Raw genomic sequence first — 254,759 nt, forward strand, 5'->3', positions numbered from 1 at the left:
TGACATCATCCCCCTCCCCATCTGAGCGAGGACCCGGCTTTTGCGGATATGCCTGATGAAACCGACGGAGCAGGGCTGGGGCATGGATATTACAGGCGGGTTCCCATGACTGTTCCTCAGGTCTATACCCTTTCCAGTCAACTAGGTATTGGAGGCGTCCCTGTCGCCATCGGGAGTCCAGAATCTGTGCGACCTCAAATTCCTCATGTCCCTGTACCATGACCGGTGGTGGCGGGGCTGCAGAGGGGCGTGCAGGATCTGGAGGGGAAACCGGGACTAGCAGGGAACAATGAAAGACAGGGTGGATCCAAAGTGCAGGTGGAAGATGTAACTGGTAGGCCACTGGATTGATTTGGTCTATGATGGGGAATGGGCCTATGAATCTGGCGTCCAGTTTTCGAGATGGTCGCAGGCTCTTTAAATGCCGGGTTGAGAGCCAGACCTGATCCCCAACCTTCAGGGTCTCCCCCGGTCGCCGTTTCCGGTCAACAGCTGCTTTATATGCTTGTTTGGCCTGCTGTAACTGTTCCTGGAGGACTTGATGGAGGGCTTGAAGCTCCTGGACAAGATCATTAGCCGACGGGACCATTGAATCGGGTGCGACTGGAGGGAAGAACCGGGGGTCGTAGCTGTAGTTGGCCATGAATGGTGTTTGGTGGGTGGAGGAGTGTACTGCATTATTGTAAACAAATTCTGCCAAGGGCAACAATGCCCCCCAGTTATCCTCTTGATGGCTGACATAACACTGTAAGTACTGTTCGAGCATGGCATTCGTACGTTCGGTTTGGCCATCCGACTGTGGGTGATATGCTGAGGAGAGGTGTACTTGGGTCCCTAGGAGGGAGTGTAGGGCACGCCAAAACCGCGAGGTGAACTGGACTCCTCTATCCGAAATCAGGTGAGCAGGCAGTCCATGGAGTCGGAAAATGTTATGCAAATATAGCTGGGCCGTTTCACGAGCAGAGGGAAGGCCTGTACAGGGAATAAAATGTGCCATCTTTGTGAGTAGATCCACTATCACCAGGATGCTTGTGTGGCCCTTAGATCTGGGGAGATCAGTGATGAAATCCATAGACAGAGCTTGCCAGGGTCCTGCAGGAGTTGGCAATGGTTGTAGCAGGCCAGGAGGTTTTCCAGGCTGGTCTTTGGCCCGTCGGCAGGTCTCACATGATGCCACATATCGAGAGACATCGACTTGGACCCGAGGCCACCAAAACTCTCGAGTCAATATGTGTAGGGTTTTGTGCCGCCCAAAGTGTCCAGCTGGTTTGGCATCATGCATCAGATGTAGAATTTCTGACCGTAAAGGTCCTAATGGTACATAGACCCTGCCACGGTGGGTGAGCAGCCCCATCTGCTCCGCAAAGTCTGTATGTACTGTTCCCAGGGAGTCCTGGAGTGCCTGAAGTTGTTTCATAGCAAAGGGATCTCGTTGTTGCTGTGTCTTTATCCTCTCTCTGAGAGGTGTCATGGGTTGCACCGCTGCAAAGCTATCCGGTGGCAAGGTAGTAGCTAAAGGTCGTTCCCCTGTCAGTGGGGCAGCATACTCAGGTTTCCTGGAGAGGGCGTCTGCCCGCTTATTTTGCGAGATTGGAATATAAGAAACGGTGAAATTAAATCTGGAAAAAAACAGAGACCACCGAATCTGTCTTTGATTCAGCCGCCGCGCTGTCTGTAGGTGCTCCAGATTGCAGTGATCTGTATGAACCTGAACAGGGTGACGAGCGCCCTCCAGGTGATGACGCCACACTTCAAATGCAACTTTAATAGCCAATAGCTCCTGCTCCCAGATGGTGTAATTTTGCTCGGCTGGTGTGAGCTGCCTGGAGTAGAAGGCACATGGTTGCACGGTCTTGGTAGTCATCCCTTGCTGCAATAACACTGCTCCAATAGCTGTGCTGGAGGCAACTGTCTCAACTACAAAGGGCGGGCTAGGATCTGGGTACCTCAGGAGTGGTTCAGTGGCAAAGTGGGTCTTCAAATTTTGAAAGGCCTGTTGAGCTTCTGGTGTCCAGTGAAACGGCTCTCGGGGGCGTAACAGCCTTGTCAGAGGTACTGCTAGGGAGGCAAACTCAGGAATAAATTGTCTGTAGTAGTTTGCGAATACAAGGAAACGTTGAACATCTTTACGATTGCGCGGTGCTTGCCAGGATAGCACGGCTTGGACTTTCTGGGGGTCCATAGCAATCCCTTGAGGGGAAATCTGGTGTCCCAGAAATTCTACGGATGGGAGGTCAAAGGCACATTTTTCAAGTTTGGCATAAAGGCCATGTTGTCGGAGCCGATGCAGAACCACACGCACATGCTTAGTATGGCTTGCTGCATCCTGAGAATAAATTAGGATGTCATCTAAATAAATTATGAGGAACTTGTCAAGGAGATCTCGGAATATATCATTCATCAAACGCTGGAAGACAGCGGGTGCATTACACAAACCAAATGGCATTACCAGGTACTCAAACTGGCCGTATCTGGTGGCAAAAGCGGTTTTCCACTCATTGCCCGGACATATGCGCACCAGGTTGTAGGCACCATGGAGATCCAGCTTTGTATACACCTTGGCTCCCCTCAGACGCTCTAGCAGCTCCGGAATAAGGGGAAGGGGGTAACAGTCCCTGATGGTGATCTTGTTTAGTGCCCGATAATCATTACATAGCCGTAACTCCCCGCTTTTCTTTTTTACAAACAGGACAGGAGCGGAAGTGGGTGAGGTAGAAGGACGAATGAATCCCCTCTGTAGATTTTTAGTCAGGAAATCCCGGAGGGCCACAAGTTCAGGCTCCGATAGGGGATATAGCCGACCTGCTGGTAAAGGGGCTCCAGGCAGCAGATTGATGGCACAATCATATGGTCGATGGGGTGGTAACTGATCAGCTCCTTTTTCCTCAAATACATCCCGGAGATCTGCGTATTTTTCTGGGAGGCCTGGCAATGCTGGGTAGGTAGTTGCCCCCAGGGCAGCTGGGTGAAGCTTATGTGGTCATGGGTCTTCAAACTGTAATTCCTGTTTAGTCCAATTGATGATTGGATTGTGGAGTTCCAACCAAGACATCCCCAACACGATGGGAAAACGAGGCATTGTAGCTATATCAAAACAAAGGCGTTCCTGGTGATGTTGCAACTGTAGGAGCAGCGGTTCAGTTTCCTGTGTGATGGGCCCTGAACGCAGTAGTCGGCCATCAATGGCCTCCACTAAGCTGGGTGTCCCTTTAGGTTTCAAGGGGATTCAATGCTGGGTAGCAAACTGGGCGTCCATATAACACTGGGATGCACCAGAATCTATCATTGCGTACACCAAGAGCCAACGTGCATCTGGCAACTGCAGCCTTTCTGGCATCAGAAGGTGTCGAGGACCGCTGGGTAGGTCATCGGTTCCGGCAACATGCCACCCCTCTGATGACCTGTGTTGGGTTGAGGCTTGGGGTTGGTTGCTGGTGGTAGGACAGTTTTCCTTCTCTGGACAGCAACGGGCATAATGCCCCACACCTCCACAGTACAGGCAGAGATTCAGAGCATGGCATCTGCTTTTCTCTTCTTCAGATAAGTGAGGATGAGTGGTCCTCATTCTTGGGGACCCTTCTTCCCTCTCTTGCCTACCAGGAGCACCATCCCCCACTGGAGCAGGGGGAGACCCGCATGTTGTCTGCCGTGGCCAGGCCGCTTCCTGTGCCTGTCTCCGACTCTCCAACCGTCCATCAATCCTCAGGCACAGTAAGATTAATGCCTGGAGAGTCACAGGCCGCTCCACCCTGGACACCTCATCTAGTACCTCTTCAGACAACCCCTCAAGGTACTGGTCTATTAGGGCAGCTTCATTCCAGCCCAGGTCCAGAGCTATCAGCGGAAACTCTGTTGTATAGGTGGCCACCGTTCCCTTCCCCTGTTTGAGGTTCCTAATATGCCGGTTAGCCTTCTCAGCCTTCAAAGGGTTGTCAAATATCATGCTCAGGTGAGTCACAAAGTCAGCAAAGTTATTTAACAGAGGTGAGTCAGCGATCAGCAGTGGAGTAGCCCATCTGGCTGCCTGCCCCTTTAAGAGGCTCAAAATGAAGCACACCTTCGTTCTCTCATTGGGAAAGTCATGATTATGAAGTTCTATATACAATTTACATTGAGCAAGGAAAGCAGGAAATTCTTCTATGTCTCCAGCAAACTTTTCTGGCACACTCACAGGGCATTTTCCCCGTGGGGGTGTGGAGCGGGCTGTTAGTTGCTGTAGAATTGCAGCCAAAGCTTGGGTGAGCTGCGTTATCTGAGCCTGTAACACCTGGCTTTGTGTAGCCATAGCAACAGGGCCGGCAGCCTCCTCCATCCCACAGCTGGAGGAATGTGAATTGGTGTGAGGTGGAAGCAAACTGTCCCGATGCAGACTTACACTGACAGCAGGCAAGGGATAACTCCCAAGTTGTCCGAGCAGGGCAGCACCCAGTTCCAAGGTTCAGGCAACAACTGGGCACACTCACGGCTTCAAGTCCAAAGGGGGATTCCAAAAACACATCCACAGGAACAGGCCAAGGTCAGGGACAAGAGAATCAGTTCCAAACAGCAGCAAGGTCAGTAGTGAGCGGACTCGTTGCTTCCACACAGCCACTCCCTCTTCGGCTGCTTTTAAGCCTCACAGTGCTCAGCTGCTTGTGCTATAGCACACACCTGCCGGCTGTCTCAGTCCTGCTCCTGCGAGCACTCATCATCACTAATGATGCTGGGCTGGTGCTGTGCTGCTAGCCTGACACTGCGCCTTCTGGCTTGGAGGGCTCTTCTAGCCTTCCTCTGGCAGCGCTCCCGAGGCTCTGGTGATGAAGGGGGAGAGCTGGCCTGTACCTGGCTTTCTGTTGCCAGCCCAGGGCTGGGAAGCTGAGGAACCGATGTGCTGGGACCTGGCTGTGGATCAGTATCTGAGCCTTCAGAGCCTGCCTCCTCCTGCAGTGCCTCTGCCACTGGCTGTGGATCTGGGTGAGGTTCACCAGCTGCCTCTTCCTCAGAAGAGTCCTCTGAGTCTCTCTGCTCCACTGGGCCAGGTTGGTCCATGACACTCACCCACTTACTTGGCTGGAGGGAGAACGAAAGGAACATCAGCTGGGTGGTGGGGTTGCTGCCGTTGCAGCGCAACAGCAGTAGTGCGACAGCAACGGCAGCCTGGAGCCAGCCAGCTCCTCTGCCGCCGCACCACCTCCTGAGCCTGCGGGGCGGCAGGGAAGGCCAGAGCTGCCTCCTCTGGCCCTTCCTGCCCCTCAAATGGCCACGGCATCCATTTGAGGGGCAGGACGGGCCGGAGGAGACAGAGAAAGCCCTTCCTGTCCCTCAAATGGCCACGATGGCGGCCATTTGAGGTACAGGAAAGGCTTTCTCCGCCTCCTCCACTGCCCCGCAGCCCCGCAGGGTGGCAGGGAGGGCCAGAGCCACCGGTGCCGCGGCGCCGACTGCAAGGTAAGTGGGGCTGGGGGTGGGTTGATGTTTAAAGGGCCCCGCCGCTGCTTGAAGGCAGCAGCGGGTCTCTTTAAACTCAGCCCCGAAGCTTTCCGAAGCATTACGAATGCTTCGGAAAGCTTTGATTCGGGATTTCCGAATCGGGGCAAGCATGCTGGCCCTGATTCAGATATCCCAAATCCTTACGGATTGGGTCTGATTTGGGTATTTTACTCGAATCGGAAACCCGAAGCGCACATCCCTAGACAGAGATGGTGCTGGTGACTTTAGTTGACAAAGGCCATGCCTCTTTGTTACGCCTATTGGAATTATCTGCTGCCTTTGATACAAGAAACCATACTATGTTGTTGAAATGTTTGGAGACAAGAGTAAGTTTCAGGGCCCAGAGGATGTACTTTGGATTGGTTTAAATTGTTCCTTAGGAACTGGATTCAATGGGTTGCTGTTGGAGACCAGTTAGCATCAGTGTGAGATTTGTCTGGTGTGTTTCCACACGGTGCAGTCTTATCCCCAATGCTCTTCAATCTCCATGTAAAGCCCTTAGGAGAAATCATTCATAGTTTTGGTACTGAATGCCATCAGCTCTATATTTCTCTGTCCAAAGCTCCTGGGGATGTGGGATTTGCCTCACTGCCTGACTGCTGTAGTTAAATGGCTGGGATCAAACAAATTGAAACTGAACCCTGACAAGATGACAGTAACACTGATTGGGAAGACTAAAGTCTTGAAGGACATTATGCTTCTCACTTTTGGTGGGGTTCAGCTGACCCTTACTGGCTCAGTCAAGAGCCTTGGGGTTCTACTTGATCCAGCATTACTACTAGAGAAGCAAATTAATGCAGCCACAAAAAATGCTTTCTTCCAATTTAGTTTAGCTTGAAAGGTGGTCCACTACCCTAAATAGACTGATCTGGTGATCTGTATCCACACCATAATAACATCAAGACTAGATGACTGTAATGCACTCTGTATAAGTCTCCCCTCAAAATCAACTTGGAAACTCCAGTTAGTGCAGAATGCCACAGTTCAGTTATTATCAGGAACCAGGCTGTACATGCATATTGCAGCCACCCTGCAGTCACTGTTAGATTCCCATTAGGTTACTGGGTTCAATTCAAGGTATTGACCATAACATACAAAGATCTTCATGGCCTTGGACCCTCCTATCTCTAGGACTGCCTCTTTCTCCTATACACATCCATGAAAAATTCACTCATTTTAACAGGGCCTTCTACAGGTATCAACCTGCAAATGGACAAGAGCAAAAATTACCCATACACAAACATTCTCTGTAGTGGCTCCCACCCTATTGAATGGCCTGAAGAGGTCAGGAAGGTTCCCACACTTCTGGGTTTTTTTCAAACTATGTAAAACAGAAGGAGGGCATTTTTATAAAGGCATAGAGCTGTATTATAATAGAATGATTCAGGAAGATGTTTCAATAGAGGAAATGAAACTGTGGACTATACTACTGATATGTATTATCTGTTGCTGTACATTTGTCCTGCTTGCACTGCATGATATTTCTACATGTAACACCATTTCTTGCATGGTTTAAAATTTCATGTTTAATACTTATGCCTTGTTTCAGATTTATGCTATCGTAGTCCTATTACATTATTGTTTCCTAATCCTATTGATAGTAATCCACCTTGAGTTTCAGTGAGAAAGGAGGACTAGTGTCAGTCTTCTGAAGACTGAAGATATTTTACTGCTGAAAAGGCAGTGTTCATGGATCCCTCCGCTCATACACAGTCCCCAGTCTGTTTTGTTCTCCTTGCTAACTAGAAGCTCTCCTTTCTCTTTGTAGGGAATTCTGCAAAGAACTGGAGAAAATGACCAGTGTTTTTTAACTGCAGGGACCCCCTTACATTCCCTGACCTGTTTGGACTGTTTCAAGTGATAGGACAGGAGAATATAAAAATACCATGATTTGGGCCCATAACAGTGTTGAGTGTTTGAGTACGGTCAGTTAATTGAGTCTTAATGCAAGGTACATATATATGTTCTTTGTCAGCTGCTTCCGTGGCATTTGTTCTCCTTATAGTGTATGTATGAAATGTATGAAAAAGGTCACAGGTTGCATTGTGGAAATAAAACAATTGTATGAAAGACAAGGAAATAAATTCGTTGAATTTGTGAATGTACCAGATACATTGGAAAAAACCCACAATCCAATGAAAATCATACTAACCAAGCTGAATGTGAGAGACAAAATGATATATACTTTCTGGACGTTGTGATAGGCTGAATTCTGAAGCTCACAATGCCTACTAGATTACATAGAACTCAGTGGGATTATTTCTCAGGTCAGGATTGTATTGCAACTATATGGTAACTTGTAATATGGATGATATACATAGGGATTATGTATGGTCTTGAATGCTCTTGATAACCCAGAACCAGAACTAACAGGAGAAGTAACTCCGGGTTTTAGGAGACTCAAGTGGTTGGAGCAGCTAAGTATTAAATTATCTCAAAGTTTAGCTGACCCTGAATTGGAGGATTTGAAGCTTGCTCTTTCTCTGTCGAGTAAGGAGGCGATTAAAATTTTTCAAGCAATAATCGACCATTTTAAACCTTTCTTTGTTAATGGCAGGCCTACCAATCCTTTACCTTTTGTTAACAATCGCTGGTACGATCAAGAATGCAAAGCGACTAAAAAAGAGCTAACGTCCCTAATGCGTCAAGTAAGACGCAATAATTACGATTCCTTGATGCCTTACCTACTGAAACTTAGGTCCTATTACAAAAACTTAATCAAACTAAAGAAAAGGGACCACGCCATATCCCAATGGACTGAGTTAGAACTAGCTGTATTAAAGAAAAATGAAGCCCGCTTCTGGGATATTGTCTTTTGTGGTATGGGTGGCCCCTCTTGGCAGACTGATGCGCATATCCCTCCTAATGTTTGGGTAGAGCATTTTAGCAAGGTTTTTGGGTCATGTGCATCTTCTTCCACAGTAGTCACTCCCCAGATACAGAGCTTTACTCCAGTCATTACAGATCTGCCTGAATGGGATCCTGTCTCGGAGAAAGAAATTAAAGGCTTAATCTCTTCATTGGTCTCTGGAAAATCACCTGGGGAAGACTTGATTCCCCCAGAATTTTATAAAACATTCCCTGAGTGGTGGTCTTCTGTGTTAGCTCCGGTCTTTACACAAATTAATAAAACTGGCATAATACCACCTGGTTGGAAGCTAAGTATTATCTTTCCCATTTATAAGAAAGGAGACAAAGCAGACCCTCAGAATTATAGACCAATAAGCCTACTTGACATAGCAGCAAAGGTGTACAGCAGATACCTATTGAGCTTGAGGATTGGGTTACTGAGAACCGTATTATTCATCCTCACCAAGCAGGCTTTAGGAAAGATCTATGTACGGTCAATCACTGCCAAACTCTATACCAATTGGCTTATGCAGGTTTAAGTGGACCCAGAAAATCTCTTTATGTGACATTCGTGGATTTGGCTGCCACATTTGATTCTATTGACAGGAATAGATTCTGGCAAAAACTGGCAGAACTGAACATCGATAAGCGGCTGCTGTTTTTGCTACGTGAGTTGCACTCAGACATCTGGGCTCAAATTAGAGTGGGTTTGTCAGGTTCTATGACTAATAAAATCGCAATTCTTAAGGGTGTGAAGCAGGGCTGTGTGTTGGCCCCAATACTGTTTAACTTATATATAAACAACATACTTGAGAGGTTATCTGGCCCGCAATTTTTTCCACCCTCTCTTGGCAGACACAAAATCTCAATTCTGTTATATGATGATGATATGGCATTGGTATCTCTTACCAAAATTGGGATGAGAAGACAGCTTCAGCAATTAGGATTGTACTGCAAGGAAGAGGCCCTTAACATTAATTTTGGAAAAACTAAAGTCATGGTCTTCAGAAAAAGGGCACTAATCTCTTCCTGGAATATACTGGGCAACCCAATTAACCAATGTAGTTCCTTTAATCTGAATTGGAATGTCCATGTTGCCACAGTTAAAGCTTCTGCAACAAGGATTGTTGGATCTATTTTGAGGTTTTTTTTTACTAAGGGTGGAGTACTTATAGACCCTGCTCTAAAATTATTTAAGAGTAAGGTTATTCCCCACCTTTTGTATGGTGCTGAGGTGTGGGGATGGAAAGAGGATATTATTACCAGTCTTGAAACAATCCAAAATCAGTTTCTTCGTAGAATTTTGGCTCTTCCTAAGGGAGCGCCAGTTGCCCTAATGAGAGCAGAAACAGGTCTGCCCTCTTTGAGGGCGCGGGTGCACCTCGTGGTATTAAAATTCTGGAAAAAAAGCAAAGCAGCTGGACCTGATACATTCAGATATCTGTCATTTAATCAAATGCTATCTAAGGACCCGGTGCGCCATTGCTTTTTTCGTAATATATTAAACAGATACTCCATCCCTGATGATCTTCTCAACCCCTCAGCAAATAACTCAGATCTCCAAGACTGGGTCTATAAGGGTGATGCCCTGATAGATAGACAGGCAGTCTTGAACTGTCAGTCAGCCTCTTGGTTTAAACTGTTCAAGTGCAATCATTCTAGAGCATCTTACCTAGTTAGTATTGCAAACTATAATCTTAGAGCAACCTTCACATCCCTCCGCTTCGAAACAATGCCAACTGCAGTTTTAGCAGGCCGCTACAGTAAAATTCCTAAGAACCAGCGCTTCTGTCCCTGTGGAACATCTGCAATTGAGGACTTACCTCATTATATTCTCAATTGTCCATTGTATGTCCAACCTAGGACTAAATTTCTTTTTGAGATGTTGCCCAGCCTTTGTACCCACTCAGACCCTGAGAAGATTGCAATTTTATTAGCTGACTCTGATGCTAACGTATCCCACAAAATGGCTTTATATGCCCTGGCTGCAAAAAAAATACGGGCCAATGCTGTACTTAAGGGATAACATTAATATTGTACATTGGGGATTTTAATTGTCTTTACTGTTTTAACTGTGTATACTTTTATTGCCCTATATGAATTTGACAACTGGAAATGGTTTAATGGCTGTATCTAGTTTTAAATTTTAACGATTTGACCATGTATCTAGTTTTAAATTTTAATGCTTTTGACCATGTCACATCAATTTTATTCAAACTTGTGTTTCTGTTCTGTTTGTTGTTTGTGACTTGTAATGGCCTATGGCTGTATACAATAAACCTTCTATCTATCTATGAATGCTCTTGATATAATTCAGTAGTACCCAACTATGAGGGCTCCTTTTTAATGTCAAAAAAATTCACATATATCCACATGATAGTTGTACTTGGCTCAGTCTTCAACCCAAAGGAAAACTTCAACCAAATCAGTTAAGATATTGAGACTTGGAGTCTCTCTACTCGAGGCATCTTACATGAGGACACTCAAGTGTAAGGAGACGCAATGTTAGCTGGGAAGTTAACGTCACCTCTCTACACAAGGGTAGTTTAAAAAGACTGAGCTGTCTTAGATCACTCTTCAGAGGGTTTGTTAATTTCATCTTTGCCTCCCCGAAGGGGAGGTAAAATTGACAGCCTTCCCGAGGCAAAGATAAAATTAACAAACCCTCTGAGTAACGATCTCTGCTGACTCTGTCTTTTAAAACTACCCCTTATGTGTCTCCCTACACCTGATCATCCTTGTGTAAGATGTCTCACGTAGAGAGACTCTTGGAAGGGCAGCCATGAAAGATCTATTAAAAATCATTAAGTATAAGGAAGTGCTGCTGGTAAGCAAAGTCAAGATAATTTGATACTATGGTATTCTTTATTACTACATCTGGATATGAAGGTTGGACAATAAAAAAAAGTGATAGGAAGAAAATTGATTTATTTAAAATGTGGTGTTGGAGGACAGTTTAATGGATACCATGAACTACCAAAAAGACAAATAAGTGGGTTCTTGATCAAATCAAGCTTAAATTCTACGTAGAAGCTGAAATGAGGCTATCATAGTTTGGTCACATCATGAGAAGACAAGACTCACTGGAAAAGACAATAATGGTGGAAGGCAGTAGAAAAAGAGGAATACTCAATTGAGATGGAAATAAACAATAAAGAAAGCCACGGCCTTCAGTTTGCAAAACTGGTACAAAGCTGTTAATTATAGAATGTTTAATGGAGGTCATTAATTCATACTTTACCCTAACCTGGGTAGCCCAGGCAAGCCCTATCTTGTCAGATTTTGGAAGCTAAGCAGGGTCAGCCTTGGTTCGTAATTGGATGGGAGACCTCCAATGAAGACCAGGGTTGCAGAAGTAGGCAATGGCAAACCACCTCCTTTAGTCTCTTGCCATGAAAACCCCACCAGGGGTTACCATGAGTCAGTTGTGATTTGACAGGACTCTCCACCACCACCAATTCATACTTTACTTTAATGATACCGCTCATTTGGCTAATAAGCGTTGAGCAATGCCGCACTAAATACAACAACACACTTTACCACTCTTTAAATCCTTTAAATTTAATTACATATATAGGCCAAAAATGGTGACAGCCAGCATAACTCCTAAATCCAAGCCTTCCAAAAGTTTTTTAACCTTGTTGGTACTGACAACCCCTAATTGTCCATAAAAATAGGAGTAATCCACAAATCCCTAATTCTACAAAAAATACTGCATCCTAGAAAACAACATTTCAAAGTTTCTATCTGGCCAGTAGCATAGTTGCAAATCTATCAGAATATGGGATGCTTTGCATTCAGCCTTGTATTACTTGAGAAGGAATAGTTTTATCTTGCCAGCATAAATGCTCTCCCATATTGTGGAATGATTAAAAATAAAAATATGGTAAAGATGTCTTTGGACAGGGCAATCCCAAATACAAAGAAGAGCATACCCTATGAACTCTATATACTACTAAAAAAATCCAAAGTGTACTAGTGTTAATTTACTCAAGAGCGTGCTGCTAATTATTTCATAGGGTTGCCATACGTAGAAAGTGACTTGATGGCACATAATGCACAGAAAACTGAGATAATACATAATGACAAAAAAACTACTATGGATTCAGTAACACTTTTAAATGAATGTGTATTTTATTAATCACAACAGCATCTACATACATTTGAAAAAATAGTAATACATATATGCCAAAGGCATATTAAAGTACATCCCAGATACTTGGAACAAAGGATTTATTGTAACTACTGCCTGTCAGGACAGACAGTACAGAAGAATCAGTTGACACAGTATCAGAAAACTTCATATGTTTGTATAGTGTGGAATTGGTGTAGCTGCTTGTAAATGACCTCTTTGCTAACAGTTAGTCTTTACTCATGGAAATTCACTTGAATGCCCAATGAGCTTTCAGTCCTTGACAGAGCAATTGGTGGATGCTTGTTTATTTTGATTTTAATCTTGCTCTTCAGTGGTAAGTTGCCCCCAAAAGGTGCTCACAGGTATCAGAATCAGAGTCAAATAATGATTAAGGTGCAATACAAAATGTCCTTTGTAGAGAGAATTCTTAATTATGCTGGATCCAGTCATGGTCAAGGGATGCCTGGCAGCTCCCCTCCCATGGCCTTAGCAATGGCACTCCCCCTCAGGTAGTAGTTCCAAGTGTGTCACTTCTGCTTGGTTTCCCTCTTTTCCCTGGGTCTGCTGAGTAAGTAGAGGCTTGTGTTGGCTGCTGTCTGTTTTCTCTCCTTTCCACCCCTTTCTCCTGTGGTTGCTTGACTTTCTGAGTAAGGTAAGTCACCTGACTTGAGTTGGGGGTGTTGGGGTGGGGCTTGCAATTGCAGAGCTGTATACATCACCTCACACACGTAGGAGTTAGCAAACTGGGAGTTTGGGAAAATCTGGTCAACTTCTTACATGGGTACAAGAAATGTAGCTGGTGAGGGGCTGAAGTAGTGACCTGTAAAGTCTGTGCCATGTTTGTCTTCTTACCAGGGGGTAATGGTAATTACACTTATAGCAAGTGTAAGCTGGTAGCTCTACTGGAGGAGAAGATACAAGGGCTTGAGGCACATTTATCCACATTCCAGCTTATCAGGGAGGTTGAAGAGTTCTTGGGGAAAACACACAAAGCACTTTGGGGAGGATGTCAGGATGAGGAAGAGACAGTATCTCAGGAAAAAGAAGAGCACCAAATACAGGAAGAGAGCAAGTGGAAGAATGTGACCCACAGAAGCAGGAAAATGAGGAGATGTTCTGATCCTTTATTACTGAGCAATCAGTTCCAGGTCCTCCACATAGAGAATGAGTCTGGACTACTGGGACAAGAATTACTATTCACTACTATTTTACTCCACAGAGTAAAAAGGAAGTTTATCAGGCCCCTGTGGCTGAGAGGATTTGTGCTTCTTCCCCCAATAGGAGATGTGATGTGTGGTGATGATGGGGATTCCTTACTGAGAGGAGGAGAGGCTAAAGTATGCTCATCAGACCTGTCATCTCAAAAGGTATGTTGTTTACCAGGTGCATGCATCCAAGACGTGAGAGAAAGGCTGAAAAGGCTCATCAGACCCACAAATCATTATTCCTTCTTGATCATCCATGTAGGAACAAATAACACTGCTAACTCAGTTCAGAGCAAGAGGGGTAGTAGCCCTGTTTGTCTGTAGCAGTAGAAAAGAGCAAGAGTCCAGTAGCACCTATAAGACTAACAAAATTTGTGGTACAGTATGAGCTTTCGTGAGACACAGCTCACTTCTTCAGGTATCTGATAAATGAAATCAAGTCATCAAGACCAGATGAATTGTACCCTAGGGTACTAAAGGAACTTGCTGATGTAATTGCAGATCCTCTGTCTATCATCTTTGAGAATTCTTGGAGTACAGGTCAGGTGCCACAAAATTGGAGTCAGGCAAATATCCCCATCTTTAAGAAAGGGAAGGAGGAGGAACCAGGTGATTATCGACCTGTCAGCTTGACATCCATACCTCGAAAGGTCCTAGAACAAATAATCAAATAGTCAGTCCTTGAGCATTTAGAAAAGACAGCTGTGATCTGTCCTGGGTCCTGTATTGTTTCCACATCTTTATAAATGACTTTGATGAAGGAACAGAGGGGATGCTCATTAAATTTGCAGATGATACTAAATTGGGAGGAGCTGCAAATGCAGTAGAAGACAGACGCAAGATTCAAGGTGATCTTCACCAGCTGGAAAACTGGGCTAAAATTAACAAAATGAATTTCAACAGAGCTAAATGTAAAGTTCTGCATTTAGCTAAGAAAGATCAAAAGCACACTTATAGGATGGGGGAGACCTGTCTTGGCAGTAGCACATGTGAAAAGGATATAGGCGTCTTAGTAGATCATTTGCTGAACATGAGTCAGCAATGTAATGCTGAAGCATAGTGTCCAGATCACATGAAGTGATGGTATTGTTTTACTCTGCTCTGGTTAGACCTCATTTGGAGTACAGTGTACAGTTTTGAACACCACAGTTTAAGAAGGATGTTGACAAGCTGGAATGTGTCCAAAGAAGGGCAACGAAGATGGTGAGGAAGATTAAGTCTTATGAGGAAAGGTTGAAGGAGCTGGGTATGTTTAGCCTGGAGAGGAAATCAAAAAAGAAACATGGTATATGGCACAAGAAAAACAAAAAACCCTACATCAGACTACTAACACCAATAATGTATATTACAATCAATGTGTCAAGCCTCACAGTAATATAAGAATTCACACAGTAATTCAAGGCTTAGTATATATTCACAACAAGTTTAATAAATTCAAACCCTACTTATAAACGGAAAACCACTCATACCAGTGCTAACATGGAAGTTCTATACCAATAAATAAAGTGCAAGGTGTTCAAAGTGCTATTCATATACTCATATATTGCACATAAGAATAAAGTGAAAATGCAGTAAAAGCACCATATGCACAAGTCCATTCAATTATTGTTGTTTCCAAAGCACCGTGTATCCGTTTTCGTAGGTAGAAATATTCAATGTCAATTTCCTCACAGACAGCTGTAATTCATTTAAAGATCAATGTGCAGAATAATATTTGTCCTGATGAAATAACTTGGTAGTAATTCCTCTAACGGGTTGTCTAGATCCCAATTGCCCGTTTCAAACCATCTTTTTCAAAGAGTACAGTCACTAGAGGAAAATTAATAATAATAAATACACCAATAATACAACAGTCACGAATCAGTCCAAATCAGTTAGAAGAAGCGTATCAAGTCAGAAATCCAAATCAGTACCGAAATAGCCAAGAAAATACGATCAATCACGGAGCTGTGAAGCGGACGTTCAACTTCTAGCGGCGGCAAGAAGAAAACTGAGGGAAGGGGCCGTTGCTCGCCATTAGGACACGTGACCGTTTGGGCGGGAAACGGTCACTGTAGGCTCGCGACCAACGGCCCCTTCGGAGCTCAAGAAAGCGGTAAAGAATTTTCCGGTGGCTGGCCTGCAACTGCGCAGTCCCATGTGTGTCAGCACAGAAGAACTCGATGAACAAAAGTTACAGGTATGTTAACCCTGTTTTCTTGTGAGTAGGCTGATGCACACTTGGGGCCCTTCAGCTGAGGCTGGTCCAATGCTGCTTGACTGGATGGGGACTTAGAGCACGGTGGAACCAGTTGGGAAAGCACATCTTATACTACGGCAAGCAAGCTGGTGGATGAAGCCCAGCCAGCCTGACATGGAGTTGAGAGGGACATAGCTGCCATGGAGGCAAGCACAGAGGGAAGACATTGGTGGGGGAAGGTGGAAATCTGCCCAAGAGGGATAGATCTGCAGACCCCTTGCAATAACTCCACAGCCACGGGTTCCTGGCTCACAGGTTGGGAACCATTGGGAACCACTGATATTGTTGAGACTTTCAGAGGTCTGTATTTTTAATCTATTCATCTGTTACTTTTTAAAAAATGTAATCAGTAAGCCTCTTTTCTGAAATATGTGTGCATTCCTTCTTTTCTTACTCTACTCCTCTGATGTATAGGTCTTATTATTAAACATGACTGGGAATATGAGGAAGAAAGAATTCAGGCCGGAGAGGGTTAATACGTTAGCTACATAAAAGCTGATTTCTTGTAACTTGCCAAAATTCTCATGGCCTGAACTAAAAATTTGGCTAAAGTAAGTATATCTGTGAATTCAAGTTCACTGTGGATTCTTTTTGTAATTTAGTTCTCCTTATGAGAATGAGTCAATGAGTCACCATCTATTCTCTTCTTGGTCCCTTTTGTCACTTCATGGTTTTGTCTCACCGAGGGATCTTGATGTCCTTATGTACATCTGTACATTTATGCCTTGCTTGATACAAATTGTCTTCAAAGCCATTAGAAGTAATCTACTCAGTGGTATGTGAGGGACTATACACAGAAAGTTTTCTTTTGTTCAGTCAGCTGGGAGTGTAATTGAAACTGGGGTTCTCCACAAAGCATTTATTATAGCACTGTATTTTCCCATAAATCTCTCTCTCTGGGGCAAGATCTTACTATATTTCCACTTGGAAGTAGGCTCCATTCAGCATGGCTTTCTTTCTTCTTGTATTTTTTCTTGCATTTCAGCTTAATTAGTTAATCCTTGTTCTAATGGAGACTTCAGATTATCTCCTAGCATTCATGATTCAATGGTCACTTACCAGTTATTCTGTGTTTGTGTCTGTGCTAAGTACTTCTTGTCATGAGAGAAGCAGGAACTCATTTATTAAGCTGGGAAAAAGGAAAGAAATATTAAAGAGCAGTCACCCTGAGAAATCTGTGTTGTGCTTTAACTGTCCAAACAAAACAATTTTGTTCTGTGACTGCACCTTAAATATTTAAAAAGTACAAAATAGATATGAAAAATATGGGGGGAAACTTACCGGAATGCAACAGGTTTCTAGTGACATTGTCTGGGTTCTCTGGTAAAACTAAGGGAACAAATCATGGCAGTTCCAGGCTAAACAGTTAGCATGGAAGCAACCTCAGTCTTTAAAGAATTTCACTTTCCCCGTGTATAAAAATTGAATTTTGTTCCCTCATCCCTTGGAGGAGAACAGCGAACTAATTCAAAGTTTGCAAAGCAATAGATACTTGCACAGTGGAAGTTGCAAGATATCATTCTGCCTTGCAGGCTTGTCATGAATTCATTTCTTGGCATAAAAAAGATATGAATATAAATCAGATGAGCAATGAAGAAGTAATAAAAGGAAAACTTTTTTTTTTCTGGAATAAGGACTCCTAGAGGTCAGCATTTACAACAGCAAAAACAAAAGTATGACATATGGGAAACTTGAATAGCTTAACTGTACCTTCATTATATTCTTGTGTACCTCTCTGTTAAGATAAGATGATCATTATTGAGTGAGTTTTAATTATAACAACATTTCCCCTAAGTACTCAAAGCACTCCATGTTCATTATCTCAGTCATATTACAACAGGTGAATATTCATAACCTCGTGGGGTAATAATAATAACATATTTGTTTAAGGAGACTCTGTACCAGTGTGCCGTTAACCAAACAGAATGCTGATGAGAATGGGAAGACCTGGGACTTACCTGTTGCAATCTCCTTACGCATGCTCCCAAAGCACTTCTGGAAAGTGACATCGCTGGCCATGGGTGTGCTCCCACACTTTGAGCGGGGCTAATTCTGGCCCATTTAGGGTGACAATTGGCCCTAGTGAAGTGTGGGAGCATACCCGCAGCCGACGCAATGACATCACTTCAGGAAGCAATATCGTTGTGCCCCGCTCAGAGCGTGTCCAGTGTGCACTTTCTTGTGTTGCCTAGTGATGGCAGGTGATCTCCGGAGGGTTTGCCACCTCCCGCCGATCGCCAGCAATCAGCAGGCAACGGGGCAAACCTCTGGGAGATTAACTTTGCAGGACATGTACACTTACCATTAGCCCGCTTATGGCAGGCAATTTTATGGGGATTTGCTCTGTTGCCCGCCACCACTTGGAGAAAAATAAAGAAAAAAAAGGCTCCAACATAGTCGCCAGCACTTCAGGGGAGCAAGCTGGAAGTGATAATGGGTAGCGGTAGGAATCACCAAAATATCATACAGTTGTGGTAATTCCTTGAGTTACCCATTGTCACTTCCAGGTTGTACCCAGACATGACATCGCTGACTTCACATCCCTGCCTGCCACCCCTTCTGCTGGTTGCCTTGGCCTGACAACCTTGAGGACATGGCCAAGGGGTAATGAGGTGTCATGAATCCCTAATATACCTACCTGCTATTTATAGGCAAAGTTCCACATTCAAAGGCAGTAATCCTCTGAATACCAGTACCAGGAAACAACGTCAGGGGAGGATTTCTGCCTGTATGCCCTGTTGTGGGCCTTCCAGTGTAATGGGCTAGCCACTGTGTGAGACAGGATGCTGGACTAGATGGATCACTAGTCTGATCCAGCAGGGTTCTTCTTCTACACCAGTCTTCTTTTCCAATGCTTTTACATTACATTATGTTCCACCTTTCTCCCCAATGACGACTCAAAACTGCTTACATTGTTCTCCTTTTCCTCATTTTATACTCAACAACAACTATGTGAAGTGGGTTAGGCTAAGTGTGTGTGAGTAGCCCAAGGTTGCTCAGCAAGCTTCTATGGCAGAGTGAGGAACTGAACCTGGGTCTTCCAGATCCTGGCCCAACATTCTAATTACTACACTATGCTGAGTATTTGTTGAAAGACCTGTGAATGTACAGATTTTTAAATGTTTCTGGCCTTTGGCATCTCTTTTACATAATTCTGAATACGTAATTCTGAATATGGTTCCAGGCTCAAGCTTCCAGACCAGGGAAGCAAACCAAATGAAACTCTACATGGCATAAGAATAAACCATCTGTGCATGCTCTCGTGGATGACCTGTGTCTCATGCTCTCCTGATTGCAATAGCACTGCCTATGAATGAGCACTCTTGTCCCACTAGAAAACTTCAAAAATGGATGTTGCGCTTAACAAAGAAGAAATGCTGACACCTGCCCCACATCCATTCCTTTGTGATTGGGGTGGGTGGGTGAGGGGAGCCCTTTGAATGAGGTACTTTAAAGACTACCACATGAAAACTGTGACTGGTAATATTACCCTACAGGCCATTGAACATGCTAAGCTGAATTACTGGCTTGGTGGGTAATTAAAAAAAAAATAGCTCAGCGACACATTTATGTTTAGGCTGCCCCTATTCCCAAAGGTGCCTGTAGCCAATATCACATTAAAAACTCCAAAAGTGGGAGAAGACATTGTTTCAATGGAAACATTGATTTTATTGTGGCATTGTATTTTGTTTTACAATGCAGCCTGTGATGCAGATTCCCTTGGCAGGTGCAATTTTCTGGCAGCCTGAAGCAATCTGCATGTGAAGTTTAACTTGCTTTTTTGCCATATGCTGAAAAAATGCATCACAGAAGGTTCATTTGCTCTTTTGGAAATAAAGGAGAAACTATGCTTACCAATTTCATGCAATGCAGTTTTGTGTCAGGATTTCACTGCACAGTGATTAACCTCAAGAGAGAGAAATGTGGGAAAGGAGAGAGCTGGTAGCAGGGGGGAAACAGAGGGTTACCTATCCTTAACGGTTCCCATTAAGGGGATTCCCATAAGGAATCTTGAGAGTGAGGATGGTGGTGCATGCCCAGCTCGGGGGCTGCCAGGGTGTACTCACTCCCAGGTGGCAGGGGAATCATGGAGGGGTGTACACCCATATGATCTCCCCCTTTAATGCCACTCCTTGGTTCCCCCCCTCAGCAGGGGTCTGAGGGGGGAGGGGTCATCGGCTGGCAGGTGGGTCAGCCGATGCTGCAGGGGATCCGATCCACATGACTGCCAATGCTCCTTACTTGCTGTTTTCAATTTAATTTGTGGCTATTTTTCACTCCAGCCAATGTGTGGTCTAAGTTTGTCACCATGCCTCCACCTTCCTCCACGCCATCAGCATTAGGCTGCAAACCTCAAGAGAGAGAAATGTGGGGAAGGAGAGAGCTGGTAGCAGGGGGAAAACAGAGGGTTACCTATCCTGAATAGGTTTGCCTGGGAAATGGGAGTTTGGAGTTCCCTGGTGAGAGTTTACCAGGGCAAAGCCTGGAACTGAGCAAGAATGCCCATAAAATCAAAAGGTGAGAGATCCAGTAATTAATACCAGCTGTAGAAGGAATATGTGGGAGTGGGAGTGATTCTTTAAAAATGTTTTTCAAGAGAGGAAAGATGTTTTTGAGGGACAAACATGTCTAAAAACAGCTTTTGTAACAGAGTTCAGATTAGCCCTTGCAAATCCTGTGTCCTTTGAAGTTCTGTGTGATGGGGTTCAAGTGTGCGGTCTGAGGCAGAGTAACATAGGTACTAGGTACAAAAAAATCAGGCATTATGGAAAGCATTTCATCTTCCTTTGAAATGAAGGATTGCTAGAACAGTGAGCAACGGTACATGCAGCTTTTCAGCAAAACCCAGGAAAAATGGAAGATGATGAAAAAAGCAGCGCCTTCATATTCTTTGTTCCATGAATGAGATTTCTCTGTTATGACCACTGCTTAGACAAATGAGAGGAAGAGGCTGGAAGTAGACAGCATGAAAGCAGAGATCACAGTTTCCACTGATTTCTCAGAAGAACGCAAAGACATGTACTCTCAGTTCTTCAGGAAGAAGAAGAAGCTTTTGAAAACAGCCAGGAATGAACAAAAGGGTAGTCATTCTCACAATGACGAGAACACAATAGTTTTAGTTCTTGATTTGTTTTTACCACTGTTGCTTTTGTTTATGTAATTTAATAAAAATGCTACTTATTTCTTTGATTGTTTATAGTCCATCTTTCTCACTGAGACTCAAGATGAATCACATAGTGTATGTCAATATGATCAATGGCTGGGACATTCAATAAACAATGTATTCAATAAACAATAAATAGGAATTTGAGATAAGCAGAAATTCAATACAGAACTGAAAACAATGCTGACACAAAACATAAGCAAATTGACATGACCTATTAAATGATATGGAGAAATTACCCAGTAGGAGCATAATTATAGCAAAAGTCAATACACAGAAGTATAGTCAACAATCCCTTTCCCTTTACCAACTTACCTCTTTGTAGCACCTCTTCAGGGTCCTGCTCAAGGCCGCTGACAATTAAAATAGTATAACAATATAAAGCAAACCGTTAAAAATAATGAATATGATGTTAGGATAACACACACACCCAAATCATACCTGAAGGCACCCTGTGATGAAAATGCCATGGAGGATAGGTCTATCAGTGGCTATTAGCAGAGGTGCACTGATCATTATGGCCACCAGGACTTTACCCAGTGGGCTGATGGCCTTCCCTCCCCCCTGGACCAGGGCAGTCCAGTGGCAGAAAGGTGGCTCAGCCTGTCTGAGTCCCACACAAGAAGGGCGAGGCAGGTTGCTTCTCCCTCTCTCTTTTTGAGGGCACCCCAAGGAGATTTGTCTGTCTCCCTCTATTTCAATCTTTCAGTGAGTAAAGGCTGTTTTTGTTTGGTTTGGTGTTCACCAGTTAACAGTTCTTAGCTCTCCTCCCCAGTTGTTATATGTTTGCATGTTTATATATTGTATTAGATTGTTTAAATACCTTATATACACTACTCCCCTTCCCTTCTCCACCTATATATCTGACCAGTTTCTTCTTACCTTCCATGCATCTGAAGACGAGAACTGTGATTCTCGAAAGCTTATGCTACAGTAAAGTTGGTTAGTCTTAAAGGTGCTACTGGACTCTTTTCTATTTTTGCTACTATAGTACAGACTAACCCGGCTAACTCCTATGGACACTTATATTTAAATGTATAAGTGTCCTTATACATTTAAATGTATAAGTGTCCTTTACATTTAAATGTCCTTAAATATACACTTATATTTAAATGTTGTTTTAATGTTGAAATGTTTTAATGTTTTGATGTTCACCAATTTGTGGACCCTAATTGGGTGGAATGGGCAGCATAGAAATGTCTTAAATAAATGTAAATAAATAAAATTACATTTGATCCATCTCTATGGAAAGAAAACAAATTTAAAGGTCATTTCCAAGGAATGGTGTTGCTTACATTAGGTGATGCATGATCCTTGTAATTAAGTTTCTTGCTCCATGCCTCTAAAAACAGAGTGATGATGAGGGACAGTAGATAACGTCTACAAATAATGCTGAGAATCAATGGAACAAGGAGACACTCTGCTCACCACCAATAATTTCAGTGCTAATCATTAACTGATATTGCTATCCCCTAATCTAGTGGTGTTTCCAAGAGTGAAATAATGGGGTGCAGTTGCCCTTCAAATTATAGAACACCTGATTTTTGTTACTGTTGTGGTTGTAGTATAACTCCGTCTTAGAGAACAGATCGCCCAAATATTCTTAAAATATTTCTAAAAATGTTCCTGTTTTCAGTGTACGATTTTTGCTTTACATCAGCATGATGAAGGAGATTAAACTGAGTGATAGTGACCATTTACTAAGTTTCATGGCTCAACAGGAATTTTAACCTAGGTTTCCCATATCCAAGCCCACCATAATGACCTGTGATCAATATTGGCTGAGATGATACCTAAATTCAGAAGACTGGAACCGTATCCTTGCTACTTGGACTGTCTTGCTATTGGTCTTCCTCATAGCTCTTCTGCCTTTCTTCATATTTTCTAGTACATACTCTAGCCTATATTTTTCTACTTCCTTCACTCTTTTCTGTTTCTACACCTTATTTCCCCCCTTCTTTCTTGCCACTTGTTATACTGCACCGCTGCATCCTTTTAAATATTTTTTCTGTATCTGTATGAAAATTGCTAACCTGAGACTAGGCCTTTACAGAAAATGGCTGAACTTAGGTTCAGGTTGTAAGTGTTGTGTTTGTGGCCTAGTACAGGAGTGTGTTTACCAAAGTTGATTGGGAACACCTGTGGAATAGGTTCCACAGAGATTTGACCTAGAGAGACTGTTCTCAAGAGACCTCTGTGCTTAACTCCTTAGTTTTTACACAGCTGTAATGCCAATTAATGGCTTAGCCCTGATTGGTTCCTGAGTTGCCAGGTTGCCAGGTGATTCACTGAGGCCTGAAAAGATGGCTTCTCGGTTCTCTCAATGTTCATGATGATGCAAGCGTGCAAGAAAGAAACTGAAACCTCCAAGTTATTTTGTCATCCTTAGCATGTCCTCATGCTGAATTGACCAAGCACAAGAAAGATAGCTCACTTTGTTTTTTTTTTTTTGAGAAAATTTTTATTGGGTTAGAATCAAATATTTAAACATTACAATCAATTTTCCCATTTCCCAATTTCTAACCCCCTCCCTTTCCCCTTAAAGAGGTTGGTTTCTTCTTTGTTGATGCTGAAAAGGCGTTTGATAATTTAAACTGGGACTTTATGTTTGCCACTATGGAAAAGCTACAATTGGGAGAAAGATTCATTAGAGCAATTAAGGAAATTTACAGAGACCAGACTGCAGCAATTGTGGTGAATGATGAAGCGACTAAGAAATTGATTATAAGTAAAGGAACAAGACAAGGTTGCCCGTTGTCTCCACTGCTGTTCATTTTGGTATTGGAGATCCTGATGATACAAATACGACAAGATGAAGAAATTCGAGGAATAAAAATAAAGGACTATTCATACAAGGTCAGAGCATTTGCGGATGACATAATGTTAATTGTAGAGGACCCATTGGAGAACATGCCAAAAGTGATAGATAAGATTAAGGAGTTTGGAGACTTGGCAGGTTTTTATATTAATAAAAAGAAGTCAAAGATATTATGTAAAAACATGACTAAGCAGAAACAACAATTGTTAACGGAAATAACGGATTGTGAAGTAACAAGTAAGGTGAAATATTTGGGAATCGAACTGACTGCTAAGAATATAGACTTATTTAAAAACAACTATGAAAAATTATGGACTCAGATAGAGAGAGATTTGATTAAATGGAACAGACTAAATTTGTCATGGTTGGGAAGGATTGCAGCAGTTAAGATGAATGTGTTACCAAGAGTAATGTTTTTGCTACAGACAATACCAATCATCAGCGACTCTAAGCAATTTGAAAAATGGCAGAGGAAAATATCAGACTTTGTATGGGCAGGCAAGAAGCCTCGAGTGAAAATTAAAGTTTTACAAGATGCAAAAGAAAGAGGCGGAATGCAACTGCCCAATCTAAGACTTTACCATGACGCAATTTGCTTGGTGTGGTTGAAAGAGTGGATGACGTTAAAGAACAAGAAACTACTAGCCCTAGAGGGATATAAAAAAATATTTGGATGGCACGCATACCTATGGCACGATAAAGTAAAGGCGAACTCGATGTTCCTGCATCACTATATACGGAGAAGTTTATATACAATCTGGAAGAAGTATAGAATCTATTTACAAGAAGGAACCCCTTTGTGGGTAGTTCCATATGAGGTGATAGATCCGAGAGCTGTTGATAATGAGCAACAATGCTTAACTTACAAAGAAATAACTAGAACTGAAGCATCTAAACTCAGAATAAAGACTCAGGAGGAACTATTACCTTATTACAATTGGTTCCAGTATAGACAGATAAGAGATTTATATAATTCGGACTCTGTAAAGGGAGGTATACGAACAGAAAACTCGGAACTAGAGCAGACCCTTCTTAAAGAGGACAAGAAAAGAATATCTAAGGTATACCAAGCACTGCTGAAATGGTATACTGAGGATGAAATAGTTAAAGGACAAATGGTGAAATGGGCCATAAATTTCAACAAAGAAATAACAATGGAGGCATGGGAATACTTGTGGAAGACTACAATGAAAACAACGACATGCACTAGTATTAAAGAGAACATTTACAAAATGATTTACCGTTGGTACATGACACCAAAGAAGATTGCGCTAGGGAATTTGAACACTTCTAATAAATGCTGGAAATGCAGGAAGCATGAGGGCTCCCTCTACCACATGTGGTGGACGTGTGAGGTAGCTAGGCAGTACTGGGGGGAAATAATAAGAGAAATGAGTGAGATTTTACAATTTCAAATTAATAAGAACCCAGAACTCCTGCTACTAAACTTGGGAATGGAGGGAATTCCAGCCCATCATAGGACGTTGATATTTTACATGACGGCAGCAGCTAGACTTTTGTATGCGCAAAAATGGAAAATACAAGAAGTGCCAACCATTGAAGATTGGATCCACAAATTGCTGTATATGGCAGAAATGGACAAAATGACAAGAAAATTGAGAAACCTGGACTCAGGACAGTTTAACACAGACTGGGAGAAGCTGAAACAATATTTGGAGAAGAAATGCGAGGTGGGAGGAGAACTGTGGCAGTTTGAGAACTACTGAAGTACAATAAAATGTAGAAAATAATTAATCATAAGGGTTAACGATAAGGATTGATTAACTAATAATATTTTCTTTTTGATTCCGTACAGTGTACCAAACTGAATATGTTTATTTGAAGTTGTATATGAGTCAAATTGTTTGATATCATATATAGACTAATGTAAACAAATATAACTAAAATAGAAAGAAGAAGATAGAATGAATAACATATAGAGTATAAGTTAAACTGGCTGATTTATACATTTATATGAATGTATGGTTTACATAGTTTATGATATATAGAAATATTTGAAAGTGAAATAATGAAAAATGGGATAAATTGTTTATCCATTATGGAAAAAGGGACTCATAGTCAGGGTACAGAGTATTAAAAATAGTTAAAGTAGTATTGCTTAGAATAAAGGGAGAATATATATTTGTTAGATAGAGGAATATATAAAGAGTAAGGGAAAAGGGATAAAGGGTTGGAAAACTGTTGGAAGTCAACAAAATGGGGGGGGAAGGGAGGGGGTTAGAAATTGGGAAATGGGAATATTGACTGTAATGTGTAAACATTTGATCCTAACCCAATAAAAATTTTTTCAAAAACAAACATCTGGATTAGCACTTTATATTTTTTCCGATCTAGTAACACTGATCTAGGTAATTCCTTCATTATGATAATTGTCTTGCCATCAATCTCCAATGGATCTTGAAACTGTTTAGTCACAATCTTCTCTTTCATATTTCGTGTCGTAAACTGCACAATCACATCTCTTGGTAATTTCCTCTGGGTTGCAATTCTCGAGTTTACGCGATATGCCACATCAAGGATAGCCACAACTTCCTCCTCCTCCTTCCCCAGGTATTCAGCTAACACCTCAGTCATCTGTTCTTGCGCTGTCTTTCCTTCCACTTCCGGCAAGCCGCGAAATCTCAGCTGCTTCTCCATGTGTCTACTTTCCGCAACCGCCATTCTTCCCCTCATCAGTCTCATCTCTGTTTGTTGCGTGTCTGCTAAATTCTCCATCGCGCCTTCTACTGCTTTAACTCTCTGCTGCGTTCCTTGTAATTCATTTTGTATTATTTCCATACCTTTCTTCACCTCTGACAGCTCCGATTTTACTGTCTGTTTAACCTCTTTAATCAACTCCAATTTCGTGTCCTTAAGTTCTTTAATCACTTCTAAAAGTTTTTTGTCCAGGTTTTCTATTGCCGATTGCCACTCTTTTTTCGACATCGTGGGGCTTGCTTTGGCTCGCTCCCACGAGTCCGCTCTCTTCCTTAGCTCCGTGGCGTAAGATTTAATGTCTTTTTATTTCAAATGTCCCGGTCTTCTTGCAGAAATTAAATTTTAAAGAGTCCAAAATGTCGGGCGTCTTTTCTCTATGGTTTCTCTATGATTTTGTAATCCAAGATGGCCTACTTCCTTTTCCACTGAGGCCGCGACCCTTCCCCTTTCAAAGATGGCGATTCCCTTCTTCCTGCCCTCCAGCAAGGGCCGCTTCTCTCCAGCAACTCTATTGTTATTACGCACTTCCTGTCTCCCAACTTCCCACAGTAGGTCTCGCGATGGTATCTTTTTCTCACAGCTCCATAACCGCAAGTATTCAAAACAATAGTCCAATTCCTTTAATAACTTCTTTAAACTTAGTCTCTTTTCAAATACAACTCTTGCCGAGTCTTCCCCTCTTTATCATTAGCCTGTTGCAGTTTGAAAATCTACTTTTATTCCTCTCTACTTTTATCAATCTGTCCCGTATCAGAAGATACTGATCTTTACCTTCTCATTCACTTTTCTCGGGTTGTAATCGCTGTTTCGATTTTAACTTCTCCTCTCCGTTTCTTCCCCCAATCGAAGCTTGGGTATGTAGGTCTTATGCCAGCCGAATTGGCCCCAGAACTGCCGCAGAGATTGTAGCCGACCTGTCGCAGGGTGGGACCTCAAGGATTGGGAGGGGACCCGTTGTGCAGAGCCCCCCCTCGTCCGAGATCTAACACACCCTAGGGTCTTGAGCGTTCTTTGCCTGCTCTCCGCCTGAGAGCAGTCAGCCGCGGGCTATTTTTCCCCCGCCGGCCGCTTAAAACGGCAGTCCGGTCAGCTCCGCGAATGGAGCTGCGTCAGACCTCCATGAATCCCAAACCGGAAGTCGAAAGATAGCTCACTTTGTGATGGATGGGTGACATATATAACAATGGAAATCACTTAGAGATAGCTAGCTCTTAAGTTTTAGATAGGCAGTTTTTACTATTTAGCAACAGTAAGGATTTCTTGTTTTAATGCCTGTTGCCTGAGTAAGAGTGTGTCATGCTTTTTGAAGATATTCCTTAATTAATTCATTTTGGCAGCATTCAGAACTGGGAGGTGAGGTTGCGGGTTCCTGCAGTATCATTTGCTGTTATTTGTCCTGGATAATGGCCTATTGGTCTTCTGTATACCTTGATAATGTAAATTCTGAGATTTTCAGAAGTCAGCAAAGGTTGTGTCTTCATTATACTTGGCTACTTGTTAGGAAATTTGAATAGTTGTGAGTTTCACACAAAAACAGCAATCCTAGACTATTTTTGGAACCATCATCTGATACTTTTGGATTTCTTATATTTCAAACATTTTGGTTTTTGAGTTCAGCAGCATATCACAGAAAAGTGTCATCATCAGATGTCTCTAAGCTAAGAGGACTTTCCCAAAGTCCTCTTCGTGAATGCATGATTTACCACCGGAAAAGTAAGAGAGCATGGCTGCCTTTTTTTTGCAGAGGCCAAGCAGAAAATGGTTAAATATCTTGATCCCATTTTTCCAGTGCATATGAAATTGAATCCCAATTTATTGGGATTATTCTTTACTCTCTATTCCTGAAGCTGGAGTTGGTTCGATTCTGCATGTTTTCTATCTGGAGCAAAGAAAAGCTAATTTTAACTCATGTTTAAAAAAGTGGATCTAGAGGCATAAATGACAGTAACCATTACAGAAAGGGCATGTGTATACTAGAAACTTGTGTTATTTTTGTATTACTTTGTCATCTTCCCTCTTCCAAGAATCATGGGGACTATAGTTTGCTTAGGGAGCTAAGAATTTTATTACACATTCTTCCCCACAAAACTACTGTTCCCAGAGCTCCTTGGAGGAGAGAGAATGACTTAACTCATTTTAAGTCTGTTGTATAGATATGTCAAAGGTCCTACAAGTGAAACAATGAGCTATTTTGATAGCAGTACAGGCGCAGCTTTACCAGTATTGCTTTACAGTATCTCCACAACTACCTTGTGCACTATCCACTGTAGTACACTTTATTTCCTCATAATGGAGCCGATTTTAACTGTAAACACACATTCTTGGTATGTTAAAGAGATGTTAAAGACAAACTCATTTCTTAGCAAATACGATAAATGCGGTTCTTTATAGATTTTATTTTATACTTTCATCTTTTAATAATACCTTATTATCCCTGGACTTTGGATCGTGGGCAACCCAGATGCCTTGACAGCTCCTGAGCCTCTTCAGCCACTGGCCATTTACAACGTTGTTCCCATGCATAGCGCCAGCCTACCCTGGAGAAAGAAAACACTCTTCAACCAAGAATCTCACTTTTTTTTCTGAGCCTAAACATGACTGAGTCTCTTTGTAAAGGCAAAAAGCTGTGGACACTATGCCACCAGTCCCAACACCACGCACCCCTCCGCACATCCCTGTCTGTCTAGCTGTTTTTCTGCTCCCTTTCTCCCAAGGCTCAACATGTGTGAACTTGAAGTAGATCTCATCGAACACCTTGTGGTAGGTCTTGGAGTTTGTAGAGCTGCACCTTGAAGTAAGGTGAGGAGAGGATATTGGTGAGGATCATGGGGTTCAGGTTCATGGTTTTCTCATTCCCCCACAGAGGCAAGGCATTGCCTTGCTTGCTCGAGGCTGCTGGCTTTGGGCTTGCGCTCTGGAGCGGCAACGGGGATGACAAGACGCCACCGGCCTGCGGATGCTGTGGCAGGAACCCCTGGTGCTGCGGTGGCGGGTGGCAATTCTCGGCGCCCAGCATAGGGCAGTTGTTGGCCATGACAGCACTGGAGACTGGTGAGGGGGCTGAGTCTGAAGGAGCGGGCAAGCAGGCCAGCAGCATACAATTCCAGTTTGAGCCACGTCAAGCTCTGCCAACTGCCGACAAGGGTAAAAAATGTAAGAAACATGAAAAATAAATTTATGAATACGTTACCAGTATCCACATATAACTGAAATATTACTGCATTTCCAATATGCTTACTGTGAACAGATGCTTATACCAAACACATCCTATTATAAAAAAGGCAAACCATGGCCTGGGAGGCCACTTGTTGCTGAGAGAAGGCCCGCCAAATCCGTTTTCTAGAGCCCGTAGTATTTATTGGAAATAATTAGTTATCAGTGGCAACATTGACCATTACTGTACATAAAAATCTCTTTTGTATCTTGGACAAAATAATTTTGACTGTTATCAGTGACCTTAGACTGGAGTAACTCTGCATAGGATTGCATTGTTAGTTTACAAAGAACAGCAATTTCTTAAATTTTCTCAAAATAAAATAATTTTGTTTTAAAAGATACCACAAAGTTTACTGAGTACATTTGTGTACACAAACTCCACTGCACTTTGTAATTAAAATAATTCCAAATTTATGTTCAGATAAAATTTAAATGCTTTGTTTTTATTATGCTATGCAATGAACATCATTCAGAAAGCAACTTATGTGTTGTTCCCTAACGGTTTCCCATCCAGGCTGCTTGCAAGGAGTGCTATACCTGCTTAGTTCCAGATGCTTCATGCAACTGTAATGAACTAGCACTCTGCTCTTCCTTTCATATTAGAATAAAGTTGTGGATCTAGAAAGAAATACATTCTCCTATACATTTGTTTTCATTAACAGAATCAAAGTCTTTATTGTTCATGTTTAGTTGTAATGAAATTATTTCATAATGCCATCTATTGAAAGAAATTGTAATTTGACCTTGGGCTTAGCTCTGGGACTTGTTTTCAGAATCAGGGCTCAGAATACAAACATTAGAAGTAGCAGCGAAGAATACTTTTCAATGAATTGGAAGTGCCACCTAAGGTGCTACTGGTCTGAAATCTTGTCACCAGACTTAGGGTGCAATCATCTGTATTAGGGATAAGAGCTTCCAGGAGACTTTAGGCAAGCTTGACTAAGAGAAATTCTCAACAATGAAGCCCAGAAACATTGTATGCTTTACAGTCCTAGGGAACTTCCTGATGGAGGTTTTAGGCGTCCCATATATTTTCCTCAATGTTTTTGGGGAGGTGAACTTAAGTGGAAAACAGGCTTAAGGGGAAAGGGTTAAGAAGCTTCTCCCTCTGCAACACTTTTCCACCTTCAATCACAATGTTCATGACCATATTGCATATAGTTAAAACGTGTCTTTGAAAAGAATAATTAAACTATATGCAACTAATTGTTTTGCTATTTTATGAGTAATGGGTGTTAGGACAAAGTTTATGGTCCAGTACATAGGACTATTCCAAAAAAGCACCATAGTTTCCAACAAAGCTTCTTTATTGAAGATCAAAGTTGTAGAAAGAAATAGAAACAGCAACTCTACATGTTATAAATAAAACTTGGTTGATTTTATGGTAGAGGTCAGTGAATTGCTTATGAGTCATAAAATGTATGGTTGTCATTCGATCCACAGGCCATACGAAGTGTAAATTTCTCCCCATTTAATCCATGGCAACCTTGTCAATACACGCAGTTCGAGTGACTGCACCTTCAAACTGCTAAATTCAGAATTTCTAGACTCCAATCAAGATCTGATATTCACTAACCTAGTCAGCTCTAGGTTTCATGAAATTAATGCTATCTTGGCAACAGGCCAATTTCATATTGTAATATGATATGTGGAAATTAATACAGATCTGCTTGTAACAACAGGTGGTGTTGACTCAGAATACTGACACCAAGTCCACATGGGATTGTGCTGGTTCAAATGAACCAGCAAAATTAACACAGGCGACACAACAACCGATACAAAAACAGTTGTGGTGGGACTAAACTGCCATTCTCGCAGATTATTTAGCAGATTATGGATGAGGTATTTTACATCATTTTCTGTTTAATGCTGGTGGTGATGGGAAACTACCTGTGCATAATTATAGTTCTCTTGAAATTTTGTAAGAGTCCAGTAGCACCTATAAAACTAACAAAATTTGTGGTAGGGTAGGGTATGTGGTAGGGTGCTACAAATGTTGTTAGTCTTATAAGGTGCTACTGGACTCTTCTTGTTCTTTTCTACTGCTACAGACAGATTAACACAGCTACCCATCTTGAAATTTTGTGTATTAGTCTATATTCAACAATGTTCAAAGTATCTAGACATTTCAGAATATGAGTATCTGTATGTAGATTAGATGCAGATTTTTCCTTTTGCACCACGTGATGGGATGTTTTTCATGTTTACTTCTCCCTGATACATCTCAGTAACAGAAAATAATCATACAGGTTTTTACATTTCAAATTTAGAAAGGTTTTTTTTTCATTCATTTTTAAATTATGGAGGATAAATGTAAAGTCCCATTTGGAATAATGCACTGTTCTCCTTCACTTTCAGCTAAAAGGGTTCAAGACTCCAACTCTAGATCTGACTTACATTCACATTGTACCATAATGACAGTGAGCACTGCAATCATTGATTGATTGGTATGGTGATTAACTAGCTCATTAACCACAGATCAATAACACTGTCTTTAACCAGGTTTTAATTGAACCTGTCCAATTTGCTGTAATTCTCAGACTTCTAATTCTGGAGAACAACCACTGAAGCTAATGAAACAACTGCAAAATAAGTGGTTTTAGGATCATTGCTCAAAAGCTTTAATCTGTTGATAGTACATCCCCAAGCATTTGACTGATAGCGCTAGTTCAGTTTCTTTATTTTATTATGCTATTTGTATACACCATTCAATCAATGCTTTACAAGCTAGTTTACTGCCTAAAAAGTTAGTAACAAAGCAGAATAAAATTATGGATTTAAATTCATAAAACAACAAGAGTTTGCACTCAGGATTAATCCACTAGAGCGAACAGAAACAGCAAAAACAGAGGCCTCTCAACTTTCAAAAGCCTAGCAGAACAGAAATGTCTTCACAGATCCGTAAGCAATGTTGCAGGGCATTTCAAAACTGGAGTTTTGGGCATAGGAGAGGTTTTTTGATGTTTTTTATAGTGTGCGTTGGTATGCTACTGTTTGGAATTTGTGTTTTTGTTATCCACTGCGTATTCTTCTGTGAGCTGCATATGTGGGATATAAATATTTAAAGTAAATCAAGAATATTGTAGTGACTACCAAAATGGCCTACCTTCTGGTAAAATTCAATTTTGTACCTATGAAACATGGTATCTGAACAGGCTTTCTTGTCTGAACTTTTGGCAGAAATTCACATGAAAGAAGGTGCTCCATCAGATTCTTCAAACCTTCACAAATCAAAAACATACCTAAAAGTATGCCTGGAAATCTACTGATAGTCAATAGAGATGTTACAGAATTGGAATAATATCCGCCCATCTGCTGTTGCCAGTCAATAGGTATGCAGGGACATTTTGAAATAACTGAATTTTCCAGAGTTTTCATGGGCAGACCCAAATAGAACACCTAAGTCTAACCTGAATAAGGCATGGTGAATTAGCGAATGCTGACACTGTCTGGGATTTCAGAAATAATGCTGGATCCACAATCCCATCCTGGACAAGCATTTTCCATCCAACCAGGCTATTGTCTCTTCATCATTACCCCGATTTTCTCATAAGTGTGTTTCTATGACCCATGATATTTTGTGATAGTGATGCACCACATCTTTTACTTTTATTAGACTACGCCCACATGCTATGTGCCCCTAAATTTGCAGGAGTCTCCAAAGGGAAGTGGACAGAAAAATGATCAAAACCATGAACAGAAATTCCGTTTTTAACATCCAGCCCGATGAAGGATTCTAGAGAACTTGAAATCCAGCAGTTTTATGTCATTTTGGTTGGTCTTCATATTACATGGAATTTGGGCTTGTATTTTTTTTTTTAGATCCATGAAGTTCCTTGGAATTTATACATGCTTCCTCTGTGTCATTAAGCTTGTTTTATTATTGACACTGCACATTTTGCATTTTTTTCACTCCTGAGACTCACACCTATTTGGGATAAGAGGGCAGATTTTTTATGGGAGAAAGTACAGCTTTCAAACAGAGTGAACACCCCCCACCCCCGCCTCTCTTTTTAGATGTCCTTGTTTTACTTCTCCCTGCAAGGGCCCATTAACATAGCGACTTGAGTGTGTGTGACAGGTGTGACAAACAATGCAGTGTTCAGCCTGAAACGAAGAGGCACATGTATCTGCCCCTATGTAGGCAGGCCTGAAGGGCTTATATAGCCCTTGTATAAATCAGTCTTTAGTAGTAGTATAGTGTGCCAAAGCTGAATACTGTGTGTGGCAAAAAGATGGAGCAAGAACTGGCATGTCCACTGTTCCCAAAGGGGTAGTTCTGTTAGCTTGTTGGCATTTTGAAGACCAACAGGTTTCTTGTGATGTAATCTTTTATGGATGAAAACACATGAAGTGGTGTCAGATCTATCAAAGATAACAGTACAATCCCAAAGACACATTCCTGGGAGTAAGCCACATTAAGTAGACTTAAGCAGAATTCTGAGTAGAGCTGCTTAGAATTGCCTAGGGTTGCCAACTCTGGCTTTGAAAATTCCTGGAGATTTGGGGGCAGTATCTGGGGGAGGGTGGAGTTTGGAGAGGGAAGAAAGGTAAGCTGAGATGTGATGTCATAGGCTGCCATTCTTCCAGATGAATTAATCATCTCTGTTCTTTGGAGGTCAGTTGTAGTTCGTGGAGGACTCCAGGCTCCACCTGGAGGTTGCCAATCCTATCTCTGAATCTATCCATTTGTTAAAAGCCATCTCCCCCATTTTTTTACCAGAAGACCATCTCTGCTTTATCTATTCAAAGCGGCTTGGTATTCTGCAGGATGCAGATAAGAAGAGGCCTTCAGATCGAGGCCTGAATATTTCATCTTCCGACTGGCCCTTAAAACCTCTCTTTCTCTCCAGCCTGACGAAGAATTCTGGAGAGCTTGAAATATTGCACAGTAGTTTGGGGGTTATTTTGGTTAAATGGTATTACACAGCTTTTGTGTTTAAGGATTTTTCTCCGGAACAACGGGGCCACCTGCAAGCTCAGGGCTCTTTCCTCCCTCTCTCCCCGCGCCACACATAAACATAGACAGATACAGAGCCCCCACCCCACCCCCGAGGGGCCCTCTTGGCCCTGCATCAGCGCCGCTCTCCACTATGGGCAGCCAGACTGTGTGTGGGGAGGACCAGGAGGTGGGAAACGCCTGTCTTCCCCGCCCCGGTCCCCCCTCTGCAACGGGGCCGGAGACCAAAGGCTGCCCACCGCCTGCCCAGTCAGTGCGACGGCACAATGTTGCGGTGTGTGTGGCGTGGCTCCGGGGCGGCAGGAGGCGGGGCAGGCGGCGGCCCAGCAGCGGCCAGGCCCGGCAGTAGCGGAGGCTGAGGGGCAGGCAGCCAGCCGCAGCCGCTCGGTGCAGCCGCGACCCCCTCCCTCCTCCTCGGCGTCGCCGTCCTCGTCGCCCTCCTCCGCCTCCTCCCTCTCGCGCGCTCTCCCTCCCCTGCCCAGAGCCAGCAGCCGGGATCTCAGTATTATGGCATCGAGGAGAATGGAGACCAAACCCGTGATAACGTGTCTGAAAACCCTCCTCATCATCTATTCCTTCGTCTTCTGGGTGAGTGCGAAAAGCCCCGCGTGGGAAGCAGCCCCCTCAGGCGGGGCGCTCGGTGGGGGCCTGAGGGCAGCAGTTAACCCTCCGCCTCGCCCTCGTGAGGGTTTGTGTGGGTCCTGCGTGGGTAGGCACTGAGGAGGATAACGGCGCACTGCAACGGGAGCCGCAGCGGCTAATGTTTGCTGCGCAAACGCTGGTTTGGCTGGGGGCTCGTGCAGTCGCCGCCGCCGCCGCCGGGCTTCGTTCTTGGCTTCTGCTCCTAGTTTATCGTTGACTTGCTCGCGAATGGGGGAAGGGATTTTACGTTTATTAGAGATTTGCTAACAGCCTGCCACCCGCACCCGTTTTAAAATAGCCCACCATGGAGGCAAGCCCGGGAAGAAAGTTGCGGGCAGGGTCAGGCTTCAAGCATTTGTTTCCTTTCGCTGGTGGGATATTTTTCCTTTTTCAGTCAGTCGTCTTGCCATATCTGGGGACTTGAAGCGATATGATAGTCATTCATCATCAGTGTGTTGCTTGCAGAAGGTAGCTTGCCACTGTCATTGCTGTCATTTCTTCTTAGGAACCAATCTTTGCGTAGATGTTCTAGAAACGTTATGTAGGTTTAACCTGCCAGTGTTCCCCATTTATATTTGCAAACCACAAACATATATAGGATTTCAGATTACAGATGGAGGCTAGATATGTTTTAGGGTAGTTGGACGTCGAAAAAGAATGTCTGAAATGCGATCGCTAATCCAAATGGAGGATATAGGCTGTAATGACTTCACAGTAAAGGGAGCTGTGGTGTTTATGAATGAGGCAATTGGCGCAGCATGCATGAATGCACAGATAAATCAGTCGCTTAAACCACAGCCCTCTTTCTTCTCTGCATTCACCACTCCTCAATACCTTTGGGAAGTGAGGTGGACAACTCATGGATGAAGGGCATTGCAAGACCAAGAAGCATCTAAAAGTCAAATGTTTCTGCCCTACATTAAAATAAATAGCATTTTATAGAGATATCTGAGGAAGCCTGCTGTCTCACTGGCTTCTGTTTAGTATGTGTTTGCAGCTGCTCCCCTAACCACCTAGCACAGCCCATTCCCAAGATTTTATTTGGATAAATGGCATATGCATTTAGTAAGATCAGCTCTTACTGCTGTGCAGCTCACTCACAGTAGCTGTTGTCGGTGGCAGCTTTTAGCACATAAAGCTTATGTCAGATAGAGAGTTAATGTTGTGCGTTTTATAAAGTGGTCTTTGTTTAGCAGAATATTTTACTTGAAAGTGTCAGATTTTCTCCCTGACTTGTGCTGTAGCCTTCTGCTGTTGAAATGTTATAGCCACATGCAGAAATAAAGGACTGAAACACATCTTATCAGTGTAAAAATAATAAAAGAAAAACAGGTACCATGATTCACAGTAAAGTTAAACTGAGACAGTAGTATACTTTCAAGGAACTGGATGGAAAGATATCAGCTATGTTTCTGAGCACATTGGGGAAACAGTGTACGCTGAAGTCTTTTTAGGATCAGCATGTTTGATAAATATAACTCATAATTTCTTTGGTTTAATTGGTTTGAGTATTCACCTGCACATCTCATGGATTATTGATTTAAAGAGATGGTCTAGTTTCTGATATCATATACTGCACTTTCTGGGTGTATTTTTGTTTCCACAATGTATGTTTTATTATTGGTCAAACTTCTGAAGATTGTCATCTTTTTCTTCAAGCTAGTCAGACTTTGCTTGCAGCTGCCTTGAAAGAAAAGAAATCCTCTGCTTATTCTCTGTTTAATAAAATTATATATCTTCATAATTATCTGTGACCCAGATGCATAAAGTCAGTTATTGGGTAACAGAAGCCCTGGATTTTCAAAAAGCCTCTGGGGCCTGAAATTTTCTTAGCAACCTCATCTGTTGTTCAACTGATTGCTGACATAAGCAGCATATTGTATTGTCAGATTCGTGACAAAAATCTGCCGATTAAAGACTCTTCGATGGTATATGACCATAGTGCAATGGCCTTGCTTTGTTTATTAGAGGGCTTAATCTGCATATCATCCATACAAATACATTGAAGCAAGCCTGTCACGTCATACTGAGGAAAGGTGATTGTGCTTTATTGTTTTAATAATGCTGTCATGTCAGATATAGTCTAAGTGACATTCCATGAATATCTTTTCCTGTTTAGCAATAGTCTTTAGCCTCTAGATGGGGGTGGCAGTTCCTAGTATACATTTTGTTTTTATAACTTTCATTTTTGTGATTTGTTTTTAAAACTCTTAATTTTTATGCATGCTTACTTGGAACTAACAGGCACTGAATTCAGTCAGCTAACTTCCGAGTAAACATGAATGGGATTGGGCTTTTCATTTTTCTGAAATTAATATCCATATGAGTTCTTCTCACACCTCCCTCCCTGTCACTGGCACTGTTTAGAAATCGGTCACTTCCATCCAAAGTAGATCTGTTATTTCATTTCAAAATCTGTTGAACTCAATGGGCTTAGAAAGGCATAACTCTGCTTAGGATGTGTTTCTTCAAAAGAAACCCTAGGCAGAATAAGTGAGAAGGAAATCACAGTCACCTTCCAACATTACAAGTGGTTCCTCTGTTGCAAGGGTTATTTTATTTATTTATTTAGGATATTTCTATACCGTCTCTTCAGAGTCCTGCTTGAGGCAGCTTACAATTAAAACAAAGTCACAATATTTAAGCCATTGAACAGCATAAAAACTATACATAAAACAGAAGCAGACCATTAAAAAGCTGGTTAGATAAACTCCTTATTAAAAGGGATAAGGGTTACGATTGGACCTTGTGGGCCATGTGACATTATTGTCATCATTTGGAAATGAAAAACAAAACCCAACATTCTCCCCAATATGTTTTCTCTCAGTATGATACTTAGCAGGATCTTTGCAAACGTTGACTTCCCACTGGAATTTAAAACATCTTGCTCTTTGAATAAAGACTGGATTTATGTTTGGAAGTCTGTCCAACCTATTCTTTTCATGAGCAATAATCCTGCAGGAATAAAAATGTGTGTACTGTAGTCCTGCTATAGAACTGAAGTGGATGGGCATTTTTATAAGGAAGACAAAGTAGTCATGGTGGTCCTTTCCAGACCTGTCATGTTAATATAAATAGAAATGTATATTTTTATGAACAGGGAGATTAAAAAGCAAAAGTATCAAAAGAGAATTTTTTCTCCTTCAATCAGATCACTTTCATACTATCTACAGAAGTCCATTCAGAGCAGCTCCAAAGGCCATGGCTAACAAAAGTATTAAGAATTCTTCTTGCTGTATCTGTAATCCCCTGCTTTTTTACCAGAACGTGAACAGTATACAACCACAGAGATAAGTTTGTGCCCTTGAAGAAGTCATTTTTTAATCTCAGAGATGTTGCCTTAGCTTTCCTTTCTGTTTCCTTTAAGGCTGTTTTACCTTTGAGATTTTTCCTTGCACAGAGAAGAAAGTGTAGGGAAAGGATGTAAATTATAGGCTATATCATGCAAGACAAGGATACATGTAGCTGCAAGTTCATAGTGGGTTTCCTTTTAAGTGTACTAGCACCAAAACAAGGTCTCATGCTGCATTTCATGTGTGATGGTGTGGTATTTTCAATTATGAAGCAATCCTAGAATGCTGAGGGGGGCAAGGTAGATCAGAAAACTGGGCACAGCATATTGTTGAATGTCTGAATTATAAGGCTGCTTCCACACAGAGATTTTTCTGTACTTTGGCTGCCAAACTAGATCACATTTTTGGAGCAGCCACACAATGTTGTGGTCTAATTGTGCTCCAGGCCCTTTGCCTAACTTTGGCTTGCTGTTTCCCAAACCTGCTTTTCTCTGATCTTTTGGGAATGGAGCAGTCCAAGTGTATTAACATGCCTTCTGGTGGGTAGGGTGCATAATTTCAAAGGTCTGACCCATTTTTCTTCTGTCATCCTCCTTTCACTTGCTATTTTCCCTGCTGTGACACCAGAGGCTTTTGAGAACATTGATAATTGCTATAAGGCTCTAATGCTATAGTGCTGTAATAACTACTGATTTTTTAAAAAAACCCTCTGGTGGCACAGCAGAGAAAAACGATGGGAAATGTTGGCTGGTGGAGGAAAGTTCATAGAAAACTCCTGTATGGCAGCACCATTGCCACTGCAACCTGAAAATCCTTGCTATATGGATGCAGCCTAAACTATATATATGCAGCAAGTGGCTTTTCTAAGGCCTGATTGTTGAAGGCTGATGGCAACTTCTTCATAGTTGGATCTGTAATGTGAATTCTTCACATATCATACCATTAAGATTTGATTGATGGAATCACTTGAGATGCATGGATCATCATGTGGGAGGTGACCTCCTAGAGAGATGTAGTACTGACATGGGATGTGATGTGGGAAGTTCCCATGAGATCTGCATAGCCTATTGGATTCCATCATTTAACTGTTCTTGATATAGTACAATATCCAGCTGTGAATGAAGCAACAGCCGTAACACACAGTGATAATATATGACTCAACCATAAAACTTTCTGAAAAACAAGCAATCAGTCTAGTGAAGCAGGATAATAATAATCAGTTAATAAATTCTCCTTGAGTATTTGTAAGATAACGCAGGAAGAAAATCTTTTATTGTTCTTCTCCAGTGCATGTGGCATTTGATCAGCCCTTGTGAAGATAGTTCTTACAAATAATAGGACATACAGGTTGGGGCAGTGAACATTGAGGGAAGCTCGAAATGCCAGGTACTCTTAAATCTCTAGATTGTCACTCTTATATAACACGATGTGAATCTTTGGTTTTTTAATAGATTTTTTTAAAGATAGAGTTTTTGTGGGGTCTTATCCCCTTTCTTTAACATTTGCTATTTTTATCTGATCTATTTTATTGCTGCTGATGCTTTTTATTTTAACTGCTGGTAATAGTTAATTGTTACATTTTGTTTTACTAATACCAATGTTTTCACTAATTCTTTGCTTCAATCATTCAGGAGCTCTCTGGATGAAACTTATTTTAGAAAGTGATGAAATAAATTACTGAATGAGTAGGGCGAAGGAAGAGAGCTCAGAGGCAACAAAGAACTTACAATGTTGTAAGATGAAACAAATCTTTTAATAATTTTACATTGCAATCCTTCTAAGTCAATTGAAGTCAGTGATCTTAAAAGGGTGGGAACTCTGCTTAGAATGGCACTATTGTTCATGGCACATTTTGAATGCTTTGGGTAAATGCTTTTAATATTTAAGCAAAGACAGAATACACTTTCAGCAGCTATTGCTTTTGTAATTAGAATTCTACAAAAATACTTTTGTTGCAGTGATAAAAGAAGCCATTAATACGCCCATCAGAATACTGACCACTTTTACTTTTTCTCTTTCATATTGCCATGCAAATGGTTTGCAAGCCTGTCTGGATTTATTCTGGGTTAGAGTTAAAAGCAAATCCACATAGAGGACTGAAGCATAAGTATTCTTCTTAAATTTGATTCTCAAGTTGCTGTTCACATAAACTATAAGTACTTAATGTGATTTCTTCTGAAGACACTTTGTTGTTCTTAAGCATTTCATCAATAACAAAGTTCCTTATCCAGATATTAGCTCTGAATTTTTAAGAGTGGAAACTTAGTTCTGCTATTCAAGCTATTTATGACATGAACACTGTTTCGTCTGTAAAGCCCATTGTGCTTAAGCATACTAAATAAATAAATATCATGCATGGAGGATCCCTCAAAACAAACAGGCTTCTATGCGTTCACTTAAGGTAAAAGTTGAACACCCTCCTCTTGATCAGGTACAGTGGATCCCAATATTGGAAGCTACATTTGTCAGAAAATCAGTGATTGAAAGGAGACAGGGTAGTGGAAGGAGAAAGAGAAATCCATTCTTTCAATTCCCCTCAGAATTCCAGTTTTTTCCCTTGTCACAGAAAGGAAGGCCCTCTCCCTTCGGGAACAGGAAGAGCAGAGTGCTTGTTTCTCCTTGTCTTCTTTTGGGGGAGGACTGCAGGACTGAGTTGGATAGTTTTACTTCATATCACTGTCAGTTTAACAACCTTCTAAAAGAAGTTCCTTCAAACCAACCAAGTGCTTATCCCTCAGGGTAGGGCAGAATGGCTAGGCTATCTTCAAGACTAAAGTCTGAGATTGTAATGTTTATTTTTCAGTAGATAGTGATATAACTAGAAAGAATGAATAGGCAGACAGGAGCTTTGGGAAGAGGAAATCCCCTCTACTCTGATTGAAGGAAATTGTAGTAAAGACCTTGGCCTCTTTCCCTTTCATTGCACAAGTGTTTTGCACTTAAGGAGTATGTTGATTTGATAGTTGCAAGTTGCTGCTATTCACAAACATGAAGCCTTACTGTTAAGAATCTCAGAATAGTGGCAAATATTACTTTTGGAACAGCAATATAAAAACATAAAAGCCCTATAAAACATAGTTTAGACAAGGGATAACTATGATCATTTTATTCCAGTAGCAGGTACTTGCATTGGAATTGCTGACCCAGCCTCATTCATAGTGGCTCAGACTATGCTATAGAATGCTGGATTTATTCTGTTCTTGTAATAGTGCATGCTTTTGAATTATTGGAAGCGTTAATCATTTCTGCAGTGAATGTCTAATTGGGTTATTGGAATCAACAGTTTTCTTTCCAAACCATATTTTCCCTGGACTGGTTCTGTTTATTGTTCACTGAGTCAGCTTTGCTTTCATACCTGTCAGCAAATTGTTTTGAGAAGAAGCTTGGCTAGAAGAACTTGGCTTTCTTTGTTAATTTAGGTTATTTTCTGGATCTTTTGACTTTGTATAATGAGGCTAACAATTGGTTGCGTCTATTTCAAAGGCGGGATTTGGGGTTCCTGCTGCAGCCCCAAATCCCCCCTAAAAATTCTCCTGAGGGAGAGGTTTGCAGTGGGAGAGAGAAAAATTTCCTCTCTTCTTTTTGCAGAAATCATTCCCACCCCCTAAAACTGAGTTTCCACAGGGAACTCACAGGTGTTTTATGGCTGCAACTCATATGTAGTGATCACATATTCTTTGTTTCAGCAGAAGTACATCTGCTTTACTTTCATGTGGACTCACTGTCTCTAAATAAGATATTAAAAACATTTTTAAAAATGTGAAATATGAGTACCTGTCTTAGGAAACTGATGATTTGTTGCCACTCCTTGCAGAATATACTCATTTGAGAAAAATGCTTGTTTTTATAATATTGTATGCCCTCTGGATTTGCTCCTGAAATAATCAAAGGATTGGGAAAATGGTCAATAGACCGATTATTTGACCACTCATGAACAGTTACTGCAAAAAAAAATATTCTTGGATGGTAATTGCAGGCAGTATGAGGTCCCACAGCAGTGCCTCACCATTATGAAACCATGTGTTTATTTTTAATTTGAGCGGATGTGTGCACTCCCTTTCCTTGCACTTTAGTGTCCTTGCTATCTGTCTATCTGTCTCTATAGAAGGATAGATCCAGATATTTAAATTGCTGTTCTCTCCCATAAAGTTATTTCCCTCGTCCCACATTTCATTTTGATGGTATGTTTTCTCTGATTTTGGAGAAAAGCCATGGAAAAATCAACAAATTCATCTCTAATTTTCAACAGTGTTGAGGAGTTCTTACAGATACTGATGCTGTGCTTAACTATACGACATTCATTATAAATACATTCCTTAGAAATATGTGCTATTGGAATCAATGAAAGTTTATAGACCGGTGTTCATGGATTATTCAGTTCAGCACTGCTAGGAACTGAGTTATAAACAGGTATATGAGTTTCAGTGCCAAGGGATGTGTTTACAATTCAACTCTAGTTCCGGTGAAGTCATTGGACTTAACCTTGTGGGACTAGATGCAGAAAGTTGGTAGCAGAGCTGGGAAATGTGTCTGCCTGAGACCTTGTTGACTTGCTGCTGCTCAGCCTATAACGCCATGCTTTATATCTACTGAGACCATTGGAAAAGTTCATTTGAAAAATTTAAACGATCAATACATAGCTTACATTGGTGGGTACGGTGACAACACAGGAGAAACACACACGTCTTTCTATGATGAGTTAAGAAATAAAGAGGGAACCAGTTTATATATTGAGTGCTAATCAGCAAAGCAGGGAGATGGTAGAGCATGCATTGAAAAGTGTATGGTGGAAGCTAGGCAGGAACAAAACAAACTTGGTAAAGAGATTGAAATCTACAGAGTAATGTCTGGATGAAGGAATTATGAAAGACTCTTTTTATTAGATAAGGCAAGTTGGTGTGTGTCATGAGATACTGCACAAAACACATATGCACACCATTTGAGAAACAGTTGGGAGGCATCATCTTATTTGGGAAGAATAGTAGTGGAGTCAGTGGTAGGAGGAACACACTGAATGATAATTGGATAATGGTGCCTTATGAATATGTATATAACATAAAAGGTCAAACCTGTGAAGAGAATGAGAAGCATCTTTCAGTATCATCCTTTATATTCAAGGGCCAGTTCACACACAGTTCTCTTCACACAAGAGCAGCTGCAGTGCTTCCTCAGCTGTGCATGTGCCTGAGTTCTGGTGGAGAAATGTACACATGAAATGAATGGTACACAAATACAGCTTCAGCTGGAAGAAATGCTGCCTCGATCAGAGCAAACACTGTTTATTTTGTCCCTGTTCAGTATAGTTGGCTGTACAATAACATTTCTTCACACAGTTATGGCTTCATGTGTGGCCAAGAATGGACTCCAGGAGTAGGAGAAACTGGACCTGGGTGTTTTGTGAATGAATATTTTGTTAAGAGTAAGAAAACAAAGTAAATGCAACTTTGTGTGGTCTTCTAATAGTCATTCATTCATTAATTTTGATCCTGGTTTTTTTGAAGCAGTGGGAAGCTTTGGGCTAAATAGTGATTTGGCAATCTTTATTCTTCCTTTGTAAGCAAACGTGGTCTTACACGCCTGATTTATATTTGCCAGAAACCATGCTAACCAAATTGCTGTTGCTTTGTCACTGGCATTTGCATCTGATGACTGGGAGAGAAGTGGGTGAGAAAGTTCATGTACCATTTGTTACATAGTTGGCCATGGTGGCAGCCACTTAGCAAGTTACAAGAGAGGATAGCTGGACTGGGAACAAGGGACTACAGGGGTTTGGAACTGCAGTAATATGCCATTCATTGTTTTCGGATCGTATAACATGTAGCAGACAGAAAAAGAACACACTAGCAAATTTAACAAGGTGTTTAATAACAAACATGTCTTTAGTAGAGTAAAATCTTTGTGGGAATTCATCTATGCCTGTGAGCAACTACTTCTCTGTACTTTGTCAGCACTTAAATATTAAGAATAGCATTTATGTGGGTTCCCTCTCCCCTGGCCAACTGTGTTTTTTGAATGGGGGGAGGTGGGGCTGGAGGGGCAGTTTGCCAGAGGATATAAGAGCTAGATTGGATGGGGTCACTTCTAAAGATCAGGATACATCTGCTGGGGGTCACTGACTCTCTTCTGAGAATCTGTCCATTAAATATAATACAACTTTTATCTGGGATGCTAGTGTGACAAAATAGGTTCTAACAATAAGTAAAACAAAGCTTGATTAAGGAGTCTGTTATGGTTCTTGAAACAGAAATTTTAGGCTACAATCTTAAGTACACTTACTGAGGAGAAGATCCTTCTGAACTTAGCAAGACTTCTGAGTAAAAATGCATAGAGTTTTATATCATTAGTTAATTATATCACCAATTTGATGTGCTAAGTTTTGGTAAGGTTTTGTTGATACAATTACAGAAATAAGTCACATTAAAGATTTCTAAATGTGTAGGACATTTTTATAAGGCAACTTTCGAATTAGATTTGTTTAAAAAATAATTTTTGAGGTTATATACCTGTGAAATATATTAAAAAAATTAAAATCCTAGCAGGGGAGGAAATTACACTTGGGTGATCACATTTCTTATTTCCGTATTGATCATCTTTTCAGTACAAGATCAATGTGCTTCTAACCTTGAGCTCTGCAGCAACTGCCTTTGCATTTTGAAACTACAATTGCTTTGCACTATGACATGTGAACAAATTGACAGTATGAAAGATAACCCTTGAAAAGCTAAGTTTGCCAAAGGGTGAGAAATTACATTCACATACATACACCAAATCTCCCCCAGCTGAAACAAATGAATAGATGCTGCCCTTCTCTCCTTCCACCATGACTGGAGCTGGGCCACTACAATAACTAAATAATGGTGTTAAATAATGTTTGATGATTATTCTGTTTCTTCTTCTTGACTTATGACAATTACAAAGTTTAAAAAACCTTTCTAAATGGCATTCCTCTTCCTAGTGGTAAGTTATTCATTGTTCTTTTGTTGCCTGTTGCCAGCAGCATAAAGGTACAAAGAATATCTCAGGAAAAAATAAGTACTACTGATGGGACACACCAAACCAGGAGTCTGCAAACTATGGCTCTAGAGCCAAATGTGATTCAGTATAGGAAAATGTATCTGATGAAGGGAGCTTGACTAAAAAATGTACACCTTGGAACTCTTGTTGGTCTTTAAAGGGTCACTGGACTTGAATCAGACTCTTCTACTGCAGATCAACATGACTGCCCACCTGAAACTATAAGAAAATGACATCTAAGTTAAGGAATATTGGAGGGGGATGTGGGATGCTATAATGACTGGCTGCAGGAACTTTCTGGTTTAGTAATTAACTTGTCTGTTATTGGTAATGTTGAGTTGTATATGTTTAGTTATGTAATTGGGCTGTCTTATAATGGCACTTTGTGGATCTCTTGCTCTAAATTTTGACACAGTTTGCCTTCTTAATTATAAAAGGGTGCTGATCCCTGCACCAAGCAGCCTGCCCACTTAGTAGCCAGGAACTTTACTTGAGATTACACACTTGTACCAGTTGAAGTGTTGGCTTCTGTGACATTTCATAATTACAAACCAGTTGTCTTTGTTTAGCTTTTTAAATTAGTCTAAATATTCCTTTTGTAGGAGGATAAGGCGTCTTTACACTGAATTGATGGTAACCAGGCCCACCAGCTCTCGTTTACTAGGTGGCTTTCATAAACACAGTAATAATACAGATAAACATACCCATTGTAAACCTGTTCCACTGTTCATCTGTATCCCAGTAATTCATACCACACGCATATTGCAGGCAACATCACATTAGTAATTTCCTAAGAACCATGTATTGTGTATAATATCATAGAAACTTTAAAGATCCTTAGCCATATCCTTCTGTAGGGGCTGCAATTATATCACAATTATATCACTGTGTACCAGAATACATTGTATTTTTCTACACACATGAGAAACATTAAAAATGCAACAGGTATTTTTGGATGGATATTTTGGGAGAATCTTCTTTTCTGTATTGATTCTGTAAAGGAAATAACTACTCTCAACAAACAGGCCAAATTAATCAGGTTTGCTGAATTGCCTCAATTCATTCCCAGATCCTGGGTACCGAGGCAGACTGGGAGGCAAAAGGAGGCAGGGCCACACAGGGTTAGGGCCAGTAGCTTGTGGTGGCAGCAGCTCATGCCCATACTGTGCTGGGTGGGAGTTGCCAGCTTGCATGTGGTGAAGGTTGCTTGTTCACAGTGGCAACTACCATCTACTTTGCATGGGACAAAGGCCACCACTCACATGGGGCCAAGTTGGGGCCAAAAGTTTTTTTGGTGGTTTTAATGGCTAATCTACCCCAACCAGAGTTCTTTTCTTTAGAACATTGTTGATACCATGCCATGACCCCACTATGTCCACTATATATAGTGGGGGACCTTGCATCACTAACTTTCTTGGCAGGTCTGGCCTGTGCAAGATGAAAGCATGAGCCAAGCGCATCAATAGTGTCAGAGAGCAGGCCTTGTTAGGCTTGCCTTGGTTTGTTAAGTTGGCACCATGGTCAATAGGAACTTGCAATACTATATGTAATAAGTTAGCATTTTACCATAGAATTCTGGAAGGATTGCTTCTTAAAAAATAAAAATCCCACAACTGGATTTTGCATGTTGGAGAGGTTTTCATTCCATAGAGGTGAGCATTAGAATTTACAAATATCAGAGATCAGGCTGTTACATACACAAGCGCAAGGGGCCAACGAAAATGTTGGCCACCCTAATTAGATAAGACTGCACATGACTTACGTTGGTGTTTCATCTCATGCATAAGTGAATCTGCCAATCCACAGTAGAACCTAAGGCCCAAACTATATGTTACATTTACCATTTATCCCAGCAGAGACTGGCAACAGGAACTTGGAACTCAGCTCTAAAGTGCTGCAGTGGGCCGATTAGGATAGGGACCATAGCTGGGGCGGGGGGGGGGGGGGGGAGGAACTCCTGAAACAGCCAGTCCCAAGGGGGTATTATTTGCCCTGTGGAGGAACTGCATATGGAAGCATTCAGCGGCTATATACAGAAATGTTATCGTTCATCTTCGAGTTACCAGAATTTGATGTTAAAGACTGGAAATTCGTAACAATCATGGTTAGACTGTCAAGATTGATTTCTCTGTATTTAGAGTTATTATTAATAATAAAACCTTTAAAACAAACAAGTCTAGTCTCTGTGTCTCCAGCTGTCAGATGAGACTGTCCACAAAGTAGTTCCTCTGAAATAAAATCATACAGTCCAGACTACAGATGGTAAATGCTCCACAGCAAGGTGCTTGTGGAGAAGATCATTTCAGATAACTCCAGACATTACCATGCAATATCTTTGAGGCTTAATTTTATTATGAGAAGTGATTGCTAGTCTGGAGCTAATGCTCTAAACTTTCTCTTGGTAACATGCCTAAAATCTGGGCAATGCCTGGCTATCCAAATAGCAACTGATAGGGTCTCAAGCCAACATTGATGGCTGTAACAGGTGGCAAGAAGCAGGGAAAGGTCTTGACCTCTATTTCCCAGTTTGTTGCCTCTCCAGGGCAACTGGTCAGCTTCTGTTTAAAATAGGGTGCAGGACTAGATGGGCTACTGGTCTGATCCAGCACAGTAGCTCTTAGGTAGCAGCTGAGAATCACCAAGACTTGCAGATCTTCACTGACAGAGGGAGTAGAATTGTCTTGTCAGCTCCATCCTTTATTCCCCTGATTAAATACCGGTGGTCTCCTGTGGATAATGTTCTTCAGATTAGGTTTAGGCCTTTGTTTGCCTGAGCGACAGTCTACTTAGTTTTGTATTTCGGCTTTCTTCTTATCAGCCTTTCTTCTCTCTTGAACTGCTGAGTTCCAGCAACCCAGAAGAAAAATGTTTTGCCTTTTTACAGAGGCTTAACGTGTGAAACTGAAGCTTTTTATGGCATCACCTAGTAAATAACATCTCATTAAACCCTCTGTGAAGAGACAGGACTTCTTTCTCTAGGTTGTTGGTAAACCTATTCCTGTCGCCATTCTCCTGCCTGTTTCCTGCTGGTCCACTGTGGCTTGCAGGCCATGTCTTTGTACAGGAGCTGATTACTTTATTGAATTTTTTTCCAGAATGAACCAGGCAAAGTGATATTTCAACTTAGTTAAATAAGCAAATTACACAAAATCAAAGTTATTATTTTGCCCAAAAGAGGGCATTAGTCACATATATCTGTCTATTATCTGTCCTCTAGGTAATATCTTTTGAATTCGTGCTGCTCTGACTCTGTAATATTGTGTTTTACAAATGAATCTCTGGCTTTCCTAATATATTGATTTTAGTTAGTTTATTTTCAAGTAACTTTTTTTTATCATGCAATAGTTAAGAGACAAAAAAGAACTAGAGATGAGGCAATGTTTTACTACCTGCATATTGGTACTTTCATTTGCTGCACATTATTCATTTGAGGAATCCTCTTTGAAAGCCTTTGGAAATATAAACCACCTCCATCTTCAGCTTTTCTCTAAGCTAAATCAGTCTACAACTTCTTTAACATTTACCTCCTTTGTTTTGAATTTTGCAAAGTCAAACGTTTTGCAAGTCAAACATTTTCTCAGCAATGTAGCTTTGGCCCAGAATTGCCAACAACTAGGAGAAAAAAAATGTTTGCAACTTTAACAGAGGTTTAATGTGTGGGAATGGGCAGTTGAATGGGCAGTTGAAGCTTTTAATGTCACAGAGGTAAATAACATCCCATTAAGCCTCTGTTAAGGGGAAGGGAATTTTCTTTTCTAGGCAGTTGGCAAATGTACTCTGGTTTTGGTGCTCCAGGCAACCCTGAGAATATTTGAATCCCCTTCTTGCGTCTCCTTTATCACATAAGAACTATCCACACAACTGCTTTTGAGTCCAGCTGAAGTGTTACTTTGGTATGTTCCATACATTCTGCAGGGCCTATTTAAGAGGGGAAATCAAAGATTCTTATTAGCATTGAGCCCTCACTTCGCAGAAGTGATTTTCAGCAGTAGCTTCATTGCTGCTTGAAGTTTTGTGTCTGATTACTCTGTCCATGTTTGTTAGCACCCTTTCCACAGCCTGTCAGCTCTCCTGTGTACTGTCAACTTGTTTGGTACATTCCTACCAAACAGTTTTGATCCTACTCGAAACTTTCCAGTAGATTCAGATCCATCTATATTTGTGTCCTGTCAAGCATCTAACTTCCAACTCACACTTTAATCTGAACAGACTCTAGCTTCTAAGCAGATTTACAGGACCATATCATACCAGTATCTCTAATTTTTACCATGGTCAAAACTGGATACTAAAATCTGGAGAATAAAACCATGAATAGACAAGGCAGGTCTACAAACCTAAGAAAAGCACCAGGTTTGCAGAAAAATGTGAAATCTAACCCCCCCCCCTTCCAACCCTACACATGGGTGGTTAACCGCCCCCCCCAATAATAGAAGCAGCACCAGCAGCTTTAAGAAATGCCTTCAGTGGCTGTTGTTAGGCAACCACAACAGTATTGATAGCCTTCAACCTTAATTTCTGTCAGTAAAAGGCAGGGGGAGGGGGCAGGCCCCTTTCCAGGGCTGTTTTTGGCTTGGAGGACTCATCGGGACCAGACCCATCAGCAACCACTGGGTGAGTAACTACACAGTTCCATTTTATCCATTAGGCACTATAAGTGCAGTGACTAGGGCCTACAAGCTTCTCAAGGGCCTACAGAAATATTTGTTACCTTAAAAATTATTGGCTCCAAAGTACAAAAAAAAGTGCAGAATCAAAATTAATAAGTATTTAATTAAATGTCTACAAAATGTAACATTATGACAACTAGCCAATAGCAACTCTATTGTTATATAGTTATATATAAATATAATAAAGGATAATGAATAAAACAAGTAATTTTAATATCTTTCATATGGTGTGGGATAGGATGTCCAAAGCTAAGAGTGCCTTGGACCTACAAAGGTCTTAGAATGGCCCTGTTGCTATCATGAAACTTGCATTACTCACCCAATCCTGGCTCCTTCCTACTGTTAAATAGAAGTCACTCCATGAAAGCTAGTGTGGTGTAGTGGGGAGCCCCTGGTTTGAATCTCTACTTTGCCATGGAAACTCACTGGGTGGCGCTGGGCCAGTCTCATATTAGTAGTCTAACCGACCACACGGGGTTGTAGTGAGATTCAGATGAAGGAGAGGAGACTGCTGTAAGCTGCTTTGGGTCCCCATTGGGGAGAAGGTGGGATATAAATGAAGTAAATAAATAATAAATATAGCTAAAGATGGAGGAGCAGATAAAAGATAGGTTGGGTAGTGGGTGGAAAGATGAGAAAGCAGGAAAAGGGGAGAGGCTATGGCGGCTTTCAGGGAAGGGAAAGAGGAAATAGTGGAACAGAGGGAAATGAGATGCCTCCTTGCCTGTCCTTGCTTGCACAAATAATTTCTTTGCCAACTCCATTGTAGGTTACAAAAATAATAACATTTTGTAACATCATATTTTTAGATTAATTTGAGTATATATTTCATATCTTAATTTAAATTATTGTGATGAAGTTCACTGAGATGGCATATCTTAGAAGGGTTGTGGTGTGGATGCTGGAAACTTTTTGGAGAGTGGTAGCAACAACAAGATTTAATGGCTGTGGGTTTTCCGGGCTGTATTGCCGTGATCTTGGCATTGTAGTTCCTGACGTTTTGGCAGCAGCTGTGGCTGGCATCTTCAGTGACACTGAGAGATCTCTGTCTTTTGGTGCTACACCTCTGAAGATGCCAGCCACAGCTGCTGGCGAAACGTCAGGAACTACAATGCCAAGACCACGGCAATACAGCCCGGAAAACCCACAACAACCATCGTTCTCCGGCCGTGAAAGCCTTCAACAACAAGATTTAAGTTGCTTTAAAATTTGAAAATATGAGATCGGGAATTCCTCACTGTTTTAAGGCAACAGTTGAGAGTTTTAAATCACTGTGCTGATAAACCATTGTTACTAGTAAAGAGTTAGTAGGTCTGATATTTCCCAAGGCATATAAGTGTTTGAGTAACTTTTCCAGGAGAGTTTATTATTTTTTCTTGTGTCCACTAAATCATTTTGTTTTTATTGCTTTGATGCCTCTGTATTGCCTAGAAAGTACAATAAAAATCTGGAGATAGGAACATGTTTTATCTAGGCAAAGTTTTAATTACGATATAAAGAACAATATGGTAATATATGGTAGCATTAGAACTGAGATATTTAGAAATGCTTAAATACATTCTGACTCTAAACATAACATTATTTTGTAAAATCATACTGATTGTGCATGTGGATTATATTGAGCTGAATAATTTTAAAATTATACCCCTTCTGGTTAAAAGAACTGAATCTGCTGTTTTTCTTCTCATTTGCTTCATCCTATAATCACAATAATGTTAGTGACACTCATGGCATAGAAGAGATCGTTCAGTTCCTTCCAATACCACAAAATAACCTTAAGGAGCAACAATAAATGGAAAGACTGAATGAAGAAATGTGAATCCATCATAAATAATATGGATCAGATTTTTCCATATTAATTCAGTAATAGTTGGAAGCTTATGCTATGACTTCTTCCCATGATGTATTTTCTGGGCAGAGTAATGAACATACAGAGGCTGTTATAAGCAGTGCTGAAGAAAAATGAGTATTAGCTAGCCCAAGTGAATCATTTTTGCTACTGACATCAATGGGGCTAAAAAGGACTCAACTTTGTCTGGGTTGTCTCCAGTATTTCAAGTTGCCAATGACAGGATTCATGTTTTAGGAGTCGTTAGTATCAAAAGATCTCCTTGAGTGAGTTCAGATTTCCAGGTGCTGGCATCAGAAATCTAGGCTCAAGAGAACCAGACATGCAGAATTTTCTCACTCAGGAAAAGTATTTTAGAATGAGTGATTCCCACCATTCAGTCAAGGAGGCAAGTCTTAACTCTTAACTTCCTGTCTTTTCCAGATTCACACATCTCTTCAGTTCATTTACTGTCTAAGAAAGGAGCACAGGCTTGTAGAAGAGCTCTGCTTAGCTACTTCCCTCTTCTACCTTAGCTTTCCTATTACCACCTCCCTTATACACAACTTCTTTCATTCTCTTTTACTTCTTCTGTGCTTTCAAAACAAAACAAACAAACAGCCATCCTCTTTAGCCTATCAGCCAGGAATGTTCTTTGCTGCATCAAAATCTTCTGTAAGGATAAAGTCATCCTAGAACAGATCTGTCCTTTATAGCCAAGGTCAGTTCTCATTTTCATCAAGCACAGAAAATCTGTGACTTGTCCTTCTATCCTAAACATGTCCTGTAAGACACTACAAGATAAATATTCTTGCCTTGGCTGATGCACGCTTTTGCCAAAGGGTGCTGAAGTAATTGGAACAAACAAATTAACCTGTCAGCCGTTCCTTTCCTTAATTTTATTTATTTAAATATGTATACCCTTCTTTTCTCCCCAACAAGGGTCCAAAGGTGTTTTCAACATAATCCTCCACTGTTCTATTTTATCCTCACAACAACCCTGTGAGGTAGCTTAGGCTGAGAGAGTGATTGGCCCAAAATCACCCAGCAAGCTTCCATGGCTGAATGGGCATTCGAAACTAGGCCACCTAGATCTTACTCTGACATTCTAACCACTATACCACACCGGCTCTCAGTGTGTACACCAAGCATCCTAGTACTTACGCCACTCCCACTGGATTGGATCCATGTTTTTACAAATGAATTATGTTCACAAAAGCAAATTCTGCTACCTCCCACTTCTCCCACAGTTTCGTACACTCACTGATAAGCTGCTAATGAGGGTCAGCCAAGCCTTCAGAACCTTCGGACTGGCATGGAGGTCTGTAGCAAGATGGGAGAATCAGCTGAAATTCCCCCCCACCCCCCAATTCTTGTTTGAGGCTCTGCTCACTCAAGAGTGAGGAGGAAATTTTGGCCAATTCCTCCATTCTGTAGCTTCTGCATGGTGTGAGATGTGGCTCCACCCTCCAGCTGTGCCTTTTGGGGGATGCAGGGGGCTCTGGATGTAGATGGTAAAAGTTATCTCCTGAACAATTTGGGGCTATCTAAACATCTGACTTCCTCATTCTATCTCATGATGTTGTTCTTCGCATAATATGAAAAAATAGGATTCTGTTGCAACCATGTTATATACACGAATATGTAGGCTTTGTACCGATAAGCAGCGGCAGAGGTGGGGGACAAATTTGCATAACAAACCTGACTTTCTGCATTTAAAGCAGTCACTGATAATTCTCATGTGCTCTTTGGTGTCTTAAGACTAGGGGCAGACATTTGAATAGAAGATATTCTAAGTTCTACCTAGCCTTATCACAGAACTTCTTAAAAGCCTAATAATGAAGTGTCAGCTCTTCATTTTGTATCTAAAATATGAGGTGCATTATTGCTGAACTCTCATTGGATGGCAGCTGTGTAGTATACAAAAGTCAGAGCTGGGATTCTACGATCTGTATGGTGCTGATCCGCATTTAAAAAAAAATTCATTAGTTTTCTATTTCCCTTGTGATACATTTTCCCCAATTAAGGGAGCTACTGAGCTGGGAAGATAAAATGATACATAATGTGTGTGGGGGGGAGTGAAAGTCAATTAATATTTTCATACACTTGAAAAAGCAATATGTAGGGTTTATAAACCAGGACCAAAGGATTAAGTTAAATTGTGTGTGTGTAGGCTCGCTCATATAAATCCCCAGGTAATAGTTTTGAATCTCAGAGAATCATCTGGTCTTTTGATCTCTCCCATCTCTGCAGGAGCAGACCAGATTTTCAACCTTTCCCTCATTTTGTATTGTTGCTTGTAAGATTTTTTTCTCCTTTTAAAAAAGATCTGCATATGACATTTGTACTGCTTGTATTAGAAGAGTCGTCTGTGAAAGCTAGTAGAAATTTCACTGTTACTGACACATAACAAAACAAACAAAACTATACTTAAGAATTTTGATTCCTCAGCAGAATATTCCATAGAATTTCAAAATGAAAATTTTGAAAGATGCTGATTGGTTGTGGCTGCTTTCCACCCCTACCTGTCTATCCTTTTAGTCTTTCTCTGTCCCGTCTCCTTTTTCTCTGCTTCTCCCTTACTTGAGAGTCTTCTCCTCATTGATCTTTACCATTAACCATTAGTCTGTTCCTTTGTCGTAACAACTAAGCATATATAAAAAAATAAAATATACAGTGGAAAGAAAAGTAGAACAGGTAACTTTAAGCTCAACAATGCACATGTGTTATATTTTCTGCTGCTATGTGTTATTTTCACTGTGGCTGTGAGCATATTTGGGCATGGACTGAACTCTCATTTACCTTGATGGAGAATCAATGTCCAGTACAGGCTAAATATATTGTAAATATATTGTCTTTAGGTACAGGCTAAATATATTGTAATACTGAATGCAGAAATTATTATATGTTATGGAGACACAGAATAACTATCCTGATTAGGAGGATCACATTCTGGATGACTTGCTCCAAAGCCATTTATAGCAACATCATTTGACAGTCATTGGTAAAGGAGATCACGCCACTGTTTATGTAGACATTTAAGGCCCCTCACTTACCTAGTTATTTCCCAGCATGTAACATGGGCTGCTATTTAATACTTTTCTGAAGGCTGTTCAGTGAATATTGAAGAGGTGGACAGGTTTCACAATATCAGAGTTCATAGGCCCAGTTTCTTCAGTGTGCTTGTAGTCAGAGCTCCATTTTTGTGTTCCATTCATTTAATCCTAAATCATCTGTCTGTGTATCATCTTTTTGCCCTCCAAAAATGATTGAGTACTAGACACTTTCCCGCCAACATGAGTGCTCAACTTCTTCTGTAGGCATAGCGTATTTCTATTTTTAAATGAGTTAGCTATGTCTATGTGAATGGAATAAAAATCATCGGTTGAACTGTCTCTGCTTTGCAATGCATTATTCAAAGTTCTTTTTAGTTGCTGGCATATAAAGGGCTTCATTAATATTTCAGCAGATGCCGTGATTCTCACCAAAGGGAACTCCTCCTCTTTCATCACTTGATACTTCTGTACTTCTGCTTCAAGCAAAGCTGTTAAGAGCTTAATAATTTCTGAAGGAGTAAACTCATCACTTTCCAAATGAATTGATAGTTAAACTGTATCCTGACCTTGAGAAAGATTTCAGGAGGATGACTAGGAAGCCTGCTGTCCAACTGTGTGGTGATTGGTTAGCCTTTTAAAAGGAGTTGGTAACGTAATTTAAACTTCATAAAGTAGTGTTTTTCAGTAAAGCTGGTCTTTTCCCATTTCGTTAATTTCTTGAATCGAAAGCTCAAACGACTGTGCCAGCACTTCTTACTTACTGAAAATGATATCTCTACATTCATTCTAAAGTGGCTTTCCATCACATGCTACAATCATGCTACACAATCGCTTCAGAATTATGATCAACTTTTCAAAGAAACGGAGATCATACCATGGTTTATTTGCCAGGGCTTTTGAGAAGGCCTTTCGAGGTTGGTAAAATGAGTACACAGTTTCCTGGGGGTAAAATGTAGATGACTTGGGAAGGTAATGGCAAACCACCCCCATGGGTCAATAATGACTCAGTGCTTGCACAGGGGGACTTGCCTTTACCTTTTGAAAAGGTGTGAATGGCAGGCATCTTTTTTGTGGGGGAGGGTGTCTTGGAATTTGTTATTTTATTTTGGTTTTAACTGGAAGTTTTTTTTAAAAAAAACTATTATTGTAAGCTGCCTTGAACCATGTAGAAAGGCAGGATATAAATGTTTTAATTAATTAGTTTATTAATTAATGCCTTAAATTCCAAGTATAGATGGTACACACTGTGTAGATCTCAAAAAACTGCAACTCTGCAGTATATAAGCCTACCACTTGTAGTGCCAGGACAGTCACTTTTACAAATGTTAATATCAAGAAGGATCATAAAGTTGTGTAGAATGAACCATATGACTCTTTAGCTGGTGAAACAGAAATAAAACTCAATTCTGCAGTGCATTTAGGGGCAAGTGTTTTTTGTCAGATTCCCTGCACTGTTGAATTTATTACTCTTGCTCACATTGGCCTATCTTCAACTATTGCCTTTGAGTCTTACCAGGCTTTTCTTCATGCAGCTAAGGACGATGAGTGCTTTTCCTATACATTTATTTAGCTCTCATTCTGAGACTCATCTGTGTCCTCTGTTTCCTAGCCAGCTACTCCATGGGATATATCATGTAGCCATCTGCTGCACCATCTTTTTGGTTTTCCTGTTTCCAAAACAGAAATAGGTATAGAAACTCTTAGCTTTTGCTTGTTGGGAATGTTGGTTTAATAGAGTAATACTGGTTTTTAAAATCATGGGTTCTGAAAGCAGCAGTGCAGTTTACATTGTGCAAACAGAAACGGTAAAACAGATACCAAGGAGAGAGGAATCTGAAAGGAATTAAACAGTAAGCCAGCTGATAATAAACAGAGTTAGTGCACTAGGAATGGAAAATGCACAGCCTCCTCTTTCAACTAAGAAATACCGGTGTCGAAAAAGTTAAATTCATTGCAGTCTTTTGGGTTGAAATTGAATAATAGGCTTTCCACAGTTGTAGAATCAGAGTTGTATAATCAGAATTATGGATAATTGGAAGTGCTGTATGTGTTTATCATGCAACATTTTATTTGAATTTAGAAATATGATAGACTTCATGCACAGTGCTGATTTGTATTCTTAGAAAAACCCAGCAAGAAATACTTATGGACTGTTTTACACCTCTGAAGATGCCAGCCACAGCTGCTGGCGAAACGTCAGGAACTACAATGCCAAGACCACGGCAATACAGCCCGGAAAACCCCCAACAACCATCGTTCTCCGGCCGTGAAAGCCTTCGACAATACATTGTTTTACTGGAAATTTAATTGTTGCAGTGCTTGCAATATAAGTACACATAAGATGAAATTAACAGATACATATTGGGATTTTCCTTTCATATCTCTCATCTCTTTTTATTCTTTTAAAGGTTACACAGACTTGGAATGTAGTTCAGTCTAGTGTGTATGTCAACAAATTTTAATTCAGTTTCTAGTATTAAATTCTAACAAAAACCTCTATCCCGAAATCCCTGACAATGGAACAATCCCATAGCATACGTCGAAAGGACCAGGGGTCTACAGCATTTCCTATTTTTTCCCATTTGTTGTAAATGCAACACAGAGATACATTTACTTTCAAACAAGCTTTTCTTATCAGGGCTTGGTTGGTATCATTTTACCCTTTCATATATTCAGATTGTGTAGTAGTGTATGCTTCTTCCCCAGAAAGAATATAACCAATGTCACTGTCAGAAACTAAAAAGTTCTCCTGCAGAGAAATTGTCCTCAGTAGTATCAAGTTGTTTAGTGTTAAAAGGATTCTTAGAAGTATAAGATGTTAATGTAGTCAGAATCTTCATATTTTGTAGTAATACCTGGACAGGGAGAGGGTCCTAGTTAGCCATAAAGCAGTCTAGTAGCTGTTTTCCAGCCTGAATTTATGTTACATAAGTGTTTTTTAAAAGTTTTTCCTATGATGGATTTCATATCTGAATGTTCATCCATTGGTAAAGTGTTATAGTAACTGCCAGCTTTTGATATCTTGACAGGAAAAAACCCTATGGAAAATTCTGAAAATGTTCATTGAAAATATTGATATGACTCTATTGAGATATGCCCTCCATCCTAGAATTCACCCCAATAATTCAACCAATGAGACTACACTGTGTTTAGTAGTTGGCGCACAGCTGCAAATTCATAGCTTGCAGAAAGGGGGTGAAGGGGGATAAGCATGTGCAAGAAGTCAAGGAAAAGTGAGTGCTGCCCCTCCCTCAGGAGGGAAAGGGGATCTGGCAACCCTATTGAGCTGGAATAGAACGAAAGGATTTCCATCTCACACCTTGCTAAAATGTCACACCTAAAGGGACAGAGACTTAGACAACAAAATGAGCTCCTGGGCTAATTCCTTGTGCCTTTCCCCCCACTGGCCAGGTGAGTGGTGGTGGAGGGGGAGGGGGGGATCTTCTGCCCTCAGTAGTACTTCTCTAGTGCCTGTTTTCCTCAATCATTTGAGAATTTCCTGTTTCATTTACAAAGCCTGGGGTAGCCATAATATTTTGAAGTAGTGCTAAATCTTTAAAACCAGTTTCCTTTGCTTGCTCATTATAAAACAGCCTTCTAGATTCTGCCACTGGCTTTTCTTCTAATAGGAACTGACAGTAGCCCTCATTCACATGTTACAGTGATCACATGTGCAGCCTGCATGTACATGTGTATACCTGTTCGTAAGAAAGAGCCACCGTGCATTCACTAGTACCTGGATACATTCCACTATATATGTGATGAACTTAACTTGAGAATTATTCAGTGTGCTTTTAAAGAACACTGTATATGGATTGTATATGTGTCCACTGTAAGTTGTGAACAGGGCTTGTAACTCATCAAAATAATTTCAAAAACAAAATCCCACAGGAAGCTGCTGAATTGGAATTCATATGCAAATTTGACTCAATCAGACTTGGATTGAATAGAGACTATGAATGGTTATCTCATTACCAAACGTAACTGTCTTCAGGTATTCTATTCAGATTCTGCCATGGAGGGGAGGGGTCTCACCTAGCCTGGATTGTGCATTCCACCTCTTTCATGACTTCTTGTAAATTATTTACATTTACATGACCCTTACTCTCTGCACAATCTTCCCCCTCCCTACACCACCTATATATCTCTGGCCAGTTTCTTCATACCCTCCATGCATCTAACGAAGAGAGCTGTGGCTTTCTAAAACCTATAATAAAGTTTGTTAGTCTTAAAGGTGCTACTGGACTCTTTCCTATTCATCAAAATCAGTAACTCTGTAATGCTGCTATGGATTATGTTTTACATGAGAGAGAGAGAGAGAGAGTGTGTGCAATGGTAGACTGATGCCTACATGCCATTGTTTCTGAGCAAAAATTAGTCTCCTTAGTAAGACTTTAGTATTTAGTTTTTTAAATATATTTTATTTATTTATACGCCACCTTTACCCCTAGAGGAGACCCATGGTAGCTTACATCATTCTCCTTTCCTCCATTTTATACCCCCACTACAACCCTGTGAGGTAGGTTAGGCTGAGAGTGTGTGGCTGGCCCAAGGTCACCCAGCAAGATCCCAGGGCAGAGTGGAGATTCAGTCATGGGTCTTGCAGATCCTGGTATGACACTCTAACAACTACACCATGCTGGCTCTCTCATCCTACTCTGAGCTATGTTCAGACATGCAATGGAATGGTAGCATTGGTGGAGACTTGAAGAGACAGAATGGAATCTAGTGTTTCAGGCTTCAAGTGGAGTAGTACAGACGTTTTCATTTTGAAAGCTTCCCTAGCAAATAGAAGACTAGTATAAAAATAAAGAGAGAGGCAGACCCTTCTTCCTTGCTTTGTTGGTTTGGTGTTTTTATGTGAAGATTATTTTAAAGCTGGAATCTCTTTCTAGAAGTCGAAGAGGTGCATTCTCTTGTCTTAGCATTCTACTACTTCACTGCCACCTCATTCTCAGGCCTAAGAGAGAAACCGTACTGAATTCTACTGCAGAGTATGCTGGCCCTTGTTTCAATGTCAAACTGAGTAAGGTTGCTGAATAACCCTTGAAGGACAGAAATCAAACTCTGTTCTCTTGTTTGGGAAATCTGAAAACTTAACTTGAGAGCCTGTAAAGTTTAGTTGTTAACTAAATGTTCACTGTTGGTCTGCTGTGCAGTCCCACATGGGAACTGTGCATGAGCAGGCCTGCCAATTGGAGGTTTTTTGTAGCTTTTGACCATTAGATGCCGTCCACTGTCTCCCAGAGTGCAGGCGCTGCTATTTTCCTTCTGAAACAGCCCTCTTCTGGGGGCTGCTGCACCCTCTTCAGTTCCACTTTCACCGGCAGTAGGAGAGGTTCAGTAGCATTCTTGTCTTCAATAACGGAAACAAGGCCCTTTTTCTTCTACATCTACAGAAGGAAAGATTTGTGAGTTTAAAAATGGCTGAGAAGGCCCTCTTCAAATGATGTATGCAGTGCAATTTTAGAATGACCAAGACTGATGGACATATACTTCGCTTGCTCTGTCTTGGTGAAGGGCATAATGTTAATGCTTGCAAACATTGCCAGAGGTTCACACCGAAAGCTCGGGTAGAAAGGGCTACTCGCCTTAAGGCTATCCTGTGGGAAAAGGTTATTTCAGCTACAACCAGCCCAACTATGATGGCTGCTAAGTCCTCTGTGATAGAGGGAGAAGATCACTAAGAAGGGACTCAGAGAGCCACTCCCTTTAGATGTGAACAGGGCCGGCGTGCCCATTGAGGCCAGGTAGGCGGTGGCCTCAGGGCGCGGGGTGCCAGAGGGGGCGCTGGAGGAGGCGTGGTGGTGGGAGCGCGTGCCACCGACCTGCAGCCTCATAGCCCTCCCACCATAAGCCACTGCCAGCACACGCCCCCGGCTGGGCTCAGCAGCCGCGGGCAGGCATCTGCGGCAGCGCAGGGAAACAGAGCAGGAGAGCTCGGAGGCCACCCACGCGCCTTCCCAGCTGCCCGCCACAGCAATTGGGCTGGCGGGGTGCGCGCGCCCGTGATGACGTCACACGTGACGTCATCACACAGGCTGGTGCGTGTGCGTGGGCGCCCGGCTGCTGGCCAGCCACAGGCGCCCAAACCCCTGGCACCGCTGCTGGATGTGAAAATAATCAAGCCCCTATATACAACTTCGATGCACTCGAGATCTCCTTCTGTCTGCTCTTTGGAGGAAGAAGGAGAGATTATCAGGGACCCTGAGGTTCATCGAGATCAAACACATGACATCCAGCACAGACAATGCTATTCCCATAGGTGCCCCTCATGGTTCCACTGGGAAATACCCACTGACTATGGGGTAGATCTGGGATAACCCTACCAGACTGAGTCAATTGGTGTTTATTAGGGAATGCTTCAATAAACCCCAGAGATGTCAACATTAAATACCTCAGCCTGCCATGTCTTTCCATCTCCCAGAACTGGAACTGGACCACATCTACCACACCAAAGGGAGTCCTAGCACACCATTGGATCCATCCTCCAATAATGCAACAGATGACACAGGCTTAGTCTCCCTTACTGATGATTTAAGATTGTACTCTGAGCAAATGCTTAGAATGGCCAGGTCATTGGACATTAATGTTTTCTCCACAGGACCAAAGCTGAAAGATAAAATCCTATAACACTTATATTTGGAGAATCCCGCAAACATAGCATTCCCCATCATAGAAGGCTTCGTAGACCTGATGAACACTATTTGCAAGAAACCAGCATCAAACCCACTAGACTTCAAGAATGCTGAAGGTCTGTATAGGACCAAGAAAGATACATGCCCATTCCTCTTCATGCATCTACCTTCATCCTCATTGGTTATGAAGGAGATGCCATCCAGACAGAGGCAAGGCCTACACTCGACTCCTGCAGATAGAAAGAAATTGGATGGCATTAGGAGAAAAATATACTTATTGTCCACATTCAATGAGAAAATTTCAAACTACATTGCTATAATGGACTCATACCAAATTTTCCTTTGGAACAAGGTGGCTGCTTTCAATTAACACGTGCCAGACTAGCAGAGATCATTAGCAAAGGTAATACAGGAGGAGACTCTGCAGCTCTCCAAGCAACAGATCAGTGTGAGGAGGAACATAGCAGACGCGTCAACTAGAACCCTTGCGTCGGCAATTGTATTGAGAAGGCATGCATGGCTTAGGTCAACGGCACTGCCTGTAGAAACCTGCAACAGGGTGGAAGATCTTCCCTTCTAGGGATGCTCCCTTTTCTATGAAAAAACAGATGAGTACTCATCTCAAAAAAGGAAGAACTGATGAAAGGCACAGTCCTATGGTATCCTGCCATCAAATCAACAAGGTCTAACAAGCCCCAGTTTTGGCAACAGCAATATTATAGGAATTGTCCCTATAGATACCAACTTTATCAGAGCTACCAGTATCCTCATAATTGCCATTCCCTGGGCAACCAGGGGAATTTCCAGAGGAGAATGCAGGTGCACAGACTCAGAGAGGGAACCCATACTCTACCTAATAAGGAGCAGGATCAGAACTCCAAACAATTCTGACTAGAAGAGAATCAAGATCCTCAATTTAACGATAGGCTCAGTTTGTGGTGCCTTATCACAACCGATGCATGGGTGTTACGGATAATAAGAGATAGTTATAAAGTTCAATTTAACTGTTTACCGTGTTTGGGTTTTCCTATATTCTCCATGCAAGAGCCGTCACCTGTCCTAGAAGCAGAGCTCAAGACTCTGCTGGACAAAGGGGCTGTGCAGGTAGTGCCAGATTCCAAACCATGTATGAGATTCTATTCTAAATTCTTTTTGGTGCAGAAGAAAGATTGGAGATTTAGACCCATCTTAGACTTGAGGAGACTCAATAAATATGTGTGAATGCACAAATTCAGAATGACTACTTTAGACACGGTTCTAAGGTTTCTTCCCCCAGACTCTTGGTTCGCTGTACTAGGTCTGAAAGATGCCCATTTCCATATATCGATACATCACTCTTATAGAAGGTACTGGAGGCTCACCTTTAAAGGGAACTGTTATCAATATTGAGTACTTCCTTTTGGGCCCCCAGGGTCTTTACAAAATGTGTAGCTGTCATAATTGCCCACCTAAGAAGCCAAGGTTGTTCCATTTACCCTTACTTGGATGATTGGCTTACCTCAACTCAATCAGCAGAAAGGTTGCACGCTCATGTGGACTTGACTATACAGACCTGTTTGGACCTGGGCCTAGTGGAAAATTTCAAAAAATCTAAATTGATACCTTCCAGGAGGTTACAATTTATAGGCAGGGTCCTTGATGCCTTAGTGGATAAGGCCTTCTTACCCCTTGAGAGAATTAAAAAATTAAAGGCATTAGTGGCATCTTTTATAAAATACCAATTCCAATTAGCATTGAAAGTACAAACACTGTTGGATCTGATGGCAGCATCCACATTAGTAGTACCTCTAGCAAGATTACATATGCCAGAGTTACAATTGTGGTTTGTATCTAAACATTGCCCGGAAAAGCATTCCCAAGAGATGAAGTATAATATACCTAGACCTATATTTAGTTCATTATAATAGTGGCTCACAGATCCCCATCTGTCCAAGGGGATTTCATTTAGTTACACTAATTCTGAAGTCACCATCACTACAAATGCATCCACATTGTGTTGGGGAGCTCACTGTGGGAACTATCACACCAGGGGAATATGGACAATAGAGGAACAAGAATTGCATAATAATGTACTTAAATTAAGAGCAATACATTATGCACATCTCATTTTCAGATGTAGTAAGAAAAGAGACGTTCGCATCCTCACAGAAAACAGCACAATGATATTCTAGCTGAACAAGCAAGGAGGCACAACATCCACATCCCTATGCTTAGAGGCCATAAGAACATGGCTAGGGCGCAAGATCATGGGGTATCCCTACAGGCACTGCATATCCCAGTTGTGGACAATGTTATTGCAGACAGGCTGAGCAGGATGGGTACAGACACCCACAAGTGGGAGATAAACGACTCATACATCTTACCTGTGTTTCAGATGTGGGAATTTGCGGAGATAGACTTTTTTGCCACAAGGGCCAATTGGAAGGCACATCTCTTTTGCTTAAGGGGTGGAATAGAACCCCTTGGAATAGAACCAGATTCACTGGGAGACGCCTTTCAGTTAACCTGGTCAGATCACCTTCCCAAAATACCACTAATAGCCAGAGCAATGAGCAAGATGCATACAGAGGGGACAAAAGCTATAGTGGTGACCCCCTTTTGGCTCCGACAACCATGGTTTCATCTGTTATACCAGATGGCCAAATACAAAATCTATTGGTTGCCCATGGAACCAAATCTAATAACATATCAGGGAATGCAGCACCACAATACGGACAAGCTCAAACGAACAGCCTGGTTAGTGGAGTAGTGGGAGATCTGTCCGCAGGGATGATGGAAGTAATCTTAAATGCCAAGAGACTATTCACCAGAAAATCTTATGCACTTAAACAGGAAAAGTTTACAAGATGGGCAAGGGATAAGGATGTTGATGCTTACAGTTGTCCCTTTGCTCAGATCCTTGAGTACTTATTATATCTGAGAAGAGAAGGGCTCTCTAATTCATCGGTGAAAGTGTACCTGGCTGCGATTTCAGCCTTCCATTGATGGCAAGACAGTGTTGCATTACACTTCTGAATTATTCCTCAAAGGTCTACAAAATATGTTCCCACCTGCCACAAAAATAGTGCCACAATGGTATCCGCAGCTTGTGCTGACCAAACTCATGGCTAAACTGTTTGAACCACTAGCCAGTTGTCACCTAAAGGTATTGTCCATGAAAGTAGCATTATTGGTGGCAATAACTTCTGCCAGGAGAGTCAACGAATTAGCAGCATTGCGCATGGATCCCCCTTTTTAAAAAAATTCATGCTGAAAAAGTACTTCTAAGACCAAGCTTAGAGTTCTTGCCTAAGGTGGTGTGGAAGTTTCATGCTTCACAGGACTTAGTATTACGTGTCTTCTTCCCTAACCAGTGGAGAGGACATTCCACACACTTGATGTGTGGAGAGCAATTCTATTTTACCTAGACCACATGAAGAGTTTCAGATATCCAATTATTCGTTTGTCACTCAGGGCCAAATAAGGGCAAAAGAGCCAATGCACAAACCATCGCCAGATGGGTGGTACAGGCTATTAAACTGTGTTATGAAACTGCCAACTTAGCATGTCCATTGGAGGTGCATGCTCATTCCACCAGGTCTCAGGCGTCTTAGGCAGTGCTTCTAAGAGAAGTATCCTGCAAGAAATATGCAAAGCAGTGATGTGGTCGTTGGCAGACACCTTTGTCAGGCATTATGCTCTGGATGTCCTCAACAGAAAAGAAGCAGTGGTGGGTGTGGCAGTTCTACAGTCACTGTTCCAGTGAATAGCATAATTCACCTCCTGGTAAGTGGTTTGTTAAACTCCCACATGGGACTGTACAGAAGAATGACAATGAAAACAGGGTTGCACTTACCTGTAACTGTTGTTCATTGAGGCCTTCTGTGGAGGTACACATAGCCTCCCTCCTTCCTCGCTAGATGCTCTTCAATACTTAGCTGGAGAGTACAGCGGTGAATGAGGTACTGAGGATAGAAGGAGCTGCACCTCTCAGAAGAGGGCTGTTTCAACGGGAAAATAGCTGCGCCTGCGCTTTGGGAGAGAGCCGATGCCCTCTAGTGATCAAAAGCTACAAAAAAACCCTCTGATCAGCAGGCCTGGCTGTGTGCAGTTCCCATGTGTGCCTACACAGAAATCCTGAATAAACAACAGTTACAGGTAAGAGCAGCCTTGTTTTCTGTCAGCTGCTTCTTAATGTCTGCCTGTTTTGTCCATCATAACAATACCCACATAAGTCAACCCATACCACTTCACCTTCTTCTTTTTCAGTGGTCAGACAGCCTCCTAAATCCCGAGTATTGTGTTGAAAGATATTCGCTGCTCTCTTTGCCCCTGAGTTGTGGTGTGATTGAAGAAATCCATGTTCAGAATAAAATGAACTATATAGTAGTTTATTTAAGTATTTTGATATAAAAGGCCAAGTTTGTCACTATAATAGATAACGGCAACATATGCTAGGGAAGTACCATATAAACAGCATCTTGTGGTTCTTGTCCAACTCAATTTGAGGTAGATTGTTGCTTTTTTTCTACTGTCTTATTTATTATATAATAAATATATATTATTTATCTATAATATAAGGTAAAGGTAAAGTTAGTCCCCTGTACAAGCACTGTGTCATTTGACCCATTGGGGGAATGTCACATCATGACGTTTTCTTGGCAAATTTTTGTTACGGGGTGGTTTGCCATTGCCTTCCCCAGTCATCTATGTTTTACCCCCAGGAAACTGGGTACTCATTTTACCGGCCTCAGAAGGATGGAAGGCTGAGTCAACTTTGAGCTGGCTACTTGAACCCAGCTTCTGCCAGGATCAAACTCAGGTCATGAGTAGAGTTTGGGCTGCAGTACCGCAGTTTACCACTCTGTGCCACAGGGCTCCTTATATAAAATTATATAATTATATGTTATATATTTGTTTTTTTTTTCTTTTCTTTTTTTAAATATTTTTATTAGTATTAAGCAAATTAACATTAACAATAGTATTATAGCCATAACAACAAGAGAAAATGTTCCACATTACATCTGAAGATAGATTTAACAAATAGATAAATGGAATATTAAAAGAAAATATTCCTTTTTTTTTTTTGCAGTTTAGTTTCAGTTTATTCAAATTTAACAGCCCATAGGCCATACACTATAAGTGAAATACTACATGCAACATGTCACAAAGTTGGGTGAATTCTCCTCTTCCTCCTCAGGTTTTCTCTTTCCTTGCAGCCAGCCAGCCAGATAAAAGCATGCTCTTTCCATCTTGCTGAGTAGCATGCCAGTCATTGGCACTGAATTTTTTTCACTCTGGATGGAGGATCCCTTTACCCATGTTTGCTATAAAGTAATTAAAAAAAACAATTTTGAATTACAGATCTAAATGAAGCAGTTCTTCTAAAACAGAAGTCACTTAAAATATTCAGCCATTTCCTAACAGTGAAGAACTTCACCTGATATCATTTACTCTTTTTGTTAAAGTCCCATACAATGAAATGATAGTCACTTTTATTAACACAAACCGAATATCACAAAATTGTGAGTAAGCTTTTGAGTCCTCTAGAAATCTTCACTAGGCTGTATGTTCAGTGCAAAATACAACGAAAAAAAGAGGTGGATATTCTAGCACCTCCTTTTGTTAGGTTTTTTTTTCTTTTTTTTATTTTTTTCGTATGTTATATATTTGTATTTGCTTCATTTATAATCCACCTTTTTCACTTAAACCCAATGACAGAATTAAAAAGCAATGCAGTAAAGATGAGTATAATATATACAATAAATAATGCAATAAAATTGGATTAAAGAACAATGAAATTGAGGCAGTCTCCCATTCAGTAAACAATATAGTATGAAGGGGAGGAGAAAGTAAAATTGCCTGAAATTTGACATGCAATAACTATAAAAGGTGCACTTTTGTACAATTTTGTACATTTTTGTAAAATTCTCCTTGGGTGTATTTGGGTATTGGGTGACTGTTAATCTTGCCCATTTGCTGATCTGGCTTTTTATTGAATATACTAGAAATTTTGGTCCCAGTGCTTATTTTTTATACAGTTTACCCGGTGTAGACTTTCATTTAAATCCTCAATCAAATCTGTGTGATGCTGTATAAAATGCTTTACAGTGCTTGGCAAATTTGTATTAGTAAATAGATAGTAATTCAGTTGGTTTTATTTAAAATGAGAATTTCCGAAGAAACTTCTTTCATGTACTCTAACCTCTGCTTTACTTTCCGCAACATTTTAATGAAACGTTTTTGATTTTTGAAAAACTGGATGATCATGTGGCAAGTCTATAAATGAATAAAGGAGGGATGATCTTGGTTTGCAGGCAGTAAGGATATCAGACAGGCAGGGTTATCAGCCCAGAACTGAAATGTTGCTTTTCATGGGTTATTTTTTGAATGCTACCAGTCACCTTCCTGAAGTAAAGACTACAGACTGCAAGATACACCTGACATCAGCAAAATGCCAGGACTCAGTACTGGGGGAGCTCCAGGAGAGATATGACTTAGTAAACTGTTCGGTTACAGTTTCTAAGAGCACAGCATCCAGGATGAACTGTGTTTTCTTAACTACCACCAAAGTGAACTCCCCCCCGCCCCCATCGTATAATCATTTTGACCATTTCTCTGTCCTGACTTACATCAGGAGAGAGCTTCTACAAATTTCTCTTCACAGGGGTAATTTCTAAAATCACAGCATTGGTCTGACCGAAAAACACAATGGACTCTTCATGCATATGTTTTTTCCCCCATGACTCCAGGCTGTGTGGTGTTAAACTGTATTTGAAATGGTGGCTGCTAGCTGAGTACATATTTTGAGCAAAGTATAATTTACAGGATGCTATTTTAAACTGCAGCTATAGAATAATATAATAGGGTAGAAGAAAATTATATCTGTGGTGTACTAGCCGTCAGAAGTAAAAACTTTTATTGGCAGGACAGGCACACTAGAGAAGGTGAATAAAGATGGGTGATACAGCAGTGATACTTTATGGAGGCAGGATGGCCAAATGGGTATTCTTTTGTGTTCATTGTTAACACATGTCTAGAGAACTATATATACATCTGGATGTGCACAGATGTCTTGATTAGGGCATGTGTCAACAGTTAAATTTAAAATGGAGCAGAATTCATTCTAAATGTTTGTTATATTATGGAATTTAGACCACAAGGGGTCTGAAGTATAGTTCAGTATAGTATAATTTGGAGTATAGTATAATCTGGAGCTTGGAAACTCTAGCCAAGCCTGGGAAAAGAGTTAAACATTGCCTTCTTGGTTGCCAGTGCCACTTCCTTGATCCTGATTGCCTCCTCTATGAGTTTTTCTCTTCAGAAAGGGATTTGTGCAGCTGTTACACATGTTTGAGAATAATGTGTAGTTCACCCCATAGATCAGCTTAATATAATAGTGTTGCTGTGTAGCTGTGTGGCAAGATGGCAATTAGATGCTCAAGTTCTCTCTGCTAAAATGTAACTGTTGAATTTACCTTTAACATAGTCAGAAGGAACATGGCTTTCTTTCACTAGGCTGTTCGACTCATTGAATTTCTAGGCTGTATGTCCATTTCTTTGTAACAGTGAATGTGCTGTTTGTGCTGCCAACACCCTAGGTTATAATAAAAGCGATTGAACAGACCGAGATACAGAGATGAATGGAAAATGGGAACCTAAATTTGTATTCAAATCAGATAGACAAGTTTCTGTGGAAAAATGGATGTCAGACCAGGATTTTTAAAAAGATTTCTAGTTTCTTTAGTTTTAGTGTAGCTGGTTGTGATATAATTATTTAGAAAAAATGATACCCAAGATTTCATATATATATATATATATATATATATATATATATATATATATATATATATATATATATATATATATATATAGTTCATTTATACCCCACCTTTCTCCCAAGATTTTATTTTTTATATACATTGTTCATTTATACCCCCCCTTTCTCTGTGGTGGGGATCCAAAGTGGCTAACATTGTTCTCTTCACCTCCATTTTATCTTCATAGCACCCCTGTGAGGTAAGTTACGCCGTTACTGGCCCAAGTCACCCAGCAAGCTTCCATGGCAGAGTAGGGATTCAAACCTGAGTCTCCCAGATTCTAGTCTGACACTACGCAGCAAAGGAGATTAGGGCCTAGAAATGGCTAATAAAATTGTTTGAGCCCATTGCTTGCTAAGGTCCTGGTCAGAAAAGTGAAGGAACTCTGTGGCTTTTATGGAGGGGCAGAGTTGGCTGATGTACTGGGGAGACGGGAGCAGCATTTTAATGTATTGATTGTAAAAATCTTAAATTTTATTTTATTTATTATTTTAAATTTTATTCCGCCCTCCCTGCACAGGCAGGCTCAGGGACGATTACATGCAATGATCTTGGCATTAGAGTGAAAAGGCAATTCTTAATTCCAGGTCTTATGTGGAAGATGGTGGCTAGTTGCATTTTTGGATTTTTAACTTTTCGTGTTACACCCTTGACAGTAATGAGTATTTCCCCTTCCCCAATAGGGAATTTTTTAAAATAGTACTCTGATGCCAATTATAAATTTCTCTTCTACCACTTACCCAAATATAATCCAAGACACCAATCACAGTGATGTAGAGAAATAAGAGTTTTATTGTTATACAAAACTGAGATGCACGAGGTTCCTGGGGCCTGATGTGTCCTGAGCTACTTTATCCTTATGCTTAAATACTTTAATGTTAAATCGTTTACAGAACAAAATGAATCAAAAGATCAAAAAGGTTATTACAAACAGTTCACTTAGACTTCATCTTACAGAGAATGATAGCACCATTACTTTGAGTGGCAAGATACAATCAAAATACTTAATATAAATAAGAATCCCTTTTGGCTCCTTGTGGTATGGCTGGAACATAAGCAATCTGCAACATGAAGTGTCCAATGCTGAACCCTTATTCTAGATAAAAATTGCTTATAGTTATGTGTTTACAAAGTTGTGTAATATCATAACAACCTGCAGCATAGCAATAATCACAAGGGACATGAAATGTTCTGTTTAGGTATTTTCTATAACTTTCACATGCCAGGCAAAGTTTCTTGCTCACAAAACTAAAATGGTAGGTGTCTTTATTAAAAATTCACTAACACCCCCCCTTAAATGTCACTTTTTTGCCTTTAGCATTTCTCTGATGGTAGCAACAGCACTACTGTTGAGAATGCTAGAACTGACATTGCCATTTCTGTTGTCAGTCTACCAGTTGGAAGGATGGGGAATTCTGACAGTGCCAAGAAACCGCGCCCCATCAATGTACCCAACATCCATACCTTGGATTTTGCATGTCAGTATAGATAGATCCTAGTGCAATAGGTTATAGTTATGCAATCTGTTCATGATAAAAATTGGGTGAGTCGATCATGTGATGAGACCCTCAAAACAAACAGGATCTAATACATCTATGGGTATAAGATGCTCAGGGATGAGAGCAGTTGATGCCATCACAATCATCACAATTCCCTACCATCATGTGTAAGTATGTCAGTTTAGGATTTGAAAGAGAGCAGTCTTTGAAAGAGAGCTTTGAAAGAGAGCTTTGCCTGACATCTGTTGATTGTTTTGTTAAAGGATTCTCCTGTTTTGTTTTTAATGCAAGGAGAAGGAAAGTGTGATAACTGTAGAAACAAGTATCTTCATGTACTTTAAACACAAATCAAACTAATGCATAGTTTGTCTTGAATAACAGTGATGTGCGTTAAGGAGCAATAATTAAACATCACTGATGTAGTAATATCTCTTCCATTGAAGGGCATATAAAGATTTTTGAACTTATGCTAGTGCGGTGGATAAGATGTTCAGGAAATACTTTAGCATTTTGTTTTTATCAAAGGAAAAATATGAGGTATGGCTCCAAGCAGTTTTATCTCTTGAGCAGCTATTTGATGTCAACGGACTGTTTAGGATTTGAGATCTGTTTTGCTATATCGCACATGAGAATAGAAGATAGGAAACTAGTGATACAATTTCTGTCAGTCTAACTTTGTGAACATTATGTGGTTACTGGCACATTTTAAGTGTGTGTGTGTGTGTGTGTGTGTGTGAGAGAGAGAGAGGGAGGGAGGGAGGGAGGGAGGGAGGGAGGGAGGGAGGGAGAGTGACTTAAAGGGAACCTTGCTTACTTTTTTTGTATTCGGACTGAAGGATACATGGTTAATCACCAAGGAAATCCCAAGGTATTCAGATGTATTGAAAGTATCTGTCTGTCACCTGATCTCGTATTCCTCAGCTCACAGACTACATTAATAGTGCAATCCTAAACTGAGTTACTCCAGTCAAAGCCCATTGAAAGCAATGGGCTTAGACTGGAGTAATTCTGCTTAGTATTGTACTGTTAGTCTCTTAAGCTTCTCTATTCAGTCTATATGTTGACTTATTCCTGTGGGAAACTGTTCCTGTGTGGCAATTCACTATACCCGACCGTATCATCTAAAGTTGCTTACTGTGTGGGTCCTTTAGGTTGTGTGAGAACTTCCTCACCAATGATAGACAGCTTTAGGAAAACCTGGTATTATTTTTCTTGGGTAATAGAATAGCTTTCTTTTCCTAGAACTGCATTTAAATGATACAGTTTGTAAAGTATGGTCCAGCAGTATCAGTGTAATTACATTGCCTTTAAATTCTCTTCTCTTTGTACTTGTTTTCTTTTAATGTTATTATCCCTTCTGAAAAGGTAGCAGAGAAAGACAGATGAAGTGTAAAGTGTTTGAATACTTAAGCAGAAGGTCACAGCCTTGTAATGGATATGTTGAGCATGTGAATTTGACTTATGGGCACTGGTTATTCTAAATGGAACACTGAAGAACATTTAATCCTGCAATTCATATGCTAGAAGTTAAATCATAGACTTCAGTACTTGCAGGATCTTGAACAGAATTCCCTGTAGTAGAGCAAATCCTTTTGGATTAGTTTGATGAAAGGTAACTTTTAGTATGTATGTATATCACAAAGTAGTTTAGAATAAATGGCAGACTAATCCAAAATTGGCCGCACGTTATGTGGTTGAGAGATCTGGTGGTTTTAATTCAATGACTAAATTCTTAGATATCAAACATCTCCCTTCCTCACTACATGGATATGTTTGCATGAGTTTCTATTGTAGGGCACTATGTAACATGGTCTTCATCTAGCAAAAGTTGATTATGACAAATTCAAATTGAAATCAGTTGAACGAGTTTGTTGTAACTAACTTCAGTCCTATTGTTCTAACAGGGACCTAATTATGACTAACTTCGAACTCTCATTTGTTACTCTTTGGCTTCTCTTCACAGGAGACCGCTGAATATACATGGATGTAATTCCAAATCATTAGCACTTTATAGCTCATTAAAGGTGAATGCCAAAACTCTGAAATGTCCCTTCTTTTAGAAATTTTGATGTGGCATTTCTCTTTTCTTCCTAATCTAGATTTCAGAACAATGTAAATCTTTCTTTTGTCTCCTTGTAGTAAAAGCGCAGTAACTGTAATAATCTTACATAAGATCAAGTTTGTCAGGAATTCTGGCGCTAGTATTAGTCAGTCCTCTATTCACCGTGTAGGGGGAAAAGGAACAAATAGTTCAAAAATGAATGCTAAATTTCTTATTGTATACATGCACAGAAACTCTGTCAGTCATACTGTGGCCTTGTTACACATTTCACTTTTTGAAGAAGTGTACTGAAATTGGACTCAACTGCAACTCCAGACACAAATTCAACTGTGGGGCATGGGGGTGGAGGTTCAGATTATATGTCAGGAATGAGACACTCACACAAACAGCATCATCTTTAGCAGAGTTACACAATTCTTAGGGTCAAACTAGACAAGATATTTTTCATTGGTTGGATCTGGATTCCCTCACCTGACTTTCAGAACGTCAGGCACTTGTTATGCTACTGGGAACTCATTTCCCACATGTGCAAGGCCCCAATTCATATTGGAAATGTGACATGGGGAGAAAGGGTTCAGCCTCTCCTCCATGCCGTTTTCCTGACCTGAAATGACCTGGGGGGTATTATTTGCTCCAGAAAAGGGGTGGGTGGGAATTGTACTTGCAGTTGGCACATTTGACAATATTTGATCAGTCAGTTGATGAAATCTTTTTTGATCTTATTTGAAACAAGCTGAATGGAAAGAAAGCATTAGTATTTAAACTGCAAATATAAAATACACTAAAAATAATACACTAGCATGTGTCATTTTCATCAATATGCAAAGCTGCAGGCTTTAGAAAGTACTGAATTAATCATCTGCAGTTTAACTAGGGGACAGATCTATAATATTTTAATTTTGAAAGAGAATGTTAAGATTTCACCAAAAATTCACCCTAAGAATATTTTAGTGTTTCTTACTAGGGAAAAATCTTGACATGATGAGAGTTTCAGGCATACATGTGTCTGTTCCTTTGGGAGATAGTTATGTCTGGTCTAGGCTGTATGTCATGTTTCTTTGAACACATTTCCTCCCTGTTGTTGCATCTGAATATCCCAGTTCTACTCAGGATGAATGGACTACGGAATGGATTAGATGTTACTTTCTGTCCACCTCAAAGCCATGGAGATGAGCCTGAGACTATTGAGACTTCTTTCTGATAACTAAAGTCTCTCTAGGCCCAAAGATTTCTGCTCTCGTCTTCTATAAACTATTGATCTGCAATGAGTTAGTATTCAAACTGTCACTGTCTCCATGAACTGTAATCTGTGTTTTGGAAGCGCTTGATAAAATGAATTGTTTTATTCCTGCCAGGACATCTAGAGGGACAATTGAAAGGCTGTGTATTCTTGACGTAGTCAAGTTGAATGTACGCAGAAGAGTTTCATGAAAGGAAAGCTTTTGTGATGTGAGATCAGTTAAATTGCAAAGTACCCAAAGTTTCAAAAGTTTTGCTGATGCATATTGGAAGTAAGCATCATAACAAAGCCTTCCATCATCTCAAAATGATGCTGTATCATTCTGAAAGTAGTTGAATAGGGAAACGGCCCCTTGGATACTCACCGTGAAGGGTCCTTCTCCTCTGAGGTAAGGAGGACATCCTGGGTGTTTCCACTGTCCAATCAGGGAGGCAGGAAAGTTGATCTTTCTTCCACTTCCTGGCTGTATGTGGGAACACCCCCTGTGCTTCCAGCTCCGGAGGTATCCCCACAGCAGTCATCATGCCAGACACTATACAAGGTAAATATCCCTGAAACGAGAGGGACTTCAAACAAAGAAACTGTCAAAGGGCTATGATTAACCAAGACCCTTTATAACTAGTAACTGTTATAACAAGAGAATAATTTCAGAGAATAAAGGTCATTAGTGCAGCGGTAGAAGGAAAAACAGTGTTAGACAGAGGACAAAGAGCTTGGGAGGGCAGGATGTCCTCCTTACCTCAGAGGAGAAGGACCCTTCACGGTGAGTATCCAAGGGGCCGTTCTCCCTCTGAGTCGGAGGACATCCTGGGTGCTCCCAAAGCAGTCTCTTCAGGATTCGGGTGGGAGATGCTCTTCGTCCTCCACGACATGTTGCAGGATTCTTCTACCAAACGCTGCATCCGCTGACGAGTACGTGTGTAACTGATAATGTCTGATAAAGGTCGACACAGACGACCAGGTGGCCGCCCTGCAGACTTCTTCTATGGAGGCGTTCCGTCTCAGGGCTGCGTTAGCGGCTGTACACCTGGTGGAGTGAACTGTAATGCCTGATGGGACTTCCATCTTGAGAGCCTTGTACGCCTCGCTGATACAGGTCCTGATGCTGTATGCGATGGAAGATGAAGACGTTCTCTGTCCTATTCTAGGTGCAGCAATATTAACGAATAGTGAATCTGTCTTACGAATCTGTTCTGTCCTAATAATGTATGCCTTGAGTGTTCTGCGTACATCCAAGGTGTGCCACTCTCTTTCCCTCGGATGCTTAGGATCCGGACAGAAGGAGGGAAGGACGATCTCTTGCGTACGATGAAATCGTGTATACGCCTTGGGGAGGAAGGAAGGGTCCATCCTGAGGACCACTTTCTCTTTATGAAATATGCACAGATCTGGTCTAACAGACAATGCGCTCAGCTCGGAGATTCGACGTGCCGAAGTAATGGCCACTAGGAATACAGTTTTTAATCTCAGCCACCTGAGAGAGATGTCTCGCACAGGCTCAAAAGGCAGTTTGGTAAGGGCCTTGAGAACGATGTGTAAGCGCCAGGTTGGAAAACGATGCACCGTAGGTGGGTTTAGAAAGGTGGCTCCCCAAAGGAATTTCTTAACGTGAGGATGAGTGGATAGCGGACATGACTCAAATTTTGGAAGTACAGTGCTGATAGCCGCAATCTGCTTCTTTAGGGTAGGTGGTTTCAGACCTCTGTCCAGTCCTTCTTGCAGGAATCCCAAGACGTCGCGTATGAACGGGGACATCGGGTCGATCTTCTTACGTTTTCCCCATCGTACGAAGGCCTTCCACGAGGAATTATAGATCCTATTTGTAGATCTCTTTCTTGCTGCTAGCATCGTCTCCACAATACTCGCTGGATATTCTATTCTAAGTCGAGACCGCCTCTCAACCTCCATCCGGTCAAGGACCACCATTCCGGGTGAGGATGCCAGAATGGTCCCTGTTGTAGCAGATCCGGACGTACTGGTAAGTAGAGTGGCGAATGGGTCGACAGCGACAGGAGAGTCGAGAACCAGGGTCTCCTGGGCCAGTAAGGAGCCACTAGGATTACTGTTGCTGCTTGCTCCTGGATCCTTCTCAGTAACCTTGGTAGAACCGGAAGGAGAGGAAATGCATACAGCAGGCCCTTGGGCCATTGTGATGTCATGGCATCCGTGCCCTCCGCCTCCGGGTGAAGGTATCTGGAGAAAAACCTCAGTACTTGATGATTCTGAGGTGATGCGAAGAGATCCACCGCCGGAGTGCCAAGGTGGTCTGTCAGCAGTCTGAACGTCTCCCTGTTGAGAGACCATTCCCCCGGGTGTAGAGACTCTCGGCTCAGCCAATCTGCTTCCACGTTGTCCACTCCCCTGATGTGTTCCGCCTGCAGGGATAGAAGATTGTCCTCCGCCCAGCTGATAATCTTGTGTGCTTCCCTCTGAAGATGGGATGATTTGGAACCTCCTTGCCGGTTGATGTATGTTTTGGCTGCCACGTTGTTCGTGCGAATGAGAACATGCTGGAGGTACAGATGGTTCTTGAAGTGAATGAGAGCCAGACGGATTGCCCTCGACTCTAGGACATTGATGGGTAGCCTCCGTTCTGTCGTAGACCACCGGCCCTGTCTGGGTAGACCGTCCAGTGACGCTCCCCAGCCTGAGAGGCTTGCGTCCGTGAACAACTGTATGGGCTGGGGAGTCAAGAAACCCTTGCCTTGTCTGACGTTGGAATCGATGGTCCACCAACGTAGGCTGTTCTTGACCCACAAGGGTACTTGTATCTTGATGGGTCTTTTTTGAGCTATCTGGTGTTGGTAGGGCCGCAGTAGAGTCTGTAGGGACCTGGTATGAAAGCGTCCCCAGAAAATAGCTTCTGAGTTGGCCACGAGCAGACCTAGCACTTTGGTTAGCTCCATGATGCAGGACTGGTGTTGTCTGACGACGGCCGTCGTTCGTTGTTTGGTCTTCTTGATCTTCTCCTCTGGAAGAAAGAAGGAGCACTTTCACGTGTTGATAACCAGTCCCAAGTGTTCCAGACTTTGAGACAGTTCTAGGGAACACTTGGACCTGTTGATCAGGAAGCCATGCTGTTCTAGTACCTGTATTGTCAGGAGAGTTTCCTTGATCGACTGTTCTCGGGAGCTGGACCGTATTAGAATGTCGTCCAGATATGGGTGCAGGTGGAGGCCCATCTCCCGTAACCGGACAATTGGAACTACCAGCAGTTTCATGAAGACCCTTGGGGCTGTTGCTAGGCCGAAGGGCATGGCGCGAAACTGGAAGTGAAGTCCCCCAACGCAGAATCTCAAGAAGCGTCGGTGAGGTGGAACAATGGGCACGTGAAGATAAGCCTCCGTCAGGTCCACGGATGTCAGGTACTCTCCCCGTCTCAACGCCTCCGCGATGGACCGCAGAGTCTCCATCCTGAAGTGACGAAGTTTGATGAATCGGTTCACAAACTTCAAATCCAGGATTGATCTCCCGTCTCCATTCCTTTTGGGGACGGTGAAAAAGATGGAGTACACCCCGGTTCCTATCTGGTGTTGAGGTACCGGCTCCACGGCTTTGATGTCCAACAGGTGATGTACTGCTTGGATTGTGATCGCTCTCCTGCTCGGGTCTTTCTTGAGTGGAGAAATGAGGAAGCGCTCCAGTGGAAGAGAGTAGAATTCGATTGAGTAGCCAACTGATACCACCTCCATAGCCCAGGCATCCGCCCGAGAATCCTTCCATTGTTGGCGAAACAGAAGCAGTCTCCCTCCCACCGGGGCCTCTCTCGAGTCAGGGCTTCTGACCCCTGTCCTCCGCTTCCGATCTGAAGCTGCAGGTTGTTGATGTTTTGTGAGATCTGGAGGAGAAGGCACCTCTGCGTGACTGTGACTTCGGAAAGGATCAGGTCCTCTTGGTCTCTTGTCGGTGTCTGGGCAAGGTATGGTTTGTCCTGAAGGGCTGAAAGCGAAAGGAGCGTCTCTCGTTTCCTCTGATAGATCGAGGTAAGGCTTTCTTCTTGTCCTTTGTTTCCACAAGTATTTTGTCTAGTGGGTCTCCAAACAACTTCTTCCCCTGGAAGGGATAGGATGACAGTATGACCTTGGATTGAATGTCAGCCTGCCAGGCTCTGAGCCATAACAGGCGTCTGGTGACGGTGGTAGATGCCATAGCCCTGGAACAGAAGGACATCGCGTCTAGAGTGGCGTCTGCTGTGAAGGTGCTGGCCTTCAACATCCTGTTTGCTCCCTCCAGGAGGCGCTTGCTGTTGTCGGGTAGCAATTGAATTAGTCTCCTGGCCCAGACCACTGAAGCTTGTGAAACTGTAGATGCGATGGCTGTTGCTTTGATTGCCATAGCAAGCGCCTCGTGGTTTCGTTTCAGGGCTATGTCACCCTTCTTATCCAGACTGTCTTTAATCGCCCCTTGTCCATCTTCTGACAGGAGGCTGTGAGATTGTAATGCGGCTACCGGTGTGTCCACAGCGGGAACCTGCAAGAGCTCAGTGGCAAAATTGGGAAGAGAATACAACTTCTTAACATTATTAGAGAAATGCTTGCAAGAGGCTGGAGTGGCCCACTCAGCCTTTAACTGTCTTTCATAGAATTCAGGGAAGGGGAAAACTTTGGACTTCTCCTCTGATCTAGGGAAGAACTTTCTACTCCCCTTGGGCCTGTTCCCGGAGTCCCTAGGAGAGGCCTCTTCCTCCCCCCTGGATGGCTCTTGGAGTTCGAGGGCAGACAGAGTCTTTGCAAGAAGGTATTGATACTCCTCTTCCTGGAACAACCTGTTTGAGTGTTCACTGTTAGAAGACTCCTCATCCTGCTCTTCCTCAGAAAGGAAGTCCCCGCCATCAGATTCCTCACTAGGGGAAGGGATCTCCTCTATCCAGCCCTTTCCCCCCATAGTGGCATTGGATTGAGTCTTTCTAGCTGCCTTGGTGGGCCAAGGCGTTGTAGAGCTGGATCTCCCTTGGGAATCCTGGCATCCCCTGGAGCAGGAAGGCTGGGAAGGCTGGAGTTCTTCAGACTTTCGTAGGGCCAGGATCTCTTCTCTCATAGTGTGGCGTAAAAAACCCATCACTTCTGGGGGCATAGATAAATAGGCGGCACTTACTTGGGCGTCCTGGGTTTCTTTCTCACGATTTTTCCCCATTTCTCCCGTCGGGAGGTTGGGAAGCGCGTTGGTCGGCTTAGGCAGGAAAACGCTAGCCACGCTGTTGTTTGCCGCCAAAAGGAAGCTCCCTCCGTCACTGTTGTTCGGAGGCTCTTGCTGCTTGGTTGAAGAGCTTCGTGGCGCCCTCTGCTGGAGACGGGCCCGTTTCTTTGAGGGCTGATCTTCGCTGAGAGCCATCTTCTCGCCGGGGAGCTGCTCAGCCTCGCAAGGCGAGCCGGCGCAGGCTAAGCACATCCCCGCCATCGGTAAGACAGCTCCTGGGGGGTGGCTCGCCCTCTCCATAAAGCTCTCCTCCGAGTCTGACGAGGCTGCAGATGCCATCCTGGATCTTCAGCCTCCAATCTTCTCCTTGACTGTCCCCTCAGTAGAGGTAAAGGAGAAGGAGTGTAGAAATGAAGAAGTAGTAGTAGTTAAGGGGAAGAAAGAAAGAAAGAAAGAAAGAAAGAAAGAAAGAAAGAAAGAAAGAAAGAAAGAAAGAAAGAAAGAAAGAAAGAAAGAAAGAAAGAAAGAAAGAAAGAAAGAAAGAAAGAAAGAGAATGGAAGGTATAGGATAGAAAAATTCAGAAAGGCAGTGCAGAGCTAGCCTAAAGCAAACTGCTCTCCTTGGAGGCAGGAAAGGAACTGGAAGCACAGGGGGTGTTCCCACATACAGCCAGGAAGTGGAAGAAAGATCAACTTTCCTGCCTCCCTGATTGGACAGTGGAAACACCCAGGATGTCCTCCGACTCAGAAGGAGAAAGAAAAAAGTGTATCAGGGAAAGTTATTGGAATGTAAGAATATTTAAATATCTCAAGATAGGACAGGTAGGGGAGAGGAGATATTTATTGTTTGCTGTAGTAATGTCATAAACAGCTCCTAACAAGTACCTGTAACACTAGGGCAAGCACCGTATGTGTAATAATTATCAGTATATATTCTACTGTGGAAGTAGGGATATAGAGTGGGAATGTTTTCCGAAAAATCAGATGCACAGTTTGAATATTATGGGGGGGGGAGCCATTTTCCCAAAACATGTAGGAGTTCGATGAATTGTATCTTGATCTGCCCCAAGAAGTGGGTAGCAAGTTAGCAACTGTGTATTTCCCTGTCAAGCCCAATGTCCTCCACATGTGATAGATATAGTTTTAGATATATAAATCAGAGTCTAAGGGTAAATACACTACATGTTCAGACTGCGAAAAACAATGTTTAAAGAAAAGAAAAACCATGTGTGTTCTGAATCATAATACTGAAAAGTAACCATGATGTTGACCTATTTTAGTTTGTGTCGTGTTTATATTAATGAAATGTGAATTAGGTAAGCAAATGTGGTTTTTATATTAAGCTCATTTTCTGATGAGGCCTCTCAGTATGTCTTCCAGTCTTTCAATAGAATATGATCCCAAATTCTGACCATTTATCTGGTTTAATTTAGCAGATGATAGTGGAGTTTATGTTAACTAAAACATTATTAGCATAAGACAATAACTAACATGCTTGTGGTGCTGATTTGTATGCTGTATATTCCTACAAGATAACTGTCATAATAAAGAAGTACTTTCCAGTTGTCTTTTTAGCTGACCCTAAAGCGAAATGCTAATTGAGCTTGCAGATTTACAGTCCTATCCTCAAAATGATCTGTCATGGTGTATACTATTGAAGTGAAGGGAGCTTGAGCTACCACAGTTCATTGAATATTGGGGTTGCTGATTTTCTAGCAAGCCTCATAGGACACTGTTACAGCTGTGATCCTTTTTATTGCATATAAGTGAATTTGGTATGATGAGCATGCCTCCCTTTATTGCATGTTTGGATATCTGTGTCTGTATAGCACTGCAAAATACCCAAGTAGGATATTGTCTGGGAGCCACATGCTAGCTTCTATGAGCTCTTTGGGTGTACTAAAATACAAAATTATGCATAAAGACTAGATTTTAAAAAATCAGTCTGTGATTCTCAAGATAGTTGAGACCAGATTCTGTATGTGCCTGGTAAATGTGTGAGATAATCATAATACTGTCTGTACATTTATTACTAGCCATATTATAATTAAGCATGGAAATTTTGTAAGATAAAGGACAATAGATGATTATGCTAGATTGATAACACGTAGATAATGTTAGCATAGTATTAATGTAGTGTATAGTACTATAGTGTACATTTCTCTGGCATTCCGGAGGAAAGTTAGAGCAGACAATCAAGCTCTTCTTCCAGCCTGACCTGACTGATCTGGCTCCTGTAATTCCATGTGATGTCATAATCACCCCACGGTGGTGAAACTTAGAGGCCAGGATGATATCAAGCTTGCTTAGCAGTGTTTAGCTATTGCAAGAGGTATATAGGTTACTACACTAATTTGAGTTTTATTAGATATGTGCTTTTGCCAATATTTACTACTTATGAACAAGGCATATCTAAAGGCTCACATGGTTAAGGAAATCTGCACGGCATGTTGTTGAAATTGTATTGAAGGGTCATTTCAGTTTTTAAAAAAGTTGCCATTTGACTAGAAATAAATGTCCTACTGCTCACCCCGGTAGGTATAAAAAGTAAGGCATTGGTTTTGCATTTGGTAATTTATTATGAGCATAATGTAATATTCATCATAGTTATAGTTGTGTGGTCACATTTCTTTAAATCCTTAAAAAGAGAATTTTCTCAAAACTAAATGGAAATTGAATAGAATTTAGAAGTTAATTGCAAACCAGGCCACTGAGTGATAAGCCTGTGAACGTTGCATCAGGTTGTGGCAGTAATGTTTCCATGTCTGATCATCTTAGATTGATTTAATTTTTTAAAAAATCTCTTGCTTGGGTATAATGGCTAAAGTGTTGGACCCCCAGGGAAGAGGCTCTGTTTGCCCTGTTGATGGTTGCATCTGTAGTCCTTCAGTACATATGCAGCCCCTTATAGGCCAAATAGTGCCCTCCAGCCATTTCAGGTTGGGGAAATGGTGCCAGGGGAAAGGACAAGCTATTTCTTCCTGCATGCTACACTCCTGAACCAAATTGATGCCTGAGAAATGAGTTCCCAGGGGGAAACTTGCAGCTGATACCACCTGACCAAAAGTCCCCATGGTGCACATGTATGAACACCAAAAGCTGCAATTCATTCTATATTCCATTTTAAGACTTCATTTTAAGAGCTTTTCTGCTATGTCATCGTGATCCCCCCCCACCCCCGGTTTTTGTATTGAACATTCAGCCTCATGCTGGAGAACTTGATAGCCTGAATGTAGCTTTGAGTTATTTTTGTATGTTTTAATTAAAACCAAAACATCACTTTTGTTTTTTTTTAAAAAAAAATCTGTGGGCCACTGCAGCTATCTTTGTCATGGGCCCTGGTTCAAGCTGGCCTAAGGCCCAAACAATTCAGATTTATCAGACACCAATCTGAAGACAAGATATTCTACTCATCAGGGAGATGCTACTGGAGAAGAACATGATGACCTAATGGAATAGTCAGCCTTTATCCAAGTAAGCCTATTAAAAGATTTTAAGAACTTCATGGTCAGTGTGTTTGCCTGCTCCCTTACTAATATCATACAGTGGTGTTGTAGCGTACACAGGGGCATTTAAATAAAATTGTCCCACAACCAGAAACATTTACTGGCAAGGAGATTACAACCAGGTGCATTTCAAGAGCAGGCAAAAAAAAAAAAGAGCAGGCAAGTATTACATTGCATTGTAACAGTTCTCTTTTTGGAAAAAATATGGAGTTTTAGCATTCAATATTTGCAGATGGAGAGGCATTTGCTACCACATTGGAATTTTGTGTTGTATATATGAAAGGAGACAGGTTGTCTCTTTGATTTATGACCTGTGCAGCATTTAGTAATTAAGTGGTGATTGTGAAATAGAAGCAGATAAAAGCTATTTGGTTTTGGAAGCCTATTGGTAAAGAGGTAGTGTAACTGTCAGTATCTCCTTTGTACGAAATTGGTAATGCAGCCCTTTCTGTAATGAACTTGTTCGCACTTAATACAATTGTTTATGTCTTCTCTGAGACAGAATAACCACCTGTTTGGTGGTGGACAGTGCCCTCAAGTCATAGCTGACTTATGGTGACCCTTGGTGGGGTTTTAATGAAAAGAGACTAACAGAGATGGTTTGCCATTGCCTGCCTCTGCAACCCTGGTCTTACGCCTCGGGTGACTCATCGTGTCCTGCAAGGACCCTCCATTCCTAGGTGGCACTATGAGACTGAGGTGGGCTAGGGTTAGGGCTAGGGTTAGGGTTGGGGAGGGCCACTCCCCAAACTTAGGCCAGGTTTTGGGACCTGGCGTGGCGCCCGCCCGTCCCTTCGACCTGACGGGCGGGTCTCCAACAGGCGCGCTTCATTCCAGCAGCCGCCCCGCCCCTGGCCCTGTCACTCGACTTTTGCCATGGGGCCCAGTCGGGGATCCTTTGCCCCTCCCTTAGCTGGCCTTTATGGGACGAGCCACCCTCCTGACCTTCCACAGGCCAGGTCAACCTCCCCAGGTAGACCTGTCCACCACCAGCAGCCAGGCCCCTGGCTCCCCACACAGCCTTGTGGGGCGTGTAGAGGCGTGGCCGCGAGGCTTAGGGGCCAGGATGCCTGGGCATTGGAAGTGTCCGGGGTCTGGGTCCCAGCCCCCAGACTTGGTAGGAGGGAACAGCAGGTCAGCCGGGCTGACGGGCAAACAGAGGGGGCAGCCAGCAGCCAGCAGGTCAACTGGTCAGCCAGCAGACAGCAGGTCAACTGGTCAGCCAGCTGACAGCAGGTCAACCGGTCTGACTGGCAGGCAGAGGGGGCAGCCGGGGGACAGCAGGTCAACCCCTCCCATGGGCAAATGGAGCCAGAACCTGCTGGTGCAAGGGGCAAAGGCCCAGGGCCTCAGGAGGCAGGGGGAGACAGAGAGAGGCCAGCGAGTCCCACTCCCCTAGGGAAGGAAAGGGGACTAAGCAAGGCGGAAGGGGGCAAGGGCAGAGGGATTGGGAGCCCAGCAGTCACCCACCCAAAGACCTTACCTGAGGAGGAGAAGCAGCAGCAGCCCCAACAACCCAAAGCCACGCCCCAGCTAGAAAATAGTAGCCTGGCCCAGGAGTTGCCAAAAGCCAAGCCACTCCAGGTGGGGCTATTGGAGGCACTCTGCAGGAAGCCCTGGGCAACCAGCCAAGGAGCCGCAGCTGGACCCACCTTCAGCCATCAGCTCAGCCAGGGAGGCCGGGCTGCTAGCCAGGGGACTGCAGCTGGACAGGCCTTCAGCAATCAGCCAAGGCAGGGAGGCTGGGCAGCCAGGGAACAAGGCACAGCTGGTGCTGGTCAGTGGGGCCAGATCAGCTACCCCAGCTGCAACTGCTTGGTGCAGCCCAAGACCAGGCTGGAAGAGGGGTGGGGCAGTAGAAGGAAGCCCTATAAAAGCTGGCTGGGAAGAGCCCTGTGGTGGTGGGTGTGAGTGAGGAGTGATGATGTGGAGTGAGAGCAGTAAGATGCAAGGGTGGAGGCTTGGAGGAGAGTTCTGGAAGGAGGAGATGAAGGAGGACGCAGAGGGTAAGCAGGCCAGGTTGAGCAGGCCAGCGAGTGGACTGAGAGGGAGTCTGGGTGAGGTATACCGCCCCTCCTTCCACAGAGCAGGGTCCTGCAGAATCCCTGGCCCCCCTATGACATCAGGAGCAGACTGCCCAGTGCCATGCCCAGCGGCAGCGGCGGCGAGCCCTGACAGGAAGTAGTCTCCAATGGATACTCAATACAGTTTGTTTCCTTTCCACCGGAGTGATTCATAGTTTCCCCTCTAAAAAAGGACCCACACAGAAGGACCATCACTATCCAGGCCATTCAACATTTGCTAGACATAGGAGCTGTCGAACCCGTTTCCCATGGAGAAAGGGGACAGGGAGTCTATTCAATATTCTTTACAGTCCCCAAGAGGAACGGAGACTGGAGGTCTATACTGGATCTGAAATATGTGAACCGATTTATCAAGTTGAGTCATTTCCAGATGGAAACTCTGCGGTCCATTGCAGAGGCCCTGCAACAGGGAGAGTTTTTGACATCCATAGATTGGATGGAGGTGTATCTTCATGTACCTATTGCTCCCACCCACCGGAAATTCCTCAGATTCTGCATCAAGGACATTCACCTCCAATTCAGAGCAATGCCCTTTGGCCTTGCGACAGCTCCGAGAGTTTTCACCAAGTTACTTGTGGTACCGATTGTCAGGCTCAGAGAAATGGGCCTACACCTGCATCCATACTTGGACGATATCTTAATAAGATCAGCTTCCAGAGACACATCACTCGAGGAGACGAGGTTTACAATTCACTTCCTATAGAAGCACTGTTTTCTGATAAACCTGTCCAAGGGCTCTGTGCAACCATCGCAATGCCTGGAACATCTGGGTCTGTTAATAGACACAAGGAAAGGCTGCTTCTTCCTTCCCAAAGAGAAGAGAACAAAGACCAAATGCCTAGCCCTGGACATAATCAGACAACGATGCTCCTGGCTGATGGATTTGTCCAAGTTCATGGGCCTGCTGGTGGCGAACTCGGAAGCTATTTATTGGGGACGTTTTCACACCAGACCCCTACAGTCACTGTTACAACCTTTCCAGCTTCAGATCGCTCAGAAGGCAAGCATCAAGGTACAAATTCTGTGGTCTGTCAAAGAGAGCCTACGATGGTGGACCATTGATACCAACCTAAATCAAGGCAAAAGTTTCCTCTCTCCATAACCCATTCAGATCTTCACAGATGCCAACCTGGGTGGCTGGGGAGCAACACTAGAAGGCAGCCCAGCTCAGGGCCAATGGTCCAAAAGGGAGAGGAAGCTACCAATCAACATTCTAGAGATGCGGGCCATATTTCTAGCCCTAAGGCACTTCAGCAATCAGATTGCAAACAACCATACGCACAGACAACATCGCTGCCAAAACCTATATAAACAAGCAGGGGGGAACAAGGTCCTCTTGCATGCAGCGGGAAGCCAACAAGATCATCATCTGGGCAAAACACAACCTCAAAACAATTCAAGTAGAACATGTCAGAGGAGTTCACAAAATTCATGCAGATTGGCTCAGCAGGGAGTCCCTTCACCCGGGAGAATGGTCTCTCAAGAGGGAGATATTCCTGTTAGTGGCGTCACATTTTGGGTCCCTGAGAGTGGATCTTTTTGCTTCCCATCTGAAGAACCAGATCCTGAACAACCAGATCCTGAACAACCTGAACAACCAGTTCTTTACCAGATTCTTCCATCCTCGAGCAAAGGGCACGGACGCACTCACCTCTCAATGGCCAAGAGGTCTCTTATACGCCTTCCCTCCTCTACCGACGATTCCCAAACTCCTCCGAAACGTAAGAGAGCAGAGAGCGAATGTAATTGTAATCGCACGATGGTGGCCATGGAGACCGTGGTTTACAACGCTATAGCACATGTCAGTTGCAACCCCTCTCAGGCTTCCAGCACATCCAGACCTGTTACAACAGGGCCCCATATGGCATCCACATCTGGAATCGTGATCTCTAACAGGATGGAAGTTGAGCGGAGCTATTTCCAACGGGTAGGCTACCCTCCAGAAATCATAAACACATTGGCCTCCAGGAAAAGATTGACCATCAGAATCTACAATTCGTCCTGGAAGGCTTTTCACCGCTGGTGTAGACACAAGAAATTGAACTCACTTCATCCGTCCTGGAATGCGATATTGGGATTTCTACAGGAGGGTCTAGATAGAGGGCTATATCCCGCAACATTGAGGAAACAGGTTGCAGCCATCAGTACAGTTATCCCTACTGTAGACGAGGTACCTCTGGCTTCTCATCCTCACCTACGGAGATTCCTCTGAGGCGCAACATTGTTAAACCCCGCTATGGTACACAGATTTCCGACGTGGCGCCTGAACGTGGTACTCTTGGCGTTGACAAGGCCACCCTTTGAACCCATTAAGGACATCCATTTGAGATGGCTGAAGCTTAAAACTGTCTTCCTGGTGGCAATTACATCAGCGCGTCGCCTATTGGAAGTGAGTGTGCTATTGATACACCCGGACTTGAGCATCTTCCACAAAGATAAAGCAGTACTGAGTACGGATCCATCCTTTTTACCCAAGGCGTATACCAGCTTTCATAGATCTCAAGAGATCAACTTCCCAACATTTTGCCTGAACCCGCAACATCCTAAGGAGCCTGAATGGCACAACCTTGATGTGCGATGGGCCCTCAAGACTTACATAATTAGGATGGAGGCAGTACGTCAAACGGACACTCTCGTTATCAACATCTGTCAACCCAGGTTGGGCCTCTGTATGTCTTCCTCAGCTATTGTGTATAGCATCAAGTCGTGCATTGGAGAGGCATACAAAGCACTCAAACTGGAAGTACCATCTGGAATTACAGCACACTCAGCAAGGAGTGCAGCTATGAATGCAGCACTTAGGAGAAACGCCTTGATAGAAGACATTTGCAAAGCAGCCACTTGGTCTTCGGCATCTACCTTTATCAAGCACTACCATCTACATTCCTATGCGTCAGCGGACGCAGCCTTTGGGCAAAGAGTGCATCAGCATGTAGTAGGAGACAAAGAATCGTTCCTGCCTAGATGAGAGAAGAACTGCTTTGGGAGCACCCAAGATGTCCTCCACCTCAGAGGGAGAACGGACCTTTGAACACTTACTGTGAAGGGTCCTTCTCCTCTGAGGACAGGAGGACATCTTGCCCTCCCATGATCTTCGTCTACCATCAAGGTTGATCTAAAGGCTTTCAGACCTTCCTACTACCTCTTTACTGCACTCTCCTTTCAGTAGGACAACAGTTTAGATTCAGACTAGTTTCATAGACAAAAAGTGGAACTACTGTGGGGAGTCACCCGAACTGAGGAGTGAGAGGGTGGTCCCACAACCATAGGAAGAGGAAGGAAGTTTAACTTCCTGCCTCCCTGATTGGATGATGGGAACCACCCAAGATGTCCTCCTGTCCTCAGAGGAGAAGGACCCTTCACGGTAAGTGTCCAAAGGTCCGTTTCTTTGCAAGGAGGCTCCATTTACAGAACACTTCAATTCGGCCTCTCCAACAGCATTCACAAAGAATTTGAACAACACAGTGTAAAGCTACAAGAGAAAGAGCATTCCTGTACGTCCTTATTTGGACAACTTGTTGATCAGGTCACGCTCTGCTTGCCTACAAGCTTATGGTTCCTGATCAACTTACAGAGAAGTTCCTTATAATCCAAACAGTGAGTAGAACATCTGGGAGCCCTATTAGACACAATACACAATTGTCTCTTCCTAATCAAAACAGTGGCAAAGAAGTGATCATCAAGGCCAGGTATTCTTTGATGACATTTGCGAAACTGATGGGTCTACTGATTTTGAGTATCAGTGTTGTCAAGTGGGGTTGACTACATACAAGGCCTTTACAGACTTCTGAGACCCTTCCAACTACAAATTATGAGCAAGAAAGATCTTTCCATTCAGGACTCCTTCACAGTAAAAAACAACAACAACCCTAGCCTCATATGGTGGACAAGGATGACCACCTTCTGCAAGAAAAGCAGTACTGCATACCAGTAATGGAAGAGGTTTCCAGAGACGCCAGTCTGTCTGAATGGGGAACAGTACTAGAAGATCCACCAGTACAAGGTTGATAGTCCAGCAGCAAGATGAGACCCTCTGTCAACCTATTGAAGCTTCGGGCATTTTATCTAGCCCTACTATACTACAGACCACAAATACTAGACAAACACGTTCTAATCAGAACAGACAGCATGTTGACCAATTAAGTGGACAGATATTTCACCAGGTGCTTCCATCTTGAGGCCAAAGTAACCTATGCATCAACATCCTTACTGCAGTTACATCTGCAAGAAGAGTATCAGAATCAGGTGCCCTGTTAATTAGCTCGAGCTATGTATCTTACACAAGGACAAAGTGGTCCTGAGAAGAACTCTACCTTCATACCAAAAGTGATCTCTTCCTTCCACAGATCACTGGAATTACTGTCGGTTGACCAAGTACTTTTCATCCCAAAGAAGAAATGTGGCACACTTTGGATGTAAGACTTACTCTAAAAACATTTATCTATAGAAAAGAGCAAATCTGGAAAACCACTTCCTTATTTATCTCTATATCCTCACCGAATAAAGGATTGAGGATATCTGAATCAACCATTAGCAGTAACCTCAAGGCATGCATCACTGAAGCACACACAATTCAAAAACTAGACATACCAGCTAGGATTACTAGTCACTCAATATGAAGTGCTGCAACCAGTGCAGCATTTGCCAGATACGCTACCATATTTGCAAGGCAGCTACTTGGTCGTCAGTATCTACCTTTGTTAAACACTATAAACTGAACACTTAAAACTCAGGTGATGCTGCGTTTGGAAGGAGAGTATTACAACCTATCTTATGACCAGATGACAATGACCCACCCAGAAAATAAGGACACTGCTCTGGGAGGTCCCATCAATATATCCTCTGCCTCAGAGGGAGAAGGGACCATTGGATACTCACTGTGAATGGTCCTTCTCCTCTGAGGAAAGGAGGACATCTCATCCCTCCCAAAGTCATTGTCATTTCACTCTCTTCTGCCTGACAAATTCACTTCCTGTCCTGTTGTTTCTCCCTAACATGTTGTTTCTCACCTTCCTCCTTGTTATTCAATTCTAGAGTGTCGTATTCATAATTATGACACTATAACTGCTCTTGGAGTTGCCAGAACCAAAACAAAGGGTGATTCCCACTAGGAAGACAGGAAGTAGAAAACTTGTTCCTGCCTCCCTGAATGGAGGGTGGGAATCACCCATCAATATGTCCTCCTTTCCTCAGACGAGAAGGATCCTTCACGGTGAGTATCCAATGGTCCATACCCTGCCCATCTTCAGCTTTCATGGTTAGCATTGCAGTTTTGATAGCTATAGTACTTAACATCTGCTGTGAAGGAAGTGCCTTTGGCTTTTTCTAACACAGGAGCCTCTCTCTGGGCCCCTCCAAAGATCTACCTCACAGCACCACTGTTTATTTGATCCAGAGGAGTTAGCCGTGTTAGTCTGTAGTAGAATAGAAAATAAAAAAGAGTCCAGTAGCGCCTTTGAGACTAACCAACTTTACTGTAGCATAAGCTTTGGAGAATCACAGTTCTCTTTGTCAGATGCATCTGACGAAGAGAACTGTGATTCTTGAAAGCTTATGCTACAGTAAAGTTGGTTAGTCTTAAAGGTGCTACTGGACTCTTTACTGTTTATTTGAGCTCAAACCATTATGAATGGAAGTTCTGTCTACTAAAACTGGAAGCTCTTATTTTTCCAATGATCTCACAGTCTTGCACATGCAAGAAAATGCAACCTAATCAAGAACTCTAAGCAGGTCTATTCAGAAGTAAGTCCCATGTTATTCAGAGCCCTTAAGATTGACAAATTGTGTTGATGTGGTAGATACATATTGTCCTGGTGACTTTTGACATGGAGACATTTTTGTGAACAAATAATTTAAACATGGCTATCATAGATGCAGCGCCGGATCTTGGGTTGCCCGTGCCCGGGGCAACCCTAGTTCACGCATGCGCTCCCCGTGCTGCGTGATGACATCGGTGACATCATCACGCAGGGCAGAACGGGTGGAGGCAGCGTACGGGGCTGGGAAGCCGCCCGTGCCATTTGTCTCCCCACAGGCGAATGGCGTGGGTGGCCTTGCAGCCCCCTGCACTGCTTTCGCCTGCCCCGCAGGACAGGGGCCAGCCGGCTTGCCGTGCACCCCCTGCCCTGCAGGGCAGGCAAAAGGCAGCGTAGCCACCCACACCATTCGTCTGCCCCTCAGGACAGGGGGTGGCCGGCCGCCCCCTGTCCTGCGGGGCAGGCGAATGGCGCGGGCAGCCCCACAGCCCCCTGTGCTGCCTTTTGCCTGCCCTGCAGGACAGGGGGTGCGCGGCAAGCCGGCTGCTCCCTGTCCTGCGGGGCAGGCGAAAGGCAGGCGAAAGGCTGCCTGCGCTGCTGCCTGTGCCCTCTGGCAGCTGGCAGCTGCTCCCGGCGCCCCCTCCCTGGTGGCGCCGGGGGCAGACTACCCCCCTGCCCCCCCTCGATCCAGCCCTGCATAGATGCCCACTTTTTGCATCAGAATAAGCATTTAGAAATGACTCTTCTGCTTGTGAAGTATTAGCATATGTAGCCAAAACAATTGGGCTTCTTTTGCCCCCTCAGAATGACAATATGCGACACACAGTTGGAGGAGTTAGAACCTCTTTCTCCTGCCCTACCCCTGGCATAGTTAGGTTCCTACACAGCTGCTATTTCTATTTAAAAGTGCTAGGAATTTTTAATTATTGATCTCCCAGATTCTTGTATAATTAGACTCTCCGTTTGCTTGACCAAAACTGGAGACACAATGGTAGGGTTGCCAAGTCTCCTGGGGTCCAAACCAGGGAACGGAGGGTGTTTTGGGGTGTGTGCGCTGGGGGGGGGTGGCACTTCACCTTGCCCCTTAGTTGATTGTTTTTCAGGTTAAGTTCTTTTGCTGCAATGAGTGATAGCACACTTCGTGGTTTTCTATAGAAAGCTCTGAAAACCTCTGAGCTAAAGAAGGGATGGTATGCCCTGCCTCTAGGGATCATGAGAGAAGGAGTATGATATCCTGCTCTACCTCAAATAGAAGGAACCTTTACAGTAAGTCCAAAGTTCCTGTCACCAGTATGTGTGAAGTGGAAAAGCTTGCTTTGCATGAAATCAGGTTACATATGAGTTGAAAAAGAAATCTAACATTCTAAGCATGTCACATCACATATAAAAAGACATGTACGGTTTCATTGTGTCACCCTAAAAATATGTGTTTGGTCTTTGTATCCCTAAGAAAGTTTAGTTCTTATTTTGCTCTGTGGTACTTCTTTTAGGTGGAGCTGTACAGGGAATAGTGCAGTCATGTCCATAGATGTGTTCATACCATTTTTGAATCTCTACACGCACAAAGATTGAGGTTGGATGCAGGTAAATATGTTAATAATAGTCATGTTTTCCCTCTGGGAAAGGAAGAAGCTGTTCCTTCACAGTGGACATTTATTTCCCATTTGGGCTAAAATTATAGAAGTTTGCCAGTGAACATGGAAAATGGCATTTCCAATGGGAGACAGAAAACATGGATGCGCTTTTAAAAAAAGGAATTATTTGCTTTTGATACTAACAACTGCCTCTCATCCATTCCAGCCCACTTCCTGCCTGTTTTGCCCCTGGCTGAATAAAACAGGAACAGGAGCAGAAAATATAAAGCACCCACTAAAAGCACCTGTTCATGTCACAGCTGTAGAAGTGCCAGTGTAGACTATGGCTCTAGCTTGAGGGGGCTGGCGTTTTTACAGCAGCAGGCTGAGAGCTGTCCAGTTAATATCTGAAACAGTTGTTTTGCTTTGTTAGTTGTTTTGCTTTCTACAAATGGGTGCATTCTGCAAAGCACTATTCTATACTGTTTGGGTTATATTAAAATAGCTCTTAGGCTAAAGGGCAACAAAATTTATTTTTTTGCCTGTTAGTAGCTTAACATTATCAATAAGATGGGAAAACAGGGTAAATATATTATAGAGTGAGTAGCTTAATATTTATATGAAATACATTGGCTACTCGCTTATTGTTACATAAGAACATAAGAGAAGCCATGTTGGATCAGGCCAATGGCCCATCCAGTCCAACACTCTGTGTCACATAGTGGCCAAAAACAGGTGTCCTCAGGAGGTCTGCCAGTGGGGAAGGGACACTAGAAGCCCTCTCACTGATTGCCTCCCCAAACACCAAGAATACAGAGCATCACTGCCCTAGACAGAGAGTTCCGTTTATACCTTGTAGCTAATAGCCACTGATGGACCTTTGCTCCATATGTTTATCCAATCCCCTCTTGAAGCTGTCTATGTTTGAAGCTGCCACCACCTCCTGTGGCAGTGAATTCCATGTGTTAATCACTCTTTGGGTGAAGAAGTATTTCCTTTTATCCGTTCTAACCCGACTGCTCAGCAACTTCATTGAGTGCCGACGAGTTCTTGTATTGTGAGAAAGGGAGAAAAATACTTCTTTCTCTACCTTCTCTATCCCATGCATAATCTTGTAAACCTCTATCATGTCTCCAAGCTAAAGATCCCCAAGTGCTTTAACCTTTCTTCATAGGGGAAGTGTTCCATCCCTTTAATCATTCTAGTTGCCCTTTTCTGCACTTTTTCCAGTGCTATAATATCTTTTTTGAGGTGTGGTGACCAGAATTGTACACAGTATTCCAAATGAGGCCGTACCATTGATTTATACAGGGGCATTATGATACTAGTTGATTTGTTTTCAGTTCCCTTCCTAATAATCTCTAGCATAGTGTTGGCCTTTTTTATTGCTGTTGCACACTGTATCGACATTTTCAGTGAGTTATCTACCACGACTCCAAGATCTCTCTCTTGGTCAGTCTCTACCAGTTTGGCCCCCATCATTGTGTATTTATATCTGGGATTTTTGGCCCCTATGTGCATTACTTTGCACTTGGCCACGTTGAACCTCATTTGCCATATTGATGCCCACTCGCCCAGCCTGACGTTGCAGTTGTAGATGCCTTAAAATATCAAAGCAAACAAAAAATGTTTGTGAAAAGTCTATTTGAGATAGTAACCTACCTACAAAAGACATAGTGATAGATTTAAAGGAGCACTAGAGTACTAATAAATATGCAATGCCTGTTTTGCCTCCTGTTCTAGAACAGAGGGTCCAGTCAAGTGTTGGTGGTTAGTGATTCAATCAGTGCAAGCAGTTGCTAGGACTTTAGGGGTGATTCATTCATGCATGTTCATTACTCAGTGCCTCATCAGTCAGTGACTCATAGCTGAATGTAGGAGCTGCCTCCCTTGAAAAGTACTGAGTCTGAAGAGATGGCAAGAAAGGTTAAAGTTCTTTGTGTGTGATCCATGATTGCTAATTCACACATACAAGTCATTGACTACTGAACATTTATGTGCTTATAGTGCCTTTATTTTTGCAATCTTTTAAATTTGCATTTGCACCTGCCCTGACCTCCCGCTAGCCCACAACTGTATTCAAATTCATGAGGGCCTCAGAAGTGAGAAGGAAGAAGATAATGTTTTGCATTTAAATAGTTTGGATTTTATTTCTGCTTGCTGTTGTAGTTTTAAAGCTGTTGCTGTTAGTTTAAATGTAAGCCTCTGAGGAAAGAAGAAAGGGGCTAGATGGATGAGCGGAGTGAAATCTGATTGGATGGTAGCTGTACCATAGGGGATGGAATTAACTGCAGTTTTAGTCACATAGGTGAGAGAAAAGTGTTCATTCTGGTCAAACAGGAAAGGTGTGTTCAGTTTGAGAGTGTTTGTGTGTTTCTGAGACAAAATATTTATTACTAGAAACAACGCCTGTTGTGGGAAAAAATACAATGGGCTCTAGAAAAGGGCGGGCGGGCAGGTGGGTATTGCCTCTACCTCTGTGACTGATCCCAGCTGTGTGAAGGCAGGAGGGGGCAGGCATTGCCATCTGCTCCTAACCTGATCCCGGCCAGGTGAAGGGGGGCGGGTATTGCAACCTGCTCTGCTCCTGATCCCAGCCAGGTGAATGGGGGGGGCGGGCATTGCCTCCTGATCCACTCCTGATCCCAGGCTGGTGAACGGCGGGGTGGGCATTGCCACCTGCTTTCTCTGGGTCCGGGTGGGTGAAGGGGAGGGCAGGCATTGCCTCCTTCTCTGTGCCTGATCCCGGCTGGATGAAGCGGGGTGTGCATTGCCACCTGCTCTGCTCCTGATCCTGGCCAGGTGAACAGGGGGTAGGCATTGCTACCTGCTCTGCTCCTGATCCTGGCTGGTTGAAGGGGGAATGGGCATTGTCTCCTGCTCTGGGCCTGATCCCAGCTGCGTGAAGGCGGGGGCGAGCATTGCCACCTGCTCCACTGCTGATCCCAGCTGGGTGAAGGTGGGGGGCGGGCATTACAACCTGCTCTGGTCCTGATCCCGGCTGAGTGAAGGCAGGGGGTGGGCATTGCCACCTGCTCCATACCTGATTCAGGTGGGTGAAGGTGTGGGGGAGCATTGCCACCCTCTCCGCTCCTGATCCCAGCTGGGTGAAGGGAGGTGGGCATTGCCATCTGCTCCGTACTTGATCCTAGCTCAGTGAAGGTGGAGGGCGGTCATTGCCCCCTGCTCTGCTCCTAATCCCAGCCGCATGAAGGCAGGCGGCAGGCATTGCCATCTGCTTTACTCTGGATCCTAGCTGGGTGAAGGGGGAGCAGGCATTGCCACCTCCTCCACTCCTGATCCCAGCTGGGTGAAGGTGTGTGTGTGTGGGGGCAGGCATTGCCACCTGCTCCGTGCCTGATCCCGGCCTGGGTTTCCTGCCACGTCGTGCTCTCTGGAGAGACAGGCTGCCTCACCTGGGTTTCCCTCCACAGCAGCGCCTTCTGGAGGTGCACTAGGGTAGGAAGTGGGTTGTCTGAAGCATGGTTTGCCTTTTATATAGTAGGATCACCAAAGCAGGCAACCTGTGTGGAAGCCTGAAAACCTAATTCTGTCTGTTATTTAAACTCTGTGTGTACCTGGAGTGTTCATTGTATGTTTGAGAGAAATTATTCTGAGTCACACAAAATGTGTGTGCACCAGAGAGAGTGTATCTGAGAGAGATTTCTAAGTGAGAGATTGATCTGTCTAAGTTAGGCAAGCGATATGGAAAGGTCTAAAACAATCTACATCTGTGTGAATGTGAAAAGAGCTTATTCTGTTAGTGAAGACCTGCATGGAAAATTACTTTGTGTGTCTGAGGCTGAAAATACTTTTAAGAAGATAAAATTCTCTTTGAAAATGCTCAGCTTAAGAACTTTTCTGAAACCAATATGTTTATTTAAACACCGCAACCATCATGCTTATGTACTTTCAAATAAATTCTACTTTTTAAACCTCATAACTAGAGATGTGCCACTTCGGAAATCGCTTATTAACCGGCTTCAGTATGCTCTAATAAAGATTTGGAGCACACCAACAAACTTCTTGCCCCACCACTTATTTCACCCAATGGGAGGAGGAGGGGGAGGAGGAGATTCCCTCCTACCCCTCCCATAGCGTGAAATAAGTGGCAGGGTGGAAAGTTTACCCTGCTGCTTGCTTCAGCTGAAGTCAGCCACGGGGTTTGAATTTAAAAAGCCAGAAAGGGGCCCTTTTAAACCCTGTGGCTGGCTCCAGTTGACCAGCGGAGGAGAGGACTCCTCCTCCGTCCGTCAGCTGAAGCCAGCTAGCTGGGTTTTGTCAGCTGCGTGGTTTAAATTTAAAGAGCCTGTATTCAGATTGAATTTTAAATTCAGATTTTACAGAATTATTGTTCACTATAATATTTTGAGGTGACTTGCTTCATAGTAGGTTTTAAGGTCTGATACATCTAGGCCTCCCATATTTGCTGGCCTTTTCAGGGTTTCACAGGAAATCCAAGCCAGCAATGGCGAACCTATGGCACGCGTGCCACAGCTGGCACGCAGAGCCCTCTCTGTGGGCACGCGAGCCAAGTTGCCGATCGCTAGGTCCAGGGCTCATTTGGAGGGGGAATGCCTGCAATGGTGTTCCAGTAGCTCTGAGCAGAGACCACATGGGTTTTGGCCCTGCCCATGTGATTCCTTTTCCTCAAGGCTGCCTCTCTGCTGCCCATCTCTTTAGCAGCAGGAAGTGGAGGCAGCAGCGAGGCTGCTGGGGCTGTCTTTCTAAAGAAGAGTAAGTTGCTTTGATTTAACTTGCTTTACTTTCATTCGTGGCTCCTGAGTGAGTGAGAGAGAGAGAGAGAGAGAGAGAGAGAGAGAGAGAGAGAGAGAGAGAGAGAGAGAGAGAGATTGGAAGCAGGGCTAAAGAAGGGCAAACTGCTTTCATTTAACTTGCTTTACTTTCAGTCGTCACTCGTGAGTGAGAGAGGGAGAGAGAGAGAGTGCTTGCAAGCAGAGTTGCTGGTCTAAAGAAGGGCAAACTGCTTTGATTTAACTTGCTTTACTTTCAGTCGTGGCTCTTGAGCGAGTGAGAGAGAGAGAGAGGGAGGGAGAGTGCTTGCAAACAGAGCTGCTGGTCTAAAGAAGGGCAAACTGCTTTGATTTAACTTGCTTTACTTTCAGTCGTGGCTCTTGAGCGAGTGAGAGAGAGAGAGTGCTTGCAAGCAGGGTTGCTGGTCTAAAGAAGGGCAAACTGCACTGTTCTAGGATAAGATTGCACATCCTGGTTAGTGGGGGTGCCAAAATGTGGGAGTATTTTTTATAATATTCTGCTGTGAAGCCATCCATTCCTGGTGTTCTATTATTTTTCAAAGATTTAATGGTGGCCAGGGTTTCCTGCAAAGTAATAGGTTGTTCCATTAGGTCCAAATGCTCTTTTTTAAGTTACTTTTTAGCACCTATGTTGTTAATACAATTATTGATTTCATCTTCATTGGGGTTATTAGACTGATATAATTTGGAAAAGGTATCTAAGGTATAGAATTTGGAAAAGGTATCTAAGATTTGCTTTGAACCTTTTTGAATCTGGCCATGACTATCTCTTATGAAATTAATTAGTCTATTTGACTTTGTTATTTCCCACTTTTCAGGATAGTGGTTTAAGAGATTTGCTGTGCCAAAATTTCTGTTTAAGGAAAAGGATATTTTTTTGGATGTTAGATGTTTCTAATGACTCCTGTTGTTTCCTTTCAGCCAAAATTTGCCTATATACTTTTTTGCTGCAGGTTTTTTTAATGTTCCTGTTCTAGTTTTGATAAGTTGTCTAAAAGGTCTAGCTTAAATTTTTCTTTTCTTATAGATGGAGGCAATTGCAATATATTTTCCCCTTATGGCCACTTACATTGCGTCCCATACCTTGTCCAATGATACTCCACAGTTCTAATTAAATTCAAAATAATTTTGGATATCTTGTTCAATATCTTTGGATGAATTGGTTTCAAATAAAATGGATTTACTCAGTACCCAGTTTGGTTGTCTTCTTTCCTGATCTTTTAATTGCAAACAACATTAAACCCATGAGTGATTAGTCCACTCCACATCTTTAAGCCTATTTTAGTAGAGGAGATTTGTTTCGCTATATTCGGTGACACCAGAATATAATCTATCCTGGTGTATACCTCGTAACGGGCTGAAAAGTAGGTACAATCCCTTTCTTCTGGATGATAATGTCTCATCGGTTAAATCAAATTTCTCTAATAGTTTTGCCAGTTGTGATGCTTTAAGTTTTTTTAGTTTTGGGGGTTGAATTTGGAGTGGTTAATGCAGTCTAATTTGAGATTCACTATTAGATTCAAATCTCTTCCCGGTCCCTTGGTGGATTTGATGCAACTGAAGCATTTAGAGCTGAAGAAGAGGGTTTTTTTTCTTCTTTTGCAACTTAGAAGTCGATATTTTATCAGCATGCTTTGACTTGAACTTAGCCTTTTTTGTAGGCGGCTCTGACTGTCACCGAGGTGGAATTGACGAAGTCGCGGCTGAAACTGATTGGTCCTTCTGTTTTTGTTCTGATGGTTCTTCTCACTTGCTAGAAAGGCTTAAAATGCAACTTAGAACAGTGCCTTGCAGATTGGTTTACTTCTAGATATTTTAATTGCTTGATTGTATAACTGGAATCTGGTTTTCTTCTGCATGGCCCTCTGTAGGCCTCACAAAATAGAGTTGCCTCTAGTAATGTGCAGTCTACTAAAACGCTGATTGGTGATAAGAGGAATGATTATTGTTTATAATGTTTGGAAAAGAAAAAGAATCTCATTCAATGTAATACGAACTACCCTCTGTCGTAGCAACCACTAGCATAGAGATTAAGTGGTTGGGCTATGAATCAGCACTCCACAGATATGAATCCCCCTACTGCCATGAGCTGAGTAGGTGGCCACTCCTCTCTGCTCTAGCTCCCCATTTGTACTGTGGGGATGATAATAATACTACTGACTTCGTTCACTGCTCTGAGTGGGACACTAATCAATCTAGAAGAGATACAAGTGCTGCTTTTGTTGTTGTTGTTGTTGTTATTCTCTAAAGTTCCCCAGCATCTGTCAGACTATTTCCCTGGCTTCCCCATGTTGGCAGGTGTAGGTGAAAAGAGGGGTCTCCTACAATGCAAGTGTGAAAACTGGATGTAGAAGTAGGGTTCCCAACACTGCTTCTGCAAGTGTCAGGAGATTTGGGGGTAGTGCCTGGGGAGGACAAAGTTCGTGGAGGCTATGATATCATTTCCAAGTGACATTCAAGGCTGCCTCCCCTTCTCCATGGTCTTTCCCATAGGGGACATTCCTAGAGCATCACTACGTGTAGGTCATTTTTTCTTCCAGTCTTCATATCCTCATGGCTGGGACAGTGGGGCTGGGGAGGTAAATGGGAAGCTTACTTAGAAATGTGGGGTAAGAATATGTCACAGCCTGTCAGTTTTGTCAGATATCTTCCTGTTTAACACTTTCAATATTTCATGACCTTAAGTTAACAGTGAGAGGCAAGAATATGTCAGGGTACATTTACAAGTTCTTTCTGCATCATGAACTGAGTACCTCCACTTCTCTGATACCTGTTTTCCAATGGTGAGAGCTTGAGAACTTGTTATGTTAGAGAAGGGGAGAATCTACCACAAGGATGCTGTTTTTGGCAGCATCCCTGTGGCAAAAGCAATGTTCCTTAGTCAGGTGGTGGTGCATGTCAGGAACTGAGTTCTGGGGATGAGAGCAAGGTGACCAGCTTTCCTGTCACTTCTGTTGTCATGGTGAAAGTACTAAGTCCTATAAGATAGCCTGATCAGTGTTCTGCTTTTTGGTAAGAGATTTATCTCTGGGTTCTTCTTTTAGAACCTACAGCTGTTTCTATTTAGCATAGAGCTTTCTGCTGTGTCTGAGGGTCTTCGATATAAATAGCACCTTATCTGTAATCTGTGGTAGGAACCATGTTTTTTTAATGGCTGCTAGAAATGAGTTTAAGAGAAATGCTAGCATAGCATTGGGCTTATTTAGAAGCATGATGGGCATGTACACACATGAACAACCACACAAAATGAATGTGGCTTTACTCACGGTGTTATTCCAGAGTAGCCACTGACAGCCTTTGTTATCTGCACACAGTAGCCAAGTGTCCTCCTTATCATTCAGAACACTGAATTGATTGCAGCAGTTTATGTAGCAGTACTGGAGAAGTACTGTGTCCCCTTTTCACCCTTGAGAATCAGGCCAAAGTAAGGCTGTAAACTTCTGATCAATAGATTAGTTGATTAAATGAAGGGGCCGTGCTTTAATCAGTCAAGGGCAACTTTAATAAATGAAAAATTGTTTTTGCTTATTTTATTGTAATTTATATATTCATTCATTTTTATATCATTTATCACTTATCAATGCAAGTGCTGCCGGAGTGCATAAAAAGGTGAAATAAAGAATCTTAAATACAGAAGTTTAACTAACAGTGCAGAGTTACTCCAATCTAAGCCCATTGATCCAGGCATGATGGAAGGGTGTCTGGGCTGCTGTCTCCTTTTGTTCTCATCATTGGTAGTTGGAATCTGGACAGAAGAGAAGTCTTAGCTGACTTGAATCCAGGCACAATGATGGATCACCTGATTCCTGGAAATATTGTTGGTCTTTAAGGTCCTACTGAATTTGAAACTTGCTGATTCTAACTCTCCCTTTAATAATCTCATCAATAGCAGTTAGAAGTCGAAAGAAGGGGATTCTCAAATTATGTTATCATTCCTTTAGTATCTCAAAAAGGCATCTATACTGAGGATCTGATAATATATTAATATATTTAACAAGTGGAGCACCTGCAAGGAATTGCAGGGAGTATCTCATTTTCCCCTACCCCACCATGTTCTCTTTCTTTTTCCTGAAAGCCCACATAACCTCTCCCCTTTTCCTGATTCCCTTCCTTTATCTACTTTCTCAGACTTCAGCTTTCCCTCCTTACCTCCTTCCAGCAGCGTCTCCTCTTTTCTTCTCTCCCACACATCTACCTACCATTTTCTGTTTATCCCTTCAACTTTAGCTCTTTCTTTCCATGCTGATTGCCCCCCCCTTTTGCCATTTTTAATCCCCCTCTCTTGACTGACAGAAATCAAAGTTTGAAGCTTCAGTAATATTGTTGCCACAAGTAGCCCCAAGGATCTCACATTGTACTCTGGTGAGATCTCAGTTAGTATTCATTTCTTAAAGTTATAGACCTTGCTTCTGTTATTTTTTTAAGTTTCCTGATTTTTCTGAAAATCTTCCCTCAGGTTTGTAAAATAAGTACAACAATAACAGCAATAAATTATCCACATCTGCCGTTGACCTCATTGTGTGAATTTTTGGATCCATACTCTAAGACTTGGTTCAGAATTAGATATAATGAATACATTTATTTGATTCATTGGTTAGAAAACCAGTGATTATCTAAGTAAACATTCTTTAATTTGTTGACAGTACTAAGTCAAATACATTAGGTTAGTTTTGCAACACGCTCTAATTTCATTATTTTGGGGCCTCAGTATACTATATAACTACCTGTTCACAATCCGTGTAGTCTTGTGGCATAGTCTTGTCAATCAGTCATCATAAATTCTGATGTATTGTAGGCACTGTGTGGCATATGATCAAAGACAAACTATATTAAAGTGAATGATGATATCTCTGTTCAAGACATGCAGAAAATCAGAAGCAAATTAAACAATGTTTAAAAATCTGAAAGACAAAAGTTGTGGGAATGTACACGTATATGTTCTGTGTAGGGTTGCCAGTCCCCTGCTGGGGGTGGGGGAATATCCACACCCCGCTCCTGCTTACCTGGCTGGGGGGGGGAACGCTCCACCTGGGGTGCGCTCCTAAGCTGTGTGGTGTGCTCCCGAGCCATGTAGCATGCTCCCATGCACCGAGCCATGCGGCATGCTCCCATGCACCGCAGCGGCTCGTTTGGCCTGGATTGGGCCCAAATTGGCCTAGATCAGGCCTCAATCGGCCTGATTTGGGCCCCTGCGAAGCATGGGAGCACTCCCAGGGTGGCACATGGCCCGCAGGATGACATCACTTCCCAGAAGTTACATCATCGTGCAGGCTGGGAGTGCGCGCGTGACCAGTGAAGAGAAGGTAAGTGCTGGGCCTCCCACCTCCTGCCCGTAGGTGACCTGGCAATCCTAGTCCTGCATGTTGGCAGCTAATTGAAAAGTTACATTTGCAGCCTGAAAAAAAAATTGTTTCCATCTTAGGTTTTAGCTTGTTTTCACATCTCATGTTTGTTAAAATTCCACACAACAGCAATTATGCTGGTTTGCTACTCAGCAACCTGGTTCATAGATTTTGGCTTATTTTTCAAATATGACATTCATTTTACCAAATCTTGTCATACACTCTAGTTTTTCTTTTTTGTCTCTTCAAGAAGATGGATTTGGAATTATTAATGCCAACTGAAGTTTGCAATTACTGAACATCTCTGAAAAAACAACTTCTTACTTTTGTCCTAGGACTGTGTGAGAATAAAGTGGGCCGTAAAGTGGATATATGCTATGCCACATGTGATGCCTGTGAAAATAAAGCCAGTGGTGATGGATGAGTTTCGTTTCTGTAGTGAAGATACTTTGGGAAGCTATTTAAATTTTGAAAATTGTCATGGTTTGAAAATTCTCCCAAAGCAGCAGCCAGTGTGAATGGCATCCCCACCTCCATTCCTTCACTACTTAGCGCCCCCCCCCCTTACTCCCACTCTTTCCAGTTGTATGGCATGGAACCATTCCCTTTCACTTTCCCCTTACTAATCAAATTGCACTGCAGTGGCAGAGAATGGTAAGGAGAAAGGCCCATTAAAGGCCTTTAAGAAGGGGGATGGGATGAAAGCAAAGTTTAGCTCCCCCACTCCAATACTAACAACGAAAGGAGTAGTCACATGGACATTCCCGCATAGGCACTCCATAGATTCCTTTTTGATCTAGAGAAAAAGGTTAAGTGTTTTGTTGATGCAAAGGAGAAATCATTGGAAATGGCTGAAAATGAGCATTATATCATGTAAATATTCCCCTTTAAAGTGGATGCTTTCTGCTTTTCAAGCTGGGAATAATACCTGTGTGGAAGCAACCATATTGTCAGATATGATGCGGACCTACTTTGTGTTTAATCATGGTTATCTAAAGCAGTTAAAATCAGTCAGGCAACAAGGTCATTGAAAAACTTCTAGAAACTGTTTGGGAGAATCAGTGCTATAAGCAACCATCTGCAAGACAGATTAAATCCTACTCCAGACAGTTAAGCTTTTGGGGGAAGAGAGAGATTTGATCTCATTAATGCAAGGCATTAATTTATATGGTTTTAATTTTCATATAATATTTACTGCATTGCTTACAAATACCAACCAGTTGATGGGCTGCTTTGACTGATCCATTCATTGGCAGAATATGTTCATCTTTGTGGACTGAGCATGTTGAGATAAGGAGGTCAATAAAGCTAAATGCTAAAGCATGAATAATAGAGGGATTGAGAAGGTAACATAAAGAAAGCATAACAGGTGAAGTAGCCATATGGTGAGAATTAACATGTCTGTACTAACTGCCATGATTTTAGGCTTGACACATTTTCTTGTAAATGTGAAAATGTACTGTTTAAAAATATATTGACTAAAGCATACATTAAAACATGTAATTATTAACATTTAAGGGATCCTTTCGTTCAAGTGGTAAACAATATGGAAGTAAATTTATTTTGTGAAGGATTTAAACACTGTTTTTTCTGCATTGCAGGAGAAATGTTTAGTGTTGTAAACCCTGATAATAATAAATTAAACTTTATAGAGCAGGGACATAATACTATTTCTCTAGTATAAAGTTCAATAAGAATTATGAATGCCAGCATTCACCAGTGTTCTCAGTTCTTTGTAAAACAGCATTTTTATTTATAGTCTTGACAGAGAGTATTCAAAATGACTTTATCCAGTACATATTCAGCTGAAGTTTTATTGCAGTACATTTGTTTGTCAAAACGAAAATGATAGCAAGTATTCATAATATGGATGTTGGTGGTATTTAAACTGCCCTCTGGTGGTGCTTGTTGATGTCTGCAGTAACTCCTGTCAAATAAGCCTACATAAGTGAGATTATACAATTATGTGTTTTACTGTCTACGAGTATCTTTAGACTAACCCTGATATTATATGAATAACCTGCAAATATGACCAAATAGCCATGGCTCTTTGTATTACCACTAATATAGATGTCTCTAAATTGCTTAAGATAATTCATATAATTTGAGTTTAGAGTTGTTTTCAGAACATTGTTGATGTAATTCTGGAAGTGTGGTTAAGGGCATATAATTCCCTTGGGAGCACATTAAATAGGTCTGGATCCATAAAAAAACGGATAGTTCAGGAGGTTCCTTTAATAGAAATTTATTTACAGATTTACACATGTTCAGTCTTGACAGTCACACTTATTGCCTGGTGTCACTTTCCTAAGAATCCTTTTTTAAAAAAAAAATTTTTTTTATTGGTGAGTACATAGTTATTACATACACTCCCCATCATACCTAATTTATTTCAACCCTCACCCTTTCCCTCCCCCCTCCTTATAGACTTCCAACAGCTTTCCAACCCTTAACCTATCTTACTACTTATTTTCCATTAAATTCTTCTAAATCATATATGTATTATATCTCTTACTCTAAGCATATTCAAATTCTCTTATATATCCTCTATCAAATCCACTAATATATCCATTCTCTACATCACTATTTAAACTGTATATTTTTGATAAAGTCTCTTAATAGTAATACTAGCTTAGGTTAATTAATAGCTAAATTTTCCCATTAATGGTAAAGTTACTTCTGTCTTCTATTTAAGAAATCACAAATTAATAGTTCTCAAACTGCCACAGTTCTCCTTTCACATCCCATTTTTTTTCTAGATATTGTTTCAATTTCCCCCAATCTGCAATACATTCTCCTGGGTCAAGGTCTTTGAGTTTTCTTGTCATTTTATCCATCTCAGCCATGTACAGCAATTGGTAAATCCAATCTTCTGTAGTTGGTATTTCTTGTACTTTCCATTTCTGCGCATATAAGAGTCTTGCTGCTGTAGTCATGTAAAATAACAATGTTCTGTACTGCATTGGAACATCTTCCATTCCCAAGTTCAGTAGCAGCAATTCTGGGTTCTTATTTATTTGGGTTTCCTAAGAATCCTTATGAGGCATCATTGATCTAGCCATCCAAGGGGTGGTGCCACCCCTGTCTGCCTCCTTATCTGCCTTTTGTGCTTGGTGTCTCCATTCCTCGCCTCTCTTCCCCAGGATCCCTCCCCATTGCTGTCAACTGATATGCCTCAATTTTGTTGGCATTACTCCCTACAATTTTTTCTAGCATTTAGCCTGACTACCTTTGCCAAATCTGGAATGGTCTAAGAGGCTTTACACAATCTCTGTGGAAGAATGAAGGTGGACTAGTGAAAGGAATTTGAGGCTGGAACTAGATTGCTTGAATATTGTCACAGTGGGATGGCTCATTAAGAAAGGAGCTATGGTGAGCAGGCCCTCTAGAAGAATGTAGACTCTTCTGTCCTCAATCCATCATCAATTAGACTCATTCCATCATGACCAAGACATCATGGTTATATTTTGACCTAAACAAGTAATCAACTGTCAAGGCAAAGATTCCTTCAAAGCCAGTTCTTGTTCAAATGAACCAATTAGCCCACTTTATGTCTCCAAACCCTTCTCTCCATCTGTGATTGGAAGAATGCCGATGCCTCTGATCCACCTTCCGTACCGCCTGTGCCCATTAGAGGTACTAAATTTAGCTTTCTCACACTTTATCCTTGCTCTTGAAAAGCCTGCCCAAATCAGTTTTTGTTTGGTATTGTGCTTACTCCCTGTAATTCAACTTTCTTCTGCTCAGTTACTTACTACCAATTAGCATGTGGGTTCTAATATGCTGGTCAGACTCAGCCTCTCTCTGGATTTATTACCTGAAATAGCTGCTGGGTCTTCTGCTTGGTTTCTCCCTCACTTCACTGCCAAGCACCATTCCTTGGACCTCTCTCCAACCAATAGCTGGTAGGCTTGTCTGAAGATTAACAGAACAAACCACCTCAGACAACTCTCCAAAGCAAAAAAAAAAAAAAAGTTACATTTTGCCATCTCCCTTCCTTTTCCGCTTGCTTCTTGCTCCTTTTTTCCGTATTATATGAGGTATGTACTGCTCCATGGGTGGGTACCAGAATCAGATATAGAGACTGACGGCCTTTGTGGTATTTTTGTCCTTAAGTATACTGAAATATTGCTCTGCCTCTAACCCTGATGGTCCTCAATGAACTATATCTGGTTATTTTAATTTATTATAGTTTTTGTTTTCCTTTCTAAGCCTGCTTTGTAGCTTTTTCATTTTGATTCCAAACCTCAGGGCACATAGTATTAATTCCCTTATGTTTGCTATGGCTTGGATGGTGCAGGCTAACCTCATCTTATGAGATCTTGGAAGCTAAGCAGGATCAGTCCTGATTAGTACTTGGATGAGAGACCACCAAGGAAGTCCAGGGTTATAACACAGAGGCAGGCAATGTCAAACCACCTCTGAATGTCTCTTACCTTGAAAAGCCTTTGAGGTCTCCATAAGTTACCTGCAATTTGACTGTACTTTCTACCACTATGTTTGATCCTGGTCCTGAATCCTGTTTAGACAGACACAGAATTTTACATATGTTGTCCTGAGCACATCTGGTAACCCCACTGTTGAGTCTACTTTCTGCCATCTTTGACTCACCCTGTGTGCCTTCCCTCCACCATATTCCCTCACACTCTGCCTCCTTCTCATCTGGTTTCTACTGACACCGTGCCCACTCCATTAGAGGAACTGCTGTCCCTGTGCAATCCCCCCAGCTGAACACCAGGGTTGACCAGTATTGAAACTAAGACCCATCAGTACTCTATGCCAGTGGTTCCCAAAGTGGGAAGTACTGCTCCCTGAGGGGGGGGGATTACTGAGGGGGTGCTAAGAGGCAAGAGGGTCGCAAGGGGACACTAGAGGCAGGCCCATCTGAGGATGATGTTCACTTATTTACAGTTGTTCAGGCTAGAGCCTAGAGTGAAATATCTTCCTTTCTTCAAATTTCTGCCTCCGATGGAAGGTGCTTAAATCTGGTGGAACCATTGGAATATTTAGTAAACATACCACCAGAACTCTAGTCTGACCAGTATATCATATTTTGAGAAACTGTTGTCACTGAGTGTGTTGAATTTTATTATTGTTGTCGGAATGTATTTCTATATCTTTCTTAGTGAGTTGTACAAACTGCTGTTCTGGATATGGCTTTTATAGGGTAGAATAGGGTAGGGGACACTGGGGATGAGTTTATGGAACCACGGATGAGGTGGTCCCAAAAGGTTTGGAAACTGCTGCTCTAGGCCTCTGTCTCTTTCCTCCTTAAGTCCTAGTTGTTCCAAGTCAGGAGCCCTGGCAACTAGACATTGCCCCTGGCTAGCAGCCCCTGGGTAATGGTAATGCTTACCACTTGAGGGTACACTGTGCTACTGGTCCCAGGGATAAGAGGACTTTGACAGGGTTGCACACTGGGGGCTACTGGTATGGGTAGCCACACTTGAGAGTCTCATAGGGAGGAGTTAATGTAACATAATATAATTTGTGCACATTTGTATTAACTAATTAACAGCCTGTGTACTTTGTTGCAAGCCAAGCAAATAGGTTACTTATCTTTGTCATGGCTTAGGAACACTTCCACCAAAGCGTAGTTTCTCCTGATAATGAGTTCCATCCTTTCTTTTCTGTATTATTCCATTCTCCTGTGGTCCTGGAGTGGGGCAGTCCAGACGCTGGGTAGCTCCTCCTCCTCCTTTTGCAGGGTCGGACGAACAAAGTTGCGATCCTAAGGGGGAGGGGCTCCCAGGCTCTCCAGTTTTTGTCCGGCCCCGCTCTGTAGGGGACGTAATTTTCTTCGCTCTTCGTGAGCAGCGATCCTTGGAACATTCGGAGAAGATAGGCGCGGGCTCGTGGGGATATAGGAAGGACTGGTTCCTCCTTCCCCTTTCCCCCCTCCCCCCTCCCAGTATTGGAATTGTGGCAGAAGCCGTGGGGAATGAGACGCAGAGCCGACGAGCCTAGCCAGCTAGGTCCCGGCATCTGCTGAGGCACAAGGGAGCGGGAGAAGATTGCCGCTGCCGCCGCAACCGGGGAGGAAGACAAACGTCTCCCAAGCGGCAGAAGCCTCGCTTGCCGTGCCAAAACTGTGAGTGAAGGCTTTCACCTGCTTAAAGCCTCTGACGAGGCAAAAAAGCAGAGGGGGGGGGGAAGCCGCGGGTAAATGGATCGAGAGGGCTGGAAAGTGCTGGTGAAGCCAGATATAGCCCTGTACGTTGCGGCTGGGTTCTAATCGGTCTAGGACTGAATTACCCTCTTGGCTAAAAGGAGTCCATAGTCTCTCCGATGGGATGGGCTTTTCGTTATCTGGGTCCTCAGTAGTGCTGTTTGGGAAAGTCTGTAAAAAAAAAAAGCGAAAGGGCCTTTCTTTTAAAACGGCTCCTGCTTACTTTCACTTTTAGGCGCGAAGAATTTGGCAGGAATGTCTTCAGAAGCCAGTATATCTGAGGCAAGGGAGGCTCATACAATGCCCAGCAATTTAGAGTCTTCGATGGCCTCAAGGCCTACTTACCCCAATCAAGGGGAGAACCTGGGGAGTAGTGACCTGGATTTGTCTGGGCCAGATGCCAAAGCCAACATTCTAGCATGGCTGAGCACAGAAATCAAGAGAGGTCTGGACTCAGCAATCAAAGATCTTAAGGCACAATTGGTCCCTCAGAAACAAAGCCAGCAGCGGCCTAGCACCTCGAAAGGCAAAAGGCCTGCAAATCCGGCTACACAGACCGAATCTAAAAAGAGGAGAACGGACCCCTGTTGGAGGACATTTCCAGTGACTCTGATGAGCCCCCCTGGGGCTCTGAAGTGTCTCAGCAATCCTCTGATGCTGAAGAAGGAGAATTGTCTGAAGAGGAAGTCATGGAAATAAACCAGTCCCAAACCAGGCTTTTTCCTCCAGAAAGGTTTTCTAAGCTGCTGGCAAAGGTACTGAGAACTCTAGAAATTTCTCCTTCTGCTACAGGAGCTACAGAAGTGGAGCCCTCATACCCCCAAGGCTTGGAAAGAGCTCTGCCTAAAGGGGGTCCGAAGCATGTAGGGGTGACGCTACCAGCTATTTTCCATGATGTTCTGAAAACAGAGTGGGATAACCCGGCAAAACCTAAGCTGCATCAATCAGTTTTCCACAAGTTCTACTCTTTGTCAGCAAACGACTCCAAGAAGATCAAACTCCCCACAGTAGATTATTCCATCTCCAGCTTGGCAACGTCTTTGGTACTACCTATGGATTCTGAGGGTATGCCCAAGGACCCTTCAGATAAAAAAATTGAGCAAGTGTTGTGCAGGAATTTCGAGGCATATGCAGCATCTCTGAAATCCTCAGCAATGGGGTCCTTATTTGCAAGAGCGGCCTTTACGTGGGCATCAGACCTGGCATCTGCGGGTAAGGAGGTACCAAAGGAAATCAGAAATGAAGCAAAGAAAATAGCGTTGGCGGCGGCCTTCTCGGCAGATGCCACACTAGACTCAGATGTCCTCTAGGGCCATGGGTTTTAACATAGCGGCGCGACGGAACACGTGGCTCAGGAATTGGGATGTGGACCCGCCAGCTCGTAGTAAGGTGGCAGCGATTCCCTTTTCTGGCACTAAACTCTTCAGGATAGATTCTTGGTGGAGGATGCTGAGAAAAAGAAGGTCCTGCCATCTAAGAAAAGGGACTCGAGTTTAAAGGGAAACATTCCTTTCGTGACTATAAAAGACCTGCCAGGCAAACTAATGACAGACCGTTCAAGGGCAGATGGCAACCTAAGCCTAGGTCAGATGGCAGATCCTTCAGCTTCAGAAAGTCGTCCACCCAAAGCAAAGGACAAAAGAAGGGCGGCCAAGCATGACTATCCGACAAAGTGGACGCTTGGACAGGTTGGAGGCCGTCTCCAGGGCTTTATATCCCAGTGGAGGATTACAATTTCAGACAACTGGATGCTGGAAGTAGTATCCAAGGGCTATTCCTTGGAGTTCGACAGGGTGCCACGAAGGCGTTTTCTTCAAGTTCTCAGGAATCCATCTCTGATGAGGCACCTGAAAATGGTAGAAGCTATCAGGCACCTCCTTCGGATCAAAGCGATAGAACCGGTACCTGCACATTCTCAAAAGCAGGGAGTGTAGTCGGTCCTTTTTCTCGTCCCAAAGAAAAACGGGGACATGCGGGCCATTCTGGACTTGAAATGGTTGAACCTTCATATAAGATCCTGGAGGCTCAAGATGGAGACCCTGAAGTCCACTGCAGGGGCCTTACAACAAGGGGACTTCTTGGCCTCCATAGAACTGTCAGAGGCCTATCTGCATATCCCGGTCAGGGCTTCGCACAGGAAATTTCTTCGTTTTGCCTACAACGGGAAGCATTACCAATACAGGGCTCTCCCCTTTGGTCTGAAATCCTCCCCAAGGGTATTTACAAAAGTCCTGGTGACCTTAGTGGCCTTCCTCAGGGTACAGGGGATAGCCCTGTCACCCTACCTCGACGACATCTTGATAAACGTGCCGTCTTGGGCGTTGGCCCAGAGGGCGGTGGAGGCCACCATGAACTGTCTGGAGAGTCACAGCTTCATCATCAATTGCCAAAAGAGCATACTTACCCCGACACAGAGAATCTCTCACCTGGGGGTAATAATAGACACCATGGTGGGCAAGATGTTCATATCTCCAGAAAGACAACAAAAGATCCTGACTATGTTAGAGACAGTTCAGACAAGGAAAGTGATGGAGGTTATGCAACTGGCCAAATTACAAGGAATGATGGTGTCGTGTCAGGATGTCCTGCAGTGGGCCAGATTTCATACCCGGCCTCTACAGAGATTCTTGCGACCCGTTCAAAGAGTCATCACTCACAGGTGGTACAGGAAGGTGGAAGTTCCTATCACACTGTCGCAGGATCTGTCTTGGTAGATGGAACCGGGCAGGTTTGCAGAGGGCTCTCTCCTAAGGGAACCCAAGAGAGTGACTCTCACAACAGACGCGAGTCTGAAAGGTTGGGGTGCTCACATGGAGGGGCAGATAGCTCAAGGGGAGTGGCTTCCCGAAGAGGCAGAGGCCAGCATAAACCTCCTGGAGCTCAGAGCGATATGGAACGGGCTCCTGGAATTTGTGGACGGTCTGAGAAGGAAGCATGTGATGGTCCTCACTGACAATATGATGGCAAAGGCTTATATAAACAGGCAAGGAGGCAGCAGGTCCAGGACCCTGAGCAAGGAGGCAGACAAGATCTTTCGGTGGGCGGAAGGAAATCTAAGGTCCATAAAAGCAAACCATGTAGCGGGGCAGCACAATGTCCTAGTGGACTGATTGAGCAGGAACAGGATAGACCAGTCGGAATGGAAGCTGAACGAGAGGGTCTTCACACAGATATGCAAGAGGTTTGGGGTGCCGGGAGTGCACCTCTTCGCCTCGGCCCAAAACAACCAAGTGGCACGATTCATGTCCAGATACAGAGACCCAGGGGCCATGGCAGTGGATGCGCTGTTGCAGAACTGGCCTCGGGGACTTCTATATGCCTTTCCTCCAACGAATATTCTTCACCGGGTAATCCAGAAGATAGTGGATCAGGGGGCAGAGGTCATACTAGTCACCCCTTACTGGCCATGGAGGCCTTGGTTTCAGGAACTGAAGAGACTGGCATGCGCAGAACCGTGGACTCTTCCTTGTAGGGAGGATCTCATAACTCAGGGGGAGATCCTACACCTAAACCCCAAGGCGCTAAAGCTAACAGCCTGGAAGTTGAGTGTGGCCAGCTTGAGGCCCTAGGTTACTTTGAAAAGGTGATTTGCACCATGCTAGCTTCAAGAAAAGGTTCCACTAATCACAGCTACAACAGGACATGGCAGGTGTTTCATGAGTGGTATGAGAGGAAAGGATTGAACCCTGTGTTGGCATCCATAAAACAGATTCTTCTATTCCTACAGGATGGACTGAACAAGGGACTCAGTACTAGCACGTTGAGGAGACAAGTGGCGGCCATCTCGGCCATCAGGGGATCCAAGAGAGGGACCTCTCTTACTAAGCATCCTCATGTGAAATGTTTTTTGAGGGGGACGGCCTTGTTTAACCCGCCCCAAGTGCATCGTTTCCTGATTGGAACTTAAACTTAGTTCTAAATGCACTCACAAAAGAACCGTTTGAGCCCATAGCTACTTGTTCCCTTAAGGAATTGACTCTTAAAACAGTGTTTTTGGTGGGCCTGACTTCGGCGAGAAGGGCGTCAGAGTTAGGAGCCCTATCAGTAGGGAATTGTGTACATTCCATCAAGATAAGGTGGTTCTTAGAATGGACCCCTCCTTTATTCCCAAAGTAAACTCTGCTTTTCATAGGGGGGAGGATATAGTCTTGCCATCCTTCTGTACCAACCCTAAGCATGAGAAGGAGAAAGAGTGGCATAGATTGAACGTAAGACGAGCGTTGAGTTTCTATATAGATAGAACCAGGCAGTTTCGTAAGGTAGAAAACCTGTTCGTCTCTTTCAGAGTGCGATGGGGAGCAAGGTGACCTCTTCGACCATCAGCGGGTGGATCAGGGAGTGTATGGGTTTAGCATACAAGGCTAGGAAAGTAACCCCTCCTAAAGGGATTACGGCCTACTCTGTGAGAGGAACGGCCGCCTTGGCCGCATATAGGTCCTTCCCATCCTTGGAGAGGATTTGTAGGGCAGTGACTTGGAGGTCAGTGCACACCTTTACCAAACATTATAGAATAGATCAGATTGCTTCTGCAGATGCTGCCTTCGGCAAAAGGGTGCTCCAGCACGTCCTGGAAGCTTAGTCACCCGCCCTATGGTTCACTGCTAGGAATATATCCCAACGTCTGGACTGCCCCACTCCAGGACCACAGGAGAATGGAAGATTTATTACTTACTGAGAAGCTTCCTTTCTTGGTGGTCCAGGAGTGGGGCAGTTGTAACCCACCCAGTTATGAAAGGGGAAGGGATGAGCAGTTGAGAGAACTGACTTATGTAAACCAGTTTGTGTTCTCTTGATGGTTGAGGTTCTCTTGTGTTATTTAACGATGAATAAAGTTTATCTTTTTAGTATTATAGTTGTATTATTCAGGTGGTGAGAGCCTGGTCTGATTTGTTGGGGAACTGTGAGGGCTTGGAAAGGAACTGGAGAGCCTGGGAGCCCCTCCCCCTTAGGATCGCAACTTTGTTCGTCCGACCCTACGAAAGAAGGAGGAGGAGCTACCCAGCGTCTGGACTGCCCCACTCCTGCACCACCGAGAAAGGAAGCTTCTCGGTAAGTAATAAATCTTCCATTCTTTTGCTTTGCAGTACTAACCAGGGTTAGTTGAAGTGACAATGCCGTTGCCTGTGAAAGGTCCTCTGCCAGTGTCACCTTCCACTACTGCTGCTGCCCAGTAGCTAATCTTCAAGAATTCCTCTGTGCCCATTACTATTGGAACATTCAGTTCTCTTCTGCTGATGTGGCCGTTGATTCCTGAAGGGGGTGGATTGACCACTCTGCCTTGAGGAACTCTTCTAGGAGTTTAGACTCTTGACCAAGCCTGTGCTCCTGATGATGTTGCTCTCAGCTTCACTGACTCACTTAACCCTCCTTACTGTGTTAAGGTGTATATCCAAGAGGGAGCCATACTACCTCGGGATCCTGTCTTCTAGCACCATTATCTTTTTTCCTTTTGGATTGTCTCATCATAGAGTTTTCAAGGTAAGAGATTACCTGGAAAGGTTTGCCATTGCCTTCTTCTAGGACAGTGATGGCGAACCTTTTTGAGCCCAAGTGCCCAAACTGCAACACAAAACCAACTTATTTATTTCAAAGTGCTAGCACTGCAATTAAACCTGAATACTGAGGTTTTAGTTAAGAAAAAACAACTCATACAGTTGTCCCAACTAATTAACATCTCTCTCTCTCTCTCTCTCTCTCTCTCTCTCTCTCTTGCTCAAGAGCCACGACTGAAAGTAAAAAAAGTTAAATCAAAGCAGCTTACTCTTCTTTAGAAAGACAGCCCCAGCAGCCTCGCTGCTGCCTCCGCTTCCTGCTGCTAAAGAGATGGGCAGCAAGGAGGCAGCCTTGAGGAAAAGGAATCACGTGGGCAGGGCCAAAACCCATGTGATCTCTGCTCAGAGCGACTGGAACGCCGTTGCAGGCGTTCCCCCTCCAAATGAGCCCTGGACCTAGCGATCGGCAACTTGGCTTGCGTGCCCACAGAGAGGGCTCTGCGTGCCAGCTGTGGCACGCGTGCCATAGGTTCGCCATCGCTGTTCTAGGAAGATCTAATACGAGATGGCTTGACTCAGTAATAGAAGCCACATCCTCCAGTTTGCAGGATCTGAATGAGTCTGTTAATTATAGGATGTTTTGGAGGTCTTTTCTTCATAGGGTCACCATAGTTCGGAGGTGACTTAACACATAACACACACAGTATTCCATTCATGTGTCATTAATAGCTGTGCAGTGTTAGCATTGGTTTGTCTGATTGTGACTTAAATGCTTGTGAAACTTTCTAGCTTTAGTTTCACAAGTACTTGCTAATCTATTTTGGTCTGCTTTGACAGCAGCACTTCATTCTGAGTCTAATTTTCCAGCTGAATCTTGCGTTTCTCCAATACCAAATAAAACACACACTTGTGGAACTAGATCAGAATTTTATATAATTATTGTAAGAAAGAGAGACTAAAAATAATCCTAAACAGGGCTACTCAAGAATCTTACTAAGGCCCATTCAAGGGGGCTTACTTCCAGGGAAGTGTTCTTAGAATTTCCGTTGTAAGGGCTAGATTAGGCTGGAGACATATAGTGTCACTGTCTCTTTAAACTTCAAGTAGCATCTATGGAAGACTGTGATTGGAGTCAGGTTTGTAGTCCTGGTGAAGGGAATGGGGTTAACCTTTCTGTGCCCTTTTCCTGATATAAATTGGTCCCCTCGAAATACTGGATTGGGGGCAAATTGGGGGTCTGCAGCAGTAAGGAGGAATTGGCTGAAATTAGCCCACCCCTTTTGTTAGCAGCAAAGCTAGTGTGAATCCAACCCACTGTTTGCCCCAATAAGGAACAAATACAGCTAATCCATTTATTTATTTAAAATTCTTTTTATTGTGCAATTGTGCAATAATTCAATAGTTGAATATTTAAAGGGAAAAAAAAGAACTGATTTATCTTGAAGAGTGGCTATATGGCTTAATTCACCTTCTGTGTTCTACCACAAACAAGTATATAACATTATCATTGAATGCCCCCCCCCCAGCCCATGTAAAAATTAGGACATAAAAAAGCACTCTGGACAACCGCTCCAGAGCTTTCTTTGTTGCTCTGGGAATTGTTCTGGCGCAACAATGAAGGTGTGCGCCAGAGAGAGTTCTGGTGAGGAGGGCAAGGAAGGCAGATGCCCAGCTAGTGAGCTGAGGGACAACACTGCTAATTTGCCGGGTGGGAGTTTTTTCCACTCAACTGTCTGCTTGGATCAAAAGACAGATCGTGAGTTTATCCCATCTGCATTCCTAAAACTGCTTGCTGAGACGGAGGTTTTGGCATTGGTTCCTGCTGCAGCATTTGGAATCTAGGAAAGTTATCTTCACTCATAGCAGTATTGGAGCCGATAATCGACACCAAGCTTTCCGCTTCTCATTTCTTGATGTTAGAGGAGACTAATTTAAGTTAACGAAGAGATATTTTCTCCAAGACAATGAGATAACATTCTTTAGGGAGATAGCCTTTTTTAAAGGAGATATAAAGGACCTTTGAATAAATCTTTCTTATTCCAGCTTTTTGGAAGATTTATAGACCTGGGAAGTGAAAAATCTAAAGACTGAATGTTTGTTCAAGATTTATTAATGTAGATTTGGACATTTTAAAGGGGAAAGTACTTTTGCAATTAAAAGCATTGCCTAGTAAAGGAACAGTTAAGCTGAGAAAGTGAAACTGGGAAAACAACTGTTTGTTTTGTCTGTCCAAGATAAGAGCACCTGGACTGTGTTATTATTTTCTTTCTGTTGCTATGGCAACGGGACTTGGAAGAGATACCATTGCTATAGTGAAGGAGAGACACTACTAAGAGAATTTTAGATGTCTACTGCCACTCTGTGGCGCCTTCTGCCAACTACAGAAATATCTACAAAGTTATGACAACTGCAAAAAAACCCTTGCCATGGATCTCTATCTTCCAGAAATGGAACAATTGCAGAAATATTTTCAACAAATGACTGATAAGATAGATGGATGAGTTGGGGAAGAATTTGGGGGCCAAAATGGACTCCCTTGAGAAACAAATAGACAAAAAGATTGTTGCTTTGAGAGATCAAATGACAGAGCAAGTTCAAAAATTGGACCAATCTATGAAACAAGTCTCTGTAGAAGTGAATCTTGAGCGGCACGGAAGGCAAACTAAACTCCCCTATGTCTGGAGATCAGGGGGCGGGGCCACCGGCCATGTGACCATTTTCGCCGAGGGCGATTTAACCTTTTAAAAACTTCCCCCTTGTTCTAGCTGACCCAAAGTGACGTCATTGTGTGGTCCTGAGTTCCACCACCTCTTTTCCCAGAAAAAAAGCCCTGGTGATGAGTATGGAAGATATGTGGTGGTAGAAATTGATGTACAGGGAACAAAAACATTGGTGGTGGGTCTTTACGCTCCAAATGAGAATAAAACTGGATTTTATTAAAAAAATTGGGGATTCTTTAACAGATCTAGCATATGGAAACTATTGTTTGATGGGGGATTGGAATGGAGTGATCAATCCAAAGATAGATAGATGCTCTGAGAAACATATTAAGATGAACCAGGGTAAACTACCTAAAGCCTTTTTTGATCTAATGGACAATTTGGATCTGATTGATTTGTGGAGACAGAAAAATGGTAACACAAGAGAGTATACTTTTTTTTCTGAAAGACATAGATCTTTCTCAAGAATAGATATGATTTTGACATCAAGGGACATTGCCACCAAGGTGGTTAAAACAGAGGTCCTACCCAAGACATTTTCAGACCATAATCCAGTATCCATGACTTATAGGGGGGAAAGGGGTACCTTTAGGTGGAGATTAAAAGAACCTCTATTACAAAATGAAAGGACTATCAAAGACTTTAAAGTATACTAAAAGAATATTTTGAATTAAACTTAAACAAAGGTACAGATATGAGAATGATCTGGGAGGCAAGTAAAGCATATATTAGAGGTTACCTAATTCAATATAATGCTCAACTGAGAACAAAGAACCAAGAGAAAAAGCAACGTATTTTGGAGGAGATAAAGAGCAAAGAAGAACTCAAGAGAGCTCCTTGAAATACTAATATATTGCAACGTATTAAGATTTTACAACAACTATCGATGTTAATATCAAGAGAAATGGAAATCAAACTGAATTATGCTAAACAAAGAACATTTGAATATGCAAATAAGATAGGGAAATGAGATAAATTGAGAAAGGAGAGAAAAGAGAATGATATTGAAAATACAAGAGGCGGATAAGGCATTAACAGACACTAGATATACAAAAGGCATTTTATCAGTACTATACGAATCTGTATGAGTTGTGATGTGTCAGTGGAAAAATAGATAAATATATTAATAAACAAAAGTTACCTAAGATCACGGAACAACAAAGACAAATTATAAATGGACCTATAACTGTAAGAGAAGTGGGAGAAGCCATAAAAAAGAGTAAGTTGGGAAAAGCTCCTGGACCCGATGGCCTCCCAAGTAGCTACTGTGTTTTGACGATGAACTTCTTCAGCCTTTACAAAAGATAATGAACTCTATTTTAGAGGGAGGGAAAATGTCAGACTCATGGAAAGAAGCCAACATAACACTTATACCAAGAGATGGACAAGATCACACACTGACAAGAAACTACAGGCCACTATCACTATTAAATAATGACTATAAGCTGTTTGCATTGATCTTGGCAGGAAGACTTTATCCTATGGTACATTATTCATGAAGACCAAAGTGGATTCCTACCTAAGAGGCATCTAAAGGACAATGTAAGAACAGTATTGGATATTCTGGAATATTTAGAAAAACATAATGAAAGACAAGTTGCTTTGATTTTCCTAGACGCCGCGAAGGCCTTTGACAACTTAAACTGGAAATTTTTGTTTAAGATATTGGAAGATACAGACTTTGGGGACAATTTTATTAAATGGACTAAGTCAGGCTATACAACCCAGACTGCACAGATAGTCATTAATGGAGAGTTAACCAAACCATGTGGAATACAAAGAGGGAAAAGACAAGGTTACCCATTGTCACCTTTGTTATTTATACTGATGCTTGAAGTTTTGAATAGGGACATAAGATGAGAGAATTCGAGGTGTTAAGGTGAAACAGGAGAACTACAAACTGAGAGCCTTTGCAGATGACTTGGTGTTGATTTTGGAGGACCCTTTGAAAGGAATTGAAACTCTAATGACAAAATTGGAAGAATTTGTTGTAGTGGCTGGTTTTAAGGTTAATAAGCAGAAAACCAAAGTCTTAACTAAAAATATGAAAATACAAGATCAAATGAAACTTGAGAGCAAAACAGTGTTTAAAGTTGAGAAAAAGGTAAAATACTTGGGTATTACTTTGTCAAATATGAACTGTATGTTATTCCAAAACAACTATATTAAGACTTGGAAAGAAATTAAAAGGGATATGCTAAGATGGGATAAAATTCAATCATCGCTGTTGGGAAGAATAGCTACAATTAAAATGAATGTTATTCCTATTTCAGACAATTCCTGTATTGACAACAGAGACACCATTTAAGCAATGGGAGAAGGATATATCGAGATTTATATGGCAAGGCAAAAAGCCAAGGGTTAAATTTAAGGTTCTACAGGATGCAAAAGAAAAGGAGGTTTGGACCTCCCAGATTTGCGGCTCTTTGGTTTGGATGAAGGAATGGATACTGTTAAAAATAGAAGATTACTGGACCTGGAAGGGCATGATCTAAAATTTGGGCGGCATGGGTATCTATGGTATGACAAAGTTAAAGCCAATGCAGAGTTTAATAATCATTATGTAAGGCGTGCAATCTTGAGAATATGGAATAAATACAAACTTAGGTTTTGTTCAAAAATACCTCTCTGGCTGTCATCGCAAGAAGCTCATTTTGGAAGGGAAATGGTTAGTCCACCTAAATGGTTAACTTATCAGAATTTATTGGATTTCTCTCAAGACCAAGTTAAAATTAAATCAAGAGAGGACTTAGCAGCAGAAGGGCACGCCTGTCAGTGGTTTCCATATATGCAAATTTTGGAGAGATTCCAACAAGACAAGAGTCATTATGACTTTGAGAAATCGAAAACTGAATTTGAAATAGCACTTTGTAAAAATGAGGAACATGTTATTTCTAAAATGTATAAACTTTTGTTGAGGTTTGAGACGGAAGAAGAGCAAGTAAAAGAATGTATGATTAAATGGGCGAAAAATTGTGGACATGATATATTAATGAGGCAATGGGAAAATATGTGGACATGAGGGCTGAAATCTACATTAAGCTCCAGTATTAAAGAAAATGTTTACAAAATGATGTATTGTTGGTATATGACTCCTAAAAAATTGGCTAGAATGTATAAGGGGGTATCAAATGTATGTTGGGAATGTGCTAAACAAGGAGGGACATTTTTTCATATGTGGTGGACATGTAAGAAAGCAAAGAGTTTTTGGTTGCAGATACAATCATCAATGCAGAAGATTTTGAAGATTAAACTTCAGCTGAAACCAGAAACTTCTCTGTTGGGAATAATGGACAGCCAGTTGGGAAAAAGTTTTAGAACACTATTTTTATACTTTATTACAGCAGGAGGAGTACTTTATGCACAAAAGTGGAAAACTACATTATTGCCTACAGTGGAGGAATGGTTGACAAAAGTTTTGGTGTTTGCATTAAAGGCAAAACTTACTGCATTAATTAGAGAAAGGACATTAGTTAACTTCTTGACTGAATGGAAACTGTTGATAGACTTTTTGCATGAAATGGATAACAAGGATTTGTTGACATTTGGATTTATGGATTAAGAAACATGAACAATAGAAAAAGAGGGGTTTGTGACTAACAGAGTAAGTGGGTCTCTAGAAATGATATACTTGTGGAGTAAATCGGAACTCAACTTGTAGTGTAATTTAGGTTTTTTTGTTTTCTTTTTTCTTTTCCTCTTAATTTTATAAATATATGTATTGTTAGTGTGTCATGTTTAGAATTGTGTTTTTTCTTATTCTCTACGTTTATTGTTTATTATGTTATGGTGTATAGTTTATAGTTTAAATAAAGAAAATTCAAACACCGAAGGTGTGTGCCAGAGCTCCCAGGCCCGTCCCCCTCACCTTTACCCCCCTGTTGGCCAGGCAAGAGGTGGTTGGAGGCAGACGCTGGGAGCGGGGAACCCCCATCCCTACTGTGAACGTGGAACCCTAATTGGGAAGATCCAAGTGACCAGTGAAATCCTAATCAGAGTTATAATCTTCTAAACTCATTCAAGCTCCAAATCATTTCTTCAAAAGGAGTTAGGGGCCAAAGCAAATCCTTGGTCAGCTTGGTGAACAGATGTTTCAGCTGAAGATATCTAAACCAAGATAATTCCAAACCTTTCTTCCACTAAAGATTTATCCAGAATTGTCCCATTTTTAATTCACTTAATAATCAACGATATCCCAGAGTCTTTCCATTCCCTAAACTCACTTAGATCCTTTCCTGGGGGAAACCAATCTTGGTTAATGAAAGATGTTAGGGGAGAAATACTTGGAACTAAGATTTTCCTATATTTATCCCAAATTTTGGGTTCAATCTTAAAGCCTGAATCAGTGGAGCCAAAGAAAGAGGCAGCATGATATAAAAACAGGTCTGGGACATTCAGACCAACTAAACCTGAGGGCTGACGTAACGTCCGTAACCCAACTCTTGGTTTGCGTCCAGACCAAATAAACTAATTGAGAGCCCTTTGCCCATGCTGTATTTTTCTTGGATGTATTTTAACTGGGAGGGATCAGAACAGAAACAGAAACCTAGGGAGAATAAGAGATTTAACCAGTGAGATCCTATCAAACCATGAGTAACTTAGTTTTTTTCCATTTAGAAAAAAGGATCAGCACAGATTTAAAAAGTTCATCGAAATTTACCCGAATGATATCATTCAAGCATATGGGGATATAAACTCCTAGATAGCTCATCTTCTTAGTATCCTATTTGAATGTAAATCGTGTTCGTAACCTAGCTATTGAACTAGGAGTTAGATTAATGGGAAACAACTCTGTTTTCGATTGATTAACTGTTAAACCTGAGATCAAACTAAACAAGTGTAGGGTTTGCGGGATTGATTCTAAGGAATCAACTGGTAAAGAGGTAAAAATTAAAATATCGTCAGCATAAAGTGAAACCTTATGTTCTTTATCCTACACTTTAATATCATGGATATTAAAGGATTTAGCCTTTGGGCTTCTGCCAACAGCTCCACAGCAAGTGCAAAAAGAAGAGGGGAAAGCGGACAACCCTGACTGGTACCTCTATTTATATTAAATAAACCCGATTTCAGATTGTTAGCCTTAACTTGGGCTTGAGAGGACAAATAAAGAGCTTGCAAAATACAGAGAAACCTTGGGCTAAATCCCATATGACGGAAAACGGAAAGAAAATAGGACTTTTCTATAGAATCAAAAGCTTTGGCCATATCGAGACTCGGTACAACTGCCTCTAATTGTTGAGTATTACAAAAATTTATAATATTCATCGTCCTCCTAACATTATCCGTTAGATTTCTATTGGGTATAAAACCGATTTGATCTGGTTTAATTAACTTCTCGACAATTTTCTTCAGACAATTGGCCAGTACAGAGGTAAAGATTTTATAATCTATATTTAACAATGCTATTGGGCGGTATGATGCTGGAGTGGGAAAGATGGTAAACAGGGTAGTATATCAACCCTTTACAAATTATTATTAAGGGTGACACATAAAGACCCTCTGCCACCCCCCCCAAATGGTCTGATTCTTTAAAACGGGTTTTCTTGGAATCTGATTGGAAACATATATGGAACTCCCCTTCCAACAAATCTACTTGTTGGAATATTAAACTCCAACTTTACAAGCTGGTGTCCAATTGGTATTTAATGCCACATAAATTGAATCAGATGAATAGGTCGTTGAGCCCTCTATGCTGGAGATCTTGCAAGCAGGAAGGCACAACCCTACATATGTGGTGGGAATGCCATTTCGTTCAGGAATTTTGGAGAGTGGTTCACAAAGAGATATCCAACATGATGGGTCTTTCGTTGCCATACTCCCCAGAATTTTTCCTATTGGATTTTTGGCCCAACTCTGTGCTAGATAGGAATACCAGATCTCTTGTTTCTACATTAGTTGCCTCTGCTCATCTGGTCATTGCTGGGAATTGGAAATCCCTCGTAGGCCCATTGCTAAAAAAATGGTATCAGAAAATCTGGGAGCAATATTTGATGGGTAGGATTATGCACAATCCATTTTTTGGGAACTTGCATATGGTAGTCCCTTTATTCAAATATAATGAAATGTGGAAACCATTTTAGATGTTTTAAGTGCCAAAGAAGTAATCCCCCCCAATGCAACAAAGTTTAAATGCTTGTTTATTGTAATACTTGGGTTTTTAACAATTTGCGAAGAGTTATTTTATATATATATATATATATATATATATATATATATATATATATATATATATATATATATTAAAAAAATTATTAAAGATTATCAAGCACATAGTCCAATTCAAGTCTTACTTTTACATTCACATAACAATAACTTATTTACAAGTTTACTATTAACATTTAAAGTTTTTTTTCCTTTAAATGGTTTTCCTTATATAGATCCATGAAAGTTTTGTTGTTCTTCAATTACTTATATTTCTATTAATGACTGGTAGATTGTGTTCGTAGACTGTATGTTGCTTGTTGTAATGTAGTCAAGAAATGGCTTCCACTTACTGTAAAATTCTGTTGTCTTTTCTTTTCTGAGGATTGTTGAATTCTTTCTATAATTTTTTCCATAATCATTTGGTCCCACACCTTACTAAGCCATTGGTCTATATTTGGTGCTGCCTTAGCATTCCATTTTATTGTTGTTATTGTTTTTGCTGCTACAAATAGACTACTTATGAGTTCTTTTCTAATTTGTGGAACTTTATTGTCTTGCCATAAGTCTAGAAATATTATTGTTGGTTGCAGTTGTATTGGATAGGTAGTTATTTTATGTATGATCTCTATTACTTCTTCCCAAAAGGCCATTATTTTCGGACATGTCCACCAACAATGGCTATAGGTCCCTGTACCCCCACATTCCCTCCATCACAATGGCGAGTACTTTGCTGTTAGCTGTGCTAATTTCTTTGGTGTGTAGTACCAATAGGATGTTATTTTAAATGTTTGTAATTTAGTAGATATTATCGACAAATTGAATAATTTCGATGACCAGACTTTCCCCCATTGTTCTGATGAGATTCCCATTCTTGTTCCCACTTTTTTGATACATATGTCTTTTTACGTTTCCTGATTCTAATAAGATGTTATAAATCTTAGATAAGAGTCCTTTCTGTTTATAATCTTTTTGTTCTAATAATATCTCAAAATCAGTTTTTTTTTCTTTAAGGATCTCTACAAGATGTATTTGAGATGCCATATGATTAATTTGAAAATATGTAAACCATGGGATTTGTTGGTTTGTTTTTTCTTCAAGTTCTGTCCTTGTCAAAATTCTCTTATTTGTTGTTATATCTATCAATCTTGTTAGTTTAATTTGTTTCCAGAATTTGTTTATCTGCTGCTTTTTACCTGGGGGAAACCAATCTTGCATTGTAAATGAAGCATATCGAGAGATTTTAGGGATACCCTTTTGGGTATCCCATGTTTTGAGGATGTCTACTAAGAATTTATTTTGCTTTATATTTGTCCATTGATTTCTTTTTTAATTCCATATTATTTCCTGAGTCGTGTAGGGATAGTACATTGGGATCAATATTTGTATCCAATCCAGTTCTTTTTTATCTTGCAGCAACTGTAGAGCATTAACTAATCTAGATGCAACTGCATATATCTTTAAGTCAGGGTAACTAAAAACCCCTTGATGTACTTTTTGTCTTAAAGTGGCAAATGAGATTCTTGATTTCTTTTTATTCCATAAGAACTTGTTTAATATTGTTTGCCATTGTTTAATAATTGCTTGTGGTGGCGTTATAGGAATTGCTCGTAAAAGAAAAAGTATTTTGGGGAGAATAAAAGATTTTATAATATGGAATCTATCTATCCAAGTGTACCGTTGTCTATTTCTTTGCTCCAGTTCTTGTTTAATTTCTTTGATCTTTTGATAATGATTGTATTGCATTAGCTGATCTAAGTCAGCTGGAATATTTATGCCCAAATATGATAGTGACTTGTCTGCCCACCGATAGCTAAATTTAAGGGATAAGGAATTCTTCATTTGTGATGAAATGTTTAAAGGCAGTATAGTGGATTTGGACATATTTATTTTTAAGCCAGACACTTGTGCAAATTCCTTTAATACCTCATGTAGGTAAGTCAAAGAACTCTCAGGGTTAATAAGGAAAACTAACATATCATCTGCAAACATATTAAGTTTATATGTTTTAGATGCTATCTCTATTCCTTGTATTTTCTCCTGTTGCCGAATTGAAATTGCCAGAGGTTCCAGAGCAAGTGCAAACAGGGTTGGAGATAAAGGACATCCCTGTCTTGTCCCTCTTGAAAGTATGAATGTCTCTGAAGTAATTTCATTTATTTTAATTTGTGCTTTAGCTTGGGTGTAGATTGTTCTGATTGAATTTATAAATTTTGTGCCAAATTCCATAATTTTCAGTAATTCAATTAAGTATGTTATTTCTAAGGAATCAAACGCTTTCTCTACATCTAATGATACCAGTAATGTTGCTGAAAGTTGTTGTTTGCAGGCTGATATAAAGTTAAGTGTTTTGTATATGTTTTCCGTTAGGTCCCTTCCAGGGATAAAACCTGTTTGGTCTTGGTGTATATATTCTGTAATAAATGTGTTTACCCTTTTTGCCATTATTGCTGTATAAATTTTATAATCTTGATTAAGCAATGATATTGGACGGTATGAAGCTGGATCCTTTGGGTCTCTTCCTTGCTTATGAATTACTATAATCGATACTTCTTTCCAAGACGGAGGTTGCTGTCCCAAGTTTAATAGTGCATTGCATGCCTCTGTTAAAGAATTTAGAATGTTATTAAGAAATTTCTTATAAAATTCTGGAGGGTAACCATCTGGTCCTGCTGCCTTGTTGTTTTTTAGTCTTTGTATTGTTTCTCTAACTTCCTGTGTTGTAATTGGGTTTATTAATATTTGTTTGTGCGTTTCTGCAAGTTTTTTAAATGTTTATGATTTTGAAAATACTGTTTAATCAGGTCTTCAGTTGGATTCTTTGATGTGTAGAGTTTTTATAGTATTCTTTAAAGGTATGTGCTATGTCTTTGGGCTTGTGTTCTATTTTTCCGTTTGTGTTTTTTATTGCTATTATTTGTTTTGACATTTGTTTTTCTTTTACCTTCCATGATAAAATCTTTAAATTTTTGGGTGTATTATACCAGTATTTTTGCTTTAAATATAAAAGGTTTCTTTTTATTTGATCGGATTCTATGATTTCTAATAATTTACGTTCATGAAGTAGTGCCTGATAAGTTTTTTTACTCCTTGTTTTTTTATGTTGCGCTTCCAATTGTCCTATCCTATCCATAATTGCTGTTTTTTGTTCTTTCTGTTGTTTATTTAAATGAGCTGTCAAAGAGATAATTTGGCCCCTTAAAACTACTTTGAGTGCGTCCCATCTCATATGAGCCAATGTATCCTTTTCATTGTTATCTTTTAAGTATTGGGCTATAAATTGCTCTATCTTTTTGCTAGTTTGGTCTTTGTTGAGTAAGATTTTATTAAGTGTCCAATGTTTTGTAGTTATAGTGTCACTTCTAATGGAAAACGTGCAGCTTGTCCAAGCATGATCTGACCACACAATATTTCCTATTTCTGGATTTACTGCCTTTTTAACTAGTCCATGTGATATTAATATGTAATCTATTCTAGTATGTACTTTATGTTGTGGTGAATAGTAAGTGTAATCTCTTTCTTGGTCATGTAACTGTCTCCAAGTGTCTACTAGCTGAAATTTATTTATAAGTTTTTCCATATAAGTTTTATTTTTATTTCTTTTACAATGTTTATTGTTAAGATGTGATCTATCTAGTGTGTGGTTAATTATGTAGTTAAAATCTCCCCCGATTATCAGATCCCCTTCCTGAAATTTATTGAGACTATGAAATGTTGCCTCCAAGAATGCCAATTGATTTGTGTTTGGAGCATATAATGAAACTATTGTGTACATCTTCTCTAAGCCCTTTAATAAAGAGATATCTCCCTAGTTGTTCTCGATATATTGCTTTTATTGTAAACTTTGTATTTTTTGATATAAGTATCGAGACTCCTCTTGCCTTCGATGTACCTTTTGCATGTATTTGCTGTTGTATCCATTTTTCTTTAAATTCTTGTCTGTCATTATATCTAAAGTGTGTATCTTGAAAAAGAACTATATTTGGTTTTAATTTTGTTAGATTTGCCATGATACATTTTTTCTTAATTGGATTGTTTAGTCCTCGTGCATTATAAGATATAACTTTAATGTTATGACTCATTCTTGCGTTTAATTATGTTTTCACCACTACTTTTCCTATTTTGTAACTAAGTACCACTTATAGCACAAAAACAATATTTGTATTAAACCACTTTATAACACCAACTGAGTTTTCCAAACTATACTTATCTCAAAAACAGTGTCTATATTTAAACACTTGTTTAACACCTAGTATATTATCCAAACTTCCCTTTATAGTTATAGACTAGTACTTAAAGTTCTGTATATATATTTAGTTTTCTCTTTTTTATTTACAATTTACCCTTCCCTGCTATTAAATCTCCCTCCTCCCTTTCCCCTTTTCTTTGTTCCTCTCCCCCTTCCCCTCTGTTCCCTCTTCCCTTCTCCTCCCCCTCCCTCCCCTCTTATTTAACATACACACAATCCTGTTCTCTCTAACCTGTGATTACACACCTCACAGGTTATTGGTATTTTACCAACCCGAGAACAGAAAATAACTATAAGAGCTGGATGCTATACCTTCCTATTCCTCCCCCTCCCAAATCCCTGTTAGAAATTCTTTTTGTTGTTCCATTTTCTCACAACCTGTGTTTCATTTCTTCCATATAAAGTTCCATCAGTTAGTTCCAGCGGACTGGAATTTTACTGTTCTTATGCGGTGATAAATCTACTGGCATTCTTCTTTTTTGTGAATTCTTCTCTACGTCCATTGAGGTTTCAATTCCCACTTCGTTTAAAAATGCTGTTCCTGATTCTTGGTCTGATATTCTGTAGATTTTGTCTTTATGTTTGACCTGTAGTGTAGTTAAGTTGCTCCAGTTGTAGTTGATTTTAGCATTTCTTAAAGCTTCAGTAATGCCTTTTAAGTCTCTCCTTTTGTTCAGTACTTCTGGGGATAAGTCTGTAAGGACTAATATTTGAGTTCCTTTAAAGTCCAGCCCTCCTCTGGCTGTTTCAAAAATATTTTTTCTGATATTTCCATTCGGGATTGTAGCTATTATGTCCCTAGGAAATTTTCTCTTGGCATTATTTCTTATCCCCACTCTGTATGCATTTTCTATTTTCATATCTTCCTCCTCCTCCATCTGAAGCTGCGTCTGTAGCCATGAAGCTAAAAAATCAGACAGGTCTTCATTGGCATTTATATTTTCTTGGAATCCCCTAAATTTGATATTCCTCTTTCTCGCTGCCATTTCCAGCCTTATTATTCTTTCCTAAAAATTTACATTTGTTTTTTGTATTTCTTTAACTTCACTCTGTACAGTACTGCTGATATCAATAGCAGATTTAGCATCCTGCACTGCTTTACTCAGTTCGATTTTCATTTCAGCAAATTGGTCTTTGAATTGCTGTGATAGCATTGACATTCTCTCAAGGAGATTTTGCTCCATCTGCTGGATTAAGCTTGTAACAACATTCTGCTATTGGGAGAGTTGATTATTTTCTGTGCATTTAGTTGCGGCAGCCATTTTGTCTCCCCCTTCCTGTTTCTTAACCAGCTTTGTTGCTGCCTCCTGACTCGAAAAAAACTTCTGTAAGTTTTTAACAGCTTTTGCCTTTTGCTTCTTCTTTTCATTCGACTGTTTTTTCATACTCTAAGTGATTTTCGTTTAGTTGTGACACTTTAAAGCAGGGATTTGTGCTGGGGAGGAATGGAGCTCTAGCAACAAGCGTCCATTTTCCTCTGCGCGGACGCCATGCCCCCCGCCAAGAGTTGTTTTGATCATTTCTTTTATAGTTTAATTTTAATCCCTTTCTTGTTTGTATTATATGGTTTTATCCTTTCTTGTATTAAATCTTTTTCTTCTTTATTAATAAATAAATAAATTCATTCAAGCTAGTAAATGTGAAAGATGTACTTCTGTTTAGGAATGCTCTGGTAGTTCATAATCTTTTAAACAGACTATTTCAGTATTTGTGGTTTGACTTCAAAGCGTGACATGAAAACAAAATTGTGACTTTTGGTTATTCACCCAGTGAAAAATCTGGCTATTCAGATTAGGCAAGAGGATTTCATACGCAGTTTTACATCAGTTTTTTTCTGGATATTTTTCATGTCAGTTACAAGGATAGGTTTCTTTAACAATGCTTTTTTACCAAGGCTCTGTTTAATATATTACTCTGGTGTTCTTTGGAAGCTGATTATTGTCTCAGCAATTTTCTGTGCCTTTCCTATTTTCCCCTTAAATTTATACAGTGTAACGTAAGTACATGCTACAGTGCTTTATATTTTTACAAGTATTATCCGAATAAAAATAATTCCCACTTTTGAATTTGTTTGAAAATAACAAATAACATTTAAACTACTTTTGATTATTTTTTTTCCTAATTTGATATTTCAGTTCAAATGGGACATAAAGTTAACCTTGGGTGCTTTAAAAATTTTTCTTACTAATTATGAATAAAAATAAATATGTTAAATCATATTTAAAGCACTGGAACATCTTACAGAATTTTTTTCCAATTTGTGATTTTCCAGAAAAAATGCATCACTGCCTTGCCTCTTCCTCCTCCAAGTTTGCCCTCCCTTTCTGGGCCTTCTCTTTCATTTGCACAAAGCATTTGTTCCACCTACCCAGTAGAAGTCCCTGTGCTTCCTTTTGCTTTCTGCTACCCTGGCTTCTGTAGGCCCATCTGCCCCTTAGAAGCTGGGCAGTATAGCTAATGGCAGCCAGAGACTGCGAACACAGTGCTGACCGTCATTCCTGCCTCCAGTGGTGGCCTCCTTTCCTGGTTGTGACTAAGGAGCTGTGGTTGTCGCAAAACCTCATTGGCCACCACTGCTGGCAATGCAAAAATCAATTGAGAATTTGGGATTTCAGCAATCAAAATCTCTAGCATTCTTTTTCGTTTCTTGCCTGTATCTGTCTCCATGGACCTTTCCAAGTTCTTTTATTTTCCATGTTATGCATGTAATATAAACTTTTTTTCTGTGTTCATTAACTAGTGACAAAACATTCTGTGTTCCTTACTAGTGACAAAACATTTATAGTATTTATAGTAATCTAGATTGAAATGAATATAAAATATGTGCCAATGATTCCACTGGAGCCGTAGGCCATGTAACTATCATACACAAACAATAAATGCACTATCTGGAGGAAGTATTGCACTTTCCTAGGTACAAATTGCTGCATTTTCAATGCTTAGAAAACATGTTGTTCCCCACAAGGGAAGTGGTATCTTAAAGGAAGTTGTCTGGATCCTGTATAGCAAATTAGGAAACAAAAGACGAATTGTGTGGAAGCACAGTGACTTCTGCCTTGCAAAAATAAAGTGGTAAAATCCAATTTTTTTGTATCAGCAAAATTAAAACATTAATAGGAAAACTTCTCTATAGAGTACAAAATCATCACATGAATATACAACGCTGCCACATACTAAGCTATGTAGTTTTCTCTTGCATCTGTTCTAATTTGGATTCTATATTAGCTGCAATTGTGTCATAAGCTACCAGAATGCCAGCTTGTTTAGTTATATGGGATACTTTTCAGTTTATTTAGTCTGAGGATGTGGATGGGATTTTTAGAAGTCTGCTTTTATAGCTCTTACCCCTCCTGATTGGTTAAGTATGATGGATGAGGGAGGGCTGGCTGACTTGGTATGAGAGAGCTCCTGTAGCATGATGGTTAAGTGGTTGGGCTCTGAATCAGCACTCTGTGGATTTGAATTCCACTGCTACCATAAACTCATTAAGTGGCCCTTCGGTAAGCCACTCTTCTTAGCCCAACTCCCTAGCAGTATTGTGGGGATAATGATAAGAATGACTTCGTTCGCCACTCTGAGTGGGCAATAATCTGTCTAGAAGAGCGGTATATAAACAGAGTGAATTATTATATGTCTCCTTGAGAGAGAGAGAGTGGTCACCCCTGCCTTGAAACAGGCATTGGACCCAGGAGATTTGAATAACTGTTGTCTTAAATTACCACTCCTGAGCAAGATAATTGAATGAGTGGTGACTGGACAACTCAAAGGATTTTTTAATGAAGTTGATTGTTAGGATCCTTTCCAATCTCGTTTCAGACCTGGTTATGGGAATCAAATGGTGTTGGTTGCCCTGGTGGATGACCTGCTGGGAGATGATAGGGAATGGGGTGGCCCTGTTGATTCTCCTGAACTTCTCAGCAACTTTCGATACCATTGATCTTTGTATCCTTCTGGCCACCTTTCATTGTTAGGACTAGGAGGCACCATTTTGTGGTGGTTTCGTCCTACTTGGAAGGCAGGCTTCAGACGGCGATGCTGGGGGACTGCTGTCCCATGCTCTCTGGTGCATCGAGTCCCACAAGGTACATTTTGTCCCTCATCTACATAAAGCTGCTAGGAGAGGTCATCCAGAGATTTAGGTGGGTTTATCCGAAATATGAGGATGATAGTTGTGTCTTGCACTTGCAGCAGACCCCAGGGAGCCTGTGGAAACTGTGAACAGGTGCTTGGAGACTGTTTGGAGATGGATGAGGTCTAATAAAATGGAACTTAATCCCGACAGGACAGAGGTGCTACTAGTGGGCGGAGGGATTGGCCAAGGAATTGAAGTGTTTCCTGTTCTGGATGGAGTTGCACTCCTCTTAAAGGAGTAGATTCATAGCTTGGGAGTACTGCTGGATCAGGGCCTGCTGTTGGATAAAAAGGTGGTGTCAGTGGCCAAGAGTGCCTTTTACCAGCTTCATCTGTTTATTTAATTGTTGGTTTTAATTGTTTTTATAGATGGGTTTTTAAAGCTGGGGGTTTTTTTATTTGCTGCCTTGGGGGGTCTTAAGTTGGATGGAAAGGCAACGTAAAAAATAAACAAACAAATAGTTCAGAATTGATCTTACTGTCAGGCCCCATGCTAGAGTTGTTCAAGCCTGGGGGAGGTTGGCCCACCAGGTTGGCCCACTCATCAGGTCAGGCATAGGGCAGGCCTCAGAATTGGAGGGAGGAGAGGCGTTCGAAGCACCTTTGGGCCCTCTCTCCCTCCTCTGGGCTGGCCAGGCCTTTTCTCTCGCTGGCCATGCCACTTCCACTCTCCTTGTCTCTCTCTCTCTCTCTCTCTCTCTCTCTCTCTCTCTCTCTCTCTCTCTCTCTCTGCTTCTTGCTCTCTCTTTCCATCTTGTTCCTTCCAGCTAGCCCTCACTGGCCTACCCTGGTTGCCTTTCCTTTTATAGGGCCCTCCTGAGGTACCTCCTGACCCTTGCTGAGGCTGCACCTTATTGGGCATCCCTCCTCCCCTCCTCCCCCCTCAGTGATGGCTGGCTCTCCCAGCCTACCTGGGGCCTTTCTGAGACTTTCTCCTCTGCCCCAGGCCGTTCCCTTGCTCTCAGTGCTGATGTTCAGGGTGGGGCTGGCCGGGCCTCACCGGTGCATCTGGTCTTGCCCTTCCGCCGGCGTCTCCTCGTTCCTTGGCTGCAGCTGTTGGGGCCACTGAACTGCTCCTCCTGGTGGGCTCTGGCTGTTGTCTGCCTGGGGCTGGCCCTGCTCAGGTGTTCCAGCCATGGGCTTGGCTTCCCTCATTGTGGCCTCTGTTGCTCCTGTGGCCCGGGAGTCAGAGGCAAGGCCCTGCTGGCTGTCCCTTTGGCTGTCACCACTCTTGGGTCAGCCTGCGCCCTCCCAGCTGCTGTAGGGGCCAGCATCTGTGGATCAGAAGGTGGTGGCGTGGCTTCACCCGGCGCTTCAGATGCTGCCTGTGGTGGTGCAGCTTTCTCCGAGTGCTGCAGAAGCAGTCCATGACAATGCAATTTCTCCTGCTACCCCAGCTCCACCTGGGAGTGCGGCTCCCGGCCTGATGTCCCCGTCTGGCTGGCCCAGGTAGAAATTCATTTCAGTTCTGCTACCTGAGATCCTTTCACTGGAGATGCCAGGGTAGAACCTGGGACTTTCTGAAAGCAAAACATGGTCACTAGCACTGAGCTATGGGCCCTCTCAATTACATTCTGTGAGAAATAGGTACTGAAGTCAGTTTATAAAAAGTGCTTAAGACAGGCCATTACAGTGTGACTTTGCAGAATGCTAACAGTGCCATCCAGAGCTGTACCCTTCTAAGTTTGTTGAAGTCAATGAGCTTAGAACGGTGTAACTCTGCTTATAATTGTGCTTGTCTTTTATGCAGTTGAATTGAAAGGCTGCAAGTTTAACTTTGGTTGAACTGAGTGTTAAAAGAGCCCCCCTCCCAACTCCTATGATAGCTGTGACTGTATGTTGCTTGTTTTATTTATTTTTTCAGCCATTGAGAAGATCAAAAGATGTCAAACTGACAGCTCTTGTTCTTCTCCCACTGGAGCGGCAGGAGAACAGGGCTGTCAGTTTCACTCACCCCCCGCTGGGTTCAGCTGATGGGCTGAAGCCAGTGCAAGGTGAGTGATGCTGACAGCTCCATTCTCCTGCCACTTGGGGGACAGGAGAACAGGGCTGTCAGTTTCACATGCCTTGTGCCAGCTTCACCTGATCGAATGAAGCCTGCGTGGGGTGTTTTGAAACTGACAGACTTCTCCTGCCGCTTCGGGGTAACAGGAGAAGGGGGCTGTCAGTTTCATACACCCTGCACTGGCTTCAGAAGCAGGGGGAAGGTTGTTTGAATTCCACGAACTACGAACCACGAACCGATTTGTGAACTGGTAAAAGTTTGTGGAAGTCCGTGGTTCCTGGTTCGTGAAATAGCACCAAACTACGAATCAGGTGGTTCGGGTTTTTTCGTTTCGTGTCCATGTCTAGTTAGCACAAATGGAGAAAAGAGGCCCCAGAAATGTCGGTCTCTTACTACTGAGAAGGTAAGAGTCAGAGATTCTAGGGAAAGCAGAGAACGACATACACCACCTGTCACAGAAGAAACCCAGAGATACACCCTAACAAAGCTAATGTTAACTAAACTTAACTTTCCTCATTGCAGGGGCAGGAAGGATGGCTGATTTAATGCATGGTTCTAATATGTTGTTCTAATGTTAACTTTTCTCATTGCAGGGGCGGGAGGGGGCTGACAATGAAGACTGCTACAGAGGGAGAATTGCTTGGGTTTCCCAAGTATCCCACAGTCAGTTTCAATCTGAGGCCAGTGAGTGAAAATGAGATCCATCTTATGTAACTCTGCTCAGCACATATCATTGTCTTGTGCTTGTGACTGGGTACTGCTTGGTTCTCTTCTGTGGTGTTCCATCACTGGCTGAATCACAGTACCTGTCTGCTGTGAATGACACAGGTTCAGTTGGGATAAGTTGCAAGAGTGTCCTTGCTTCAGTTTGGTTTGGGTGATTCTCTGGTGTGATGTTGGTCCTCATAGGGAACAATGGAGAGTAGCTGGTCAGCCTAGTCAGGGCATTGTTTTTTGGGGGAGGGGTTTCAGTTTGGTTCTGTTGGACTGTCTGTTGTGTGAATCTTGTATTTGGGAGTGTACCCCTGTCCATGGTAGCCTTGGTCCATATGTGGGAGCCATCTTGGAGTTTTTCCCCACAATAGGAACAAATGGAGAGGCTTGTGGCACCTTGTTCAGGGCCCCACAGAATTCTACCCTGGGGTTCAATCTCCCTGAAACTTGGGGGGGGGTCTTTAGAGGACAGTAAGAAGTAGGTCCCCTGCAAATTTGGTGGATTTTGGTTGCAAAATGTCACCCCCAGCCCCCTGGATAGCCCTCATAGTTTTCCGTTTAGGGAATAATGGAGATGGAGGTGGCTGGGGCCATGTTCTTTGGGAGGGCATAAAATAGCCCCCCAGGATTCAATCTTTATGAAACTGGGAGGGAGGTCATTATAGGACAGTTAAGAGTAGAGCCTGTGCAAATTTGATGAAATTTGGTCAAAAACTGCCCCCCAAAGCCACCTGACATACCCAAATTGCGTTCCCCATAGGAAACAATTGCTGAATTTTACTGTATTTGCTTTGTATTGCCAAACTGGACTGGAGACTGAATTTAGTATTTGGGGAATACTGAATTTTTTTCTAGTTCAGTATTACCGAACCCATATTTGCCAGTTTTTTCCCCTGTGCATACCCCTACTTACTTTTTTAAAAAATATATTTTTATTAATTTTTCATAAACAAACAACATATTAAACGGTGAATGTAGTAAAAATAACAGATTATTAATTTTGTGATAGTACAATATTAGTGATCAGTTCCTATTAAACTTGATAGATTCGTTATACTAGCAATATAACAATTGCTTAGTTTTTCAAAAGATATTAGAAGCCAGATTAAATAACTGAGTAATACAATTAGCAACAGTGCAACATTTAGTAGGGCTTATACATTTGTGACTATCTCTCTTAAATTAGTAGTCCTATGAAAAAGGAATTTCTACATTCTTACAAAAACCCTTTAAAAAGAAATCTATCTATAAAATAACAGTGAAAATTTTATCCCCTACCCACCACCCATCTAAAAGGCTATATATTATTAATAACGATATGTTTATACCTCCCTCCCCCCTTTTCACCCCACAAAAACTATTGAACTCAAATTAACAACAAATTGCAAGTGATTTACACACCAAATGCTAAACCTAAAAATATGATATATGTACAGCCTCTGAGAGACCCTATGGGAAGTATCCGCCTTTGGGTCTGTTGAACAAAAGTTCAATGTCAAGGGGCTGTCATTGTTGGGAGCAAGAGAAAACTGCCCCCCCCCCAACCCTCAATACTGCTGGGTAGCACAAACTGCTTGTTACATTTTCTAAGTTTTGATTGTTCCCCCTTCTCCACTTATACAGCTTTTAAGAAAAGGGAAAAAAAAACAGTGTTTCTTGACTCTGGAATGCTTTCCATTTTGTGGCTCAGTTGTTTCTAACTGGAATTTTGCTTCCTTTATGAGGGGTGTGGCTGAATGAGTTTTCTTTTTTGTGCAGATTTTGATAGGTCAGTTGAGGTAATGTCCAGTTTCTGCAGTAAAGCTTGTCCTGATTCATGGTCTGATGCATAAAGACGTTTGTCTTTAAATTGGACGCAAAGTGTAGAGTATTTGATCCATTTATATTTTATTTTTGCTGCACGTAATGCTTCGGTAGTCGGTTTGAGATCTCTTCTCTTGTTTAATATCTCCTTGGGAAGATCTGTAAAAAATCTGGTTTTGGGCTTCATTACACTTAAGCATTTTTTGTTCTCTTGCAATCTCCAGAATTCTTTTTCTTGTTTCCCAATCTGGGAACGTAGCTATAATATCCCTTGGAGTTTTCCTGTTTGCTTTTAGGGGTCCCACCCAGTAAGCTTTGGAAATTACTGGAGTGCTTTTGTTTGGCTGCAAAAACTGGCTAGCCATTTAGGAACGAAGATAGATTTAGTTTTGATGTAAATTCCTCATTCACCCCCCTAAATTTAAGATTCTGCTGGCGCACTATTAATTCCAGGCTTATAATTCTTTCATGCATCTCTTCTTTCTCTTGTTGCATAGTGCATATTTCAGATTGCAAAGAGTTAGAAATATCTAGTGCATTATCAGTCTTTTGAATAACATTATTCATTTTTGCTTGAAGGTCAGCTATCTGATTAGAGAGTGGCTTTATAAGATCTGTCATTTTATTTAAGATACTAAGTTCCATGCTTGCAAACAAAGTTGCTAGATCAGAGTCAGGAGGGGTATTCATTAGAGCTCCTACCTCGTTTCCCATCAGCTGCATTTTGCTTGTGTTGCTTGCTTTGATTGCAGTTGCTTGCTCGGCCTGGGTTGGAGGGGAAAAGTCCTGCAGACGCTTTGCAACTGTGCCATTTTGCTTCTTAGCCTTCTCATTTTGCTTCCCCATGTCTGGGGGTGATTTTCATTAAGTTAAGATGTGGATTTTAGAGGAGTTTGGAGCAGGGTGGGACAGAGCTGAGCTCTCAAGCATCTATCTTTTCAGACGTTGATGCCATGCCCCCCACCCCTACTTACTTGATGTCCTTAAGAGGCCTAGAACGTAAGTACCAGAACTAGAGATACAAACTTGGCTGAATTTGTTGCAGACTATTAAAAATACAATTTGATCTCTCTGATAACATTTTATAATTAGTAGAAATGTCTGTTTATAGCTTTCTAAGCACATGTAACTATTGTATAGATAACTCTGAACAAGAACCTAGAACACGGATCGAAAAGTACACACTGGAAGGATAGGGGCAGATGGGGGATTTTTCTACAAACCTTGGAGAAGCTCCAAGTTTTCAGAAAAATATGAAATGTACAAAAAAGGTTAAAAAAACAAAATCATAGAAGAAATGTCTGCTTCTTTAAGAAAAATATGCCACCAAGGTTTTGCAAAACTACATTGTTCATTGTCAGTCTTCCAGTGCAGTCCCATATGGGACTGCGCGTGTGCAGGCTTGCTGATTTGGAGATTTTTTTCTAGCTGATAAGCTACTAGGGGGGTACCCTTGCCTCTATCAGTGCAGGCATGGCTGCTTTCCTGCTTAAATGGCCTCCATAGAGGTGGAGTGCCCCCGGCTACCCTCAGTTCCTCTTTTGCTGCCGGTGCAGGAGGTTCTAGCATTAGACTCTTTATACCATAAGTAGCCACTTTTTCTTCATGTTCGCTTGAGGAGAACATGTCTGAAAAGACCTTATTCAAGTGTTGCTCATCTTGCAATGCTAAGATGACCCGTACTGACGGTCATTCATTGTGCCTTCTATGCTTGGGCGAGCCTCACAACCCCCAGTCTTGCAAGCATTGCAAGAATTTCACACCGAAGGCCAGATCGGAGAGATTAGGCTGACTGAAGGCCTCACTCTGGCAGAAGGCTATGACGGTGACTGATGAATTGGCAAAAGCACTAAAACCTGCCTCAACCGGCATGCACAAAACATCCGGCCCAAAGACTGCTTTGACTCCAAAGCCATCCTTGACACCTCGCTCCTCCATGGGCCATAAGACCCCATGGAACCATTCTTCACTGGTCGGAACCCATCCACTTACTAGGTTGGAACCTCCCGCTTCAAAAGTGACTGTTTCCAAGGGCCTTGCACCCGAGGGATCACTCCCAGAACAGACCCCATCAGGCTTGAAGACTCCTCAGAGTCGAACGCCTTCAGTTGCACCCGAGGTGCGTTCTCCCCGGTCCTCCAATCAGCCTGGTTCCAATACTCCTCGGAGTCAAACTGATTCAGTGTCAGAACCGATTACATCGAAGCGCTCATCTTCAGATCTGAGACCTCCCTCACTTACCTGCAGAACATTTGCACCGTTCATCGTCCGATCCTCCATCTGCTGGAGCAGGTTCGGTCTCCATTGGGGATCCCCCGAAGAAAAAGTCTCGCAAGACTCTCCTCGGTTCCATCTTCAGTGCCCAGGCAGGAGTGGATTGATGAGGACATAGTTATACTGGGCCGTCCTCAGACACCTATGGGCTGCTCCTGCTCTCCTTCTGCTGACTCCAAGTCTTGGGCCATTCAATCCTCGGAGGAAGAAGGTCTCTAGCAAAGGTGAATGCTTGCGCTCCTCTTCCAAGAGGGACCTTTATTACTGCCACGATGAGGATCATTGGCGGAGGGAAGGATCTTCACTCTATGAGATTGACACTGGGAGGACCTTCTTCACTGAAGTTCTTCCCAGGGACAGTTCGCCAGAATACCACTGAAGCCACCATTCCTTCTTGAGCTCAAGGAAGGTTTTCCAATTGTCTTTAGCTTTAGATACCCCGCAGATTGTGGGCAGTCCTAGCCCCATGTCTGAGACCTCACCTGATGAGGCATTGGGGACTACTGACAAGATCTCTCCTACTGATGATTTCAGGGCCTATATTGAGCAGCTCCTCCGAATGGTCAGGGCCCAGGAGATTGACATATCTTCGGAAGAACCGAAATCAAAGGACAAGATCCTCAGGCATATCTATTCAAGTTCGTCCAACAACATCGCCTTCCCTATTATTGAGGGTTTCGTGGAACTGATGGATAGTCTAAAGCGGAAGCCTGTCCACCCCGTCCACCGCCAGGAAGGCCGAGGATTTCTACAAGATCAAGGATGAGGCGTGTCCTTATTTATCCTTTCATCTTCCTCCTTCATCCTTAGTGATGGAGGAGATATAGATCTGCCCTCACTCAACCCCCTCGGACAGAGAGGGTAAGAAACTAGACTCTCTTGGCAGGAAAGTGTATGCCTCTTTGGCTATAAATATAAACATTGTGAATTATTCTACCATGATGGCGGCCTATCAGTTGTTCCTGTGGAACAAGGCCGCGGTCTTCATCTCTTGGTATCCAGAGGATCAGCGACTACTCCTAAAAGTCATCCAGGAGGAAGCTGTTAGGTTGGCCTGCCACCAAATTAATGCTAGCCGCAATGTGGCTGATACATCCACCAGGGCACTGCTTTCGGCAGGTGCTCCGGAGATATGCCTGGCTACGTGCAACAGCGTTGTCTAATGAAACTCGCAACAAGGTGGAAAATCTCCCCTTTGAAGGGACTACCCTATTCTCAGAGAAGACAGACGAATACCTCTCCCAAAAGAAGAAGGACAGACTTACCGCTCATTTGTATGGGGTCCTACCCTGCAGCCAACAGTTCTTTGGGAGGTTTCAGAGCAGATCCTATTAGAAAGGGAAGCCTCAATGATTCCACCCTTACAAGGGGTATGTGTATTCCGCCCAGAGAATCTATCAAAGCCCTCAATCCTCTTCAAGAAGGAAGCAAAACCATAGGCAGAAACAGCTTCAATACCAACACCCCAAGGACCAACAATCTAATCAGAAGCAATTCTGACTAGACCAATGCCCTGACCCTGTATTTGGAGACAGGCTAAATGCTTTCTATAAAGCTTGATGTAATGGTACTTCCGACACCTGGGTTCTTGATATTATTATCAAGATATTATTCTAAACAGTTATAAAATTGATATTATTCTAAACAGTTATAAAATTGAGTTTATCTGTTGCCCATTTTTCTCTGACTGTATTTCATGTTCCAACTTACAGGAGAAATTGGAAGCTCTGCTTAGCAAGGGAGCTATCCAACAGGTTACTGACGAGGGTGATCATTTTGGATTCTACTCCAGGCTATTTGTAGTTGAGAAAAAGTACAGAGGGCTTAGGCCCATCCTAGACTTCCGTGAATTGAATAGATCTGTACATGTACGGAAGTTTCGTATGACCACACTGCAGTCATATCCTTAATCCCACCAGGATCATGGTTCGCTATCCTTGACCTCAAGGATGCTTATTCTCACATTTCTATTTGTAGAGATCATAGAAAATTCTTGAGGTTCACTTATGATAAGTGAATCTACCAATATCAAGTCCTTCCCTTTGGGCTCTCTACTGCGCCCAGAGTTTTTACGAAGTATGTTGCTGTAGTCATTGCTCACCTTAGAACGCTAAATTGCTGCATCTATCCCTACTTGGACAACTGCCTTATAACTGGCCGGTCTGTTGAAGATGTAACTAGGCAAGTCCATTTGATCCTTCATACTTGCCTTGACCTTTGTTAATCGCAAGAAGTCCAAACTTATACCCTCTAGAACTGTACAGTTTATAGGAGCAATCTTCTATGGTGTACAGGATAGAGCCTTCTTACTGAGGGAGCATTTTTGGAAAATAAAGGTCTGATTAGGAGGTTCCAAAAATGCAGATTTCAGACTGCAAGGAACATTCAGACCCTCCTGGGTTTTATGGGGTCCACCATGGCAGCCGTGCCTCTGGGTAGACTGAGGATGTGCCCTTTACAAGCTTTGGTTTCTCTCTGCTTTTCGTGGCGAGCGGGATTCTCTTAATAGAAAGCTCACCATTCCAAGAACAGTTATTCATTCCCTGTTATGGTGGACTGAGGAATCCAACCTCCTGGTTGGTGTCCAGTTCGGTCACTCTTGGACCAACATTACCATCACCACAGATGCCTCCAATCTAGGTTGGGGGGCTCATTGTAATGGTGCCTATGCCCACGGTACTTGAGGGGTTGCTGAAAAGACTTACTGTATTAATCAGCTAGAACTGAAGGCAGTGCTTTATGCCCTGATTTCATTTGCAGACGTAGTGAGAGGAAAGTCCATCTTGATTCTCACAGACAATTCCGCCACAATGTACTATATCAACAAACAAGGGGGCACGGCATCCGTGACTCTCTGCAAAGAGATGATGGAAATTTGAACTTGGGTCATAGAGCATGCAGCTTGGCTTCATGCTGTTCATATCCCCAGGGTGGAGAATATCCTCTCGGATTGTCTCAGCAGGTTGGGAGACAATTCACACAAATGGGCCCTCGGGGATCGCTGTCTGGCACCCATCTTCTCAGACTGGGGCCACCCAGAAGTAGACTTGTTCACATCAGAAGAGAACCACAAGACAGAACTCTTCTGCTCACAGGGTGGCATGGGACTCGGATGTTTAGGAGATGCCTTCCAGTTCAGTCGGTCTGGCCACTTCTATTATCTATTCCCACCCATTCCGTTAATGACCAGGGTGGTGAGCAAGCTTTAGCTGGACAACACAACAGCAATCGTTGTTGTCATCTTTTGGCCCAGACAGCCCTGGTTCCACAGGCTGATGCAACTCCAGGCTTCAATTCATCCACTCCTGAGAGAACTGAACCTTCTGTCTCGGAGGGGGGGGGGAGTCCTTCATCATGATGTTCACAGACTCAAACTGACGGCCTGGCTGGTAATCCAGGAGAACCTCTCTTGGAGGGAATCACTAATGTTATCCTGAATGCTAGGCATTTGTCTACAAGGCAATCTTATGCCTTAAAGGGATGGATCCTGAAAATTGTTCCTTGCTTACTATTCTGGAATTCCTCTTAGACCTTAAACATAAAGGCTTGTCTAATTCCTCTGTGCGGGTTTACCTGGCAGCCATTTCTGCTTTTCATCCCTCCATTGATAGAAAAACTTTCCCCCCACTACGCATCCAAGATGTTTCTGAAAGGCTTGAACAATCTATTTCCTCCAGTAACCGCAGTAGTGCCCCAATGGTCGCTGCCCTTGTTTTTGGCTAGGTTAATGTCCAAGCCCTTTGAACCATTAGCAAAGTGCCATCTTTGTCTACTTTCTCTTAAGGTTGCTCTGTTGGTAGATGTTACTTCAGCTCGATGAGTCAGTGAGTTAGCTGCTTTGAGCATGGAACCGCCTTTCTTAAAGATTCACTCAGAAAAGGTGGTATTGCGTACCAAGGTAGAGTTCTTACCTAAGGTCGTTTCTAAATTTCACGTTTCATAGGAAATTGTATTACCAGTGTTCTTTTGCGCACAAACTTCTGAGGCTGAGAAGACCCTTCACACCTTAGATGTTAGGAGGGTGCTTCTCTTTTACTTGGACCGGACAATAGCCTTTAGGTCAGATTCTCAGCTGTTTATCTGTTTTTCTGGCCCCAAGAAAGGGACGAAAACTAGCTCACAAACAATAGCTAGGTGGGTGGTTCAGGCTATATGCTTACATTATAAAAGTGCTAATTTACCATGCCCTTTTGAGGTTCACACTCATTCCACCAGGTCACAGGCCTTGTCTGCTGCACTGCTGAAAGGCGTTCCAATTCAGGAAATCTGTAAGGCTGCGACGTGGGCATCTTCTGCCCCTTTTGTCAAGCATTACGCCCTGGATATCCTGGACAGGAAAGAAACGGCAGTTGGTATAGCGGTCCTCCAATTTTATCGTGAAGAAAGACAGTTCCGCCACCCAGGTTAATCTCCCATGTGGGACTGCACTGGAAGACTGACGATGAAAAACAGTGTTGCACTTACCTGTAACTGTTATTCATCGAGGTCTTCCGTGCAGGCATACATACCCTCCCTCCTTCCCCGCTTGGACTCCTTGTTGTCTGAGGGTAGCCGGGGCGCCCCACCTCTGTAGAGGCCGTTTCAGTGGGAAAGCGGCTGAGCCTGTGCAGATAGAGGCAAGGGCACCCCCCAACAGCTTATCAGCTAGAAAAAAATCTCCAAATTGCCAGGCCTGCGCACGCGCAGTCTCATGTGTGCCTGCATGGATGACCTCAATGAACAACAGTTACAAGTAAGTGCAACACTGGTTTTTTAGGGGTTGCTAGGCACCCTCCAACCAACATTAAACCTTGGTTAGTGTCAGCATTGATGAGGGGGAAAGAGAGAAACTAAAAAAGATGGGGGTAAAGTTGGAGGGAGAAGAGCAAATAGAGAAAAGGAAGGTGAGAGAGGACAATAAAATAGGGAGGGGAGAACGGAGAGAGGGGAGAGAGGAGGAGAGAGATTATAACGTGACAGTCACTATTCCTACTTTTGCAAGCAGCATACCAGGTAAAAAAGCGGTACACATTTCAAGGGATGTTTCCACTCTCATCCTAGTGTGGAGTCAGGAACTCGTTGACAGAGAAGTGGGAAGTGGAATTTAGTAATCCATTTTTACCCACCAGTTTTCTCCAGAAAATGTTTTCTTGCCATGCTGTTTGGGTCAACCCATTCCCTTTAATTTGGCAAATGTGGGATTGGGTGCACATATATACTAACATAACACATTCAGAATGCTTAAAATATGTTCTGCTTTCACTATGAAAAGGGCTTTCCAGTACAGCTTTGTCAAATATGTTTCTTTGAATTGACCTTTTCTTGTTTTTCCATTCCTTTGATCAGAAAGCTGCCATTTATGAAAACCTATGATTATCTGCCTGCTGACAGCATTGTTTCCTATACAAATAAAATCATCAGCTGTTTGTTTGCAAATATGAACACTTGCCAGTGTTTCTCCACTATACTGCAGAAGGAGGGAAAAGCATATTCCTAGTAGCATTGACAGTTATTATCTAAAGAACTAATGAACGGAAGGAAACACAGCATGGGAACTGGGAAGAGGAGAGAAAAGAAGGAAGGGACAAATGTCATTGTCCTTTAGGGCTCCCCCGCCCTTAAATGCATTAGTTGTAATAAATCTGAATAATAAGCAAATATTTCTTTAACAATTTTCATTAACTTTAAAAGGTTTTCTAAAAACTTGAAAAACTCATGAAAAATTAGTGTGCTCACCTCGAACTGACCACATGAATTATAAACAAAATAACTTTCTGATCTAATTACATACTTTAAACACTTAAACTCATCTCTCTGGGAATGTGTCTATGTGGTGGACGTGTGTGGCAGCACATGTATTCCTTCTGCCCATCCACTATCTCAAAGAGTCTTCATACATGGAAGTCTTCAGAGTATGCTAGTTTTGTTTTCATATTTCCCCAAATTGTAAGGAGAGTTGCAAAATTAGCTCCAACTTGTATAGTCTTAATCGCTAGCTACCTAATCTTGATATGAGGTTCTCCAAAGGAAAAGGTAATTTATTTTTCTTTAAGATTTATTACTCTTCTGGTTGTTTTCTACAACAACAAGCAATGCAGTTACTATGCAAATAGGGGCTAGGACATGAGAATTCAAGGTCATAGACCTGAAGATTTCTGCTTCACCGTTTGTGGTCTCTGATGTTGTGGAAAAAACGGTTAAAAATAGCTTTTCTTCAGAGGTGCAATGGATCTTGGATCAGTAGAGAGTCAGCACACGAGTTTAGCCTTTAAAATCATTTACTACTAAAGGAAAAGGGTCACAGGATTGCTACAAAATAATAAATGCCTGGAGCTACATTTTTCACTACTGTTTACAACAAAGAGCTGGGATAACAGAATGGAGAATCTTCTTCTTCCTCCTTCTTCTTGACCCTGAAAGAAAGTCACCTGACCTGTTGACCAATAACAGTTTACAAACACTCTCCAAGTTTCCCGGGCTTGCAGATTATTGGCTTGGAGCCAGGTTCCCCTTCCAGGTCAATCTAAACAATAACATGGTAGGTAAACCATGTTGCTTTCATTCTTTTGTTGACTGAAGTTGACATTGTTATGGTTCCCACAGCTTTTGAACACAGTTTGGTTCTGCGTTAGTTAAATATATCAGTTATGATTATTTGTATTAGTTAAAATATCAGTTGTTATGGTTATTCCAGTTTATTCTAGGAATGGATAGCTGTGTCCGAGTCATAGAAGGCTTTCATTAATATATTCATCAGCATATAGGTGTTCTTATGTCTTAATAGCTGTAACTCAAATGGTTCTCTCCACCCTCAGCTGATTAACATCACTGAAATTGCAGTGGTCATATGGGTGTTAAGGAAGTTTTTATGAATATTATTTGTCTGGGACACTGGAATATTTATGAGCATTTCACGTCACAACAGCTTAGCCATTTCTTTTCTGTGCTAGCAGAGGGAATCTGTTAGAATTTAGATTTGTGAGATGGGTTTTGCATTTTAAGAGGCTCCCTCCTTCTTACATATTTTAAAATATGATTCCAAAGAAATAAAATGTTTGGGAAAGGGAATGGAAGATTTCACTTTTTGTAGAGGATACAGAAAGGAAAAAAACCCTTTATCATAATAGTGTAATTTCCCAAGCTTGCTAACATTTATCTCATCCTAATGCATTGTGCTGGGTTCTGAGAAGTGGCATCACTTCTGGGAGTGTGACGTCACTTTCAGAAGTGACATCATCACGCATTTCCGGAAGCGCGTGCATGCTTTGCATGCACATGTGATAATAGCAAGTTCCACCACCTCCTTTCCCAGAAAAAAAGCCCTGCTGGCATGGGTAATTTACCAAAGAAACTAGTAGCTTTTATCTAAAATAAGTTGAATTGGAAGCAGGCCACTTTTAACAGATCCTTGAATGTGCTATATTTTGACAAATTCACCATGGTATAAAGCAGAAGCTTTTTATTCTTCTAGCAAATAATGTGCAACACATCAGGAGAGGGAATAATGAATACTGCTTTTAAAATAGAATTTGATATACTTTATTTTTTCACCCAGTAAATGGTGAAGTAAGATCTTTATGAAGGGATGAAAAAAAAGAAAGGGAGATAGTCTATTCAGAAAGCCAGTGTGATACCTTGAGCATTGCTTAATTTCTAGGAAAAGAAACAACACTTTCTGATCAGGAAGCCCTTCCCTGATCCCTAATGTCGGGTACTCCCTCTGCCTGTTAGATAATGAGGGAAGTATACTCTGTTCAGAGGCACTTTAGTTTATTCTTAGTTAATAACACATGCCAAGGCCACATCCTGGTGTGCTATAGCACAAATTAAGTCCTCAGCTAAAGTTTGCGAGAAATGTAGGTGGGAAGTTGTTTTGGCTTTTAATCAAACCTCTTTCAGGGACAACAGAAGGCACAAGGTTGTAGGACATTAATAAGGTTTTTCTTTAAATGAAAAAGATCTGTCTCCACAATGCTTAGTCCAGCAGGAACACTTCTAGAATTTCCTGTGATAGAATTAGTAGGGATTTTATTCTATTCTCTACAACAATATATTTTCTCCATGATGATCATTGTAGCTTACTTTTAAAGCTTTTTGTGGAGTGGAGGAACGAAGGAATGAAGGAAGAGAGGTCAAATAAATCTCACAGTGGTGGGGGACAATTTAAGATGTTCTGTGCCTGAAGTCTTACGGCTCCAGTTGGATTCCAGAACATAGTGGGGATTTTGAGATTTTTTTTCAGCTGCTTTATCAAAGCCTTGATTAGGGCTTGAAATGCTGGACTATATCCAATACTTGAGAAGAGATACAAACTGCTGCATGCTATACCACCATGGCACATGTATCTTTAATTTTTGTCATACGAAGAGTAGAAAACAAATTCTGTGGTAAACAAAAGAAAGTGCATTATTTGGTCAGAGAATCTCCCATAAAGTAAAAGTAGGTAGGACTGCCAGAATGATTGACTATTAAGCAATATTTTAAAACAAGGGTCCCCAACCCAAGGTGCCTGTGGGTATCTTTGGAATTCTGACCCAGTGTGATAAGTGCAACTAGAAATGGCTGAGCCAACCACAAAATGTCAGGGAGTGAGGTCGTGCATAATTCTAACAGTAACTCTTCAACATTTCATGGAGAAGCTCTGTTTAAGAGAATGCCTTTTAAAATGAACATACTGTTAAAAATATTTTCTCACATGCACACACAGTAATGCAGTGGAGAACCTTGTGCTGTGGTGGCAGCTGTTCCTGAAGTGACTTTTAAAAAATGTGTGCAGACATCCAATCAGATCTCCAATGGACAATTGAAGACCTGCTGGGCAAAAGCCCCACTACCTTTCTTAAAAAAAACTTGGCAGGCCCCAGAAAGATGACAGTGGGCACCATGACGCCCGCAGGCACTACACTGGGAACCTGTGCTTTAGAACACTGTAAATACTGAACTCTTTAATAATCTTTGTTCATTAAACATCTTATTGCACAGGGAATTCATGTCAAATTAGACAGAGCAGGACCGAGAGCCCATTCGAATGCCTATGAAATGGCAGTGACAGCATCAAAGAACATTTTTTTTCTCTTCTCTCATCACATCTGCTGATGTGTCCAGTTCAATTGTTGCGAGTGATTAAAAAATTGATGACTCTTAAATCAGAGTCCCAAATTGATAATGACTTGTTAATTAGCTGTGATAATGTAGATGCCAATTGGAATACAGTTGGATTATAAGAGACTTTAGAAGCACCATCTAGTAAAGTTTGTATGAATAGTTCAAGACTGACCACATTGAATGATGCTGATGGTGTTATGGTCGCCACTTGTAAATTAGATTCTTGTCCTAATTCACTGTTTAATGTATGTAAAGACCAGATCGTGGCATCTCTTATAAATATTGTGAACACTTCCCTGGCTGAAGTGATTTTCTCCCAAACTCTTAAAGATGCTGTGATAAGATCTGTATTGGGAAAAAAATCTTCTGCAGGTGAAGAAGTTTGAAAGAATTTTAGACATGTATCCAGTATCTAGGCAAGATAATTGATTGCGTAGTAGCAGTGTTACTGCAGAGGTTTCTGGATGACACATCTGCCCTTGACACATTTCAGTTTGGCTTCAGGTCTGGCTGTGGGATGGAGTCACCTTTAGTCACTATAGAGGATGGTGTGGCTTTTGATGCAGTGGACCATTCTGTCTTGTTGAGATGCTTAGAAATTAGGATGTGTTGAGGGCTCAAAGGATTCTAATCTTTTCTGACTGATTGTAAGCAGAAGGTAGCACAGAAATGATGTGAAATCTGCTGCTAGGGATTGATCTTTTGGGGTTCCATAAGGATTAGTGTTCATTGTCCATCTGCTGTGCAGTCCCACATGAGACTGCGCATATGCAGACCTGCTGAACAGCAAGGGTTTTTAAGCTTTTAAATCCGCTAGGGGGTGCTTGTCTCTTCAGAGTGCATGCACGGCATTTCCCGCTGGAGCTGAATGTGCTTCTGGGAGACGGCACCCCTTACCCTCAGTTCCCGTTTCACCGCCAAACAAAGAGGTTCTTCAGCATTCTCGCTCCTTCGTAGCCTGTGATCTTCAGCGTATGGCTATCTCCAGGGGCCTCAATCATCATTCTATCCTGGAAGAAAAAGCAACTATGTCTGTGAAAGCCTTATTTAAAAGGTGCACTACTTGTGCAACTAAGATGACAAGAATGGGTGGCTATTCCATATGTCTCATATGCCTTGGGGAGGGACACAATGTCTCAGTGTGTGGACACTGCCAGAAGTTTACCCCAAAGGCCAGAGCCAAACAAGCCACCAGGCTCAAGGCACTCTTATGAGAACGGACCCTCAGACCCTCTGATCCCCCTCCGGGCAAGCTGACAGAGTTTCCCATGTCATTGGAACTTTCTGATCGACCAACGTCAGGTTCAACTTTGACGTCGAATGCAAAACCATGATGGGGAGGGTAAAGGGTGCTGTCTCCCAGAAGCACACTCGATTTCAGCGGTAAACGGTATGCATGCACTGGAGAGAAAGGTGCCCCCTAGTGGATTTAAAAGCTAAAAAACCCTCGCCATTCAGCAGGCCTGTGCAGGTGCAGTCCCATGTGTGTCTGCACCAAAGACGTCAGTGAACAACAATTACAATGTGTAACTCTGTTTTATATCTGATGCTTTTAAATATCTGTGTCAGGCTGGTAAATGAGGTCATTTAGAAATTTCAGGTTTGTGTGTCTTCAGTATGCTGATGACTAACCATTTTATATTTCTTTAAGTAAGCCCCCAATAGTCTGTTTTTGTTTTGGGCTGGTATCTGGATGCTATGGTCAGGTACCTGAGAGAAAACAAGCTAACACTAAATCCAGAAAATGGTGTTGATGATGACTGGTGATACTGATGTTCTGTAAGAAATTGTGCTGCCTACTTGGCACAGGACGATGAGACTGGTGTATTTAGAGAAGGAGCTCTTTGAGCAGCAATGTAATAACAGAGAAGGGACATTTGGAACTTGATTGCTGTTGTTTTGGCAAAGTGCTAAAGATGAGGAGATGGATATATTAAAATTACTGTTCCTTATATATGTATATTAGGCAGATTGTATTTTATGGAACTATTAGCTATGAGATTTCCTTTCAACTTTGTACTTATCCTGGAAATGTGCTCTTCTAATTTTGGCTTAACTTTCACTCACTTTATTTCCTCATTTTTTCTACATCTGAGAAGTCAAAGTGCTTGTATTAGGTCAAGATTCTTGATTCTCCTGCTACGTACCCTCTTTAAGAGACATTATACAATAGTGGTCAGCATGTCAGACTAGGACTGGGGAGACCCAGGTTCAGGGACTGTTCAGCAAAGCTCACTGATTACCGGTCACAATCTTTAGCTCTACTTCATAGAAGTGCTGTGAAAATAAAATGGGGAACAATTGTAACCATAGAATGAGATACTGTTCAACTGAATGGGGACCTTTGAGGGTGGTTCAAGATCTGAGATAGAAGTAAGAAGATATGTAAATATTGTGCTTACCTTGATTGTTCATTTGGAGAAGAGAGAACTGAGTTTTACAGCTTTTATGTAATAGTTTTTGTTTTTTAAAAGCAAATGCACAAGCCAAGCACCGTTGCAGGTACAGAGACACTCTTACAGGGCAGCTGTTCTGCTACCTCACATCAGAACTCCAGAGAGCAATCCTGCACAGCTGGATGCTTTCAGTCAATTTTCAGCAGTGCCATTCTCTGCTTCTCTCTCTCTGTCTTCGAAGCGAAAATTGATGTCTCTTCACTCCTCTGCCCCCTCCTTTTAGCTGGGAGGGATCACTGTCCCCAATCCCTGATAGATGCTTGAACAGAGCCAATAGGGAGCTATATCTAACTATTATTCTGCACTGAGAAAACATACACAGTAGTTAAGAAATATTAATATTATTTTATCATAAGCTCTAGTCCCATTCACAGTTATCAGACAGCAGTTTCATAATATCCTGAAACAGAGAATCGTAGTGACTTCACAGGGCCATCTGGCATCAGTAAATGTCTCCTGAATAATGGTGCCATTGAGAATGCTTTCCTGAGAGTAAGTCTTGTGGAGTAGACGTCAGTAGGATACTGGGTAGACTTTTTAGGATTGTACTGTAAAACACTTTAGTCTTAGCTGTCATTTTAATTACTTGTACCATGACCCTAAGAATGTTTACTTTAAAGTAAGCTTCTCTGAGTTCAGTGGAACTTATTCTGCATTGGATGCCAACTTAACCTGCAACACTTAGCACAAATTCTTGGAGGTAGCTCCAGTGAACTCAGTGAAACATAACTTCTAAGCATTCATGTATAGACTGTGATCTTAAACCCACAGTATAGACTGTGATCTTAAACCCTCAGTGAGGTTATTTGCAAATAATATTAGGTATTGGTATGTAAACACAGTTTTCTGTTTCTGTACTTATAATGTCTATTTTTATATCTTGACACCCTATAATGATTTCATACAAAACAAGTTTGCAGCAATGGAAACTCATAGAATGGAATTGTGGCAGTCAGCCCTAAAGCCCTGACTATCCTCCAGGGGTTTGAACCAGTCCTTGTAGTTTAAGTTTGCAAATCCAAGTGATTTCCAGCTAATCACAATCCATGGAACTCTATTTTAAGGGAGGCGTGGAGCCAGCCTCATCTTAATGCGTGAAAAGAGATACTTTCTCCCTCAGACAGGGTAATTGCAGCCCTGGATAAGAGCATCAGCTTAGTCAGGATTTTTATTTTGGCTTCTAGTTAGGATTTGAGGTCAGATTATGGAAGGAAACTTGTTTTTAGTAAATAAACAAACGCCTTATGAAAGGCCCGTCAAATCTAACTTACTGAGTACAGATTCTATGAGCAGTGTGCTGTATGGAATGGGCCTACATCTTTAGTGTGTTACACCTTTCTATAAATATTTGTCTTGTCCGTCAAGTCAAAATAGATGTGAAAAGGAGTTTATATTGACCTCATAATTAAGTATGATATTATTCTTGTTGGGTCACAAATAAGAATGCTTTAGGTAACACAAAACTTACACACTACCAACCCATTAGATAAAGCCACAAGTCCAGATGGCAGGTACCTTAGAAGTCTCCCTTGCCTCTCTTCCCCCTGCCCCAATCCTATCCTGGTTGCTGCCATGGTAGTTTTGCAGAATGGAATTCTCCAACACAACTGTGAGAGCCAGTTTGGTGTAGTGGTCAAGAGTGGTAGGACTCTAGTCTGGAGAACCAGGTTTGATTCCCCACTCCTCTGCTTGAAGCCAGCTGGGTGACCTTGGATCAGTCACAACCCTCTCAGAGCTCTCTCAGCCCCACCCATCTCACAATGTTGTTATTGTCATGAGGATAATAACACCCTTCGTAAACTGCTCTGAGTGTGGCATTAAGTTATCCTGAATGGCAACATATAAATCTATTATAAGGGCAATATATAAATCTATATTATTATTATATTATTATTTGAATTATCTGAAACAGTCAACAATAAGCAGAGGTCACATGTTATTATCGATTGGCCTTACTAAGCTGATACAAATTTCCACCGGCAACCTAAGTATCAACCAGATATTAGCGTAATATGTATGCTGTTCCAAGTAGTGCCGTCTTTTGCAGTTCTGTAGGAGTTGTGTTAGAAAGCTGCTATTTTTCCATATGTATTGCAAAGTTTTTCAAGATGGTTCCAAGTGCCCCCATGACAATGGGGACTACTGTTGCATTCTTCTTCCATAGTTGGGTGGCTGCCAGATCTCTATATTTACAGTGCAATCCTAAGAAGTTTTACTCCAGTCTAAGCCCATTGAAATCATTGAGCTTAGACTGGAGTAATTTTGCTTAGGATTGCACTGTCAATCATTTTTTCTTGTTCTTTTTCTTCGACTCTGGCATCCCCAGGAATTGCAATGTCGATTATCCAGACTTCTCAATTTTCCACGATTGTTATGTCTCGTGTATTATGTTCAAGGTGCTGATCAGTTTGAATTCTGAAATCCCATAAGTTCTTGCCTTGTTCATTTTCTAGCACCTTTTCCACCTGATGTTCCCATGAATTCTTTGATACTGGCAAGTTGTACTTTTTACACAATGACCAATGAATCAGCTTTGCGACCCTGTCATGTCTAGCTTTGTAGTCGGTTTGTGCAATTTTGCTGCATTCAGAGATAAGGTGGGACACAGTTTCATCTTTTTCCTAGCAAAGTCGACATTTTGGATTTTGTCGAAGGCTTTCACGGCCGGAGAACGATGGTTGTTGGGGGTTTTCCGGGCTGTATTGCCGTGGTCTTGGCATTGTAGTTCCTGACGTTTCGCCAGCAGCTGTGGCTGGCATCTTCAGAGGTGTAGCACCTCTGGGTGCTACACCTCTGAAGATGCCAGCCACAGCTGCTGGCGAAACGTCAGGAACTACAATGCCAAGACCACGGCAATACAGCCCGGAAAACCCCCAACAACCATTTTGGATTTCCACTAATTTTCTGAATTTTGGCTTTCATAACATTCGTTTGCAATGCTTGTTCTTGTGCTGCGAAGATCAGACCTTCAGTTTCTTTCTTGATTGTACCCATCTTCAACCATGCCCAAGTTAGGCTGTTGTCACTTTTTCCTTCAATATTTTTTAGAAGTTGCCCATGTAAGGGTTTGTTCTTCCGGCCATTTAATCTATTCTCAAACATTTTCTTCTTGTATTCAGCCTTTGTTTTGGTTGTTTTTAATGTTCTCTGTTTTCACAGCCTAAAGTAATTTTTCTGTACTTCTACTGATATAATCATTCAGGCTTCTCTTTTCTTCTTCCACTACCTGATGTACTTGTAACAGTCCTCTTCCACCAATCTTTCGTGGTAAATATAGCCTGTCAACATCACTTTTTGGGTGTAAAGAGTGATGCATGTTCATTAGTTTTCGCATTTTTCGATCCAATTTTTCTAAATTGCTTTGTGTCCAGTCTATTATTCCAGCTGGATATCTAATCACTGGAATTGCCCAGGTATTTATGGCCTTGATTGTATTTCCACTATTTAATTTGACTTCAGAATGTTTAGTCCTCTCTTGATATATTCTTTCTGAGTCAGTTCTTTTACTTTCACATGCAGGATGTTATCTGATTCTAATATTCCAAGATATTTATCATTTTCCTGGTTTGATCATGATTTCATAATGTTTCCATTTTCAAGTTCTATTCCGTCAATATTTTTTACTTTTCCCCACTGCATGGAGAGTACTGCACATTTGTCTAAGCCAAATTTTATTTGCATATCATCACTGTACCTTTTCACCATATTAATCAAAGATTCAAGTTCAGTGGGACTCTGCATACAATTTCAAATCATCCATGTTTTCCCAGCCTGATCAGAAATATAACAACCCATTTTTGTTTTCTCTAGGACCATTGTCAAGGGGATTAATGAGATGTTGAATAATAAAGGTGACAAGGAAATATGCCTTGAAATATACCTCTTTTGATGCAAACTTCCCCAATTTCTTCACCATAGGCCATTAACATGATTTTCCATTTTCACATATTTTCCTTAAGGAACAGCTTGATGTTTTTACTAATTCCAAAAATTTCCAGGCAGGTATTAATCCAACTGTGTGGCAGTGAATCAAATGCTTTTTTGTAGTCAATCCATGCCATATTCAAATTCGTCTTTCTTCTTGAATTTTTCTTTTTTTTTTAATATTTTTTTTAATTTTTAATTGCTAACATCAAAAACTACAAAAGGGAAAAAGGGAACAAGGGGAAAAGAAAGAAACATATAAAAAACACACACTACATCTACAAGTATTGCATTCCCTTCATAATACAATTATTTAAAGTTAAACTTTCTAATATGCTATTAGATTGGTAGATCTTATAAAATACGAACTACAGCCAGGATCAGGTCTTCTTCCCCCCCCTGCGTCTCGGTCGCAGTTCTCTCTGCGCAGCTACAGTAGCTGCGCTCACTCCCTCCTCCCCATTCCCCCCTTCAGATTCTAAATCCTCTCCTTGCTGAAACTCTTGATGATTAAACACAAAGTCCCTCAGCTGTGCTTCCGATGTTATCTTGTAGGCTTGGTCTTTATAACTGAACCAGATGCCTTCCGGAAATAACCATTTGTATTTTATTTCACGCTTCCTCAGAAGAGCAGCAAACCTTTTATATTTGAATCTTCTTTTCCGGGCTAAAAATGGAACGTCCTTCAATATCTTAACCTTGTTACCCAGAAAGTCCAAGTCCACATTGTACGAATTATATAAGATGGTGTCCCGAGTCTTCTTAGATGAAAAATCGATAATAATCTCGCGAGGCAGCTGACGCTTTGTTGCATATTTTGAAGATGTCCGGTGGACTTTCAGAATATCGCTTTTTAACTCCTCTTTAGTTGCCTTTGCGAATGACGCCAAAAGTTCCGACACCAAATCCTTTAAATTTTCACTTTTCTGCTCCTTCACATTCTGAAGACGCAAAACCGTCTGAGCACGATCCACTTGTAACCCTATCAATTGATTCTCCAAAAGCTTTACTTCTTTGTTTGTTGCTTTCATGAGTACTGCGTTTTCCCGAGCAGACTGCTCTGCCCCAGACGCTACGTCTTTGATGGTTTTCACTTCGTTCTCAACTGAGCCAACCCTTTGACCAATTTCATTTAGCTTATCAACAAAGGGCTTCATAGCTTCAGCGATCGACTGTTTAACCACCTCTTCAAGAGACTCTCCTTTCCCCTGCAAAGCAGCCGAAACAGATTTGCCCAAAGCAGGGCTCTGCTTTTTCGTCGCCATCTTAGGGGGGGGGAGTCCGCCAACTAAGTTCCAAAACTCAATGAAGGGGAAGATATCCGAATCTTCTTAGCTTCAACTCCCACCAATCCTTCGCATACGCTTGGAATGACAGAAGGGATTCGCTACTTACAGGTTTTCACCTTAAATCTGCTTGTTGCCATTCTCCATGGCCCGGCAGCATGCGATGTGCTGCGCAAGTCTGCCGGCCTCCGTAGGAGCAAACGGACAATTTACCCCCTGCATCGACTTCAGGGGGCTCTTCCCGCAGCGCTCCGGACCCTGACCCCCTCACTGGGAGTCCTGGGGGTTAACCCTCGCAGGTCAACCACCTGGTCAGGCTGCTCGGACGCTTCCTCCCGGACCTGCGGAGAGGAGCATCCGACATGGCTGGGAAAACGAAACTGAATTTCTTCTTGAATTTTTCAGTACCATTTTGTCTATTAGCAGTTAATCTTTAGTGCCTCTTGATTTTTTAAAATTGCCTTTGTGTTCAGTAAGGTACATATCGTTTTCTATTAAATAATCATATACTGATGTTGCTAATATCCCTGTGAAAAATTTGAATGTTGTTGGAAGGCATGTGATTGGGCGGTAATTGCCAGGCTCATTGCCTTTTCCTTCATCCTTCACAATCAAAAATGTGCGGCCTTTTGTAAGCCATTCTTCACTGGTAGAATTTTGAAGCATTTCATTGAATTGCACTGCCATACTTTGATGAAAACTTGTTAGATGCTTTAGCCAAAACCCATGCAATTCATCTGGCCCAGGTGCACTCCAGTTCTTCACATTGTTCGCTTGCCTGGCAACCATTTCATTTGTTATTACCATATCATTCATCCGTTTCCCTTTAAATTCTTTACTAATGTCTTTAATCCATGGGGCTTTTCTGTTATACTCTACTGGGCTTTCCCAAATTTCTTGCCAAAATTTCAGGGCATCTTTATATGGGATGATGTTCTTCTGCACTGTATTTTCTTCCAGTGACTTATAGAATAATCGCTGACCGCTTCAAAATTGCAAATTTTCTTTATACTGCTTTATTCACCCATCATATCTTTCTATTTTCTTTGCTGTTGCTGTTACCTGTTGTTTTAATTCTTCTATGGTTTCAGCAATTGTTTTCCTTTCCAAATCATACTTTTGGCATAGTCCATCTTTTATTCTCTAATTTTTCAATTTCCCATCTTTCAAGTATTTCAGGTCACTGATATCGCCACGTATTTTATTAATCTACTTTTCCAGTCGAATTTTCCATTTTGGTATGTCAGGCTTTTTCTTTTTTGGCAGTTTGTAGCCAGGCTCTGCTGTTATAATAGCAGCTGTACTATACATGCGTTGATTTGTTTCTTTTAATGTGTTGGTTGGAATTATATCAATGACATCATTGGCTACATTCAGTAAAGTTTTCACTTATTTTCTTTGTATTTGATTAATTATAGGCAGTCTTTGTCGCTCACTGCCTTGGCTGACATGACTCAAAAAATTTTCTTTCAGAAATATATGCTGTTCATTCAAATCATTATTATCAGGCTGATCCATAGCTTGTATTTCAGGTACAGCATGTTCTTCCACTGTGGCTTTAGTCTGTTCAGCCGTGATATTTTCCCTTCTTCGGTCATTATTTTTTGTTGTTTCTTTTTTTGCTAGTTTCTCCAATTCTTGCAATTCCAGTTCCGTGAAAACTTTATTCCAAATAATGAACCATCTTTGATCCATTATTCTTTGCTCTGTTATATCTCATTGTGGGTGATTTTTTTTTCCAATTTGCATCATTCTTTTCTGGAAACCATGGGAAGATGGATTTGCCTTATAATAACATTTCATTATTTCTTGATTTTCGGCAGTTGTCCAAGTTTTGCTCTTACTTTGTTCCAGTAGCACTACAGCAGTCTGTCCTGGTTCCTCAACACAATCTGCTGAGCCCTGTAGCCCATTTGTTGACAGGTGTCCAGGAGCCATAGCACCTGCCATGGTCCTTGTTGACCCAGGCGACGACCGATCTGGTATGGATTTCTGTTTATTTTATCTCATCATGATTGATGGTTGTTGGGTGCACTTAGTCTGGCTCCTCAGTCAAGACCTGTCTGGTTTGGGTGACCTTACTGGTAGCAACACTACCACCAGCATAGCGCTCAGCCTCATCGGAGCACACAAGCCCCCACCACCACTGCAAGGTGGCACCCTTGGTCGGGATGATGATGATTATATCTAAGAAGAAACAGCAGATGATTCCCAATACAGTGCTTAAGAGGCTATTTATTTAGATATTTAAAACTTTCCCCCTTAATGTTAATCCGCCCTCCCCTCTCCTCCTCTATATCTGACCAGTTTCTTTTTGCCCTCCATGCATCTGACAAAGAGAACTGTGATTCTCGAAAGCTTATGCTACAATAAAATTGGTTAGTCTTAAAGGTGCTACTGGACTCTTTTTGATTTTACAACATTATTCTCTACCTTCCTTTTATCCTTGCAACAGCAACCTTGTAAGATGGGTTAAACAGAGAGAATGGCTGGCCCAGGGTCATCCAGAAGCTTCCATAGCAGTGTGGGATTCAAACCTAGATCCCCAGTTCCTAATCGGATATTCTAACCACTGTCACACACTAGATGTCTCCCTAAAGACTCAGGCAGGATCCATGACGCTGAATAAGAATAGTAAGGAGAACAGTGCAACTGTGATCTCCAAGTAGGTACATGAGGAAAGCATAGAAGCAGAAGGTAGGGAAGTGAGGCAGGAATTTGGGGAAGAATGGGGTAAGGCAGCTGCATACTGTTGTCAAGATGCAGTGAACAAATAACTGGGATAATGTAGGGCAGAAAACCAGTTGGAAAAGGAGACCAAGTAGTATTGAGGTACAGGCAGCTTAATTTCTTACACTGATTTGAACTAATCATTATATACAAGTCAGTGGCAATGATCCTTACTTATTTGTTACATTGATACTTTATCCTGCCACTAACTCACAAAATAGCTTAATTTTTCACAACAGTCTGGTGAAGTAGGCCATGCTCAGAGCATAGGATCATCATAGATATGTACAAAGGAATATAAGTCACAGGAATATCATAGGTTAGGTTTGAATCTGGGTTCACCCTGTCCATTTCTAATAACTATACTTGGAGCCCTATTCAGGCCTTCTTTGTAGGCTGAACAGATGGGGTGGGTGGGAAGCAAAATTGCACCTCCTATATGTTCAGCAATAGGTTTAAACAGAGCCTAGATGTTTATAACAATATGTTCCACTCCCTTCTCCATGTGTTCAGCCTACACACAAGTGAAGGTGTGAACAAGGCTTGGCCGTCCATCATTCAGGAGTTTAATTAGTAAAGAAAGCCAAACTGCGCTACATTGGGTCTATGAAGTTTAAAGCTAGTAGAGTTAGCCAGCCTGAGCTAAATTCTCAGCTAGCCAGTGTGCTTCAGAGAAATGGCCATATCCATTCAAAATTCAGCTTCTATATTGCCACACCAATGCCCAATACTGAACAACAAACAAGAAATAACATAATTAAATATAAATGCAGAGAACTAACATTTCAACATTTTCCATACTTAGGCTGCTTCCACATGGATGTTTTGCTCTATCTTGGCTACCTTACAGCCACTGTATTTGGGAAGCATCCACATGATGTTATCCTCTTTTTGTCCTGCTTCTGTCTTTTCCCTCTCTTTCCTGTGATATTTCCCAAATGTGGTTTGGTATGATCTTTTTGGAAAGAATACAGTCAAAGCACCTCTGGATGCTGAATAGAAGAGAAGGTGATGTGATATATTGCAACATGGTACAAGTTCCATGTTTCATTTTTAAAGAAGTAAGTTTTTATCCCTTTTTGTTGCAGCATTACAAGGAGAAGTGTACAGTCGGTACCTTTCCCCTTATAACTCTGCTATGAATTGGTACATTGTTGTAGTATACCATTATAATTTTACTGTGCTATAGCAACTTGCCAATTATTGATTTTTTGAAAAGCCAGAAAAAAATGTGCTTGGTTGGCATGGGGTAGAGGAAATGATGGCCATAGGCAGCTGAAGTAAGGGAAGTGCGTGGAAAACTATTGTTTTCTGTTTGCAGCAGCAATACAGCAATAAGAGCAACACAAGAGCAAAACAGCTTTTTCTTTTTACTATTAAATATCAAGCGGGAATAGGTTTGAATTCTGTTTGAGTAGTACAGATGGGAAAATATATACTAGTTATGCTCAATAAGCATATCACCTATTTTAACATTGATAAAGGTTATGTCTTTTGAATTCTGTATTTTAGCAACCCTTGTAGCACATAGTCTTATATTTGTCTTGATTTTCCCTCTTCTTCCCCCTTTTTTCTTTCTGTACCCTTTTTTGTTCTAATAAAATTAAAATTAATTTTAAAAAAACCAAGAGCAATACAGCAATAAGAGCAACACAAGGAATCAACTCTGTGTGGAAGCAGCCTGATTTTTCTGCTTTTTTCCCGGGGGTCTTCACATCTGTAGTTATTGCTACCATGAAACCTAATCTTAAACTCTTCACAGTTGTCCGGGGTCTGGGTCCCAGCCCCCAGACTTGGTAAGAGGGAACAGCAGGTCAACCAGGCTGACGGGCAAACAGAGGGGGCAGCCAGCAGGTCAACTGGTCAGCCAGCAGGCAGCAGGTCAACCGGTCAGCCAGCAGGCAGAGGGGGCAGCAGGTCAACCCCTCCCATGGGCAAATGGAGCCAGAACCTGCCGGGGGCAAGGGGCAAAAGCCTAGGGCCTCAGGAGGCAGGGGGAGACAGAGAGAGGCCAGCGAGTCCCACTCCCCTAGGGAAGGAAAGGGGACTAAGCAAGGCGGAAGGGGGCAAGGGCAGAGGCATTGGGAGCCCAGCAGTCACCCACCCAAAGACCTTACCTGAGGAGGAGAAGCAGCAGCAGCCCCAACAACCCAAAGCCACGCCCCAGCTAGAAAATAGTAGCCTGGCCCAGGAGTTGCCAAAAGCCAAGCCACTCCAGGTGGGGCTGTTGGAGGCACTCTGCAGGAAGCCCTGGGCAACCAGCCAAGGAGCCGCAGCTGGACCCACCTTCAGCCATCAGCTCAGCCAGGGAGGCCGGGCTGCTAGCCAGGGGACTGCAGCTGGACAGGCCTTCAGCAATCAGCCAAGGCAGGGAGGCTGGGCAGCCAGGGAACAAGGCACAGCTGGTGCTGGTCAGTGGGGCCAGATCAGCTACCCCAGCTGCAACTGCTTGGTGCAGCCCAAGACCAGGCTGGAAGAGGGGTGGGGCAGTAGAAGGAAGCCCTATAAAAGCTGGCTGGGAAGAGCCCTGTGGTGGGGGAGTGAGGAGTGAGAGCAGTGAGAGCAGTGAGAGCAGTGAGAGCAGTGAGAGCAGTGAGATGCAGGGGTGAAGGCTTGGAGGAGAGTTCTGGAAGGAGGAGATGAAGGAGGACGCAGAGGGTAAGCAGGCCAGGTTGAGCAGGCCAGCGAGTGGACTGAGAGGGAGTCTGGGTGAGGTATACCGCCCCTCCTTCCACAGAGCAGGGTCCTGCAGAATCCCTGGCCCCCCTATGACATCAGGAGCAGACCGCCCAGTGCCATGCCCAGCGGCAGCGGCGGCGAGCCCTGACAACAGTTTCTCTAATTTTATTAAATCTATGACATAGTGTTGTAGTATATAAATAAACTAGCAACAGAGCCCGTTGTGTGGAAAATACAATGGGTTCTAGAAAACTGATTCAGTGGGGCCCTGTTGTAGGGCCTTGGGAGGGCCATGCTGCCATGCCTGGCCTCTCGGCTGCCTCCGCGGCCCCTCAGAGGCCTGGCACAGGCAGCAGGGAGGCCTGGCGCAGTAGTGCAGCCCTCCCAAGGCCCTGCAGTGGCCACGGAGGCAGTGGGGAGATCTGGCGCGGCCCTCCCAAGGCCCCGCAGTGGGTACACCACTGAATCCCATAAATGGCAATTGTTTGTGGGATAGATTATAGGAGAGGAATCCTCCATGTTCAGAGGCAATCTATCCCCAAATGCCTATTGCTTGCGGGTTAAATGATGAGAGAGGGCTCTTGGTAGGCAGGTCTAATCATTAGCTACAAACCACGCTAGTTAAGAATAGATTATTCACAGCCATGACAGTCTATCTCTGATATACCTGTTGCTGGAGACACACTGCAAAGGAAGACCACTCACGCAATACTTGATGCTTCCCAAAAGTATCTGGCTGACCACTGCTGGAAATAGAAAGCTAGTCTTAGAGCTTGCAGGTCCGTTGTTCTCTGAACGCTCCTGTACTTTTTAAAGCATCGTGGCACAGCTGTGGCTTCGCCTCTTATTTGAAGAGCCACATGGGATGAAAGAGCTTCAGTGCCTGGTGTCAGTGCCTGCCATACCTGTAAATGTATTTCTATTGGGGGGATGGGTAGCAGGGTAGCTTTCCTTCTTCACTGTATCTTGCTTTGCTTGGGCCGAGTGGTGTTATCAGTGCAGCTGGAGTGGCATGGGAACAGATCTTGGGAATTTCAGCTCTGCATCTCTTTCAGGACTTCCGCGCCAACTTCAACTGACTCTTGTTTGGACTGGGGGGAGGGGACTGGAAGTATGACCTCTCAGAGAAGACTTGGCTTTGGCGTTCCAGGCAATTACTCTGTACTCATGCACTACTAGGGAGCATTATCTAATAAAGACCTTTAACTCATACAACCATGTTTGATGAAGTGGAGAGTCTGAGAGAATCCCCTAGCCAGGCCTGACACCTGGCAGCTCTTAAAGGTACAGGAGCCCTTGCTAGGAATTCTGCCCAAGCCCCTGTAGTCATGCACCCCCCGGCAAAGGAGCTCAAAGCTTGTCCCCCACTGCTGCCAGCCTGCAGATCTGTTCGGGAATGTCTGATCTGCGAGAAGAGGGAAGGGAGGGCTTGGCTGGGCAGGGCCGTCATGGATCCTGCGCTGTTCAGAGCAAGCCCGGAACCTCCACCACTGCCCTTTGTCCCAGCAGCAGCACCCCTTCCTCAGCCCTCTTCCCCCACTGGAAGCAGAGATGGGAGTGGGGGATTCTCCTCCAAAGACCCCTCACCCTACTCCCCTTGCTGCTGGGCACAGCGGGTGCTGCCAGGCAGGACTTGCAAAGTGAGCCCTCCCTGTTGGCACCTCTCTAGCCTGGAGTGGCAGTGCGGCCTTTCCCGTCGCATGGCTATGCCGGGCCTTCCCACTGTGTTGCCAACAACTCACTTTTTATCTCCATGGAGGGGTCTGCAAGTGCGCTTGCAGGGGCATAAAAAACGAGTTGTCGCCAATATGGCTCAGCTTTTCTATAGTAGGATATGAAGTAACTCTGGTTGTTGTCATCACAACAAAAAAGTAACCTCTAACTGACTTAGGTATTCTGAACTGGGTGGAAAGGTGGCTTAGAAATACTATAAATAAATCCTAACCTAACTTTCTCCCAGTTTATCATAATTTCATTATTGCTTTAAAAAGCTCCATTTAATGAATACTGGAGCCAGTATAAAAAGCAACTGTTTTAGAAATGAACTCATCTACCTTCACTGAATGGTGTAATATTAACATATAAACTAGAAATGACAAGAATTACACACTCATGCATATTTATGACCTGTAACAGATTATTCTTCTGAACAAGCTTTATACTTATGGGGACTGCTGAAAGACTTTACAATAAAATCATTGCTGAAAATTCTAGGCACCACAATGAAATTTCTAGGCAATCTAGTGACCTGGGTCTAGGATTCGTTGAGCCTTGCAGTAGATGATAGTGAACTTGATAGAAAAATGGTTTGACTCACTTTAAGGCAGCTTTGTGTGTTCATTTTATAAAGTTGAAAAAGTTTACTGAATGTTTAACTCCCTAAGAGGGCCTCTACTGTTTTATTTATTTATGCCATTTATTGTCCACCTTTCTCACTGAGACTCAAGGCGGATTACACAGTATGAGATTAGTACAATCAGTATCAAGTACATTTCAATACAGTATCAAGGACATTTCCATAAAGAATGCCATAGGCAGGGCTGGTGCGCCCATTGAGGCCAGGTAGGCAGTGGCCTCAGGGCACGGGGTGCCCGGAGGGGGCGCCGGAGGAGGCGTGGGGGGCAGGAGTGCACGCCACGGAGCTGCAGCCTCCTAGCCCTCCTGCCTCATGCTGCCGCCAGCATACACCCCTGGCTGGGCGCAGCAGCCGCGGGCAGGTGTCTGTGGCAGTGCAGGGCAACCAAGCGGGAGAGCTTGGAGGCCACCTGCGTGCCATCCCAGCCGTCCGCCGCAGCGATCGGGCCGATGGCGTGCGTGCACCCGTGATGACATCATGCAGGCCGGTGTGTGTGCGCATGCGCGTGTGGGGGTGCCCGGCCTGCTGGCTGGCTGTGTGCACTGAAAACCCTGGCGCCGCTGCTGGCCATAGGGTAAATAGATACAAGTTTAAAAGACATAATATTAGCAAGAATCCAATGCAGAGTAGAAAAAATTCTGAAACAGAACATAATCAATTCTAAGACTAACATTAGACAACATGGAGCACAGGTGGTACATAGGAGTACATGTTTAAAGCAACAGATAATATGTAAGACAATATAGTGATGAAGTCTATGGTCCCTAACTCATTTGCGAAGCATCTGAGACCCAGTCCCAACAATACAGCCCTCCCATTTGAGTAAAAAGCCTTTTTGAATAGTTCAGTTTTGCATCGTTTACGAAAAGCCAGGAGAGTGGGGGCTCTCCTGACCGTCTTAGGCAGGTCATTCTACAGGTTAGGGGCCACCACTTACTATAAGCAAGTAGCGATTTTGACATTTGGTATACTCCTAAATGGAAGGAATATTTTTGCTATCAGCTCTTGTGTAGTTAATAGGAGCCTTTGATTTTATGCTTCAGTAGCAATTCTGCTGTGTGTTCACTCTTACCTTATATTGTTTCTTATAAGCTCTGATCATGCCTTTTTTATTTCTTATTTCCCAGATAACTGGAGTTACCCTTCTTGCTGTTGGTGTCTGGGGGAAGCTGACTTTAGGCACATATATTTCTCTTATTGCTGAAAACTCCACAAATGCCCCCTATGTTCTCATTGGCACTGGAACCACAATTATTGTTTTTGGCTTGTTTGGGTGCTTTGCCACTTGTCGTGGGAGCCCATGGATGCTGAAACTGGTGAGTATGTTGAAGTAACTGCCGAAATTAGTGTAAGATTTGTTTTTCTTTGTTGAAGTTAAGTAGATGTTAACCTGGTTTCATACATGCATGTAACTTGGTTTCAGACACACACTTAAGTGGGAAATTGTAATTATTTTATAATCATTCACTAAGCACAAGTCCATTTAGGAAGTTCCCACGCCTTTTTGAGGTGTTCGGAGTGATTAATAAGATAATTTTATGCTTTAGAGACAATCTACATATTTAGGGGAGGAAACATGACACTGTCTTTTGGGACTTTCTCACAAATGGAATTGGAGTGGGGGAGGGGTACGTATTAAAAACACCATGCATTTAGAAATACAGCACATCAGATACAAGGGTTCTAGCTTTTTCTTCCTCCTGAGGTACTGTTTTTCTGTATTAAGTAATTGTGGTGGAACATTGAAATCATCTCCTGGTTGTCCGTTCTGTAGTATGAACAGTCCCCCACTTAATGTGTATGTTGACGGTTAAAGGTATAACTTGAGAATCAGCCGTTGAACTGGAAATGTCACCAATTCAAAAATAAGCAAAGAGTTTCATATTCTGGGGCAAGCTGGATGTGTCTCCCTGGTGTTCTTTGATTTATTTTCCAAAAACAGGTTAAAATCTACTTTTGTAAAAATGGGATAGAATTAGGGAGGAATTATGCAAGCTTCAATGCTGTCAGCTATGGTAGAAAAATACTACTTCAGTTTTAAGTTTTTGAAGTCAATTTTAAATAAACTATGAGTGGAAGAAACAGTGAACAATATCTGGGCATTTTCATAGATAACATTAAAAGCCCCTTTAAACTTTCTCATGTTGTTTGTATATGCATGCAAATGAAAGCCAAAAAGCATAAGAGAGTTATTTTTAAATCAAAGGTACACATTTGCATAGACTTTAAATTGCAGATAGGAAGAGCAAAAATAACTGATACTGTCATTCGTGAAAATCTCAGTAAGATACATATCACAAAGGGACAAATACAAGCACGTGCAAATTTGCATCTTGGGTTAACAGGATTGCCTCTGATCATACATAAACATTTTGGCCGCAGTCCTGAGGATCATACAGAAGAGATCAGTGACAGAGTTTTGCAGAATTTACCCTGGCAGCAGCTCCCAGCTAGCTTGCTTCAGTGAGTTGAGACCAGGAAGCCAAATGGCTGCTAGTTAGAAAAAAAACTCTGCAAAAAGTTCCAAGTTTGCACACATTGCTTCCATATGACCTGTGAGATTGCGGCCATCATGTAGAAACAAGTCCCATTGATTTCAATGGAATTTATTGCCACATAATATGTTTATGATTGTGGTTTAGTTTACTGGGTCTTGCTTTTTGGCACTCTTCCATTGAATACAGTGTCCCTCCTAACTTGATGGTGCCAATAGTATCTAAGCTGCGTCTACCCTTTGCGGGGTCTTTCTTCTACAAAAAAAGACGTAAGTGGGCAATAAGTATGCTTGTGCAGTCAGTCAGCAGTGTGAGTTCATGTAGAACAGATATATTAGTAATCTGATCCCAAAGTCATCATAGTTGTTTCAATTTAGTGCACATGATATGAGAAAGGATCAGGGCAAGTGACAATAATTCCTTCTTTTATTCATGTTCGCTATAATCTTATAAGAGTATTATTATCCTCTCCCTTTTTATAAATGTAAGAAAGAATCTTTGTGAGAGTTTTCTACCTACTCTGTATCATTTTTAAAGGCCAGGGTGTGGTTGCACAGGAAGTAAAATTCACAATCCCATTTTGTATGCTGTTTTAAGTTTTATTGACACCATTACCACATTTACTAGGGCCAGTTACTGTTTTAAGGCATATGATTTGCCTACTACAGTTCTGAATTCAACTTGGTAAAACTGAAAATGAAGCCCCAAGATGTGGACTCGTCAATATCCAACCAATAAGGGATGTGTGTGCTAATAAGGTTCCCCATTTCCCAAGCAAATGAAGAAAACAGAGAGGTGTTCAAATTATTCCCCATGAATGAGCCTGGTCAAGAATTTACAACATACACTTGAGTTATTTTCTGCCTAGTAGCCTACTGATCAATATATAAAGAGTAATTTGAGGAAGAAGTAGAATTTCTACTGATACTTCTCTAGGGGGAAATTGATCAAGAACTTCAGAAACTCTCTAGAGCAAGAATTTTTAAAAGAGACTAGAGTATAGGTAAAAAGGGGGAAGCCACGTATCTTAAGAATACTTTGCCAATTTCTGAAAACAGGATCTTGATGATTAAGCTGGCCAACCTTTAGAAAGCAGGGCTAATAGACCAAGTTCTATCACATAAGGACTGCAGTGACTTGTCCTAGGACACTTTATTAGGCAAGAGCAGATCTGTGATTTCTAAGAACCAGTTAAAACATTTCTTTTTTTCTGACAGAATTATCTTTTTTGTTGGCAAAAACATATGGACTATAATGCATAAATGGTGGCAAAAGTGCCAGGATTAGCTTGCTGGTGCTTTTGTATTGGTTTTTTTATTTGTTTACTTCACTTATACTCTGCCTTTCTCCCCAGTGGGGACCCAAGGTGGCTTACATCATTCTCCTCTCCTTCATTTTATCCTCACAGCAACCCTGTGAGGTAGTTTAGTCTGAACATGTGTGACTGGCCCAGGGTTACCCAGCTAGGTTTTATGGCAGAGTGGGGAATTGAACCTAGGTGTCCCAGAGCTTAGTCCAACACTTTAACCACTACACTACACTGGCTCTTGTATGACATTTACACAGATACATGCTTTTTTAAGCACAAAGATATGGGACAAGGAGAGAAATCAGGCAAGAACAAGCTTTCAACACATGCTGAGAAAGTTTACTTAGATAAACCCAACATGTTTCAAGTATAAAGTACTTTTTTAGGAACAACTGTGAACCAAGCTTTGAAGCAATAGTAATTTAAAGTGTAATATTAGGATATGGCACATGTTTTAAGGCTGTTGTTTCTGAATTATTTTTTGGAAATTGTTTTAGAAGGGGTGTTGAAAGATTTCATACCGGAAACATGTTGGGTCTTCTTCAGTAAACGGTTTGCTTAGCATTTGTTGAGGGTTCCTTATCTCCCTCTTTCCCCCTGATTTGCACTATGTTATTTCAGGGTTAGGGAAAGGGGAAATAATAATTTTCCAGCTAGCTTTTGCAATTTTGGTATCTATATTAAATATTCTAGGAACTTTATTAAACCCTGTATTTCTTGATATTCTCAAAGGCAGTTAATGGGATTGCCTTGCAGTTGTGCATAGTATTTTCATAGCATTGCCCTGAGCCTTTAAAACTCTGTCTATGTGTGTTGCAGAGTTTGAGTCAGAAATTCTTTTTAGAAACAAAAACAAAATCCAGATAGAACAAAATGCCTCTGTAGTGCCAGTGACCTCTTCCATACCTGCTGACTTTTCTACTTTTTCTTTTGGCTTTCAGTATGCCATGTTCTTGTCCTTGGTTTTCCTTGCTGAACTAGTGGCTGGTATTTCAGGCTTTGTGTTTCGCCATGAGGTGAGTATCAATGACTTGTGGGTAAAGATGGAACCATGTCACTGAGCAGCTTTTGCTGAAGCCTGTTTCAGTAGTGGAGAACTACTGCCACTCTGATCGGGCAGTACTGACCGTGATAGACAGATGGTCTGATTCAGTATATAAGTCTGCTTTGGCTTTTTTAATTTTTTTTTTTATTTTATTAATAGAAACAAAAGCCCATAGAAAGGGCAGAAAACAAGAATAAAGAAAAAGTAGACAGTAATAGAAGGAACTTAGAAAGGAAAAGGAACAACAATACATATTTCATTTTCATTCTTCTCTACATTTATCTGTTTTTTTTTTAGCAAAATGACAGTCTTTCCAAAATTTTCTTTTCCACTACTGCCTCCCTTCTACTTGTTTTATACTCCCCCATTATCAATGATCAAAACCACAAATCATCAAGTCACTATTCCTCATTTTGTGCAGGAAATCAATAAAGGGTTTCCAGTTAGCCAAAAAGATAAACAATGTTTTGTCTCTGATCAAAGCTGTAAGTTTCACCATCTCTGCTCATTTTCATAGCCCAGTCCTCTATTGAAGGTAATTCTATATTTTTCCATTTCTGTGCATACAACAACCTAGCTGCTGTAGTCATATATAGAAATAAAATCCCATGCCGATTTTCCATCTGTTTGACCATTAATCCCAACAAAAAGGCTTCTGGTTTAAACTATACAGTAGTCTTTAGTATTTTTTGTATGACCATATGAATCTGGGTCCAAATTTTTTTAGCTTTATGGCAAGTCCACCAGAGATGATACAACGTTCCTTCTTGTTGCTCACATTTCCAACACTTACTTTACATACCTTTGCTCATTTTGGCTAATCTATCAGGAGACATATACCACCGATACCACTGATAAGGGGCTCAGCCATACTAGACTTGATATTAACCAACAGGGAAGAATTGGTAGATGAGATGAAGGTGGCAGGGACCTTAGGGAGAAGTGACCATGTCCTTCTTAAATTCCAGTTGCTGTGGGGAGCCAAGGAAGTTCGTAGCCAGACTCGTAGGTTAGATTTTTATAGGGCCAACTTCTTTTTTTTTTTGAAAAATTTTTTATTGGGTTAGAACATTTTTATTTTTACATTACAATCAATTTTCCCCTAATTTTTCGTTTCTAACCCCCTCCCTTTCCCCCCCTTTTGTTGACTTCCAACAGCTTTCCAACCCTCTGTCCCTTTTCCCTTACTTCTATTAAATTCCTCTGTCTAAAACAGATATACATTCTCCATTATATTAAGCAGTGCATCATTAACTCCTTTAATTATTATACACCCAAACTATACGTCTTTAGATAAACAATTTATCCCATTTTCCAGTTTTGAATAATTCTATATAAACCTATATATCATAAACCATAAAAATTTCCCACATTTAAATCAAACAATTTGATTTGTTCTCTATATATTACTCATTTCAACTTTTTATGGTAATTCTATATAACTCCTCAGATACTCAATCAATTTAACTCTTCTATACATTCAGTTTGGTGCATATAAATCTTGTCAAAAAAAAGAAAATATTGTTAGTTAGTCAATCCTCATGTTTAAACCTTATCATTAATTATTCTCTATCAGTTGACCTATACATATCTATATATATCTCAATCAATTAATCTAACTGCTTATAAATTCACATTTCTCTTCCTCCCCCGGTAAAGTCACCCCTCTCTTTTATACTTTTATTATATTTCAGTAGTTCTCAAACTGCCACAGTTTTCCTCCCACCTCCCATTTCTTCTCCAGGTATTGTTTCAGCTTCTCCCAGTCTGTGTTGAACTGCCCTGAGTCCAGATCTCTCAGTTTTCTTGTCATCTTGTCCATTTCAGCCATATACAGCAATTTGTAGATCCAATCTTCAATAGTTGGTACTTCTTGTACTTTCCATTTCTGCGCATACAAAAGTCTAGCTGCTGCAGTCATATAAAAAATCAACGTCCTATGATGGGCTGGAATTCCCTCCATTCCCAAGTTTAGCAGCAGGAGTTCTGGGTTCTTATTTATTTGAAACTGTAAAATTTCACTCATTTCTCTTATTATTTCCCCCCAGAACTGCCTAGCTACCTCACACGACCACCACATATGATAGAGGGAGCCCTCATGTTTCTTACATTTCCAGCATTTATTAGAAGTATTCAAATTCCCTAGCGCAATCTTCTTTGGTGTCATGTACCAACGATAGATCATTTTGAAAATGTTCTCTTTAATATTAATACATGTCGTTGTCTTCATTGTAGTTTTCCACAAGTATTCCCATGCCTCCATTGTTATTTCTTTATTGAAATTTATAGCCCATTTCACCATCTGTGTTTTAACTATCTCATCCTCAGTATACCATTTCAGCAATACTTGGTATACCTTGGATATTCTTTTCTTGTCTTCTTTAAGAAGGGTCTGCTCTAGTTCCGAGTTCTCTGTTCGTATGCCCCCTTTTGCAAAGTCTGAGTTGTATAAGTCTCTAATCTGTCTATACTGAAACCAATCATAGTTAGGTGATAGTTCCTCTTGCGTCTTTATTCTAAGTTTAGATACTTCAATCTTAGTTATTTCTTTATACGTTAAACATTGTTGTTCATTATCCACAGCTCTCGGATCTATCACCTCATATGGAACCACCCACAAGGGGGTTCCTTCTTGTAAGTAAGTTCTATACTTCTTCCAGATTATAAATAGACTTCTCCTTACAAAATGATGCAGGAACATCGAGTTGACCTTTACTTTGTCATGCCATAGGTATGCGTGCCATCCAAAAATTTTTTTATATCCCTCTAGGGCTAATAGTTTCTTATTCTTTAATGTCATCCACTCTTTTAGCCAAACTAGGCAGATTGCATCATGGTAAAGTCTCAGATTGGGCAGTTGCATTCCGCCTCTCTCCTTTGCATCTTGTAAAACTTTTACTTTCACTCGAGGCTTCTTGCCTGCCCAAACAAAATCTGATATTTTCCTCTGCCATTTTTCAAATTGTTTAGAGTCTCTGATGATTGGTATTGTCTGTAACAAAAACATTACTCTTGGTAACACATTCATCTTAACTGCTGCAATCCTGCCCAACCATGACAGGTTCAATCTATTCCATTTGATCAAGTCTCTCTCTATCTGAGTCCATAATTTTTCATAATTATTCTTGAACAAATCTATATTTTTTGCAGTCAGCTCAACTCCCAAGTATTTCACCTTACTAGTTACTTCACAATCCGTTGTTTCCATTAACAATTGTTGTTTCTGCTTAGTCATGTTTTTGCATAATATCTTTGACTTCTTTTTGTTAATGAAGAAACCTGCCAAATCTCCAAACTCCTTGATCTTGCCTATCACTTTTGGCATGTTCTCCAGTGGGTCTTCTACAATTAACATTATGTCGTCTGCAAATGCTCTGACCTTATATGAGTAGTCCTTTATTTTTATTCCTCGTATTTCCTCATCTTGTCGAATTTGTATCATCAGAATCTCCAATACTAAAATGAACAACAATGGAGATAACGGGCAACCTTGTCTTGTTCCTTTACTAATCGTCAATTTTTTGGTCAATTCATCATTCACTACAATTGCTGCAGTCTGGTCTCTATAGATTTCCTTGATTGCTCTGACGAATCTTTCTCCCAGTTGTAGCTTTTCCATAGTGGCAAACATAAAATCCCAGTTTAAATTGTCAAACGCTTTTTCAGCGTCTACAAAGAAGAAACCAACCTCTTTGTCACAACGCTTGTCGTAGTATTCAATAGCATTGATCACTGTCCTTAAGTTGTCTCTTATTTGTCTGTCTGGCAAAAAGCCTGCTTGTTCCTCCTCTATGACTTCCGAGAGCCACCCCTTCAATCTCTCCGCCAATATCTTCGCAAAAATTTTATAGTCATTATTGAGTAGTGATATAGGCCTATAATTTTTCACGCTAGTCAGATCTTGGCCCTCTTTTGGGATCAATGATATATTCGCTTCGCTCCAAGTGTCTGGAATTCTTTGATCCCTAAAAACTCCGTTCATCACCTCTTTTAGGAATGGTGCCAGTTCATTGGCCATTGTCTTATAAAATTTAGCCGTAAGTCCATCTGGCCCTGGCGCCTTTCCTAGATTTGCGGATTGTATTGCCATATTTATTTCCTCATCAGTTACTTCACTGTTCAACTTATTTCTCCAAGCTTCCGAGATCTCTGGAAGTTTGGTTTTCTCCAAATATAATGCTATTGATTCTTTGTTTACTTCTTTTTTATTATACAACTTAGCGTAAAATTTATAAAAGGCTCTGCTAATGGTAGTCTGCTCCAAATACGTTTTGTTTTCTTCACAAATTTTATTTATTATTTTCTTTTCCCTTTTCTTCTTTAATTGCCATGCCAAATATTTCCCAGGTTTATTAGCACCCTCAAAAGCTTTTTGATTCAGTCTTTTAAGGTTCCACTCCAATTCTTTATTACTCATTGCTGTTAACTGTTCTTGAAGAATTTTGATTTCCTGATGTATTTTCTTTTTCCCTGGTCTCTTTTTTAACTGTACTTCTTTGGCCTTTATTTTCTCCTCAATCTCTTGTCTTTTCTCCTCTTTCTTTTTCCTTGCTCTACCATTTAAGTCCATTAGTATGCCCCTTACAACCGCCTTGTACGCATCCCAAACTTTACTGGTTGGTACTTCTTTATTCACGTTGTATTGTATAAAAAACTTAGTCTCTCTTCTCAGTATTTCCATATTCTCACTTTCCTGTAACAGGTCCTCATTTATTCTCCAGGCTTTCCTTTTTCTCCTTTTTCCAAATTTCCACATAATTGGGTTGTGATCTGAGCCTACCATCGGCATTATTTCTACCTCCTTAGTCCATAGCGCTAAGTCCTTTGAGGCCCAGATCATATCAATTCTTGATAATGTAAGATGCCTTGCAGAATAAAAAGTAAACTGTTTGGTTTTAGGATATTCTCTCCTCCATACGTCTTCGAGAGTCTCTTGTTGAATCAACTCAAAAAAAAGCTTTGGCAATAGTCCTCTTTTCTTTTGTGCTTTTGTAGTCTTTTTGTCTAATTCCAAATCTGTCACTCCATTGAAATCTCCAGCAAGAATTATCTGGTCATATACAAGATCGTCTAGGTGCTTCCTTAAGTCCTCAAAGAAGCTTTCCTTTGCACCGTTAGGTGCATAAAGTCCGACTACCAACACTCTCTTTAAGTTCCAATTACATTCCACTGCTACAAATCTAGCTTCCACATCTCTCATAACAAATTTTGGCTGCAGCTCCTCTTTTATATACAACACCACTCCTCTTTTTTTCTTGTTGGAAGCCGCTACAAATTCTTTGCCCAATTTTCCAGATTTTAAATATTTTACATCCTGTTTTCTAATGTGGGTCTCCTGCAAACAAACAATATCACATTTTTGTTTTAGTAGCCAATGAAAAATATTTTTTCTCTTATTCGGTGAGTTTAGTCCATTTATATTCCAAGATAATACTTTACACTCCATATTCATAGTTTTGTTGGTAAGTCTTTTTCATTGTCCTTGATAAATCTCTCCATCTCCCGCTCAGATCTGATACGTTTTTTTGCCCCTCCAAACTCAAAGGACACTCCTTCCGGTAACTCCCATCTGTATCTGATATTCATGTCCTTCAAAGTCTGAATTAGCACTCTATATTTTTTCCTGTCCAATAACACTGATCTGGGCAGTTCCTTCATTATAATAATCGTCTTGCCATCAATCTCCAATGGATCTTGAAATTGTTTGGTCACAATCCTCTCTTTCATATTTCTAGTTGTAAACTGCACAATCACATCCCTTGGTAGTTTCCTCTGGGTTGCAATTCTCGAGTTCACACGATACGCCACATCTAGGATAGCCACAATTTCCTCCTCCTCCTTCCCCAGGTAATCAGCCAACACCTCAGTCATCTGTTCTTGCGCTGACTTCCCTTCCACTTCTGGCAGACCACGAAAACGAAGCTGCTTCTCCATGTGTTTAGTTTCTGCAACTGACATCCTCCCCTTCACCAGCCTCATCTCTGTTTGTTGCGTGTCTATTAAATTCTCCATCGCGTCTTCTACTGTTTTAACTCTCTGCTGCGTTCCTTGTAATTCACTGCTAATCGTTTCCACACCTTTTTTCACTTCTGACAGCTCCGACTTTACTGTCTGTGTAACTTCCTTAACCTCTTTAATAAGCTCCAATTTCGTGTCCTTAAGTTCTTTCATCATGTCTATAAGTTTTTTGTCCAAGTTTTCTATTGCCGATTGCCACTCTTTTTTCGACATCGTGGGGCTTGCTTTAGCTCGCTCCCACGAATCTGCTCTCTTCCTCAGCTCCGTGGCGTATAATTAAACGTTTTCCTTTTTTTTAAATGTCCCAATCTTTGCCAAAATTAATTTTTTATATCCAAAATGTCGGGCGTCTTTTCTCTATGGTTTCTCTATGTTATTATAATCCAAGATGGCCTACTTCCTCTTCCGCTGAAGCCACGACCCTTCCACTTTCAAAGATGGCGATTCCCCACTTCCTGTCCTTTGGCAAGGGCCGCTTCCCTCCAGCCACTCTATTGTTGTTACGCACTTCCTGTCTCCCGTCTTCCCACAGCAGGTCTCGCGATGGTGTCTTTTTCCCACAGCTCCAAAACCACCGGTATTCAAAACAATAGTCCGATTTTTGTAATAACTACTTTAAACTTAGTCTCTTTTAAAATACAACTCCTGCCGAGTCTTCACCTCCTTTTCACTAGTCTGTTGCAGTTTAAAAGTCTACTTTCTTTCCTCTCTGTTTTTGTCAATCTGTCCCGTTTCAAGAGATAGCGATCTTTACCTTCTCTCCAGCTTTCTCGGGTTGTAATCGCTGTTTCGATCTTAAATTCTCCTCTCGACTTCCCTCCCCGATCGAAGCTTGGGTATGTAGGTCTTATGCCAGCCGAATTGGCCCCAAAATTGCCGCAGAGATTATAGCCGACCCGTCGCAAGGTGGGACCTCAAGGATCGGGGGGGAGACTCCTTGTGTAGAGCCCCCCCTCGTCCGAGATCTAACTCACCCTAGGGTCTTGAGCGTTCTTTGCCTGCTCCCCGCCTGAGAGCAGTCGGCCGCGGGTTATTTTCACCCCTCCGGCCGGTTAAAACGGCAATCCGGTCAGCTCCACAAATGGAGCTGCGTTAGACCTCCATGAATCCCAAACCGGAAGTCTTTATAGGGCCAACTTCGATGAACTCAGAGGCTTGATGAGAGTCATTCCGTGGGGGAGTGTGCTGGAAGGAAAAGGAGCGAGTGAAGGGTGGGCCATTCTCAAACACGAGCTTTTGCAAGCTCAAGCCCTCACTATCCCAGCAAGATGGAAACATGGTAAGGGCTTCAAGAAACTGATGTGGATGCACAGAGAGCTCCAGAATAAGCTAAGAGAGAAAAAGGAAATGTCCAGGAAATGGAGAGAAGGACAGACCTCTAAAGAGGAGTATATGAGGGTTACTAGGTACTGCAGTACGAGCTCAGTACGAGCTGGGTCTGGCCAGGAGGGCTCGCTACAATAAGAAAAACTTCTACAGATACGTGAGAAGCAAATGCAAGGTAAAAGAGGCAATTGGACCGCTGTTGGGAGTAGATGGAGAAACTCTGATGCAGAACAGAGAAAAAGCAGACAGGCTTAATGACTTTTTTGCCTCTGTTTTCTCCTTGAAGAACTCAAGCACATCTAGAGGTAGTAGAAAATGTGGCAGGACACCTGAGTGGCTAATTGACATTGACAGAGAGGTTGTGGAGAGGCATCTGGCTGCACTGGATAAATACAAATCCCCTGGGCTGGATGGGGTGCACCCAAGAGTGCTGGAAGAACTTTCTAGAGAACTTGCAGAACCCCTGTCCATCATCTTCAAGGCCTCCTGGAGGACTGGGGATGTGTCACAAGATTGGAGAAGAGCGAATGTTATCCCAATCTTTAAGAAAGGGAAGAAGGATGACCCGGGAAACTACAGGCCGGTCAGTCTGACTTCTGTAGCTGGGAAGATATTAGAACAGATTTTAAAGGGATCAATCTGTAAGCATCTGAAGGATCGCTCAGTGATCCGGGGAAGTCAGCATGGTTTTGTTCCTAACAGATCTTGCCAGACCAACCTGGTTTCCTTCTTTGATCGAGTGACCAGCTTACTGGATCGGGGGAACTCTGTTGACGTGATTTATCTGGATTTCAGTAAAGCTTTTGAAAAGGTCCCCCATGACATTCTGATGGGCAAACTGGAAGTCTGTGAAGTGGACTATAGGACAGTTCAGTGGATAGGGAACTGGTTGGAGGACTGCACTCAAAGAGTGGTGGTCAACGGCATTTCATCAGATTGGAGGGAGGTGTCCAGTGGGGTGCTGCAGGGCTCAGTTTTGGGCCTGGTACTTTTCAATATTTTTATCAATGATCTGGATGAAGGAGTGGAAGGGATGCTCATTAAATTTGCTGATGATACCAAACTGGGAGGAGTAGCAAACACCCAAGAAGATAGAATTAAAATTCAACAAGACCTGAATACTCTGGAGAAGTGGACAGCTGTGAATAGGATGCAATTCAACAAAAACAAGTGTACAGTATTACATCTGGGCCACAAAAATGGGAAGCACAAATACTGGATGGGGGATACACTTCTGAGCAGTAGTATATGTGAAAGGGATCTTGGGGTAAGAGTGGACTGTAAACTAAATATGAGCAGTCAGTGTGATGTGGTGGCAAAAAAGGCAAACTCAGACTTGGGTTGTATCAAAAGGGCCATTGCATCGAAATTGTAAGAGGTCATAGCCCCTCTCTATACTGCCTTGGTCAGACTGCACCTGGAGTATTGTGTGCAGTTCTGGAGGCCTCACTTCAAAAAGGATGTGGACAAAATCGAGAGGGTGCAGAGGAGAGCAACAAGAATGATCAGGGGTCTGGAGACTGAGCCCTACGAGGAAAGGCTGAGGGCCTTGGGAATGTTTAGTTTGGAGAAGAGGAGGTTGAGGGGGGACATGATTGCTCTCTTTAAATATTTGAAAGGCTGTCATTTGGAGGAGGGCAAGGAGCTGTTCCAGTTGGCAGCAGAGGGTAGGACCCGAAGCAATGGGCTTAAATTACATGCACAAAGGTACCGGCTGGATATTAGGAAAAACTTTTTCACGGTCAGAGTAGTTCAAAAGTGGAATCAGCTGCCTAGGGAGGTGGTGAGCTCCCCCAGTTTTCAAGAAGAGGCTGGATGAATACTTGTCAGAGATGCTTTAGGCTGATCCTGCACTGGGCAGGGGGTTGGACTAGATGGTCTGTATGGCCCCTTCCAACTCTATGATTCTATGATACATAGAATTTAAGTTTAAGAATTTAAATTTAAGTCCCTTTACCCACATATTTTCCCATTGATACATCATTATACCCAAAATTTTTGCCCATTTTACCATACAGTCTTTCACAGAGTTTTTCTTCCATTTCAAATTTCAGTAACAACTTATACATTTTGGAAATAACATGTTCATCATTTGAACAAAGCTCTTTTTCAAACTCTGTCTTTTCCTGCTCAAAGCCCCATAGTTTTTTATCTAATTTAAATCTTTCTAAAAGCTGAGCATATGCAAAAGTATATAAGGCTGTTTTGTGTGTACCTCTGCATAAGTGCAAAGTCTATAAATGTGACTGCACAAATAATCACTCGAAGAACAACGGTTATCAGATAAGCAACTAGATTTTTTTTTAAAAAAATAGGACTACATATGCTTTGTGCTGGAAAAAACCCTTCACCCTGCTATTTCAAATAGTGAACAGACAAGCAGACAGGATCAGTGCCCATCTGTCTGTCACATACTTATCTTGTTAGGATAGACTGAGAGAGTTTGTCTGGTCCAAGTGAGGGCCAAAATAAATACACAACAGGACATCTGTGGAATGTTTTGAACTTTTTGTTGCAGCCTTCCATGGTCCTGATTTGGATTGGGACCACAGCACTGATACTCTTATTGAGCTCCTCTCCATCTTATCGTAAGATCACTGAGCATTGCCCATGTACTTTCAAACTTGACAGATCTCTGAGGGCTACATTCTTGCTTTTGAATTCTTTCCCTAATGCTATTTTTACTTTGCTAGAATCTGTACTTTGCAATCATGGCAGTGTGGGATATAGAAATCTGTGGCAATAATCCCTCAAAGTCCCACCTCCCCTCCAGGTAGGATTGCCAGCTCTGGGTTTTTGGGGTGGAGTCTTGACAAGGCAGGGTTTGGGGAGGGAAGGGACCTTATAGGGGTATAATACCCTAAAGTCTACCTTCCAGAGCAGCCATTTTTTCCAGAGGAACTCATCTCTGTAGTCTGGAGATCATTTGTAATTCTGGGAGATCTCCAGACTCCACCTGGAGGTTGACAACCCTGCCTCCAGTGTTCTGAACGAATCCTTGTGATTTTGGCCTCATGTTAATCCAATTGTTTGTCAGCCAGTCAGAGCCTATGGACCTCTGCTACGTGGGAGGGGGTGAGCAAACCTCATTTGAAAAAGGTGGGGGGGACTGTCACACAAGTAATTTGAGGTTCTGGATGATGTGAGAATTTTTGGTGATTCGGGGGTGTCCCGGCTCCCCGCCGGCAGCCCCTCGGTTCTTTTCTGAGGCTAGCTTCCCTCGGTTCGTTATGGCTTCTGAGACTACTCACTAAGGTTCCTGGGGGAGTGTGAATCCAAAGTAACGTACCTCCCCTGTTCTCTCTCCGTTCACTGGTCTAACACAGTGACGTGAGCAAACAACACTCCACAGAAAGGCTCTTAACTATCCTCAAGGTTTATTTTGAATAACAAAATAGCACAGTGGAATGTTACATATAGTTCTGAATTCTGATGGTATTTAGTCAAACTGCCCGTACAGATTTCAGGTGCTGGGCAGGACAGGCAATGGTTACAGAAAGTACAGAGATAGAGTCTTAACCTATAAACCTTATAACGAAGAGAAATCTATCTTAGCAGAATATTACAGTCCTAAAAACAAACCCCTATACAAAACTTAACAGCTAAAAGAAACCTAAGATCTTAATTCTTAACTATAACTTACACTTTAAACTAAATCCTTAACACAAAAAAATTCTAACACTTAACTCCAAAAACTAGCTTTAAAAATCCCCTTACAAGTACTTGAATTCCTTCTGGAAAGCCCCTCTGGACCAACTTGGGTCTCTTGTGGGCTTCCCAGAGACCACCTGTTGGCAGACACAAACACGTGTGTCTTCCCAAGAAGTGGCAAGGGACTAGCTGCTGTGCTAGTCTTTTTATAGGAAAATCCCCAATGTTCTGATTGGTTGGTAGCTGATTGGCTGTCACCTGGTTTCCAGGTTAATTGAGTGTTGCTCCCCTAATGCCGGTGTCACTCCAACTTTCCTGAATCCCTATTGGTCAGTAACAGTTCTGACCAGGTGACTCTGGCCAGCCAATGAAATCACTTCTGAAATTCCTCAGGTGTGCTCATCCTTGAGGACTAGGAGTCGCTTTTTGGAACTTTCCCCAGAATTATTGGAATGCAGTTATCAGCAATTTACCTATAATGAAAATAACTATCTTTCCCTGCGTAGCTAGAAGGGAGGGGGAAAGAGTGAACTTTCACCTAGTGCAGGTTTTTTTCTCTATATTAGTCTTATATGTCAAAACCAGATTTCTTAATTTTAATGCTCTTTAATTAGTTATACTTAATTTATGCTTAAGGCAAACTGCTGCAGACTTCTGCCAGCTCTCCCATAGGTTTTTTTTGGTGCACATGAACCTAGAGTAAGAACTTTTGGAGGTTGCTTTGTACCTTAAGTTTGGATTTGATTATGGGGTTTGGGTTCAAAACAAGCCAAACTTCTAAAAATTCTTTCCACACTGGATAGGAACATCAGTTTAGACAGGGTTTTAATTGGCAATACCAAACTTACTTCTGCAGATTCTGGGGACAGAAGATTGTGTTTTGAAAGAGCAACCTTTAGAAGGATCCTGTTGGTTGTGGCTAACAGATTTCAGTGAATCCTCCTAAGCTGAGGTGAACTATCTGGGAAAAGGTGAACCAAATCTCTCCTCAGTGTTTATTTACATTATCTATGACTCTGTCACAAGGTATTAACTCTCTTTGGGAAAGTTTGTAACCTCTGGTGTTGAGAGCCAGTTTCAATTTATAAATTGAAACATTTACTCTGTTAAATACTTTTAATTTTTATTAAATAAAAATACATGTTGTTTATTTCCATCTGTGTCACTTCTGTCCAGTCAAAAATCCATATGGAAAAGGGATTCATACTTACAGCATAAATAATTACAACAGAATTCTAGCAGAGTTCAGGTAAGACACCTGTATGGGCACACAGCTGATAGGTTTCCAACACTTTAAGCTTGTGTCACCCATTTACATGATTGTGAGCAGTTGTGTTTAAAAGATACAAGGAGAGGCTAGTGAGTGGAACTGGACATTTTGAAAAAGAGCCCATGTACCTACAAAGGCACCTGAGGCCTATCAGTTCAGCATAACAATAACAACATAATAAATCTTTAAGCCCAGAGTGCTGCTGCATCAGTTACATCCTCTCTTTCTCTCCCCATGTCTGTCACAATATCTTGACTATGCTGTTTCCAAAATGTATGATGGCCTTAGTCCGCATTTATAAAATAACCAAGTCAGTAAACCTAGTTAATTCAGGGAGATAAAGTAGAGAACTGCCCTCAGAATTGCTGAATAGTCAGTCCAGTCCTTTTTGTCTCTTTATTCTTTTGCCATATCTTGCTTCTGTTTTTCACCTCCTACCTCTAACTCGACACTTCTTTCTAAGTAATGAATGAAGATTTAACTTACAGCCCACAACAGTAGATTCCAGCACAAAGGGCCACTGAGAGTTCTGAGATAACTTTGTCATTACTGAATGTACATGTCAGAAGAAGTAGCAGGAATAACACACATTCGCTATTTGCTCCAAGTCTTGTATAAATTCATGTTTCCTTTTTTATTGTTTCCTGGAGGGGGCGGGACAGTTATCCATGCTGAGTGCTTATGCAGTAGAAAAGCTATTCTGTATATAGATGTGATAAATCTTCATCACGTTGTCTGAATTTCCCTCTTAGATCAAGGACACTTTCCTTAGGACATACACTGATGCCATCGTGCATTACGATGGAATCGATGAGAAGAGCCATGCAGTGGATGATGTACAACAGAGTGTAAGTAAAGGGTTGCTGGGCTGATCTAATTCTTTGATTGTAATATGAGTGTTATCAGCTATTCAGAATGAATTCACCAGGATCAATTAGCCCATATTTCTGTTTGGTCATTTTCCTGGTTATTTTTATCTTACTGTTCCCTCTCTATCAATCTCTGACAATTAAGACAAATCTGTGGTCCAGTTGCCTTAACCATTGCTTATTATGGGAAGATGTCACTAATTGTTGACAGGGATAGTCAGCTGTCTGTAGGAAACTGGACAGAAATGAAAAGCACAGTTTTTTAAAATACCCAGTTATAATTTCTTCATATGTTTAGTGATTTGATTTTTATCCCACTCTTTCTCCAAGGTGCTCAAGGCAGTGTGTACTCTCTCTCTCTCTCTCTCTCTCTCTCTCTCGTGAGGTATGTTAGTCTGAGAGAGGGTAACTGGTGCAAGATCACCCAGTGAGCTTCATGGAAGAGTTAGGATTTGCACCCAGGTCTCCCCACTTCTTCTCTGAGTCTCCGACTACTGTACCACACTGGCCTTTGTGAGCAAAGGATGGTCCAGAACTTTGAGCATACAGAAGGCTCATACTGGCACATGGGGCTCTTTCCCCTTTCATACTAAGCAAAGGAGAATCTTGAACGCACAATGCAGAGTTGCTGAGAAACAGCCAAAACCCAGAGTACCTGCTTTCATAGTATGCAAATTCATTAATGTACAAACATGCAGAGAGGGGACTGTTTTCTTTGAAATTACAGCAGTATACATTTATAGTGAAATCCTAAGCAGAGTTACTCCAGTCTAAGACCACTGAATTCAAGGAGCTTAGGCTGCAGTAACTCTGCTTAGGATTTCATGGTTAGATTCCCTAATTTTTACAGGGGGGAAAACTGCTTTGGAAGGTTGTGGCGTTCTCATCATTAATATCTTTCAACATCAGTCAAAGATGGGTAAAGATATGTATTTTCCAGTTATTTGTTACTATGTGATTTATCCTGAACATGCTGGAAATAGTTTGGTCACAGTTTATCTCATGTTCTTTTCCTGCTGCTTCAAATAGCAGGAGCAGAAAATCTGTCGTTTATCAAGGACCTGTGTGTGTGAACTGAGTACCTATTCTTCTTGTGTCCATTTTCTTCTTCTTGTATTGTCTCTGCCAGTCTCAAATTTTTGTCTGCAAGCTCTTCACAGCAAGGATGAGCCTTTATTTTCTTTTTTTGATACTTTGTGAAGTACTGTGTACATTGATGGTGGAGCAGTGATGAAAATGTTTCCCCAAAGACAAGGTTTGTTTCTTGTAATTTTTTTAAAAATCCAGTTTGGCATTTGTAGTTCTTTAGTGAACCATTAGCATATCTTGGGGTGACGCACATAAGACAATTTCTGATTTTTGTAACTGCTGGGTTTTTTCCTCCTCTTCTCTTCCGGTCTTGCTCTTTTAGCTGAGTTGCTGTGGTATCCAGAGCTATACCAACTGGAGCATTAGCACTTATTTTACCAATCATGGCATCCCCCAAAGCTGTTGCATGAATTCCAGTGACTGTAATATCCAGGACCTGCAAAACATGACGGCTGCTGCTACTAAAGTAAACCAAAAGGTATGAATTTACTTCCTTAGATTTCAGGTGGGGGGTGGGGTTGTAAGAAGGTGGCAGTGTTCTAGAACGATTATTTCACAAATAACCACAATGAATGTTCACCAGTTATTTCTAAACTCATTTTCCACGACTGCAACTCTCATCCCAACTGAGGCCTTGTTCAATAGAGAGCTGTTAGGATTTGAGAATGCCACAAGGAGACTTGGATAATCTTGATACTTTTTCAGTGCCCTCGTACACGCTCCTCCCCATTTTGCAACTTGTCTCCTGAAAGACCATGTCATGTACTGGATGCAAACGGCCTCTCTAAAGTGAGAAAATAGGAATCATTGACTTAAACACCATGCTTCGTTAGGTATGTTGACCACACCTGTTACAATGTTATTGGAGTTGCAGCACTGCAGGCAGAACACAGTAAAAAACTGACTCAGAGCCAAAGGGGATTGCAAAAGCCATAGTGACTTAGCAAGAGCAAACTGGATGAATAAACAGCTGAACAGATGGCTAGATGGTTTAGAGCAGCTCCTGGCTTGTGAAATGTACAAAAAACAGTCTTTGTGGCAGTATGTTTTGGAATAGTATTTTCATATTGGAACAGAAATCCTTTACTGTTATGCTTCTTTGCAAAAATGTATAGGAAAAACAATGATTTGTTTATTATTATTTAAGAAGCAGGGACCTCCAGGAAATTCACAGGGAAATTACACTGCTGGACTCCTGCTTTCTTCTTTGGCTTTCACCCCTCCCCACTGCTGTTTTGTTACTTTTCTTATTACAGAAGAGCAAAAGGTGATTTGTATTTTTTCCCTTTTCTTTTGCACTGGCAGATCTACTTTGTCAGGGGAGAGAAAGAGGGGTGGATCAGAAAAGTGCTTAGTAACAGAAATGGGTTTGAAATCTTTGTAGCCTTGTAGCCTTGGCCAGTTCCAGTCCTAGAAAGAAGAGACATGAACAGGTGCGCTCACAATTGGAGAGACAGATAGTAGGAAAAGCTTTACTCTCCATTTGAGGGATATTTTTACCCCTTCCTCCATTTTTTTGTCTTGACCTGGATAGCTCAGACAGGCCTAGTCTCATCAGATCTCAGAAGCTAAGCAGGGTTGTCTTTGGTTAGGAATTGGATGAAAGACTTCCAAAGAAGGTGGGGGTTGCAGGGGTAGCTAATGGCAAGCCACCTCTCTTAGTCTTGCTGTGAAAACCCCAGCAAGATTTGATATAAGTCAGCTATGACTTGATGACACTTTCCACCACTACCCATTTTTTAAAAAATTTTTGATTTTTATTTTGCAAACTTGGGGAGGCTCCTCCATGTCTCAAAAAAATTATCTTGTCTGTACCTGGCCTTGTTCTCTGTGTTTTTTGATACACACTGCAGCCAGGTTCAGAATTGTTCTTTTATATTTAAAACATTATATATATTTATATATGCTTTTAAATGTAAAAACTAATAAAATAGATAAACATGAAAGCACATATGCAAAAAGGGAGGAGAGCTAATAAGAATAATTGATGGAATGCCAGATTTAAAAAGTCTTCATCTACTGGTAGAAGACAACAACTGATGGAGACAGATTGCTGTCCCTGGGGAGGGAGTTTCAATGTTTTGGCACCTTGACCAAGAATGCCCATTCTCAGGTTGCCACCTCTCTAGCCTTAGATGGCAGGGGTCCTTGAAGCAGGAGTTGTCAGGTAGGTTAATGATGTCTCATAATGGGTAGAATCTTGAAATCTGTCTAGCGCTCTTAGAAGAGTGTGATGTAATGATCTCTAGTGAGGTTTCTTGCCCTGTTGTTTACCCTTCCACTATGGCTGCATTCAAACATCAGAACAACCAGTGGTTTGTGCAACAAACTCTGGTTAATGTATCAGATACAATAGTAGATTCTGGTTTGTATCTAAGGGCTGCCACAAGGATGCTGTCACATTTAGTTTGGTCCTGTGTTTGTCTGCATTTTGCCTCATCTTTGCCTCTCAGCAGGAAGAGCAACGTCCATATATTGCCTTCTTTGTGGCTAGAGAATTGCAAGGAGCAATGCTACCCAGAAAACTGTGGCTTGTTTGGGTGTCAATTGACTTATCTGGCTTGTTGGACCATGTGCATTGAAGTTTCACAACTAACTAGGCTTTAGTCAAACCAAAGTTTTACATTATCATAATGTTTAAATGGAGCCTGTAACTGTAATACAATAAATCATTGGTGCCAAATAGAAAAATATGAAAAAAGTGCTTGATTTGAAGGAGACCTCTTTTGGAAGTAAACAACTCAATCACAAGTGGAATGCTATAATGGTAAAAAGTGTTATTAGCTACTGTTCTACCTTTAGGATAAAGCTATCTAAACAACCTGTCAACAGATATGCTAGAAATGGCCAATCCATAACAAATGGATTATATCAGGAATGGCCCCCATCTTCATTTCCCCCACCACTCACCCATTTTTGTCGTATTGGGGGGGGGGGCAGGACTCCCAGAACAGAACTGAGGATTTCAAGAACTATCTGATAAGAAATATTAGAAAAGGCAGGAGCCAACATAGGCAATGTCAATGCAGGTGAATAGAAAGCCAACTTGATGTCTTCTATAGCCACAATCCACCAAGAGACAACATTCTGATCCATTAGGGAGAAGCTGAGGGATAAAAGTAGCTGTGATGCAGGTGTGTTGGTCTGAAATGGTCTGAAGAGTACAGGACATCCATGTGGACTTTTGCTTTTTGTTGCCTCTTTTGGGTATGCTGCATGCTTTGATCAGAATCAAACATAGTTGGAAAATTTGGACTAGGATCACAAAATAAAGCAGGAGAGCGACTCAATAATTTTGTGAAGCCAACAACCTGTTCATTGCTAACACATGCTTCAGACAATCAAAAAGACAATTACATACGTGGAAATCACCGGGTGACCAATACAGGAAGCAGAAGATGGATAAGCTCTATTCTTTCTGCTAAAACAAGACCAGGAGCTGATGGTGATACAGATTATGAGCTCCTAATATCAAAAAATAAAGCTGAAGAGAAACACTGAAGGATCATAGTGCCAAAATACAATCTAAATAATATTCCTGAAGAATTTAAAGATCATGTAAAGAACAGATCGGGAGCCGGAAGAACTGTGGGCTGAAACCAGAGATATTATCAAAGAAGAATATGCAAGGACTATTTCTATAGCCGAAAGAAAGGAGAAGCCTAAATGGATAACTGAGGAAACTCTTAAAATTGCTAAAGATAGAAAGGAAGCAAAAGCAAAATGTAACAGAAATAGTCAAAATTCTAAATGCAGCTTTTCAGTGATGCACTCAGAGATAAATCTATTATAATAACCAATGCAAAGAAATAGAAATTAACAACAAAAAAGGAAGAACAAAAGATCTGTTCCAAAATCATGGCTTGGGATGCTGATCAACATGGAAATACAGTATCTTATCAGGAAGAACTATACAGAAGCGATGGACAGATGACAAATTCTGTTGAAGAAAAAATGCTTTGATGAAGAACCAGAAATCTTAGAAAGTGAAGTAAAAGCTGCACTGAAAGCAATAGGGAGAAACAAAGCACCTGGAGTAGATGGAATACCAGCAGAGCTATTTCAAGCTACAGAAACTGAGTCCACAAAATCTTAACAAGAGTATGTCAACAAATATGGAAAACAAAACAATGGCCCACAAATACTCCGTCTACATTCCAATCCCCCAAAAAGGGATGACAAAGAGTGCAACTATCGTATTATCGCGTTAATTTCCCATGCAAGCGAAGCAATGCTCAAAATTCTACAGCAAAGGCTCTTACCGTATAATGGAACAAGAAATGCCAGATGTTGAAGCTGAATTCAGAAAAGGAAGAGGCATTAGAAATCACATTGCAAATTTACAATAACTAATGGAACATACCAGGGAATTTCAGAAGAAAATCACTCTGTGTTTTATAGATTACAGTAAAGCTTTTGACTGTGTGCATCAGGAAAAGCTATGGAGAGTGTTAAGAGAAATGGGGGTGCCACAACATCTGATTGTTTTGATGTGCAATCTGTACTCTGGACAAGAGGCTGCTGTCAGGACAGAATATAAGGAAACAAAATTGTTTCCAATTGACAAAGGTGTCAGACAAGGATGCATATTATCTCCTTGCTTGTTCAGCCTCTTAGTTTTGTCTGGGACAAATATTAACAAATGGTATCTCATTAGAGGCTTAAAATACTCCTTCAGGTCCCAAACAAACACAGTAGCATACTCTTTTGTGTGGCACTGGCTGGCTGATCATCCTGATTGTTAGAACTGATATTCACATTGGTACTCCAAGAGAGCAATCCTTGAGAGCAGATCAGAATCCTACTCAGGTCTATGAAATGGGACTTGCTCCCAGGAAAGTGGTCTTAGGGATAGCGCTGCAACATGCCTCCTTACCTCATATCTGTGGCATAATTGTTCTAAATAATTCTAAATAATCTACCATGAATCTTGGTGTGTCGTTTGTTGTTCTTCTATATCTCTGTATTAGACTTTCATCTGCTTTATTAAAGTATGCACTTTCAGTTTTTAAGTGTTTTAAACAAACTCACATTGTTTTAATTGCACTCTAAAATACAAAACATATAAACAGGGCTTTTTTTCTGGGAAAAGAGGTGGTGGAACTCAGTGGGTTGCCCTTGGAGAAAATGGTCACATGGCTGGTGGCCCCGCCCCCTGATCTCCAGACAGAGGGGAGTTTCTAAGGCACCTCCAGCTGTGCGGAGGGCAATCTAAACTTCCCTCTGTCTGGAGATCAGGGGGCGGGGCCACCAGCCATGTGACCATTTTCAAGAGGTTCCAGAATTCCGTTCCACCACGTTCCAGCTGAAAAAAAGCCATGCATATAAAGATATATAGTAGTTCCACCTCTATAATTTCAACAAATATACTCTCCCCCTGAATAATTTGTGGTGTTGATTTTAATGTCTGTCTTTAGTTAAATGAAAGTTAAAATCAAAGGTAAGTGAATGTGAATTCCAAGAGTAACTGTCTGTTTTTGTTTAACAGGGCTGTTATGATTTGGTGACCAGTTTTATGGAAACTAATATGGGCATCATAGCTGGAGTGGCTTTTGGAATTGCATTCTCACAGGTATACAGTTTTGATGCTTTGAAAACAAGGTGTGTTTGCTTCTTTCTTCAGCTTAAGAGAAGAATTAGGGTAGGAGACGAGCCACAGACTGCTCATTAGTTCTTAGGTCATCTGTTCATTGATTTCTTTTTCCAACTTAAATGGAGTTTCTCCTTGGGAATATCAGTTACAGCCCAACTAATGACTGCCTCAAGGAGAAAAAAAGGGTACCCTTCTATTGGGTCAAAGAAAGGTTAACCCAATAAAGCACCACCTTAAATGGAGCGTAAACAACTCACATGCCAAACATTTGATCCATGACTTGCAAAGGGTTTCACAGCTCACAGCTGTCTTCTGATTAAAGGAAATAATGAATTCAGAGAACTATTATCTTCAAAATGAAATCATCTGCCTACTTTATCCCATTGGCAAGCTCACATTCAGGGCCATCAACAGCAATGTTGTTTCATTTTTCAGTAAGTATATGAAATAAAAATGTATTTATGTATATGCTATACCAAAAAGATGCCAGAGCAATACGCTAGTGATGTTTTCCATGAGAACTTCCCCTCCCCTCAGTCATTTAATTTCTCTAGCTGTAAACAGAAAGGGGTTAGCTCTAGCTGGTTGCAGCAGCAGATCCCAGTTGAGCTGAATTAATACTGGTCACGATAACATAAGCCATAATAGGGAAAGGTAGTAAAGGCCAGCTGTCTGCCCAAAAGGAAGGCCCCAGAAAACAAAGGTGCTCTTCTCTCCCAAGTCAGACTACTAGACAGGTTGTGGATCCCTGTGTACTAAAAATTTTTTAAACATTCCTCTACAGGGATATTTGCTGGAGGCAATTAAAGCTTCATATGCGTAAATAAGACTTTATCCTGGTCACCTATTCATACTCATAGGCAAAGTACTTCATTCAACACATAGTTAACTAATGGAGTTTACTTCCATCAAGTACAATTAGTAACAGGCAATCATTTTGATCTCTTCTTTAAAGTGTGAGGAGATAGAGGCAGCTTGGCTGGAGAAAAGTGATTTGCCCAGATCGCCCTTATCAGGCTGAGAAGGAATTTTTTCTTGCTATAGGACTGTTCTGGGTCAAGCAGTCAGAGCCACAAAGAATTAACATCCTCTACCCCTTGATGGCAGTTCTACCTAGGAGCGGAGGATTTGGAGAAGTAGCCTCTTTAAGCATATGAACCCTGCAGCAGATCCCGTGCTCCTTTATGTTCAGCCAAATCAGGTGGAGCATGGGTCTACTGGTGACTGTTACGAATGCTACATAAATAGAATCTGCATATTCAGAGGCAGCATCCCTCTGAGAATCAGGAGCTGAAGGTGAACAACAGGGAGCAGTGTTGCTGTCAGAGTTTCTGAGCATCCCAGAGGATCATGACTGGCTGCTGTAGGAAACAGAGTGCTGCCTAGCCATGCCTTTACTCAGATTCAGTAGGATTGTTCTTGTGCTTATCCTACCTCTGACAGTACAGAAAAAAGAAGCCGAGGAGCATTCTTCTTCTGCAAGAGGATTTCTGGCAGGGTTGTCAAAGTATTTGGTCACCCCAAATAAGGGATTTCCTGTACCTTCTCCCTCCTTTTCATTCCACTGTCACTGCTCACCCTTAGGACAAGAGCACATCCTCCTCATCTATTTCTCATCACCTGTGCCCAGTACATCTGGAACTCTCATGAGGTCCTCTCATCTGGCATCTACTGCCATGAGCTCGGTAGGTGGCCTTGGGTAAGCCACTCCTCAGCCCCAGCTCTCCAGCTGTATTGTGGGGATAATAATAACAATGACTTTGTTCACCACTCTGAGTAGGCATGAATCTGTCTAGAAGAGCGGTGTATAAGTGCAGTCATTGTGGTTTGTTTGCTGTTACTAGTTTCAGTTCATTTTGCTCTCCTTCCAAGCAACTCTGTGTGTGAGTGAGTGTGTGTGTGTGTGTGTGTGTGTGAGAGAGAGAGAGAGAGAGAGAGACTTTGTGAGAAACAGCCCTAGTTGTTGGTAGTTCTGGGCAAAATTGTGTATGGCAGGTTGCTGGGATATACAGTGTGAAGTTCTCTTTGCTGAAGGACTGAGCCAAGATCTTTCTGGCATGCTAGTGACTAAAGTGTATTGACTATGGCAATATGTGATCTAGCCAGCTTTTGGTAGAGGAAGATTAATTCAGCGGGTGGTGGGAATAGGATGTTACCTGGCATATTTTTAAGTGATAACATTGTAGAAAGATTCTTTTAGGCTTGTTTTGCATGTGAGAAAAAAATTCTTACCCTTGTTTTTTCTCTATAAAAGGCCATAAAATATAGCTCTGTATATAAGAAAACAGGAAACCTTTTACTTTTTAAATCTGCTTTCCTTGCTGCAAATCAGAATGAGAGCATTTTCATAGTAATCAGTTGCACAATAATACATCAAACAGCATTTTACCTTTAGAAGAATTTAATCTGCCATAAAAAGCCTCCATCTCTTGTTTTTGTTCTGCCACAGCTGAGAATTCTCTCCTGGCCTTCTCTTCGCATAATTAGTTAGAGATTGTTTAGCTTGTGGAAAATGCAGGCTCTCTGAAATGGAAAAAGGGAATGTATGCACTTGCAAGCTTCATATGACTATGGCACTGAATTTGAAAAAGCTGCCTTGGGGCGGAAAGCATCCACACAGTTGAGACTTAACAGGCTTTCCTACTGAATAGAAATGGGTTGTCTGGTCTTCCCATTTCCCTACAGATGCCAACAGACCAGCTGTCCTACCTCTGCTCGCCAATGTGGGCACAAAAGCCATTGATTCCAGGTTGCAGAAAGGAGCTTTTGCTGATCTTCTGTTGGCTGGCTGCGGGAACACTTAAGATAGCCCATTGGGTGTGTAACTGAGGATCAGAGCAGTTCTGTAGTTGTCCTGGCGATGTGGTACAGTGGCCTCCCCCTGAAGCTCCAGGTGACCCACAATAGGGCAGAGATTTCATTTAACATGTATGGCATTTCTCACATTATTTGAAGGTAGGCAAAAAACAGTTGAGGAGGAAATGTCTATGTGGCCAGAGGCCAGACCTAAAGAAGAGGAATATGGTGTGAGCTAAACCTACCACCCTCCATATCTAAGAATTTCTTTGAGGAACTGAGGCAGGAACAACACAATGCATATCTGGTGGTACCCATGTGAGGGTGGGACCCTCACATATGTTAAATCATTTGAAAGATGGCTGTGGATAGTTAGACATTGACCATGTTATCTGGCGTAAGTTTAGCTTAACAAGCATCCTTCAGAGAAAAGTCGGACTAAAACCAAGCTATATAATGTAAAATACAAATTGTCAAAGGCTACATAATACAAATTGTCAAAGGCTACATATGTTTTGGAACTCAGTGACAAATTTCATCATGTATAGACATTTTCCTGTTACTTCCTAAAATCCCCCTGTACATTTAGGAAAGAGGAACTTGGAGCATAGACAGTCCATTAAAAGGTCACTGGTATGACTCTCTCACGATGAAATTGCAGCCAAGTTCCTCATTAGAGAGGAACAAATTATAGCTTTTAGAGCAATGTTGGTCTGGTTTTATTGAGGCTATGGACCTATGCTCTTATTTGTAAATGTATTGGAAATCAATTTTAAAATATATGATACCCATTTGTTTTCATACAGTGAAAGTCTGGTATATTTTGCATTTACCATTTTATTGTTCTGTTTTTATTGGCAGTTTAATTGCCAGAGTAAATTTAAGTGTTTGTACATGTTTGTGTGAGGCATAGTACAGCAACAAATGTGATTTTAACAAATATAATATGGAACAACACCTCCTATTGCAGGCCAAAGTTGACCATATGTAAAATTGGAAAATGGGCCTAAGGCTCAGCCTGGTTGCAGCTATGCTTTCCCATGCAATAATTTTAAATATGAATTTGTCTGTTGCCTTTGTGATTAACACAGAGCACCCCATTCATTATCTTATTTGGAAAAAATATCAAACAAGTGTCTTCCTTGAACATTCTCTAGAACACACTTCTTACTGAAAACTTAGCCTTAAACCTTAGCCTTTATGATATTGCTAATGATTTCTCTAGCAGTTAGCATTGTTAAAAGTGCTTTATAACTCCTGTGTCATTTATTGTCTCATGAGATATATTAAGATCTTAATTGGCCTAAGATTACCCAGAAAGTCTTGTGCCTAACTAGGGCTTCCCTGATCCAAAATACTGCTGAGCAGGGCTTTTTTTCAGCTGGAATGCGGTGGAACGGAGTTCCGGAACCTCTTCAAAATGGTCACGTGGCTGGTGGCCCCGCCCCCTGATCTCCAGACAGAGGGGAGTTTAGATTGCCTTCGGCACCATGCGGTGCAGAGGGCGATCTAAACTTCCCTCTGTCTGGAGATCAGGGGGCGGGGCCACCAGCCATGTGACCATTTTCTCCAAGGGCAACCCACTAAGTTCCACCACCTCTTTTCCCAGAAAAAAAGCCTTGCTGCTGAGCCATTCCTGCCCCTCTCAGCAATCTAGCCACAGCAGCTGATGAAATCATGCATCAGATTTCTTCTCTGAAGATCAGAACAAAAAGTACTCAACAAAATAAATTTAGGGGAAAGGATAGATCAGATATGAAGACACACACAAAATGAACATAAAAACCTCAGAAGTTGTTCACTCTTGTCCACATTTCATTGAAAGCTAAAGGAACTTAAAGCTGAGTTTTTCTGAATGCTGAAAGTTATACAGCCATTTTTGCCTGTGATTAATACTTTCATCCCACTATCTGGTAAAGAAGTTTTTCAGGGTTTTGTGGCATTTCAAAAACATACAAAACATGTTTGACCTGAGATGACCATAGGAAAAAAATGAGACCTGTCTATCAATATAACAGCCTTCCTTTCATACCATTTCTGCCCATTTTTTGTCTGTCTCATTTAGTGAGATGTAGAAATGACTGGGGAATTTGAGGAGGCAGCGTGCCTTTTAGTTAAAACTAACATTCACCCAGAAGATCATGACTTTGTTGATATGAGAAAGTAAACCAAGGAAGGCTTAACAGTTGTAAAAAGTAGTCTAGAGATACCTCAAGACGTAATAGAAGGCAGCACTTGAGTGAGGATCCACACCAAATGTTACCAATAGATTGTTTTTTCAGAGCTTGAATGGTACTAAAGAAATCCCTCAATGAGGAGTAGTTCAGGACTTACTACACAACCAATGTAGTAAAATAAAGAAATACTCCGTAACAAAGTCTTTAAAACAATCAGAACCCTTTTAGGCTGCCGAATATGATGGGTTCTCTGTGGGATTAAGTAACCTGCTGAATTGCTACATTCACAGTGCAGGTCCTAAACACTTGTACCATTCTCATTCCATTAAAGTCAGCTCTGTTTGTCATTCCAGAGGACAGACAACTTAATATACATGCATTCAAATGTAGTAGCCAGGTAACAGTTTCACCAGTATTACTGTTTGTGCTAGAGAAAACAGCTGATGTATGCTAGACTATCAGGTTACTAAAATATTTCCCTTTTTGATTAAATTTGTAGCATGTTAAATTCACCTCTCGAGTAACACATAGGAATTGTGTGTGCCCAATTTCTTTCAGACTAGGTTACAGATTCCCCAGTCTTGCATTAACAGAAGGCTCCTTGCACCAAAGGAAATATCACTATTAGCAGAATGGATAGCTGGGATCTGAGTCCAAAGAAAGCAAATGATAGTGGTGGAAGATCTTGCATCTAGCTTTGTACATGACAGCTGATGTTGCATGTTTTTAATTACACAATATAGACTCTGTATAGGATTCTTACAATTTTGAGAAAGCTAAAACAGTAGCTGAATTTGACACGCTAGGCATCTCTCCATAGTGAGACCTGCATTTGTGAAATGTGGTTTGAATGAACTAATATTGTTCCAGACACACATACTCAGCCTAACCCGCTGCACAGGGTTGTTGTGAGACTAAAAAGGGGGAGAGGAGAATGATATAAGCAGCTTTAGATCCCCCACTGGGGACAAAGGTAGTGTATAAGATGAAGTAAATAAATAACTGTGTTCAAACGTTCATGTAAACAAAGGAATAATTCATAGTATAGAATGAAAAAATGATGAGAAGGTTATTTGATGGACATTTGGAAGAAGGACTACCAGAGGTTAACAAGCTCACTTTTGAAGTGGATTGAGGAATCCACAAAATGAGCAGCATGAGAGTTTTGTTTTTGTTTTTTTTTTAAAAAAAATAATTATTGGTGAGTACATAAAATATTACACAAATTCCCCATCTTACCTAAATTATATCAACCCCCACCCTTTCCCCCCCTCCTTATAGACTTCCAACAGCTTTCCAACCCTTAGCCCATCTTATTATTTAAATTACTCTTAACTATAATTTTTCTAAATCTTATATATATTGTATCACTTATTCTAAGCATATTCAAATTCTTCTATATCTCCAATTTACTAATATATCCAATCTACGTCTCCCTGTTTAACCTATCTATTTTTAATACATTCTTCTTAATACTAATACTAGCTTAGATTGATTAATAACTAAATTTCCCCATTAATGGTAAAGTTACTTCTCTCTCCCCTTTATAAAATCACTCGTTAAGCAGCATGAGAGTTTTGGATGTGCCCTTCTGAACGAATGCAGCCCATGCTGGGAACTACAAGAGGCACAGTGTTACGGCAGTCAAAAGTCTTCCTAAACTCCAGTACCAGATTGGACAGATGGCATGTCGAATGGCACACAATACTAAGCCACTCGGGAAGATTAATCTCATTGTCAGCAAAAATGTGCAGGGCAAAGTTTAGTACAGATTACAGAAGCTTTGTTGGTAGTGTTTTTTGCTCTACTTTCTTAAATATTTCTGCATTCTACTATACTCTGTTATTGAGGTACAGAAATATGGCAAGTAAATTTTACAATGCTGTAATATGAAATGCCCCAAGGATCAAATGAATAAAATGAAACAATAATCGTACAAATCTGTGGGCAGTTTCGGATTCTTGAACAAGTACTGCTGTTGTGTTTTGCAGTAAACTGATGTCACATGTCACTTGCTTGTAAAATCTGACAAACGATATTACATAAGAAAGTTATGCTGGCAGTATCTACACATGCAGCCTACACAGCTTCCCTATGCAAGATCCCTTTTAAAAAAAACTTTACAGATGCAGAAGAGTTTGTGTAATTAGCTGGAGACACTTGCCTGTAACTTCTGAAGGTTTTCTCTGTCTGATCCTCCGCTTTTGCCACACTGACATAGCAAGAAGTGGAAGGTACTATTATGATGTGGGGGTGAATGTGCACGTATCAGCACAGGGATCATTCCAGTGATCCAGGGAGTGCAGCTTGGTTGTGCACTGTTGTGTCACTAGAATACAATAACTTGTCACCATGGAGTTTTTATGGATTTGCTGCATATTAACTTGTATAAAACCAGCCTAAGATGCCTATGAGAAACAGACCCGAAGAATAACTGTTGGTTGCACTGATGAAGGCTTTTCTAATCCTGTTAATGGTTATGATGAGCCATTTCAGCTCAGTGTGCATCTTGGGTAATAGGAATAAAAAATATATTTTTACAATTGTTACCTACAAACAAATCTTACAAAAATGGACATTTCTTTCAAAAAGTAAGTTCACAGAAACCATTAAGATTCATTCTTCTGCAGTTGTTACTGGACTTGAAACTTGCATTAATTCTATGGTTCTGTTTTGTGCTTACATATTCCAAGGCTTTTTTTCAAAATAAAATCAAAATAAAACCTTTCTATGGAGTTGGTGGATTGTACAATGACATTCAGATCCATGTATGATATTTCTCTCTCCCTCTCTCCCATAGTTGATTGGAATGCTGCTGGCATGCTGTCTGTCCCGATTTATTACTGCCAATCAGTATGAGATGGTGTAACAAGGTGGGTCTGTTTATTGCTGTGCACAGGAGGTTGTTCTCCACAAGCTGACTTAGATGCCTCACCTCCTTACTTCCAGCAGCCATTATAGACTTAATAGTCATCTGCATATACTTAATGGATGACCTTTGCAGCAGGGATGAAAACAGTACTGAAAAAAAAAGCAGAAGTTAGATTGGTCCCTCTGTGAAAAAGATGTTCAGTGCTGATTGGCATTATTGGAACATGTAAATTTAAGAAGCTGCCTTTGCAGAAGTCTGGCTCAGTATTGTCTGTTCTGTCTGTCAGCAGTTCTCCAAGATCTCAGATAGAGATGTTTCTCGGCCGTGGTAGCAAAAGAGATTGGAAGCGGGGAGGGGGGTTGAGCCTGAAATCGTTTGCAGGCAGACCATGTGCTATGCCACTCAATTATGGCCCCGGTTGGGTTTAAAAGAAATTAAAAAACCAGTCAAACAAGACTGGTCTCTTGGTTTCAGCCACCTATTTAAGCCTGTAGCTACGGGCAGGGTATCATTTGGGACAACACCCTCCAGTAATATGCCCTCTCCACCGCTGGATTTCCTGCTTTCATTTTTTAAAGCAAGTAGCCCAGGGGTCACCCAACATTTTCTTTATGCCAACTGTTTTGGAGTAATGATCTACTCCCCCCCCCCCCATGTTACTGAGTTTTCAGGGGCAGACTGGGAAATCAAAAGGCTCTGGAATGCCCCCCCCCATAACACCCTGCCCCCTTCATATCCCCTAATAAAGGGAAGAAAACTGGCTGGAGGAAAGGAGGCACCACCATGTTCCTTATTGGTGCAGCTGAGTGCACTACCCTTCCTTGCTGGCCCGAAAGAATCTAGGTTGGCAAGGAGAAGCTATGCTCCACAATCTCCTTCTGCCTGGGCCCTAGCTGCGGTGTTCTCCTTACTTGCATGACTAGCCCAGCAATGATACTGTGGCCAAATCAAGCACTGAAGCCACCCTCTGGTGGGAGCAGCTTGAGCTTGGCTAGCCTCTTCCCATTCAGGACTGAGCACTTATCTTCCCTTTGTCCAGTGGTAGCTTGTGCTCAATTCAGCTGGCTTTTTTGCCCATGGGAGTGGGGACTCGGATCAGGAAAGGCCAACCGGGACTTTTCTCAGTGACCATAATGACCAAACTGCCCCAGCAAGTTTTTTTTTCCTGTCCCAGAAACAGAACATTGAATAGGAAGAGCACAGAAATGAAGCTGTCAGCTAGGCGTCACAGAGAAAGTTCCGATGAACTAAAAAGCTTTTAACAAATAAAAGCCTGGAGCAGACCGTTTGTGATTTTTTCCTGGATCTTCCAGGGGATGTATGAGCTTTGGTTGCCAGGCCCGATGTGGCAACCAATGGGCGATTTGAGGGACAGGTGCATGGGGGGTGGCCACTGTCAATAGCGTCATGTCAGTTCCGGTTATGCCTCTCTAGGAATCATGAAAACTCTATAGTTTTACTTGTCATTTCTGGGTTTTCCCAGGAAACAAGAAGCAACCCTAGCTCACCTGTTGGACACGCCTGCTCCAGTTCTCTTCATTGCAGAGTTAAAAAGCTAAATATGCATTCAGTTTTTGTCAAGATTGCCTGAAAGGAAAGGGGAAAATGCAATAGGCTAGAGGTCTGGGCTGAGTTAGTTAATCAGATTAATTCTCCTGACCAAATTCATTCTTATCTCCTCTGCTTCATCACCTTATCTCCTTGAGATAGGGTTGCCAACCTCCATCTGGAGCCTGGGGATCTCCCAAACCTACATCTGATTTCCAGATTACTGAGATCAGTTCTGCTGGGAAAAATGGCTGCTTTGGACGGTGAATTCTATGGCATTATATCCTTCTGAGGTCCATCCCTTCCCCAAAACCTGCGCTTCCCAGGCACTACTCCCAAATCTCCTGGTATTTCCAAACCTGGAGTTGGCAATCCTATTCTGATTATAGTGGGGAATTTGCCTCAGGAATAGGAGGGGCCATGAGAAGTGGGCAGGAGCAGAAAAATGAATGCCTAGTTTTATTTGGTCTGACATCTGGTTTTAATCATTAATTGCAAATCACCTTGCTATAATTTGCCTGTATCAAGGAAAGCATGTTTCTGAGAATATGTAGAATGAGTTTTACTCACAAATGGATAACTACTAACAAGCTCCTGTCCCCCAAGGGACTGAAGAAGTGCTATAATCAGACAAGTTTCTTGCTACAGAACCTCTTGCTACAGGAAACCCCCCCCCCCCATCACTGTCCACATCAGGCTGAGCCTCTGGAGATGGAATACTTACTAGGGTTCTAAAATGAGAAAACATTACAGAATGAATTTTGTTCTTCCCCTTGAGTTTTGTGCTGAGTGTCCTCTCTTACCACCACAGTACAGTCTAAGTGTGCATGTCAGAGACCTCTGAGGCAAAGGTCTTCCTACTGAACTACAGGGTGTCCTGGTTGGAGTTTATGTGATGCTGTGGGGACTGTAATTGGGTGCAGGAAAGAGGATTTAGCTGCCACTGAGGATGGAGTTATATGTTGTTGCTGTCATCAGCATCCTGTGCTTCACCAGGGCTTTGAGATGGGCCCTTAACTGTATGTGTGTGTGTAGGGGGGGGCTTGGCCTTTTCTATTGCATGCCTGCCTATGTGCTGTGTCGTGGTTTTTGTTAGTATAATGTCCCATAGGTTTGGGGTTTTTTTCCCCAGGCTAGACTGACTTAGGGAGCTGGCTGACTTGCTACACCCCTAGATCCACCCCTTTCCCCTCCAATGCAGCAACTTGCACAGGCGTTGCTCCATGGTGTTCTCAAGCTAGCACCTAGCTGGGGCACGGTACCACCTGGGCTTTCTGCCAGTGTATCTTGGAAATACACTGCTGTAGCAGGTAGTTGGATTCCTGTGCACTTTTGCCTCCCTCTCTAGGACTGTGCTGTGAGGAGTATTATAGCATAAGCTACGGTGAACTAGAGGCCACTTCTTAGATGCTTGTAGTATGTTCTCACTATATAGACATGTGTACATGAAGGTTTTTTTAAAGTTGTAAATGGAACAATCAAAAGGCCATGAAATGCTGGAAGTACACAGTGAGTTGTAACTATGTAAAATGAATGTATAATTTTAAAAGTGCCGAGACCATTCACAGTAATGCAGTTTTCATAACTTTATAGTTATATATGACTACTAGTAAAGACTAGCTACATGACAAGTTGGGCACTGGTCTATGAAAGCTTGCACTAACATTAGGGTAACTTACACTAGAACAAGGGTAGCCACAGAAGGTGCTACAAGACTCCTGTTTATTTTTGCTGCAGTAGATTAACACAGCTGCCCCTCTGAAATGAATGCAGAAGCTCCTGTTCTTGTACCCCACATGCTGAAACCTAGATATTACTAGGTTTCCAAAGGTCGTAAATACCCCACATGCTGAAACTCGCTCAATATTGAACTCGTGTTTGAAATACAGAATCATTATTGATAAAGAATATTCTTCAGAATGGTAGTAACCAAACCTCCTTCCTCTGGCTCTGTTTCTCTATTTTTTCAGGGGGTGTGAAATACCGCTCCTGTTTTCAGTCAGGAATTGGAATAAATAATTCTTGGAAGACTTTTAAAGAATGTTAGAGCACATATACAACTACACACACACACACAATACCACCAACCACCACCTTCTAAACTCTGTACCATGCGTAGTGTACCATTCCGTGAAGTACTGTTGTGCCACAGAAATAGCCTGAACCATTCAGCATCCAGTACTGTACACTCCACTTTGAAGGCTCTGCATATGATGGCACTATGTGTATGTTCTTGGTCAGATTGTAGTTGCATTGTAAAGTTAACAGAAGTATTTCATTAACAGCGATGATTGGACTGTGCATGTTGTGACTGGAGGGCATAATTAGCCTTTTGCCATGGTTAATAAACGTCACACACATTCATATTAAACCTGTATACAAAAAATATATATTATTTTGATTATCAGACTTTCAATTTGTAGGTTTTGTTTAACTACAATGTTTTCCCCCCACTGTAACCAAACTTCCCCCTGCTTGAAAACAACTGCCCCCAAACAAGAAGAAATGTAAAATAATGTGAAGATACTTGAAAACAAAAAAATTTATGTCAGAAATATGCTTGAGGGAGATTTGTTCATTTGATGTTCTGCTGCATCTTTGATTCTTAACCAATATTGTATGCCTCGTGCGTTTACCAGTAGGCCTTTGTTTAGTGCATTTTGCCTCTAAATTGGAACCTGTGTCATATTGTTACTAAGCTGTGTTGTTTGCTTACTGTGAAGGTGGTAATTTTGCTTCCTTTTTATTAGATAATTATGGATTAATCAAATTATGCTGTAATGTGACATTCTTCTCTTTTTTTTTCTTTCACTCTCCTTTTGCATTGAAGTTGCCACAAAAATACATTGTCACATCAATCAAAATTTCCAAAAATAAATAAATAAATAAAAGTGCGTATAGAATGTTTTGGGGGGTGGGGAGCAAAAGTTTAAGACCTTTAAAATAACCAGGAATTTTTAATAAGGCCTCTGTCTAGCATGCCAACAAGAATGCATTGATATTGTGAGTATTTGTGATATACATATTAATAAATGGAACCATTACTGATTTCTACTGGTTTCCGCTTTATTATTCAACACTAACAGACTTCTGTTTTCTGTAACAACTTATAAAAACTTGCATTCTTAAGGATATTGCTCCTTCTGATCCTGATAGAGCATCATCAGACTGGGCTAATATCAGGGCCTGGAGGTGTTCATTTAATGCACCCAACCCTGCAATTCAGAAAGCAGAAACTGAAACCTCACCCCATTCCTCAGCATCTATACCTGTGTACCACAGAGAGATGGACCAGTACAGCCTGCCTTGTACATCTGAACTGAACTAAACCAAACAGTGCTTTGACAGGAAATTCTTCTGTGAGACAAAAGACTTCCCACTGATGACTTACTGTAATAACAGTACAAATCAGTCGCATACCTCTGCAGACAAGCTTTGAGGCAGGTGCTGAAGGCACTTCACGGCTAACAACTTCTTTCTGTAACTAGGCCATTTATGCTTACTAGTTAAAAAGTAGTCGCGCCTCTGGTGCCAGGCTCTTCTTCCCAGGGTTCTCTTAGCATGGTCACTATTGATCAAAGTCTTTACCTATTAATCACAGTCTTCAGTCTTATAGCAGGACTCCCAAGAAATTCTTTGTTCCAACTTCTAGTTTCCACTGGTGTCCTTCCAGCTTTCACTAATTTGTTCCTAGCTGCAATTCTCTCTTAGACTTCTCTTATTTTTCCCTCTCTCTCTGCCTTCCCCTCAAGAAAAAGGCAACCGTTTCTTTGGTCAGCGACAAGGGTCAACGGCTGTTGGGTGATGTTGCACTGGAAAATGGTGTCATAACAGCAGTATCATGAGAGCATGGATTTTATGTATTTATTTATTTAAACACTTTATATCCTACTCTCTCTAAAATATGCTCAAAGCATTCTAACAGACTATGGATGTTCATACACAGATTTCTGCTTCCATTTTGGCTCTTTAGCATATTAGATAGGCTTGAGGTGATGGAAACCCCCACCTGTCACCTCCCCCACCCAGCCTTGCTCACCTAGCTGCCAGGGACAAAAAGCATTGGGGGAGAAGCACCCACTTGTGCTCCCACGTAGCAGCAGAAAATGACATCATTTTCTGGTATGAAGGAGGAGCTGTGAGTCACTCTGAAGCCCAGTTCATTAAAAATCACCCACTTGGAGGTGATTTTAATTATTTGGGCTTCAGCTGAAACCACAGCCGCCGCACACACCCCATTGCTCTGGAAAATGGGGAGTTACGGTTGTGCTGAAGCCCAATTCATTAAAAAATCGTCTCCAAATAGGCAATTTTTAATGAACTGGGCTTCCGCTCAACCAGCAGTTCCCCCATGGTGCTGGAAAATGACATTATTTTCCTCTTTGAATATATTTTGGATAGAATAGGATACAAATTATCTAAACAGACAAACAAACAAATAAAATACATGTGCTGGGGAAAGCATGTAAAATGTATTAGAATAATTCAGAATTTGCTTTTTAATGTTCAAATCTGCAAACATTTTTTTTTCTGTTTCAGCATGGTTCTCACTATCCAACCTTAAACAGATAGTTTATGAAATATGGCTTCATACTCAGAATAAATCCAAGAACAAGCAGGATGTAGTTTGAAATGAGCGTTCTTTGGGAAAGTGTCATTTTATGGTCAGAGGTGTCTTACTTCATGCCTTCAGAGGAAACAAATTAGATGGTTTAATAAAGTCTTGTGAAGTTCTTCTAATTGGGTCTATATATGGTAGTAATATCCTAATACCACTAAATCTCTCATTCTGTTTTATCTTTTAAATTTGAGATAGATACAACATGATGTATTCTTTTTATTTCTAATTTCATTGACCTACACTAGCATTTTTAACTGTTATTCTTTATTTTATTATTTCAAGAGTGATTAGACTGATTTGAAATAAAAATATTTAAAGATAATGAGAGACAAGTTTTTTCACTTGACACCTGGAATTAACAAACTTCTGACCGGTCAGAGGGCTGATTACTCCTTCTCCTGACACCCTTTTAAATAGCATGTTCAAGTGCCAGAAGTCTGTGAGGTACAGAGAATAACTACCATTATTATTGTTGTTGTTATTTATAAATCCACCTTTCTCACTGAGACGCAAGACAGATTAACCAGTGTAAGACAAATATAATCAACAGCTGAGCTATCCAATGAACAATATCAGAAATCTGAAAACAGGAAGACTCCAAGGTGCAAAAATATTTACATTTCTTGAGTTCTGCTCAGAACCAAGTCCAGAGTTTTTACACCTGTAGTTGACTCCGTGACCAACTGTTTTGATGCACAGGCATTTACAATGCTTAGAAAGCTTGTATTCTATGGCATGACCAGCACATATTTTCCCAATCAATATGAGGGTAGGATTGTCAGGTACTCATTTTCACCTGGACAATCTGGTATTTTGGGGGACTATCCAAGGAAAAAGTTTCCCCAAAACCAGACACCTGGCCCCTGCCCTTTCTCCCTACCCTCTCCCCTTCACCAGCTGTGCAGTGCCACTGCCAGCCCAGAGAAGTGGCCAGGCGCCCGGGCAGCCTCCTGGAGGCATGGCACCACCCAGGAGCTACCAGCCAGCCCAGGCAGCCTCCTGAGGTTGTGTGGCTCTGCCCAGGAGCAGCCAGCCAGCCTGGGCAGCCTCCTGCAGCTGTGCAATGCCACCTAGAAGTGGCAGCAAGAAGTGTGTGTGTCAGTGTGATGATGTCACTTCCTGCAGTGATGTTACACCACCTTGGGAGCATGCATGAAAATTAAATGTCCCCTCCCATTGGACCCCATCTGGCAACTCTGTATGAGGATGGTTAAAGCCATCCATGATTACATCATTTTCCTCTTGGGTCACCCCCCTGGTTTCCTCTCTATGTTGCTATCTGCCTCTTGTTTTTTGATCAGCAGGGTCAATAGCACACTGGCCTGATATATCCACCCATAGAGATTCCTTGGGAAAGTTTCTTCCACGGTTTCCTAGTTTGACTCTACACTTTCTTTGATATACAGAGCAATGCCACCTCCAAAATATCCCTTCTTGACCTGTCTATATTTATCCAAGTAAAACAGGTTTCTGAAATGCATTATCATTTAGCACCAAGCACTCCAGTTCCCCAATCAAGGCTCAGAGGTGTCTAGCATTCTTGCTTCTCCCCTTCTGCTGTAGCCTGCTGTGCCCCCAGGAGTTTGCAGTAGGATGGGGGAGTTTCTGAAAATCTTCAGTGGAAAATGAGGATAAGGCTGAGTTTCTGTCTTCACCATTAGTAATGATCAGGTAGAAGTTTTTAACCTACACTCCTTACAAGTTAGCATATCTCTGAGGTACACTCGGATCTGAAAGTTGGACAGTGAAGAAAGCTGACAGGAAGAAAATTGATTCATTTGAAATGTGCTGGAGGAGAGCTTTATGGATACCACGGACAGTCAAAAAGACAAGTGGGCACTAGATCAAATCAAGCCTGAATTCTCCCTAGAAGCTAAAATGATAAAACTGAGGCTATTGTACTTTGGTCACATCATGAGAAGACAAGATTCTCTGTCAATAATGCTAGGAAAAATAGAAGGCAGTAGGAAAAGAGGAAGACCTAAAACAAGATGGCTTGACTCAATAAAAGAAGTGACGTCCTCCAGTAAGCAAGTGTGTTAATGATAGGACGTTTTGGAGGTCTTTCATTCATAGGGTCACCATAGTTTGGAGGCAACTTGCCAGCACATAACGTACACAACACTCCAGATGCTGTGGGACAAAAAGCAGATAAACAGCCGTCCATCTTCTATTTCCTCATCCGACAAATAGGCCCCATTGTGCTCCAGAGAGTTGAAAAAGTCTTCCCTTCACATTTCTCCCCATGATCACTATAGTATTTTGGGAACTGACAAAGAGCTGTTCACCACCACAGAGCTGAAGCCTGTACTTCTGACTATCATATGAGGTTACATTTTAAAGTTAAAAATAAAGGAATTTACAAATCAATTCTTTTTTTAAAAAAGGAATTTAGGTTTGTGGGAGCTGACATTGAAAAGCTATCAATCTTTTTTTTCCTATAGGCACTTTTGGAATTCTGATACTAGGTGGTGGGCACAACCACAAAATAGCCACCATTGGAGTTGGGCCTGACCATAAAATGGCTGCTGCAGAGCCACACACACATACAGAGGAAGACCTAGTGCAGGGTACAAAGGAAGTAATTTTTAAGAAAACAGGGACAGAGGAGTGAGAGAGAGTAAAACTAACACTGTGGTGGCAGTTACTGCCAGCACAATGTTGTTATAATCTCCACAGCCAAGCAGATCTCGAGTGGCCAGTCTGAAGCCCTGTTGGGCAAGAGCCCTACCTGGTCCTACCCACTTTCTAAAATACTTGGCAAGTGCCAGAAAAGGTGTCAGTGGCCACAATGCTGGGACCCCTGTTGTAGACTATTGTAAGAACAGCCCCCATTCAGTTTTAAATGCAATGTTAACAGGCTAGTGTTGGGAAGACAGTGAACATAAAGCCTGTGTCGTCGTCACATACCTCTGCTGATTTGGAAAGCAATCTACTAGACGAAGAAATAGAGATGAAGGAAAGTGTGCTTGTAAACAGTATTTACAGAGCTGGGGGGCGGGGGCAGGTTTTCTGCAAGCTGCCCAGCATTTATGTAGATCAAGTGTTGGCATTTACTACATCAATTTAGAAGATGAACATTGTTCTGTATGGTGGAGCCCAGCAGCAGTGGGCTGAACTGGCATAAGGAGCAGATGTGAACTTGCCAAAGCCAGGACTGTTAGAAACCATGAGGGAGGCTTCTGCATGGAAATGCCAGTCTTCGTAACAAGAGACAGCACCTGGCTCCAAAAGGCAAAGAACGACCTGTTCTCTTGAGGCAGCTGCTTGCCTGTCTTCCTGGCTGTGGCAGAGCTGCAATAACAGGAATGTACAAGCAGGGAACCTGCAAGGACTGGGGGGGAGGGGGATCTCATTTTCTTCTCCCCTATTTCTTATTTCCCTCGCTGAAAGCCCTCATAGCCTCTCCCCTTTTCCTGTTTTCTTCTCTCCTTCCTGTCCATCACCCAACCTCCCTTTATCTGCCATCAATTTTTCTTCCTTCTGTCCCCGAGCACTTTTCCTTAGGAAAAGTATGGCCTAGTTGTGCTGTGCCAGCTCCTGGGCTGGGCAGAGTTATGTGGTGCCAGCCAGCCTGGATCCAGTTGATAGAGAACCTGTAAAGACTTGCAGAGAGAAGGTATCTCCCCTGTAACCCCCCCCCCCAGACTATTTCATATTTCTCTCCTTCAGGTAGCCCCCATATCCTGAGTTCTCCTGCTTCTTTCCTTCCTTCACACCCACCAATCTACCTTTTTTCCGCCATCCAGCTTCACTATATTTATTATTTACTTCATATGTACCTCCCTTTTCTGAGGAATCAAATCAGCTTACATTATTCTCCTCCCTTCCATTTTATCTTCACAAAAACCCTGTGCAGTAAATTAGGCTGCAAATGTATAACTAGCCCAAGATCATCTAATGAACTTCCACTGCAGAGTAGGGATTTGAAACTGGGTCTCCAGCTTTCTATTCTGAAACTTTAACTCCTATATCATATTGGCTTTGTGGTGGCTGCTGTTGATCAAACTGTCAGGCCTAGGTGAGTCATGCAAGTCAGGTGGTAGCAAGTTGCCTGTTAGTTGCTGCCAGGCCTGGTCCCAATGTATCCTTCCCTGCCTGTTACTGACAGAAGATAAAATAAATAAAAAATATGAGTAGCATGTAAGATTGTCTTTCTCCTCTCTTGCTGAATGGTAGAAGGCCCTTATGTACCTGGAAACACTTGCAATCCAGGGTTATGACACAAAACAGTGGGCAAACTTTTGAGTTCTCTAGAATTCTGTTATGCTGGGAGTTAAAAAAATAGATGCTTCTCTATATTAGAAGTTTTCTTCAAGACTAACTCTAGTTCTGCAGGAGAAAGTGTGGTTAGAACCTCTCTCTGTGCCGCTTTCCACTTGCAAAGAGGTTTTTTTTTATTAGCTAGCATTCAATAATGGTATGCCTCATTCCACCAACTCATTCAGCTGCATATGTGGACCCAGCCTCGTGCGCAGAACCCGTATATCTCCACAACCTTGATATAATCATAAAAGACAAATTATGTTGTGTTTTAAAGGTAAAACTGTAAGTTTTATCTTGGACTGTTAGTGGTGATGAAATTATTCAGATTTCTAAAGAAATTGCCCACTTTTGTGGAACATGGAGCAGGTACCATGTTGGGAACAATGCTCAGAAGAGCCACAAAGGACATATCAAGAAGCTACATGTGGCTCTGCAGTCACTGAGTTAGTATAACTGGTCTAGGGATGCTCAGAAGATTATCAGAGGTTTCATGGCGCAAATGTTCATAGACTAGATTGCATGACAAGAGATGCCCTGGTGCTTCTCTTGCCCTGATAGATAATCCAGTCATTTAGTGGTTGGGAAAATGGTACCGGCCGTGGAAGTGCTGCCTTCTGGTGGCTGGAGGAACTGCAAACTCCTTCACAACCTGACAGAAGATCATCTTAATATATTGAGAGGACTGTAATGCTCGCAGTCAGTTCTTGCTCTCAGCAAGGACACTGGGGAAGAAAGCAGAAGGAATTTGGGCTTTAACTTCTCTCCTGCTCTTGAGAGCAGGAGCTAAATGGGTCCTTTTTGCTGTTGCTCCAGCAAGTGAAGACAGGGACTTTAAACATCCACAAGCACCTCCTCCTCCTTCAGGTAAAGGGGTGCTTTTCACCCCAGAGCTACAGTAGAGTAGCCTAAGCCTAAGGATGTGCAGTTGAACTCAGTAAATATTCTTTCCCTGCCTATCACCACTTTGGTCTTCATTCTCTCCCTGCTGTTCATTCTTAGAGTGTGAGGTTCTCAAGGCAGAGACCTGTGCCTCTTGATATTTACAAAGCACCCTTTGTTTAGTTAGCAGCACATTATCTTGCCCTAAGAGCAGCATACATCATTTTTCCCTCTTCCATTTTATCCTGACCACAACCCTCATTTAGGCTGAGAGAGAGCAACTGGCTCTCAGTCATCCAGTGCTTCTTGGTTGAGTGGCGATTTGAACCTGGATCTCCCAGATGCTAGTCTGCACTCTAACCATTACATCACACCGGTTTACCATCAACATATAATGCATGCATGTAATGCAGCTTCATTAGTAGGATTCTGGCATTTTATATGGCAATCTTTATATCGAGAGCCCAAGGGCAAAATGTTGGAAACCTGGGATTCAGCCCCTGCTCTCCTGTGTGTGGCTTTTGCTAAGCTTCATTCTCATTTCTTTGCCTTTGATAAGCCTCATTTTGGCACCTCATTCTCATTGCTCTGCCTGTAAAGGGGGGATTGCTAAAAACCCACCTTGCAGGACTGTTATAAGAAGATATCTGATGAATTGAAGTAGCTTCGCCAATAAATCCACAGACATTATGAACCCATAACAATTGTATGCTAGCCTACCTGCTCATACATTCTATTTTTAGGCTTCTGTGACTTAAAATACCTCAACTTAGAAAAAGCTTTTCAGCCTAATATGCCAAAAGGCAAACAGGCAACAGGCTGTTTTCATGCCTGAATTAAAGGTCCCTTAATAGAGGCAGCAAAGGTTGCCAGTTAGAGAACCAGAAGTAGTCCTGGATTACAAGAAGCCAAAAGTTGGGTTTGCTGCCTGCTGGTGGTTTTCTGTTGTCACTCCAACTACCAAGTATTTCCTTTTCCAGTTTTGATGAAGATTGTCAACCAAAGGTACAACATAAAATGGAAATCAAACTAGCTTTACAAGACCAATTCAATGTTTTTAAAAAGTTATTGGCAATTAGTACAGGTTTTTAAAAAGTAATTAGCCCTCCTGCCCTGAGAATTAATGAAAGCTTTTCATTTCACTTCCCAAGGGATAGCCAGCTCAATAATAATCCATTGCAAATTAATGTGATCCTAAAACTACTTGGTTTGAAAATGCAGACTGCAAAGTGAGTGCAGGTGAGCAGTCTTATGAAGCTAAACATAGAAGGAAAAACTTTCAGCATGTGTATGTGTGTGTATATTGTCAGGTTCTGACTATGTTTTATGTATCTTCAAACCAAAGAGACTCCATTTTAATCTTGTCAGTATTGTAAGTGCTTCTGTTGCAGGTGGCAAGCAGTTCACTGGAACTTCACAGAGAGAAGAAGAATGTTATGTCTACAACTTTTCCAGCCTTGGGAAGCTTTCACTTTCTCACCCTCGGGCCGTTTGTTTTGAGAACTGTGGGGGAGGATGGGGCCTACAGGGGACTGCTATTCTGTACCTTTGCTTTTGCCTGTCATTCGTAACAATACTTCTGTATCAGCCAAGATCCTAGCATCTTGGATTGTGGACTATAATGGTTGTTTATATTCAGTAAATCTTTTGAAACCAATGGACTCATGTCTCATTGCAAGAGGTAGTCTGGATTACAACTTTTTGCAGGCCACAGTCTGACATATATAAAGTGCTGTTAAGTTGTAGCTGACTGGAGTTTTCAAGGTAAGAGATTAATAGAGGTGATTTGCCATTGCCTGTCACTGCATAACAACCTGGTCTTCCTTGGTGCTCTCCTACCCAAGTACTAATTAGGGCAGACCCTGCTTAGCTTCTGAGATCTGATGAAATTGAGCTTGCTTGGGCCATCCAGGTCAAGTTCTGCATGAGGGGTCATAGGCCGTTTCCACATGCCCTTATAGGGATGGCCCACTGACAGAACACTGGCAGTTTTCCCCAGGGAATCCAGACGTCTCCATTTGCAAAACAGTTGCAGGCTGTTTGGCTTCCATTTTTTCAGTGCCTTTTCTGGGAATGCACTTTCCATGGTCCCAGAAAAGGGGCCAAAAAATGGAAGCCAAACAGCCCACAACCATTTTACAAATAGAGATGTTGCCAGTGTTCCATGACTGGACTGTCCCTACAAGGGCATGTGGAAACAACCATAAATAGAGATGGATGAGTGAAGGGCAATAAACTAAAGCACTTTTTCCTGTTATGCATATTAAATGCTGATAAGCATTATGGAAACAAAAATATCAGATCAAATTCTTTCCCAATGCAAACAACTGCAATTTCTATTGAAGCCTATGAAGCTGCTCTGGCTCATTTCAGCCACGACTTATGCGCAAAAACATTTATAATAAACATACCTCAGGTATTACCATCTTTTCTTACCACAACACTTTTAATATGGTCAATTGCAGAATCATCTGTAACTAAGCAGTAAGTTTTTTACCTCCTCCTGCTGGTGATTTCCCTTTTGGTGTCAGTGTCCTTAAGTGTTCAGATTTATATCTCACCACAAAGCCAACAAAGTGTGACACAGAGTTTTGGTCAGGAAAACAGCAGGAGAGGTGAATTATATCCACCTCCCTCCAGGTCACAGCTCCAGTCCAAATAGTGGCCCCATGTGCCTGCTATTTGAGGACTTCAGTCTCCCAGCATCACATCTCGTTTGGCTTTATTAGATGCTGTCTTCATCTTGCATTCTAGAGTTATTATCCTGGATGTCATATAATGCGCTTTCAAACAATTTCTTTCATACTTTGTCTATCTCTGTGTGATGCACAAATGCCTCTTCCCCCTCTTTTTTCACTCATGTCCCTCATTCTTTACATCCAGATCATCCTTTCCCTCTGCCTCATGCACAATACACTGGTTACCAAAAACACACTTAACAAGCTTTACACTTCCACACAGCCCTCTAGGAATGTCCAGAGGCCTAGGCCATTTCAATCTTTTGAGGTCCCTAAACCATAATAACTGATAACATTTTAATTAACATTTATGACATATTTTTAACTCTTTAATATGACAAAATCTGTATGAGTAAACAAAAACTTCTGTCTTCTAACAAATCACATTTGTTACTTGCTTAAGTATGCAGCTGTAAACTGAGCAAGTGTGTCATGTTGGCCTGATAAGGATACACACATACACGAAGTTTTGAAACTTGTAGCATGCCACAAAAGTGTCTAAATCTGAGCCCCATTTAAACTTGAAGCTCAGAAGCCTGACCTGAACAAAAGGCGGTGTAGCTCTCTTTTTCAAACATTATGATCCTTCACCACTAGCTGAGCTTGGATTTTTGGCTGGTTGTGTGAGATTATAATACTTGTATCCCCTGCAAGAGCAGCTTTGAATGTTAGTTATTTATTGACTGAAAGTATTTCTTTACCGCTGTTCTGCCTGACAGAGGGCTTCCAAGATAGTTCACATTAATAAGAAAAAAATTAGATACTATAAATATAAGATTCTTTTTCAAAAGGCAGTGGAGATAAATGCTTTGTGTTTGGGAGAGAAAATGATAACGCAGAATGGCCTCCCTGCCTAAGATGTCACTGCTGCTGTTGTTGCCACTCCTCCAACTGCTACAGCTGGACAGTTCTGCAATGGCTGAATGGAAATAGACCCCTTCACCAAGTGTGCTACCTAGCAACTGTGGCCAGCTCAGAGTACAATCACCTTGGTGTTCAGGGGGCTGCACATCTCTTATTATGAGCAGGACCACAAGTGACAAAAGGCACAGATTGGACACTTGTCAGCTTCCCTCAAGTTTTGATGGGAAATGTAGGCAGCTTGTCGGAATGTTGGACAAGTGACAGTTGAAAAGTCCATTGGGCAGCAGTCAGAGAGCGAAGCTGCAAGACCAGGATGCCTACATTTCCCATCAAAACTTGAGGGAAGCAGACAAGTGTCCAATCTGTGCCTTTTGTCACTTGTGGTTCTGCTCTATAACAAATATTGCTCTACACAGCTAGTGCTCATTGGCTGAAAGCAGTTCAGACTGTAGGGCTGGGGTTGCTCCACACGCATGCACATGATATTTTCTCTGCTTGGCTGTCCATGGAATTATTTCTTTGTCAAAATGCAAAATATCTCTTTGCCTTCTGGCAACTTTAGCTAAATAAAACTGAATTTTTCTCTAGAGACTATGAGGCTGTGACAGAAGCTCTTTCTGATCAGAAGAATGACAAACTGCACCACAGGGAGAATAGCATGACAGAAGAGAACAGATAAAGGACAAGGGCTGTGGACTATACTACTGTATACCTACTGGGTAGCTTCCATGTCACTTAACATGCCATGTCTAGTTGCTGATGCTTCATTTCAGCATTGTTTCAGCTTTGTATTGGATTTGTTTAGTATCCAAATTTCTGCAGTCCATACCCTATTGAAGTGTTGTTGAATGTCTGGGTCATTGATCATATTGACTTACACTTTGTAATCTGCCTTGAGTTTCAGTGAGAAAAGTGGAGTATAAAAAATATAAACAAAAAAGAAACTTCCACCCCACTCCCAAAATCTCTTGCCTCAAAATCTATAGCTTAAAACACAAATTATTCCAGGACATGTCATACTGTGTGCTGAAAAGTAAATATGCGCATAACTGAAATGACAGTTAACAGCATATTCATATGAACATGTGAAGTGTTGAAGTCTCAATAGGGTGATTTATCTGGCATGGTGACTGTGTGAATGCTTTAATGGATGGCAGACAAATGATGAAATTAATTGTTGTCCCTGACTCATTTCAAATTTCAAGTCTCTCCCTCCATAGCAAGCCATGACCTTGCTATCTGGCTTCAGCTTGGAAGAGCTTCAAATAAAGGATGCTACCAATTTTGCATGAAACACATTTGGCAGTTGAGCTTACCATGTACAAAGATGTCAGTCAGATGTGAGCCGATCACCCAGCCTGTTCAGTTCATGCCAAATGGATGCAAATGCTTGACAAACAGGTATGTATTGTTGGTTTCCCCCCCCTCAAAACTGAGCACTCACCAAATCACTGCTGATCCAAATAGATCAGCATCTGTTAGCATCACTAAGGAGATGAGTACCAAATGGTATGATTTTTTAAAACTGACATTTGTATGCTTAGTGACTGATTTAACTGTCTTTCACTGCATTCTAACAGTGAGCCACCATTTTCCTTATGTTTTCCCCGTCATGCCACTGGAGTACTTTTTAAATAATAATTTAAAAAATCAATGTGCACTAATGTTCTAACAATTTGTTGCCACAATCTTTCCCAGCTTTCATTTTAAAAAAAGTATCTAGCCTTTGTGACACTGAGAGATCTCTGTCTTTTGGTGCTACACCTCTGAAGATGCCAGCCACAGCTGCTGGCGAAACATCAGGAACTACAATGCCAAGACCACGATTATACAGCCCAGAAAATCCACAACAACTCCGTCCGTGAAAGCCTTCGACAATATATCTAGCCTTTCCCATAATACTAGAACTCAGGAGCACCCAATGAAGTTGATGGGCAATAGATTCAGGATGGTCAAAAGGAAAAACTTCTTTACTCAATGAGTAATTAAACTGTAAAATTTAAAAATTGTTTTTCTGTTTGCAATTAATGAACAGGAAGTGAGTCAAACTGGTGGGGGTTCAAGAATTCCAATTTCAAATGTGTAAAATGTGTGTCAGACTTGAACTTGGTAAAAAAAAAGTCATCTCACACCCACCACTCTTGCCCAGGCTTTGCTATGCCAGTTTGGTATAGTGGCTAAGAGAGCAGGACTCTAATCTGGAGAATCGGGTTTGATTCCCCACTCCTCCACTTGAAGCCAGCTGGGTGACCTTGTGTCAGTCACAACTCTCTCGGAGCTCTCTCAGCTCCACCCATCCTCACAGGGATAATAATAAAATACTTTGTAAACCGCTCTTAGTGGGCGTTAAGTTGTCCTGAAGGGTAGAATATAAATCGAATGTTGTTACTCCACCATGATAAAAAGGGTGAGATTTGACCTCTTCACAGAGGATAGCTTGGATGAAAGGTCCTTGGGTTAGGAAGAAGGAAGGACACTCAACTCTTCAAAAATGTTTGCAAGGAGAGGTACAAACTCCATCTTGACTTATCCCTGGAGGCTTACCTTGCTAGAAGTGGCAAGAATGAAATTTGTTTGCTTACCTAAAGTCTTAAGTTTTTTAAATCAGTCATTTCCTAAACTTGAAAGCAAAGTGATGATAGTAGTACACATATATTTGCCTAGAGATTATGCAAAAGACATGTGGATTTTTCATCTTTCTCAACGTATACACAGGCCAAAGATGGTCATCTAAAAGCCCCAACTCCTCTCCTACAAGCTGATGAAAGGAAACTGATTAGTAACAAAAAATTTTATCGGGACTGGACTGAAGAACCAAGCGGCAAAGAAGCCAGAAATGCTAGCAGCTGTGTACATATCTGAAAATGTTGGTTGCAAGTCTCCAGGCACTGTCTATCTGTAATAAACATGTATGATATAAATAAATATACAGATAAAACATAAGTCATACATGACAGTACTCCCAAGTATGTGCTTTCCCCTTTCCTTGTCCCCCAGTTTATTTTTCCTCAAGCAATCTCTACACCCATAAGTTGAGGAACACATGATAATGCATCAAAGAGTATGTCCACTGGCCATTTTGTAAACTTAGAGATTAATCCTAAAAAGGTTTACTCAAAATCTTACTGAAGCCATTCATTGAGGCTTACTCCCAAGAACATGTTTTTAGGATTGCACTACTGATATCTATGCCTGTTTCAACACTATTATAATTACACCACCTCTTAGCCCATTGCAGCACATCCAATAGCGTTTTAATGGCAGTTGGCAGCTCTCTTATCTCCTGCAGGTTAAAGGTGTTGCTAATCTGTTAACGTTGTTGCTGGTCTGAGGGGTGTGCACACATGCATGTTTTCTCCATGCACAGTGACAAGCATGAGCAGGTACTGTGCTGAATGGCTTTCCTTTTCAGACTTCACAGCTGTAGTAGCACGTTTCCTTCCTGAGTTTATCTTGCTCTTCCTCTTTGTAATGCATTGGCAGCTCAACCACCTAAAGGGATGTGCGGGAGTATTCACAGGTGATGATTGGCATGTCTAATCATTCCGTCTCCCAGTCAGCAGTGAAATTGATGACTGAAGGATGATTGCCTGAAACAGATGATAAATTGGCTCCCATTGGGTGGTCTGCCAAATTCTGTGACAGAAAACAGGCTGTGTCAATGCCAGAATTTGTGGGTATGTGCCTTCCTGAAGTCATTTTGTGCTCATAGTCCTGCCTGTTTGTGATAAACACCAGCCTACATAAGGAAATAGGAGGAACCTACTGTATGAAATTAAAGGCTGGTCTGCACATGCAGCAGAATAAGGTAAGAGAATCCCTTGGTAGCAGTGTGGAATATACCTTTTCAGACTGCAGGTGAGGGATCCCACACTGCATAAAAAAATCTTATTTTAAAAAGGAAACCAGCATGGCAAGGAGACAGGTTTTAGTGCAGAGCCTCTCCCTGCTGTCCTAGACTTCCATTTGCAGCCAGTCTTAAACAGAGGAACATCCAGACTGTGATCCCCACACCCACATTCGGAAGTGGTACAGTCCATTTTACCACCTTAGGACTCTACCTTCTTTCACAATTCTTTCTCTTGCACATGTAGCCTTGTGTTAATCTCATCCTCAACAGCAGCACCCTATGTGTGCCAAAATAACACTAAACCTTGCCTGTAGTGGCAGTCACAAAACCGCAGAGATCTTTTTCAAATCAGGCTAGAGCAGAATTGTACTAGTGTCATAAGGTTTTTACGATGGCACATACCACATTTGTGAATTCCTTGTGTTTGGAAAGCTCTTACTTTCTAGATTCAACACATTTCAAATTACTATGGCCTGCAAGTCCTGTGATTGTTTAAATAAAGTCAGCTCACATATGACATTTGAACTCATTACCTCTAAGATACTTGAATATATGACTTGGCCTGGCATGAACGCACTGCTAGCCCTGACTATCATGCTGCCATGTTCCTCAGCTTTTTTAAAAGAAATATAGACTTTTGATACCAGATTTGTTGACTAACTCCTTTGTTAGGTAGTATTGTTCAAAAAATATCTGGGTGTCAACATTTACTTTAAAATGCTGGATGTCTTGCAGTGTCATGCATCATGTCTTAGTCGTAGAGCATATACCTTGCCTATTGAATGCTCTAACTTCAGTCTCTGGTATCTTTGTTTAATAGGGCTCTGCCAGAGAACTTATAGAGCTACTGCTATTCACAGCAGAATAGAATGGATCAATAGCCTGACTCTATTTCTTTGTCTTTTTATTTTGAAACATATATATGCTGCCTGTTCAGAGATCTACTCAAGGCAATTCACAGAATAAAAGATAAACCCATAAACATAAAATTAAAATTAACAACCATTAAAAACCAGGCAACAAAACCTAAAAGCATATTAAAGGCACATAATACAATGAGGAAGTGAAGTATGGGGCACATGCCCTCTCTAGTAACTTCTGAGACTGGGTGAAGAGGGTGTTTTGATAGTTTTTACTGCTTTTTAATTGTATGTTTTTAATCTGTGCCTTTTTAATTTTGCTAATGGATTCTTATGTTTCCATGTCCTTGAAACTTGCTGTTGCATTGATAGCCACCTTAAACAGAGAGAGAGATGATTTTTTTAAGATAAATAAATAAACTGACCCAAAAGCCCCCAAGGATTTTTCTGAAAAAAAGATTAATGAGCAAGAACCTAGGACCCCATTCCTGGTTCTTCCTGGCAGGTAGGAAGTCTGGGACTTGGATTTTCAGCTTTCACCCTTAGAAACCTTGTTGCCCCATCACTCAAAACCTCCATTTAGCTTTGCTGTGGCTTGGCCATTAATGCTGAATGCTAATTAGTGGTCATTCAGTATAACAGATCATCTTGAATGGCCAATTCATCTTCCCTTGCAAGATAAAAGAAAAGGAGTTTGTGAAGCTGTTGTGCACTTTCTGGGTGCGAGATGAAGGGACATAGAAGGATGATCAGTTTGTTTTTCAAGTTGGCCAGCAAAAATGGTAAGAATTCTTTGGATGTGCAGCTTTTCTTGCGAGATTTCAGAACACTAGATTGATAGTACTTTAGGCATACCATGGTAACTATATGGGTTATTGTACACATGCCACAGCTCTCTAATGCTCTCTTATTCCAAAGAAAGTAGTCTTTTAAAGGGTTTTGTAGCCTTCCTACTACTTAGTAGTGGCATTTAAGACACCCCACAATATTTAGCATCTCCTTGAGACTCATTCCATAGGCACGTCAGAATCTGAACCAGACCTTCAAATAGCAAGGAGACACAGCAGACCTTACATGGGATTTACATACTTTGGGTTGTTTCACACCCTGCAAATGAATTATTCCTGTGCTAGCACATAATGCTGGTGGCATGGGGACCTCCTGCCAGTGATCCTAGGAATAGAACTGGGTCGAATCCACATTCACCCTTTACCCGCATGTTTATCGGATATCTTCTGTTTGCCTCCAATCTGCGATTTTTTCCTCTTAGTTCACATAATGCGTCTTTCTCGCGCATCCCTCCAGTCACACGGCCGCTCGAAAACTGCTTTTTGGGGCGGGACCTTTTTTCCCGCCCATTTTTTTAAAAAAATTTTAGTGCACTTTTCCGTTATTTCGATCTTGCCTTATAAAGAAACTTCATTGAAGATAATGATGCCTCTCTTTCCCCCACTGACAGCACTGATGGCTCTCTCCTGTTTCTTTTTTGGAAATTTGGAAGCATGTGGGAAGCTTTCATGGGCATTTCCTATGCAGGACAGTTCAGTGCCTGAATTTTACTGAAGTTTCACTTCCTTGGAGTGTCATTATTTCAATATTTCGTAATTTTGATATTACAGTAATATAAAATAAAAAAATAAAAAACAGTTAAAAAGGAAGTTTCGTGAGTCCGTTCTGAGGATGGATTCACCCCAAAATGATTTTTCAAACTACCAGATTTGATTCAGAAACAGCATAATCAATAAATCCAATGCTGTGAAGTCAAAAAGAGTCTTTTGCAGACTACGGAGCACTTGCAAGTTGAATCAGCCAATAGGAACTCTCGGAACGGCCGGAGAGACAGGAAGGGGGTGGTTTTTAAAAAAACCGCGTAAATTGCGCATTGGCCCGTTCATGGCCACCATGAAACTCCCGTTGAAAACCTGTGACCACATATTCAGGAGAAATGCAAATGAAATATGTCTGTTTAATGAGGTAATGTGACCGGCACCTGGGATTGCATGGGGAATGCGGGGAACATGCGACTTAGAATGAGTAATGTGGATTTGACCCTGGTCTTCTGAATCAAAAGTGTCCGTTCCCAGGACTGAGGAAAATATTTTCCATGCTTCTTACAGACCACTTACACAATAAATTTACTTATGAATCCTTTCACAGCACTCTCTTACATGTGACATGCACAGAACCCATTATTGAACCATGAATATGCCTTGGAATAGCAATCAGTTTGCATAGAGGACAATATTAATCCCATTGGCATATGCAACTTGCATTGAAAACCCACTTGCCTAGAACTAAGCATGGCTATCATCATCAGCCTCTCTTTAAAAGGAAACAGATTTGCTGCCTTGGGCAATAAAGGGTTACCAGAACAAAGTCTGTTTTGAGGCTTGGAAAAAGGAGGTGATTAATTAGCATCAACCCATTTCCTGTACATGTTTTATACAGGAAGCTTTGGGCTGGTTGCAATAAATACCCAAAAGAAGACGCCTTACACTAACAACGACAAAATCTTTCCGAAATGTGTCTTGCAAACCCAAAGTATTTAGTGATTCTCTAAACAATTCTCACCATGAGGATAATAATAATCAAGGAAAGCATACTGATGAAATACTGTATTGGGAAACTAATTAGGAAGTGTTGCAGTGCTCCTTACGCATGTTTACCAGGCCTGCACAGAGAACATGCAGCCTTACAAGTGGCATATGAGTAATGAATAAAGCCTTGACCTCCTTTCAATGGATAATGACCCCCACCAAATTCAAAATCCGTAAATATAAAAACAGAGAGAGAGAGAGAGAGAGAGAGAGCATGCAAGGTTCATATGTCTTCCCCGCATCCCTTTTTCAGCCTTTGTACACACACACATGCAATTCCAGAAAACAACTGATAAATCTTGTGTGTGTGTGTATTTACAAGGTCATGGAACATGATCTAAAAATGAAAGACATGCTATGGTTTAGCAGCAATGCTAATTGAACTTTCACAGAATTGTGACTGAGGTGTTATCAGTTACTTTCCAAGCATTTATGATGCAAGAGCTCGGAATGATAACAGGTTTGGAGGCCTGGATTCTGTCATCCAGCTGGTTTTGGCAGTGTATTTGGTACAGATACTCTGTTAAATCAGCATGAGCTTCTGTAATGTGATATCTTTGGTGGTATCCTTGGATGACTGTTCCTTCCCTAAGAAAGCCCCTGGTCCATTTTTAGCATCCTGTCAGTAACTCTGACTCAGAAGAGCAGCCATCCTTTTATTAAAAAAGTGGTGTCTTTTGTATGGGAAGATGTAGACTGGGCTTCTTCCTTCTTCATCTTGGCCAAGACACAAACTGTGACTTGGGACAAGTGCATTTGTTCTTCTCCTACAGCATAGTGGGGAAAACCTGGTGTCCATGAAAGCCCACAGATCCAGTCTCTTCTGAGAGGAAAACTGAAGGACACGACAGTTCATAGAGCATTGGCTTTGGGTCTATGCAAGAGATATGGTGTTCGTTGCTTGTGGAATGTGTTTGTGGTGCTCAACCACCAGGAGTCTTCTTTAGGGAATACTGAGGTGCCCTGTTAAGGTCTTAATTTCTCCTTGCTTGCTTCTTGCCTCATGGGCATGCTTTTGTATAAACACCTTTCAGGCCCCTTTTTATTTTTGTTGTGAGAGTGCCTGGATGGATTGAAGAGTCATTTGTTTTGACCTTCTATTTTTGAACCACCTACCTTTTAATGGTTATCTACCTGGGATCCATTCCACTGAAATAAGAGTGGACTTGCCATGCTTCTAAATCAAACGGCTTCTGTTGTTATAAGGGACCCTCAGTCCTCCCACAAGTGCTATTACGATTAAGAGGAAGGCCTTCTCCAAGCAGCCTGTCTCTTCGTAATTGGCTTCTTAAAAGTTTCGTTGGTGGCTGCCTGCCAAGAACCCTATAAAACCCAGTGTGCTCACTTGAAGGGAGGGCAAAAAGCGGCACAGGATAGTCCTGTCTGATTTCCCCTCCTTTATCTACAGAACCTAACAGCCGTCTTGAAGAGGGGAGACACAGGAGACAGTATGTCACCAGTCCCTTTTTCACCAGCTTTGTAGCAATAACATCTGTTCCAGAGCTTAACCCTCCATTTTTCCTACATAAGAGAAAATGTTGTATTTCTAAATCTTTAAATTTTCTGGACAATTAAATATCAAATAATATTTTAACCCTGTTCTAGCAGATAGGCAACATAAAGAATATGTGAGTGTCTGTATATTTCAAATAGACAAACCTACGTAAGATCTCTGCTGCTGATTGTATTTATTCTCCAAACAAACCCACAAACAAGTTTCAGTCCTTCAAGGCTACACCTAAGTCTGAATATCATATGTACAATACCAGTTGCAATCTCAGAAGTCATGCTAGTTGTCTGTGTGTGCATGTCTGTGTTTGTTGTGTGTGTGTGTGTGTGTGTGTGTGTGTGTGAGAGAGAGAGAGAGAGAGAGAGAGAGAGAGAGAGAGAGAACAAGCAGGATGTCCTGTGGTCAGGATGTAGGGTTCAGTACACTGCAGAGTTTTTGCCTCGCTAGCAAGTACAAAATAAGCAAGCGTATGCAAATATTGTCCATTTATGATTTATTTCAGAATTGGGCCCCAAATCCCAGTTGTAGATTTTTGTATCTGTTTTGTTTTGTTTGGGCACAACATTTGAATAGAATTTTTAAACATTTATTTTTAGCAGAAAAAAGCCATAAAGGCTTCGCTTTTGCATAAACCCCTTTGACTTTTTTTTTGTTGCTGCTGTAGCTGATGTCATTGTCATGGCATATCTCCAGGACTTAGGTGCAACCAGTCCCCACTCCTTGGGAATGGCCCCACTCAATGACAGCCAATATAGTGTCATGGTTAGAATAGTGGATGAGGATCTGGGAGGTCCAGGTTCAGATCTCCACTTTGCCATGAAGCTTGTGGGTGATCTTGGACTAATCACTCCTTCTCAACCTTACCCACCTCACATAGTCAGTTTGAAATTAAAATGGAGGACTGGAGAAAGATATACACAATCTATGTACACATCACTCCTTGGATGAAGGGAAGAATACAAATGGCCAGCCATCCAGAGAAGGGAAAGTAGTCCTTAGGGAGTCAGTCTTCATCACAGCACTACATCAAAATGACATATTGGCAAGCAAAAACGACAGTCTGCTTTTAGGAGACTCCTGGTGAGCTAAAGGATGGTTTTCATATGAGCCACACATGCACAGATGAGATTTGGTTCTTGCCCTTCACTACTGCCAAGGGAGAAAGGATTTTGCTGTGGGGCTATACAGCAACATATCAAATATTTATTGAGGCTTTCTTTGGTGCATATGAATATAAGAAAGAGGAAAAAAATCCAGTTCCTATAATTCTAGCTATCCAATAAAAACTCTCTGTTTCCCATTAAAATCCTCATCAGTAGAAATGAATACTAGGTAGGAGTCGAGAATTAAGGCTGTCAAAATACCATGTGGCTGTTAATGGAATGCATTTAATGGCAACTTGTAATACTGACCTTCAACACAAGATGGCAAAATGGTGCCACCGTTCACCTCCATTTCTATATTGAGTGTTCAGTTTATATTCAGATCTCCTATTCATAAGCTCATATACCACATTACTGTGAAGTTTTGCTTATATCCAGTTTTTTCTCTCCTTATATGTGTGCTCCACTCTGTAATACCCATCACTTTACTTTGTTTTTTCCTTATGTATCAAAAGCATAACAGCCATCAATCATATACCACTCAGTACTTGAAATATTCAAAGAAAAGGTTAGTTCAAAGTAGGGATGTGCGTTTCGGCATTCAGAATGCCGAAAGAATGCCGAAACAAAAGTGTTTCGGCTTCTTTCAGGGAATGCCGAAACGTTTCGGGGAATCCCGAAACGTTTCGGGTAGCCGAAAGAAAAAAGCCGAAACGTTTCGGGATTCTTTCGTCTTTCATTCGGCTTTTCAATGGGAAAATGCCTCCGTCTTCCCGGACGTCTGGGGGAGGCATCTTCCCACCGAATAAGCCCAAAATTGGTGGGGACCTTCCTCTAACCCTTCTCTAACAACCACCCAAGTTTCAGACAGATTGGACTTTGGGGGGCCATGTTATGGCCCCCCAAAGCAGGTCCCCCCATCCTCCCATAAAGGAGCATCTTCTTCATTATTTCCTATGGGGAAAAAATGAAGAAGCAGGCTTCCTTTGCCAGGGGTGGCATTTTGCATGCAAAATGCCCCCTTACCCTCAGGGGCCCTTCTCCCACCCCTCCTCCCACCCCCCACCAAGGCTCAGCCTGCTCCCACTTGGGGGGGCCATTTCATGGCCTCCCCAAGTAGGTGCTCTAATCTCTACCACTGACAGCTGGGGGAGGCTTGTGTTGCCAGGGGTGGCATTTTGCATGCAAAATGCCCCCCAACCCTCTGGGGCCCTTCTCCCACCCCTCCTCCCACCCCCCACCAAGGCTCAGCCTGCTCCCACTTGGGGGGGCCATTTCATGGCCTCCCCAAGTAGGTCCTCTCAGCCCCTAAATTCCACCCCTTACAGCTCCACACAAACCCAATTCCCCCCAGCTGCCACACACAGACCCAAATCCCCACATTAGCCCCTCACAGACCCAAATCCACCCCCACCTGCCCCACACCCATAACCCCAGGAACAGGCTGGCAAAGGCCAGCCCTCTCCCTTTGTTCCCTATGCTGGGAACTTCTAAACTCTCTTTCCCTGGGCAATTCTGCACAGCCCAGGGGTGCCACAATGGTGGGCACACTTCTGAGTGCCAGCTGGTCCCTGTGAAAGAGCACCTGAACCACAGACACCCTCCCTCAAATTCCCCCACCACCTACAGAGATGGCTGGCCAGCCAGCCCCATTGTTCCCTATGATGGGAACCAACTGCACAACAAAGAATAAAACAAGAACAACACAAAATAAAGTTTTTTAAAAATTATTTTCTCCCTTCCAAAGTACAAGTAGGCAAAGCATTATGACACATAACACCAGCAGTCCCCCACACAGAAAAATAACACAACTCACTTAACATCAGAGAATCACAAAGCACGATTCCTGTCAAAAACACTTTATTTCTTGAACAGCTTTAGGCTACACAGCAGGGGGGGAACACCAAAGGGCATGGCAGCAGTATCTTACACAAAAATAACACAACTCACTTAACATCAGAGAATCACAAAAGCACAATTCCTGTCAAAAACACTTTATTTCTTGAACAGCTTTAGGCTACACAGCAGGGGGGGAACACCAAAGGGCATGGAAGCAGTATCTTACACAAAAATAACACAACTCACTTAACATCAGAGAATCACAAAAACACAATTCCTGGCAAAAACACTTTATTTCTTGAACAGCTTTAGGTTACACAGTAGGAGGGCACAAAAGGGCATGATAGCAATGTACTACAAAAAATAATACAACCCACTTCACCGTTTTTGACAGCAATTGTGTTTGTGTGATTCTCTGATGTGAAGTGAGTTGTGTTATTTTTGTGTAGTACACTGCTTTCCTGCTCTGTGGTGCCTTCCTACTGTGTAACCTAAAGCAGTTACAGAAATAAAGTGCTTTTGACAGCAATTTTTTGGGGTGATTCTTTAATGTGAAGTGAGTTGTGTTATTTTTGTGTAAGATACTGCTTCCATGCCCTTTGGTGTCCCCCCCCTGCTGTGTAGCCTAAAGCTGTTCAAGAAATAAAGTGTTTTTGACAGGAATTGTGCTTTTGTGATTCTCTGATGTTAAGTAAGTTGTGTTATTTTTGTGTAAGATACTGCTGCCAAGCCCTTTGGTGTTCCCCCCTGCTGTGTAACCTAAAGCTGTTCAAGAAATAAAGTGTTTTTGACAGGAATCGTGCTTTGTGATTCTCTGATGTTAAGTGAGTTGTGTTATTTTTCTGTGTGGGGGACTGCTGGTGTAATGTGTCATAATGCTTTGCCTACTTGTACTTTGGAAGGGAGAAAATAATTTTTTAAAAACTTTATTTTGTGTTGTTCTTGTTTTATTCTTTGTTGTGCAGTTGGTTCCCATCATAGGGAACAATGGGGCTGGCTGGCCAGCTATCTCTGTAGGTGGTGGGGGAATTTGAGGGAGGGTGTCTGTGGTTCAGGTGTTCTTTCACAGGGACCAGCTGGCACTCAGAAGTGTGCCCACCATTGTGGCACCCCTGGGCTGTGCAGAATTGCCCAGGGAAAGAGAGTTTAGAAGTTCCCAGCATAGGGAACAAAGGGAGAGGGCTGGCCTTTGCCAGCCTGTTCCTGGGGTTATGGGTGTGGGGCAGGTGGGGGTGGATTTGGGTCTGTGAGGGGCTAATGTGGGGATTTGGGTCTGTGTGCGGCAGCTGGGGGGGAATTGGGTTTGTGTGGGGTGGACTTTAGGGGCTGAGAGGACCTACTTGGGGAGGCCATGAAATGGCCCCCCCAAGTGGGAGCAGTCTGAGCCTTGGTGTGGGGTGGGAGGAAGGGTGGGAGAAGGGCCCCAGAGGGCTGGGGGGCATTTTGCATGCAAAATGCCACCCCTGGCAACACAAGCCTCCCCCAGCTGTCAGTGGTAGAGATTAGAGCACCTACTTGGGGAGGCCATGAAATGGCCCCCCCAAGTGGGAGCAGGCTGAGCCTTGGTGGGGGGTGGGAGGAGGGGTGGGAGAAGGGCCCCAGAGGGTTGGGGGGCATTTTGCATGCAAAATGCCACCCCTGGCAACACAAGCCTCCCCCAGCTGTCAGTGGTAGAGATTAGAGCACCTACTTGGGGAGGCCATGAAATGCCCCCCCCAAGTGGGAGCAGGCTGAGCCTTGGTGGGGGGTGGGAGGAGGGGTGGGAGAAGGGCCCCTGAGGGTAAGGGGGCATTTTGCATGCAAAATGCCACCCCTGGCAAAGGAAGCCTGCTTCTTCATTTTTTCCCCATAGGAAATAATGAAGAAGATGCTCCTTTATGGGAGGATGGGGGGACCTGCTTTGGGGGGCCATAACATGGCCCCCCAAAGTCCAATCTGTCTGAAACTTGGGTGGTTGTTAGAGAAGGGTTAGAGGAAGGTCCCCACCAATTTTGGGCTTATTCGGTGGGAAAATGCCTCCTCCAGGCGTCCTGGAAGACGGAGGCATTTTCCCATAGAAAAAAGCCGAAAGAATGCCGAAATAATGCCGAAAGAATCCCGAATCCCGAATCCCGAAAGAGATTCTTGTTTCGGCTTTCAGCTTTAACGATAGAGAATTTTCTTTCGGCTTTCTACTTTCGGCTATAGCCGAAAATTTTTGGCTTGCACACCCCTAGTTCAAAGTTAGGGTTGCCAATCTCCAGGTGGGGACTGGAGTTCTCTGAGATCAGTTCTCCTGGAGAAAATGTTATTTTACAGCATTGCCATATTCAAATGCTTTCTTCAGAACTCCTGCAAGACTGCCGCTATCGGTATGGACCTGCCTGGGTCTAGTGATGCCTTGGGATGATGGCTTTGTTGATGAGGCTTCACAAGGCCTTCCCAGCTGCCATCCCTGTGGGATGCTGAACCCCAGAAGGTGCATTTGGCACCTAACAGGCCTTCCAGCAAAATCTGAAAACATTTAAACAAGACACCTACTTTCAGTTTCTTTCCAGTTGGGTCTGAGCAGCATAAGAAAGCCAATTGACTGAGAGCGCTGAAAAAAGCATAATGAAATAAATCTTGAAGTTGGTTTAAAGATGAAGAGAGTTTTTGGATGAACTAAATAGGAACAAGCATTTGAAGTTTGTGCCATCTATAAGCACACATTAATTATATCTTAGTAGTCTCTTCTTTTATGTGCCAGGGATCTCCATGTACATATAGCATGTCAACTTCCAGGTAGGGCCTGGAGTTTCCCCAGAATTACATCCTGATTTCCAGACTACAGAGATCAGTTACTGTGGAGAAAAGGGCAGCTTCAGAGGGTAATCTCGACAGCATTACATCCCTGCTGATTTCCCTCCCCTCTCCAAACCCCGTCCTCCCCAGGATCCACCCCAAATCTCCAGGGATTTCCAACCCAGAGTTGGCAATCCTATAATGTAACATAGAAGAAAATTATACATAGTGTAAAAAGGACAGGTGACACCCTTTCTGTCCTTAGTTAGATTTTGCCTTTAACCCTCTTCTTCTTCTTACACCCTCTGTGTAGATTGCTGCCACCAGGAATTATATTCCAAAATATTTAATTTAAATTTCCCCTTTAATAATGTACCCAAGTAGGGGTGTGCAAGGAAAAATTTTTCGGCATTCTTGTTTCGGCTTTAGCTGAAACAAGAATCTCTTTTGGATAAAGCCGAAAGCCGAAACAGCTAGCCGTTTCGGCTTTCGGCTTTCAGCTTTGTTTCGGCTTTCTTTCGGCTTTCTTTCGGCTTTTTTCAATGGGAAAATGCCTCCGTCTTCCCGGACGCCTGGGGGAGGCATTTTCCCACCGAATCAGCCCAGGATTGGTGGGGACCTTCCTCTAACCCCTTTCTAACAACCCCCCAAGTTTCAGACAGATTGGACTTTGGGGGGCCATGTTATGGCCCCCCAAAGCAGGTCCCCCTATCCTCCCATAAGAAAGCGAAGGGTGAGCATATTGTTAGCATGCTGCTGCTCATCTTTCTTCATTATTTCCTATGGGGAAAAAATGAAGAGGCAGGCTTCCTTTGCCAGGGGTGGCATTTTGCATGCAAAATGCCCCCCAACCCTCTGGGGCCCTTCTCCCACCCTTCCTCCCACCCCCCACCAAGGCTCAGCCTGCTCCCACTTGGGGGGGGGCATTTCATGGCCTCCCCAAGTAGGTGCTCTGTTCTCAACCACTGACAGCTGGGGGAGGCTTGTCTTGCCAGGGGTGGCATTTTGCATGCAAAATGCCCCCCTACCCTCAGGGGCCTTTCTCCCACCTTTCCTCCCACCTCCCACCAAGGCACAGCCTGCTCCCACTTGTGGGGGGGCATTTCATGGCCTCCCCAAGTAGGTGTTCCTTTTTCTACTACAGCTGGGGGAGGCTTGTCTTGCCAGGGTTGGCATTTTGCATGCAAAATGCCCCCCTACCCTCAGGAGCCCTTCTCCCACTTTACCTCCCACCCCCCACCAAGGCTCAGCCTGCTCCCACTTGGGGGGGCATTTCATGGCCTCCCCAAGTATGTGCTCTCAGCCCCCAAAGTCCACCCCTTACAGCCCCACACAAACCCAATTCCCCCCCAGCTGCCACACACAGACCCAAATCCCCACATTAGCCCCTCACATACCCAAATCCCCACATTAGCCCCTCACAGACCCAAATCCACCCCCAGCAGCCCCACACCCATAACCCCAGGAACAGGCTGGCTAAGGCCAGCCTTCTCCCTTTGTTCCCTATGCTGGGAACTTCTAAACTCTCTTTCCCTGGGCAATTCTGCACAGCCCAGGGGTGCCACAATGGTGGGCACACTTCTGAGTGCCAGCTGGTCCCTGTGAAAGAGCACCTGAACCACAGACACCCTCCCTCAAATTCCCCCACCACCTACAGAGATGGCTGGCCAGCCAGCCCCATTGTTCCCTATGATGGGAACCAACTGCACAACAAAGAATAAAACACGAACAACACAAAATAAAGTTTTTTAAAAATTATTTTCTCCCTTTCAAAGTACAAGTAGGCAAAGCATTATGACACATTACACCAGCAGTCCCCCACACAGAAAAATAACGCAACTCACTTAACACCAGAGAATCACAAAGCACAATTCCTGTCAAAAACACTTTATTTCTTGAACAGCTTTAGGTTACACAGCAGGGGGGCACACCAAAGGGCATGGCAGTAGTATCTTACACAAAAATAACACAACTCACTTAACATCAGAGAATCACAAAAGCACAATTCCTTTCAAAAACACTTTATTTCTTGAACAGCTTTAGGTTACACAGTAGGAGGGCACAACAGGGCATGATAGCAGTGTACTACACAAAATAATACAACCCACTTCACCGTTTTTGACAGCAATTGTGTTTGGGTGATTCTCTGATGTGAAGTGAGTTGTGTTATTTTTGGAATGCTGGAATGCCCTTTGGTGTGCCCCCCTGCTGTGTAACCTAAAGCTGTTCATGAAATAAAGTGTTTTTGACAGGAGTTGTGCTTTTGTGATTCTCTGATGTTAAGTGAGTTGTGTTATTTTTCTGTGTGGCGGACTGCTGGTGTAATGTGTCATAATGCTTTGCTACTTGTACTTTGAAAGGGAGAAAATAATTTTTAAAAAACTTTATTTTGTGTTGTTCATGTTTTATTCTTTGTTGTGCAGTTGGTTCCCATCATAGGGAACAATGGGGCTGGCTGGCCAGCCATCTCTGTAGGTGGTGGGGGAACTTGAGGAAGGGTGTCTGTGGTTCAGGTGCTCTTTCACAGGGACCAGCTGGCACTCAGAAGTGTGCCCACCATTGTGGCACCCCTGGGCTGTGCAGAATTGGCCAGGGAAAGAGAATTTAGAAGTTCCCAGCATAGGGAACAAAGGGAGAGGGCTGGCCTTTGCCAGCCTGTTCCTGGGGTTATGGGTGTGGGGCTGCTGGGGGTGGATTTGGGTCTGTGAGGGGCTAATGTGGGGATTTGGGTCTGTGTGTGGCAGCTGGGGGGGAATTGGGTTTGTGTGGGGCTGTAGGGGGTGGACTTTGGGGGCTAAGAGCACCTACTTGGGGAGGCCATGAAATGCCTCCCCAAGTGGGAGCAGGCTGAGCCTTGGTGGGGGGTGGGAGTAGAGGTGGGAGAAGGGCCCCTGAGGGTTGGGGGGCATTTTGCATGCAAAATGCCACCCCCGGCAAGACAAGCCTCCCCCAGATGTCAGTGGTAGAGAACAGAGCACCTACTTGGGGAGGCCATGAAATGCCCCCCCCAAGTGGGAGCAGGCTGTGCCTTGGTGGGGGGTGGGAGTAAGGGTGGGAGAAGGGCCCCTGAGGGTAGGGGTGGCATTTTGCATGCAAAATGCCACCCCTGGCAAAGGAAGCCTGCCTCTTCATTTTTCCCCATAGGAAATAATGAAGAAAGATGAGCAGCAGCATGCTAACAATATGCTCACCCTTCGCTTTCTTATGGGAGGATAGGGGGACCTGCTTTGGGGGGCCATAACATGGCCCCCAAAGTCCAATCTGTCTGAAACTTGGGGGGTTGTTAGAGAGGGGTTAGAGGAAGGTCCCCACCAATTTTGGCTTGATTCGGTGGGAAAATGCCTCCCCCAGGCGTCCGGGAAGACGGAGGCATTTTCCCATTGAAAAAGCCGAAAGAAGCCGAAACATTTCGGCTTTTTTTCTTTCGGATAAGCCGAAACGTTTCGGCTTTCTCCGAAACGTTTCGGCTAACCCGAAAGAAGCTGAAACACTTTTGTTTCGGCTTTCTTTCGGCATTCAGAAAGCCGAAACGCACATCCCTATACCCAAGTGTCAGGCTCCTTCGTGGGACTATGTGGTCCTGAGGATATGAATGGGATATAGGAATAACATACACTCTGGGATGAACAAAATAAACTTTTATTTTTATAAGAAGTGTATCACTTTCACAGTATTACTTAAGCTTGATGGTTTCAAAGATAGTTATTGGTTCTTAAAGTTTCCTTACATAAGCTCAGTCACACAAGTATATATTACTTTCTCTCTCATGTGCACACAGTTTGCCTGCTTCAGACAGATCAATCTCTCACTTTTCTTACCTTAAGAAGCATCATTTTCTGATATGAGAAGTGATACATCCAGGTTTATAGACTTTATCTCTCAGGCACACACGAAGTTTGCCTGCTTTAGACATAATTAATGTTCTCTCACAGACGCACACAGTTCAGGCTTCCACACAGGTTGTATTTCTGTCAGAAATACATAGACACTCTCAGGCTGCACACATCTTGCCTGTCTAAATCAGAATGCCAATGAAACTTTCCCTTCTGCTACACCCCTAGAGCCCTGCTGCTGTCCAATCAGATTCCACTCCAGTCACACTTCTCAACTCCACCCACATTCTCAATCATCAACCAATCATCTCACTCACTCCTGTCTTTCACCCCTACTGTTGATCGGTACCACACCAATCATTTAAAGAAACACACACATACATTTTAAATCATTACAACAGGACTCAAGACAAAGCTTTAAAAAACTGCCTAGAAGCTAAGCTGGACATAGCATACAGATGAGTGTAACATTGGGTGTGACATTATTCTGATAACACTTTTAAAGGCAGAGAAGTCACCTTTGAAAGAATAATGGGATTGGGGATGCATTAAGGGGAGAGAGGAGCTTGAGATTTTCCTCCTACCAGTGGGGGTGGGGTGTATGGTTCATCTACCCCCCCCCCCATGTTATGCTTGGGGAGTTTCACCAACCCACACCTCCACCCTTTTCTTCCTTGGTGTATGGTGGGCAGGGAAGTGGGGAAGGGTGTCCCATCTGGAATACTGAAATTCATGTTTGTACTGAGATGTTATTTTGTTTTTATCCATTGTAATCCATTGTAATTTATTTATAATTGTAACCTGCCCCGAGCCTGCTTGCAGGGCGGGCGGGCTAAAAACATAATCAATCAATCAATCAATCAATCAATCAATCAATCAATCGCATTCACTGTTTCCCCATGACAAATTCCTACCCAAAGATTTTCCTCCACAAGATACGATATGCTTAAAAGATATATTGGCAGTGTATGCTAGTGGGTCAGGTCGATAGTACGTGTGTAATCAAGGGTGCTAGTGGGTCAGGTTCATAGTACGTGTGTAATCAAGGGTGCTAGTGGGTCAGGTCCATAGTATGTGTGTAATCAAGGGTGCTAGTGGGTCAGGTTCATAGTACGTGTGTAATCAAGGGTGCTAGTGGGTCAGGTCCATAGTATGTGTGTAATCAAGGGTGCTAGTGGGTTAGGTCCGTAGTACGTGTGTAATCAAGGGTGCTAGTGGGTCAGGTCCATAGTACGTGTATAATCAAGGGCTCTGGGGAATACGTTTTGTAGAGGGCAAAAGTGAATGTTATGCTGATTTGTGAGATCTGGCTGTGTTTAGATGTGGCTGTCACATGATTTGATGACATAATCTAGATTTTTGCTGACACTTGTAATGCAGTGAATTGGGAGAGCCTTGAAGAATGGTTAGAAGCTGCATCGAGTATAGAATATTAACAAGGCACTACACAGCTGTAGAATATCATACATATAGCAAAAAAGTGCAAGCTGGATTCCTGTTTCAGTGTAGCTTTCTCAAGAGCATTGATAGACAGCTGAAATAGTTCCAAACACAGAAAAAATCTTGCTCCTCTAAACCCAAGTGGGACCCCAGATATCAGGTCACCAAGCAAGATTTTTTCTGTGTTTGGAACTATTTCAGCTGTCTGTCAACGCTCTTGAGAAAGCAACACCGAAACAGGAATCCAGCTTGCACCCTGTTGAGCAGTTGATAGCTGTGATTCTTCCCCCACATGTCCACTGCTTCCATTGGGGGCTCATCGCTTTGGGAGTCAGCTTCTGTTTGCTCATGGCTTTGGGCTCATGACCAGGAATATAAAGAGGAAGAGAGCTTGGTCCCCATTCTATTTTGTTTGAACTCTTGGCAAGTTGGACTTATCCTTGGGGTCATTTTCCTTTTGGGGTTCAAATTTGTGGCATTTGCTGTTTGGAAAGTGATGCTCTAATCTGTCATTGATTCATTGTATTGCTTGTGGATATATATGCTGTTTATAATTTCACTGTACGAACACCCAGCTGTTTCAGATAAATTTGATATTTTGTTAATTTTTTTTTGCTATATGTATGTTATTCTATAGCTGTAAGGTGTCTTGTTAATATTGTGGGTCATTTAGACCTTACTGCGGTAGGTCCATTGCTTGCTTTCTGTCATTTACTACGCGGTACCCTTCCTCTGTGAAACACTCGAGTATAGAATATGGCTGTCCACTCTTTGGTAGTGTTGACATATTGGAACTATATTACACTAACATTTCTCATTTCAGGGCCTACTTTAAGGTGATTTTGGGGGACCTTAAAGGGCATAGACCTGCCCCAGGAGTACCCCCGCCTAAAACAGCCCTCCTTACTTTTTGAGATCTGTTGCAAGAGGTCCTGGGCCACTTTTCTTGCTTTTAGAAGCATCATTTTCTGATATGAGAAGTGATACTCCCAGGTTTACAGATTCTTTCTTTAGGGAAGCGGACTGTGCAAAACATGTAGGAGGCATGTGAAACTTTGCCTTTAAGGAAAATTCTCACCCCATCTCCTGCAATCTGTTTTAGTCATGACTTTTCATGGTTTCACGTTTTATTCAAACTCATTGAAACAGAACATGCTTTTTACAGGTGATTATTAATCCTGATGCTTCACTTTATATTTTGTATAGAGTGTTAACCATTTGGCATCTGAATTAAAGCTTAAAACATTTTAATTAATAAATAAATTCATGGGGAATCCTATTTTAGTGCTTGATTAGAGAGCTTTCAGATGTTTTGTGACAATGCAGTCCAGTGTTCTTTGCCAGCCCCTCAGTGAACTCAAAAGACACATTTTCCAGAATTCATTCAAAGTCTTTCTACAAAAAGCAAGAATGGACAAATTTATAAACCTCACCCAAAGGTGATAGCAGAAAGCCTGAAAGTGGTATTCAGTCACCAGGGAAATAATCACTTCCACTTTCAAATCAAAATTAGCAAAGTCTAGGATGTTGATGTTGCCTTCCCAAATAAGCACTTGCTCCTTCTGTCTGACATCATAAAAAATTATAAGATATACTGTGCAGCTGCTCTAGTACTTAAATAATCTTATTTCACTCTGAATAAACCAACTTATGGTCCCAGTGAAAAAACAGCCATGGGTCATGAAACTAGTAGAAATGGATAATCAATTTTTATCTCTAATATTATGAGTTGGACCAGTAGCTTTAGATGAGTTATTATAATCTTTCCCAACTCAGAATGGACATGTATATAGGTGCTTAATATCTCTTCCACTAGCTGTGAAGTAGCTACCAAGGCTAATGTGAAAAGAAGAGCTTGTACATTACTCTGCAAACTAGTGAAGATGCCCCTGAAGTTCAAGCGATGAAGGACCCCACTAAGCCAGTTAAAGTAGCTTAAGAAACAAACCTCCGCATGTCAACACATAATGTTTGTTCACTTTCAGGCTGTTTCCTTTACCTCTTTATCACAGTGGCTGAGTGGTGATTTGCCTGTGCTATATTGACACCTCAGCACATGGCAGAATGATCTAAACAGTCTGTAGAGGGCTCTGAGAGTTAGCATGTTTTTCCATTTCAAAAGCTTCTTTCCACATATGCTGTAGGAAATGCCTATGTCTCTTTAACCTCCATCTGTACAATCTTTTCCCTTCCTTTCACACACATCCATCCTCATATTTATGGGATTATGCTCTTGTCTTCCCAAACCCTTGCATATGGTCACCACATCTTTTCCCAGATTGCACTAGTTTAGGAACCTAGCCAGTTTCATGGCACGTTAAAATGGAATCGTTTTAAGAACTCTTTTTGGATGGCTTGTAGTGACACCAAAACAAAAACATAATTAATTTACTGAAGAACCATGGTTCCATACTTACCTATTTGAGACATTACTTGTCTATGTGAGGGGAACTCACCAATTTCCCAATTAAGGGAGACTCCAAAACTAGTTTTGCCACCCCATTAATCAAGGCAGAAATATTAGCAAATAAGAAAACGTTTATTAGGGTAAATAGACTCAAATAAACTGATGCAAAGCTGAGAATTCAAGGAATGCATGTCATGCAGGGCAAGCCTACGATCTTATAACGAACAAATCAATGAAGAAGGATATTCAAAATATCAAGTTTCTCCTTCCACAAATAAGAAAACATCTACTCAAAGACCCTGAAAGATTGACATGTCACTTCAGTCTGTCATGTGTTACATTTGACACCCTTTGGGCACCTCTTGTTATCTTTTCACATACCAAAAGGGGTACATTTTTGAGACAGCTGTGGGGAGTACTTAAAAAACAAAGCCATAACATTTGCATGCTGTGGAAGCCATCTCCTGTTATAAATCATAATGCCCCAGAATACCTTTATCTCCCACAGTCTACAGCTAAACTGCTAGTTTTACAAGATCAGTTCATGTAGGGGGAAAGGAGAATAAGGGAGGAGGCAGCCAAAGCTCATCCCAGCATGCTTTTCTTCAAAACCGAAGTAAAATTGTTCTTTTGCTACAAGAACATAACTAAAGCATTATTACCAAGGGGAATTTCCCCCTAACCCTCTAAAATCAAAAGAGAAGTCAGTGGCAGAGTCGAAACTAGAAATGAGTTTCCACTATTCTCTTTCAGTCCTGAAGGACATTTAAACATGTTATTCATGTACTCATCTTCATGGCTAGAGTAGGTCCAAGCTACTAAGAGGAGCACATGGCCCTAGTCACCATGAATCTCCTTATCTTGGTTCTTTGCAGCTAGACGTTTATTTTTATTCAATGCCTTTCTGAGTGATTTTATGGCCCTAGGTTAATGCAGCTCAGCATCGTGGAGGTACTGAACCATAGGCTTCTCTAGTCGCTAGCACAAGTGCTCATTTTTTATTTAATACAACATGGGAAATGAGTATAGCTTCCTAGGCCACCATGCTTGACAATTGCACATTTTTCAGTGTTAAACCATTCCCATTCTTTTATCAGCTAAATGCACAAATCTTCTTTCTTTCCCAAGATGACTGGGAGTTTGCCTGATCAGAGCTCCTGCATCCCATATTGCTGTCATTGTTAAAGGCTTTGACTGTGAAGTTCCATCCTATGCATAAGAAAATAAAGCACCAGAATACAGAAAAGGAATATAATGCAACATATACATGTGCATTAACCAATTTTTATGCATTCAACTGTATGGAAATTTTCAATAGTTCAGAGGAGTGCTCAGTGAGGTAAATGACCCTTCATACCTGTTGGGCTGTTGGGAGTCACAAGCATCAAACATAGGTTGTGCCTATGATATTCAACCATAAATTTTGTTGGTCAAAATAGTATGAAAATGAACCTGAGCAAAGACCCTCAAAAACTAGGCCAAACATCCCATATTGCAACAATATACAGCACAGTAATGAATAGTATTCTGAACAATATTTAAAGTTTTAGCATAATTAGACTGTTGAACATTTTTGCCACAGTTATTTCAATGGGTAAGATTACGCATAGGCTTAATCACATTTTCAGAAAAGGGCAGCAGAACCCTGAGGGCTGCCAAGATGGTGGCTGGCTGCTGACTCAAAAGTGGCAGCCTTGGGCCATTCCCTATGGACGTTTCGCTGGGAAAAATAACCATTCATGCCCTACAGATGGCATAGAAGACATGCTAGACTCCTTAGCAACCTTGGCAACATCTACCAGTCAGGTAATGAAGCCAATGACGCCTGTGCGTGTAGCACATACAGGTGTAGCCGATCACCAGCTGTTCATCCATTCACTGCTCTTCGATGCCACTCCCATCCCCCCCTCCGAGATCCAACAGGCAGGGATGAAAGACTCAGCAACAGCATAACCCCAACAGAAGCATGAGACCCGAAAAGCTCCTTCTGCAGCCCAATCCACAGGGGAAGGGCACCAGTATGGGGGACAGAACACCCACCCCTTCCCTGGCAAGGGCTTGAGTGGCAGCAAAAGTGCTCACCATACGCAAACATCCCTGTTCAAAGTTACACACACTCTTCCCCTAGTAAAACTAGTCAGACCAAAAGAGAGAGTAGACAGCCTAGAACTCACAGCTCCCCCATGCCTAAGACCAGCATCCTAACCACTGGGCCAAGGGGGGTTCCTGGTTCAGTCCCCACATGGGGTGAATAAGAGGCACACAAAAGCCCTGGAGCTGATGTTTTGCTCTCACAAATGGCAAAGGGGGGATAGGATGGCCTAACTGATGGGCTCCAGAGAGCCATTGGTTTGGCCAGGACACCGCTCCACAATGCCCCCCTCCGCTGCACCCATGGCAGCAGCTACCTTGCATCCACCATGAGTTAGCCACCCCTTAGGGTTGACAGGTTCCCCCTAGCAATTGGCAGGAGATGGTGGGCAGGGAACTTATTAGGGGGGCATGAATAATCATGGTCTCTGCATGATGACAACACTTCCAGTGCAACCTGGAAGCAACAGCATCACAACAGGGTCAATTCTTTAGCACTTGGCCAAAACCACTATATTTTTGGCTAAATGCTAAAGAATCATCCCTGGTGTGAAGCTGTTGCTTTTGGGCCATGCTGGAAGTGATGTCATCATGTAGAGACAACAATTTCACCCTTTGGCTGGCCTGCTTTTGCCTACCAGTCAGCTGAGGATTAGCAGGCAGAGGTCTGAAATGCCGTGACTTGCCCGCCATAAGCAGGCACCTGGCAAACCTACTGCAAACCTACTGCTCCTGCACTGACAAACTGCATGGCTTATCAGACACCAGCAGTGCTGTGGGAGAGTGTGGAATCTAGACAGAGCTGCTACACATACTCCTGGACCACCCACCAACCCATTCCCCATGCTGGCTGCACACAGCAGCCAGCAGAATGTGCATGTGGGGATGGGCACCTTGGCAGGTCAGCCACCAAGGTGCCACTGGACTCCTGCTAGGTTTGCAGCAGAGCAAAACAGAAGGTCAGTTGAACCTGAAAGACCAACTAGAGAATCAGTTTGGACACCCCTGAGTCAGAGCCTACTATCTTGGATGTGTGAAGAGGCAGTCATGTGTGTGTGTGTGGGGGGGTGCTCTGTGGCAAAGGAGTGTGATACCAGCCCAGTGCAAGGGCTGCAAGCATCCCAGCCCCCCATTATAGACAGCTTTCCCACAGACAGTTCCCCAGGGATGTGCCCCATTGTCCTTGAGTGTGGGAGCCAGCATTGTTGATGTGGCACCCAGCCTGGTGCAAGGGGAATGGGGGAAGCATGTGCAGACTACCAGACTGGGGTGACTGGATTCCTGCCCCTGCTCACCTGTCAGTGTGTGGTTGAGGCCCCTTTGTTTTGAGGCTCTGGAGATGGGGTACCTGTTAGGGATCTGAAATAAGACACGTCAGCCACACAGCATCGGCTTTCCTCTCCTCCTTGAATGTTAGTGCTAAGTGCCCACTCTGTGCCTCTCCTGCCACCAAAGTGTAATGATCTGTGCCTCTAAGTCCACGTGGCAGAGAGCTCTGAGGCAGAGTCCTGTGTTGCACACCCTAACTGACAATTGGTAGAGTGTCCTGGCTGGGATTTATGTAGTGCTGGGGGGCAAGGATTGGGTGCTGGGGAGGAGGTTTGGCTGCTGCTGAGAAGGGAAGTAGTTTGTTGAGGCTACAGTTGGCATCCTGTGCTCTGCTGGGGCTTTTGGGTGGGGCTGCACCTGTCCAGGGTGGGGGCACTTGGCCCTTCCCAATGCATGAGTGCCTATGGGCTACACTGTGTTTTTACTGTCATAATTTTCCACTAGTTTGGGGGACATTCCTGGGCTGGAGTGGCTCAGGGAGCCAGCTAACTCCTGCCATACAGCCTTGCCTGCCCAGTTTGATGTCAGTGCAGGGTTTTAAGCCACCAGCTTGCCAGCAGGTGGACATGGTGGGTCAGTGCTAAGAGACCTTAACTGTGCCAAAGATTTTCTTTAGACGTTCTTGTTGAAAGCTCCAATCCTTGGCTCTCAGGTCTGAAACTCTGGGGGCTGGAATACATGTTAGTTTCTTGTTAGGGCTGCTGTTCGTGGTGATGTAATCTCATTCTCTCCCTCGCTCAAAATTTATAGATGAAGAATTTATCATGCCACATTTGGTCATCACATTGCAATGGGTCTCCATATCCCTTCCAATTCCTTCCATGAACATCGAGTGGGGACTTTGATATCCTCAGTTCATAATGGCTAAACTTCACATGGTAAAATGATTAAACACTGCAGAACAGACTGTCATTAGGAGCAACAATTGTCATCTTTAAGATCAGGGAGGGGAGAATCATATATAATGCCATATATTCCTGAGAGAAAGAGCAGGATAAAAAGAGACCATCCTCCAAAGATACCTGAAGTCTCCAGTAGGATTTGAGTCCAGTGAGTCCAGCTTTCTTTGCGTCACCCCTCCCACCTTCTGACTGGGATTTAAGGACTCAGGGATCTCTACTTGTATCTGAAGAAGGGAGCTTTGACTCTTGAAAGCTTATCCCCTGGAAATCTTGTTGTTCTCTAAGGTGCCACCAGACTCAAATCCTACTGTTCTACTACAGACAAACACGGCTGATACTGAAGTCTTTAGATATTCTTTTTAGAAAACATACCCTGGAATAATTGCCCTGAATTAAAAAGCTCAAAGGATGTAAGAACAAAACCATTTAAATTTTTGATTGCAAAAACTAGAGTTTATGTTGTGGAATTCATTGGTGCAGCTGAACCTCTTTCAGCAGGAAGAAAAATAAAGTCTGAAATTTTACATTCGAGATCAGCACAGTTATGTTGTTTCAGAATGTTTTCTGTCTACTTATTTATCTACTCACCCTGTATGTGTGCTCTGTAAACCATTATGTAAGAATTGAATGCCTGCCTGCTTGGGGGAAAGACTGTTTTCATCAGGGACACTCTGCTCTGTCTCGTCCCGCCCCATACCCCTGCCTCATGAATTAGTCTGTTGATGACAAAGTAGTATTTGTGAAATTTGGTTTCCTGTTGTTTTCACAGTTGTTGTTTGTAAGCTGCTTTGAGTCTGCACTGAGTGGGGGAAAATCGGACTAAAAGCACATGCAAGCAAGCAAGCTTTATTGTCATTTCTAGAAACATTCAGTGAATTCAAACGTGACTGAGGTTCCTCAGCACTTTTCATCGACACAAATATATTGTTGTGGAGCATTCTTTCTCCTGAGCAAGGAGCATTCCTTTTAAAACAGACATGTGGAAACAAGAGTCTCTTTGTCCATTTTAAAGCGATGCTTTAACTTCTAACCACAGAACTGTATTAAAATGCTGTTCTTTTCCTCAGCATCCTTGTACAGCCAAACAGCCTTCTGCCTGAAGAGGAATCTGAGGTTTATTTTTATTTTATTATAATTTTGAAATAGTAAATTATACAAAGATCACAAACATGCAAATGATCATTCCATATGTCAAAGACAACAGAAGCAGATCAAAAAGTACAGAGAAGGGCAACTAAAATGATTAAAGGGTTGGAACACTTTCCCTATGAGGAAAGATTGAGGCGCTTGGGGCTCTTTAGCCTGGAGAAAAGACGACTGAGGGGAGACATGATAGAGGTTTACAAGATAATGCACGGGTTAGAGAAGGTAGAGAAAGATGTGTTTTTCTCCCTTTCTCACAATACAAGAACTCATGGGCACTCTATGAAATTATTGAGCAGTCGGGTTAGAACAGATAGAAGAAAATACTACTTTACACAAAGGGTGATAAACACATGGAATTCGTTGCCACAGGAGGTGGTGGCAGCTACAAACATTGCCAGCTTCAAGAGGGGACTGGACAAATATATGGAGCAGAGGTCAATCAGTGGCTATTAGCCACAGGAGATAGATGGTATTCTCTTTGTGGGGAGGTGGTACTCTGTTGTCTTGGTGCTGGAAGGAAGGCAGTGGGAGGGCTTCTGGTGTCCTGGCCTCACTGACAGTCCTTTAGATGGCACTGGATTTCTAGCCACTGTGTGTGACAGAATGTTGGACTGGATGGGCCACTGGCCTGATCCAACATGGCTTTGCTTATGTTCTTATGTTCTTATACACATTATCATCCCTTATCCTGTATATCTTACATTTTAAAAATGAAGTACAATTTTAAGTATCTAATTAAAGTGCTTTCTGAAAGATTAGATAGTCTCATGCACTTCCAGTCTGAGAAATTCAGGGGTCTTTGGGTGCGGCCATCAAAAATAGGCTCAATGATGTGAGACCCATATGACCATTCCAAATCCTCTGATTTGTCACATCCAGTGGTATGACTTGAGTTTCTTTCTGAGTTTAAAACTTTTTCTCATGTAAATAAATATATTGAAGTGGTATGCTTTATAGTTCAAGTTGTTCAGATTGGATTCTGGGCATCCGCTCAATCTTTTTTTTTTTAAAAGTATTTCTTCAAGAATGGAAAAGCAAGAACTTACATACATTTTGTAAATATAATATAAAACAAATTCCAGGCCTCCTTCCTTTGTTTAATCAATAATTTGTTGTCAGACAAGTGTTTGTGACAATATAGAATATACATTGTCATGGGCTCAAGAAGACTGCTTTGAGACCTCAAACGTGCTCCACTCAGAATTACTCAGGGGCGACTTTTGAACACTGATAAACAAGCCTCGCCTTATTTGGGGAGAGGAGACTTCATCGACATCTTTCTTTTTTCCTGCTAGTATGCAGCAACAGCCATACCTTGCCCAGATGACATAGCTCTGTGTAGTGTTAATAATGACTATGGAGATGTCCTTTACCAACATCCACACAGTGATGTCACAACTCCTGTAATTTTTTCACATCTTTCAGGGCACAGAAGTATAATGCACATAGACCAGCTTGTCAAACCATACTCCAGGCAGGGGCGGGAGTGATCAGTATTAGTATTTGAAGGGTTTTTAAAAACTTACCAGAAACACCAGCTTCACAATGCTATATTCTTACTTAACACAAACATATATTAAACTCATAAATATTATATTTCCTAATTGAGTTAACAATGCTGAGACTTCACTTGATTTTTAGTTCAACTGTGTCTACAGATTCTTTAGAACTATGAAGCACTGCCATCCAACCTCTCTTCCTTTCATGCTGTCTCCCATAGCATGTCTGGATAAAGCCACTACTAATGTCCTGGAAAGGTTGCTGATAGTTGATATACTTTTCCCAGGCCAAAACTGGCCTTTTCTTCTTTCTCTTTAGCTTACCTGCTTTCTTTTCCTTAAGCTCTTTCCTTAGCTTTTCCCTCTCACTTTCAACAGTCTTTCAGCTTCCTTTCTCTTTAAAATTTCCCAACATTCCTGTATTTTGTTATTCAAGGAGAAGATTCTATCCTAACTCTTTTCACATGGTTGAAAACTATGTACCATGTGTTGGAAATACAATGGCCGTTTTCTCACGCCAGTACGCCCATGGAAAATCGTGCAAAATTCATGGCACGGCGGTGTCTTCATAGCGCTATTTCCCATCATGATCCTGTTTAATGGCACGATTGCTGACTTCATTGCACCGTTAAATGGGATCATGATGGGAAATTGCACTATGAAGACGCCATCGTGCCATGAGTTTTGCGCAATTTTCTGGGGGCTTATCGATGTGTGAAAACGGTCAGTCTTGGTGTGTACAGAGAAGGCAGAATACCTGCAGGGGGCAGCAAATCTGACAGTTAGATAGATAGCAAAATAAGACCTTTCTGCCTCTCCTCTGTCCTTCTTGCATGTCTTCAGATTGGTATTCTTAGGCTACTTCCTGCTTCTTCCCGGAAGTCCCTCTCTCCCAGTTTAGTAAGGTAGTTAGTATCTATTCTGTTTCTCTGCTTTTTATCAAAGTTGTAGTTCTTGAATAAACTCTCTTCATTCACTCCTTAACCAGACTCAAGATCATTCCTAAGATATACCAGCAGGGCCAGATTGAGGGGGGGCAGGGGGGGTAGCCTTCCCCCGGAGCCACCAAAGAGTGGCTGGGTGCGGCTGCCAGCCACTGGGAGCGCACCACAGCTTGCCGTGGCTTGCTGAGCGGGAGGCTGAGCGCAGGGTTGGGAGGCCCTTGCCTGCCTCGCCAATGGGGCGGCTGGCTTGCTGCATGTGCAGGACCTCCCAGCCCTGGCTCAGCCACCCGCGTGGCAAGCCAGCCGCCCCAGCGCATGCTCGCACTGCCACCAGCTTTGTGGCGCACCATGTGCTGGGGTGGCCAGCTTGCTGCACGGGTGACACATCTCCCGCCCTGCGTGATGACATCACAGAAGTGATGTCATCACGCAGTGCCAGGAGTGCATGCCCAGACAAGGGTTGCACCAGGCGCTGGCAACCCTAGATCTGGCCCTGTATACCAGAGCCTACACCATGAAGGCATGGAAGGGGAGCAACGATCAGTGCCCATGGCCCTGAACTCTATAAGATCATTGACATTGTGCATAAAGTATCTCCATGAAGTTGGGGGAGACTGATCTTTGCAAGATTTGGGTCCAGTAGCATCTTAATGATCAACTAGATTTTTGAGAGTCAAAGCTCCCTGAGACCACCTGAGACTGGTCTTTGCAGTGTCCCTGACTGTACAATGTGTGGATCTTATGTTGTTGTGATAAAATGGAGGAGGGGAGAACAATGTTGTAAGCCACTTTGGAGACAAGCAGAGTATAAATAAAATATCTTACTAAATAAATGTGTGTATAAGTAGTGCACAATTATGCTTTGTTCATACTGAGTGGATGAATGCATGGAGGTGGGACAAAGTGTAGTATCCCTGTCCCTCCAGATGGACAGTGTACACAGTGTCTCTTTTTAATGATTATTTTGTTGATTTAAAATGTTCTAAATATTGTGCGTGTGTGCAAAGCTTCCCACAAATTTTGAAAAGCAGTTTCTCACCAAAGTAAGTAGGGCTGTTATGCAATTAAAGAAATCTTAGTCAATTAATCACGCATGGACATGTCCACAGCAGACAATACTGATGTCACTTGCCTTTGGACTTAAAAATAATAATAACATTCAATTTATATACCACCCTTCAGGACAACTTAATGCCCACTCAGAGCAGTTTACAAAGTGTGTTATTATTATCCTCATGACAATCACCTTGTGAGGTGAGTGGGGCTGAGAGAGCTCTAAGAGAGCTGTGACTGACCCACGGTCACCCAGCTGACTTCAAGTGAAGGAATGGAAAATCAAACCCGATTCTCCAGATTAGAGTCTTGCTGCTCTTAACCACTATGCCAAACTGGCTGTCTTGGCTTACAGTGGAATGTCTGGTGGAAGCTAGAGTCTGTGGCTAAATGAATTGTGATATTTTTAACTATTGTATATCTTGTCAATAAACCTTAATTGTTAGGAAAGGATCATATCCCAGCTTGCCTCAGGGCTTAGCAGAGATGATTCTCCTCCCAGCTCAGGGGAGAGTGCAGCTGTGGGAGGAAACAGTCTCTAGCAATATAACCTCCAAGGGGAGCCAATCCAGGTGAGTGCCGCCCCTGGAGTTTCTCACCGCTTTCAGAAGTGGGGACCTTAGAAGAGATTTTGAAGAGGCATTCTCTCTTCTGTCTGAGAGAAGGGGTAATGCATCTTCTGAGGTGGCACCTACTACCTTTAATTTTCATAAGCAGTTGTATAAAAGTGTGCTGCCTGATTAATTGGGGGCATCAGTCAACAAGCTTCTAATTGGCTAATCAAGACTAGATATAAATATGTGAGGTAGTGGTTAGACATAAACATGTGAGATTAGATATAAACATGGGATAGTGGTTAGAATATCAAATTAGGATATGGGAGGCCTGAATTCAAATCCACGTTTAGCCATGATGCTCCTTGGGTGACCTTTTGCCACTCACTCTGTTTCAACTTAACTTATCTGACAGGGTTATTGTATGGAAAAATAGAGTAGATGAGAACCTTGGAAGGCTGGTGGGATAGAAGTGTGAAAGACTGAAAGCTGGTAATAGGAACAGGGGTTGAAACATTGAGCAAGGGTAATGTTTAGCATCACCTCCTGCTCATTACTGCATTGTTTAAAATGATTCTTCCATTCTAGTGCTTTAACAGAACAGTCTGCAGCTGTGGTATCCAGTTTGGCTTTCAGTTGCAGTCTGTAAGCCCAAAGTTGGTAGCCAAAGCAGTGATGTGTTTGGTTAGACAAATCTTTACCATAGAGTGATGGCATCGAAACCTCACATGAAGTAAAGAGATAGGACTAGTATCTTTTTGAAGCTCCAGGCTAACAATGAACTAATTAATACATGTGGCTAATGGCCAAACATGACAGATAGTTCTGTCTCTCTTTTCCCTGATGTTTTTCTTAATGAAAAACAGCCTTGGGGAGATGCAATTAGGAGACAAAAAACTGCAGGAGAAGGGCTGCTTAACTCTTTTCCCTTTGGTCATTCACTAAAAGCCATCCTTCAGCTCCTTTCCCAGATGTAAAGTAAAAGACACAGGGACCCCAATACCTCTCCAGCCAGAGAGAGAAGAGCAACTTGGAGGGTAAACAAAGGAGGAAGTCTAATCAGGCCCTCCCTCTGTTGCTTCCCCTGCTCACTACCTCCCAGGGATGCTTTTCGTTTTAAAAAGGAGGGGAAGAACATGCAGAACTCCATGCTACCTCTCCCTTGATCCTTAAAAAGTGGAGTGCATATTCATGTGCCCAGAATGGAAAGTGACCAGTTGGGACTCTGCTAGGTAAAATTAGCTTCTGCTGCTGTGACATTAATTCAGACATCTGGCAGGATAGGGTAAGTTATGAATAAAGAGAAGTGGAGCATAGGAAATGATTGCTTCCATATACATTCAAAGAACAAGAGAGCTGTATCTGGAAGGCTGAACATTTGACCCTAAGCAGTTGTCATTTCCAATATGGCTACTTTCACTGTCAGGATGGCTATAAAAGTTTCATACAGTACAGGTATATTTCAGTATTTGTCACACATATACCCCACACCTTTTTCATGTCCGATTGAAAGGTTTATGATGCAGATCCTTTCTGCCTTGACCACAATACCCTCCAGTTTGCCTCCATCAGGTTTGCCGCATAAATGAAATTTGTCATGTTGGTAAACATAAAAGGATGAACCTTAGATAATACAGTGTATGTCTTTTATTTGCCATGCAAAATTGTTTCCCTGTGGGATTTACTCTCCAGCAGAACAAAATTATTTCTATTACAGACTTATTTCAATTTGCCTATCACCTCTATATTGGTAACGGGGGGGGGGAGGGAGAAAGAGAGGACTGCCAATGATGCTGGACAAATCAGCTTTGAAATACAAATTTACAGCAAATCCAGCTTCTCTCAATGCATACAAATGAAAAATGCTGTTGTAATAATTTTAAAACAAGCAAATGCCAGGTGATTCTGCAGAAAGTGGTCTTCAGTCTGCTCCAGACATCTCTTACTGAGTGCTGGAACTTCAGGATAAACTCACTGACAGCTATAAACCACTGCAGCCAAACACATGTATACATTTGGATGAAGCAGGCCAGGAGTACCCAAGAGCTTTGTTGGGACCATCATAAAAGCAACTCCTTGGTTGACTTTTTGAAGCATGGCTGTGTACTGATGAGTCAATGCACCCATCACAGATATGATCAAGAATGATCTAATAACACCCTAAACACTATGAAACTAATTACCATGCCTGAATGGGCAAGCAGAGTTTCAAAAGGCTTGTTTACAGGGATAATAATGAAAAATGCATCCGAGCGTGGCTTAGGGGCAAAGGAGCAAAGACAGGTGAGCCTATGACGTAAGATCAATAGTAACCAAAAAGGCTAATCCCGGTACAAACTAAGCAACAGAAGTGGGAACCACCCGGGAAAACACATCAAAAATGTCTACAATGCAAATAGTAATATATTCAAGCAACTCATACAGTACATAGACAGCCAATAAAGTGCAATGTGTTTTTTTACAATATTTGTGCAACTCTACAATGCTTAAATATACTTATGACCATGTATGTCAGTTTAAACATAATCAGGAATATATAGTCACTGTGAAAGCATGAGCCCCACTCAGAGAGACTCCGGGACAAGCTGAAGAACAGTTTCTCATTACGTCTTATGACGTAAGATCAGCTGTGTCATCTTAGTAGTGCTAATCTACCACTGAAGGACGTGTTGCTCTATAGGTATTGCCAGACTTTGCCCAGATGATCTTTGTTATATACAACCATAGTTGCTTCAAAGGGGCTCTGATTCTGAGAAATACCTGAAGATGATGATGATGATGTCATGCTCATTGTCATTATCAACCACAACAGCAATCCACCAGAGTCACCCGCAGGTCCCCTGTTATTTGTCCTTGACCTGTCTGTACATGGAAGTAAGCTCTCATGAAATGAATAGTCTGTCCTTCCATGTAGCACATTTATGAGGAGGATGTGTGAGATTCACTTCACCCCTTTCTTGCAGTTGAATCCACCTTCACATGGCTCATTTACCCAAGCTCCCTCCTCTCTGCGCCATGCTGCACTGCTTTATTTTACACAGAATGTTTCAATTTAGCTAAATGGGCAAATTGCAAAGAAAGGCCTGAAAACAGAAGAGTCTTGCTAGATCAGACGAAAGGTTTCTAACAGCTTCTGTTTCTAGCAGTGGCTGGACATATGCCTCTGCAAGCATACAACAGGGCAGGAAGGACAATCCTTGTTGGTCCACATATTCAGGAAGTACACTGGCTCTGATCATGTGAGTAGTGGCTAAAGTGATGGACTAGGATATGGGCGATCCAGGTTTAATTTCCTGCTCTGTTATAGAAGCTTGCCAAGTGACCTTGGGTCAGTCACACAATCTCAGCCTAACCTACCTCACAGGGTTCTTGTGAGGATAAACTTGGAGGCAAGGAGAATGATGTAAGCTGCTTTGGGTCCCCATTAGAGAGAAAGGCAGGGCATAAAGGAACTAAAATAACAGAAATAAAATAATAATAAATTCATTAGTCAACTAAAACTATATAGCCTTACTTGAGGTGTAGGTTCACAATTGGAACTATGTTGCTTTTGCAATGGCAAGAGAGTACCAAAAATATGTAGACACACCTGCAGCTGACTGTTCTAGAGTACGTAGCTTTTGACAACCTTATTTGACTCTTTTATTCAACTATATTATTTATGAGTCATTGCCGTTTCTTATTCTAATTGTATCTCGATGTTGCCACTTCCTCCCAGTGCTCCTATAAAAAAAATATATACATTGACTGGACAGTCTCATGGATAATATGTAAAGGTTCAGGTAGTGGGTAAGCAGAGCTGTGCAATCTTGAAGAGTTTAAAGAGTGAAGCAAAATACAAACACGAAACTCCTCCTGTTGAATCCGTGAGTGTGGGAAAAGGACAAGAAGGAGGTATATTTAGACAATGCTCAGGTTATTGCCTCATCTGACACGAGAAGCAATGCGTGCTACCATCACTGAAGTGAAATGGGGTGGAAGTCAAGATAAAGCTGCACTGGGGAAACTTGCAAGTTAACAGTGGAAGCTTCAACAGGATCCCATTGTTCAGTGGGAGAAAAATGGCACAGCAGTAAATGAACAAGTATCATCCGCTCTAAATTTCCTGTTTATTGATACATACCAGGCACCTTATATTTTCTAAACATAGTATCTAGAATTATTTTAATAAGAAGAAAGCCTCACATTAATGTAAAATCTCTTTGGCTTGTCATTTTAATGTGGATTTATCAAGTATTTCAGAATTCATGCTGGTGGCTAGAAAGAGCTTAAAGGCTCTCCTGGAGTCATAGGTATTGCATTTTAATGGACACATCAGTTTAATATATCATCTTCCTATAATATAAATCATCACACCAGGATCTCTGCATATTCAGGAAAGAAATGAAAACATCCAGGTTTATTGAGGATTATTTTGTTATGCCAATAAAATCCTTTATCACCTTAAATGTACATTTTGTTCTGGCAAAAGGTGTATTCTGACACAAATCCAAAAGCCAAGATTAAGAGGACGCTAAATTTAATGATTTCATATTTACGAGTAGGGACTAACGTAAGCAGATTTTGAAGGGACACTGGAAAATATCCTTAAAATGTATACTTGCAAATGTTCAAATATTGATAATTGATTTCAAAGAATTAAGCCAAACATCAGCCAGGACTCATAGTCCAAACATAGGCTGCCTCTCCAGTAAATCTGTCTGTCTGTCTGTCTGTCTGTCTGTCTGTCTGTCTGTCTGTCTGTCTGTCTGTCTGTCTGTCTGTCATCCCCTTTTCTCACTGACAGCCAAGGTGGATTACACAGTGTGTCAGTACAGTCAATTTCAAAGACATTTCAATAAACAATGTAATAGGATAGCAAATTTGCAAAGATTTAAAACGAGCAGGAATCCAAAAGAGTTGAAGAAATGCTGAAGCAGAGCATAAGCAAATCTAAGACTAACATACGAAACAACATAGGAACGACCTAGTAGCATCATACTTACAGCAATTGTAGTAAAGTCTATAGTCTCTCACTATCCCTTGACTAATGCCTCTCTTTGAGCCCACTTCCTTACAGTAGAGCCCTTCTATTTGAGTAAAAAGTCCTCTTGTATAAAAAGATTAGGGTCCAAAGTGGGTTTTCTTGTGGGCTACTCAGGGGTGTATTGGGCTATGTAACTAGTTTGTTGCCATGAAAGAAATATGACAAATGTAATACTACCAAAGGGCTTTTACTTCATTATTATTTACAGACCAGGGCTGTTGTATATGGAAATAACATATTGAGCATTTCTGCACTGCACACTACATATTTTTTATTGATATGGCATTGATTTCTATTTCCTACTGTGCATGGCCATTTGTTGTTTCCAGGACTTTTCCACAAAAAACATACCTCACGTTAATTTGCAAACATGTATTAAGGGGGTTGGATCCTCCTTTTTCCTGCACAGGCAGTTCACAAAATGTTGCTTCCACATGTTTCAAATTGCGCTGAAACAATATCTCTGTAGCAACATCTCCCATTTTGCATATCACAATCTCAACTGTAAAATAAGCATTCTATAGATTATTTATCATTAAAGAGACAATTGAGACTCATATAGCAAATCTGCAAGGAAAACAAAATTGGTGAAGCCTACTGAAGCCTACTGAACCAAGAACTATGGACAAGGAAATGGAATTGCAATATGCTACCATGTTTGGTGAAAAGGAAGATGACCTTTAGCGTAAGACAACCTCCCTAAAAAATGTTATACACAAACAAGTTTTTTATTGCTCAGCCTAAATGTAACATGTGTGAATGACATACCTTTAAAAAGTAGTCTTGTATGTACAGTAGTTGCATGGCTTTTATACAGTAAAAACAGAGCTGAAAATATGCATCCTCAAAAATTCTCAGTTATTTAGAAGAACAAATTTTGCTTTCAAAGCGAAACAAGCTAACTAGCTGTTTCACCATAGTTTCCCAGCAGGTGTCTCTCTCACTACACTCTAGCACGGCAATTCTACTGAGTTAAAGCTCACAACTATCAGAAGAAAGTAGAAAATAAAGGGGATGAAAAAGTGGTTTGCTCTTGGGACAAAAGGAACTTATGGTAACTGAATGGCTACATCCTCAAAGTATTTCACAGAATCTACTGTGCCAAAATAGGGACTAGTTAACACTTTTGAAGTAAAAACTCATAATGGTATCAAAGCAGGCATTGAACAAACAAACATCCCCTCCCCCCGCCCGTGTGAAGGAAGAGGAAGGTAAATGAAAGCCTTTTCTTTTTGCTACAGACATTCGACATTTTAAAGAAAATTAACTGACTACTTTTAATGTATGCAGTTACAATATAATTGCAATTGGTGTTCCAGGATTTTGCATCCTTAATTAATTTAGTTAAATCTCTACTTTCCACCTCTTGTTTACAAATCTTCGGTTTATTACCAAGAGCTCCTGTCCACAAGACTCTGCCCATAATAATGTGGAGAGGATACTGGGACATGCAACCCTTCTCCCCTTGGCAGAGTTCACTTGTTTAAGGGCAGGGGAGAATAAGGGCAGCTGGACGCAGGCCTTTCTTTGCCCAAACAGAGGGCTGGCATTGGTCTGTAGTCAGGTATGTATAATCCATCAAGGAATCAGGTCACTGTACAGGAGCAGGATATTTACCGCATGCTGCATTGTTTGTGTGTGTGGGCACGCTTGTGCGCATGCATGCATACCTCCAATAAAGTGATGTGTGGAATCTGTGTAGATCACCCTTAGGGGACCAGGGTATATAGTTTTTGCTGAATTATAATTGTTTTCAGGAAATTGCATCTCTAGTTTACTGTGCAGATGCCATGTAAGCCACTATGTGTGCCTCTGAATAGTACTGATAGGTTAGGAGCCCATGAAGAATTATGAAGGCAAGAACAATTAGGAAATTCACACATACCTGCCACACACACAGTGCAGTACCATGATGGTTAAGCAAAGCCATGTTGGATCAGGCCAGTGGCCCATCCAGTCCAACATTCTGTCACACACAGTGGCTAGAAATCCAGTGCCATCTAAAGGACTGTCAGTGAGGCCAGGACACCAGAAGCCCTCCCACTGCCTTCCTTCCAGCACCAAGACAACAGAGCACCACCTCCCCACAAAGAGAATACCATCTATCTCCTGTGGCTAATAGCCACTGATGGACCTCTGCTCCATATATTTGTCCAGTCCCCTCTTGAAGCTGGCAATGCTTGTAGCTGCCACCACCTCCTGTGGCAACGAATTCCATGTGTTTATCACCCTTTGTGTAAAGTAGTATTTTCTTCTATCTGTTCTAACCCGACTGCTCAATAATTTCATAGAGTGCCCACGAGTTCTTGTATTGTGAGAAAGGGAGAAAAACACATCTTTCTCTACCTTCTCTAACCCGTGCATTATCTTGTAAACCTCTATCATGTCTCCCCTCAGTCGTCTTTTCTCCAGGCTAAAGAGCCCCAAGCGCCTCAATCTTTCCTCATAGGGAAAGTGTTCCAACCCTTTAATCATTTTAGTTGCCCTTCTCTGTACTTTTTCCAGTGCTATGATATCTTTTTTAAGGTGTGGCGACCAGAACTGTACACAGTACTCCAAATGAGGCCTCACCATCGATTTATACAGAGGCATTATGATACCGGCTGATTTGTTTTCAATCCCTTTCCTAATAACCCCTAGCATAGCATTAGCTTTTTTTATGGCAGTCGCACACTGTGCTGACGTTTTTAGTGAGTTATCTATCATGACTCCAAGATCTCTCTCTTGGTCAGTCTCCGCCAGTTCAGACCCCATCAACTTGTATTTATATTTTGGATTTTTGGTTCCAATGTGCATTACTTTGCACTTGGCTACATTGAACCTCATTTGCCACATGGATGCCCACTCTTCTAGCCTCGACAGATCCCTTTGGAGTGCCTCACAATCCTCTCTGGCTTTCACCACCCTGAACAATTTCGTGTCATCTGCAAATTTAGCCACTTCACTGCTTAATCCCAATTCCAAATCATTAATAAACAAGTTAAAAAGCATTGGACCCAATACCGACCCCTGTGGCACCCCACTGCTCACCACCCTCCACTGTGAGAAGTGCCCGTTTATACTCACTCTCTGTTTCCTATTAATTAGCCAGTTTTCGATCCACAAGAGGACTTGGCCCTTTATCCCATAGCTACTGAGCTTACTTAGGAGCCTTTGATGAGGAACTTTGTCAAAAGCTTTCTGGAAGTCAAGATAAACAATATCTATCGGGTCTCCCTTGTCCACTTGTTTGTTCACTCCCTCAAAGAACTCTAACAGATTGGTGAGACAAGATCTTCCCTTACAGAACCCATGCTGAGTTTTCCTCATCAGCTTTTGGTCATCAATGTGCCCACTAATTTTATTTTTGATAATAGTTTCCACCAACTTACCCGGTATTGACGTCAGGCTGACTGGCCTGTAATTTCCCGGATCTCCCCTGGAACCTTTTTTAAAGATGGGGACAACATTAGCTACCTTCCAGTCCTCAGGAACAGATGCAGAGTTTAATGACAGATTACATATTTTTGTGAGGAGATCTACAAGTTCACACTTGAGTTCTTTCAGAACTCTTGGATGTATGCCATCTGGGCCCGGTGATTTATCAGTTTTTAAATTATCTAGCAGTCGCATAACCTCCTCTCTCGTCACCTCAATGTGACTCAGGTCTTTCGAAACCCCTCCCAAAGTCAGTGCTTCCGGAGTGGGCATGCACTTCTTATCTTCCACAGTGAAGACAGAAGCAAAGAACGCATTCAGCTCGGCCATTTCCCTATCACCCTTTAGTAATCCTTTTACGCCTTGGTCATCCAAGGGCCCCACTGCCTCCCTAGATGGTTTCCTACTTCTAATATATTTAAAGAATTGTTTATTGTTTTTCTTTATGTTCTTTGCAATATGCTCCTCATATTCCTTTTTTGCCTGTCTGATCACAGACTTGCACTTTTTTTGACACAGCTTATGCTCCTTTTAATCAACCTCACTCCGACTAGTTTTCCACTGCCTAAAAGAATCCTTTTTACCTTTTACAGCTTCTATTACATTGCTTGTTAACCATGCTGGCCTTTTCCTAAACCTATTTGTGCCTTTCCTAACCAGAGGTATATATTTAATTTGAGCTTCCAGGATTGTAGTTTTAAATAGTCTCCAAGATTCCCCAAGTGTTTTGACCTTTTTTACTTTCCCTTTCAGTTTCTTCTTCACGTACCCCCTCATCTCAGAAAAGTTACCCCTTTTGAAGTTAAACATGGCTGTGTTGGTCTTATTTGGCAATTTCCTATTTATACATATGTTGTACTCAATAACATTATGGTCACTGTTCCCAAGTGGTGCAATCACATTTACATCTCTCACCAGGTCTTCAGCATTACTGAGGACCAAATCCAGGATCACCTCTCCCCTAGTAGGTTCTGTAACCATCTGTTCCATAGCACAGTCATTGAGACAGTCTAGAAACTCACTTTCTCTCCCCCGATTCGAACACCCATTGGCCCAGTCAATGTGTGGGTAGTTAAAATCACCCATTACAACACAGTTTTTTTGTTTAGCAGCCATCTTTAATCCTGTCATCATTTTATAATCCTCCTCTATTTTCTGATCTGGAGGGCGATAACAAAATCCCACAGTTAAGTTTCCATTTGGGCCCGTAATTTCAACCCATAGCATTTCCAGAAGCGAATCTAATTCAGTTACCTTCTCAATCTTACTGGAATGTATACCTTCTCTGACATATAGAGCCACCCCACCACCAACCCTTCCCTCCCTATCCTTCCGATGTAATTTATATCCAGGAATCACCGTGTCCCACTGATTTTCCTCATCCCACCAAGTTTCTGATATGCCCACAATGTCTATGGATTCGCCCAACACTAAACATTCCAGCTCCCCAATTTTACCTCGGACACTTCTAGCATTTGTATATAAACACCTGTAACTTCCCCGGCACACTTTGCCTCGAGACGTAGTTAGGTCATCTGCACTGTTTGTCTCCATCTCAGTTGACAACTCTAATCTATCTCCCTGTAGAAGTGTTATACCTAGCCCTTCATCTCTCTGAGATGAACCATCCTGAACCAGAGACACTTTATCTCTTGTCGGCTTTCCCCTAGCATTTAGTTTAAAAACTGCTCTGCCACCTTTTTGATTTTAAGTGCCAGCAGCCGGGTTCCTTCTCGGGACAAGTGGAGACCGTCTCTCTTGTACAGCTCCCGCTTGTCCCAAAAAGAATCCCAGTGCCTAACAAACTTGAACCCTTCCTCCCTACACCATCGTCTCATCCACGCATTGAGACTCCTGATCTGTGTTTGTCTCTCTGGCCCTGCGCGTGGAACAGGTAGCACTTCTGAGAAGGCTACCTTGGAGGTCCTGGCCTTGAGTCTCCTGCCTAACAGCCTAAATTTTTGTTCCAAGACCTCACGACTGCATTTCCCAACATCGTTGGTTCCAACATGGACCACGACCGCTGACTCTTCCCCAGCACTATCTACCAGCCTATCTATAACACGCGTAATGTCCGCTACCTTCGCACCAGGCAGGCAAGTCACCATACGGTCAGAACGCTGTTGTGCCACCCAGCTATCTACTTGTCTAAGGATCGAATCACCAACTACCAAGAGCCTCCCTCCCGCCCCACCCAGGGATGGTTCCTTGATGCGAAAGGAAACCTGCTCACCAACTGAAGAAGAGGTCCCTTCTGAGGGCATGTTCCCCTTATCCTCAGTACGGTGCCCTGATTCCACAAGATCCTCATTCTCCTTGACAACAATCTTGTCCTCGTGCCTATCTAACTGTCTCCGCTTCTCCAGGTCAGCCACCTTGGCCTCAAGGGTACGTACTCGTTCCCTGAGAACCAGGAGCTCCTTGCAGCGAGCACACATCCAGGACTTCTGACCAGAAGGCAGATAGTCATACATGTGACACTCAGTGCAATACACTGGAAAGCCCCCAACCCCCTGCTGGCATTCTGACTTCATTATTCTGTTTTAGGAATAACACACTAAGAGGAAAGAAAACGGCTATGATCCCCCGGCTAAGAGCCACAGGCCAAGAGCCCTTTAGCTCTCGCCCTTCGGCTCACGCCAAGGGCTCGCGCCCCTGCCCAGCAGTTGCCTTTTCAATGCAAAAGGTCACTTCCTGCTAAGCACAGGAGGTGAGCACAAAGGGGGTGTGTGGCTTGTACTCCAGCAACCCCCAGCAGCCTTACAAACACACTCACCCTCAAACACAATCAAGCCCAAACACACTCAGCCTCAAAACTACACTCAAATCAACACAAAACTACACACAAAAAGCTCCAAAGCTAGAGAGGACCACCCTTAGCTTCTCAGCTTAACCCATCACAGCCAAGAAAGGCAAAAAGCCCTTACCTCCTCTAGCAGCTGCAGACCATGTGCTCCTGAGCCCAGGTGACTCTGCTCTGGTTCAGAGTTCTAGGGTTACATTCGTAGTCTCCATTTGCTGTTACTGAATCTCAGTATTCTAGCAATGCAGTGCAATTTCTTTGACAGTTGAGGTTTGGGGTTCAGTAAACAGAAAGCTTCTGTGTGGGGAGAACACATGAAGGGATTTTATTTTCCTATTTCCTTCTGCTATAGGAGAGAGTTTGGAGGGGGAAATAAGGGTTGATGAATGAACACTTCAAGACACAAATCCCTCATCCCTAATCCCCCTCCAAGATATTGTAAACAGAATATTTCCCTTCCCCCATCCTTCTACCCTCAACATTCCATAGCTTCTGCATTATTTATTTATTTACATTACTTATAGGCTGCCTTTCTCACCAATATTCAAGGCAGATTACAGAGTGTAAGTCAATATAATCATATGTATAATCAACAGTTACAAAACATAAGCAAATTGACTTGACATATGAAGTGACACAGAGAAGCTACCAAATAGGAGCATACTTACAGCAACAGACACTACGCAGTAGTATATTTTACAGTGCCTATCCCTTTACCAGAGCATCTCTCTAAACCATTTCCTTAAGGTACAGACTTATTACCTGTGTTAAAAACTCCTCTGAATAATTCAGTTTTGTATAGCTTGCAGACAGCCAGGAGAGTGGGAGCTTTCCTGCCCTCTTCAGGTAGGCCATTCCATAAGGTATGGTCCACCACAGAGATTGCGCACATACAAGCAATTGCTGATTTTGCCCATTTGATGCCTGCAGAAGGCTGTGTTCAAATGAGTGAAGCTGCTGTGGTGAGGCATTGGTAGAAAGGCCCTTCTATAGATATGAGGGATCAAGGCCATGGAGGTCTTTATGTGTGATAGCCAAAGCCTTGAATTGAGCTCGGTAACTGATGCAAAGCCAACGGAGTGACTGCTGAATGGAAGTAATATCCATTCTTCACCTAGTCCGTAATAACATTAGATCACACTGGGGTGCTTTTTGGTATCTTCTTTTTAAAAATATACAAACTGATATTTTTCTACAAAGCTCAGGTGTCTTCCAAGTACAATCCCCTCTTGCCCATCCCTGCTGATAGGCATAGGAACCTTCAAGTCTGCTATCTGAAGGAGTGCTGCTTAGTCATTAAAAAATTCATTCTTACATTTTCTATATGTGTACCAAATTCTGTAGCGGTCAACTTTATCATTTTATTTTCATGACAGAAACCATTTGTATAAAGTAGCGTCCACGTCAGAGAAAAGAGTACTTTTGAAGAAGTTTCTCTAACAGCTTCAGAAAATATCCTCCATATG

At 42.1% G+C, this 254,759-nt stretch overlaps 1 protein-coding gene across 1 annotated transcript; it reads left to right on the forward strand.

Annotated features, from left to right (window-relative positions):
• The first annotated feature begins 35,036 nt into the window (after positions 1–35,036).
• TSPAN7 (tetraspanin 7) lies at positions 35,037–200,017 on the forward strand. Its single transcript, XM_054974152.1, has 8 exons — positions 35,037–35,362; positions 164,029–164,217; positions 167,647–167,721; positions 180,768–180,863; positions 182,296–182,451; positions 187,462–187,545; positions 195,340–195,412; positions 198,930–200,017. Exons 1-7 carry the CDS (start codon positions 35,282–35,284, stop codon positions 195,406–195,408), a joined length of 750 nt encoding a protein of 249 aa, XP_054830127.1. The 5' UTR covers positions 35,037–35,281; the 3' UTR covers positions 195,409–195,412; positions 198,930–200,017.
• The last annotated feature ends 54,742 nt before the right edge of the window (positions 200,018–254,759 follow it).

This window comes from Eublepharis macularius, chromosome 3 (genome assembly GCF_028583425.1).
Source record: "Eublepharis macularius isolate TG4126 chromosome 3, MPM_Emac_v1.0, whole genome shotgun sequence".
NCBI classification, from domain to species: domain Eukaryota; kingdom Metazoa; phylum Chordata; class Lepidosauria; order Squamata; family Eublepharidae; genus Eublepharis; species Eublepharis macularius.

Coding starts and splice junctions, on each gene's coding strand:
- TSPAN7 (XM_054974152.1), top strand. CDS start 35,282: ATGGCATCGAGGAGAATGGAGACCAAACCCGTGATAACGTGTCTGAAA. Junction 35,363..164,028: donor TCTATTCCTTCGTCTTCTGG/GTGAGTGCGAAA, acceptor CTTATTTCCCAG/ATAACTGGAGTTACCCTTCT. Junction 167,722..180,767: donor GCTTTGTGTTTCGCCATGAG/GTGAGTATCAAT, acceptor TTTCCCTCTTAG/ATCAAGGACACTTTCCTTAG.